Source organism: Leuciscus leuciscus, assembly GCF_965113295.1.
Source record: "Leuciscus leuciscus genome assembly, chromosome: 8".
NCBI classification, from domain to species: domain Eukaryota; kingdom Metazoa; phylum Chordata; class Actinopteri; order Cypriniformes; family Leuciscidae; genus Leuciscus; species Leuciscus leuciscus.
Genome location: NC_138732.1, coordinates 18,462,569 through 18,750,926, shown reverse-complemented (window position 1 = coordinate 18,750,926; position 288,358 = coordinate 18,462,569). Strand labels below are relative to the sequence as shown.

General features: G+C 38.2%; 11 protein-coding genes and 3 long non-coding RNA genes across 33 annotated transcripts; 8 read left to right on the top strand and 6 right to left on the bottom strand.

The window, feature by feature from the left end:
* Nucleotides 1-91,145: 91,145 nt before the first annotated feature.
* On the top strand, nucleotides 91,146-96,172 carry wnt8a (wingless-type MMTV integration site family, member 8a; the record flags this gene model as incomplete). 2 transcript variants are annotated; one of them, XM_082177789.1, is made up of 7 exons in its annotated part: nucleotides 91,146-91,166; nucleotides 93,082-93,206; nucleotides 93,306-93,339; nucleotides 93,461-93,599; nucleotides 93,776-93,901; nucleotides 94,013-94,155; nucleotides 94,273-96,172. In XM_082177789.1, 7 exons carry the CDS (start codon nucleotides 91,146-91,148, stop codon nucleotides 94,834-94,836), a joined length of 1,152 nt encoding a protein of 383 aa, XP_082033915.1. In that variant the 3' UTR covers nucleotides 94,837-96,172. The 2 variants fall into 2 exon arrangements, with proteins under 2 accessions (XP_082033915.1, XP_082033914.1); XM_082177788.1 differs by lacking the exon at nucleotides 91,146-91,166 and having other exon boundaries at nucleotides 92,881-93,206.
* On the top strand, nucleotides 95,826-100,749 carry wnt8-2 (protein Wnt-8a ORF2; the record flags this gene model as incomplete). The annotated part of the gene is made up of 5 exons (XM_082178709.1): nucleotides 95,826-95,855; nucleotides 96,028-96,166; nucleotides 96,268-96,393; nucleotides 96,641-96,783; nucleotides 97,376-100,749. 5 exons carry the CDS (start codon nucleotides 95,826-95,828, stop codon nucleotides 97,928-97,930), a joined length of 993 nt encoding a protein of 330 aa, XP_082034835.1. The 3' UTR covers nucleotides 97,931-100,749.
* Nucleotides 100,750-102,501: 1,752 nt separating this feature from the next.
* Nucleotides 102,502-109,456, top strand: lcp2b (lymphocyte cytosolic protein 2b). Its single transcript, XM_082177637.1, has 15 exons — nucleotides 102,502-102,736; nucleotides 103,280-103,342; nucleotides 103,869-103,915; nucleotides 104,356-104,421; nucleotides 104,522-104,550; nucleotides 104,649-104,683; nucleotides 104,792-104,990; nucleotides 105,091-105,164; nucleotides 105,253-105,316; nucleotides 105,391-105,471; nucleotides 105,560-105,608; nucleotides 105,696-105,765; nucleotides 106,032-106,106; nucleotides 106,321-106,476; nucleotides 108,906-109,456. Exons 1-15 carry the CDS (start codon nucleotides 102,659-102,661, stop codon nucleotides 109,029-109,031), a joined length of 1,212 nt encoding a protein of 403 aa, XP_082033763.1. The 5' UTR covers nucleotides 102,502-102,658; the 3' UTR covers nucleotides 109,032-109,456.
* On the bottom strand, nucleotides 109,272-112,208 carry syce3 (synaptonemal complex central element protein 3). Its single transcript, XM_082177638.1, has 4 exons — nucleotides 111,704-112,208; nucleotides 111,319-111,427; nucleotides 110,434-111,234; nucleotides 109,272-109,617 (listed from the first exon to the last, which is right to left on the bottom strand). Exons 2-3 carry the CDS (start codon nucleotides 111,425-111,427, stop codon nucleotides 111,053-111,055), a joined length of 291 nt encoding a protein of 96 aa, XP_082033764.1. The 5' UTR covers nucleotides 111,704-112,208; the 3' UTR covers nucleotides 109,272-109,617; nucleotides 110,434-111,052.
* Nucleotides 112,209-112,383: 175 nt separating this feature from the next.
* Nucleotides 112,384-114,660, top strand: foxi3b (forkhead box I3b). Its single transcript, XM_082177979.1, has 2 exons — nucleotides 112,384-113,251; nucleotides 113,515-114,660. The coding sequence occupies exons 1-2, from the start codon at nucleotides 112,657-112,659 to the stop codon at nucleotides 114,078-114,080; spliced, it is 1,161 nt and encodes a 386-aa protein (XP_082034105.1). The 5' UTR covers nucleotides 112,384-112,656; the 3' UTR covers nucleotides 114,081-114,660.
* Nucleotides 114,661-134,450: 19,790 nt separating this feature from the next.
* On the top strand, nucleotides 134,451-138,661 carry gabrp (gamma-aminobutyric acid type A receptor subunit pi). The gene is made up of 9 exons (XM_082176815.1): nucleotides 134,451-134,536; nucleotides 134,621-134,733; nucleotides 134,815-134,882; nucleotides 134,961-135,178; nucleotides 135,285-135,367; nucleotides 135,488-135,625; nucleotides 136,736-136,888; nucleotides 136,991-137,184; nucleotides 137,261-138,661. The coding sequence occupies exons 1-9, from the start codon at nucleotides 134,484-134,486 to the stop codon at nucleotides 137,576-137,578; spliced, it is 1,338 nt and encodes a 445-aa protein (XP_082032941.1). The 5' UTR covers nucleotides 134,451-134,483; the 3' UTR covers nucleotides 137,579-138,661.
* LOC309503948 lies at nucleotides 135,055-139,724 on the bottom strand. Its single transcript, XR_014207949.1, has 3 exons — nucleotides 139,630-139,724; nucleotides 136,711-136,880; nucleotides 135,055-135,328 (listed from the first exon to the last, which is right to left on the bottom strand). It is a non-coding gene; the product is annotated as an uncharacterized lncRNA (long non-coding RNA).
* A 69-nt stretch (nucleotides 139,725-139,793) lies between these two features.
* pttg1 (PTTG1 regulator of sister chromatid separation, securin) lies at nucleotides 139,794-141,227 on the top strand. 3 transcript variants are annotated; one of them, XM_082176812.1, is made up of 6 exons: nucleotides 139,794-139,910; nucleotides 140,223-140,327; nucleotides 140,411-140,562; nucleotides 140,652-140,724; nucleotides 140,815-140,967; nucleotides 141,061-141,227. In XM_082176812.1, the coding sequence occupies exons 2-6, from the start codon at nucleotides 140,237-140,239 to the stop codon at nucleotides 141,144-141,146; spliced, it is 555 nt and encodes a 184-aa protein (XP_082032938.1). In that variant the 5' UTR covers nucleotides 139,794-139,910; nucleotides 140,223-140,236; the 3' UTR covers nucleotides 141,147-141,227. The 3 variants fall into 3 exon arrangements, with proteins under 3 accessions (XP_082032938.1, XP_082032940.1, XP_082032939.1); XM_082176814.1 differs by having other exon boundaries at nucleotides 139,810-139,910; nucleotides 140,235-140,327; XM_082176813.1 differs by having other exon boundaries at nucleotides 139,840-139,914.
* A 662-nt stretch (nucleotides 141,228-141,889) lies between these two features.
* On the bottom strand, nucleotides 141,890-171,755 carry afap1l1a (actin filament associated protein 1-like 1a). 7 transcript variants are annotated; one of them, XM_082176799.1, is made up of 19 exons: nucleotides 171,600-171,755; nucleotides 153,441-153,566; nucleotides 152,851-152,934; nucleotides 152,672-152,760; nucleotides 151,963-152,089; nucleotides 150,723-150,821; nucleotides 150,433-150,641; nucleotides 150,156-150,335; nucleotides 149,890-149,973; nucleotides 148,818-148,893; nucleotides 147,668-147,817; nucleotides 147,265-147,476; nucleotides 146,050-146,195; nucleotides 145,896-145,953; nucleotides 144,132-144,243; nucleotides 143,633-143,800; nucleotides 142,989-143,173; nucleotides 142,787-142,909; nucleotides 141,890-142,547 (listed from the first exon to the last, which is right to left on the bottom strand). In XM_082176799.1, the coding sequence occupies exons 1-19, from the start codon at nucleotides 171,676-171,678 to the stop codon at nucleotides 142,521-142,523; spliced, it is 2,334 nt and encodes a 777-aa protein (XP_082032925.1). In that variant the 5' UTR covers nucleotides 171,679-171,755; the 3' UTR covers nucleotides 141,890-142,520. The 7 variants fall into 7 exon arrangements, with proteins under 7 accessions (XP_082032925.1, XP_082032926.1, XP_082032927.1 ...); XM_082176800.1 differs by having other exon boundaries at nucleotides 144,132-144,240; XM_082176801.1 differs by having other exon boundaries at nucleotides 151,978-152,089.
* On the bottom strand, nucleotides 153,936-156,985 carry LOC309503951. Its single transcript, XR_014207952.1, has 2 exons — nucleotides 156,881-156,985; nucleotides 153,936-156,785 (listed from the first exon to the last, which is right to left on the bottom strand). It is a non-coding gene; the product is annotated as an uncharacterized lncRNA (long non-coding RNA).
* On the top strand, nucleotides 156,981-157,735 carry LOC309503950. Its single transcript, XR_014207951.1, has 2 exons — nucleotides 156,981-157,080; nucleotides 157,113-157,735. It is a non-coding gene; the product is annotated as an uncharacterized lncRNA (long non-coding RNA).
* Nucleotides 171,756-171,858: 103 nt separating the features above from the next.
* Nucleotides 171,859-233,309, bottom strand: ablim3 (actin binding LIM protein family, member 3). 6 transcript variants are annotated; one of them, XM_082176806.1, is made up of 22 exons: nucleotides 232,741-233,309; nucleotides 224,331-224,468; nucleotides 206,192-206,375; nucleotides 200,287-200,402; nucleotides 198,346-198,472; nucleotides 197,566-197,659; nucleotides 193,995-194,082; nucleotides 191,703-191,761; nucleotides 191,525-191,596; nucleotides 189,228-189,383; nucleotides 188,455-188,484; nucleotides 186,807-186,936; nucleotides 185,571-185,669; nucleotides 185,182-185,232; nucleotides 181,369-181,506; nucleotides 180,483-180,553; nucleotides 179,395-179,548; nucleotides 175,614-175,643; nucleotides 174,733-174,788; nucleotides 174,489-174,549; nucleotides 173,734-174,401; nucleotides 171,859-173,406 (listed from the first exon to the last, which is right to left on the bottom strand). In XM_082176806.1, the coding sequence occupies exons 1-21, from the start codon at nucleotides 232,751-232,753 to the stop codon at nucleotides 174,376-174,378; spliced, it is 1,893 nt and encodes a 630-aa protein (XP_082032932.1). In that variant the 5' UTR covers nucleotides 232,754-233,309; the 3' UTR covers nucleotides 171,859-173,406; nucleotides 173,734-174,375. The 6 variants fall into 6 exon arrangements, with proteins under 6 accessions (XP_082032932.1, XP_082032933.1, XP_082032934.1 ...); XM_082176807.1 differs by having other exon boundaries at nucleotides 181,369-181,488; XM_082176808.1 differs by lacking the exon at nucleotides 185,182-185,232 and having other exon boundaries at nucleotides 232,741-233,308.
* Nucleotides 233,310-237,021: 3,712 nt separating this feature from the next.
* Nucleotides 237,022-255,049, top strand: sh3tc2 (SH3 domain and tetratricopeptide repeats 2). 6 transcript variants are annotated; one of them, XM_082178527.1, is made up of 19 exons: nucleotides 237,028-237,229; nucleotides 240,026-240,130; nucleotides 240,619-240,717; nucleotides 241,354-241,479; nucleotides 241,838-241,965; nucleotides 242,074-242,179; nucleotides 242,450-242,593; nucleotides 243,605-243,806; nucleotides 243,981-244,054; nucleotides 244,608-244,803; nucleotides 245,112-245,245; nucleotides 245,503-245,553; nucleotides 245,773-247,494; nucleotides 250,232-250,409; nucleotides 250,537-250,687; nucleotides 250,918-251,040; nucleotides 251,182-251,332; nucleotides 253,426-253,622; nucleotides 254,056-255,049. In XM_082178527.1, exons 2-19 carry the CDS (start codon nucleotides 240,106-240,108, stop codon nucleotides 254,554-254,556), a joined length of 4,308 nt encoding a protein of 1,435 aa, XP_082034653.1. In that variant the 5' UTR covers nucleotides 237,028-237,229; nucleotides 240,026-240,105; the 3' UTR covers nucleotides 254,557-255,049. The 6 variants fall into 6 exon arrangements, with proteins under 6 accessions (XP_082034652.1, XP_082034655.1, XP_082034653.1 ...); XM_082178526.1 differs by lacking the exon at nucleotides 240,026-240,130 and having other exon boundaries at nucleotides 237,022-237,229; XM_082178524.1 differs by lacking the exons at nucleotides 237,028-237,229; nucleotides 240,026-240,130 and adding an exon at nucleotides 237,882-240,025.
* A 16,851-nt stretch (nucleotides 255,050-271,900) lies between these two features.
* adrb2a (adrenoceptor beta 2, surface a) lies at nucleotides 271,901-276,637 on the bottom strand. The gene is made up of 2 exons (XM_082177908.1): nucleotides 276,135-276,637; nucleotides 271,901-275,967 (listed from the first exon to the last, which is right to left on the bottom strand). The coding sequence occupies exon 2, from the start codon at nucleotides 275,962-275,964 to the stop codon at nucleotides 274,738-274,740; it is 1,227 nt and encodes a 408-aa protein (XP_082034034.1). The 5' UTR covers nucleotides 275,965-275,967; nucleotides 276,135-276,637; the 3' UTR covers nucleotides 271,901-274,737.
* Nucleotides 276,638-288,358: the final 11,721 nt, after the last annotated feature.

The window sequence follows — 288,358 nt, the reverse complement described above, 5'->3', positions numbered from 1 at the left end:
AATGTAATTATGTTTGCATCTCAAACATAAATGTATTAAGTAGATTGTAAGTGTATTATTTTAGTATTCTCAATTAAGCTGCTTTCCTTTTTTTTCAGTGCATGCTAGTGCACTATGCAAACACATTACATGCCTAAGTGTGTCAATATTCTGCATTGTGTGTGTTGCCTGGTTCAGCATTCTTAGAGTCAGTGAGAGTGTGATTGTTTTTTTTTTATCTGAGCTCAGCTACATTTTATCCACATCCTTTAAGCCAGTGGGTAGTTGAAATATTGTGGATTGGAGTGTTTTATGTGCATTTCATGTGTTTTTGGCAGACTAACAGCGGACACCTCTTTATGAACTGAATGATATGTTTGATGAATAGGAGTACATTTTTTCTTAGCAAGTTGAGTCATAAGTTCACTTACGGATCAGGGCCATCAGTTACTTTTCCTTACAGGCTGCTGTAAATATCACAAAAGTTTTGTCCTGATGGAGGCCTTCATTCATTTACAGCACCTGGCTCTCTTTGAATAGTTAGGTGACATTTTTGACAGTTCTACAGTCACAGTGGAAATAAATAACTCTTAAGTATGGAATGAAACTAATGTACTTGTTGAAGAGATAGCCATTTATCACCTTACTCATGGGAAAGGAGATAAAAAATGCAATAATTTATCCAGCATGCTGAGTTATAAAGTGCAAACAACACCTCCACCCCTTGCTTTCCCTTCAATTTCCAAAATCAGTATCTTATCACCCACATTGTTTTGAGTGACATCAAAAGAGAAGCAGAGCTCTGAGACAGACTAATGACGAGGTTCGCCAATCAAACATGATTCAAAAGAATTTTTTAACCTTCTCAGTGCATCATAATTTTTATTTCAGAAACAGTTTTTAGATTGCAATTTGCAACTAGTGTTTAGTATTATTTACATACTAGTATTTGTTAACTTAAAAATTTATATTTTAAATTACCCTAAAATGACCCTAAAAAAAAGTTAATCATTTTATTATGTCTGGTGCTTTTGTCATTATTATTAGTTTTTTGTTATTTCTATTTATTCTATTATTTTATATCAGTTTTAGTTGTAGTTGTAGGCTACTTTGACTTTATTTTATTTCTAATTTTCATTTGAGTTCTTTTATTAAAGTTTTTCCATCTAATATTTATATTTTATTTTATATTTGATCTATTTTATTTTATTTTAGCTTTATTTGATTTAACGATAACAATTTTTAAGTTTTAGTTGATAACAGTATTTTATTTTTCCATTAGCCGTCAAATTGCGCAAATTGAAATTGTGAATTGAAAATACGCAAAACTCCCATATATCGCAAAAAAGTTTTTACGCCTGCATGAGGTGGTTTATCAGGCTATTCAAAAAAGGAATATTGCGCAAAACTGCAATGGAAACAGTTTTTTCGCATCTACAGGTCACCCGGTAACTGCTTACTTACCACTCCTAAGTAAAGTGGCTTTCCTTGCCATTAATGCTTAACACGCCTACGTCTCCTTCGATTCAAAATAATGGCTAGTGCGGTGGCTGCGATATACTTAAACCTACCAACATCTGTTTCCATGATTTTTTTAAATGACTTATTGCAAGAGGAAAACAATTACGTTTTACATAACATAGCTTAATGGAAACACCGTCAATTTGCAATAGTTTTTTTATCGACATTTAAAAATATAGCAAAAGATTTGTGCAAATCTGTAATGGAAACCAGGCTACTGATTGCACCTTTTGGATAAGTTCAGTCAAATAGGAAAGAGTGACAATGTGCAGGAAGCATAAAATTATGCCAAATGTTTCAAAATCTTTCCAAAGGAGCTGGTCCACTGCCACATATCAGCCAAATAGCATCCTAAAAGTTTCATTACAAGCAATCGTACACTCTAATTCCAACACATCAATTTGCATTGTTTTCTCTTTATAGTAGACTGTTTAAACATGAAAATTATTCTAAAATGATTCTTTCTCATCTTATTTTTTCGTCAACTGGGTTTATAAAGACTTTACAGACTTTACAGACCTTTAATGAACTTGGTGCTAAATAAATGCATAAAACTATCAGTCTTCTCAATTCATTCTTGGTGAACTGCCACCTAAACCTTTGAAAAGCGCAACTAAAATTGAAAACCAATTACTATGTGTTTGAATGAGATAGACCTGGATGTGCTTGTCTTGTCCTCACACATGGTGCTTTGCAGGAGAGAACAGCTTTCCGTCTGATTCCTGTTTGCTGTGTGATTATCAAAGCTGGATTCCCCTCATTGCTCCACCAGGGAACAGGCTAAAGCATTAGCCATCATCAGACAGACATGATCACCTTACTTCTAAGCTCTCAGAGCCTTCTCTCAGCCAGATGTCATTCCTGATCTGCCCTTTCAAGTACACCTTATGCGTTTCCCTATATCTGTAAAAAAGCCACAATACTGCTTCCCTAGGTTAACAAGCATAACTACACCAGATAGACCAGCCTAAACCAAAATGTTCATGCTATTATAGGCTGTGGGGTTTTCTCAGTAGGGAAAAGCAAGAGAAATTAGGAAGTGTTGCTCTAACAGTCTGACCTTCTGAAAAGCTCTTGATGTGCTATCACAGAAGTGGGTCATCTTGCTCATTTTTCATTTTTCAGCTTGTGTAATGTTTCTGTGACACTGAATAATGTTTCTGTTTATGGGAAAGAAGACTATGTGGGTTTATATTTTTTTTCCCTGGGGCCAAAATTGATTTCCTGAGGCACCATCCGCATGTGAGAAAAAAATTCTAGAAAAGCATTATGAATTCAGATAAACCTGAAGGGCATGCTATTTTTTGCTTCTTCTTCTTCATCTCTGTCTGGCTCAAAACCATTGTGATGTACAAAATCTAATATGTTGTACACGGTCAGAATCTTTTTTAAATTTTTTTTTTTAAGGATTGTATCTTTAGAAGTACAGTAGCTTGTCACTGGGGCAGTAGAGACACCTCTGTACCGTATGCACCACTAAAATGCGTATTAGCATACTTGAATAATGCACCCTTAACATAAACTATGAAACTTTAGGGGTAAATAAAGATGTCCCTTTAAAGTTTCTGAATGTACAGTAAAACATGTTATATGCTAATGTGTTATACAATATATGAATACATGAAGATGATGAAGAAATGAAACATGTTAAGAGAGAGAGAGAAAAAAAAACCTGGCTAATAAAACTAAGCAAATCACCTTAACTAGTCAGGCTTGCAGTGCTTGTACAGGTGCTGGTAATAAACCCAGGGGTGAGATCTGGTCAGGAGGAAGGGTTGATGACGCTGCCACAGCTTGTCAGCACTGACAAATTGACATCCCAGACAAAAAGCAAGTAGACATCCGAGAACAGTGATTCACCAAGACCCTGTCCATACACCTCAGACCCTCCGAGTTTGGCACCAATAGTCTCGTTCAATGAATCATGGGAAATTGATTTAGGCTGCTCTCTGCAATTGACATGAGATTCATCTTGATGTGGAACATGCAAGAAGATGCAAGACAGCATACACTGGGGTAAAGACAGTAAAAGGAAAACATCTCTATTCATCCACCCTGAAAAACACATCATATCACGGACATGCAGATCAGAGCTCCATATTTGCAGTCCAACTGGCAGAGAGCAGATAAATATGAATGCAAGCTTGGGAGTGGAATGTCTTCACTCTGTCCAGCTTATGTTACACTGTGCATGGCAATGAGCTCCCTGTCTGCAAATCAGCTCTTTCACTAGGTAGTTTGTTTTGCTAAATTGAATGCCGATGGTCTTCCTTAAGATGAATTACCCAGTGTTTGCAATACAAAAGTGAGAAAATTAAAGATATCTCATTTTATATCACCTATACATCTTAGCTTTCCTATCACACTCACAGATTTTATTTCATCATCTGTGGAACTTGATTCTCTCTCTTTATCTCTTTCCTGCACTGATAGGCACAATTGGTCTGCTCAGAAAACCAATTGAGCTTCCAATAGAGGTAGAAGTTAAGGCCTTATAGTCTGATGCGAATCCTCTTCAAAAAGGTAATTACTTTATAAGATAACACATTTTAGCCAAATAAAGCAGCATCATTCATAGAGACGGCAACCCCAGAATGCTTTGTGAAAAGCTGAGTGAAATGATGGTGGACAAGATGAGGGAATGCTGAGTACCTATTAAAAAAGTAGTTGAATCTAATTTAAAATAGATTATTATACACAATATTTGTATTTAAATGCTGTAACATTTAAATGAACAGATTTGTTTTGATTTATTATGACTGAATCTACTTTATATCAGATAAAAATAGTTATTTAAAAGGCAGCTGTTTTTGTAGGCAGCAAGGCAGCTTACTAGGTTTTGAAACAGATCCAATACATTCTTTCTCTGATTGACAGGGTGTGTGAGAATGTGAGTGAGTAAGTCAGTGTCAAGGGAAGCAATGAGGCCAGTGGAGTAGAGCAGGAACTCACCATGCAGAGCTCAGGGTATAAGAAGAACTACACAGCATTAGATCTGCTGAGATAGGAAAACAGTTTGCTCTTGATGAAAAAAATAATAGAATAAGCAATTTCATGTAATTTACCTCAGTCTTAGATCTTTTTGAAGCCAGATGTCACGTATGGTAGTCTTGCCTGTTCTTTACCACCAAAGTATCATCCAGAGCTACATCACAGCATGATATAAAAATGTAATGGTCCAAGACAAGACTACTCCATCTTCTTAAATCGGCTGGAAAAATAATAAGACTACCAGTGGAGAGAGGCTCTATCAGTGAGCACATTACAAGCCTGAGCCAGCTGGTTTAGAAACTCTCTACAAACCCTTGACAAGCTTCCCTCTCTTACACTCACACTCATTGCAGTGTAGCAGGATTTTTTATTAGCATTAATATTTTATTTACAAAAGGGGCAAATCTTTTAAAGGAATGGGACATTTTTCAAGGAAAAAACAACCCAATGTCTTTCCAAACTTGACTTTCATTCCTCTGTGAAGCACAAGAGGTCAATTTGGGAGATTATGTCCACTTGCTGAATGCGGGCTGGGGCTATCAAGAAATGAAAAAAAAAAATAAAAAGCACAGTTGAATGTATTATAAAATTTTTTACTTGTTATACAACCACTTTGTGTGAAGAACAGACCAGAACAGACAATTTTCCCTGAGTGCATAAAATAATCAAATCAATATGCACTGAGATTGTGATGAGAAGAAGAAAATTATGATTTTTATATTAATTATTTGATTCAATTCATAGAACCAGTCTAAATGATATGTTCACAAATCAGACTAACTCAGTTCTCGAATTGAACTCACCGAAGGAGAAGCTTATCAGTAAATATCGAGCAGAATGTTTTGTCTGTTTCTGACACAAAGCTGTCATATGATGAATTGGAATATAGTCTAAACTAATGATAGATTATTTTGAAAATGGAGCATTTTTCCAAACCACCCATCATCATCATCATCATCAACTTCAATTCAACCAACATGGCTGACATCCAGGCGTGAACTCAAACTAACCTGACAGCAATGACAGTCTAAACACCCAGACGCACTGCATTAGACTGAGGAACTTTACATCATGTCAGTATTCGTCACATCAAGTTTGTCAGGTGTGATGACATCACTTTTACCCTACAGTTGGGTTTATGTAAATTCAGATCCAAATAACAAATGTGAGTCACAATAGCTGCAGAAACTCTTTTTGTATTCTTTTTGTAAGATTAGTTTTGGACAGCAATCAAAACTATTGATATCGTGCATTTAAACCTCTGGAGAGGCACTTTGCCTGGCAAAGCTTGTTGTGTCTCTCTCTTTTATTGTTTATTTTTTCAATTTCAGGCTCCATTTTGCTGTGAGGAGCCAATGAAGTGTGAAGGAGAGTCAGAGACACTACTTGAGAAAGTAGAGAGAATGATAGTATTTGTTATGATAATCACATAAGCATGATGGATCATGTTCCCCTGGTTTTGGCTGGGAAAGTCGAGCAGGGGGCTGGTCCCGTCAGCTGCCTGGGGCGCTGCATCTGGGAACCACTGCTGTTTGTTCCAGGGGGTGTCTGCCGTGGGTCAGCAGCTCTGCGAAACCCCAAGCCAAACGCAAAGCCCTTAGCTCAGCGTATGTGTCAGCATAGAAATTCTCCTGGGACTCTTGTCCTACATACTGAATACCCTGCAAACTAAACCACCATTTTATTCCGCTTGAACTTGAAGCCTTTTTGCAAAGTCCTCCTGAGTGGAATTATGGATAATGGGCTGATCCCTTAGGTTTGTTTTAGCCAGAATATCAAACATTTTACAAGTACAAGATTTAGTTTAGGAATGGAGAAGGATGCACTTTATTTTAGTATATGCACTTATGTACTTACAGTATACTTACCTAAAGATACTGGTAATATAAGGTAACATGGGTTAAGGTTAGGTTCAGGGGTCGGTTCAGGGTTAGTACATAGTTATTACCCAGTTATTACCCAGTTATTGTAATTACTATAATAAGTACATATATGCACATGGGAAACAGGACTATAAAATAAAGTGCTACCACAGAGATTTACAGTATGTTCCAAAATGTCAGTCTCACTGGTTACTGAAAGTTAAGCAGGGCTGAGTCTCATCAGCAGACCTCCTACTTGGGTTTCTGCTGGAAAAGATTTTGCTATATAAAAAAAAAAATGTACTGTACTTTATCTTAAATTAAACTGAGCTTACTTAAGGCATTACAACCACAGGGTATGGCTGAAAACCGGGTATCTCTGGTTAAATATAATATGAATTTGAACTACTGTTCAAAAGTTTGATGGGGTCAGTTAGTAAGATATATATTTTTTTTAATTAATTTCATTTAGCAAGGATGCATTCGTTGATCAAAAGTGACAATAAAGACATTTACAATATATATATATATTTTTTGACATAAAATAAAAAGTTTTATTATTTATTTCAAATAAATTCTTTGGAGCTTTCTCATCAAAGAATCCTGAAAAAAGCAGGACATTTCTAAAAAATATTAAGCAGCACAACAAATTAGCATATTAGAATGATTTCTGAAGGATTCAAGAATTCAGCTTTGTCATCACAGGAATGACATTTTTAATGACATAAATTACATTTTCAAATATAATAAAATGGACAACACTTATTTGAAATTGTATTGAATGTGTAGGATTTTATGTTAGAGCCCAGAAACATATGTTTTTTTTACCCCTGTGTTTGTGCAATGAAAACCATTTATGTCGCTTCTACAGTATGTGTGTTTGTGCATGTTTTGTGCTGTGCTCAGTTTATTTCTAAAGTGAGGGATGAGTCATATGGTCCTCTACCCAGTCTGACTGTTTGATGATTTAGTAATGATGTCAATTTCTCATTTTCTAAACTCTCTTTTCCATTCCTGTCTCATAGTCTTACTCTTCTTCTCTCAACCTGTGAGTTATTTTCTCATATTAAAACTCATAATGTCAGTACAAAATGACCTCTGACCTCCACCGCTGCAATACCTCCGTCTTCTGTTTTGTTACCAATATGATGCGAGCAAATGTGTTATATTAAAAAAACTATTAAAGAAGTTTGCTAGCAAAGTTACAAACAATTGTTTGATTAAAAACTTGGGAAGTGTATAAGTCAAATAAAATCAACAGAGTTGAAACCCTCTCCGAATTAAGAAAATTGATGCTAGATTCTTGATTTATGTGGGACAGACTTTTATCGGAGATTTTGGTGCTTTACTCTACACAGATCATTTTGCAGACTATCCAGAGCTGTCCATTATTGAGCACCTCTGCTCTTCTCTGGGAAGTCTAGGGAACACACTGTTTCTCTCTACCTTTGATTATTTCTACGCATTCAGATAATGAGATTGAAAGACTGATTAGCTCTAAATAAAAATAAAGTATACAGAGTAAATAGAGTAATAATAGATCTATCTATCTATTTATCTAAATCAGTAAAGATTAGTAACTCAAAATGAATGTCCCCCCCCTCCTCCCCCTCCCCCTCCTCTTTAACCTCTTTAACAAAGCCAGTGACTGGTGGAAACACTGGGTCAGATGCCAACAAAACAACTAGCAATAAATGTGTGGTGAAATACAGACGCAGAAGCAGTAATGAAATATAAAGTCCTGTTTTCATTGTGTGTGCATGTTTGATAGGGGTCAGAGCTTTACGGTCTCTAATGATGGAGAGAGCTCTTTGTGTAACATCACTGATATAACAAAACAGTAAAAAAAAAGACATAGCCAAACATCCAAGCCCAAAACATATTTGCCCACATAAACACTACATACACTATTCAAATATAATTCTTTGTCCAAAAACACAGATTTGACTGATTCAATACTGAATCACACTAAACTGAATCAACTGAATAAAAAGATTTTAAAAATCTGAAAATGGTTTGAAAACCACAACAGTAGGCTATGCATTATTCTTACAAAAATATACAGAATAGCAAATGGCGCATTGAAATGATGTCTCTGCTTCACATATCTGCACAAAATTAATTAATCTACATTTCATATCTATTTTATTTTTTGCATAGCATACTCATTCTTTTTTTGTTATATCAGCTCAGTTATAATGAGCAAGGCAAGCAAATTAAACCACATCTAATCTTCATTCTACTTGGGTGAAATAAGAATACAAATTAACATTTCTCAGTAAATTTCGTAACCTCCATCTGATTTGTCATGTTTACTGTACTTGTTCTTAATAATAGGCTGTAAAGGATGAATGATAAGATGAAAAATAGTCTTTCTTGAGTAGCCTCCTTTGTGTAATTAGCAGAGCTAATAAATGTGCTCCAGCACTTCCAGGTTTGTCATTGTCATGATTCCTGTCTTGAGTTCCCCTTGTCTTGTGTGGACTTTTGTTATTTACTGTTCTGTGCCATATTTTGTAGTCCTTAGTTTTTCCTGTTGATTAGTTCCTGATTGTTCCCAGGTGTGTCTTGTTTGCCAATCTCCTCCTGTGTGTATACCCCAATGTTTCTCATGGTATTTGTTAGTTGTTGTCTGACATGGATATACAGTGGGTACGGAAAGTATTCAGACCCCCTTACATTTTTCACTCTTTGTTATATTGCAGCCATTTGCTAAAATCATTTAAGTTAATTTTTTTCCCCCCTCATTATTGTACACACAGCACCCATATTGACAGAAAAACACAGAATTGTTGACATCTTTGCACATTTATTAAAAAAGAAAAACTGAAATATCACATGGTCCTAAGTATTTAGTAGAAGCACCATTTTGATCTAATACAGCCATGAGTCTTTTTGGGAAAGATGCAACAAGATTTTCACACCTGGATTTGGGTATCCTCTGCCATTCCTCCAGTTCTGTCAGGTTGGATGGTAAACGTTGGTGGACAGCCATTTTCAGGTCTCTCCAGAGATGCTCAATTGGGTAAGTCAGGGCTCTGGCTGGGCCATTCAAGAACAGTCACGGAGTTGTTGTGAAGCCACTCCTTCGTTATTTTTGCTGTGTGCTTAGGGTCATTGTCTTGTTGGAAGGTGAACCTTCGGCCCAGTCTGAGGTCCAGAGCACTCTGGAGAAGGTTTTCGTCCAGCACATCCCTGTACTTGGCCGCATTCATCTTTCCCTCGATTGCAACCAGTTGCCCTGTCCCTGCAGCTGAAAAACACCCCCACAGCATGATGCTGCCACCACCATGCTTCACTGTTGAGACTGTATTGGACAGGTGATGAGCAGTGCCTGGTTTTCTCCACACATACCGCTTAGAATTAAGGCCAAAAAGTTCTATCTTGGTCTCATCAGACCAGAGAATCTTATTTATCACCATCTTGGAGTCCTTCAGGTGTTTTTTTAGCAAACTCCATGCAGGCTTTCATGTGTCGGGCCACTCTGCCATAAAGCCCCGACTGGTGGATGGCTGCAGTGATGGTTGACTTACTACAACTTTCTCCCATCTCCCGACTGCATCTCTGGAGCTCAACCACAGTGATCTTTGGGTTCTTCTTTACCTCTCTCACCAAGGCTCTTCTCCCCCGATAGCTCAGTTTGGAAAAAAAATTAACTTAAATGATTTTAGCAAATGGCTGCAATATAACAAAGAGTGAAAAATGTAAGGGGGTCTGAATACTTTCCGTACCCACTGTATGTTTGGTGGTTCTCATTCTGTTCTCGGTTCCCTGGTGTCTGTTATGTTTTTTTTTTTTTTATTAAATTATTTTGCATTTGGATCCAGCTCTCCCCTTGTTTCTTGACTTCACCCAGAGTTACAGTCCTACATTAGCTATAAGGAGCATGATGGTGTCTTCAAAAACAACAGCATAAACTCAAAACAGAACTGTAACCTATAACCTCTAATATAGTCAGCAATTTAGAGCCCTTACAAGCCTCTAAGTTTCCTCCTTAATTAATTATTTAATTATTTAAATTAAATCATTAGGAGCAAGAAACAATGGCCACTCCCCCAAACACACTGCCTGAGAGTCAGGTACAGCCAGGATCTCAGCTGACTCATCTTCAAATATTTGATTGACATAAGAGTGCCCAATACAATACATATTATTAGTAGCAAATTTAAAAACATGTAAAAAAATAAATCAAGCAAAACTTAATAAAATAAAATCAGCTGTAATACAAGCGTTGAGTATGGGCACAGTGCTACAAACAGATGCTTAATTATTAACGCAAGGCTTGGCAGATGTATTGATTTGGGATGAAAGTCTTCATTCCGGAGGGGTGGGAGAACAGGGAGAGACGGACAGTTTGCTCATTAAAACGCTCCACATTGCTTTAATTCCCTTAAATTACGGAGAGAGGTACCTGCACAGGTGTTGATCTCCAAAGAGACCTGGACTTCATTCAGACTTTAATTATTAGCAAAGGCCTATGATTGGAGCCTGATGGCTAAATTATGTACTCCACCATCCCCATTAAGCAAGCATACAGCAAAAATTGGTAACAGGCAGAAATACACATTAACATCCTTTTGATCATGCCAGGTTTCTACTTCCCCACAGAAACGCATTAGGATGAGCAAAAACATGAGCAAAAATACTGTGTTTTGAATAGCAAGTACCCCAAAAAATACTGAAATAAACAAGTTTGATATTTCCTTTTCCTGTACCAGCCCATATAAACAAGATATTTCAAATAAACTCACCCTGTTCTTGTCATAAATATTATATACAGTATGTGGCTGTGGAACTTTGATATGAACATAATATCTCAAGATACTCATTTACACCAAACATATTGTTAACAATATCTAAAACTATTGAAAACGCCTCGGTTACGACTATAACCTCGGTTCCCTGAAGAGGGAACGAGCGTTGCGTCGAAATGACGCTATGGGAACGCTTTGCGTGATGACGTCTTGAAGCACATGTAAAATCAGTCCAATGGTGTGGCGGAACGTCAGAGGCGGGTGACGTCACGTACCAGGAAGCTATAAAAGCCGGCCCGAAACAGAAAACGAAAGCTTCGTAAAGTCTGAAGTCGCGCTGACAGGCATGAAGGAGATATGGCAAGGCGACGCAACGCTCGTTCCCTCTTCAGGGAACCGAGGTTACAGTCGTAACCGAGGCGTTCCCTTTCAAGGGAACTCGCGTTGCGTCGAAATGACGCTATGTGAACGTCTATACCAACGCCTCCATAGCTACAAATGTCTGTCCTGTGTGTAATCATGTGAGCAGCACTAAGAAGACAAAACATGAGACCCTGGAGTAGAGTCTAAATCCAGAGAGTAGAACCTGACGAAGGTGTGCGGTGAGGACCAGCCTGCCGCATCACAGACGTCCTGTAACGATACTCCTGATATAAGGGCCTTAGAGGCCGCCATACTCCTAGTAGAGAGCGACCGGACAGCCAAAGGAGAAGGCTGTCCAGCCGCCTCATAAGCCAGTGAGATAGTCTCAACCACCCACTTGCTCATCCTTTGCTTAGACACTGGACCTCCCTTGTTAGGGGAGCAAAAGTCACTTTTACGCCACAGGGCAGGTCTGTGGACATACGCGTCTAACGCCCGAACAGGGCAAAGCAAATTATTCGCCTCCTGGTCCGATTTCGAAAGGGAGGAGGACCTCCAAGTGCCACGAGGGAAACGAGATACCAAAGGGTCTTTCCCCACAGACATTCCACCCAAAGGACTGTGGTAAGCACCTACGGCCGCCACATAAACCTTTAAAGTGGACGGGGTCAGACCTGCAGTGAACCGGTCCTGCAGGAACTCCAGAACTGTACCAATTGGGCAGTTGACTGGATCCAACCGACGGTCACTACACAAAGAGGTGAATACTCTTCAGTTCAGGGCATAAAGTTTCCTCGTGGAGGGAGCTTGGACTGTAGAATGGTCTCAACAACCTCAGTTGAGAGACCTGACTCTATGAGCTGGGCCCCCTCAGAGGCCAAGCCCACAGGTTCCACAGTTCTGGGCGGGGGTGAAATATTGAGCCCCCTGCTTGGGACAGAAGGTCCCTCCTGACGGGTATCTCCAGAGGATGCCCGTCGAGGAGGGACACAAGATCGGGAAACCATACTCTGCCCGGCCAGCGCGGGGCTATAAAAAGCAGGCAAACCCGGTCCCTGCGAACTCTTTCCAGAACTCCCGGGAGCAGAGCAACTGGGGGAAAGGCGTACAGACGTAGCCTCGGCCACGTCTGTACCATAGCATCCAGTCCCAGAGGAGCTGGATGCGTGAAGGAGAACCAAAGTGGACAGTGAGACGTCTCTCGAGACGCAAACAGATCCACTTATAATTTCCATATCAGCTCCACCACCTCGGGGGTGGAGCCACCATTCCCCGGGCCTCGGCCCCTGTCTCGACAGAGTGTCTGCTCCTATATTCTGGACCCCGGGGATGTAGGCTGCCTTGAGTGACAGCAACTTCCCCTGGGACCACAAGAGGATATGGCATGCCAGCGCAAACCCCCTTGATATAGGCGACTACCGACGTGTTGTCCGTATGTACTACACATGGTGTCCCCTGAGACCTGTGATAAAGCTCCTCAGAGCCCGGAAGACAGCTAACATCTCTAGGCTATAGAATGCCAGGAACGATGATGGTCTTCCCACAGACCTTGAGATGAGCGACCCTCAGGATCGCTCCCCAACCCGTGAGGGAAGCATCCGTCGTTAGCAGTTTGCGACGACAAGGAGCTCCCAGCACTGGGCCCTGGGACAGGAACCAAGGTTTCTTCCACATAACCAAGGCACGTAGGCATCACCGCGTGACCTTGATTGTGCGAAATGGGTTGCCCCTCGGGGAAAAACCCTCTGGTCCTGAGCCACCACTGCAGGGGCCTCATGTGCAGCAGTCCAAAAGGTATCCCGTTGGAAGCTGCTGCCATGAGACCCAACAGTCTCTGGAACTGTTTGACAGTGAGTAGCTGGCCTAGCTTTACACTTCTCACCGCTGCCAGGATGGAATCGAAGCGTGGCGATGACAGGCGCGCCTGCATCGACACTGAATCCCAAACCACGCCTAAAAAAGTGGTCCTCTAAAATGGAGAAAGCACACTCTTCTTGGCGTTCAGCCGTAACCCCAACTCTTTCATATGGGCGAGAACAACATCTCGATGTTGAACCGCCATCTAATGCGACTGAGCTAAAATCAACCAATCGTCGATGTAGTTCGTGATGCGAATACCCCGGAGGCGCAGAGGCGCCAGAGCTGCATCCACGCATTTGGTGAAAGTGCGGGGTGATAAAGCCAGGCCGAATGGAAGAACTCGATATTGGTATGCTTTGCCCCCGAAAGCAAACCTCAGGAACTTCCAATGACACGGACGGATGGAAATATGCGTCCTTGAGGTCTATCGTGACAAACCAGTCCTCGGACCTGATCTGTGGCACGATTTGTCTCAAGGTTAACATTTTGAACTTGAGCTGCATGGCTGACTCGTACAGAACTCGAAGATCTAAAATGGGACGCAATCCCCCGTCCTTTTTTGGAACTATGAAGTACCGGCTGTAAAACCCGGTTTCCCTGTTGGAGGGGGGTACATATTCTATGGCCCCTTTCTCTAACAGAGTGTTTACTTCCTGTTCCATAACCAGAACCTGCTCGGGGCCCACCACTGTGGGCAGGACCCCCATAAACCGCGGTGGGCGTTAATAGAATTGTATCTAATACCCTTTTTCCACGGTCTGCAGGACCCAACGAGAAACATTTGACAGTAGCTTCCACGCTGTCAACGATTCTACTAGAGGTACCAGTCTCTCGAGACTGGTTTCTGGATTTTGTTGCTGTTGAGTAGTCGGTTCGTCGCCCTGTAACAGCGCACCGGCAGGGAACGACCAAACAGACTGCTCCAGCACCCTCCTCAGAGGGGGCGGGCATCCCGAGGCCACTACGTTTCCGGGTGGACCTTGAGATATGTGCTCGCCGGAGACCGCTGCGCCCTGTAACACCGGAGGCGGCAGGGTTGGCAGAACGGTCCCCTGAGGGCACCGAAGAGAGACGGCACCGTATTTTTCTCCTGCTGTTGAGTAGTCGGTTCGTCGCCCTGTAACGGCGCACCGGCAGGGAACGACCAAACAGACTGCTCTAGCACCCTCCTCAGAGGGGGCGGGCATCCCGAGGCCACTACGTTTCCGGGTGGACCTTGAGATATGTGCTTGCCGGAGACCGCTGCGCCCTGTAACACCAGAGGTGGCAGGGTTGGCAGAACGGTCCCCTGAGGGCACCGAAGAGAGACGGGCACCGTGAAAAGAGGTGTTAACCGCTCTGCTTCGGGGGGACTACCCTCATTTGTCCTGAGCCCTCAGACATCAGGACTTTTTCCCAGCAGCCTTCTTGGCGGTAATAACGGTCCGCAGATCCGTTTTACCCCTCGAAGACTGCTGGGTTTGAGAGCGCCCTCCGTGTCCCCGAGATTTTTGTGGGGGAGCACGAGAGGACACACTCTGTTTTTGAGTGGCACGATGTTCAGCGCTCTTTTTAGAGGAGTGAGGCTGCTCCCGCTCAGCAGCCTCAATGAAAGAACGGCGGGGGAGAAGTTTTTGTAATGCAGCTGCCTGTTTAGCAGCTTCCTGAGATTTAGCTACCGCACTGTTTACTGCATCACCAAATAAACCAACAGTGGAAACCGGAGCATCTAAGAGAACGTGCTTTTCTTTCTCTTTTATATCGCTCAAATTGAGCCACAGATGCCTCTCAGTGGCCACCAGGGCTGCCATAGACCGCCCGATTGATTTAGCGGTCTCCTTGGTGGCCCTGAGAGACAGATCTGTGGCTCTGCGTAGTTCAGCCACTGTGTCAGGACCAATTCCCCCGCCCTCCTCTAAATCCCCCAATAATTCTGCCTGATAGGCTTGCATAATAGACATCGTATGCAGACACGCTGCAGCTTGACCAGCGGCTGCATACGATTTATGAACCAGAGATGATGTGAATTTTACTGGCTTAGAGGGAAGTGAAGGAGCTTTCAGGGAAGATGCCGTTGCTGGAGAGAGATAGCTCGCAAGCGTCTCCTCCACCTTCGGCATCTCCCCATAACCATATTCTTTATATTTCTGAATGGAAGAATAGTGGGATGTTTGTGGTGCATACACTCTGTATGAAACCGGTTTTCCCCACGATTTCGACACCTCGGTGTGGAGATCGGGGAAAAACGGAAGGCTTCTTCGCTGAGGCTGTGTACGAGATGGCAGGAAGCGTTCGTCGAGCTTACTTTTCGAACGAACGTCCTGCCTATCCTCTGGCCACTCAATAGATAATCTGTGAACTGCTCTCGTGACAACATCGAGCAATTCCTCAAAAGCGTGAGACTGAGGTGGCGAATCCTCAGACTCAGCTTCAATACTAACAACGTCCAACTCCTCAGAGCTGGACAATTGCAGTATTGGTGCCTCCATCGGGGGGGAAGAAACCGCAGCGCGTGCTTCCACACCCTGATGAGAGGCACTGGATCTATCAGAAGGATGTTGAGATAAGGCAGAGCCCGTCTCAACATCCACTGATAAATCCATTTGTGAACCCCAGGTCTGAGATCGACGCCGTGCCTCGGCAGCGGCGGGACCCAAGCCCTGGGGAACGTGATCGGGATTGAACCGAGCCAAGCGGGATCGGAGCGTACGCAATGGAAGCGCCTCGCAATGCACACAGTCACCACCCTCGAGTGCTGACTGGGCATGCTCCTCACCCAAACAAACAACACAAAGAGTGTGAGTATCACCTCCCGTTAAATAACGCGGGCAGGGATGGACACACACTCTAAACTGCTGCTTGCTCGCCATACTGAATATATATATATAATATAGACAGACAACACCAAATAACAAGGACAGATTCAACACAGAGCGCAACTGAAGACTCAGAAAGCTTTCGTTTTCTGTTTCGGGCCGGCTTTTATAGCTTCCTGGTACGTGACGTCACCCGCCTCTGACGTTCCGCCACACCATTGGACTGATTTTACATGTGCTTCAAGACGTCATCACGCAAAGCGTTCCCATAGCGACATTTCGACGCAACGCGAGTTCCCTTGAAAGGGAATCATTTTTCAGTAATTAAGGTAGAGCTTAAAAAAAACATTAGATTAAAATATGATATACTTAAAAAAAAAAATAACTGAAACAGTTTATAAGATGACTAAAACTGAAATAAAAATAAAGCTAAATAGAAATATAAAAAAATAATACAAATGACAAACACATATTAAATTACAAAAAAATTTAACAACAATTAAATGAAAACTTAAAATATAAAAACAAAAGCTAATTCAAAATATTAATTCTATAATACTGTATAATTTATACTCATATAATGCTGATGAACAAATTTGCATATATTCTTCTTAAATTAACTAAATAAATATGTGCCGATTCTGTCCAATATTGGCATTGCATTGCAGTTAAAGATCTGAATTGGTAACCAAAAGCTAGAATGTTTGAAATCCAACAAGTGGTCATCTTTATGATGTTACAGACTGGCCATAGACAAGAGAGTTGAGATAGCTCAACGCGCTGCAACTGAAGAAAACACACGCAAATAGAAAAACACCTCACTTTCACAACACGTGTGTGTCCCAAATACTCACGACACAACCAAATACAGAAACGAGCTGCAAAAGTTCACATCACAACCAAATACAGAAACGTGCTGCAAATAGCACAGAACACAATGGAAACGTTTCTAGGGGACCCCAATAAGTGACGAACCTGGCTAATTTGCAGGTGTTTTTTTCTGTTTGCATGTGTTTTCTTCAGTTGCAGCGCGCTGAGCTCTCTCGGCCTCCGTAATAATAAGAACAGGAAAGTCCCATCTATTCTCCATCATGTGCACACGTGCATACATCACTTCATCTGGGATACAGACAGCAGCTTTAAATAACAGAAGCTCTGTAATGAGATTTTTCTGATGGGGTTTGGAAGTCACACTGACCTTGCTGAATATTTTACCCTCATTTAAACAAAACTTACATTCAAGCACGTTAAACAGGAAAATTGGAACACTGCAAATGCATGAAAGCAACATTATAAACATTAAATTGATATTTGCCTTTCCTGTCTTTAGTCCAAAATCATTGACTGTCAACAGAACAAGGTTAGACCTGCTATAGGGACTACACCATTTTATCGCACTGGGTGTCACTAGGAGGTAGCAAGAAGAATGTAGGCCTATTTTACAATATTACTGTTTTACTGTGTTTCTGATTTTAAAAAAATAAATACAAAAAAATTGGTAAGCTTAAGAAGCTTTAAATTACATAAAAAAAAAAAAAATCATACTAGCCCAAAACTTTTGCAAAGTAGTGTACTTGTACATAATAAATTTCATAATTTACATAATTTGTACACTGCCATATACAGAATTACCATAGTATTTTGTGCATACTATTACAATACATTTGTATTATTTTAAATACCTTGGAGTACCATTTAAATACCATGTTACATGAATATTGTAATCAGTGCCATTGTATATATCAAGCATTGTGGTATTATCATCTGGTACCACCACTTTACCATAGTGCCACAACAGTACTTTTTTACAAGCCCTGTCCTTTTCTTTTTAAAGCAATGCATGTAACCTAAATGATAAAACATGGATAAATGGATTATTGCTTCACAGGAAATTACGGAAAGAAATAAAATCAGAAAATGCCTCAAATGTGCATGATCATGTGTGAGCCAAAGCTTAATCTTTCAGAGCATGCATGCTAACTGCTACAGTAGGTCTCAACAGGAGAGTTGTTCTTTCACAATCACTTGAACTTTGCTCAAATAAAGTACATTACTGTATTTATCTCTTGCTTATGATTTGTTTTGTTTGTGTGTGTGTGTGTGTGTGTGTGTGTGTGTGTGTGTGTGTGTGTGTGTGTGTGTGTGTGTGTGTGTGTGTGTGTGTGTGTGCATGTGTGCATGTGTGTTTGGCAGGGAGCCAACTAAGTGTAGTTTTACACTCTATCTTTATACATTATTCATGAAAGAGTAAAAAGATTACACAGACTTGAGGGATGTTTTAGAGGTGTTTCTCTCACAGGTACATCCAGCATGCTCTGCATGTAAATCATACAGGTAAATGTTTCATGAAAGGTCGAGTAGGGTTTCCCTGCCTCGCTCAGGCTAATGGAATACTGTGCATCCTGTTCTTCTCACATGAATGTAATTACATCAGGGGGGATTCTGCAGCTTAGCAAACCATCAGCATTGGAGATCTGAATGAAATAAGGTTGTTCTGCTTTTGTATCTCTGAATGAGACACAGAGGAACGTCAAAAACATTATTTTAAGATCACACCACGTTTCACTAAGGGAAAGGTACTAAAGCTGCACATAATAAAACTGTCAAAATGTACATGACCTTACTTGACCTTACTTACTGTACCTGTAATTTGCCACCATTATGAACTACATTAGATTGCTTAAGGCTGTGACACCCCAAGCTGACATCAAACTAGTGGTGACGAAAGCCGATTGTGTTGTCACCTCGCGTTAGCTATGTCTGGGCCAAAAAAAGAAGAAGAAGAAGCTATGTCTGGGCCAAAAACTGCAATTGAACACACCACAAAGACTACAGGCGACTACCAACTATACCATTCTGAATATCAATCATGGTGTTCACTTTCTTCACTCCAGGCAGCTTATGTTATGAAAGTATTTGCACATTGGAATGCTCAGGTAAGATGATTTATAACTATAACTGCATTCAGTCAGTGCCATCTTGACTTCTTTGCTCGCTTTCATCACTTTCGCTTTTATTCTTGTGCACTGACTCTCACACAGATTCAACATGCTGAATTGGGCAAACCTTCACCAATGTGAGGCAGACGTGTGCTGTCGGTTTGGTGTGTCACAACCCTTACCCCATTGTGAGACAAAATGATTTTACAGTAGTGTAACGTGTTGAATGAAACTATTTTTAACTTCAAGGTAAATAACTATACAGATATTGACTGAATAAACAAATAAACAAAAAAAATATTTAGTAAAAAATGTAAAAAATATAATAAAAAGTATGACAACTTGCCACAGTCTCACCTGTTTATAGTAAATAACAGCATTGTGATTGAAGCTGTGATTGTATCTTTCGAAAATCAATTGCTGGAATAATCTACGAGGGATGGTTTTAATTTCAATATGCCCCAAAGTAAGAGCCCCAAATGAATTGTCCTTTCACACTGGAGAAAGTGTTCTCCAGAGACAGCCTGGAGAACAGAGGAGAAATCAGAATAGAATGAAAACGTAGAACAGGTGTTGCCACTGTACATTACACAGCGGCTGTGGATTACACACATTGAACAGTGTACAGTATGTTAAATGAATTTTTTTCCCCATCTTTTCAGAGGTCGTACTTAGTTTAATTATTCACCCCTATTATTATTTACTTAGGCCTATTTCATTTGCAAATCACTTAATTTAAAATTATTTTCTTTATAAATATATCTGCATTTATGCTACAGTCATGCATTTCTACTAAAAAAAGTAAAAGATAAAATCCATCAAGGTCCCTGGCCGAAGCAGTTTGGACCAATGAAAAGTGAGGATCATTTGATTGATTTTCTCTCCATCTAAAGCCCTTCATCTTGATTTCAAGATAGCTAACTTCGGAGAGTCCAGCAGCAGGGTCATTTACACACCTCTATTTCTTTGCGTCATTGACATTATTTAACTCTGTGCTAATTAACTAATGATTACAATTCATTTTTACAAATCTGGGAGTCATGGGTTCACAGTAAATGGGATGACGTCTCCTAGTATGTCAAGGAGATGGTGGTGGACCTGCTCTAGCCTTATTTATAGGCTAGATAAATAAGGCTTATATACTGTAGGCTAGATGAGGTGAATCTGCAAGTGAAAATTTGTCTTGTTACAAAGGCAGGAGGTTTCTTTTGTTGGTGTAACATCATTCTGATAATTAAAATAATTTTTGCCCTAAGTTTTGAGTTGCACAACATTTGTGTTCCACAGAAAATATAAATATTTTTTGTTTGACTGGTTTCTTTAACTGCCACCTACCAGGTACACAACCAGCAAATAACATCCCATGTACAATAGTACTGAAAAACAGAGTTGTGTAGTATCTGAGCTCAGTGGATTTGAGATCTGTTCGCCCTGTATGTGAGCACAGAAGCCGGTCAGTGTGGAGCCTCATCCAGCAGCTGAGTGTAGCCTATCTTCCTCGTCTCTGTGGTAATAATGTTTCCCATCAGTGCTGTAATGGATCACCTCCAGACTTCATCAGATTGAGAGTGTGAGGGGAGGCTGGAGCTGGCCAGCACTCCAGGCTGGCTCGATCTCAGCATCGCTCTTCCTCAGGGAGTCACCTCGGAGGCTTAATGCACTATTGATTTGTTTAGCTAATATTTTTTTTTTTCTCTTTCCACAGTAGATGGTTCATATCCTGTCAGTCTTTGATGTCCCGCACAGGATAGTGTTTATGAAAGGACTAAAATTCACTCTTTTTTACTTTAGACACAGCGATGTAATAAACATCCTTTCGTGACATCACACTTAGGCATATATATTGATCCATGCATTTATACAACTTGTGAAGCTTAAAAAACCTGGCCTTAAAGTTACTGGGTTCTGGCATTAAACAGCTTTCCATGTTTTGAAAATGGTTCCGTAATTCTTTTTTTTTTCTTTTTTTTCTGGGAGGACCTCTTGGGAAATGGAAACTGCTTTGAAAAAGTAATCAAATCTCAGGGGCAGCAAAGCCATTGAGTTTTCCCCTAAGAGCTTGGCTTACTCTGTCTAAAAATTTTTGGGGGGGAAATAAAATAATACTTGGAGATACATCTGCAATCATGCACTACAGACCTCCTGGTTTCTTCTCCTGTCAAAAAGCTCCGTCATTCACCAGGGACGGAAAAGGTCAAACAAATGTTAATAGGAAATCGAATTTTGACTGAAACGCTAATAAATGGAAAACGTCCTGTAGACAAAACAGCCTGTCCTGCAGCACTTTTGACACGTCATTACTGCAACAAAGCCTAATTAGCATTGTTAATCAGCATTTTCATCTGTATTACAACAATTAATGGAACTGGAAGGCTATGCTACATCTTCACCGTGAAGAATTAATTATTAGCAATCAGATTACATTAGCCAAGCAAAAGTGGTTATAAACGCTCTGTGAAGGAGAGCCTGTAATGAGATGGCAAAGCAATCTGACTAACTCCCTTGCAGCAAATCTAAAATAAACTTCATCAGTTACGAATATGTGGAAATAGAGTGTGCTTTTTGCTTTGAAAGGCTACTGGTTTTTAAAAGAGCGTGCCAGAGTTTTAAAAACAGAAGCTGGCAAACACAGAAAATCTTAACACTAATGCACAGTTTAAAAAATGCACAGCCCAAATAAAATTAGATACACATATGGCCTTATTTTATAAAATACAGTAGCATACATTGGTACTTGAAGAGTCATCTTGTCTTTGCCTAAACTGGTGAAGGGAAGACTCATAGCCTACTGGAGCAAATACAGGTTAAGTGCTTTGCTCAAAGCATAGAAGAAGTGGTCCTTGAGGAATTTGAACTGGTAGGCCCAATGTTCCTGTTTAATAAGACACCCGCTCCTAACTGCCCACAAAGGGGCAACAGAAACATAACAAATGAAAATACATTTCAGTAACCTAAAAGCTAATGGTTTGACCTCCAACTCCCATGTGAAATGAGCAAAATGCCAGAAGTCTTGCTACAAAGGTTAGTCTCATGAGGGATGCACTTAACGTTTGACTATGACTACATGACATTATTTAGAAGCCTTTCCATTGCAAAGATTGCCTTGCATGTACATATAAAATACAGTAAAAACAAATCTCTCTTAATATGCAATTTGTGATGGCAAAGCTGAATTTTACCCATCATCATTACTCCAGTCTTTAATGTCACATAATCCTTCAAAAAATCCTTCTTATATTCTGATTTGGTGCTCAAGAAACATTTATTGTTATTATCAATGTTGAAAATAGGTGTGCTGCTTAATATTTTAGTGATCTTTTTTTTATTTGTTGACGAATGGAAAGTTAAAAGAACAGCATTTATTTAAAACAGTAAAACTTTTGTTTTGTTTTTGTTTTTATGGCTTTAGACTGGGAATATGCGTAAATAATGAGAGAGTTTTCGTTCTTGTCTGAAATGATTCTTTAAGCAATTATGCTAAAAACACAGCACTTTTTAAACATGTTGATGCTTTGTTTAAATAAATAAAACAAGCAACACAAGTGAAGCGAGTCAATACGCGGAAAGTCGTGTCAACTCCAATTGCTTTCAGCTTAGGTGCTAAATTTAAATAGCTTGCTGGCAGAATTAAGGGGGAAATAAGAAAGAGAGGAAGAGTTTGCTCCTCCATTAGAAAGAGCGACTGGTGGAGAACTGTGGTCTTATGTGAATTAGCTAGCGGAGAAGGAGAGACTGGCCCCCTAACCTTCATTAGCTACTGTCAGTTGGCTGTGTCAAATTGGACAAAGCTTGTCGCCAGATAGCGGCCGAGTGCCCGCAGGGAAAGCGACGAAGACAAATTGCCACTACAAAGAGATAAGGCCGTTATTAGAATCCTTCCTATCTCCAACAAATGAGGAGAGAGCACCCCATTAAAAAGCAGCCTGAAAGAGTACATGACATCCCCACTCTATATAATGCTGTCATGATGGCGCGTCTCTGCTTTTCTCTGGGTGGACCTCAGTTTGGCCGCAGACATGATAACTATTACTGTCCCACAATGAGCAGGACGTGTTATAGGAGTCAAACTACTGCGTGACGACATATTAAGCCTGTGGAGTTAAATATGTGATGTTCGGGTTTCAGCAAACTGGAAACGATATTTGTATTCAAGGACAGTGATAGATGTGAGAGAAGAGAGTGACCGGAGACATAAAGTTCCTGCATATGACATTGGGATTATTTAAATGGGAGTCAGAGTGACATTTCATGATCACAGATGGACCGTTTCCAGGAGAGGAAGCGTGATTGGACAGAGAATGAACATATGGCCAAACAACAATTTAAGGGAAAAGGGAAAAAGAGTCTCATGTGTGTGGACTCTCACCACAGCTGGTTTTTAATCACTACACTGATGTTTATGCTTCCGTGAACCGACTGTCTAGACTGTCATTACATATGTTGTGATCCAGACATCCAGACGAGGCAGTTTGTACCACAGTATTCCATCAGTCAATAAAGTCGGAAGACCTGCTTTGAATTGCATGTATTAGTCAGCTTGTTTGTTGGATCCATGCGTTTAGCTGGAGATTGGCCAGATGTTGTTGCAGACCCACAGGGCTGACGCAAGGCGCTGTTATTGGGAAACTGAGGCTGTTTGCCTGATGCGAGCTGTGTTTGAATAAAATTCTTGGAAATGTTTGAGGAAGTTTAGCTTTCTCACACAAATCAAATAAATGTTTAATTCAAAACTCCCTAGCTATCTTTTTTTCCAATTGCAATCCATTTCACCCCAATCCTTCCAACAAAAACAAAGTTCCTACGAATACAAAAACGACAGCTTTCTCTGATCATCCCCTTAGACAGACAGATGTTTTTAGTGCACCCCTGTGCTGTCCCACTGAGTCTACGCACACACATAGGCCAGTTTTATGGACTTGTCCATCTGCAGGGCTGCTGGGAAATGAAAGCATTTTTTAGGCTTCTCAGTGCTTTTCCTTCATTATAAGTGCACTGAAATGTTGGGGAGAAAGTCTCAAATTGATTTGTCTGCTCAGCTGCAAAGACCAACATCATCCTCTTTGAGATGCGTTATTATAATAGTCCATAATGCTGAGAGGTAATTACTGTTCAGCCAAACATATAGATCTGTTCTGTGATTCATAGTCTCATTTCCACTTACTATAGAATACTTAAGCTATTCCTACAGAACAAAATGATAAATCCACCATAGCATACTTTATAGCTGATTTTTCATGTAATTTTAGAGCTTTTAAATGTTGTGTGTCAACTGAGAGCATAGGACTGAAGGCCCTGATGTACTCTCGTTGTCTCAGAGCTCAATCCACCATCATGGACCATTGGTTTCAAACTCCAAACAAACTTCATTTTGACCAGATTTTGTTCTAAATTACATCACACCTGTTTGTTCTTTGATTTCACTTGAAATATATCAGGGTGTTTTAGGAATAATTTCCCATTGTTTCCTGTATCGAATGAAGTCAAAAATGCCCTTTGATTCATATATATTTCAAAAACATGTATTCATATTTGAATATACATGAACTACTGCATTTTTTTGAAAAGTTTCCTGAGAAATCCTTGTTCTGTAATGTTTAATTAATCTGCTTTATTTCCCAGAAACATCAGGCTAATGACATGCTGCACCATGATTACAACAAGATGGATCAAAACATCTTGGTTACCAGTTGTCATGCTTAATGTGGAGTTCTTCTGGATGGATTGACAGAGAAAACACAGAAGCATTTACAGCATTGCAGTTTAATCAACCAAAATAAAACACTTTGGAAACCTTGTGGTAGGTTCAAAACTGCAAAAATGTCTAAATATGGAGGATAAAAACATTATCACAATCTCCTCAGTCAAGACAAAAATGTAAACATGTATATTGTATCTGTGTTAACTGGAAAGCTGCACCCAGTTTTCCTCCTAGTGATTTCTCTTCAGTGCACTGAAAGTTACAGAACTCGCAACAGCACAACTTGGTATTTAACATGGTCTAAGGCAAAAAATCTTATTTGGGCACAGTTGCCCACCCTTACCCACTGGAGCCAAGCACATACTCGCTCACAGTGCTTAGAGCTACAGTAATGTGGAGGAGTGAGACAGATGAAGGAGAGAAATGGGTGGCGCTGTGAAAGGCGATTAGGGTTCCCAGCGGTCGCCATGGTGCAGAAGATGATTGATGTGATTAATAAAGCTGTCGTGATCATTGCTCTCAGTGCCAATCTGAAAGTTAGGCCGAGTGTTTCTGCTCAAACGCAGAGAATATCTCCCACTGGCACCCTGAGCTCTTACCTAAACCCTCCCACCCAATCGAGTCCCTCACAGAAATTTGGGGCCACTAAATATGCTAAAATGATAAAGCATTTCCATCTCTATAGGTACAGCCTCACATACATTCTGCACGCTTGTGCACTGCTGTTGAAAAGTTTGGAGTCTGTAAGATGTTTTATGCTCTTATGATCACCAAAGCTGGATTTATTCACATTAATCATCAATTACTAATATTAATGGTTAATTAATTATTAATAAATTAATCAAGGTTATAACAGTTATATTGTGAAAATTAAAATACAACTTCAATAACTGCATTCCATTTGAATATATTTAAAAATGATTCCTGTGATGGCAAAGCAGAATTTTCCGCAGCCATTTATCTTCAGTGTCACATGATCCTTCAGATATCATTCTAATATGCTGATTTGAAACATTTCTTATTAATTTCAATGTTGAAAATATTTGTGCTGCTTAATATTTTTTTGTGGAAACCATGATATATTCTTGAATGTTTGAAAGAACAACTTGAAATATAAATCTTTTGTAACAATGCAAAAAGTCTCTACTGTCACTTTTGATCAATTTAATGTGTTCAAGTTGAATAAAAGTAATAATTTACATAAAAATAAATAAATGGCTTTCACATGTAAAATGCCACTATGCAGTTTACTTAGCAAGAGTTTTGCAACCAAAAAGGCCTTACGGGGAAATAAACCATTGTACCCTTGAGTGATACAATTAATTTGAAGTCGCTCTAAGAGGATTGTCTTTGGGGAAATGCTAAATGGTGACTACTAGTATAAGCGAATCGGTTGCTCACTGTAATTTTCTAACATACACATCATGCCAGACAGAGTTTTTTTCTTCTGTTATTACCCGTAGACCCTTTGGCCACAGCGGGTTTCAGTCTCAAATCAAATGGAACATGTGACACGAGGGCCTAACATTGAAAAACAAATAGGAGGTCTCACTTCATTGAGCAACCTAATGGGTATATGAATTGAAAGTTGCATTCAATTTTGTTTGTGTTTTTCCTTGACATTTAAAGGGTAAAAAAAAAAAAATAACATCACACACACTTTCTTAGGGTCTCCAGGACGACCACACTAACATTTAGACTAAAGCCACACACCTTTTTTTTTTTTTTTGCTTAAAAATCTATTTTAATCTCAGAAGGCGAAAACATAAGGGTTTCACTTGTTTCTCTCTTATTATGCATTCAGGTACTCAGATAAGCTATTGGGCCCTATTTTAACGATCTAAGCGCATGGTCTAAACCGCACGGCGCAAGTTCACTTAGGGAGTGTTCGAATCCACTTTTGCTAGTTTAACGACGGTAAAAATGGTTGGCGCCCCAGGCGCATGATCTAAAAGGATTGTCCCTATTCTCATAATGAGTAATGGGTGTGTTTTGGGATTTATGTATGTTAAACCAAGCAGAGTCTCATCTCCCATTCCCTTTAAATGCCAGTTGCGCTCGTGCCATGGCAGATTCGCTATTTACATGACAGAATTTTATAGTGGAAAGACCGAACACATCTCCAGAGCGCAAACAGAACTGCTCATGCGCGAGGTAAAAGTGCGCCAGGTTTCAGTTGTTCAATGGCGCTGTCTATTTCTGTTGCCTCAAAATAGCAACGCGCCAACAATGCGCCAGAACACACCTCGTTTTCAGACGAGGACGCCCATGGGCGCACAAATGGGCGCAAATGCATCTGCTATTTAAACAACGTGGCGCAGGACGTGAAAATGATAACTGCGTCGGACTGAAACTAGCCAAAAACACTTGCGTCGCGCTTGGCGCTGCATTGCGCCGGGTGTAAGATAGGGCCCATTGTGTCAAATGGAGTAATCACAAAGTTACTGCCTTATTGTCTGTAGTCTGTTCAAACAGAGAATGCAGGAAGGCTTGATGGTGATATGCAATGTAATTAATCAAGACCTGACCTGTAGGTCAGCAGATACCTGCTGCAGGCGCCTGAATGGAGTGGCTAAATATGCAATTAGAATCTTTTGTAATTGCTTATGACCTCAACTGTCAGTTCTTATTTGGGCAGGTCTAGTTCAGGAGCACTTGAAAGAAAATTACCGAACAGGCAATAGTTCTAGTTCTAGTTCTAGTTCTACCAAACGGGTTCTAGTCTCTGATGTATAAAAGTTACTTGAATTATAACGTTAACAGCAGAAGTTCTTGAGATGATGGTGCATGTGCAAAATAGAAAGCTGATTACTCATTCCTCGCCAGCAGAGCGGTTCTGGTCCATTACAAGAAAGAACAATTTAAGTCTTGAAAGATGCTGTTTAGTTACAAATCCAGCCATTATGTTTAGAAAATGAGCACAGCTAAGCTGTTCAGAGATGAAAATGCTGCAGCTAACGGCATGCTGTCACACCCCAAGGAAGAACATTTACTCAGCCATTTCAATTCAAGTATATGCTGGAGAAAAGAACTGAATAACAACAAACACAAAGTAACAAAGAATGATTATTAATACATAAAGGTATTAGATTCAATCTGACATGTTGTAATGTTCGGTTTTTCTTTCAAGTAAAGAATCCATTCGATTACTTTGCCTCTGTGTCAGGTGCTGTGCCTTTAGAGATAGTTGTCAAAAAAGAAACTAAAGGCAAAGCTGATATGATTCTGGACAAGGTAATGAGTTTTGTTCAAGCTGGTTTTCAAAGCAGGCTGCTGGGCGAGCAAACCGAGGGAAAGCCCAGAGCAAACAGCTGTCCTCTCTCTATCTACACAACTGTCCTTGCCTGAAATAAGTGATCATTACCACAAAAATAATTTCCATTTGTCTCTCCTCTTTAAAACAAAAAAAAGCGAAGCATTTTCAATGGAAGTCAATGGGCCCAATCCGTAAATGTTAAAATTCTTGTTGTTTCAATAGAATAACTAGGAAATTGTTTTTCTAACCTTTTCAGTGTAAAGTTATATCCAATTTTACAACTTTGTCACCATGACAATATAATGCTGTAAAAACTAAAATGCCTGTAAAAACGATAATTTAACAGCTTAAATAACAGACAAGTTTAAACAGAATAATACATTTAAGTGTGTTTATAAAAATGATATGCTTCACATTTTGCTTTCAAACCTTCTAAAAATTGGTGATTTAAAGTGCTCCACAATAGCATACATTTTTTTTTTTTACCAAAAAAAGGTCAAAATCATTTATTGTGGTAATCAACATTGTCACAAATGTTGGCGATTGAACTTAGACCTGGAATATTCATATTCCGGTTTTGGAATGACAAAGGTAAACGATGACCGAGTTTTCATTTTTGGTTGAACTACCCCTAAAGCATCCCTTTAAGACCTTGTTATTGCATGTGCAATGGCAAATCCTACCCCCCTTCACTGTAACATGTTAATATTTTATACAACTGTTAGACATGACAAAATGCCCAAGGCTTTGGTTAGAGCACTGTTTCTCCATCTCTTTTCTTTTCCCCTCTATATTATGTTGGATACTTCTGGGACTTTAAACAACTACTGTCCTCATTATCCAAATATGGAATTGCACAGTGTATCACATAATGAATTTGATTAGAGTGTATTTATCTCAAAGCATTTCTGCACAGATACACACAGCGGGGCCGGAGATGTGACGGCACATCTGCCTCCAGTGCAGTTATTTCAGATCGTTTGTGTAATATCACCTTTTCCAAGGTTTGTCATCTCATCCCCCTGGGGCCAAATCTTGCCCTGGAGAGTAGGTTGGATAGGAATTAAAGCGGTACATATTTATGGGGCCAGACCACAGCATTACGGACCACTGAGTAGTGAGAAATGAAGTGTTTAAAATTATTTAAAAAGAATGAAAAGATGTTGCTAACCTGTATATTGTATAACGCTCTACAGAATGGAACGTACATTATGCATCTCAGACCAAGAGACGGGTAGGATGGAAAAGAACAAATACAAATTTTTTTTTTTTCATTGACAAAATCCTCGGTGTTGAAATGCAATCACTATCGGATCAGGCTGATCCCAAAGTCTCAGCTTTCATTTCTCTAACGCACAGTTGCTCAAACTCCCTCTCTGTGAACGAGGGGTTTAGGATAGTTAAGATGATGTGGGTCTCTCTGCTACTCACAGCGTGTGTTTAGAACAGTGACCCCCCCCCCCCCCCCCCCCCCTCCTCCCCCTCTCCCTCTCCCTCTACCCCTCTCCCCCTCCCTCTACCCCTCTCCCCCTCTCATAACGCCTGTCAGCTTAGTGTCTGTTGCAGGCTCCAGCTTTCCCTCTCTCACTCTCGCCTGTCTTCACCACCCAGCGCAAATCCCTCTCTCCCTACTGACTCTCCTCTCAAAGCTTCAAACTCAGAGTTCTGTGTGGTTTTAAATTTGTACTCACCAGATCATAAAAATGCAATTTATGCATGCACATTCACAGACACACAGGAGCTCACATTTGCACTTGCTTGCATACACACAGAATGCTTCTGTATCCCTTGAGATATAACAACAAAGTTACGTACGGACACTCTCTACCTTTAATGGAAATAAAATGGGGGGGGGGCTTATATTTCTTATATTCCTTATATTTCTTGGCCTTATACAAAGCCAACTATGGTATTATGGTATTAACACAATTCAACTGAACTCTCAACCATAGTTGGCTAATGATGCTTTTGGGAAACGTACCCCAAAAGTACAGCTGAGTGTGCCTGTGTGCATATAGTCAGAGGATCAGGGGCAAGCCCGTAATGGTTAAATCTTTGACCACAGTTTCTGAGTTGAGACGACAACAGCCGACTGTCTTCAGGGGGGGGAAAAACTATCACATTTCAAATGAATGTGTCATAAACCGGTCACTACCGAAACACTTGTTTTCTTTTCTTTTCTCTTAAAAAAGTTTACTTAAACACTTGTTTTCTTTTCTTTTCTCTTTTTTGTTTTTTTAAATGATCATAGAATGGGGCTGTCACACTTTGGCTGAGCTTGGTGTAGGCAGGACGGGAAGACAAAGATAAAAATGAACAAGTTTATTGACAGAAAGAAAACACCAAACTGGACTGAAGCATTAACGAGAACTGACAACTGAGAACTAGGCCTAGGCTAGTCCACACATACACGAGTCATTTTATAAACAGTTTTTCTTCCTTTGTTTAAAAAATTTAAAATAAAAATCGTGTCCACACAAGTGCGGTTTAAATAAAATCTTTGTCCACATGAAAATGCAAAAACACGCTATGAAGCGCTGTCAAGAGCATGCCAAACCAACAGGTGGCGATATATCCCTAAATCCATGTTGGCCAATCAGAAGTCTGAAAAAAAGGTTATTACCAGTAGGCTAACAACATGTTATCATAAGCAATGACCTGGGTAGTATTGCATTCTGATGCCTCTGTTCCACAATATAATGGGAGAACTGTGAATTTATCTGTATACCTGTTATAAACCCTGTTAGCACAGTTATTAGCAGAAATATTTTGGCTAAGTCCGCCATTGCTCAGACTCGCCTCAAGTAAACAAAGAAGATAGTGCACAATCTGACTTCAAACAAAGGAGATAGCAGCGCACACTCAGACATCACAAGCCAAAATCTCCGGTTTCACCGGATACTCGACAACTCTGCAACCGGAGTTTCTGAAAATCTTCACCCTGGCAGTTTTCAAAAAGGTTCAGTTTTAGTGACCTGACTGAATGGCCAAAACACACAGAAAAAGCTGCGGTTTTTTAAATACCAGTGTTCGTGTGGACAGGGCCTAAAACACAGGCAAATGTATACTAAGTGAAAACAAAGATGATTGGATTAACACAGGTGAAACAAACGAGGGAACTGATGAGTAACCATAGAAACAAACTAGAACATGAGTATTCTAGGATACAAACAAGTGGCAGGAATTTTCATTTTCACAATTAATAGCTGCATAATTAAAATATAAAAATAAGAAAATAATAAGGGAAAAGAAAATAGTTCTGAAATAGCTTAACAGCTAATAAAGGTTCTGAAAACTGTAGTCAAATTAAGTATTTTATGCTGAATCATAATGTGTTTTGGTATTGACCAATTTTGGGGCATTGTTTAAAATATTCTAAAATTGTGAAAATGCATAAAAGGATTTCAGTGTAGCCATAGTAAATGTATGCATTTCAAATACAAAGCAATACAAATATAGAATAAATTGGGAACGAAAAACCTAAACCTCATACAAACCTGAATTTGCACCACTTCTGTATATGGCCCATACATACATACATAATTCTATATTTGGGGCATTGTTTAAAATATTCTAAAATTGTGAAAATGCATTAAAAAAAATCAGTGTAGCCATAGTAAATGTATGTGCTCAACGTGCTGCAACTGAAGAAAACATATGCAAATAGGAAAACACCTGCAAATTAAGAAAACATCATCAGTTTTACAACAAGTGTGCTCCAAATACTCACAACGCGCTGCAAAAGTTCACAACCAAATACAGAAACGCGCTGCAAATAGCACAGAACACAACGGAAATGTTTCCAGGAGACCCCAATAAGTGACGAACCCGGCTGGGACGTGCTTATAGCTCAAAGTCTACTTTTTTTGTGCAAAACATACAGAGATGACATGTTTATGACATATAACATGTGTATAGCCTACAATATGTTCAATATCATCAGAATACAAATGAGAAAAGAAGAGTTAACAATGAGCTGAAAAAAAAAAAAAGAAGAAGAGAAAAAGACCATGAGGGTAAGATATTAATCTATACATCAGTTACACAAATTTTGTCATGTTATGTTTAAATAAGTTTCATAAGAAATGTTAGGTAATGCAGGGTCCAAAGATGAGATAGGAAGTTTGAAAGTTGAGACACTCACACACAGATATATAACATATATTTTAAAAACTTTTTTTTAAATAAAATGTATATTTATTTGCAACAGTTATGTTAACAGCAATAATAAGATATTTCTGGTATAGCTATTCAGCTGATGGACACTGTGATGCATTGTCATGGGAACATCCCAGGTGAAAATAATGAGGAAATGATGTTGTCTTTCTTTGCTCCCTTTACCAAGTGCGTTCCAAACTGCTACATAATAGCACACAAGTGCCCTGCTCACTCTAAAGTCCCCACTTCATGGGCTCTGCCCTTCAAAGGGAGTAGGGCATAGGGATGCTCACAACCAGTAAGCACGTCCCAGCCGGGTTCGTCACTTAGTGGGGTCCCCTGGAAAAATTTCTGTTGTGGTCTGTGCTATTTGCAGAGCGTTTCTGTATTTGGTTGTGTTGTGAACTTTTGCTGCGTGTTTCTGTATTTGGTTGTGTTGTTGTGAGTATTTGGAGCACACATGTGTTGTAAAACTGCTGAAGATGTTTTCTTAATTTGTGGGTGTTTTTCTATTTGCATGTGTTTTCTTCAGTTGCAGAGCATTGAGCTCTTTCGGCCACCGTAAGGTATAGATATTGATACATGCATCTAATGGTGCGTTCAAGTCCTCCTGAGAATTTCGTACTTGCGAAGTGGGAAGTCGTGTTTACGACAGCAGGTGGCAGTGAACTTTCTCTTAATTAATTGCACAGAAATACTGCAAGGCTTTTAAACTCAAGTTCTAAAGACCAAGTTCTGTTTTTCTTTTTTCTTGACAATGCCACTGCTAAATACCTTTCGGTATTGTGGTATTCCGCCATGTTTCTCACTGACACGCCCCCAACCCATAAAGATCAGGGCTTAAAGTTAAAGAAAATCCTGAGCTTCCCACTCGTATTTACGACATTGTGGTGGCGTTAATGTGTAAATTCGATCTTTACGAGATGACTTGAACGCACCATTACTACGCTTGCAGACACACTATGACGAACGGCTTACATATAGCGGCCTATAGAAACAGCCACTAATGAGGCATCTATACATCAATGACTGTAACAATCATCCAACTTCCACGGGCAACAGTAACCATGGCAACTGGCATTCTAGAGGCCTGCAGCACACAGGCCTGAAATGTATAAAATATCAAAACATTACATTGTAATTCGTCAAACTCAGCACAGCACAACCATGACAAATATTTGAACAAGGCAATGATGCAGGAGCATAGATGTCTAATCTCTAACTGAAGGAACACAAGCTTGGATGGTGAAGAAGTATTGTTTATATCCTCATACAATGGCGTACCTGTAACTCCTCTGGGAGCACATCACGTCAATAACTTAACAGAATAATGAAACGAGCCACGGGGCCAGATCTCACAGGAACAGGGAGAGAAAATCACTTACTGCCTTCAATGATTAGAAAATGTGCATGTGATAAGCCTAGATGCATCTCTGTCAATGCGTTGATTTATAAGAGTGGGAGGGAAAAGACAGCGGGGTGCTATAGAAATGAAACCTTGTGCAAATGAGCACAGATGCTGAAGGGAGGGAAAGGGATTTCGGCTTTCTTTCATTATTAACAGTAGGACTTTTCATAAGATTTCACATTCATTCTGTCCCCTTGACACAGGACATTTACACTGTAGAGAAGAATATGAATGGGGTATAAGCAGATATGAAAAACAATCTTATGGTTAGATCCTGTACTATGGGATGTGAACTGAAACGGAGAGATAATCTTTGCACAGTGGTGACAATGTACAAAAAAAACCTGTTCAAGTCCCATTAAAAAGATAAAGAGCATTAAGGGAGCTTATTTACGGAAATGATGCACCATGAAATATGCAGGAAGAGCACAATTCAAAACACTTTTGTGGTTTCTAATCGACCTTCTCAGTGTAGGAGAAAGAGAACCAAGCAAAATAAAATATTATTTGGTTTAGTTTATTATTATTTTTTGAATGCCAAGCCATTTTCAAGAGAAGTTTGTGGATCATAACTCCTGATTAAAATGACATTCTGTCATTTTAAGGTTGATGACTATATATGCACTGAATGTACTATAATCTATAATTCATTCAAATCTACTGTACATTAACTCTGTGTAAAAAAAAAAAAAGAAAAAAAAAGAAGCATCTTATAGGAGTATAGGAGATAATTTGATCCCTTTTTCTTAGTTTAATTCTCTATTTTTAAATGTAGTAGTAGACAGATTTATTCTGATCTACCTTTCAGGCAGGCCAAATCTAAACATTTTAATTATACACAATATTCTACTGTGATTCATTTCATTGGTTCTCATAACCAGGCCATTAAGACTACCAGAACTGAAGCCGTGGACGTCTGGTTTGTCCTTATGTGAGTTCAGATCCAGGAACCTGCCAACACTAGCAGACCTGAGCTCCTGCACACCTGCAGCTAATGGCAGGTTCATTCATGTGCCAGAACACATACAGAGCCAAAGACAGAGAAAGAGTGAGAGAGACGGGATTGGGAAGACATAAAAGAGTGAGGAAAGCACAGAAAATAGAAAAAGAGAAGACAACGTCAAGCAAAGGTTGAACCTCCTAAGAGAATGATGAACTGCCTGATCCTTAAATGAACTGTTCAACCAAAAAATTTACCTTCTGTGTCATTTACTCACCGTCATGTCGTATTTGTTCTGTGGAACACAAAAGGTGAATTTTGCCAATTTGAGGACTAGGGATGTTAAGCTTAAATTTTTTTTTTTAAAACGATGCAAAAAACCCATAAAAATATACCAAAAGTGGTCCATAAAACTAAGCCAAAGACCACCACTGATGAATATAACACCACTCAAATGTTCTTTGCTAGAAAATACTATTTCTTAAACCATGCCAATTAATCTTATTTCTCTATATCTACAAAATTAATTAATTTTGGGTCAAGCCTTAGAGAGCAAAGTGGGTTTCTTAAGCTGATAATTCGTCGTTTCACTGTCCTCTTCTCAATATAGGTCTAAAACAATTAGCCAAACTTCATCTTAAACCACATTCAGCTACATTTCAATAGAACTAAACTCAAACAATAGCCGATCCACCATTCAGCGAGGAAATTTTATATTTCAATACAGTTAAGCTGAAATTAAATATTTCTCATTTAAGAATCCATCACAAACCCTTGAGATTTCATCTAACCTTTTGTGAGACAACAATAAACTTATTCATTTCCACAATACTTTGGATATCCTTGCTGCATAAACTCATTAATTCGATTTTTATTTTATTTTTTTTATTTATAATCTCACTAATTAATTATCTGGTGATAGACAGAACTAAATCATGAGCATTTACACAAAATGTAGACATGTCCACAGACAGTTAGTGCTTCAGTGCTTTTTTAAGATAATGAGAAGATAAATATCAATATAAATCCTGTTACTGCCTCAAAATGGTTCTTTATCTTTAATCAAAAAGGAAAATTTTTACTTCCTTGAAGTCAATAGAACATAAAATATGAAGTAGTTCATGAAAACACAGTTGTGTCACACAAACCATAACACATTCCTGTAAAGTGTCTCTTATAAGCCCTGATAAACATTATACGTCTTGCCCCGATCTAGTTAAAACTGCGCTCATTCATGTAAACAAATCTCTAGCATTAATTACTTCATATTTGGGTTATTCAAAAAAAAAAAAAAAAAAGAACAAAAGATGATTGCCTCAGTAATTGGCTGTGCTAATGATTATTGTTTCTAGTGGGCATTCATAAGCATGTTTAATTGTAAGGTGAGCACATTCAGCATGCTGGGCCCTCAGGAGCCGTGGTTTCCAGTCACGATATCAATCAGCTAAATGAGATTGGCCCATTAAATAGCTTTAATTACCTAATCACTGAAGCAGGACAGAAGCATGGAATCAATTAAAAAGGATCATGTAAAATATTACTTGTTTTCAAAAGCAATATTTAAAAAAGTCTAGGCTACTCCTAAAAATGACTGACAGGAGTGCAGGTCATGGTGGGCACTGCTTGGAAGAGCCTGTATTTTAAAATTCACATATACAATATTTTACAGTCTCCAGTGTTTCCCATACATTGATTTATCTGTGGCGGCCCGCCACAAAATCAGTTTTGACCGCCACAAATAGATTTCAGTGCTTCCCATTCATTAACTAGACTGTAGAGGCCAGAAAATATATATAAACTTCTCAAAATAACATAAAAGGTCTTTAATGTCGTGTTTTGTGCCGACACTGTCAAACAAACTAAAATCAAAAGTGCAATAAGGCTTTGTGTCCTTATCAAAAGACGGTCTGTTTGCGCTGCACAAAGAGAAGTGCGCACATCAGCACATGCTCAGCTCCGCGTCTCAGTTCACAGTGAATGAATGCAGTGAACTCCATCTGTGCATGTGATGAGTTTAGCGTGCATTTGGGAACACAGCAATTCAATATTTTCACATTTGCATTTCACTAGATTTGTAATGAGACACTTTTATAAACTTGTTTTCCACCAAAATAAAAGCTCGACTGTGGTTTCCGTCAAAATAAAAGCTCACGGGTTTGTCTCTTGCATGAAATTAGGACAAAACTAATTATGAAAGTTTCATTTATTTTTCAGTGCATTTGTTTTACATTATGTCTATTACTGTCATGGGAATAATATTATATTATTATTAGCAGTAGTAGTAGTATTATGTAGTGTAATGTAGACTGAGACCCCGGACCCCCCTATGAGGGACATAGGTCCACCCACCACAGTTTCACAAAATCCTGTGGGAAACACTGGTCTCTCTTTACCACCAATACTAATCAACGATTAATCAGTGACATCATTTTGCACTTCAGCTTCTCATCAGTTTTTCTGTCCAATCAAGCCTACTCTTCCCAACATATAAAAATACGCTAAAGTGTCTGAAATTGGTTCACACTTATCCACACATTTACTATTTTCTTATGGAAAACAGCACATGTTGCATTGTATAGGATAGTGAACGATTCAGGCTATGTATATGCTTTCCATTGGGGTGAAAGCCTGGTTTCGCATCAGTGTCAAGTAAAACTCCATTTAGGTGATCATATGCACAACCCAGCGCAACCACAAAACATATTGGACCCATTTGTATACTGTACAGAATGCCATCTTTTCTCTGATGACATGTGACCAGTGGGACAATTATCCCCTTTAGCAATCTGCCACTCACATGAAATCACAACAATTAACGAACGACAACAATCCAGTCAATTCCTGATGAACAAAGTCCCACCCAACATTTTTAGAGAAGAAAAGACAATCGCTATTTACATTTCATGCTGACTTTAAAAAAGGGAAGAGCTCTTCTACATCTTCCAGCATCGAGAAAAACTGCACTAATCAAGTCATTTCTTAATGTGATTTAAAGCAATACGTTTTTTCAAGATGTTGAACATAAATGACCCCGTCTGACCCTCATATAATTAAGGAAAGGCACAACCTTGCCTGCGAAGGGGCTGCTAATTGCATTTTCGAGGTTACGTCCAGTGGTCTCTTTCAGTCATACTGTGCTCTCCTGCAGTGACCACTGCTACATAATGACCTCACTGTGTGATTAAAACTGTCCTCCACAATTAATGCTTATAATCTCCTTGACAACACTGGGTGAGCCAGGGTGAGGCAAGCATAACGAAAATGAACCGCTGCAATGGACAATGATGAGTCTCAAGCACCCCATGGTTTAGATTCAGGGGTTAATAAAGGCCAGTGAAGTAATAATAGCTTCTGAATGTTGACCTCCTCACATCAGGTTGAATATGCATCTGAGATGAGGTGTCTGACTGGATTGAGCATGTTTCCACAGCATTATAAAAGCTTTGAGACATGATTTCAGCAGAATAATGACATCAATAGCATTCCATTTTAGCAGGTTTTCACACTGCACAGATTAGAGCTAATCTGGACCTCCAGGCATGAGCAGAAACACACAGACTCACACTATTACACTCACTGCTGCAAGACAGATATGCATGCATCTCGCTTCCTATAGTTTATTATTACCAGCCGACCCTGGTGGGGAAATGTTATGCTTTTACATGGGGAATTATGGATAAAAATCCACTAGCTACCTCAGGCAAGGGAAAATACAAACTTCATTCCAGAGCTTCTATTAGCATGCAGAGAATGTATGCTGAAAAGCTCACCTGGCTATTCCTGGCGCTGGGCGGTAAAGTTTAAACCGAGAGTAGAAAAAAAAAAAAATCAGTGAACAATACAAGGCTCTGAATATTTCATGGACATGGTGTGGTTACCCTCATGAATTTTTCAGCTCACAGACGGATTGGAAAGGTGTGAAGGGAATGCTGTAGGTACTCAGTCACAGACCATCCGTAATGCCATCCATTTCACTTACTCTTGTAATGGTGCATCATGGGAATGTTGTTGTGAATGGCTCAATGAGCAAAATCACTTTCAAGTTTGAAGGTGACAGAAGAGTTGTTATTGATCAGTGTGTTTCCTTTATCAACTTCATCAACTTTAAAACCAAACTACACAAATTGACATTACTTAATGCAATAGCAGACATGAAATAACAATGAAATTTTTTTAAAGCATTTATAACATATAATGCATTTATAGAATAACCTATTAGCAATACAGCTTAATGTTTATTCCTTGATATAGTATCAATAAATTAACATTTTTAATAGTATAAATTAATAGTTCAAAAATTTTCATAATGTCTTCTTAATGATTAAATTTGGATAGTTTTTCTTCTAAAAAGACATTTCAAGTCGTTGTTATTTCAGCTGATAAACGACACGTCACAGCTGTCAGATGACGCTTCTGAGGAAGACTGCAGGTTGCTGTCGAAACATGTCAAGGTAAAGAAAAAAGTTTTTTTCTCCACCTGAACTTTTTTGTCTTTTTAGAAGAAAAACTATGCAAATTTAGTATAAATTAATACTTTAATGTATTATGAAGGGACATGAATTAATAATTAAAAACAGTAATTATTATAATTTTTTATTTTTTTTACTCTAGATTACAGTTTTTCTTGATTGCTTAAACACTAACCAGGCTTTTGAATTAAAATTTCAAAACCATAACGCCATAACCATTTATCAAAAACCCATTTCCCTAAACTATAAACACTATTCCCCTGTTTTGACACATAAGTCAGATTTATTGAACTGTCGCTGCAAAACTCTACATACAAATCCCTTCATTTCTCATTGTCATTTAGAAAGCACTAGCATTTAATAATGTTCACTCAAGTCAGCACAGCTTCAGCTCAGTTAGCACACAATTACCCAAGTGGAAACACTAGGAGTCAAAATTGATCACACACCAATCAGAACTTTCAATAGATAGATAAGAGGGCCAGAGTCAGTTCATTGGGTTTTGGAACAATGGATCCAGAAAGACATGAAGGAAGAGGTTGAGGACACTGGAGTGGAGGTGGAGGAGGAGGAGGAGGAGGAGGAGGAGGAGGAGGAGGAGGAGGAGGAGGAGGAGGAAGAGTAGATGGGAGTGAAGGAAGAGGAAAAGTAAGAGGTGGAGGAGGATGATGGGTAGTAGGGAGTGGAGGAAGAGGTGAAGGAAGAGGATGGGAAAGGTGAAGGGGAAGGGCAAGGCCAAGAAGACAAGCAGTGCCACTCTAGTTGCCCATGTCTTTGTCCATGGTATGACTATAAGGGAGGCTGGGGCTGTTACAACACATACTGTAGCTGTTGCCCTATACTACTGTAATAAAAAGAAATGCATCAAATTGCCTCGCATACAGATCGTTTTCTGAATGCTTCCATTTTGTAAAAAGGATGTGTTACAGTTACAGTAATCAGTACTTCTATTTTTCTAGGACACAGAGACAATGAAATGGAAGAAGCCTGCCAAATATTTCAGTTGATGCGTGCTAGCGGGGAACAGACATGCAAGTGGATTTTACCCCTGCTGCCTGGCTAGGGCCAATATAGCCTGTGATGCTGACAAGATTCTCTGGCCTGTCCCAGACCAAAGACGGGATGCTGGGGCAGAGTATTTTTTTTTGTTTGGTGTATTGTACCGTACAGTACATTAAGGAACAAAAAAATGTGGCAATGTATCCATTGGTTGTGTCTTTTGTGTTTATCATGTGAAAAGGTTTGTGAGGGAGGGAGCCACAAGCAACATAATTTAGCAGTTTTGGAAATGTTGTTTTGAATTTATGTGAGGGCTTCTGTGTGATGTCTGAGGGCAAAGTTCAGTTTTTCAGCAAGAGTGAATGATTTTGAGTGTAGAGCTTAATTTTGACCTGAAAATAGGATGATTAGGGAATTGGGTGAGACGTTATGGATTTGTGTTTACTATTTTGAGAATACAAGGCATAGTTTCAAGAAATGTGTTCAAGCAATCGAGAAAAACTGTAATACAATTTGTCAAAAACTGTTCATTATTAATTTATGATACCTAATGCACCAACTAATGTTAATTCATTATTTTATATTGTTTAGTTTTTTTTGTATGGTGATTTTCCTTTTATTGTGACAGGACAGCAGAGAGATGACAGGAAACGAGGTGGGAGAGAGATGGGGGATGGGATCGGGAAAGGTCCATGAGCCGGGACTCGAACTCGGGCCGCCCGAGCGCAAAGGCGCTACATTTTTGAAAAACATGCCTCTATACCTATTTTTCTTGTTTTAATTTTTTTTTTTGTGCAAAACTTCAAAAACATACATATTAATACATTTCATTGCAGTTTCTAGCTGAAACTAGATGTACCGCATCGCGGTACAAAATATGACCGCCGCTCAGGCCTGCACTGGCTTTCCACAAAAATAAAGTGGCCCCCGGGGACCAAACGAAATTTTTCCGTAAAAGTCTAGTAGACCAACATACCACAAAAATTTCTTCATCCTCGGTGCCACGGTTCAGGTAGTTATTTAGGAAAAACTGCATTTTTGGGGGTTTGGGGGGGCCCAGCGCGGGGGGGGAGTGGCCCCCGGGGACCAAACGAAATTTTTCCGTAGAAGTGTAGTGGGGCTACATGCCCACCAAATTTCATGTTCCCCGGTGCTTCGGTGTCCCTGGTATCGTTGACGAAAAATTTACGGGGGCCCCAGCGCGGGGGGGGGGGGGAGTGGCCCCCGGGGACCAAACGAAATTTTTCCGTAAAAGTCTAGTAGACCAACATACCATAAAAATGTCTTCATCCTCGGTGCCACGGTTCAGGTAGTTATTTAGGAAAAACTGAATTTTTTTGGTTTTGGGGGGGCCCAGCGCGGGGGGGGAGTGGCCCCCGGGGACCAAACGAAATTTTTCCGTAAAAGTCTAGTAGACCAACATACCATAAAAATGTCTTCATCCTCGGTGCCACGGTTCAGGTAGTTATTTAGGAAAAACTGCATTTTTTTGGGTTTGGGGGGGCCCAGCGCGGGGGGGGAGTGGCCCCCGGGGACCAAACGAAATTTTTCCTTAGAAGTCTAGTGGGGCTACATGCCCACCAAATTTCATGTTCCCCGGTGTTTCGGTGTCCCTGGTATCGTTGACGAAAAATTGAAGGGGGCCCCAGCGCGGGGGGGGAAGTGGCCCCCGGGGACCAGACGAAATTTTTCCGTAAAAGTCTAGTAGACCAACATACCACAAAAATTTCTTCATCCTTGGTGCCACGGTTCAGGTAGTTATTTAGGAAAAACTGCATTTTTGGGGGTTTGGGGGGGCCCAGCGCGGGGGGGGAGTGGCCCCCGGGGACCAAACGAAATTTTTCCTTAGAAGTCTAGTGGGGCTACATGCCCACCAAATTTCATGTTCCCCGGTGCTTCGGTGTCCCTGGTATCGTTGACGAAAAATTCAGTAAGGTGAAAAAAAAAAAAAAAAAAAAAAACTTTGACAATCCCTATATGATTAAGAATAATAAACTCATAATAAACACCAGTTGCAGTAAAACACCAACAACTTCTGTTCCCTTTCAAAAGTTACAATCGATGCTGTGCTGCTTAGCGCATTGGGAACGTATTTAATCGTGACCAGCTGTGAATATTGTGTGTAACACGTCAATAGAATTGAACCGGAGGTAATATAGCCTTGGTTGATGACGTCATCGGCGCGCACCTGCGACACGGGGCTATAAATAGATGAGCCACAGGTGCGTTGTCAGGTCTTTTGTCTTCAGAGGCCATTCTGTGTATGTGTGCATCAAACTCTCTCTCTCTCTCTTACCTTTATATCTATCTACAGATCTTTGTGAGGCGTTAGTTTTCAACTGGCAGTTGAATTCTCATTTTCTCTGAACGTCTCTAAAAGAGTTTATACAAGTAAAAAATTTGTCAACAAAAGAGTGAGTGTTGTGTCCCTCCATGTTCTCGTCCTATGTCAGACTTGGATACACACGATTACTGTTTTGTTTGTTTGGGGGAGGAGCATGTGGCTTTGGCTTTGGAGAAGGATGCGAGCATTGTGAACAATTTACTGTTAAGATGCTGCATTACCATCGTGGGGCTCCTGCATGGATCTGAATGAGGAGCAAGAGACGAGTCCTCCCCTATCGCTTGCTGTATCCCCAGATCCAGACGTCCCCTCTCGTGATCCCGAAGCGTGCTCCGGTGCTTCTTCGGTTCACGAGGGGGATGACGATATATCTCTTGGGTCTGGGGACTTCGAGCAGCCTATCTCTGAGCGTTTCTCTCGCGAAAGTAAATCTGTCGAGGAATTGCTCGAGGTGGTTACTCGCGCAGTGGCCAGGTTACAGCTTGACTGGCCACGTGAACAAGAGACCCCCAAACGTAGTAAGCTAGAGGATAGGTTTCTGTCTGGTGGCAGGGGGGAGGGACCACAACATCAGTCTCTCCCCTTCTTCGAGGACCTCCATGACGAGCTGCCTAAGTCATGGCGTAAAACCATATACTTCCTGTGTCTTTGTGCACTCGACGTCGACTTTTTCGTAAGGATTGGGGACAGGCTCGTCGCGCTCAGCAACCTCCCAAGACCTCAGTATTATTATTAATAGAAAGAGGAAATCCTGATGGTCTGGCGCCCAGTCTGGTGGGGGTAGCCCCCCGTGGGACGGGGCGCGTATAACAACTAATCGCCCCTTCCTGTTACCCCCACGAAACCTCTCTATCCCCGCCACCTCTGGTGCTTCGGGGGGCAGCGGTTTCCAGCGAAATGTTAGACGTTCCATTGCTTCCTGCTATCATTCAGGACACGGAACATTTAACGGATCGCCCTATAATCCATCGCGCTCTTTAAGATCACTAAATTCAAGGCTTTTGGTCATACCTAGGATATCCAGAACCACCAAAGGAGGGAGAGTATTTTCAGTTTTAGGACACCATTAGGTCACTTGATGGAGTTTTTGCCTTTGGCTTGCTCAGTTGGGGATATTTTGGGGATATTTAATTTAATTTTATCAATCAATAAATTCCTCTTGAAACAAACTTTGTTGTATTATTTTAATTTAATACTGTGAAGCTGCTTTGATACAATCTGTATTGTGAAAAGCGCTATACAAATAAACTTGACTTGACTTGACTTGACTGAACATCTAATATCCCCTCAAAAGGAAGTGTTCAAATTTATACCACTCTTAGAGAATCTGGCAGCGTGGAAACTTCTGCCAGGCATTTCTGCATGGGTATTAAGCACAGTACAAATAGGATACAGAATCCAATTTAATCGTCGTCCTCCGCGTTTCACCGGCGTGGTCTCCACTTCCGTGAGACCGGAGCTGATGCATGTACTGTCACAAGAGCTACAAACTCTTCTGAGTAAAGAGGCAATAGAACATGTTCCTCTTCCAAAGAGAGTGTCGGGCTATAACAGCAGACAATATGGCTGCCGTCGCATCATCCAGGTGGATGCTGCACATTGGTGGTCGTTGAGGAGATTCCCTCTTCCATGTAAAGCACTTTGAGTACCCAGAAAAGCGCTATATATATGTAACGAATTATTATTATTATTATTATTATTATTATTATAACTGTCAAGACGGTTGTGTCGCAAATTCAACATCACGATTGGTTCGTCACGATCGATCTGAAGGACGCATATTTTCACATAGAAATATTGCCAAAACACAGGAAGTTCCTGAGGTTCGCTTTCGGCGGCGAAGCGTACCAATTTCGGGTTCTTCCATTCGGTCTAGCCTTGTCACCCCGGACATACATAAAATGCATGGATGCAGCACTGGCTCCATTACGACTCCAGGGCATTCACATTTTGAATTACATAGACGATTGGTTAATACTAGCACAATCGCAAGAGATGGCACTTCAACACAGAGACATCGTGTTAGTTTCTCTAGGGTTGAGATTCAACACCAAGAAAAGCGTTCTTTCTCCTGCCCAGAGAACGACTTACTTTTGCACTGTTCGTCAGTACCAAAAAATGTTAGGCTTCATAGCTTCAGCATCCATGGTGATTCCTCTGGGGCTGTTGCACATGAGACCGTTTCAGTTGTGGCTAAAAGCCAGGGGATTTCATCCAAGGGTCAATCCTCAAAGGCAAATAAAAGTGACGTGCCGCGGGCTTCGTACACTATCTCTGTGGCTCAGACCCCGTTTCCTCACCTTGGGTCCCACTCTAGGGGCGCCTTGTCGTCGCAAACTTCTTTCTCTTTTGAAATTGTGTTTTTCCTCCACTTTACTTTTAACCACTGTTTGAATTGCAAATCATGGCGATAGCTTGATTGACAGAGTTTGAATGTTACATTCCCTTAATATCCTAAGACATATAAAAAACATCTTGGATCGTAACAGTTATGTTTAGTGTAGTGTTTAGTGTAGGTGATACGTTATTTTCAAACACAATAGACCAGTAACCTTATAGCGCCAATGTTGCCAGATTCACACTGATCTGTTTTGGAAAAAAGTGAACACGCTTTTAGTGGCACTTAATAGAGATTTCAGTTTAAACGTGTCATGAAATGTGCAATAAATATATTATCATTTTGCAGATTTTTTTCCCCAATGAGCCACCTGGGATGGTTATTGATATGTAAGATGCTTATGATGTGTAATCTACAAAGAGGGTCTGGTAAAGATTGTCTAATCAATAGCGGAGAGCTGCGAAAATGTCATTTCCCTTTTTAGCATCTGGCAACTTCCTGCAGAAACCCAATGCAAAATGCAGAACAATACATACAAGGAAACTAACTCAAAATAATGAATGAAACAACCTTTCCTGTAGGGCATGTATGTGTCTAAATGTGCAAGAGAGAATGTGAAGGAGAGAGAGAGAAAGGCATTGTAGCCTATATCTTGCATCTGCCTAGTGAGAGAAAATCAAAGGGCAACTGTGTGCTCCTCACATGCAGAAAAAAAAAAACTATCTACAGCCCAATAAAAATAGCTCCTATTTCATTATGAAACTGTATCACTCCTTCCATCACCTTTGTTTGTTCATGTCTTTCACATTGTCAAGGGATGACACAAAATAGGGAGCAAACTCAGAGCAACACATCTCATTGTGAAAAAAATACTGCTTCGTTGTTACTTTGTGAAGTTGAATATGTCATACTGCAAATCCTGCAACATACAGTGGCCCCAAAATGTTTTGGGGCACTTAAGATTTGAGACAAAATAAACATTTTCGCAGAACATACGTAGTCTTTCCAACTAGTTGTCCCAAATGATTTCTAGTGAAATTTTAACCAATATATCTTTTTTGAGAGCTAATTAACCTGTTCTTTTGTGGAATGCTTTGCTTTAAAAAGCTTTTTTTGTTTTGTTAAAATTAGGTTGATTTTTAGTAGCATAACACAAAAAAATATTTGTTAAAGTGTCCAAATACTTTTTGGGGCCGTTCTGGATTGATCCCGGGTCTATCGGGGCTCTTCATGATGTCGACAGGTGTTAATAAATTTCTTCCTGTGAGAAAGCCCCAGTTATCCCACCAGCAAAATGCCGGTTGAAATGGATAAGATCTTAGATAATACTTTCGGGGAGCCTGTTTGGCATCTATCTTTTAAACACTAGAGGGATTTTCACAGTTCAGTGCCTGAGTCCTTTTTATCACGTTTATTTCTTTATGGCTTTCAGACGCATGATTGAACTGAGTGATTATTAGGGGATTTTGCACTGTGGCAGTAAGTCTGTTAAATTGACCTCTCCGCCTCTCTCTCTCTCTGACAGGTTGAGTGTACGGCAGGTAATGAGGCTCATTTGTAATCAATGGGGAGACTTTAACTAAAAGGAAAATAGTACAAAATCTAAATTAAATCTTTAGGGTTTGCTTAAAGAGAGACACTTCCCATTTAACATCAATCCAGGAAAAGATAGAGAAGATAATTTGAACTCTATGAAGCAGAACTGTATTTTTAATTAAAAAAAGCAAAAGAGAGAGAAGGAGGAAGAAGAAAGGGGAGGAAAATGCCTATAGACACCTACACAATGCAGTGTAAGACATGAGACAATCAATCAAGTCCATATTGATGTTTTGCTAAATTCGTTCCCTGGCTGTCACAGTGTCAATTGAACTACTTTTTAAATGGTTGCTAACACTAGGTCAGAATCGACATGCAGCTTTGATGTGGTGTTTACAAGCCGTATTATTCTTGTAAAAAAAAAAACTATCCCTTTAAATTAAATTAAAATAAAATGAATAATTTCCGTCCTACAGCTCCTGATTGGACAATATGCATTCCAGCAGTGTAAAAACACTGTAGTAACAGCAAAGCACTTGCTCACTACATCATGCAGCACTTATAGCTGAATGCTGTTTTTGTTGCCTAGCAACTTTCTGTTATGTCAGAGATAAGCACTATTCTTCATCGGAAGGATGGAACGCAATGAATTTGTTTAGTAAAATAATGCTTTAATATTTTCTTCTCAATATTTATATTATGAATTATATTAACAAATTAATAAAAGAAGAAGGTTTTCAAGGTCATGCTTATACTAAAGGGCTACACATCGTGCCTAACAGATTCCTTTAGCTGTGATTATACTCCGATACTGCATGGATGCTCTTACCATATTGCTTAAACTTTAATGCTAAAACATTTGGACTCACCATTTAGACAAAAACACCTAGGGTCTTATGCATCTGAGAGATCTAGAAATTGCCCAGAATATAGGGTTAGTTCACCCAAAAATGGCATTTCTGTCATTAATTACTCACCCTCACCCTCATGTCGTTCCAAAACCGTAAGACCTTCGTTCATCTTCGGAACACAAATGAAGATCTTTTTGATGAAATCCAAGAGCTTTATAATATATATAATAGCTTTCTGTCCTAGACTGCAATACGATTGCCACTTTCAAGGCCCAGAAAGGTTGTAAAGACATTGTTGAAAGAGTCCATGTGACTACAGTGGTTCAACCTTACTTTTATGAAACGACGCAAATACTTTTTGTGCGCAAAAAAAAAACTTTAATCAACAATTTATTTTCTTCTGTGTCAGTCTCTGACGCTGCTCACGTGAGCACAGTGAAGCATGTGTGTGGTGCTGATGCAGGATCCGGCCAATAATGAGCTTACGTTCTGACGTAGACGTCTGCACTTTTTACACAACGTGAACAGCATCAAGAGACTGACACGGAAGAGAAGAAATTGTTGAGGAACGCTTCTGTGCGTGACCAGCTGTGAACATACGTATGTGTGCAACACGTCAATTGAATTGACTTTGAGCATTTGAGCCTCAGACAGTGACGTAATTGGAATGTGCGCACATCAGAGGCTATAATTAGATGTGCCACAGGTGCATCGCCAGGTATAATTTTGTCTGAAGAGCAGTCCTGGGACATCCATAGTGCGCCAATAAAGCGCAGCATCTCGTTCCCGCTTTTTCAGGGAACAGGGTTACAGTCAAGTAACCCAAGACGTTCCCTTTCAAAAGCTACACTCAATGCTGCGCTTGATTTAAGCGATATGGGAACGTGAATACCCACCGCCGCACTGTGGGTGTCTGGACCCCTTACGGTTGTGTAGTGTGTGCTCACAAGAACAAAGAAGGTCTCAGACATGAGCTTGTGATGTCGACTCAAGGACGTGAGAGCCCTGAGTGGCATGAACATCCAAACTATAAATCTTATGAATGTGTGCAGAGAGGACCAGCCTCATCACAAACATGCTACAGGGGGGCACCCCCCACCAAGGCTTGGGAAGAAGTGACCCTCCTAGTAGAATGAACCCTGATGCCTACTGGCGAAGCTTGACCGTGTGCCTCATAGGCAAGGGCAATAGCATCCCTCACCCAATGTGAAATTGTCCGTTTTGTGGCGGCCGCCTCTGTTATGGCCACCCTGACAAACAAATAGTTGCTCTGACTTACGCCACTGGCTAGTACGGTGGACGTAGGGCTGAAGAGCACGGACTGAGTCTCTCCTGATCCGGCGTTGTGAACGGCAGAGGGCAGAAGGCCTCATGAGTGACCGGATGTATGGTCGAGAAGGGGACCTTAGGCAGGTAGTCAGGATGAGGATGCAAAATTATTTTAAAAGAAGTGATAGCCATAAGAAAACCATCTTAAAAGTCAGAAGCTTATTAGATGCTGACCCTAGAGGTTCCAAGGGGGTCTCAACCAGACCCTCCAGGACTATAGCTAAGTCCCATGAAGGGACCTTGGTTTTAATGGGATGCCTCAGCCGCCTGGCTCCATGAACGAAGCGGGCGAGCAGAGGGTGTTTCTCAAGTGGCATCCCATCAATCAAGGTGTGGCAAGCCGATAAAGCGGTCACATAAACCCTGAGAGTGGCGGGGCATGTGCCTGCTGATAGTTTTTTCTGCAGGAAAACAGCGCAGAACTTCTGGGTTGTACGTCAGAACGTAGGCTCACTATTGGCCGAACCAGTAACCTTACAGCGCCAATGTTGCCAGATTCATGCTGATCTGTTTTGGAAAAAAGTGAACACGCTTTTAGTGGTGTGTTAGATGCTTATGATGTGTAATCTACAAAGAGGGTCTGGTAAAGATTGTCTAATCAATAGCGGAGAGGTGCGAAAATGTCATTTCCCTTTTTAGCATCTGGCAACTTCAAACCCAATGCGAAAGGCAGAACAATACATACAAGGAAACAAACTCAAAATAATGAATGAAACAACCTTTCCTGTAGGGCATATATGTGTCTAAATGTGCAAGAGAGAACGTGAAGGTGAGAGAGAAAGGCATTGTAGCCTATATCTTGCATCTGCCTAGTGAGAGAAAATCAAGGGGTAACTGTGTGCTCCTCACATGCAGAAAAAAAAAAAAAAAAGAAAAAAAAAATCTACAGCCCAATAAAAATAGCTCCTACTTCATTATGAAACTGTATCACTCCTTCCATCACCTTTGTTTGTTCATGTCTTTCACATTGTCAAGGGATGACACAAAATAGGGAGCAAACTCAGAGCAACACATCTCATTGTGAAAAAAATACTGCTTCGTTGTTACTTTGTGAAGTTGAAAATGTCATTGTGCAGGTAAATGCACTGTAAAAAATGTTGAGCAAATACTGCAACACACAGTGGCCCAAAAATGCTTTTGTACACTTAAGATTTGACACAAAATAACAATTTTCACTGATTTCTAGTGAAATTTTAACCAATATATTTTTTTTGAAAGCTAATTAACCTGTTCTTTTGTGGAATGCTTTGCTTTAAAAGTGTTTTTGTTTTGTTAAAATTAGGTTGTTTTTTAGTTACATAACACAAAAAAATATTTGTTCAAGTTCCCAAATACTTTTCTGCAGGAAGTCCAGAACTGAAGCAATCTGGCAGTTAACCAGATCTGCGTTACATGCAGTGCACCACCTTTCAAAGACACCCCATGTATTGGCATAACCTCCTCTAGTGGAGGGAGCCCTAGCACTGAGAATGGTCTCTATGATATCAGCTGAAAACCCAGTGTCCCTCAGTTGGTACCCTTCCGGGGCCATGCATGAAGGTTCCACAACTCGGGCTGGGGATATTGTCCGCTGCATTTGAGACTGAAGGTCCCTCCTGTTTGGTATCGCCCAGTGCAAGCCGTCGAGGAGAGATATTATTTCCGGGAACCAAACTTTGAACCAGAACCTTGGCCAGGACCCCTAAGGGTGTAAATCGTCCTAAGGGACAGGAACTTGTCCTGACCCTAAAGCAGAGCCTGCTGCGCTCGCCTGTTAGAAGGCGTGAACACAGTCCACCTGACGATATTTGTCTTGTATTGTGCACCTGCGCTAGGACATGATAGCCCCTTAACTGCTGGAGGAAGTATTTCAGGGCCAAAAATACAGCCATCCATTTGAGGCAATTGATGTGCCAATCAAGATGATGCCTCCCCAGATCCCTTGGGCTGGATGACCACTTAAGACCGCTACTCAGCCCGACAGGGAGGCGTCTGTCGTTAGCATTCTGCGATGGCAAGACACACCTAGAGTGGGACTCAAGGCAAGGAACCACGTAGAAAGGGAACGAAAAGCCGCAGTGCGTAACCCTTACCATAAACATGGATTTTAGAAAGAGCATGAAGCGTTTATCACGTGACTTATCATAAACATGGATTTTTAGAAAGGATACGAAGCACTCAGCGTGCGCCCTTGCCCTTATTTGCCTTTAGGGATTGTATAGATGAAATCCCCCGGTTTTGAGCCACAACTGAAGTGGTCTCATGTGCAAAAGACCCAGAGGGATCACTGTAGACGCAGCTGCCATGAGACCTATGTAATGTCCTGACCTAGCCAGTTGTATGTTGCTTAGTGTGTTTAAAATGATCTTGACACGAGGGGGAAACAGATGTCCCAAGCACGTTACCCTCTGGGCAGGAGAGAGAACGCTCTTCTTGGTGTTGCATCTCAGCCCCAGAGAGAGAAGATGAGCGGGGATCGATCTCGATGTCGGAGCGCAAGCTCTTGAGACTGGGCCAGTATCAGCCAAATGTCTATGTAACATGGCTAGGTCGAATGGACCCGATATTGGTAAGCTTCGCCCCCAAAAGCAAACCTCAGGAACTTCCTGTGTTGTGGCAATATTTCTATGTGAAAATATGCGTCTTTAAGATCGATCGGGAAGAACCAATCGCGATGCTGAATTTGCAACACGATCTTCTTTATAGTTAGAATATTGAACTTGAGCATTCTGACAGAACGGTTCAAGCCTCAAAGGTCTAAAAACGGACGCGGTCCCCCATTTCTTTCTTCTTTTGTGACAGCAGATGCACCTACTCCTGTTTCATGGTAGTGGGAACCACGCCGTTAAAATGAAGAGGGCAACGTATTCCTTTTTACTGTCTTTAGGACGCAAAGGGAGATACCCGGCAGTAGCTGTCACGCTGCCAAAGTCTCTTTAAAGGGGTACCAATTTTAATACTTCCTGTTGGGGGAATGTTAAATGTTCTGTGTCCTGGGCGATAACAGGAAACAACAGAACATTCAACATTTTGCTGGAAACCGCTGCCCCCCGAATCACCAGAGGTGGCGGGGATGTTACAGTGGTTTCATGAGAGTGTCAGGTAGGAGCTGATCGATGTATTGTACATGCCCCATCCCAAAGGGGCACACCCCCACAGACCTGGGACAAAAAAAACCCTCAGGATTTTTGGCTCAGGTCTATTATGAGGCTGCTGAGCGCAACGAGTCAATTCCCAGTCTTTACGAGGGGGAGCGCAACTCGCCACACTCTGCTTTTGAGCCCCCCTTTTGTTCTTTTTATATATATATATATATATATATATATATACTGTATGTTTACAAAGACCTGCTTTATAATGCTATAGTTTCTAGTGCATTTTGTCGCTCTGCTATAAAATGTTTGTAGTCTTCTCCACTAAAATACAGGGGTTTAACCGATTAGGAACCAGTGTTGTCCTTTCACTCTGTCAGACCATTGGAGCCTGGAGCAGGTTGAGCTTCTGGCATCTCTCTGATATACTGAACCTGGTCACTGGAAGGAGTAAGGCTCTTATCAGGCCGTCCCACCCTTGACAAGAGCAATGGACCTGTATGAAGGGCTTTGCTTAGGGCACTGGAGCAATTGCTGAGCACATACTTCCATCTATCCGTCAGGCCAAGAGCATGTGTGTTTGAAGTAGAGGCAGCATGTGGGTGGGCGTGCGTTCTTGACGTGGGCTTTATACATCTGTGAATGCATAAGAGTGTATGAGGGATTGTGCTTAATATTCATTATATGTGAACAGCGGGACAACTCTGAAATGTTAAAAAAAAAGTATCCTTTGCATTTTTTTTCTTAACATAAAGCAGGTGTACACTAATGTCTTCTCAAATCTGTATGACTTTCTTTATTCTGTACAGAAAAGAAGATATTTAGAAAAAAAAAATTGTGTCCATAGTTTGAAATTGACTTTCCATGTTAAAAAACAAACAAACAAACAATTGTATTTAAATGGAAGAAAGAAAGTCACACAGGTTTAACGACATGCTGTCACACAGGTTTAACGACATGCTGTCACGCGTTGCTGCTGCAAAAGTCTTTAATCCAATTATCCAAAACAAGAATACTCAGGAGAACTAAAGCACCAACGTAAAACTCAGCCGACACCGAACAATGAACAGAAAGAACTCAGGGCTTAAATACAAGGGTAATCAACTGAACAGAAACAGGTGCATGGAACTAATTAACAACCAAGTAAACTAACTAGGGAACACAGGTAGGCAAAACAGGGACAGAACATAGTAAATAAAAAAATATATATAAAAAAAACTTAACATACACGTTTCACATGCAAGTGAGCAAATTTCATTTTTTGGTGAACTATCCTTTAAACCAGGGTTTTCCAAACCTGGATTTGCAAGGCAACTGCAGGAGGACTGTGATCTAATGAAAAGCTAATCTTAAAATTAAAAATAAAAAAATTTGAAAATAAAAAATCAAAATAAAACACTTCAGAAAAATATGAAATATTTTGTTTACCTGCATGTCATGTGACCATAAACTAAAATCAGTAAACTGTGAACATGCGAACTTGATGGTAAAAATTTTAAACATTTACTTAAAAAAAAAAAAAAAAAAAATTTGTTTATGGCAACAGGAAACTAGATAATACCAGGAAAAACATTCATGATGAGCAATTGAACTCTCTGTCTCCATAGAATTAAGTTTAGATTGCATCAAAAAGAAATATTCTTTGCCACTTTGTCTGTTTCTTCAGGCTCAGCTTGCATATGAGCATAAACAGAACCCCTGGGAGCCTGAGAACAGTTCAATCTCAAATCCATTCCCCCTGATCACACTTTGAGGAGAGGGGGAAATTAACATCTCCTCTGTCATCTAATAACTGCGACGATAGCGACTGCTTTGCTCACAGCAGCAGCACATTTAAGTCCTTCAGGCTTCACCATAATCCCAATGGTTTCAAAGGCACGTAAATGCAGAATAATTGAGAAAGAATTCCAGGTCAGGATAAGGACAGACACAGGCTGATACGGCTGTGGAGGGGGGGGTGAACAAACCCCTACAGGGTACTCCAGGGAATGAAGCCGTGTGGATTTCCTAAAACATCACCCCTCCGCAGAAAACTTTCGCTCTCCATCTCATCCTCTCTTTCTCCTCTTCATGCATTTCATTATTTCCATAGCCTGTTTGAATAACCCCAGAGGTGGTTTCTGTAAAAAAAAAAAAAAAACCTTGAGATGAAAACAAACACTGTGATGGGAAGAAAATAAACCGAGGCTAAATAAGCCCTTCATTTCACACCAGTGGAGCTCTGTAGTCTGGATCTCATCATCCATTATGCTGGATCCCTTTTGGAAATCCACATTAGACTGGAGCTTTGATGTGGCTGCTGTACAGTCCTTGAGACTCATTCAACAATATGGAAAAACATAAATTGGAGAGGTTTATTACAGACAAGGCCACAACGGCTATCCTCATTTCCTCGGTCCTTTGTAGTGTTTCTGTAAGCTGACCCTCTTGTCTTGTTCCCTTCTTGTTTCATGAAAGCTGTTACTTCACTTCAAAAACTTTTCTTCATTGAACGCTAGCTTTGTTTCGACAGAAATAAAAGAATATGTGAAATAATGCTCAGTATTTTTTGGAATTTGGCTCACCAGAGGAAGGATGAATGGGATCAAAGTTCGGCTGGTTAGCATTTAAATACACCATCTGACTACTCAAAAGTATCTACGTGTTCTGACAACACACACACACACGCGCGCACACGCACACACGTACACACGCACATATGCACACACATAGGCAAACACGCACACACACGTTGGGGTTTTGTGCTTTATGAGGACTCTCCATAGACATAATGATTTTTATACAACCTTTACATTCTATCCCCTATACTTAAACCTTATAAACATTATTATGTTTTATTGAAAATGTAAAAATTCAGAAAGTTTTCTGTATACAGAAAAAAATCCATTTGCATTCGTTCTGAATGCAATGATACAATGTCCTACCTGCCTGTCAACATGCATTTCCATACCTCCACGCACGTCACATGCCACAACAGCAGTGCGTTGTAGACAGACAGTCACAGAGCACCACAAACAAACATCAGTTCCTCCTGAACCAAAACAACAAGCTTATGCTGTGTTCACCCCATGTCATAACCATAATTATGAGATGGTAAGCCGTGACGTTGCACCCGGAGCTGTTCAAGTATAGGATTTATGCATTTCTGTCAACACTATCAATGCTGAAATGAATCTGCAGCTGTCAAGTGGTACAACTAGAGCTCTGTAAGTTGTTTACGTTCATTATTATTGTTACGTTATGTGCTTTGAGACATGATTTAATTTAACTCTGTCTCTCGTCTTGTGTTCATGTGTTTTGTAGGAGGCGTTGGCTTTGGAGACGCTCTGAAGGGAGGGTGGGATCTTATGCTTTCAAAGCTATAGCTTGCTATTGCTAGCCTTTCCAAAATTGCCTACCCTACCTTTAATATTTGAAAAATGAAAATCTTTGTTTAATCAAATCAGCTGTGTTTCATCAGTCAAAATAGTCAAATAGGAAAAAATAAAATAAAATAAACTGGAAATGATATCATAGAGAGATGCCCTGCAAAGTTCAAACCTTTATTCCTTTCTGTTGCCTTTCACACAGACAACAGCTCACAATAGGTGTTAGTGAGACAATGAGAATGCAAATCAACCAATCACAATTTAATAAATCAAAACAAGACTCTGCCATCCTGTAATGCAAACTTGATCGATTTGGCTGGAGGTATGGTTTTTATGCAGCAATATAAAGTACTCGACCTCTCAGTTTCTCTCATTCCTGCTTTCTCTTTCTCTCACTCTCTCTCTTTCTCTGTGAAATCAAGATGAAAGCTTGTGTGCTCTTGAAAGTCTTCCCCTCTGCTCGCGGTGCTGCTCAGGCAAGGAAACAAAGGCTCTGCCACAAATAACTTCATCATAGCAAAAGGCTGAAACACTGAGTCAGGCGGCTCATAGGCGCTGGCTTCTGTTTCAGCAGCCCAAAAGGAGGGCAGAATAAGGATGCAGGATTTGATTGACAGAACTAGGACGCTTAAATTGGTTTTAATTTTGTCACCACAAATAGTCACCACATATGCAGCACATATAATAATGAAGATTTTGAATGCGAGGTTGAGTTTTTCTTATACAGCAGTTTTGTTTCACAAGCCAAATGCAATTGTTAAGTTGTTTTGCTGCTGAAAAGTGCCAAGCAGAGGTATTATTGTTAACTTAAACTACAACTAAAACTGATTAAAAAACATTCATTGAAATAATGCTGAAATATAAATAAACAAACAAAAATTTGAAATGTTGCCTTGGCTACAAATTAAATTAAGTTTAAGCACTAAAATTACTAACTGAAAATGAAGTAATGCTATTTAGAAATAAATATATTTTTTTAAATGGCAAAAAAAGCACATAACAAAAATAGGGTACAACGGGGCGGGGCTAAAGGCGCACCGGGGTAAAAGGTGCATATGACTTTAGTCTCTTATAAACCACTAGATGGCATAAAAATTCAGCTCAGCACTTTTCTTAACCACCGCTTTTGATGATGCATGTGGAAATTTGGCTGACGCGATCGCCAAACAGCAACGCAAAGTTGATTCGGCGGTAGTTTGATCTAATATTTAATGTTTGTAGATTTATATAGCAAAGGAAAATCAATCAAACTATTGACTATATTTTCAGACAAAGGTCTTGTTAATGTTTTTCAGTTTTGTTCAAGGTAATTAAAGCAACAGTTCTTTTAATAACGGAAGAAAAAGCGGCCCTGCTGTTGAGGCTAAAGGCACAATAATATGACTTTCTATAATTCAGCTTTGCTATCATTTTAGCACCTTCCCAAATGCTGAAAAATATGACTGAAACAAAGAATAACATCATTAGCATTGTCCTAATGGCCTCCTCTCACACTGAGGAACAAACATGAGACTTTCTGCAAATAAACAGCACAAATGAGAACACAGACCTCAAATGCTCTCTTCAAACAGAGCACATAAGGGGAAGTCAATTACACCACGTCTGTCTTTAAAACCCATAATGACCCTCATGGTGAAGGATTTGTCCTTAAATGCGGCAAAACTTTATGAGGTAATGGAGCATGATCCACAAGATGCTACAACATCCACATCATTATCATCATCATATTCTTCAGTAGCGACTACCAGCATGGACCATAAACAACTTTCAAAACTGTTAGCAAGAATTTCAACTTGTTCTGTAGAAACTAACCCTCTGAAACAAAACAAAAGGAGAATACTAACCGCTGCGTTAGCCTCCAGACCTCTAGAAAGCTTTGTGCAACACATCTCAATGACAGTAATAACCTCAAATTATTTCCAGCATGAAAGTTGGAATATCAATTCGCAGAAAATCATCACAAAACCAATTCACAATGCCTGAGAGTATTATTATTAGAATTATCATTATCACGCTATGAATGCAGATGCTTTTATCTGGATATGAGAAATGAAGATTCATTGGTGCATATGAATGCCATTTAGAGAACACTTACAAAGAAGCCGAAACTCCTGTTGAATAATAAATATATCTATTAAAGCCTCTTTGTTTTTACTAAATGGACCATATAGTGCCAGCATATTCCACTCAGGTTTTTGAGTAAGTGCAGCCATTTTGTTTTGCATAACTCATTGAAGGGGCTCCAGAACCATATAAGCCTCTACTTTCAGCGCCATTGCTGTCATCTGATGTTAACATACAGTATGCTTAGGTTTTCTTGCATTATAGCACATTTCAGATATACATTACTCTTCAAAAGTGTGGGATCAGCCAGATTTTTTATTCAAGGATGCTGAATAAAAGGGTGATTGCATAAATCAAAGGTGACATTTATAATGTTACAAAAGATATTGAGAAAATATTTCTATTTCAAATAAATGCTATTCTTCTGAACTTTTTATTCATCAAAGAACAGAGAAATTAAAAAAGAAATTAAAGCTAACATTCAGCAAGGACGCATTAAATTGAGCAAACGTGACAGTCAAGACATTTAAATGTTACAAAACATTTGCATTTTAAATAAATGCTGTGTTTCTGAACTTTCTATTCATCAAAGAAGGCTGGAAAAATGTTTCCAATTACGGTTTCCAAAAAGTATTAATCAGCAGAGTAATGGCTGCTGAAAATTCAGTCCCCCTACAGGTGTTTCTATGAAAGAGCAGACTGGGTGTGCACTGAGTCATGCTGATGCATGATGATAGGGTAAAACAAAAAAATGGATGGAAGTGGTGGGAAATTGGCCTCATCCATGACACAGCGAAGAGGCAAAACAATTACTCTGATCCTCTTCACTTTAAGTGCTGCTGCAAGATTTGACTGGCTAAACCCTCCAACTCTCTCCTGACTGCAACAGTTGACGCGTATCAGCGACTCAAGTGGTAAATCATACAACTTTCTTCCACGGTACGGGCCTTCACACATGGTTACGCCGCTCTGGTTTCACACACTCCGCTGAGCATGAACAAGAGGAGGATGTTGTATCGCTGGCTGTGAGAGGAAAGAGGCTTTTTGAGAAGAGAGAGGAGCCCAATCCTGTGAGGATATTGAGTGTTTTCTTGTTAGATACTGAGAGGTTGTTAGCAATGCCGTGATTATAGAGAGCTAATTCTCATCTGCCAGGTTTCACATGAACAGACTATTGATGAGGGGTGTGTGATTCACATATACTGGTGTTCACTTTCGTGGAGAAAACCAATTAAATTCACTAAATAGCAAAGTTACATAAGATACATGACAAGATAATCTGTCTTGTTTATCTTTTCTTACAGAATTTACAAATTAGGTAATTGAATAATTGATTTTAATTCAAGATATAATTCTAAAATCAAGTCTTAATATCTTTTGCAATTTGCTTTTCAAATTGTACATGTATAAAGGATTTCTAGATGTTTTCCTGTAAATATTTTCCTATTTATCCAGATTTATCAGCTTATTTCCTTCATTTTAAAAGCATGCTCTGTGAAACTTAAAAATAAATGATGTCTCCAAAAGAAGAAAGGTTTAGAAAAACATTCACCAATACAGAAGTCTACCCAAAGCAATCCAGACAGTCATCAAAACTGTTTCTGAGGTATACTGTGTATTCTTTGTCCTGGATAATTGAAGGTTTGAGCTTCAGGCAACTACAGCCACGATGCCCACAAAAGACTCATCTGCCATCTGAAGACTTTATAAATGACACTGCAATCAGAAACCCAGACTGAGCTCGTCGCAGACTCTAACAAGCCTTCCTCTTCTGTTTGCTCAGAAGTGGCCAGGTGTCTTTCAGGTGTTTTTTTCTTTCTCTCTGTCCTTTCAAAGGCAAGGGGCCATGGTTCTTTACACACACTCATGGGTCCTTTGTAAAGCCAGTGTTTTGTGTGTGCTTGAGTGAGTGAGTGAGTGAGTGAGTGTGTGTGTGTGTGTGTGTGTGTGTGTGTGTGTGTGTGTGTGTGTGTGTGTGTGTGTGTGTGTGTGTGTGTGTGTGTGTGTGTGTGTGTGTGTGTGTGTGTGTGTGTGTGTGTGTGTGTGTGTGTGTGTGTGTGTGTGTGTGTGTGTGTGTGTGTGTGTGTGTGTGTGTGTGTGTGTGTGTGTGTGTGTGTGTGTGATCTACTCTTGATCACGTAGCATGCAGTAACTGAGGCTTATCTTCAAGGGCCAGAGATTAAATTGAGGTGTATCATTTAATTCTGCTCAACAGTGTTTCCAGATTTACTACTTTATCACTGGGGTAGTAGTCAAACATTTCAGCACACTGTAACGATCACCTTTAGGTAAGTTACACACTTCATTATTATATTGCAACCCAGCTGCCTTTTACTAGTCAGAATTTATATATATATATATATATATATATATATATATATAGAGAGAGAGAGAGAGAGAGAGAGAGAGACAGAGAGAGAGAGAGAGAGAGAGAGAGAGAGAGAGAGAGAGAGAGTTATGCAAAATCAGGTAAAGTTTGATCTCAGATAAAGTGTATTTTACACAAAACAATTTTACAAAAAAAACGCCACAAATACTAATACGTAGTTGTGGTCAAAAGTTTACATACGCTTTGCAAAATCTGCAAATTGTTCATTATTTTAACATAATAAGAGGAAGAAGATGTAGCCTATATGTACACTTTTGATCACAACCATACATAATGTATTTATGTTCACAGCCTTATATCTGAGAAAATTAATACAATTATAGGCTAGAGTTAGTTCTGGTCCTCTAATTTAGCTATATTTCTAGAGCTATTTTTCATAAGTGGAGAAAAAAGGTCTGAATGAATAAATCAATATTCCCCAAAAATACCCATAAGAAACGTGTATTTCTAAAACCGCAGCTTTTGCTCTTCAGGTTAAGGGAGGATTTACTGAATAAAGTCGAGTGATGGTGGTCCGGCCCTTCAGCATGGAACAAATTGCACTACACTCACACTTTGTCTCTGTGTGGTTACAATGTCACAACATCACAATCTCTCAGTCGCCTGGCTCACTGACACCACCTAAGGGAACTGCTTCCTTCTGCATCTTGACATCCCTCAATCTCAGGGGTTAAGTCTCCTTCATCGCCATCTCTCCCTCTGTTGGTCTCTCTAACTCCTCTCTCGTTGTTTACAGCAGTCAAAGGATTGGGGCTTCACAGTTTCAAAGAACAGCGTGTGACTTAGAGGGAGTTGGGTCTGTGAGCGAGTCATTATCCTCCATTACGGCTCTGCTTTTATCTGACAGAACGCTCCGCGCTGCTGCATAATGAGCAGAGATTGAATCACAGAGAAAAGGCATACCTCTCCATCTCTCACCTACTATATTCTCTCCCTGAGAAAATGTGACAAAGTATTTTCAGGTGAAAACGTGAGATATTGAGAGAAACATTTTAACTGTAAATGAGCTCAGATAGATAGATAGATAGATAGATAGATAGATAGATAGATAGATAGATAGATAGATAGATAGATAGATAGATAGATAGATAGATAGATAGATAGATAGATAGATAGATAGATAGATAGATAGATAGATAGATAGATAGATAGATATCTCCATGTATAACAATAACTGTCTTAATAGGGCTAGTGTTTCTCAGCTGTGGGACACACTGTCACTGTGTTTTGGACTGAATAGTGTGTGTGTGTGTGTGTGTGTGTGTGTGTGTGTGTGTGTGTGTGTGTGTGTGTGTGTGTGTGTGTGTGTGTGTGTGTGTGTGTGTGTGTGTGTGTGTGTGTGTGTGTGTGTGTGTGTGTGTGTGTGTGTGTGTGCGTGCATGTTTGGCATCAGCCGGAGAGAGAGGAAGAACAGAGGGTGAGTGACAGAGAGAAGCAGTGCGCTTCACTGGAGGGGCTGTTCTTTCAGTCCAGTCAACCCATGGCCTCCTGAAAATAAACCTTTGGATGAAAAGCACATCACTGCAAACTAATTGGCCAGGAAAGATCAAAATGGCCTGAGGGACCAATTTCAGAGAGGCTAGAGAGCAGAGAGAGAGAGAAGCGAATGGAGAGAGCAGTATGGAAGAAAGAAAGAGAAAGCAAAGGGTAAAAAAATAGCAGTGAAATGCAAAGGAAAGTGGCACTAGAGTAAAAGAAAGCATAATCAACAAACATCAAATGCAAATATATGTTGGCTTTGGCGAGTAAGTAGAGTCACTGGGTATTTGTCTTGACCCTCACAGCTTTTTATCCAACATAAGTGATGGAACGGATTCCAAAAAAAAAAAAAAAAAAAAAAGCACTCCAAAGTGACAGTCTAATAATGATGGAAGTGTTTGTTTTTAGCTGTTGATCTTTCTCTCTCCTGAACGTCTGTCTGCTTGTGAGCTGCCTATGGGCACAATAAAGAAAACATGACAGAATGACTGTGCTTAACAGGTTGATTGTGTCTGACATGCAAGCGAGTATTGTTTTAAAGAGACAAGAGGGGGTGATTGAGAAATGATGAATGCTGTGTTGATACGTACTTGCGCAATCAATGTCACAGATGATGAATGAAAATCAAGTTCAGACAGAAATGTCCCGCAGAAATGTATACTCAACTATGAAATCCTACTTGCTATTAAATTATTTTTTTACAGACTAGGTTAAATATTAGCTTATTTAAGTTTTTGTTTGTTTGTTTGTTCACTTGTTTTTATCCTGACCTATTGTAATCTATCTATCTATCTATCTATCTATCTATCTATCTATCTATCTATCTATCTATCTATCTATCTATCTATCTATCTATCTATCTATCTATCTATCTATCTATCTATCTATCTATCTATCTATCTATCTATCTATCTATCTATCTATCTATCTTTCTTTCCATCTATCTATCTATCTATCTTTCTATCTGTCTTTCTTTTTATCTATCTTTCTACCAATCTTTCTATCTATCTATCTTTCTATCTATCTATCTATCTATCTATCTATCTATCTATCTATCTATCTATCTATCTATCTATCTATCTATCTATCTATCTATCTATCTATATCTATCTATCTATCTATCTATCTTTCATTCTATCTTTCTATCTATCTGTATTTTTATATATCTTTCTTTCTTTCTTTCTTTCTTTCTTTCGTTGTGGAAATTCAATACAACCTACTTAATCTGACATCTTGACAATTTAAACAAATTGCAGTTGTTAAAAATAATAACTACAGTATCTCGAGGTAATTCCCTGAATTACCTGAATACTTACAATACAATACTTCCCCAAAGTAAGGTGACGGCGTCCCGTCAAGAAGCTACTATCACTACCTCAATCACACACGAGCACACAGGTCCTTAGCATCTATACACTCTCACCGTCCTTCTCAGGTGTACGCTGGTCCGACACAGGATCATTAATACTAACTCAGAGTATTACAGCCTCACCCCGAGGGCGGCTCTATAGTCTTCCAACACTATCACTGTCTCTGCGGTGGTCTTTTGAGCATAGAATCTTTAGCACTTCTATTACTCAATCACACATAGATGTTTTGTTGTTGTCTTTTGAGCGTATAATCTGTTTCTCAGCTGCGCAGCATATGCCTGACATGACTCCCAAGTTGCTCTTTGTAGAAATTAAATTTTATTCACGGCCGGGAGATCACTGGTCACAACAACCAAGTGAGTCTCCTGAATAGAAAGATACATGTACATTTATATCATACAGTTGAGTAAAAATCAATGTCACTCAAGTCTTCTTCACTGTGATTTGTTCTGGTGATTGGTTTGTAATGATCTAAGGTAATCAAATGACTGTTAGTTCTATTGTGTTTGGCACTTTTTATATAGCCTTTGACCTGAGCATCCTTAGGCTGAACTCACATATCGCGTCTTTTGCGCGCTCAAGTTCATTATTTCAAATGTAGGCGCGCGGTATGCGCGCTCATAATGGAAGCGACGCGCTAATTTTTTCCATGCGCGTCCGCGCCGCATCGAGATAAAAACATCTCAACTTTTCAGAATGCCGCAAGCGCACCGTAGGTCACGTGACAAGAACCAACCAATCAACTTCCTCACCTTTTCTGTTACTTTGAAACCTCAGCAGAAAAATGGAGGAGCAGCTCATCATTGCGGTCCAGGGATTTCCTGAACTTTATGACTTGTCAAGGCGTCAAGCCCTCATTATTTTGACTCAAATAAGAGGAATAATGCATGGAGACGCATAGGCTTGGAGCTTGGAATAACTGGTAAGCATGAAATTCCCCATGGTTTTTGCGTTTTTGTAGTATCGGGTGTACCCAAACACTGCAGCGTTTTTTACTTTTCTTAGAAAATAAATCTTGTAACAGAGTTACAGCAAATCCATTTCTGAAATGTCCTTGCTGTAACGGAGAGCGCATCTGATGGTTGCTTAGCAACGATAGACGCCTCCGGAGCGCAACCGCGTCCTAGCGCTTTTGAAAAAGGAGAACGCGACGCGCCTAGAGTTTTCTACGCGTTTTTAGGCGCGATATGTGAGTCCAGCAATGTTGAAAATACCCATTACATTGAATATTTCTATCACACTATCTATCTATCACACTATCACTCCTCTATCACTCTATCTATCTATCTATCTATCTATCTATCTATCTATCTATCTATCTATCTATCTATCTATCTATCTATCTATCTATCTTTTCTATCTAAAGAGCCGGGCATGAACCCCAAACTTTTTAATGCTCATACAGCAATTTTGTAGGATTTCTAATTAGACACTGAATAGAGTAGCAATGCCATGTTATGTGTTTTATATTGTTGGGAAGTAGTTAGGTTTAGGGTCGGATGGGGTTAGGTGCACCAAAATATCTACAGTATGAATTAAATGCATCATGTGACGCATAAGGCAATTGAAAGCAATTGAGTTCAGTTCATAAATATATGCAGGCAGGGGTACCTTTAGCATCTTATTTGCGATGCACAAGTCGCTTGACCATGATTCATGGGTTGAAGAAAAGTGACAACAAATTTAGCTACAGTGTTTACCTACCTTATGCCTACATTAAGAAGATTGACGCAACGCCCTCATCAACTGGCATCTGAATGCATTAGTTTAATCATGGAGAAGCCATGGAAATGTTCACTTGCAGATGTCACCCTGAGAAACAATTACCATCTGAACAGTGAGAACTGAGAGAAGATGAACAGGCTTTTTGAATTTTGGGTTAACTCCTTCTTTTTTTTTTTTTGCACTGTAAATATTTTTTTGCAAATCACAGAGATGCAGAGAGGCATAAAGCAATGATTAGAGTCAATCAGTGGCCTTCATATCTCAAGCTGGCATGAACAAAAAGCACAATTGCACATTGTGTGTGGATGGGGAAAAAAGGCTGATGTGTTGTGATAGAAAGCCCAGCCGTCAGAGGCGTTTAGGCTTTGATGAGGAGGCATCTGTTCTCCTGATGGTGGTGGGGATGCGCTCTGCACTTGTGTGTGTGTGAGTGTGTGTGTATGTGTGTGTGTGTGTGTGTGTGTGTGTGTGTGTCAGCATGCCTCAGAGTTCAGCAGTGTAAGCCACACAAATGACCCACAATACGGCAACAGACCCACAGGGGAAATAAAACAACGAGACAATCGGATTTCAGCACTGAGGCACTTGAGCTATAAGGAAATGGAGGGGGAAAAGATCATTTAGGCAGCCTTGCGTTCCTTTTCTCATGTGTCCTGTATTGAACTGATTGTATTAAACTGCCCCTTGTATTAAAGAAAGTCTCTATGTGATAATTAAATGTAATGGCTGAATAACGATTCTGAGGATGGGGAATATGGGCCCATATGGAGCACTGAAAAAAACCTAATATGCTTTTACACATAGCACCGTCATGCCTCATGAAAAAGACAAAGCAAAGGATATGAACTCTTGCAAATCTCATGTCGCTCTGGAAATTTCTAATGTTCAACAAGGCTGCATTTATTTGATGAAAAAATACGGTAAATATGATGATTTAAAAAACTGCTTTCTATGTAATTTAATCCTGTGATGGAACCATTACTCCAGTCTTCAGTGTCACACGATCCTTCAGAAATCATTCCAATATGCTGATTTGCTGCTCTAGAAACATTTCTTATCATTATCAGTGTTGAAAACGTGTGCAGCTTAAAAATTTTTTGTGGAAATTGCATGCATTTTTTTAGGATCCTTTGCTTAATAGAACGTTTTTAGAAAGTTTTGGAATTGTAACAATGTAAACGTCTTACTGTCACTTTTGATCAATCTAACGCATCCTTGCTGAATAAAAGTATTTATTACTTCATGCACTGACTGCATCAAGAAAAAAAAAATCTGACCATTGTAGTCTGATTCTCAAATAAATAACTCTTAGGAGTCGGTTATTAGTGGAATTCTTTTTAGTAATTCAAAAACATAAAACATGAATACTGTGATTCACAAAGAACTGACTCCTAATATGAACCAAATTCTTCAAATGCATTAAAACAAAAGAGTGTAAATTCATGTACAAAGAGGTCATGAAGGTCACTATCGATATCATGGCTAGGATGTCGCTTATTGCTGTAGCTTACTGTACATAGGTAAAGGGCAACCAAAATAGAGCACCTTTCTTTCCTTTCTACTAAACACTTAAGAATGCTGTGTACATTTACACATTTTCATTCTTTTATTTTACATAAAAAAAATCTGTATCTAGAATCTTGAATACTTCCACAGCAACAGACTGATGGATTGGAGACAGCATTGATCTAAACATGAAACTTTGAGCAGAATGTTATGCAGCCTCGAATATGACGTGTCAGAAAAATCAGTCTACTTCCTAAATATTTCCCCATCAAACTGACATGACTGCAGTTCCAAGCTGTTCCAATTCCAAGCAATTTGAACTGAAATCATGTGGTGCATTGACTGGAAGCAGATAGCCTGGCAAGTACACACATTCTTTTTTTTTCAATCCTTTCTAGCATCTTATCTGGTTAGAACCAGTGGTCCATCACCTACTGCTTCCGTGAGATGCCCTCTGAAAAAAATTCAATAATCATAATGGTTCATCACTATCCTAAGATTCAAAAGCATGAGAAAAATTCTCATCCTGAATGTTTGTGTGTGTGTGACATGTTTAAGAGTTACAGTGAGTGCTGTCACGTTAGAAGGTTGGAAGACACTCTTGGCATATATCTTTTTGATGAGAATTACAAAAAAGACTATATCTGTATTAGCCCAACAACACTGAATATATTCAAGGATACTATATCTTTTATACATAAATATGATTATATTTATTAGGTAGATTTTCAAATTTATGTCATAAATATCTGGCACAAACACAATGGGTGTTTCTCAATCTGCATTCTTCAGCGATCTTGCGTCCTTGTGTTCTCGTTTTACGTCATCATTAACCGTCGAAGTTCAGACCCAATTCTCAAGAACGCAAGTACAGAGGACGCATGAAAGAACCCGGATGTGTTCTTGATACCGAGGATGCATCGAATGCAGACTTGAGCTAGTACTCGCCTGGTGTCCCAGAAGTCATTGCGGCCGGTTCCCAGTTCATTCTTCCAAGGAAGCTTGGCAAGACCGGTCTCCACGAGAACACAAGTCCGTTCTCTGCGTTCTTGGAATTGAGAAACAGCCAATGAGAGTTAAGTGAATTATCTCAATTACAATAACAAAAATCAACTGGTTAACCCTTAAATGCATGGATGTTTCATCAATCAAGATTACATATACGGGTCTTTAGTGACCCCACGGATGGACACGATTATATTTGGAGTAACAATTACAGAAGAATAAAATAAAGCATATTCTGTTACCTTTTGGAGCTTGGAAGGGTTCAGTTTGAGCAGATGTTTTATACCATCATCACTAACCTCGTAAGAGCTCATTTACCAGTACATTCAGCATCTGGCTCATATTGAGCCATTTTGAAATCTGGCTAATATTGAGACCTGGCTCGCGATTTCAAACATATTCTCAAAACTATCATTGTCAAAATCAATAATTGAATTGCTAACAGCTTCTTTGCCAGATCCATTTGATTGCATTCAGTACTTGCTCTGCGGTAAATCGCTGAAGCCATTTCATGTTTTGCTGATAAAGATTTACACAAAAAACAACCACATATAAAACATTGAAATAACCAGCAGCACAAATTAAATGAGCTCTAAGCCTATACATAAGAGAGAGAGGTCAGAGTAAAACAAAGTGATTCACCAGACTTTCCAAGGCTACATACAAGAGAAAGGACTGAGTTCAATGAACTGATTCACTAGAATGATATATGTACTGTATGTCAAATGGAGAGAAAAGACTGTTCAAGGCTATGTTAGAGTGCCGGAAGAGTATCCACCTAGTAAGAAGAACCATTTCACTAGAATGAATGTTTCCAGCGCCACAAATGACAGCGATTCACTAATGAATCAGATATTCCAACACATACATTGTGTGCGAATACAGTAATAAAACCAACTATGTAGTTTTTGGTCGCTATACACAATCAACTTGCTTGCAAGAACCTGCTTTTCAAAAACCTACACCGTTCTGAAAAATGTACTTCAGGTAGTAGCATCGTTACTTTTAGTAAGCTACTCCACAACACTGCCACTGATTTGTTCACAAATATGTGGGAGGCAGTGGAGGAGTCACAGCAAGGAATCGCTCTCTCAGTGAGGTGCAGGTGGAAACAAAGACTTTTTAGTGATTCATGCGAAGTCAGTTCTGAGAGTCTCAGCCTCACCTCCCCTCTAGTGGATACACGCTGTCAGTCTCCCATTGCTATGCAGGCTGGAAGCCCTCAAGAAGGCCTGAGGCAGGTGCTAAAGTGATATGTGTATTTGTGAGGGAGTATGTGTGTGCGTCAGAGACAGAAAGACTGGACTTGTCTGTTCTCATTTGGCTGTCTGTCAAAAAGCAAGATTTTTTGTACTTTTTTTTCTTCTTCAGCGGATGAATATTAAATCTAGTGTTTACTCGCTGGAAGTGATTTTCCCTACAGACTTCACACCTCCTTTGCCCCTCGTTACAGAGAAACGAAACATCCGGCCTATTCGAATTTTTGGCAAAGAGGAAATCGGTTATGAACAGGTCATTTGGAAACATCTGTGGCCACAATCATTACCTCCCCTCTTCCTCCTCAGCTCTGCTACACCAACAAACATTAGCACAGCGCTTTCACTCATCTCGCTCTTAGAATTACCATGGTAACAGAGCCCTCTGTGAAAACAGACAAACAACAGCAAGCTGGTTGAAGATCTGTCTTGACATTTCATAACAACCACAGACTGAGCCCAAGTGTGTGTGAGTCAGAGTTGGACCTGAATATGAAAGCATCTAACTCTTGTAATCTGTGACGAGACCTGTATGTGCTGGTATTCAAAGGTGTAAAAAGTTTTGAGAAATTATACTTAAGTATGGGTACTGTGGTTGTACTATGGGTACAAAATTGCAACTCATTTTAAAAGGCAAAGTATCTAGCCAAAAACATACTTAAGTCAAAGTAAAAAAAAAAAAAAAAAAGTTTTGACATTTGCATTTAAAAGTAAGCTTGATAAAAATGTATAACTGTTAGAACTACATCACACTGCCACAAAAAAATAAGTTACCTGAACATGTTCATTTAAATTTACTTTAGAAGCAAAATTGTGTAAGATAACATTTTAACAGGAAAGAATAACAGATTTATTTGGCTGTTTTAAATAAAGCATGCAAATGATCAGCTAAGGACAAAAAAGGAGGAAAACCTGTTTCCCCCCTTCCCCCCTTGACTAGGCAATAATAATAATAATCTCTGAGGGCTTTTGTTCATTCCATAAACCACATCTGCTATTTTCTTTGCACCCACTTCACGTTTAAAATAATGCTTGGTCTTGGAATCCGTGACTTAGTGTGCAAATGCTTCAGAATTGTCTTTAAATATGCAACAAAGGTGAATGGGAAACATATCTCCCATTGAGTGCATTTGATTGATTCTGAAAGCAGTGTGGCTATGAATGCTCTAAAATTGCCTCAGAATATAAAAATATAGTGGTTGTTACCTGAAAGCAGTAAGAATAAAAGCAGAGGCACCATTACTGCCTCTCTTTGTCTCTATTTCGGTCTCTACTCGTGTTATGCCAAGGCAAGGAATCTGTGTCTTGTGGCAATGAATCATTTTTTCACCCCAAAGTACAGGAAACCTTTGACTTTCTGGCCCCCTGATGCATGAAATCTCCTTGTCAGGCTCGGCTGGTCATGGTTATTGGTCTCAATAGGCCAGGGGACAAGATAAATGGAGAGACACCATTAAGACTTCACTTTCTGTTGGCATGCAGACCAATCTAGACGGCACAGATGCACTTACAGTACTCGTTTCTGCCCACTGCCAAGCAATTTGCCATTTCTTACCTTCACAGCTGTCTGAAAGAGCACTGGGCTTAAAGAAATCGAGGATTATTGAGTGGATACTTTAGAAAAAGCCAATTATACTAATCCTATGGATTAGTCATGTTTTACTTTTTCTTTTCTTTTTTTCTTGCAAAGAGACAGATTGTGCCAAGTTTAATTTCTCAGGAAAGTGGTCATAATGTAACATTATTGTTGTGCTGTGTGTCTTCACTGTTCAGCCATGATGATGCCAGGTGTTCAAAAATACCATTTATTCCTTTGTACTGCTTTTGCTTTGAACTCATCTGAAAAATGTTTTATTGAATAAAGCACAGAGAGTCTAGAAAAAAAATAATAAATCGGACACATTTTTGTTTCTCAAGTGAAAATACAAAAGCAACCAAGCAAAGATGCTCTTAGCACTGGGGAGGGAAAAAAAACTACCTAAAATCTCATCGTTAATCTAAGGATAAATTCACAACAACTCCTCAAGGGGAATGGCCTCTTCTTAATTAAACATAACATAAGTCTGGATTACAAATATATGCACGTGAACTTTTGTGAATCTCAGTTGGCCCTGAAAATGCATGATAAATGTCCTGCATTATGCCAATTCATCCAAGTTCAAAATCAAAATACTGACTCACCCCAGTGTTTGGATTACTACTCTCACATATTTCACTTTAAAAAAAGTAGTTTACCCAAAAATGACAATTCTTTCATTATTTACTCAACCTACTATTTTCAAAACTGTATTCTGGTATTTTTTGTGAAACACAAAAATGAGACAATGAAGAACCATTTAAAAAAATAAAATAATAATGACTCACGCACTACATTTCAAGTCTTCTAAAGCCAGACCATGAAAATCAAGTCATTATTTACTCTCAAATCAGTTTGCAGCTTTGACATAATAATGCTGGTTCTTGAGAATGTGATGTTATTGACGTCCAATCTACACCATAAGTATTATATTTGATTTAAGAGCTGCGTTCTGGGTTACATGATTTGATTTCAGAGTAAACAATGATTTAATTTTCAATCTGTTCCTCACATAAAACATCACATGGCTTCAGAAGACTTTTTTAAGACAATGTCTTAAAAAAATGAAAGGGGGCCGAAGCCTTTGAGCTGTTGTAGTCCAAGAGCTGGGTTTACAGAGTGGCACTCCTGCAGCACTGACAGCACTTACTGAGAGAAAAAAGAATGGTTACTTATCTGCAGAAACCTGTGCACAGGCAAAGCTAACAGGCTTACGAGATAGAGCCCGGCCTCAGCTGTGTAATTGCCTAATCCATTTCTCCTCAGGAAACTCTGGTCTAAAAAGTTCTGCTGAAGCACCAGGTAACATCATTGTGACCCATTTCTGCCTCCATCAATAGCTGGTTTAGGTCTGGTGGTGGGATTCTGAATGGCGCTCCACCCAGTGCATCTGTTAGGAAGCATGCTCCTCCTACAGCAGGAGGTCCAGACTGTGGAGAAGACATTTTGAGGTCATACAGTGACAGTGGGGTATGCTGACAAACGACCACCCTGGTGAACATCCTCTAGTTTAGAGGGGGGCATCACAAGCAAGATAGAAAGAATGCTTCTTTTGCTGTACAACATAGGTGGGTCTTATTAAGAGGTCTTAACCACAAACATAAGAAAGCATGGGTGTGATTCAATCAAGAAACTCATATACAGTATCTATTATAAACCCCTCAGGATATATGTATGGTGGCTCGTTTTTATCAAAAGAACTGGGCAATATGTAATCCCATTAAAACAAAGACCTGGCACAAAATTATCAGGGTAAAAATATCTCAAAGGAGGTCATTTGTCAATGTAGCACTTGTACCTCAGAGGTGACCCTTGTCTCATTCTCATTGCTAATCCAATCAATAGACCTCCTAGTGGTGATACAACTGCTCTGAATTTACAAAAACTTTTTGGAAGGTGAAACTTCACATGCATGGACTGTAAATGCCGGAGTGATGTTTAACCAGTGAATATTAACCTCCAAAGAATAATAAGTAATGCTACTGTAAGAAAAATCTGGGCCAAGAACATGATCTAAACTGTTCTGTCAGTAAGAGATGTATTATCCCAAGTCATTTATGTTGAAGTAAATTTAATTAGCTTAAGTAGGGTATTCTTTTGCCATTCCTTCGGAGAGTGACTCCTACAGAGGACCTATAAAATAGCACATGACAAGAAGTCCCAATCACAATTAGTTCCTGGCCTCTGCCATGGACTGCTTCAACAATAAATGTATTTAACAAGGGGGTATTTCACCAGCCAGCACTGCAAATGACGCAATAAAACTCTGCCTATATTAGCATATGACTGGACAACAGACAAAAAAACACCCTAATAATCAAAACTAACAAAAGCAAAGCAATATGGTTATGGTTATCAATAAAATTACGTTAATTCACCCAGTAAAATATAATTTATTCATGCCTTTTCAAACCAATTTGACTTTTTCTGCTGAAAAAATGCTATTACAATGCAGCAACAGCTGCACACACACACACACACACACACACACACACACACACACACGCACACGCACACGCACACAAACTTGTATGTTCCACAGAAGAAAGTAAGTGAAGTTTGGAATGACAAGAGGGTGAGAAATTACAGAATTTTTAGATTATGGGTAAGCTAAATCATTGAGGGCAAAGCTCTCTAATCCAAATACATAATTCATCTGTTACTCTAAAAATGCACACAGTGTTCCATGAACACAGTAATAGCAGAAACACAGTAACATTGCATGACACCAGACTTGAGTATCCAGAACAGAACCTTGACAGAGATCTGCCAAGCCACTGGCCTTTATTCAGTCTCAGTACATTCTCCTTCCTCATGTGCCAGCTCAATGTTATTAATGCTCAATTTCACCCAATTATAAGGCTCCTCAGAACTGGAAGACGGCCAGTGGGGAAAATATGGAGAGAGGAGGAGAGAGTAAGAGACACAGCTCTGTGTGCGGTCACTTAATGTGTGGAGGACGTCATCTGAGAACCTGTGGTTATTCCCCAACACTTGCTAACAGATGTGTGTGCAACTCACATCCGCAAAAATGCTTTACTGTTTATCTTCAAGCGATGTCTGATTTGTACAAACTTCAGGAGCAAGGCCAGTGTCTAAGGCCTGAGTGGCAGCCAACTCCCCTTATAATAATGAGAAAGCCTGCCTTTTTATAATGGACTCAAGACCCCCCATCCCAGTAAGTCATGCATCATAAACCTTGGCACTTCACATTGTGTATGATGCCAGAATTGCATTGATTTTCCATGTTAGGGCAGTGTTCAAATATAGACCTCTGTTACATTTTTTTACTGCCAAATGTTTATCTAAACTTTCCAAGTAAGAGGGTAAAAGGACAAGGAACATAATGATCCTATTTTGCATCCAAGTAGATTTAGATAAATGTCATATCATGGCAAAAAGCGAACTGAGAGCCTTTTTTTAAAAAACAGATGCATTTTATCATACATCCAGAATATTGAAACAATGCTCTGGAAAGGAGGGGACAAATCGATACACTCTCTTGGAGGAATGGCCTGTGAGCGGACGAGGAAAAATTCCAGAGCAGCGATACGGTGAGCTGAGTCTAAGCACCTGAGGCCTTGTAAACTGAATTCATTTGTCTTCACCGGTGCTGAAGCACAGACACACACACACACACACACACACACACTGGCTGGCCAGTTCGCTGCTCACCTCCTGAGCCTGAGCCCACAATCTGCCAGCTGTGTGGAACCCCAACCCCAATTTAAACATAACAAATACATTTTTACAGCAGTTATCTTTGCAAGCACAGACTGTTATTTAGTTTTATCAGTCTTTCTTTTTATGATATAATTAGCATCAAACAAACAATATTGTTCTGATTCACATGTGATTAAAGAATATTAAACGAAAAGATTGAAAAATTATTGCACAACCACCAAATAGGTGGTGATATGCACTATGTAAATAGCAACTATACAAAAGAACACTGTAAAAAAGTATATGATCAATATGACAACATATGTTTTTAATAATTTAACTCATCAGAATAAGTAATTTTTTTAAGTTATACAAGATTAAAAAAAAATGTTTGAATTCAGTTAAATATAATTTAAAGGAGCTGTATGTAAGAAATGTATTTCAATTGAAATGGCCCTGATATGTCACTAGACATTAAGAAATCATGTTCATTTCAAATACTTATATCACTGACAACAGTAGTCCGGCCAGGATATTGTCATTTAAAAAGTGAAGTTCCAGCCCTCAACTGATGTTGATGTTGTCATCTTGTGTTTTGGCCTGAAGCGCCACCCTCCACCTATCTACCAATCACGAAGTCAGTAGTGTTTCGGCATCAGGGTTTCCAGCTCTGCTCTAGTTACCACAGCTACGTAGTAGCCTACGTTCCTGCTGGATCCTGCAGCCTATCTGGCAACCTCGAGTCAGGGGGGAGGGGGAGGGGATACACCGCTCTACAGTAATTTGAAAGTGATTGCAGTACCAGTTTTGGCCACAATCTTACATACGGCTCCTTTAAGTTAAAATGACATAAACATCCGGGTTGGCTGTACTTAAAAAGTTACGGCAGCAACTTTTTTTACAGTAAAGAGGAAAGAAGTAGTATGGCACACTTTTCTTAGCATCCATTTCCATGGCGACTCGTCGATTTGTCGCTCTGTTGACAATGTCTTGTGTGTTAACCGTGAACATACTCTGGGTTTACTGAACTTACTCCAGGACGTGTTTTTGGAACCAGAATACTTCAAGTAAACAAGGTTGAACTTAATCAACCAAAAGTTCAGTGTATGTTTGATGGTAAGATAACCCAGCAAGCAATAGCCGTCATTTCGCTGTCTATAGGTTAACTAGACCCAATATAGTCCGACTAATACTATGAGTAACCCACTTATAGCCAAAATAATGTCATTTTGCCAAAATAACTTGCAAGATGTATGATATTCCAATCTCATGACCAATTCGTACGAATTCAAATGAGTGATTAAAAGGTGGCTAATTCGTACGACCTCACTCTTACGAATTAGTACGATTTGTCTAAAGCCACATGATGGGTAGGTTTAGGGGCAGGGTCCGGGGTAGGTCATTCGTACGAATTCATACGAATTTGGTAACTCATAAAATATGTACGATTTAGCAAAAATCTTACGAATTATTACGAGTGAGGTCGTATGAATTGGTACGAATTAGCCACCTCGTAAAATTCATACGAATTGCCGTGAGATCGGGTTAGATATTCCATCATGTACTGTATTGAAAGTGAACAGTGATTACAAGGCTTTGGTTTCATTTCTTTGACATGTTATCTAATTGATGACTAGTCTATTCTAGGGCTATGGTTAGACGTCTATAAAATTTTCACTGACGGCCCAAATTTTGCCTTTTTTTAGTCAGGGCTGTGTTTGGACGGCTATTAGACCTCTTTTAAATGCAAAATTGCTTGCTGGGAACCTTGCTTTCTGGAATACCCCAGGTAGCCTGTCAATTTATTATGTGACGGGTTGTTTCCACAAAAAAAAAGAAAAAAAAAAGAAAGTTGTTCAACTCCATTGTTTTCCATTCAAACTGAACGTTCATTTTCTTCTTGTCGGGATTTAAACGCTTTAGCTAACCCTCTGTTATAATAATAAAATATTACAAGTCCTGTATATAGCCTAATCATGAATACAAATTTAAACAGCATTTGTGTAGTTCTACAGAAAAAAATACAATACAATACTTTTGCAAAATATTCAAAACAATAACCCAACACCCAACCCAGCAGTGGTTCTTCAAAGCCACTGGTGTATGTTAATAAAATAAATGTATATGTCAGCAAAAACTGTGTAAACACATTCATCCGCAGCAATGCACCTTAGTGAGCATCATAATTAGAAAAATGCTCCTAAATAATTAAATAAAAATGTGAATACTGAATAAAAATACAATGTTCCTTTGGGATATTATTATTCTTTTTTTTTTTTTTGCAACATTATTATGTGAATTTTTAGAAACACCTGAGAACAGCATGACATTATACAATTTTCCTCTTTTCCCCCATTTATCTTTTAGTTAGAGGTCTCCTTGTTTTTGCAGACATGAGCAAAAATAGACTATTGACAATATAACAGAATATGCTAACAAATCCCACTTTTTCTCTTTATCTGTTTCTCTCTCCACCCCAAAATAAACGAGCAGTATACACTGATGTTCCAGATTGTAGTTTGTGTCTGAACCTGATAAGGTGCTTTGAGAGTGTGTTCTCCATTTAGGCTACAGGTGTATAGTCTTCTCTGTTCTTCTCTTCTCCCACCCCTCCTCTTTATCTCTGTCTCTGCTCACAGGCTGGTTGGGCCAGATAAACTCAAATCTGGGTGGAACATGAAGAATGTGTGTCCAGTTCTGCAGAAAGACCTTATATAAAAACGATGCACCATTTGCCGTCTGTTCTACTAGTTTCAAAAAGCAACTATTGTGATTTGTATTTATGATTAAATGTATATATTCAGTTCAGAACAAGTTCAATCGATCGCATTTATAATGCTGATTGCCAAAAATGATTTTCCAAAAGTCTCTAATTTTCTTTTTAAAAATTCTTAATAAAATGACCATATAAATGACAGCCCAAATAATAAACTGGTTTGAACAAAATAATCGATTGCTTTTATTCAATTTCAGCCTTCACATTTTTGGTTTAAATCCTCCAAAAATTGACACCATTTACTTTCATTGTAAGTGTCTCAAAGTCGCTCTTTTTGCGATTATTTTTGTGGTAATCAACATTGTGCCATAAATGCTGTTGAATGAGCTTAATTTGTATTGAACTTGGAATATTCCTTCTAGATTAAGGAATGGTGAAATGTATTAAGTAAAATAATGTACAATGCATGCTGTCTTTCATCTTTCATTGCGATTTTTTAACAGCTTGGGTTCTGCTGTGCCAGTCATGTATCCACAGTCCATGTTAGTGCACACAGCACCATTTGTACCAGATCTTTCTAACCTTGAGCTTGACAACATACCAATAAATGGAAAATACACCTACGTACTGGGCATAACAAGTGTCCAACTGCCACTTAATGTCAGTTTGCTAATCTTCACAAGGCAGAAAGCAACTAGGCTATGAATGCACAGAAAAATAGATGACGTTTCTGCTAAAGTATGTTTATATGCCTGTACTCCTGTTATATAACACATAGTACTGCATCCTTCATTTGAAAAGATGTCACAAGATAAAGTCTTTAGATCAACTCTGAGACTCCAGGGGCCTCATGTATCAATCTTGCGTACGCACAAAAACGTTGCGTACGCCAGCTTTCACGCTTACGGTCGTATGTACTAACAGTGAAATTAACGCGAGAATGTGCGTTCCTCCACGCCAATTTCATGTCTGGCGTACGTACATTTCTCATTGTTTTTGTCCGTTGGCGACTCTTACAGGCAATGAAGTGAAGTTGCAAACATTACACAACGAATTGTTCTACAAGTCTACCGCACCACCACCTGTGGGAAGCATTGCTATTAATTTGCAATTTATAAAATAATTGACATATATTGTCGAGCCTTATGGGAATATTCTATCAATTTTGCAATTAAGTAAGAACATATAAAAGCATGATGCAAATTGATACAACCCTTAGTCTATGGCAATGGCAGCTTTGGTGTAATGTCCACCTTTATATCAGACCATTTCTTTTTAAGGTCATTTAGGGTAGACTGTGTACAGTTGAGACATGTGTACAGTTGAGACACCTTAAATAACTTGCGTTCGCAGCAAGCACAAGTTGTGATTTTTGCTGTGCACGTGCGTATTAGTGTCCTCTTTGATCGTGGGAAATTTGAACAACGGACGCATCTCCGATCCGAAGATATCGGGGAACGTTTTTTTTTCTCTAAGATATGACGTTCACTTCACCATGCACTCTCCACAATGAATATAGCTTATTATCCTTATGTGACTGTAAAACGTAACTGGTATCACCACAAACGTTATTCTGTATTTCATGGTATTGTGTCATGCAAGGTAATTGCAAAATCTAGAGAAATGTGCGAGGTGGCCAGCGGGGGATAGTTGAGACACATATCTACTGTAGCCCCGATAGAGTTCTATTAGGAAACACATTGTTTAGTTGTTCAGTGTTATGATAACAGTTTAAACGCCGTAATTAGCCAGCATAGGATGCAAATGAAAATAAAATGTGATATTTGTGATATTTAAACTGTGTATTATTAATAAATATTGTTACATATCTTGTTCCTGCTTTATACATTTTAACCAGTGCTAATTTAAATAAAATGAATGAATATAAATGGATGAATAAACAAAAATGTTGCACAATTGTTATTTTCTTTATTTGTCTTTATTTTTTAATTTTTTTACAATGAATGGTTAGTTACCTTCACATCATTAAAAATGGGGTATCTCAACTGTACCACATGATATTATGGGTACAGTTGAGACAAAGTTGAGACAAAAAGCACCTTATTTTTATGAGCTAATTCTGGAAAATATAAACTAAATATAAACTAATATAAACTAATATAAACTAATATAAACTAATTGATAATATCTTAGTCTACAAGGTAATGAAATGTCATGTGGCGTGTCATGTGGAAATTCACTTCTTTTCAGTGTCTATTTTTTGTGTGAAAAATCAAAACGCAAGTGTCTCAACTGTACTCAGTCTACTCTACAGTGCGACTTTCAGAACCCACCACATTGACGGCATCAGCCAAACTCTCCCACTCATATTTTTTCCTTTTGTTATTAATTCCGGAGGACAAAATTCCAAATACATTTTTTTTTTCGTTTCTACCTCCAATTCACTCTCTGTAAAGTTTCGTTTCTTGCCCCCATTTTCTTACTGTTTTATTTTGCCAAAGTGGACTCATTACCATATTTAAATTAATTTAATTAAGGGAGGAGACTGGGTGGGGCGTTGTGCTCGTGCATGTGCGCTCAATTTTACGTTAACTGGGATGTACAAAGAGAATATGCGTGGGATCCTTCGTACGCAGAGATTCAAACATCTGGGTTTTTTTGTGCGTACGCACATTTACAGCTTTGTCCGTACGCAATGTTTTAGTATGAATTCAACGCAAGTCTTTGTACATGAGGCCCCAGGTCCTTTCATTCATTCATCTTCATGCACTTTTGTTGACTGCACTTGTAGTTTATGTACATATCATTGTGTCACCATTCATTATGGTGTGTTTTCAAGAGTCGACGACAGCTTGGTTTTGTGTGTGTGTAAGAGAGAGAGAGAGAGGTTGCATGCTGCATTCACTGATGTGGGAAACATTGCTCAGTTCCAAAGCTTCACTCCAGTGATCCCAGCGGTGGTATGTCATGTGAACCCAGCGTCAAAGAGCAGAAAATCGAGGGTAGGAGAGAACGGGAGAGGATTGTCCATTGATGTGTGGGGAATGTCTATAATCTCTTAAACGCTGCCAGGCTTTTATTGTTTCTTAACCTTATGAGTAAATATCAGTGGGCTTTTTCTATTTCTACCGTAACCTTGACTGCTGTCAGGTCAGCACATCATAATTCTCTTGGTGGACGCAGCCTCGCATCGGTACGAGGTTGAAACCTAGGGCAAAGGGCACCTGTAATTTATCTCAAAAACACTCCTGCACATAGTAAACCAGTCATTTACTTCATTGTTTCCATGTTGTGACAAAATAAAAGTTCACATTACAAAATTAAATTTTGACCTTTTCAAATTGTCAAAATTTAACATAACATGAGCACTGACCGCTAAAATGCAGATTTAACCCCGAAACAACAGTTGCATCGACATCAAGTCCAGTGCCTCACAGTGTGTTTGAAGCATCTTTATGATGCAATATATGTCTTCAGCAAAAAATAAATATAACAACTAATCATATAATCACAACTATTAGCAAAGCGTCCATGAGTAGCCTAATGCATTTTTCAAATTCAATGTCCTTAAAGGGATAGTTCACTTTGAAATTAATTTTTGGTATGTTTTAGCTTACCTCAAGGACATCCAAGATGTAGGTGTCTTTTTTTCCGCAGTAGTTTCAATTTTTATATTTTTAGGTCAAACCGTTCTTGTCTGTCAGTCATATAATGCAGGTCTATGGTCACGGTCTCAAAACACATGCACAGAGTCCAAATTAAAACAATTCCCCATCGTCCAAATTAAACAATTCCCCATCGTAAGTACACATTGATGGCCTAAGACACGAAACGAGCGGTTTGTGTGAGAAAACGAACAGTATTTATATCGTTTTTACCACTTATACGCAGCCATGTCGAAGTGCTCTGATCTGACGTGTGCGCAGACTGGTGCATAGACATATACACACTAGATGTCGCCTTGTCTACGGCAGTTCATTGAACGAATGTCTTTAAGGCGACATCTAGTGTATATATCTATGCACCAGTCTGCGTACACGTCAGATCAGAGCACTTCGACATGGCTGCGTATAAGTGGTAAAAACGATATAAATACTGTTCGTTTTCTCACACAAACCGCTCGTTTCATGTCTTAGGCCATCAATGTGTACTTACGATGGGGAATTGTTTAATTTGGACGACGGGGAATTGTTTTAATTTGGACTCTGTGCATGCTCTTTGAGACAGTGACCATAGACCTGCATTATATGACTGACAGACAAGAACGGTTTGACCTAAAAATATAAAAATTGAAACTACTGCGGAAAAAAAGACACCTACATCTTGGATGCCCTTGAGGTAAGCTAAAACATACCAAAAATTAATTTCAAAGTGAACTATCCCTTTAACGGAGCTCTTCAGCGCCGTTTGAATGAGCTCATTGTACAGAGCCGCCCACTGCTCATGAGAATTGATGACATGGTGTTACTACCGCAATTACATATGTTAGGTGTTTTTGTTAAGTGGCTGTATTACAATTCATCCAAAATAAGGGTTTGGATTCTACAAAAACAAATAACCTTGAAAGGTCAAAGTTAAAGTCATAAGAATATCACATTTGTGACCATGAAGGATGTAGTAGCAAAAAGTTTGACACCTGCATCTCTGGCCACATCGTGCTCAGTTTAGGATAAGCATACTCATACTGCCACCATGTGGTTATATGCCATATAATCAACCGTGATAGCCTACTTGCCATACAACTACAAGTGCACTTTGCGAGGAACACAACGGTGAGTTAGTGTAAGTTGACAAGACACTAAAGAGAAAGAAAGTCTGTTGGTTTGTTCTGGCCTTTTCATGAGGTAAATTGGATGTCTGACTGACCTTATCAATGGACTCTGGCCCCAAACCTCCTAACTGTTAGCATTTACTGCTCAAAGGTTAATGGGAGGTGCTGGAGCCAGACTGAAGGTTATGGATGGAGCTTTCAGCTTCCTGCCAGTTTAGACTTCAGACAACAAGCGTCCTGATGTCTCCAGCTCAGAGGAATTGCAAATTCACTTAAATGAGATTTAATGAGACTCGTGAGAGGACATTTATCTTCGGATTTGCAACAATACAGTGGTTGCATGGACAATAATAGCCTAGTGTACGCATGGCGTTTAGCATGTTAAGTAGATTTTAGAGCAGATGGCAATCTGTAAAAAACAAAAAAACAAAACTACAAAAACAATTCTTTTTTTTTCTTTTTTTTTTTGCATCCTTGATTTACTTTCACATTTTAAATTAAATTGCACCAGGTGAATTGTTGATGTTTACAAACAATCTACTTTTTTTAAATTCCAGTTTAATAGCTTGCCGTCAGTTTGGAAATAGAACTTTATATTAGGGAGGGAGAAAAACAAACTGAAATGGTTGAAATATTTCTCTAAATTTATTTTGAATGCATAAAAGGGCACGAGGTATAGTCCCAAAAACATTTATAGTTACAATGAATGTGCTATTTTAAGTCTTGTTTTAATATATTATAATTATTTTTTTTTATTTTTTATTAATATCCATCCATTCTCCTAACCGTTTGTCCTAGGCTATGGGGTTGAGAGGGTATTCTGGAGCCTTACCCAGCGTCTGGAGCTGACTGCAGGGAAACTCCCTGGATGGAAGGCCAGTAAATTAATATCTAACTTATTAATTAATTTAACACTTCTATCCATAATGCCATGCAAATTCTTTCTGCACTGCACTATTCTGTCATAGTCACACTGAACAAAATGAAATATCGCCATCTGCTGTCTAGTGTCACACCAACATCTGCCCTGGACCTTGATCAAAACATCTATAGACATATACATGTAACTACAATCTCTTTTTCAAAGTATGCATGCATGTATGACTGCATAGCATTATTCATTTAAAAAATATATTTTTTTAAACAAATGTGTACATGCAAATTCCTGTGCATATGAATGTATTTCTATATACAACTTTATATACAATTATAAGTTCAAACTCATCTGTTAGATCTCAGCAATTAGAGTATTTACCTATACAGAAGTTGAACTTTTCTCATTTGACAAATGGATGAAGGAAAAATATCTGGCTTAAAGGGATAATTCACCCAAAAAGGAAAATTATCCCATGATTTGCTCACCCTCAAGCATAGGTGTATGACTATCTTCTTTCAGACAAACACAATTGGAGTTAAAAAATATATAACAAAAATGTCCTGGCTTTTCATTTCATTTTCACAGGTGAACTATCCCTTTAACCCTTATGTGGTTGGGGTCTATATGACCCCAGATACTGTTAAAAGGGATACTTCACCTCCGGAAAGATGAATGTGTATTTAAAATAGGTCATTTATGTAGAAGAAATGTGAAATTATTTTTGAATTTGGAGCTTTCTAAACTGAGAAAAGCCAGAAAATGTATTTTTGGCTTATGTGGATGAAAGACAACAACTCCCAGAATGCACTTGCTTCGCTGCCCTAGGAAGCCACTCCCAAGCCATGCCTCCCTTACACACTGTAAGCTACACTTACAGAGCACAGTTGAAAACAAGGCTAGGCTACTAGTGAGACTCCTTGACGAGTTTGCCCGGGATTTCGAGATCGCCCAAAATGTCCAGGATTCGGCTTTTGCGTTCTACAGTCGCCATTCATTATGTTTACTGTGGCGAGCAGGACGAGGCTGAGGGGCACGGGAGAACGGCGCGAGGCCGGTGGCGTGATAACTGAGACGCACCGGTCTCGTATCTCTCACGGAGGAGCGGGAATTTTCTTAGCAATGTTAAAATGCACATCAACCGGTCACTTGTTTAGCGTTCATGTAAACACTACATTCAGATTCACCAATCGGAATGAATTCAGTTAGATTGAAACAAAAGGTGTGCATGTAATCAATGAATGGCGACTGCAGAAACCAAAAGCCGAATCCCGGACATTTTGGACGATCGCGACGGCCGGACATGTCAGGGAAAAAGAGGATGGTAACCCCTACTACTCTCATACTAGGAGAAAGCTGTAGGAACTTTCTCTCCACAGAACAAGAGCCTGATAGCTTAGCTTCCAAAGAAAGAAGGCTGATACTATGTGTACATTCTGTGAGTGAGATCCCACCTCCTATGGGCGGGCTGAAAACATGCGGGACAGCCCCTCCTACTGGCTGTAGTCTTTAGCCTCTGGCCAAAAAATCCTCCGATGACGCAAATTGACGATTTTTTCCAGACAAAAAATACATAAATCTCTCATCTCAGGGGGATATGAGGGAAGAAAGCACGGTAATTCGAAAATACTACAGGTTTTCTACTAATACAAAGCTTAATGCTAAATCCTGAAGTATCCCTTTAAGTAGTAAAAAAAAACAAAAAACATATGCGTTATTCATTTCGAAGCTCAATGAAATTTAACAATTATATGGACAAAGCTTGGAATATTTGCAACACACACACATATACTATACACTTATCTCTGTTACCACCACACAAACAGTGTATGTGTCTGTGGACAGTCGTGGCCGGGTTTGAGTCTCAATACCGGCAGGAAATGACTGAGGTGCCCTTTAAGGCCTATTTATACTTCTGCGTCGAACTGCCGCCGTAGCTACGTCGTAGGCTGTGTGTAGCGCGCGTACCCTTCGGCGTACCCTGACGTGCACCTCTCCAAAAATGTAACAACGCGTCAATTCTACGCGGACTCAAGGCCTATTTATACTTCTGCGTCGAACTGCCGCCATAGCTACGTCGTAGGCTGTGTGTAGCGCGCGTACCCTTCGGCGTACTCTGACGTGCACCTCTCCAAAACAAGCGCTGTGATTGGTCTGCCAGAACCCCTCCCTCGGGGTTTCACATGCTCCCTAGGTGCGCGTCAACGCGGACAACAACGCAGAAGTATAAATTAAAACCAACACGTTGCCTACGGCGTATAGGCTCCGGCGTAGGTCCGACGCAGAAGTATAATGAGGCCTTCAAGCGCTGTGATTGGTCTGCCAGAACCCCTCCCTCAGGGTTTCACATCCCTTAGGTGCGCGTCAACGCGGACAACGACGCAGAAGTATAAATTAAAACCAACACGTTGCCTACGGCGTATAGGCTCCGGCGTAGGTCCGACGCTGAAGTTTAATGAGGCCTTAAGGCCAATTTATACTTCTGCGTCGAGTGTACGTCGTAGGCTACGCACGTAGGCGACGCCGTCGTGAGCATTTATACTTCTGCGAATGTCTGTGTTGCTCTGCAGTTACACCGCCGAAACGCTAGTTGGCGCGGGTGGGTTTTTATGTTCCACTGTGTTTACATTCCTCGCGGCTGTTTTGAGTTTAGGTTTCTACCAGCAATGGCGACTGAAGGAGTCATACAGATGGCTGTAATTCCGCACTTCTTCAAGCAATCTCTCGGTCACTTGGTCTATTTCCATGGCTCTTCACTGATCTTCGGAATTTAAAAATGGCGGGCGGGCGGTGCAGAGTGCAGAAGATCATTCCGGAAATGCATAGGAGGAAACGCGATGCTATCCAGCCGACCAATCACAGATCTTGCGGTCCGCGTCGCCGCGACGCGTAGTTACATTTTTGAGGAGGTGCGCGTCAGGGTACGGCGAAGGGCACGACGTATGGTACACGTCAATGCGTATGCTACGCCGTACCTTCTACGCGCACCCGACGCAGAAGTATAAATTGGCCTTTAAGCCTGGTTTATACTCGACGCGTCCGCACGAGCGCAAAGGTGCGCGCGTCAAAAATGACGTCATCGCGGTGTGGGCGGTCGCGCGCGTTGGGTGCGCAAGGGCCCATTTCACCTGGCGGTGTGCACGGCAGATTTTGTAACAACGCGCACGGCGCCGCATCCGAAGATGAACGACTTCGAGCCGAATCTGGCCGAGCTCGAACTTCTCACCACACCGGTACCCAGTTTACACGTCTAAATTAGTTGCTTACATTTAAAAAATGAGCATTCAATAGCATAAAAAGTATTTTTAATGAACATAAAGGTCCATGATTAATACAAATGTTCACGAAAACTTAATGAAATGTTTAGTGAAATTAGAAAATATGTTAGAGATTGTTCATTTAGTTATATTGTATACACATTCTCATATCCATATATTTTGTTTTATTGTCACGAGTAATAATCTCAGGGTTTACTGGGTTTTACACGATTCTTTTTGTAGTGTGGTATTGGTGGTGGTGTACTAAAATAAACATTGTCACGTGTGTAGCTTTCTTCTTCTCACCGCTGATTCCTGATGGTTTAGAGGACAATTACTCGAGTCGCCCCCTATCGTTTCACAGAATAGTACAACGGCGAGCGCGTCAAGTATAAACGCCTCGTCCGTTTGCGGAGGTGCGCGCGCAGTCTGCGGAGACTCGCGCTGCGGAGCCAGGCGAAAGTATAACCAAGGCTTTAGGCAGGGCATCTAACCCCCAATCGCTTCCTGGGCGCCACAGCAAAAATGCTTGCCCACTGCTCTGGATGTGGGTGTTCACTACTACACCTAATGTGTGTGCACTATATTCTGAGTATGGGTTACCATACTTGAGCTCCACGTTCACACACACACACACACACACACGGACACACACACTCTCTTGCAGTTTCCCACTGGGATTAATGGTACTATGAGCAGAGGCTGTGTGTCTGACTGTCTTGTGGCCTGTAGGATGGGACTATCTATTTGCACATAGTTAGTTTGCCTAGTTTGAGAGTGAGCAGTAAAAAGCACTTTTGAATTTTGATTAGTGTTACTATTTTGTGTTTGATGTTACTATTTTGGAAAACATAAAATGTTTTTTATTGTGAATTATTTTTTTCTTTTATTTTTTTTGTCAAACAACAGAGATGCATAATCCTTGTTTTTTTTAAATGTGCACACCTACACTCTAAAAAAAGATGGTTCTTTAAGGGTTCTTTACATGTAGTTCTATTTAGTACTGTAATGGAATGGTTCTTTGTGTTAGAGTTTCGGGGTTCTTTATACCCAGTCACACAAAAATAAATAAATAAATAAATAAATAAAACCCTTAAAGCTATACCATGACTTTTTGCTAATTTTGGCCTTCATTAACATAATTGTTTTTACATAATCAAATGGACGAGACACAATGTAACACTAAACTCAGTTGTGTATTTCAGATTCTGTCATGTACCATAACCTCATCATCTGCAGTAAAAAAGTAAAAGAAGCCTACCTAATTGACACAACATGCTGTTTTTTGTTTTTTTTACCTTTTTTCAGATATAAGAACAGGCAGATAGATGGCTAAAAAAAAACAATATTAATCAATAATTTATCAAAAATAATAGTAATAATAGTAATATTAATGAAAATAAATATCATTGAAAAGATTATTTATAACACCATTAAGTATATAGCACTTTAAAAGCATGGTTCTTTATGGAACCTCATGAATAGGGTCCTATTTAGCACCAAAAGGGGTTCTGCTATTGTTACAAGCCGAAGAACCATCATTTGGAACTGTTTAGAACCATTTTTCTTAAGAGTATACATTATAGAAAATCGAGGGGTTAGTGTTTAATAATCTCAGGATAAACGGTCAAATATATTTACCAGGAAAAAAACATTTATTTCATAATTAATTTCTACTGACACACTTTAATCATTATGGTCCCTGTGACCCGCAACCAATTAGGAAGTGCAGCGGATCTCTACAGGACATAAGGGTTAAAGAAATTAAGCAAATCAATTGACAAATGGGAACAGACAAAGACAAGAGAATTGGTGTAAAGAAAATAAATGAGCAAATGTGAAAGTGTGAAAGAATTTTCAGCATCATTATTCCAGTCTTCAGTATCACACGATCCTTCAGAAATCCTCCTAAAATGCTGATTTGCTGCTCAAGAAACAATTATTATTATTTTGAATGCATATATATTTCCACAAAAATATTATGCAGTACAACTGTTGTGCTCAACATTATGTACTTTGTGCTTTTTGAAGTCTGCTGACTAGTCCAACTGAAATGTGAAATGATGTCACACTATGTGAGACCTTATGACTAAGTAATTGAAATCACCAAGTATGACTAAGTAATCAAACCAAGCTAATTTCTAAGTAAATGCAGTCATTTTAGCCTCAGAGGCATGCATATACTACTATACAATATACAATATACCCAATAATATTGCAACATTTAACTTGATCTCAATTTGCATGGTTAATTTCTAGGATTTCACATACAGCTATATTCAAAACGATAGATATAATTATAGAAGAGCTAAATGGTGCTTCCCCTTGGCTCAGCGGGGGGCACATGTTAAAATGAGACATGACTCAGCGTCTCAGGCAGTATGACATCCCAGCCCCCAACCAGACAGCTGGGACACTGCTGTGACCGAACCCTGCAATCCCAAAACCACATGCCCTTGTGCCCACTCTGTTTGTCATATTCCATCTTTATTAATTCATCATTCCAACACGTAAAGGCATTGAATGTCTGTTCTCTGCGGAGCATGAATATGAACTTGATGGGATGGAAGGGGTAGGCTGACTAAATCTCTCCAGCATCCTCCCTCCCTCCCTCCTTCTCTCTCTCTCTCTCTCGCTCTCTCCTCAAAATTCCACGCCCTATCGGATACACAGACACCAGCAGACGCAGCCTGGGTAATCTCAGCAGACACGCCGTCCTCCTCTCTTTCTACCAAGCCAGTGGATACAGACACTTTGTGCCCTACGGTAAGTCCTTTATCCATCATAACAATAGCCATCCTCCTCTCTCTGAATGTGCTTGTGGGTTTAAGGAGCGTGATGACTGTGACAGCTAGACATGGCAAATTCACATTGGCTATAGGTGCGGCAGCCAGAGAGTGAGGAGAGACAGGGGGATATAGGAAAATGAATGGCTATTTATCCTGTGAGGTAGACACTGCAGTCTAGCAGGTGGAAAGAAAAGGCTGCCTGCATGCTAAAATGGTGTAGTCATCCATAACGTGAATGAAGCAATGTAGAAAAGAACAAAGACTAAGACTTAATAAAGGAAATAGACATTCTGTGAAGTTAAAGAGGGAAATGTGCTGGTAGAGACGTATTAAGATGCATGGAGAGTTGGCTAGGTGGGCGGTTAGCATCTGAACATGATACACGCATGCTGGAACACACGTGTGCTACATGCTACCATCACATGTCTAGAGAGAATGGGGACATTTCTTCCCTCAGCATCAGGCTGACTTTGCCAAACAACATTGAAATGTAGTGATTTGATGGTTTAACACATTTGGACTAAAATAACATCAGTAATATTTCTCTGTATTTTAATCAAATATATTTGAAGACTGTCTGTGAAATGACTGAAATAAAGTGTGAATTTTCCTGTATGAAACGCAAAAGACAAAAACAAGGTCAATGCTCTTTAAGTCACATCTGTCATCTCTACTGACAGCAAGCATGTCTGACAAGCCAGACCTCACAGAAATCGCCAGGTTTGACAAAACCAAGCTGAAGAAGACTGAGACAAAAGAGAAGAACCCTTTGCCCACCAAAGAGAGTGAGTGTCTGTTACATTACAGCATACGGTGTGTCCACTCAGTTTGGGTGTGGTGTATGTCTCTCTTCTCCACATCTGCAGTGTTCTGTCTATCTTCTCTCTTTATAATTGTGTTAGAGCCATTTGTTTCTCTTCCATCCCTGAATCCCCAGATCCATCTCTATTTTTCTTGCACTCTCACACTGCTCAGCACACAACCTCTTTTTTTCAGCTTCTTATGTCAGCAGATAGGTGTCAGTTCAAAGTCCTTCATCAGCATTGCAGTGCAGACCTAAGCCTGCATGCAGAATTTCCCATGTGAATAAGCATCTTATTTGCAATAATGCCACGCTCCCTGACACGATCGTCCTTCACACACATCTCTGTCTCTCTTATGAAGCTTTACTGACACAATATCCTGCCGAAGCATTAATAAACATTATTTACATTTAATTTTTCTCTGTTTTCAGCTATCGAGCAGGAGAGGAAAGGAGACGCCACCCCATGACCCAAGAGACAACGGGAAGACAAGCACAAAAAAAACATGTTCTTCTGACATGGCAGATATTACAATTCATATTTCTGTTTAAATGGTGCTATTGCCCTATGTGATGCATGGTTACCATGGCAATTGGAGTCACTGGGGCCTATAAATGGGACTGTGATGAAGGGGGGTGACGAGACAGGGTTTAAAATAGATATTTTACCAAATTCTGTTTAGTGCATTTTTTTTTAAAGGGTTTCTTCATGAAATAAAAGACAAAATGAAATGTAAAACAAATAAAATGCCAAATATGACTCCTCTTCTTAAAATGATTTTTCTTTTGGTGATTATTCAATGCTAATGCTAATTTTGGGTTTGCATGTTTTAGGGACTTTAGACATAATGTTTTTATACTGTAAAAACTGTATATTCCATCCCCTAAACATAAACCTACCATCACAGAAAACTTTCAAAAAACATAATTTAATATGATTTATAAGTTGTTTTCCTCATGGGGACCAGAATGTCCCCACAAGGACAAGGATTTCTGGTATTGCCATGTCCCACAACGTAGGGTTTACAGTATAAATACAGTTAGAAAATAAAGTAAAAACAGAAATTTCTGTGAATCCTTCAGAAATAATTCCAATATGCTGATTTGCTGCTCAAGTAAAATGTATTATTATTATCAATGTTGCACACTATTGTGCTGCTTAATATTTAGGTGGAAACCTGGATAATTTTTTTTAGGATTCGCTGATGAATAGAACGTTTTTCATTTATTTGACAAATTGTTTTGAAACTGTCTATGGGCCTGCTGTCACTTTTGATCAATTGAATGCATCCTTGCTGAATAAAAGTAGGCTATCATTTATTTATATCTATATTTTTAAATCGTAGAGACAAGACGTTTGAACGGTAGTCAAATAGCTCTGGGGTGGGGCATGTTGTCACACTATATGAGGTAAGTGGTCACAATGAGAACAGGTTTGAGAAGAATACATCTCTTGACTTAAAATATAGCGCAATCACACACACAAAAAAAAAAAATTTCTAAAATCTGTCTGACCTGACATTCATGGAAAAACATCCTCGTCCAGAATTAAAACGTTTGGTTAAAAATCTACCTTATATAAATTGTGAATTGATACCTGTAGCTGAATTTCCAAGCCCTGCAGGAACTGACTGAATGTCTTCCATTCACTATCTCCTTTCTGCTTTGAAAACATTCAGAGCCACTGTGCATGGACCTACAATATCATTAATGCTCTCTCAGCATGGCTATTGTACAGGTCACGGTGTGTAGGCTAACATTAAAAACTCAAATGTCACCAGCAGCCATAAAAGAAGGCGGCAGAGGTTAGTGCTTGAAAGCCATGACTTGGTACTTGTAAGATATAACATAACATAAAGACGCTAATAAAAGGACAACCAAACGTGTATAATACACAATTGTAAAAATAACCATCATGTTTTGTGGTGCAGCCAGCAGGGGAGCTACAATTAATAATATCCTGATTATGTCACACCTAAAGCCACTTAGGTCGTTATTGCCCACGTCTTTATGCTTTAGAAACCGATGTAACACCATTAACATATGATATGATATGATATGATATGATATGATATGATATGATATGATATGATATGATATGATATGATATGATATATGATATGATATATGATATGATATGATGTCTTATTCCAACCAAGAATTATCAAATCCAAAATTTGTTAAAATATAGTGTTGAGAAAAGTTCTTCTTCACGTCAGGCCATACGGCTACACACAAACCTAGAACATCGCTGATTATCCGATACTAAATGTATTTTACTGGGCTATACTTGTTTTTACAATTAACACCTGCTGATGGGGCGCTAGAGGACGCGCCTAGATCTCGTTTGAACTCAAATCTCAACCCAGTGAGATGTTAGTGAGAAGCGCGACTGCGCTGGCGTCACTGTTCCTGCTACAACTGCGCTTCTTTAACACTTACCGTCTTTTATGACAACTTATCTCTTTCCAAATCTAACATAACGAAAACGAATAAAGTAAACTGATAAAAACGTAAAACTCCAATAAAAAGCTACAAGTTTGAGTAGAACAGTCTATGTTGCTTACGCAAACACCTAATAAACTCCCTTTTGTGCATACAAGAAAGGTTTATAAGAAGGTAGCGATGTGACACTGACACTCATTCACTCATCTACTAACAAGTAAACGTAAAAAAAAAATCGCCTCATTAAAAGACTGATTGAAAAAGAAGACGTTGGCATCAATATTTAGCATAAAAGTTATTGTTTTTAAATGTGTTGTTTTATGCAGGAAGCCATTTTGTTATCGTGTGACAAGAAAACCATGCAGAGAGTATATTTCCAAGATCATTATAGGCTATATATATATATATATACATACATTTTATGAAAAGGCACATTTTATTCAGGTCAAATGGGAAAACCTTTATTAGGCTATAGGCTACAAATTTTTTTGTAAAAAAAAAAAAAAAAAAAGGTAGGCTATAAAATAAATATATATATATATATATATATATATCATCTCAGGCATCCTTATTTCCTTCCTTAATCACAAAACAAGGCGAAACGCCTTAACACGGTCAGTGAAAGACAGGCTAATGAACTTCACCTGAGCTTCTGTGAGCGAGTCAAAATGGATCATCTGTGCAGCAAGGTGAGCCATGTTCCCTCGTATCAGTCTGATACGGGGACTAAATCCTGTGGTGATGCTCTTCTAGTCATTTTAATGATTACTTTCTGATTATTAGCTAATTCATTGCCCGTAGTTGTTAGCCGTGTGAATTAAAGCGTGGAAGTAAGCGATGTGTAATTGCACTCAGTTTGTTGCTCCATAAAACCATCCTGAGATGTCTGCGACATAGCGTTTATGGCACAATGGCTCCGTTTAGGTTAGGTCTGAGTGTATCAGATCATTGTTTAATACGGGTTTGTTTTGTAACAAGTAGGTGTGGGAATTTGGGTTTCAGGCACCGTGTAGACTTGATGATGCCGATGTCCAATTAGTGGGGATTATCCTCACTTGCGCGTCCCTCCATTGTCTTCCAGCCAGCAGCATTGGTTAAACCATTATCCGACCATCAAATAAACGCTGTTTTGAAAAGGGATTTTTTGAGTGGTTAACGATTTGATTCGAAGATGTCAATACATGGTTTCAACAATTAATCTTCAACGAGCAACAGTAGGCTGTGTAAAAAAAATCACATCTCCACATAGCGTATTAATTAATCGCAAAAGTCATCGAAAGTAAAATGATGAAATATAATGGTTCTCATGATTACCCTTTTGTTTACATTGTTCAGCTGTTGATCCCCAAGTGACAAATAATAACTTAGTGTGAATTAGCTTATCGGGTTAGAATTTGTCTTACACGACACATGATTGAATTGTGTAAACTCATCAGCACTAAATAATGAAAACTAGCTGCTCTATGATTACAATGATTAGTCGCCCATAAGAAAAAAAAGCATTTAGCTACTTTACGCATTATGACGATACTTTTTTTAAAAGTGAATTGACAACTTAATTTAAATGTATCCCTTTCGACACACAAATCTAATGACTAAATCAATTAATACATGCATTCATAATTATTATTAGTTTTATGTTGCAGACTAATGTTATGACATGTTGCACTCTAAACATGTATCGGACTGTTTCCAGACATTTTTCACACCAGAGCTGTTCCCAGGGGATCAGCTGGTCTTCTATTAACACTAGAGTGTCAGAGGCGTAGACGTGTTACATGTTATTTGCATGGCCCTTAGCGAACGGAGCCGAATGATTTTATGACTCTTCCTATACAATGTAGAGCAGCCCCTTACATTTCAGTGTCATTTCCCGGTGAAAAACTTTCCCAAAACGTAAAAAGTCAAGTCTCGAATAAAGAAATTCTATAAAGTCAAGAAGCTAAACTAATTCAACCAAAAAAATTTAAATGTTAAATATGTATGATTATATTGTGTATGGCCTATTATATATTTTATAGAATATATAGGATTATTTATCCTACTAATAAACTCTTAATTTAAGAAGGAATATAAAAGAGCTACTACAAACATGCATGCAGTGGTATATGTCCAACACGGAATCAACAACCAGTGTATTCATGAATACACACAACACCTTCAATAGACAAGTCTAATGAATGGATATTAGCTGAACAGTTTGCTGGCTTTGGACAGTTCAATTCAAAGAGTCTGATAAATACACAAATGATGGCACATTAAAGTTACAAAAATAACTGAGTTAAATAAACAAACAAACAAATAAACAAATAAATAAATTTATAAATTTATAAATTTATAAATGTATGTATGTAGGGTTGTCTAGGAACAATCTGAAACAACCCTCATCATGAACTACAGCTTAATAAAAGATAGGCTGAATAGCTTAGTGAAAAGTGTTAACGCTTTGAAGAGCAGTTCCAGTGACGAGCTCGACGTCTTTTCACAGCGAATTGTCAAAGGTTGGAGATCCCTGTCACTCAAAGTTGGCGACAGGTATAAATGCCTTGCTCGTTCAAGCACCGAGTCACTTGTTTTCTGTGTCTTCCTGGGTATCCATCTCAGTGTTTGTGCTTTGCATCTCCACAAGAAGGGAGCATCGACTTCGCTCACGCAGCAATGAACCCTTGCCAGATTTTTGCATCGTTGGTGATGTCTATGTGCTGTCACATACTGTCGACAACAGCATGGTACAGACATTTTACAGAACATTTCAGATATCTTAACATACTTAAGTTTTTGTAACTGTTATTTATAAACATGTTTTTTTTCTTCTTCTCTTTTTCTAGGTCGGTGAATAACTTCCTGATGACAGGACCAAAGGTGATTTAAGTTTTTACGTCTGACACTTGTACAGCGATATTTGATATATTTTATGTAGGCCTTAAAGTAAAATGTCTGAACGTACAGTGTTTAATTAATGCTCATCTTTTAAATCCAACAGGCTTACCTCACATACACCAGCAGTGTGCAGGCAGGGGCTCAGAGTGGTATTGAAGAGTGCAAACATCAGTTCGCATGGGACAGGTGGAAGTGTCCGGAAAGCGCACTGCAGTTATCTACACATAATGGCCTGCGGAGTGGTAAGCGTGCCAAAATTAGATTGGATACATTCTGGTTTATTTATTTTATTTTATTTTTTTCACTTAAAAATGTATTTTCCAAATTAACTTTAATTTCAAATGTATTGAATTTGACCTAACATGTTCTAATATATCTCTCTCTTTTTATATATTTTATATTTCTTTATTTTTAATAGCGAGCAGAGAGACCGCTTTTGTTCATGCCATAAGTGCTGCTGGAGTTATGTACACTTTGACAAAGAACTGCAGCATGGGGGACTTCGATAACTGTGGCTGTGACGACTCCAAAATAGGAAAAACTGGTAAGACATTTTCGTTTATTTTATTAACTATGGTTATGTAGGCTATAATTACATTTTTATAAAAGCTTTCAGACCAATAACATCAGCCTTTCCTATTCTCTTTTTTCAAAGGTGGTCGTGGTTGGGTTTGGGGAGGCTGCAGTGATAATGTTGACTTTGGAGAAAGAATCGCCAAACAATTTGTGGACGCGCTTGAAAATGGTCACGACTCTCGCGCTGCAGTCAACCTGCACAACAACGAGGCTGGTCGACTCGTGAGTAGCATTAGTTTTATTCTCTTATTAATCTTTCTCTAGTCGCAAGAAAAACGGTATTTATTGCAGCATGGGGGTGCATATGGCTAACGTGAAACTATATGTATTGTATTGCAGGCCATCAGAGCAACACTCAAAAGGACATGCAAGTGCCATGGTGTGTCTGGAAGCTGCAGTATTCAGACATGTTGGATGCAGCTGGCTGACTTCAGAGATATCGGCACTTATCTGAAAATCAAGCATGGTCAAGCACAGAAGCTAGAGATGGATAAAATTCGGATGAGGGCAGGTAACAGCGCGGATAATCGTGGCGCAATCGCGGACACGTTCAGCATCGTTGCGCGCACAGAACTCATTTATATGGAAGATTCTCCAGACTACTGCGTGAAAAACCTCAGCCTGGGACTACATGGAACAGAAGGCAGGGAATGCCTACAAAGCGGGAAGAATCTTTCACAGTGGGAGAAGAGAAGCTGCAGGCGGCTCTGCCACGAATGTGGTCTGAAAGTAGAAGAGAGGAGGATAGAGACTGTGAGCAGCTGTAACTGTAAATTCCACTGGTGTTGCACAGTCAAATGCGAAACATGCACTCAGACTGTGACCAAATATTTTTGCGCAAAAAGACACAGAAACCGTCGGCCGCACAACAATTCACGCAAAAGACAACGTAATAGGAGATGAAGCCAATCCTCTTTTCAAATATATTAAGTTGTATATTTCCAATGTAAATATATTTTATATGAGATAAGATATGCTGCTTTTTCACTTACTGTAGCCTATATTATTCTGCACATTGCTATAAGGAAAAATGACAGACACAAGAGCTTCCCAGTTCTCACTGTCAATTGATTGATCAGCTTACTAAGTTCTAATTTCACGTAGACCTATGTTCATTATTTGCACTTTTCGTTGTCGACATCAGGTTTAGTTAGGCTACTTACAAATATGATCGTTTTGAATATTTGCACGTCTCTTTTATTTCTCTCTCTCACTTGACAGTGTAATGTTTCACAAAGGGGCTTGAAGTGTTTTTTATGCAACTTATTTAAGGCAATTATTTTTTCAACTCTCACATTATTATTTTTAAACTATTAGATTCTGTTTATATATATATTAAATGGACTTATTTTGTCGTGGGAAACAAATTAAATATTTAAAACAAAATTACAGTCTCCGAGTGGTCGATTTCATTGCGCAGTTTGGTTCAAATGTTTATTGGTGAATAAATGGTGTAAAATCACACTTGAATTATGCATCAGCCCCAACGACGCGGCGCGGAGACAGAATAAGCTGTCCTGTATTGATATCCTTTGAAGTTCATTGGAGGCGTTTCCTTGACCTGGCTGGTGACTGTGGACCAATAGCTTGACAGGAACCGTTACAAAAGGTATTTTGCCCAGGCCCCCATTGAGAGGAGTAGCCTATAAAATACATGACAGTAGGCTACATCACTTTTTCAAATAAGCACATTGGCTGCTTTATCAGTGTGGATCTAAGATAATGGCTTACATTTTCCTCTGGGTGTTTTTTTTGTTAATTTGCGACAAAACTCTCCCTGGGCACACATGGTGAGGATGCATTAGATTAGTGAATTAGTATAATTTAATGTAACGTAAACATAACTGCATCTTCTTAACGTATTTTGATTTGCTTTTTCCTTCCATAGGGCAATGAACAATTTGCTGATGACTGGACCAAAGGTAAAGCCTAATTTATATTATTAGATTTGAAAAGCCATTTAAAACGCCTTAAAAATCGTTTTTTTTTTTTTTTTTTTTTACGAAATAAAATAATTACCACGATATTGTAAAAAAAAAAAACAAAAAAAAAAAAACACCAGTCTTCAATATCTTTCTCATATTTTCTTCCTAGGCTTATCTTACCTATGCAAGTAGTGTGCGGGTCGGTGCTCAGAGTGGGATACATGAATGCAAACATCAATTTGCTTGGGACAGGTGGAACTGCCCGGACAGTGCGCTACAACTTTCTACAATTAAAGGCTTTAGAAGTGGTAAGATATGTGCATATATGTGAATTGTTTATCAGGGTTTTTTTTTTTTTTTTTTTAAGTCTGAAAAATAAACGCCATATTTATACTCTCTACTTCTGTAGCAACGAGAGAAACGTCATTTGTCCATGCAATAAGCGCAGCCGGGGTTATGTATACTTTAACCAGAAACTGCAGTCTCGGAGATTTGGACGACTGCGGATGTGACCGTTCAAGGAACGGCAAACTCGGTAAGAACATTAAAGATAAATTCATAAACAAATTCATAAGATAATAAACTAAAGACAATCAGTCATATATATATTTAAAGTCAATAAAATATAGTTTAGTCAAACAAATTTAGTCAAATTAAATATAGGTCTTAATGTTTTTTTTTTTGTTGTTTTTTTTTTGATGAACAATGCAATAAAAGTGAAGTATTTGCATTAAAAAAAAAAAAGTCACGACGCATTTACCTAATGGGATGAACTATTTCAGGGGGTCGTGGCTGGCTTTGGGGAGGATGTAGTGACAACGTGGATTTTGGAGAGAGAATTTCTAAACAATACGTGGATGCGCTTGAGACTGGACAAGACTCTCGAGCTGCAGTTAATCTTCATAATAATGAAGCTGGACGTTTGGTAAGTTGAGAAATACTTTTCATATGTCAAAGTTTTTATAAATTAGGCCTGATGAAAACACCTGATGATACCTGAAAAAGGACGAAAATATTCTATAAAACCAATATTAAAAATAATGTCATACACTAGCCTATAGGGGCGCAAAAACACGAACCTCAAACAACTAACCTTCTGTGCAAGATGATCCTCAAATAATTGTGGCCGTAACATTAGGCTACACAATTCGTTGGGGGGTTTGTCTTATGCAAATCGATTTTAATTAGGCGCCCTAGTGGATAGCCGTTAACTGTTTTAAAGGCAGTTGCCATATAAAAATTACAAAAACAAAACTCAAATTTTTGTGATACATTTGTGTTCCATAAATCGAAAGGTGATGATCCCTAGCTATATTTAGCAATTGAGCAGCTGTTGCTAGTCTACCTCAGGAAAATGCTAATTCTTTGCAGGACTGCTTTGCCATCTAACTTGTTTGGTTATTGAAATGTTTTTTTATTTATTTTTTACAAACAGGCATATTTATATGTAGCCTATAAAGAATAGGCAACACACTTTTTAGATTTGTAAAATAACAATAGGCCAATTTGTATTCTAGGCTGTAAAGGCGACCATGAAGAGGATCTGTAGGTGCCATGGCATGTCAGAAAGTTGCTCAATGCAAACGTGTTGGATGCAGCTTTCTGATTTCCGTGAGATTGGCAATTACCTGAAAGTGAAGCACGATCAGGCCCAGAAGCTCGAAATGGACAAGAGACGAATGCGCGCGGGCAACACCGCGGACAACCGCGTGGCCATAGCAGACGCTTTCGGCTCCATCGCCCGGACAGAGCTCATATATCTGGAGGATTCGCCGGATTATTGCGCCAAGAATCTGAGCCTCGGGCTTTCTGGCACAGAGGGTCGTGAGTGCCTGCAGCATGGAGAAAGTCTCAGTCAGTGGGAAAGGCGAAGCTGCCGCAGACTGTGCCATGAGTGCGGTCTGCGGGTGGAGGAGAGGCGCACAGAGATAGTGAGCAGCTGCAACTGTAAGTTCCACTGGTGCTGCACAGTGAAGTGCGAGAACTGCTCTCAGGTCACTGTCAAACACGTTTGCGCCCGGAGACACGGAAGCCACGGTCACCAAAGACGCAGACCTCGAGGACCAAAATAAAACACCCCCTCAACTATTTTCTTAGGGGAACACCTCTACCCGCACTTCATCGCCCTTAATATATTTTTTATTTCTGTACATACTCAATTATATATTAATGTATTATAATAAAACAAAATAACTGAAATGTCTTGTGGTTTCGTTCTTTATATCCATGAACCTAAATAAGACCAAGTTGATATTTCTGTGGCTATCTAACAAACAGGGATGTCCAAATGTGAAAAAACTGTTTAAATGAATATAACCTGCACTGCAATTGACCTCATGGAACTGAAAATACGCAACATGATTTAGCGATGAGGTAAGAAATGTAAATAGTTTTGATGAATATAGGCTACACAACCGTGAATAACAATGCATACAATAAAGGTGCTTGAAATAACTGCTTATTTACAGTTTCTAGGAAAAAGACAAACAATAATGAAGTCACGGGTTTTATCAATTTAATATCAACTTACAATAGTCAAAAACAACTTCTCTTGACTTAAGGCTTCCCTCAGATAGATTTCATATTTTCAAAAACCCAGAGTCTCTCTTAGTGTCTTATTGGCTGTAGGGCTCATGAATATTAATCACGTTCTCTTCACCCAAAGTGATGTGCTTGTATCAAAACGCGGTCGGTGAAAGATGAGAATTACAACCACTTAGCCTGACAGACGCTTTAAAACAAGGACTTTTCCCCTCGCAGTGTCTGCAAAACAAACTTTTTAATTATAATTACAGACTTTACATTGTAAAAGTGATGATGGTGTGATCAGTTATGATGGTTGCGCAGTTATCATATTTGTTGCATTAGGTCAGACGAGAGCTTTATCCCAGACACGCGCTGTCAGAGAAAACCCTTGAAATGGTGAGATATCAATTAGTACCACAGTATATGGCGTTTATTTAATTAATACCCTTGAAGGGATTAACTTTGTCACACTTGGCACATCGCCTATATAGGCGCCTCCCTTGCCTAGACTTTGGCGCACTTTGATATGCGGACAGTCGGCTAGCGACAAAAGTGTAGACAAAGCCCGTAGGAAACATGCCACTGCTGGAAGGTGTTTGGCATGTTAATCCTCTTTGCCGCTGTGTTGGTGTACATTATCACACCTGCGGAAGTCACTGCGATGCATGTAAATAAATTAAAGGAAGGGGTCACGTTACGAGGTTGAGAACACATTTAAATTGTAAAACCAGCCTTACTTCGTGTGTCAACAAAGTGATTTGTGATTATGTTTTACCCCATTTGATGTTATGGCCTAATCATAACATTTGTTTTCATATAGTTTATCAGCAGATTTCTCACTTATTCCTCAATGCATAGTCGGTTTACTCAGTGGGACATGCCATAAATCTGCCAAACTGTCTGGCCTGATGAATGATGGGATATTGGCTCAAGTGGGGGTCTTGACTCAGAGGACAGGGGGTGGGAATCTCAGAATATAGTATGTCACAGTGACTTCATTTGCCTCCCTTGGCTACTTCAATGTTGAAAGATAAAAATTATTTGACTTTATTTAATATATAAAAAGTAGGCTATAATTAAATAGCTCACTTTGCTTCAAATACATGAATGAATAAAAACATAGTGAAAAAAAATACAGAGACATTTTACTTAAAATACTCTAATTAACAGAAACAACCCATTCACCCACCACAGACTGGCTATTTGCCTTTCAGGATGCTATGTTCTTTCCCAGGCCACCCTGCTGAGCTCTGATGAATAAGGAACAAAGTGCCCATCCCCTCAAATACAGTACCATGTTGTTGTCATCTCAGCCATGACCCTCATTCCCATCCCCTCCTTATCTCTTATTTTACTGACCTTTCATATGGATAGAATCAGGTTGTAATCTCAGTGTAGCCCTTTGGTTTACCCACTTCAAAACCCCAGCACTAACAGTGATCCCAGTCTGTTCCACGCCACAAAAGACCTATTTCCTTTTAGCTTAAGGATTCCACTTGCGCATGACAAAGGCCAGGAATGCACAGTTTCTTCATCAGAAGAACTGCCACACTCTCCACCAAGCTAAGTACTGACTCCCTGACTTATTTGTAATTCATTATAGGCATCTGGCACTAGTTTATTGGTTTTCTTTTCCATGACAGGTCAATATCACTGATTTCATTATTTGGTTAAATCCCAGTGCCTCCTACTGAGATCTTTTGGGTCTCGAGTTTCTTAAATATCCACCTCTTCCTTTATGTATAAAGTTATCTAAGTGTGGGAAAATAGTAAAGCGCATTACATTGTTAAAACAACCAAGTACCTAGACATTTTTTTAAATAATGATTAAATAAAGATCCTATTAAGAATTCATTTATCACTAACGACAAAACGGTTGACCATAAATTACCATTTAATGCCTAAAACATCCTGCAATGAAAGTTCCTTCTGTTTTTTAATTGTTAAAAAACTAGCCATGGCTTGTCTGTAAGGGCAGGTGAGGCAGAGCTTCACCCAAATATTCATCCAAAACATAGACCTCTATATAAACTAAATCAGTAATAAATTGTAATTGAGTTCAGCATTCTGCAACAAAGATTTTCTAGACTATATTAAGGCCACATCCACACGAAGCCAGAGCTTTCCAATCTTTTTTTCCCTCGTTCTAATTTTTTTTCCCCCGTAAACACAGGGTCATCTCAAGAAATATCTGCGTACACACGAAACCACTGAAATGACTCAAAACGATGTAGTATACATGCCAGACCAGTATGTGGCGCTGTAATTCTGCGACAGAGATACACTAAAAACGTAAAAGAAGACTTGAGGCATTCACATAAACCTTGCATACAAAACCTGTGTACAATAAAAATATGCTCAGTAGTTTTTTCTACTTCTCTTTTTTTTCTTCTTTTTTTTCTTTCTTTTTTTGACCAAGAACTTTATTGAACAATATAAATAACTAATGGCCTGGTACACAATATGAAATGTCTTAATAAGACAAGAGTAAAATAAAGAAATAAAATAAAAATACATTGCAAGTAAATAAGAAATAAAGAAATAAAAGAGGCGCAGTAGCTTCTGCAGCACGAACACAGGCATGTACAGTAGTCGGCAGTTGTTGTTAATGGTAAAGTAGGGTCGACATGTGGGGTGATGACATCATCGTTTCACAAAATATATGGATTGGGTGGCTTTGGCTGCGAAAACGCAAGGGTGTCATTCCCGGTTTAAAAAAATATCCGTCTGGACGAAACGCTGATACGATACAAACATTTGAATAAACGCGTCTCCGTGTGGACAAGGCCTAAGTCATAAATTATGACTTAGTTGGATATATAAAAAATATTATATAGTAGGATATATAAAAAATTTAGCGCATGGTTTCGGCAGGCATGTAGGCCTATTATGACAGCGGGGCAGAGGGTGGCTGAGCCCTCCCCAGCTCTACAGCACCCCACAATTTTAAATCTGTGTTAAGAAATGGAACAACAGCATGCTCTAATTTAGAGCCATTTGGGCAGATTTCAGACTGCCCCGCTTATTTTCACATTACCTCACGTAAACCTCGCTACAGAGCAAGACGATATCAATCCGCTTCAGCTATATTATCTGCATCAGGTCAGTAACTAGCTGACATGTCTGTTCAGTGGAGTAGCATATCGAGTAGCATATCAATTCAAGTATAAATCATTTAGTTTAAACGTGCTCATGTGAATAGACTATATAATTATGTTTGTTCTGAGAATAGACATGAGATTATTTTCCTCACCGTAAGTCCTCTACAACTTGTAATATTCTAAAACAACATTCTGAGGCATTAAATTCTACATTAAGGCAACTCTAAATAGCATTCTATGCATGTGTCATGTGCTGTCAATCAACATTAGAGCACCATCCTCTGGGTAAATTACGCAGGGACACTAGACCTCTGCCAAATGTGTGACTGCATGTCTTCAGCGATTCGAATATAAAGCTTACAAAATGTTTAACATAAACTAGAAGCAAGACCCAGAATCTGCGCTATAGCTAAATTTACGGTCAGGAGCCGCTGGTTAAAACACAAGCTAGCAGCCCTATGCAAAGAGCCCTTAGTAAGAAACTTCTTCATTCTTGGAGTCCTGCGGTTGACTGATGAGCGCCTTCACATCTCACCTTGGTGTTAGATTGCATGCTGTTCTGTTCCCAAAAGGGATGTTTCCTGTTTCTGTTTGGAAAATGCAATGCTTAACAGGTGAATAGGCACCGGGGATGTGCTGATTTACAATGATCAAAAGCATTGCTCTTTCTGTATCTTATGTTGTCTGCATATTTATTTGCGGTCATGGCCTAGTTATTTGCTGTACTAAGAACATGAGAGAACTGGATGTGACTGATCTATAATTAGTGGACTATTGCAATGCTTGTAACCTACACATGCAACCACATTGCCCATAATCAAACATGCACAATATTAATACAGTACGTTTTTGATGCATTTAAGTTAGAGGGAATCAAACGTGCAATTATGTACAAATATATACAGTCATGCTCTGTAAACCTGTAACCTTTGAATTTCACATCTTTGGTGATGAGGCACTTCCTCTATACAAAGTTACAGGAAACAGAGAGAGAGCTGAGAGGCAGCTATTCTGCGTCAACATTATTATCACACTCAGTCAGACCAACTAGCCACAAGCAAGACAAGCGCCTTGCAATCTTCATCAAAGCTGTATACTTTACTAGCTATCATCATAGATAACTGTAGAACAGTCAGTTTATACTAAACTGGAAAAACAACCATCCCAATCACAATGAGTTTTGAAAGTCTACCAGCCAAATCAGAGGTGATGTGCTGGAACTCTGGAAACTTGGCTGACTATCTCAAAAAAGTGAGTTCATCCTATTGTTCTTCTGACTAAAGAGCTAGATGCATTCAATTAAAGGGAAATATATTGAAAGCAGTTGTTAGCATTATAAAGTTTAGCATGTAACCCTTTTATTGTGTTTTTTTTTTTATAACAATGAGGCTTCTAGCAGACTCTGAATGCTCTTTGGAAGGGTAATCTTTGTAGATCTTTTTTTAGTCGCACTGTTGTTCTTAAGTTGCTGCTGCCTCAAGTGTGGCTGATAGATTGCCACGCAATGTGGTTTTCCAAACACGTCTATTTGATGATTCTGTCTTGTTTCTGATAACCTCAGCTAATTTATAGCCTTATCTTGCAATAAGTTTGTCAAATGCACCATTATGTCAAAAAGTATATTGTAAAAAATTCAAAACTACATATTGTCATAAAAAAAAAAAAAATGTAATAAAACCCCCCCCTACAGTTTATAGTCAGTAAAGTGTTTTTCAAAAGAATATGACTGAGTTTAAGTGTGAAGCATGACTACAGAGCAGTTTTTAAGTTATCACACTTTTTTTGTGTTTTCAGATGAAACTGTTGGGGTGTGACAGGGTGGTGAAGAAAAGCAATATGAATGGTGCAAGATTCTTGGTGAGTCTTTTTGGCTCTATATGACACATATACTACAACTCAGACCTTACAACTTAAATATGCTGCATATAATCATCATTAACAATATGCACTATTGTGCAAAGGTTAGGCATGTTAGATTCTTAAACAAAACTTTTTTTTTTTTAAAGGCAGTTATTAATCTTGAATTTTATTGTGCCAGTAGGAAATATACATTTGATGTTGATATATATCAATGTATTTTCAAAATGAATTTCCAAACATTCATTTTGCCTTTAATAATTCAGTGAGATTTTTCAGTGAGGAGTACGATTAATTATTGCAATTACTGCTCAATTATTGCAATTAATGGCATAAGTACAGTAATGTTGGGAAACATAAACAGATTTCCTACTGGCACACTTAAGAAAAAGCACTATCTTCTTAAAACATTTTTGGTGGAAAATCCAACATGCCTAAGACTTTTGCAAAGTACTGAATGCTCCGAAATGCTTAGACATGTCAAATCAATATAGACATAATAATTCCTGTTTCTATCTTGTTCTAGAACATGAATGATAAGGACATGAAGATGTTTCCCACAACACATATCCCGTAAGTTTAAGCTCAACAACAAGAACAAAATCTCAGAGATGGCAAAATGTATAAACGAAACATATAGGCTAGGGATAAAGGGCATGTGCCTACTGGCTCTGCTCTGTCGGATTTAGCAGGCAATTTTAACCAAAGTTTACGAAGTATAAGCAAACTTTATTTAATCAGTTCATGCATTCCATGGAAATCGTACACATGATTGTGACTTTGGTAGCACTATGCTCCACTGTTTGAGCTACAGAAATGCTAATATACATTATAACAACCGTCAAATACAAGACACTAAAAAGCCTGCAAAAAAATCCCCTAAAAGTACAAAGTGCATAATATATCTCTAATTTCAACTTGCCTCCAAATATTGATGAAAAAATAAAATATATAGTCTGTTAAGCTGGTAATGATCATTGCTATTTCTTTACTTTTGTTTTACAATTTGGAAGATTTATCACAAAGATCTGCAAAGATATTAACCAGAATAACAAACAAAAGAAGGGTCTGTTTCATAGGTAAGCAACATCAGTACTTCATAATTGCATGATTATTTTTGTAACAAAACTTTTTCTTCATGTTTGAGAGTTTGTCATTTTAAAATGTTGTATTGACTAGATCAGATCATCGAATGCCTCCAAACCAAGGTAACTAACTCTTGTGCAGCTACATAAACAACTATACTTAACCCATTACACACACAACCTAAAATGTTTCTATATTTTCTCTGGGGAAAAATATGTAGAACCTAGTCCAGGAGGTTGGGATTCTGATGAATTTGTAAGTCGCTATGTGATACTTTTCCCGCCATATAAGTGTTATAAGTGTTCCCGCCACCATTTTTGGACATTATTATTAAATGCAAAAAGTGCATTTATTTTTTTCCAGGACCAAGAAGAAAGTGACAATGACTATGAGGAGCCAGATAATAATATATGTGAAGACAACTACATATGCGCAGAATCATGTGATAATGAGAAAGCGGACGATTCTGATGATGACTATGAGCCACCGCCTAGTGAAATACCCTGTGAAGTACCAACTCACTTTCGTGTTTCAAAGCCTCTGGGTGATGGTGATTATTTAGGTAACACATAATGCAAAAAAACAAATCACTCAACCCATGAACAAAAGAATCCATGTATCAGAGGATTCACTCACCCATTCTATTCTGTGGCTCTGTGTAGACAGCGGCCCACGTGGTTCTGCAAGACCACCCCAGCCCAACAAGTCAACATCTCTTCCCAGAGCGCTTATTAATGTAAGTAAAAATCTTTAGACAATCTCAAACTCATCTAACTGTAAATGCTGTAATGTCCTGCACAAGTAAAGCCTTTCTTTACGTTCAGATATCTAAGCCTCCATCACGACCGGATCCCTCTCCACACAGGCCGTTCGTTCCCCCTAATCAATGTGAGTGAGTTCAATTTCAAATTCCTTTAATATTAAATCATGATGTCTGAATGTTCTGCAAATCATATCCACAGCCAAACCTGGTCCAGCTGTGCCAAGGGTAGACCGCAGTAAGAAACCTGGCTCATCTACAAAAAAAGAGACTGGCAAACCAGGTACCATTCAGTTTTCATTTGAAAACGTTTAAAACCTTCTGTATTGTATGGTACCTTAACTTAAACATTATAATTTAAATCCTTACAGCAAGAAACACCTTACCAATGCCTCCTAAATCAACATTTCCCACACAAAGGTAAGTATCTTTATCAACGACTTGCATTCGATAAGTCGGAGATCAGTAGCGCCTACATTTTTTTTATTTTTTTTATCTTCAACACAGATTTGACATCCAACAAAGGGAAGAGCTTCCTCCTCCACCACCTGTACAAGTAAATGTGATGATGGGGCAGGTTAGTGCAATCACTACCTATAATCATGATTCATGACAGCAGACGAATTTGAGACACACAAACAAAATGTAAACCTAAGACATGCAGTTAGGCTGGACAACCACAAGATGGCACTGTTGTGGTTTGTTTGACAATGAAGCTAAACAAAGGAAATAAAAGTCCAGTCTTGAGCATTGTTTCCATCACAGAAAAATTCCTACAGCAATAATGAGAGCAACCACATACTAGACCACACTGTAAAGGCTCATTCTTTGTTATGCACTCAGGACATGGATCCAGAGTGGTATGTGGGGCAAATGACACGAGCCGAGGCCGAAGTCTCACTCAGACACGTGAATAAAGTGAGTTCCACCACTCAAGTTTCCCTTCCTTAAAATAATTTGTATAAAATGTGGAATAAATAAGCTTTTGTGAGAGAATTAAGTGGAATTATTTACACTTAAAAAATACAGATCTTTGCCCTGTATATGAGAAAGAGGGGGAAAAAATGAGAAAACAAGTGTATAATGAAATAAAGACACTCACACTGAGTGATGGACATTGTCTTTTTTTTAGGATGGCACTTTCTTGGTGAGAGACAGCTCAAAGGGCTGCACAGAGCAGCCATACACACTCATGGTGCTGCACCAGCAAAAAGTGTACAACATCCAGATCCGCTTCCTTGGAAGCAGTGATGGCTATTCCCTAGGCACAGGCCTAAATGGCATTGAGGTAATATCTGTTGATTATGACAGAAATGTATGTAAAGCCTGACATAACAGTTATCCGATTTTTTTAATGTTTTTTTGTTTTGTTTTGTTTTTTTGGAGTATATTTGATACATCAGGCTTTTATGGTTCATATAGTATAATATTTAGGGGAATATGGAGCTTATAAATCAAAGAAAAACACCACAATTTTATTCAAAGGGCTAAAGTAAGCAAAACATGCAATTGCTGATATTTATATGGCCAAAGCTTCAGATGAAATTCTGATAGCTTTATAACAGTATAGCAGACTACTCGCATAAAATGCATATGCATACCATTTCTCTCCCAATAATGTCTTAGTAAGACAATATTTAAATGCTCTTTTTTTAATTTTATTATAAGGGCTCTGTTATTGTGGGGAGCAAAACATATTATGCTATACAACGATGAATGAGAAATGTGCAAATAAACATTCCTCAAAAGCCTGATGTATCATTTGATTGAAATATTATTACTATAAGTTATTCTTCAGTAAAGATTTCACAGCAAAAAGTCACCACAACCTGAAGAGGAATGTTTTTACTGTATGTTTACATGACCACGATGTAATAAAAACGTAAAAGTCTGTGAAAACGTCTAAAAAACACTGTATTATGCTGCCAGGCCAGTAGTTGGCAATGTCACTTTAAAGAAACAATAGACCTTATTCACAGCAGCTCCATATTTGATTTTTAACGGGAATCACTGGGTTGTACTCAGGGTTTGAAATTAACACCCGCCAACCTGTCAAATCACTAGCCAATTTGCCGTGTTACTTATTATGTTTACTCACTTTGCTGGAGAAGTTTGTGTAAGACAAATACTTCTAAGTCATCATCATGATATATTCAATACAGTATATTGCGCAGAATCTGCTCATATCTGGCTTTCTTGAACATGACTGTCACTACGCAACAAATTACGGCGCCCTTGTTCATTTACATTTAATAAACAATAGAAAGGATTAAAAAGCATTTGGTTAACAGAAAAGACATTATTATTTTCCAACATCCTACTTTTTATTTTATTTGTATGTTCTTTGTACTGTATTGATCGGTCCACCTAAAACACATTTTTGGTAAAAAGGATGAGAATGAAAGAGGAAGGGAGGAGATGGCTGGGTGACAGGGTTTTTTTTTTTAATAAGAAATTAATGTATGAAATCCAAATTTTATAATATAAATATATCCTGTACATTTATTTTTTATAAAAAAATAAATAAAATTGGTTAATAGAAGTTCTGAATGGCCGGTAACTTAAAAATGTAGTAGCAAAATTGGCCGGTGAGTGAAAAAGTTAATTTCAAACCCTGGTTGTACTGTTATTTAATGTATTTTTGGATTGTTCTGCCGACGAAACACTGCAAATGTCTTTCCGAGAAATTCCAGTAGACAAAAAAAACCCCAGACAATCTGGGCTGTGGAAAATTATAAGTAATATAATTATACAGCTTTTTACAGAGGATGACATTAAAAACACGGTCTGTCCCTTACAGCCTTGCTTCTATACCTGTCGTGGCACTGCTCTGAATAAGGTCTATAAACATCTAATAGACTGAAGACGTTATTCACATGCGCCTGACATCGCCATTCTTGTAATTTCTGTAAATTGTGGCGTAAATGAACTGCCAAAACACATAAAAAGTTTTTAGTTGAAAACGGTGTTTTGTAAACGCCTTCTTAGATTTATAGTAAGGGTACATTTACACGACAATGATGCACAAAAAAAATTACGTTTTTTCTTTTTACAGATTACAACGTTATCAAAACGATCCCCGTTCACATGGATCCGTGAAACGATTATGCATGCCAGGCCAGTAGTTGGCGAGTTGACTTTGTAAAGAAAGACTACGCACCTGCGCACATATGCATTCAAACGTGCATACCTATAGACTAAACGTGTAATACGCATGTGCATGCCCTCACTGTTTTCACAGATTCACATTTTTGTCGTTTACACTGAGACAATACTGGTATCATTTTTAAAAACTTGCACATTGAAACTGGTTTTCAAAAGTTTGCGATTTCAGGCCACCAAAACGCTGTTGTGGTGTAAATGAACGGCCAAAACGCATACAAAGTTTTCCATTTTTAGTTGAAAACAGTGTTGTGTAAATGGGCCCTTTAAGGCCTAAAAAGTAAGCTGAAAAAGTTATGATAGGTATAGACTATCAATCAGACGATAGAAGGCATGAAGATTGTGAAGTTTTTCAGATTGTATCATGTTGATAATTTAGAGGCCTTAGAAATTTGTGTATCAAATATACATTGCAGTAGGCTTCATAGGGTTAAATAAAAACCCACAGCAACTGTAAAGAGTGAAGTGTGTATTAGATTATCAGCTGTGGTGACTGTTATTGGTTCAGTGAGATTCAAAGTTCCCTCAATCAATCGACTTACATGTGTGTCACAGAATTTCTCCAGTGTCATGGACATGGTCGCGCACCACTCAAAGACCCCACTGGTTCTGATAGACGGAATGGAGCGTGGAGCTGGACCTCAGCGGCAGTGCTGTCTTATGCACCCAGCAGGTTACTGACCCACAGAACAATCTTAATAATAATACCCAGTTAGCATTATAATTCTGACTGGGTTCCAGTGTCAAAAAGACTTTAATGGAATTCAGACACTTTGTCTGAATAATGAGCATTTATAGGTGCTGGCATTCAACGGCAGGATATGCAAGCACTCATCTCTCCTTCAGAAAAAGTATACAAAGTATGAGACTAAATTAATAAATTATATTTAGTTTGATTCGATCAGACAGGACTGTCTACACTTTTTGAATTTTTAAACACTTTCAATGTTAAAATCAAGAGGCATTTTTACACTCAATGTTAGCTAGCAACTTTACTTATCAAATCACTGTACATTTGTCTGTTTTAATTTAAATATTTCTAATGCTTTATGTTTGATATTAATATTGCCTTATTAAATTGTGCTGTTTAAGTATATTATAGTAAACTCCACCTCACAAGTGTACTTCTTTGAGTTACATATTTAGTCTTCCATCATCTGTACACGGCTTAACCATGCTGGGGTTTCCACGTCAGTCTGGAGGCACGCCATTTTTTCAGGGTGTGTGAAGCACACGGTCAGGTTACACTGCAGCAGCTGGGTCTTCACTGAAAACAAAGGGTGTAGTGGTTGAACATACAGCAAGAAAAACACAAGGAGAGACCCTCTTATTCCATTATGACTGACTGAAAACATAACCAGCACAAACAGGTTATGTTTACTGTAATCAAAGTATATAAATAGAAGCATTCTGTTATGTATTATGCAAAGGTTACTGTTAACGTACATCCAAAAGAAAAATCTATTAATTCATTATTATTTTACAGTAATCAATCTAAAATATTGCTATTGCAGGGCTTGATAATCCACAAAAAGCCGGCAACACAAATACAAGTAACTCGAAATATACAAAGATGCTCATGCTTGACTGGATATGCTGGGCTCAGCAATAGATCCAGCCAATGTTTTCTTGTCATTCAAACTTCATGGCTCGATGACATAATAAAATTAATTATTATTGACAGCCCTGGAGGATTTGGGGGATGTTCTGGGTGCTGATATGTTTGTGTTAGCAGCACTGACGGCCGGCACAGATTAATGTCTTAGCTCTGGCTCATCGCTAACTGCCACCCCTGGCAAGGATGGCACATTTTTTTCAAAATTTGTTCAAGTAATACCTATTTGAAAGCCACCAGAAGAATTTCTGCCAGCACTCTAGAAAGAGGAACTATTAAACTGCCAGTACATTTCAAAATGGTCAAAACATGGGTGTGTGGAGTCGAGATGACTTTCCAAATTGTGCATTATTATTACATGTTATAAGGTTAAATATTAAAGAAAGTAAGGCTGGGACTATGAGGTACAACTGTCACTAACAGTCACTGAATTATGCTAACAAACATTTTTTTTTCAAACTTATTTACCTTCCAATCGGTCCATAAATTCTGACATTAAATCCAACTGCTTCAAGATATAATCTAGGCCAGCTGAGGCTCCGTGTTCACTGTTCTTGGTGGCATTAGCCTCAGGCTCCATCTGTTAGTCCATTACATACAGAAGAAAATAATATCATACAATCATTTATAAGGTCTCTATCTGTCTTAAAGGGATGACACACACAAAAATAAATCTTAAAATTGAACACGCATCCCTTCTTAGAAAAACAGCATTTTGCAACAAATTTTACAAACCTCGTGAAGCTCAGAAAGGGATTTGTAAAACTGTTTAGCAAATAGTTCCAAATGTCCAAACAAAATAAATCATTAAACTAATTTGGAAGAACAATGAAATCTGCATACAAAAGTAATATAATGAGCTGAACATTTAGAAGCATTTTTGCATTTTAATGACATTAGATGAATCATATTCACAATCAGCATGTTTGCTTTGTTGATATGTTTATTAATTTGTGTGAGGGAAAATAACCATGTAAAATCACAAATATACAAGGCAACATGAATAACTCTGGCTAATCTAGGCTAATTCATAAGTATTAACAATATAACAACATCAGAGGTCTCTGTTCTAAACAAAAACTTTAATCTATTCTTGGGGGATATTATGTTCTTGAGCATCAGGATGACATTTTTTATCTTGTCCATCGGTGGGACCACAGATGACATCTTTGCACTTGAGAAACTCATTCTCCAGACTCTTGAGGGATTCAGCCAGATCTGGACTGGTGCGGAGTACAACCATATCATAGGCCATACAAGACAAATTCACTGAGGACGAAGAAAATGATTATTGACAAAGTTCAGCATTATTATTAAAAGGAATGCACTATTAGTTTGTTAGTCTAACGTTACCTGAAATATTTTCCATTTGTTCAGTCATCTTCTCCAAATGTTGGTTCATTTGTAAACACTCACGACCGAAGTCCTCACAAAACTGCACACTCGAAATATCTTCAGTCATCTAAAAACCATCAAACTCCGTAACTCCAGCTGAATTGTTGTTAGGCTACTTAACCTCTCATATTAAATTAATTACATTTTAATTATGGATTAAATAAGAACAAGTTGAAAATGTAGGCCTACATAAAGCTAATCAGTTCGTTTTTCGTCACCAGTTTTCTCCCGTCACTCAAATATAGGCAAGGCTACCTCAGGCCAAAGAAAGAGTGCTTTCATTTAAATTACGCTAATAAATTAATATATATTTAGTGTGAGTAGAACAACATAAGCGGATTACCTTGGTAATGTAGCGAACCACAGACAATAATGTTTCTTGTTTGTTTTAGTGCGACAGCAGCTGACAGTTCCTTGAGCTCGAGCAATGCACGCGACACGCAGATTTAACGGCTCTCTCTCGCGCGTGCACGCTCACATACCTTGTGTGATAATCAACTCGAATATAAATGTCGCTTTATTTTGGAAGCCTTAGCTTAAAAACAACGATTCATTTACGTAATGACGTCCCGGCGTGGATAAACAAACAAGTAAATACATACAATTAGCACTTATTAGAAACAACAATATTTTGAACTTAGCCTATCTTAGCTAAAAAGGTTTTTTGTACGCTATAATAAAATGTTACCAACACTTTTAAAGGAGATGCAGTTTAAATTGGAGAATTGTACAATGACGGTAGAATGACCGTAAACAACCATTCTACTTTCAATTAAAAGCTGCAATTGAAACTTTTTCATGAATAAATTCATAATAAGAGTAAAAAATAAATAAAAGAGCTTGCTCCACATTATATATATATATATATATATATATATATATATATATATAATAAGTATAAGTATATAATATATATATTTCCCCTGGAGTTGTAGGTTTTTGGTTGTAACAGAAAATTCCAGTGTGTCAGGCTAAAGTCTGAATGCCTTCAGGTGAAGAGGAGTGGAAGGGTGGGTGGTCATGGAAGAGCCCAAACACGTGGAAGCTTTCAATAAGGTGGGGCTGAGGAGGTGCTATATATGCATAAAACAGGTGCAACAAGTGACAATGTTGATACTGCAGAAGAAAGCACAGTAGCTTTGAGAGAGGACACAAGCAGAACAGCGCTAGAGCTCCTGAAAATATTCAAAGACCATAAGGTAAAAAAAAAGAATAACAGGTCATCAGAGAGAGAGAGAGAAGGAAAAAAAGACTTATTTTTAATCCCAAGTGGAGCAACATCAGGATCACCGAGCAATGACATCCTATGAATCTCAAGGTCAGTCTCCGACGAGATGTGGGCCTCAGTTCCCTAGCTTGGGACAGGAACCTCCAGAATTGAGTATGTACAGCGACAGCTACTATCCCCCTCCATCACTGCCGAGTCCACAGCGAGCGAACCCTACCTCGTATGAACTCGGAGACTATGCTGCCTCATCGCCTAACCCCTACCTGTGGTTCAACAGCCCAGGAATGAACAGCGCTCCTTATCTGGGTGGAACGCCTGGCCCTGCAGGACCGTCTTTTGTTCCCCAGCACTACGGCATGCAAAGGCCCTATTTGGGACCTGGGGGCCCAGGTGTTCCTGCTGGTGATCTGAGCTGGTTCTCCATGCCCTCTCAAGAGGATCTTATGAAGCTGGTCAGGCCACCTTATTCATACTCTGCTCTTATTGCGATGGCCATTCATGGTGCACCGGAACGCCGCCTCACTCTAAGTCAGATTTATCAGTATGTTGCAGATAACTTCCCTTTTTACAACAAGAGCAAAGCGGGATGGCAGAACTCTATTCGTCACAACCTCTCTCTGAACGACTGTTTCAAAAAGGTTCCACGAGATGAAGATGATCCAGGTGAGTTTTTGCAGCTCTTTGATTATTATTTATTACATAAATACAGTAGTATATATATATATATATATATATATATATATACACACACAATATTATTAACTATGTAAACATTACAAATTATTGTTTATCATTTAAATATTATTGATAGAAATATTAAAAATATAAAAATAATGATTATTATTAATAATAATAATAATAATAATAATACAAAAATATATATTTTTAAACTGTATTTAATGTGAAATGTATCTCTCATTTTAAAGGTAAGGGCAATTACTGGACCTTAGATCCGAACTGTGAAAAAATGTTTGACAATGGCAACTTCAGACGCAAGAGGAAGAGAAAGTCTGACTGTATCCCAGAGAAGAGCAGTTCTGGAGAGAATCTGAGCTCTGAGTCAGGAGACAGTAATGGCAGGGGCAGCCCGAAAAATCAAGCCGTTGACATTTCCACTTCGCCTGAAAAGGGCCCTTCACCCACATCCACGGGTCCGTCGCCATGCTTGAGCAACTTCCTGACTGAGATGTCTGGGGTCTCGGCTGGCTCTCTCGACATGGAAGGAGATCCCCTGAGTCGTCCCTTTACGCTCAGTCTGCCAGTGGACGGAGCACAAAGAGCCTCGCAACCCGCAGGCTTTAGCACCTACTCGCCCAGCTCTACGGTGTCTGAGTGGGCATCACCTCTGCCCCCACCGCCATCCATTTCCCCATCACCTTCCCACTCCAATTTAGGTTACAATGGGCCAACTCTTAGTCAGTTTAATGGGCATTTCTACCCTGGTTTGAGCTCGACGGGTATTCTTTACCCCCGGGAGGGCACAGAGGTATAGGAGGGGAAGCGGGTGACACCGAGAACAGAAAAGCTGAATGATCAATTCATGCTATAGACTCTGGGGGCAAAAAAAATAAAAAAACACTGTTGTTTTCCTGAAACTATACACTGCTATGGCCTAACCAAACTCCTCTGAGTTCTGTGGGCACAAGATACGAATGAATTCCCACAGGAATGGCCTAGTCAGCATGAGATATGACAGGCTGACTCTAGCAAAGGCCCCTGTTATCAGCAGCTCCGACCTGAGGTCAGCTGCTGACATCAAGCCATTCTACGCACCTAATTCTTTCTTAACTCATATTACTGAAACCGAATTCAAGCGCCTGTAATGAAAGCGAACTGATGAATCACGTCTTTTGTGGCCAGAGAAACTCCAGTTAAAATACATATGGTGAAGCAGATTTTCTCTGCTGCATGCTGGTATTGTAACATGATACTGTCAGTCTTTGTATTTTAACTTGACAATGTGTTTTGTTTATTGTAAAGTTGGGTATGAGTGAATGTTCGAGTATATTTTATTTTTATTATTTTATTTTATTTTACTATGAGGTCGCTAAGGGTGTATATTGATTCTTTTTTAATAAAAAAAAAATATTTAAAATAAAATTGACTAGGATATTATTCAGTTGATAATAAATTTATCAATTTATAATTTTATTAAAAGGAAACTTTGACTCGGATTTAGTGTCCATGGAAAAAAAGATGACCTTGAAAAAACTAGAACTTGTTTCACCAGGTCACTCTTAACTGTCACTCCTCCCTCTAGAGACTTTCACTTTGTACTATGTTGGCTACTGCTGATCCCACAGTTTTTGGCAGTGCTTCAATTTTACTTAAAATTTGTGATGATGACATGGGAGATAATAAGTTGTAAGACAGCACTAATTGCTCGAGATGAGAGCTTGATCTTTTTGTTTAGTTAACAGAAAATTTTATAGTCAGACAGTGACTGATGGTTAACAGATTCCATCACGTCCTGCTATATGATTCCTGTTCCATTAATGTGGAGACGGACACAAATGGACAGCTCAATATTTTGATAGATATATATATATATATAGTGACTTCAAATGCCTTTAGACATTTATTTTGTCATAAAAAAAGGTAACCTCTCAACAAACAAAATACTGAAACTTGAAATGATAAAACAATTGATATACTGTTTAAACTTAAAATAAAAAAATATTTGGATACTTTTTGGTTGTCAACTTTAACATAAAGGTGATTAATACCTGAGGTTACTGAGCTTAGGTCTGTATTATAACGTGATTTGAAGAATGAAAAACTCAGTGAACTTGTGTTTAAATAAAATGAGCGACAGCTTAAGTGATTATCAGGGGAGCGCTCTTCCTTCTGTATGTATCCCTTTTACTATTTGAATAAAAGTTTTTTTTTTCAAGTTGCTAAAAAACCCAACATTCAAGTACACACTGCCAAGTTTTGGTAGTGACAACTGCATTCTACACGGAAATGAATCCACTAAAACTCCTGAAAGTGTGATGATTGACACTGACATAGTGATAACCACTATAGTAATACAAAAAAAATATTTTTATTTAATTGAGAAATGTTGAAAGGCTACATGTTTTGATGTATTATATTAGAATTAATAATTACTTAATTAATAAATAATGAAATAAAAAAGTTACATAAAGTAAGTATTTGTAAGTAATCTACCCAGCACTGGATGTACGTCACAAAAGAAAAGACTTCCATTTCATGCCGACTTTAAAGGTAGTGTATTCCAATAGTTTTTGCCATGGTATCGATCATGGTACTAAGAATTATGAACATGTATTTTGGTATTTCACAACTCTATTACAACCTAAATAACCTTTCTCTATTATTACATTAAATATGTAAATAAATATGTGTGTGCCACAGATATATGAATAAAAATACAACAAAAAACAAACAAGCAAATGAAATTAAGCAAAGAAAATACAGTATTTAGGCCTAATTTTACAACCTATAGGGTTTAATATAATTGATGTATCTTATTGTTTATTATGTGTCCAAAAACTGTATTTATATGAATGCTTAAAATGCATGCTTAAGCTGAAAAATACGAAGACATGACACTAGAATAAAGAAGATAGAAACCATAAAAATTTAAACCTTTGGTTCAGACAAAATTAATTCAGAAAACAGTTTCTAAGGCTTGATTCTGTTTGTACCGTCTATGGCCCGGAGCAATTTCTAGAGTGTGTTTTTGTACTGTCAAGAAAAAAAAATCATTAAATATCTACATGATGGAGGACTTTGTTTAGCAACTTTCACCACGTTGCTAAGGTCACCAACAGACTTGTCGTATCAGTAAATCAGCTATCTTGACAGAAATGAATTCATTTTCTGACAGTCTTTACCTGACTTGAGGGTACCTTTAAGCAGGTACAAATTTACCACGAAATACCTCAACTCAGATAATTTAACAACTGTTTTGCATAACAGCTCACAACACACCCAAGGAGATCACGGAATTACTTTTTTAGGAATTAATCAAATCTGGATTTCAACATTTTCCTTCTTCGAATGCGTGTGAGCAGAGGCTTAAACACAGAGAATGAGCCCTCAAGCAAATTCATGCCTAAAGGGATTACCTCTTCAGATGGAGAAATTGATATAGTATGAAATCTGAGGATTTATTACTAAGGCCATTCTTTAGTTAATGTAACATGCAAAACACATACCATTATTTAGCACATCAAACAAATATTTGCACAATTGGATTTATCTGTGAGATGAACAACATCCTGTTGGCCTGTGAACTTTAAATGTTTCTAGGAAAAAAGTGAAAGACAAACATTGTACGCACGAATGGGAACCGCAGATGAAAGTTATAATGACAGAAAAGTATTCTGCTGATGGTATCGTTGTATATGACTTACATCTTTGCTGATTTTACCACTGTTTTTTGCATCAGTGCAAGTATTTCTCGTCATGTCGTATATATTTCCATGCCAGTTGAGTACCAGACTAAAACCAGCTGTGGCAGGTGAAAGTAGGGAAGAAGAACTTGTTCTACTTTGTACCGTCTGCTTCAAATGTGCCAAAAGAAACAGAAGGAACACTCAGTCGAACAAAACCTGACAATAAAGCAAATTTAAGGAAAGTTGGCTTTTGGTTGAAAACTCTACACCCTCTCACTGAACTGTAATGATGCAAATTACCAACTGCTTATTTTGACAGTGGAAATGCACTGTGCTTTCTTTTTGGCTTGCCTATAAGGGCATTCTGAGAATTTTTTTCCACAGACACTAATTTACAAGCACTGACCTCTCCATGGGAATTGAAATACACCTTAAAATGTAAATGAAATGAATCTGTAGAATTATATTCTCTCTATTAAACTGTTTAGGCCTTTACATGAAAATCTCTTCTGAGGATGCAGCGGTCTACATTTACATTTATGAATTTAGCAGACGCAAAGCGATTCACAAATCAAAAATGTCTGTCCCATCATAAGAACCTGTGATATATCTGTTATACTTTATATTTATATAAATTATAATATTTAAAGCTCTCATCCTCCCTGATTTTACAGTCAGCTGTTTTAGTTAATCTGTTTTCAATAGCTTTTAATCAGTGACAATTTCATTATGTGTTGCTTGTGATGCTTGTTTATATTGTGTGACCTTGTAAAGCACATTGGTCAACGCTTTGTTTTAATTGTGCTATATAAATAAAGTTGCTATTGCTAAATAAAAGTGGAAAATGGTTTCAAATGAAAAAAGAACAGAGACATATGTCACGCGATGAACAAGCCAACAGGGGAGATTGCAGTGAATATTAACATGCCTAAGACTTTTGCACAGTACTATGTGTGTGTGTGTGTGTGTGTGTGTGTGTGTCTGTGTGTGTCTGTGTGTAGCTATACATAAAAAGATGATTCCAAAATTAACAAAACAAAAAACGAATTGTTAAAGTCAGTTTACAAAGACGTCAAACTGTTTCACAGGTACATTTTGTGAGCTTCTGTGAGGGGCGATGTGTTAAAGGTGTTAAATCACTTATTATCACAAATGTACAATTGTTTTAGACTTATTTTATTATTGGATATTTAGACTCTCAATATCCATTCACTAACCACACTATTTCCTGTAGCCTTTGGGCAGAGTTATTTCTCAACAGTATAATGTGATTAAAATCTATAAATCTTCTGTTACACCTGCTGCCTGTTATGTGGCACACACCTGTCTCTCAAACGGAATCTACCAAAACAATGTGTTCAAGACACTGCTGCTGGATTTTATGACATATTACCAGCCAATAACAGTCAGTACTGAAGCCATTACTGACTTCCAGGAAAACAAACAAAAAACAAAACAAAAAAAAAGGCTTGGTCCTGACATTTCTATTTTTTATATATTATGCAAATAATAATAATAAAACAATAAACCCTTAGATTAATATTTATAAAAAAGAAACACAACAGTTCTATCAATTATCAATGCCATGTGTTTTGGACAAGTATTATGAATACAATGGGACATTAATGGTTATCAAGGGGGTCTGCAACTAGGGGCTCCACAGAGTTACTGCAAGGGGGCCACCATTTATTGTTTGATCTCAAACTAATTTTTGTAAAAAAAAAAAAAACACTGTAAATATGTGTGACGAAAATACAACATTAAGTATATAACTTCAACCATAGCTAAAGATAAGAAGCTTGTCCCTCCCACATGTAAATGTATTGAAAAATGTAAATGTTTTATACAAGTATGATACTGTCAATAATGATGGATTTAATGGCTTTTAATAAATCATAACAGTAGCCTACCATTCAAAACTTTGGGGTCAGTAATAATTTTTTTAAGAAATTTATACTTTTATTCAGCAAAGAAGCATTAAATTGATCAAAAGTGACAGTAAAGACATTTATAATGTTACAAAATATTTCAATTTCAAATAAATACTTAATTTGAACTTTCTATTCATTAAAAAATCATGGGAGGAAAATGTTATCAGTTTCTACAAAAATATTATGAGCATCAAATCAGCATAGTGAATGATTTCTGAAGGATCGTGACTCTGAAGACTGGAGTAATGATGCTGAAAATTCTGCTTTGCCATCACAGGAATAAAGTTATTTTAAATTGTAATAATATTTCACAATACTGCAGTTTTTACTGTATTTTTTATTAAATAAATGGGAGACTTCTTTCAAAAAACTTTAAAAAAAAATCTTACCACCCTCAAACTTTTGGACAATACATTAATATCTTAAATGTAACTCTAGCGTTTTATAAAATATGAAACGGGGATCCCTGCTCTGTCTCTCTTTACATCAACGGCTTGAAAGGGTTGAAGACCCCTGTGGTAATCATTCAATGCTAAACTAAAGTACCACAGTTTTACCATCTGTTACCATCACTTTACCATGGTACAGCCATTGTACTGTTTTGTAAGGGTTATCTCTCTTAGCCCAAGGATTTAACCCAATCATTATTTTTAAATATGCTTATTCATTCTTAAAGCCATAATAGAAAAGCTGAAGAATCCTTAGAACAACCAAAAATAGTCTGTTTTGGGGGGAAAATTCATAGCATTTCAGTTCAGTGTTAGAGTGGGAGAGGGTTATGTCAAGGGTGACATTAAGTCGGGTGCATTCCAGGTGGTTCTGTGTAGTGTTGATAGGGTAAACTCTAAACAGACATGAACAAATCCATCAGGACTATGACGTGTTTTGGGGGAAGGGGCCGGTGAACTGAAATTGAACTGTTAAAAGGTGATGAAATAACTGATAAGCTTCGAGCTTTAAGGCTGTTGGTTTTTCGGTGTCAATTCATTATATTTAAAATGAGGGACACGGTGCATTGGATGATAATAACCCCCCTAAAGGGCAATGCACCCTCCTTCCAACTACTACAACGTCAAAACCAAAACAGCAAGCACGTGCTGCACTGTTATTAGCTAAACATTTTGACTGATTAGTGATGTTTAGTAAACTCAGCATGAAGATGTCAGGCAAAGAGATGAAGCTCTGATTCACTGAATCAGGCAGGAGAAAGACCATCCAGTTCCAGGTCATTGTTGTGTGTAAATACTGGAACACACTTCAGACGCATGCTAAGGAGACACAGGATAAAAAGCCTGTCCTTGAATTATTGGCGCACATACACATAGCTAACCTTCTACAAAGTCATGTTAACGTTTTTCTGACCCGATTAAGTTTGAATGACAATGACTTACTCATTCCTTTATTTGCTCTCTCTCTCTCTCTCTCTCTCTCTCTCTCTCTCTCTCTCACACACATCTTAGGTAAAACACATTTACAATTGTACAGCATCTAAAGGATGGAACATACAAAAGGTTTTTTTTTTTAAAGAAGAAATATTGTATTCATTTTTTTTTAACAGACTGTACTAAATTTGGAAACATTTAATATAACGAAGAGAAAACACTTATATAATGTAATTAAAAGAATATTATACTATAATTGATATCATTTCAAAATTAATTTTGAACTGTTCATGTTTGATTCAGTTCAACTACTTTGATAAAAATGTAATCTTTGTTCCATGAATTTAGACAATAATTTTAAGAAAGACAAGCAATCCATATCATCTGAACACTGACTAAATCAGGAAATAAGAAAAAAAAAATGTATAGCACACATGCCAGGAAAAGGTTCAGTTTCTCTTTCTTATTGGTCCTTAAGGGGGAAAAAATATCCAATTAATGACAGAAGAAACCATGATCCATTTAGTGAATCCAACAAGACGTTCATCAAGAGGAAAACAGAACAGAAGACACCAATTATTCCATATCAACAGTCCAAAGTCAAATTCCATCCCCACAGGAAAGCATTCATAGGCCTATATCTGGGAAGCACAGCGCTCTAAATGAACTGACATGTACCAGGGCTTATATAGAATATTTAGTGAAAATAGTGTTGAGAGACAACAAACACTTTAGTGTAATGAACTGTTCTGTGTTATTTCCCCCTAAAATATTTGACATGTCAACATGACAAAAACAAAACTCCATGAGTGTTAAGAGGCATTTGGCCCCGACTCTGCTGGCTGCTGGTTTCAAACATCATGTCTGTTTATTAGTTTCAACAGCTAACAATTGAGATGTTTCATAAGCAAATATAATGTCCCACAGATCCCTCACCACATCCTTGAGAGTCAGGCTTATGGTTGATGTTGGATCTTCAAACCCTGATATTCATCTAATCTTTCGTTCTGATCATTGCATGGTTAGTAGCTTAATCTGGTTTGAATGACGCGCAGCAAAGCCATTGTGACATCCTTGGTGTATGTCATTTGCTCCCCCTAGTGGTTAAAAGAGTGCAGTGCCTGTGTAATTCAGTAATTGCTCAGAAGAGGGCGGGTCCATCAAAATAATGTTTAGCATCATGGTAAAACAGACTTGCCTTATCTAGGATTATAAGTGTTTCCTGACATCATCTTGTCACTGTAAATATTCAAATAAATGGTGCATCAACAAGATGGGTCAGCTAAATTCTCATTCGCTTTGTCATGTTGTTAGATGCCTGAGAGGAAACTACCTGTTTACTTCAACAAAAAGGGAACTGATACCAAGCACTCTGTTCAGACTAATCGGATATATAGTAGGCCTACCTGGGGAAAGCAATCTGTTAGCATTCCTGTTAGCATAGCAAATGTGTGACTCTTGGAAGGAAGTACGCAATCTGCTTTTTGCCGACTTTACTCATGGTTGCTCATTCCAAGAGGATACTATTACATTTCTGTCAATGGAAATAAATGCTTTTTGCTCCCAAAATGGTGTAGTCATGATATTTACCAACTTGGTCTAACTGAACCATGCTAAACCTTGGCTGAATTTGAAATCACCCCTATATACCTATACACTTACAGTGTATGGGTAGCCTAGCGTGTACACTACTGAGGTGCATTATAGGATTGAATAAGTGCACGCAATAACGTCTGCTTTGGTTTCAGACACCACTATAAATGCCTGTTCCTTCAAATAGTGCACTATGTAAGGGTATTGGGGCAATTTCGGAGCACTTGGTTCCGACAAGCACATGAAAAACTCAAAACGCTTAAGAAAGCACAGAATGAACAGATTATTTTGTTGTTTTATCAACATTCTCTGGGGAAAAAAAGTACATGATTATGATTCCCTCGACCATAAAATGTATTTGTTGCTCTGGGATTTAACTCACTTTGCATGAAATTCAATTAAATGAACCTATCAAGCCATCAGGAGAAAGTCTAACTTACTGACCAAGAGAGATAAACTTAATAAGCCGGCCACATTTTAGAAACAGATCTGTTATCAATACTGATTTACTATTTAGCAAAGTATTTTGTGCAAATTCAAATGGGAAAATACAAAGCATTTCTTGCATTTCCTACATAAAATGTTTTTAAAAAAGCACAAAAAAAAAGTAGAACATATTGATGGAAATATAATTTTACACCTATTATAAGACACCTTCTTACATGTTATGTCTTCACCCATACATGTGACCTTTAAATGATCTAACAATGTCATGAGTCCAGAAGCATGTATGCACTGATGCATGCTCATCAGGCTGGTTTCCTCACTCTAGTGCACTTACTTAGCCTAAGGTAAGATGTGGCCACCACATACAGCATTCATCAGCATACACCAACATGCCTCCACAGTGATGGGGCTGGAGAGGACTTTCCTATGGAAATAAATGGAAAGACACTGGAGATGTCAAATAGATTAATGCTGTTGGGCTGTCTCTGAGCCCTCTTCCTTCATTTACACTCACTGATTTACATTAGGCATGCAATGTGCCTGGAACATTTTTATTTTCATGCACGTCACTTAATTGTGTATTATTTATATGACTACTTTATTTAATCACAAATCCTTAATTTATTGTACAGTAGCTAAGCAAACAGATAAATTAATAAAAATCAATAAATTGTTAATAAGCAAAAAAATGCATCAGTAGGTTGAGAATGATTAATGAGAACAAAAGAGATATTCAAAATGTAATTGTCATTGGCTTTTTACAAGAAAAGGTTGCAAATTCCGAGAGTTTAATCCATTTTACCATCCAAAACCATAGCTAAACCAACAACTAGGGGTCCTAACAAGACCATGCTACAATCATTATAGGGCTATGGAGTTTTGCAGAAGCATTAGTCATGGTTAATGCAACATATGCCATTAGAACTAGAAAGGATTTAAAAGGAGTGAAATACAGCAAGGGAGAGACCCAGGGAACTGCAGTATTTCACTAGGGAGAAAATAGTAGATTAAACTGTCAACAAAATGGACCAGTATATGTTCTTTTAACCTTGACTTGTGGTTGCCAGGCTACTGTCTCATACTCCAGTGGCCTGGCTTGTAGCGTACTGTTTAAGGGATAGGAAACAGCTAGTATGTGGAGAATACAGATGTGTACAGGGCATAAACATGTAAATGAAGCTGGTGTGCTTGATAGCGAGGGGAAAAGCAAGGGGGAGAAAGGGCGTATTTGTATGCAGGTGGTTGCACTGTAAATAAATAAATAATAATAATTATGTGTACATTATTCGGTGGATAAGTAAGTTATTGATAAGTAATTTATTAAACCATTGAGAGGAAAATCAAAGGAAGCCCATTATGTATAGAAATATAGGCTATTAAAAATAAATAAATAAATAAATAAATAAATTATATACAGTATATAATTTCATATTTTAATATTCATATTGCTAATAGCAGAAAGCAAATCCAGTTCATTTGCATGTTCTAAAATTAAAGCTTTGCATTATGTCGGCCAATTACATTGTTCACGAGAGAGAAAAATAAATGAGACGTATACAGGCATCGCTAATGAATGTGTCAAGTGTGCCCAAGTTCTGCTGCACCATACTATGCAGCTGTTTTAATATCACACACTACCACCAGCACACTGGTGCCGAAATCCAACAGCCCTTCTCTATTTACTGACGTTTTATTCATTTCATTCTCTCTGTAGACAAATTCCTTTTCTTTGGCCATTGCAAAGGAACTCTGATTGACACTTTCAACACGTCCTTTAGCTATCTGTTTTCTCTATGTCTGAAGTGTTTTAAAGGTTTAAAGGTTCTTATGGGGTGTGATTGCATATTATGCCTGAATTGATTTGGTTTTTACTATATCATTTTAGGCACATGCCAGCAGAAATAAAGAGTAAAGAGAAGGAAAGGATAATGGAGAAAAACCTCTGGGGTTTCAGTGCACATAATAAATAAGGGGAGGGATTGTTTGTTTACACTGATGCAAAATCCCACTTACCTCTCCTCATTGAATGTGGATATGGGGACGTCTCCTCATCAGCTTCTCTGAGGATCCTGATTGGCCAGTTCAGCTCTTGTGTCACCATGTGGTTGAGTGACATCGATTTCAGTTTATTGTTTATTTATTCAGGATGTGTGTCAACTGCAATGAAAGGAAAGAAAAGAGTCAGGTCCACAACTGAAATGGACATCTAAATACTAACAGCTCACCCTCCCACAGCCATGTCTGTTCTTACACAATTCCAGTGGATGTAAGCGGATTATCCTAACCTCTAGTCTAGAATATCATATTTTGTTCGTTTTTTTCCTTCGAAATACTGCAGATCAAAAAAAAATATATAATAGAATTTTAATTTATTTAATGAGGTCAGAAAATGATGTCATGCGGCTGATGATCTGACAGGTTTTAATATAAGAAATATCCTAAAAATCCCTTAAGGACGAGTCTGGCTTATACCAAATCGTGCTAATGCCATGTACTCATCTACATCATCCCTATGGTTGGCATGCAGACAAGGAACACTCTCTTTCCTTGCTGAAAACCGAACACTAGAGTATGTCCTGCCCGTGAGAGAGTAAATGAGAGTGACAGTGTGAGACAGAGTAATAAAAAATAGAGAGAGAGAGAGAGAGAGAGAGAGTGAGAGTGAGAGTGAGAGAGAAAGAGGAGACAGGCACATCATCTGCACATCCTCACAACCAGCACACCTTTACCGTTCACAATCGGACTCAAGACTGAACTAAGAAAGCAAAAAAGGTGAGTACAGCAAAATGTGCGTGCTTGAGTGAGTGAGAATTGAATGTCTTTTAAATAAAAAAGTATTAAGAAAGCTACATGGTTAATATAAAGGTTCTTTTGCAGGATTCTTAAGAATCATTTCCCACTGTATAGCCTACTTGATCTGGCTACTTATCAAAAAGGTTTTTTGAAGATTAGGGTCTTAGGTTCTTAAGATCGGAATATTGGTTTCATGGTTCTTTAAAAAGCATGATTACATGCTGTAGTTGATTTTCCAAAGAACTATTATAAAAAGTTATTTGTGGAACTTGTCAATTATGTTGTCATTTACTCATCCTCATGTCATTCCAACCCTGTATGACTTCCTTTCTTCTGTGGAACATAGAAGAAAAAAATATTTAGAGACAAATCTCAGTATTTTTTGTACATACAGTGGAAGTTAATGGGCTCCAATGTTGTTTGGTTCACAATGTTCTTCAAAATATCGGAAGTAATGCATACAGATTTGGAACGACATGAGGGTGAGTAAATAATGACAGAATTTTCATGGGTGAAATAACCCTTTAAAAAGATTCTTCTGTGACATCAGACCTTAAAAAACTTATTTTGGGTCTTATTGGAGTCTTTATTTTAACAGTGTAGGGCAGGATATGAAAATAGATTAAAAGAAAATTTAAAAAAGTCAGGCGGCCTGAGTTTATATATTATAGTAACCGTCATGTAAATGGCAGGCTGGTGGATTTATCTGAATGAATGTAAGTCATGTGATGACAAATGAGGTCATGAAGCATGTAGGAAGTCTTTTCAATCTTCACTCTCATGTATGAGCTGTACTGTCATGCGGCTCAGTAATTATAAAACTGTCTGAGTGATCTACGAAAGTGCATGAAGAGGAGACCATTACTAGACGGGGTAGCATGTGACGACCTTCACAAAAATGGAAAGAGGACAGATTAAGGTAACGTGAATTAAAGAGAGCTTGAACGGAGTGGTGGAGGAGGAGAGAAGGAAGTAGGCATGTTGATAATCTGTCAACTGGATTGTGATGGGAACCAAGATGAGAGGAAATAGCTATTCATGTGCTGAGGTGATTGGTGGTGGTCATCTGATTTTCAACCATAAACCTCTCAGGCTCTAGGATCGATCCAGGCATAAGTCACTGGCTCAGACAACAGGCTGGTCTTAAGTTCTTCTGCTGGCACTCAATAGTCCACCACTCCTAGCTTGATGTCTGCAGGTCTAATGGGGAGGATGACACAGGGCGTTCCTTCATCTAGGACACACCTGGTGCCTCTCGCTCACAGCTGAGCGCTATCCTTGCAAATGAGCAAAGCCTGGGAGCTTTTTATACAGGTTTATACTGGCAGTGTCGGTTCCTGAGCTGTGGAGGCGTCATTTGAGAAAGTTTCCTTTTTCAGAAAACATCTGATTAGCACCAGAAGATAAACATTAATCCAAGAAGGAAACAAGGCTTCCTTGGAGGTAGAGAGCAGAGGTTATATAATTGGGCTTTCTGATGCGTAACCCGTGTGTCTCTGTGCTGTCAAACATTCATTTAGCCGTCGGTTTGAATCCAACGCCTCTGTTGACAATGTTGTGTGGGCTTAGAGCCTGAGGATGCCAAGAGGAGTCCGCTTTAATCATGGCGAGCCGGTCAATCCGCAGGGGGATTATTAAAGCAGGTCCACTGTCCCTCTCCGGCAGCTTTCCATCTGATAAAACTATAAAATGGAAGAATGCCTAACAAAAAGGGATGTGACTTTAATGGACACAAATACTGTAAGAAAAAAAAAAGACTGCTGTGCTGTCATCAAATTGATCTGTTGCTTGAAAAGGTATGTTATTTACAAAGGTTCAAATTTGCTCATAGTGCTAAATAATGAAGCCATACCCAGGCACAAATGGAATCGATTTAATTTTGAATTTATGCTTTTGAATTTGTTCCACTCTTTTTGTGGCAAAAATTGATTTCTATGGAATTGAATGACTTGAAAATAGAGAAAATAGCATATTGCTGCATATGGCTGCATCTGAATATGCAAATTCAATACCATGGCTGCATCTGAATATGCCTACTTACCTAGGCTATATAGGGACGTCCCGCGTGACGTCACGCCATTTGGAGCAGCCATCTTGACGGAATAGAAAAATGCTAAACCGCTGGTGATAATACAGCTCGTCGCGAAATATTCATCTATTGACCAACCTTTGCGGTGATGATTGAAAAATCCTTCCCCGCTGGCGTCCAAATCAAAGTGTTGCTGACCCATCCGGACTCGTGATACCGATAGCCTGCTAAGCTTTTAACTGTTATTTGCTTTTAATGAAGCTCCGGTATAGCGTGATGGGAAGTGAATAAGGTAGCTGTAAATGTCACCGAACTCAATGTCAGGAAGTTTTTCTACACATTTAATGCCTGTAAAAAGAACTCGTGGTGCTTCATATGGATCTATGATTCCTGATTATTTTATCTTCCTCTTGTATATTTCTTTTTATGATGACATGACGTGAAGAGTTAGCTGACGGCCGCTGCGCTAATAATAGATAGTGGCCAGTGACCGCGACGCTGAAGTGTGTGAGAACAAATGAATAACATCAGTGCGAACCACGAACATTTATTTATTTGGATTAAATATTTAAATATTACATTTTAATCATTCTGTGTCATTTTTCAATGTCAGTCTTTTCACTATTTACATGTTTATGCCCAAAATGCTATAATATTCAAAGTAGTTGACTGTCGTTCTCCTCTACCGTGTACATTATTGATTAAAAAGCCTAACCTTAGCCTATTTAAAATCGTTACAGGCACCTCGCGAGCATTCATTCATTCAACTATTTTAAAAGACTGGAATGAACACCAGCACACACAAGCAATCTTTTTTATAGTCAATTTAATTAAAAAAATTTAACAACAGGTATGAAATGTCAGAAAGAGAAAAAAAACGTAATGGGAAGACGAGCATAGGACTGCTGCAGCTTAGTGGATAAATATATTTAGCCGATTTATTATTAAGATTGCACAGTTGGAAAGAAAATATATTTATAGTAACATTTCAGCAGGCTCAAGATAATTAATAGTATACAGTGACCATTATTCATTATTTTAATCAATTCGCAGCCATAAAACGTGATAATCCGCATTCTCATGTATGTGCGCTTGTGCAATAGTATTCCGTCAAAATGGCTGACACGCGGCTAGGGGTCACGTGACTGGGAGATCCCTAGTAGGTTTAAAAAGAGTAGTGTGTCCGAATTCATTACATTAAAAAAATAGTAGGCAAAAACTACATGGATGACATATTATCTCCGGCGAGATTCTGCAGTGTTTATCCAATGGACTCTTTACTATCCCATGAGTTCATGAGAGATGATTTGTGAATGGCAGTGAGGCGACGCATGACAATGACAACATAACAAATGTAATACGTCTAGATTACATTCTACTCAGTTAGGCTACACTCTATCCGATTGTTAAGTCTGACGTCACGCGTGACGTTTTGGGTCCAAGCGCTCCTCCCGTCCAGAAATAACAACGGTGGAACCTGTAAATTTATTTACGATCACGTCCTTCTTAGTGAGGCACCCTTGGCGGTCAAAAAGGGTTTAAATTCCTTTAACACCAACAGAGTGGTTAGTGTAGCTCATCACTCAGGTGGCATAATTAAGGGTAGAGTCCAGGCATCAATGAAAAAGAAGATTTACGAGGTTGAAGTGAATTAGCTCGGGACACGGGACACAGCACTGCGGCATTGTAAAAACACTCAATAATAACCAAAACACCAGCGAAAGCGGTAGGTAGGTAGAGAGGACCTGGACTTTGGACCCGGAAAGAGTATTGGTTACGTCACGACTTAACAACCGAATAGCCCCTTTAACACAGCGCTTTGAACCCGGGAAATTGCCGGCAAATTGCCAGAGCGCCTTCTGTGTGAACGCAAACTCGACCGGAACGCGCGCTGTGTGAACAAAAGCCGTAATAATGCCGTGTCGTAGTGATGACGCTGAAGCGCGGGATCGTTCGCCAGCAGTGAAACGATACGTAAAGCGCAATTTTATGATCGAATCAGAGAGAAAAAAATGCACAAGCGTGGTGTTTCTCGAGAGAGATCGCAGCTCATAAGCAAACTGCTGCTGAGTTTACAAGTCATATCGATGTCACGTGTCTTTACGGCATTTTTACGGGTTGTGTGTGAACGCACTCTCTGATTTCGGAAAATCACTGGCAGTGTCAATGAACCAAAATCAAACGAACCCGGGTCAAATCCCGGGTCACTTTATCCATGTATTTCCCGGAATCTCTGTGTGAAAGGGGCTTATAAAGCATAGTTTTTTTCTATTAACACTGAGTGTAAATACTTTTTGTGCCAAATATAAATAGCAACAAATAGCATTATACTAAATGCAAACAGTGATAGATGCTATTCACAAAGAGTTTAAATAAAAGTAATATGCTATTTGCTCTAAAGGTAAAATATCTGAAAGTATATGGGCGGAGTTGGTGAGAATAGCCTTTGTCAACATGGTTGGCCATCTGCACTTAGTGTAAATAGACAGTACCTTAATTTATTTCTCAATCAAAAGATCCCATATATGGCAAAAATTATGTTAAGCCAAAGGATGGTTTGGCAATAAAAAAAAAATGCGTAAAAAATCTCTGCGATGAAACAATAAACACTCTCTCCAGAGGAATCTTAAAAGAATGTATGGATAAGCAAGATGAAAATACAGAGAGAAAACAGCATGACAAGAGATAGATAGATAGATAGATAGATAGATAGATAGATAGATAGATAGATAGATAGATAGATAGATAGATAGATAGATAGATATGAGAAATAAGGAAATAAAATGACATAGATCATTTCACAGGAACTTCAAAAGTAACAGGTGTGGCAACAGGAAACAAAAGAGATGAAAGACACAGATGTGAAATGTGATGTGAATTTGCAACAAGGACCAAGGAGAAATCAGCATTGTGATTGAAACTGTAAAGGAGGCAGTTGAGTGAGAGATAGAGAGAGCGATTGGAAGAATGCAGCATGTCACAAGACACATGACATTATTAAAGACATTGATTTATAGGGAGCCAAGCAATGAGACTCATCTAAAAAACTACAGGTGCTATCACAGGCATCTGACACAGCTGTGCACATGTATATGAGAGAGAGAGAGAGAGAGAGAGAGAGCGATACTAGGGGGAGGTTGGGGAAATGGTGGAGGCAGAGAGAGAGAATATTCTCAGAGCCATTCAAGTGATGAGTGTGAGGGAAGCCATGCTTGGACGGAGACACACCGAGTGCTGAGAGACCAAGAAACAATAAGATATTTAAAAGAAGACATAGACCCAAGATAAAAGAAAACTTTCATTTAAGGATTGAAAACATCTTTATCAACCTGAATCTATTTTACAGGTACACCAACAGAGAAAGAGACCAAGAAGAAGAGTGAAGGGTAAAGTCACAATAATTTGCATCTCAGATCTCCACAGGTAACTGCTGTCATTGTGATTTTCATGCAGCATGACAGAGAGTAGATGGGGACAGCTGATGGATGGAGGGATGAGGTGGAAGAGGAGAGGAATAATTGAAGATGGGAAAAAGAAAGAATATGTAGTGGGAGTGATGAGATGAGTGGCATGCCAAAGAAGATGGAATACTGTTTACATTCTGAAGAATATATTTGACAGTTTTTGCATCTGGCAGGTCATATGTGATTTTAAATTAATGCAATAGTGAGTGCTAGTGGAAAAGCTGGAAAAAATATACATGAGAAATTGTTAAAACATAGTAATCTTGAGATTTGTACTCTGTCACACCTCTGGGCGCAAAAGGTCTATTTTATGTGACTCATTTAGTAATAGACGTGCACTGACATTTTGAAAGATTGCTCTAATCTAAAAGAATCCATTGAAAAAAAAAGAGAGAGAGAGAGAGAGAGAGAGAGAGAGAGAGAGAGAGAGAGAGAGAGAGAGAGAGAGAGAGAGAGAGAGAGAGAGATAGAGATAGAGAGATAAATGGTTGGTGGGGGCTGATCTGTGGTAAAATGGTCCAGAGCCTTTTATTATGGACTGCTTCTTGTTCAGGTCCCATGACAATAACTGCAGTGGTTTTGCTGGTGTGTTTTGAGGCAAGCCAATCAGCTTCATCAGCTTAAAGTAAAGAGAAATAGTGACTGGGAGGTTGTGCATTAAATAAATAGTACAGGTTGTTGGTGGAGCAATTGTGTGCGGGCAGAGGACTGCTGCCATCTTGTGCAAAGGTTCCGGGACATTTAAGTTTACATGATTGATGGGTACTTATGAGGGTAAACAGGACCAGTGTCCTGGGACCTCAAGCTGAGAGACACCAGAAAACAATGTAATGCAAATTGAAAATTGAAAATTAATATTGGTGGACAAACAGTGCTTGGATGTGTTCAATTAACTATTAATATTATACCATTAATAGTTAATAGACTATTGTATTAATGAATAATGCAGAAATATATTGCAGACAGGGTTCCCACAATCAATGAATATCTGGAATTTTTTAAACATGCCAGGAAAATTCATAAAAATGTCTACATTGAATGTGTTTTTCCTCAAAGAAATGTTTGAATCATCAGCAAACTGCTGTTGAGTTATTTTCAAGGGGTCATGAACTGCATTATTTTATTATTTTATAGTGTTTTCTGGGGTGCACTTATAATGTCAGTATGATTTTTACATCAAAAATTGTCATAAATTAGAAATTAAAGGCATTTTTCCTTCCCTGATTTTAGCCATCTGATTTGAACGCTGTTTTAAGGGGCGTGTCTGCTGCGAGACTTCAGCGTAAACGCCCACTGCTGTGATTGGCTAACATCATTGCAAATGAAATAGCTAATAAGTATTACATGTGGAATTATCTCGAAAACTATTAGCACGGTTTTACTATTACAGTTCTCGAGGTTTACTAATGATTATAGTTTTATATTTAGATCGTGGCATGAAAGGTTGCAGTGGATGAGCATCACAGACATGTTGAACGCATGAATGCAGCGATCTCGTCAATGTAACTCAATTTCTGCACACTAACGAATACTTTCATCATAACTAACTGTGCAAATAAGAGATTCGTTGATTCTAACGGGAGTTTTGGCGAGAGAACACTCTGGTTGATTGACAGTTCCAGCGATTGTAAAGGGAGCGTTCTTTGATCGCTTTCTATATATAATTTAATCACAGTTTAAATAACAGAATATTTTCATCCTAATAAGAGAAACAATGTGAAGTTGACCATTTAGTCACTGGTTTGATTTACTGACAATAAACGATTTTGAGACGAAAACATCTGACTGTAGGCCTACAAAATCATACAGAAATCACTGGTGATTTTGATTAGAAATGTAGGGGAGACCGGGGATGGTTGTAACACGGGTCAGTTGTAACAATTCCAATCTGTCCAATCAGGAACTAGTTACAAATCACCTGATTCACTTCGCACATCCTCAGTTTAGTTCTTATTCCACATGTGATAAAGTAGAGCCCTGTGGCAGACACAGCACATGTTAGAGTGGAAAAAACAATTTTGAGATAAGAAAGTTACTTTTTTTACTTTTTTTGTTTTTGTTATGGGAATTTCTGCTTTGTAGTTAAACTCCTCAAACTTTTATTATGGTTATTGTGTGTCTGTGTAGATATTTTCCATGCAAGTTGTTAGTGCTAATGTTTTGCCTGTTAGCTGTAAGGTGAGCTAGTTCATGGCTACATGACTCTGGGTTAGTTGTAACAACAAGACTCTGGGTTAGTTGTAACAACAATGAAACAAAATTTTATTATGGCCAATACTATAGACTTACAGTAACAACCATGCTTACACAAATAGAATGTTCAAGTGTTCAAGTTCATTTTATTATGGTCAATTACTATGACAGAGAAACAACAGAGTCACACACGCACGCACGCACACTCACACACACACACACACACACACACACACACACACAGACACACACACACACACACACACACACAGACACAATGTTCAAGTGTTAAATTTTATTATGACCATTACTAACACTGGCAGTAACAAACATGCTTACAAACAAGCAATGTTTGTGTTCAAGTTCAATTTATAATGGTCAATTACTATGATTTAGAGTGACAAACACACTGAGACTAAGAGTGATACACACATCAGTTATATTGAAAAGTCAGTGTTGAATAAAAACCTTTCAAAATATTTTTTTTGTCAAAATCCTTATTTCATTATGTTACATATCACCCCGGTGGATATCATAATGTTACATCTCACCCCAGGGTATGTTACAACTAACCCTGACTATGGGGTGAATTGTAACATTTCACTCCTCGTGTTTGAAACTAAACCATGCATTTTCTGTTTGTGTTGCAAAGATAATAGCTATGTCATTTAATAGCAGACACTTGTAACTAGTTTGGATCACATTTTGAACACACTGACTTCAAAGTACTTCAAGCTATAGACAGAAAGGTCAAAATTGTTACAACCATCCCCGGTCTCCCCTACACATAGCATGTACACATACCAAATTATCTGTAACAAAGCAATAGTAACACATTATAACTTTTTTACTCACATACAGAAGTGTGATTCGCCGTTCTTGTCGGATCCAACAGGCCAGAAGGCACAGCATAGTTTTTTAATTTCAGGCTCTCTGCAAATCCAATGTAGCTACTGTGTTTTTCCTCAACCTGGCACTGCACAACATTTTGCACTCTTCAAAGGCATGTAATCGCTTAGCGTCACGTGACGTCTGTTATTTACCTACTACTACTTGTCATGCTCTAATCAGTGGGCGGGGCTACTGAACTTTAGGGTTTGTGATGTCACCAACCCGAAAAAAGGCTTATTGTAGTTCATAGCAGCCGTTTGTTGTAGTCCTTTAAAATTGGTTTCTGTAAAATAAAATAACTCCCTTTGCATTGAACTTTGAGCGTTGTACTGTAACTTTGCAGATGTTGTTCATGCTCAAACAGCAAAATTACACACTAACTAAAGTTTAAAAAGTGAAATCATAATCAAGGACCTCTTTAATAAATAAATAAAAAATGACTGAAAAGGTCCTGAATAAATGATGACTCATTTGTCAAAAACAATACGAACCCTTGCAGACATGCATCAATCTGAGTTTTATTATCCACTTGGTAAACTGGATGAAAAGCTAAAGCTGATAATATAATTTTAATATAAAATCTCATGTAGCAAATGTGTAGCAAAGAAGCAAAAGTGGAATAAAGACGCAATTAAACGATCTTATTCTCTAATTTGTATAATCCCTGGAGAAAACAGTGTGTGGGGTGAAAAGAGAGGGCCTTCAGAGTGACTGGTCATAATCCGTTCTTGATAGAGATGATTTTAACAAAACTTTTTTCTTAAATCCTCTTCACAGCCACTGCTCATCCGTATCACATTATCACAGAATGCTGCTCTATCTTATGTTCTGGGCGAGTCTATTTCTGTTGATTACAAACGGGTGAGTAAAGAGATAAATATCTGACACATCGAGACTGAGAATCATGGGCCATCCACATTACTAAAATTTTTCCCTGTCTCCCAGTGAAAGAGGATTCTATGGGAATCAGTATGGCGAGTGGAATGATTCACAACTGCAGCCCACCATACAGAAGCTGATGAAAGGCTACAATCGATACCTTAGGCCAAACTTTAACCGTGAGGGCCAGCTGCAGTTGACTGAATATAGATTGAGAATTAAAACATGGATAATACAAACACATTTCTTTGTTCCCACAGAGGGGCCTGTTGAAATTGGAATGAGTTTGGATATCGCCAGCATTGATGCCATCTCTGAGATTAACATGGTACTATTAATGTTTATAACCTAACCTGTAAACTTTCTTGAAGACTAATGGGATTCTGTTCTGTTCACATACTGATAGGACTACACAGCCACTATTTTCCTAAGACAACGATGGCAAGATTCCCGACTGATATTCCCTGGAAATGAAAGTCTGAGTCTGGATGGAAGGCTGGTTTCTTTGCTGTGGATCCCCGATACGTTCATCCCTGATTCTAAGCGTTCCTTCCTCCATGATGTCACTGTGGAGAACCGCCTGATCCGCATCTTCAGCAATGGCACTGTGCTCTATGCTCTCCGGTAACTTCTTACCCAAGGCTGAACAGCTGCACCAGGCAGCTGTATGTGCGTCTGGGGAACCTTCCTACTGAAATGGTTCAATCAATATTCCCCCTTTTCTCCACAGCATAACAGCAACCATCGCCTGCAACATGGACCTCACCAAGTATCCTATGGATAGACAAGAGTGTACTTTGCAATTAGAAAGCTGTAAGTGTTTTCACTCTAAACAATTAGATGTAAATTACTTCTACTTATGTTATTGTATTGATTATTCAAGGGCAGGCTGTGCAAACCCTTAAACCTGAATGTGTGTGCATGCATGTTCAGGGGGCTATAATTTACAGGATGTGGTGTTTTACTGGACCCGAGGGAATGACTCAGTGAAGGGGTTAGATACACTGCGTCTGGCCCAGTACAGTGTAGAGAGCCACTACACGACCGTATCTGAAGCTGTGTATGAAACAGGTATAAACATCGAATTTCATTATGAATATCTTGGCCACTTTTACATTTTATTTTTCTGAAAAGTGCCAGTCAGCCAGTCTTTTAACAGACGTCTTTTTCCTAAGCAGCTTACAGCGCAATCATGGTTTACAGTGTCCCAAAAAAAGAATTTGGACACTTAAAGCCTGACTTAAAGATGCATAAATGACATTGCATTAGATAACAAATGATCATCCAAATGGCTTAAATGTTCTCCAAAGAAAACAGCACAAGCACATATTTCAAGCAAAATATTGCACAAAAAGAGGTTTTAGGTTTCAAATGATACAGAAAAAGGGTATCATATTTTGTCTGCAGATGCCACTTGGTTTGATATTTTGATATTCAATGGACTAAAATGTATAATACTTTTTTAATTAGTAAATTCCTAATTAATCAAACTTGCTAGTGCTGCTATAAACTGTCTACACTGTAAAAAAATAATCTAGAAAATGCCAGAAATGCACCATACAAATACAGTGACAATGTTTTCAGCTATCACGATATGGCATATTGGTGCTTTTATATTTTACACCTTAAAACTATTTCCAATATAATGATACAATATTAATAATTACCAGTCTACAAGAACTACCTGCTTTTTACATTAAAGCAATATTTCACTCAAAAATTTTAATTCTGTCATCATTTACTTACCCTCAAGTTATTGAATTTTGGGACCCATTGATATTTTTTTTCCATACTATGGAAGTCAATGGGGCCTTGGGCCTGTTCGGTTACAGACATTCTTCAAATTATTGAAGTGTTCAGCAGAAGAAAGAAATTCATGCATGTTTGGAATGACTTGAGGGTGAGTAAATTATGACAGAATTTTTATTTTTTAGTGAACTATCCCTACTGTACTGTATGAATGTACTGATAATCAACATTATAAACAGAAAGTAACAAAACATTCACTAAATAACAGAAAATGTAACACAAAACACCTTAATGTACATTTACGGATAACAAAAATAAGCTGAAACAAAACTATTTTACAATTAACCAACATGCTACTTGTATTTTTCTGTAAAAATTCCCCACAAAAATTACAGTGTATGAATCACCTGCAGTATTCTGGATCTGTTGCAGGTTTTTACCCGAAGCTAGTGCTCCACTTCGCTTTGCGCAGAAATGTGCTGTTCTTTATTCTGGAGACGTATGTGCCCTCAACCTTGCTGGTGGTTCTGTCATGGGTGTCTTTCTGGATCAGTCAGTCCTCCGTACCAGCTCGCACCTGCATCGGCCAGTGATTCCAAGAGTTTATTACTCTAGCAAACATGTTCTATAAAACATTTCTAGATCAAATAAACTAACTATTCTCGATCAAATCCATTTATTTGACAGGGGTGACCACTGTTCTTACCATGACCACACTAATGATGGGTGCCAGGACCTCACTTCCTAATGCCAACTGCTTCATTAAGGCTATCGACGTCTATCTCGGCATCTGTTTCACCTTCATCTTTGGTGCTCTGCTGGAATATGCCTGCGCTCATTTCTGCACCATGCAGCACCAGACCATTGTAGATGTGCAAAGGGTGAGAAATCTGTGGATAGTGCTTAAATATGACTTTTTTTTACTACTAATTAATAACCTTTTTAAACTTTTCATAGGAACTGCTCAAAGAATTCGAGGAGTCAAATGGTACGACTCACTTGGTCAATTCAATGTCACCAAAAAAGATGCAGACGGAAGACTCCACTCAGCAGGAGACGCAAGAGCAATCTGTGGCATGTGAAGGGGATGAGGCAGTGGACAAGAAACAAGAGAAGGGGTGCGGTTTATCCTCTGTAAAGCAAATGTCTCACCGAGCAGCATCCATGATGAGTGTCGAGAATCCTCACAACATCGACAGACACTCAAGGACACTGTTCCCTATGGCATTTCTCCTCGTCAATATCTTCTACTGGCTCTATTACCTTTTATTCTAACGGACTGAAAACTCTACCTCCTATCTCCATAAACAAAGTATTACTCAAATGACTGAAAAAGTGAAGACTGATGACTACCCATCAATTCCAGGTTGAATAGTGCTCTTTAACACTGAGCTGCACTTTTACACGGTTCACTGATTCGCAACAGTGAAAATTAAGATTACATGAACACACATAAATCACAATAGGGACACATCTGCAATAGGACGCTGTTGTACTATCCAGTCTTATTTCTTAAAGGGGTCCTATTATGATTTTTTTCCCACTTTTACAACTTTAGTTAGTGTGTAATGTTGCTGTTTGAGCATAAAAAAAGATCTGTAAGGTTACAAAGCTCAAAGTCCACTCCAAAGGGAGATATTTTATTTAACAGAATCCCCTTTACAAGAACTACAACGAATGGCTTGTTTGGACTACAACACGATTTTTCCGGATCTTATGAAGTCAAAATGTTCTCATGTTACTCATTTAAATAATCCCCGCCCACGGAATATGCAAAAAAGGGGACGAGGCCTGGCTGAGTTGCATTAGAGAAGACAGTGTTGTCACTACAGAATGTCAAAGAGACATTGTTTTTCCTGTTTCCTTCCTAAGGCTGACAAGCTCACTTGAAACACTGTTCCTGAACATTATAACCCCAACGATTATATGTGCGCTGCATGGCTTGTTTTTTTGTAAGACGGTTCACCACTCCTTAGTTAAATTTTGTGATCAGTTACTATTTGTTTTATCTTAGTTTTCCGACAAATATCACGATTAAATGGTGGATAACATCGTATCTATAATGTATAAGAAAATACAAATCATATAATAGAAAAATGATATACCACTCTGAAACGTCCTGTGAAACCCGTGCTTGCAAAGTATGTGCATGAAATCCGTTCTGCATGTTCGTTAACATTGTCAGGGTCTGAATCGGGCTAGAATTGGTTTGAAATTGACGCCATCCTCAATATTTACACTAGCGAAAAACTCGCAGTTATGGAGCGGGACATTTCCCGAACACACACTAGTGCTGTCAATCAGAACACACTTGGTCAGCTAACCAATCACAGCACATTTCTTATTTCGGAAGGAAGGGCTTCATCGAAATCGGGCGTGTTCGATGTGAGCGTGTGCCAGACTGGAAATGAGAGGTGCTGTAATAATGTAAAATAGCCTATGTGAAAAATAATGTGTTTTTTGAACATTCAAGCATGAAAGCATATTCTAGTACACGGCAAGCCCAAAAACAAAATCAAGACTTCGTAAAAGGGCATAATAGGACCCCTTTAATAAGCAATTGCCTATACATTGCTGATTTATAAGGTTTCAATGCTTTATCTGTTTTTTCTTCTTCTTGCTTTGCTAGGTAAATGTAATGCGCTGTAGGGATGTTGTAAACTTCAAACGCAATGAATGAGCATATTAAATGCCAATAAGTAAAACCAATAGGCCTAATGGTCAATGTATGCATGTATGTACAGCGGGGTCCATAAGTTTGATTCCATATTGTAAAACTGAAATTAAAATCTGGAAATAAAGTTTTAAAATAAAAACAAAGTTTTAAAATAAAGTTTTAAAATAAAATTAAAAAAAACTTTTTTAAGGTGAAATATATCAAAATTATGTAAGATTCTGCAATATTTCTAGGGCACTAGACAGTTACAATTCAAACAAACAATGTAACTTATATGTTTCATATACTAGTATATAACCAAAGCTATAGATTGTGAAGCTTAGTGTTTTTTTTTAGTTAGCTTGGATAGTAGCATAGCATAGGCTACAGCTTTCCAAAATTATTAGAGATAACGTTTTTTTCACCATCTACGATATTTTTCGATAAAAAACTTAGATAACAAATATGATACAAGCATAATTCTGTGTAAGAATTAATTATGACATGGCATGCTTGTAATTAAAAATGTATATATTATGCCTTATTGCTTAATAACAATTAACAATGTCACAAGACATACCTAAAAATGCAATTTATTTCACTTAAACTATATAAATAATCAGGATAAAAATAAAAGATTAATTACATGAATTAAAGTTTGATTGATTACATTCAGAATCCTAAGCTGGACTCATCACTTGTGATCTCTTCTTCACCACACCGCCACCGTTTCAATGTTCATCTTAAGACTCCATTGCTTTACTCAGTCAAGCCATTAGGTGGAACTGTCGCGCTTCAGCAATAAACTAAGAACATCGTCTGGTCAAAGAGGAAAATCTATCAGCCAATGAGGAAGCTGGTTGCCTTTTAAAACTCAGCCGGGAAACTCGGAACCAAAACAAACGACATTTTTGCTCGTGTACGAAGGATAAGAATAAATACAGATAAAAGGTAGGTAAGTTACTCAACACCGTCTCGGTAGAGGTTGTATTTTATTTCGACTGATATGATTTAGATTTTAGAAAGACTAAAGGTTAGTTCAACTGGCGAAATGCATTGATAAAACCTGCGTGTCACTTTTAATAATACAACATAAAACGAAATTGCCCAAGATTAAGTTAACTGTTTTGTTACTAATCACAAACGGCATTATTTTAACCGAACAAGTTGGTTTTGATTGTCTTGCTGTTTGTTAAGTGAGTGTAGTTTGTATCTTGAAGCTGCAGTGTTTCTTTAACCTGTCTCTGTCAACGCTGTGCTAAGCTAACGTTACAGACATGGACACCATGATTTACCTGGATCAGGAGAACGGCAGACTGACCACTCCATCCATCAAATCTCGCCCGAACAGACTGCACTCAGCTCCAGGTCAGTACCAATGCTCAGACACCAAAATGCATTTTGTACCAGATCCATAAATGGTGTCAAATTTACTCGTATATAATTTTCAGATCCGTGCTTGAGAACACCTCTGACAGGAAAGAAGCTTCTGGGAGCTCCTCTGCAATCCAACCGAAAAGCTTTGGGAGTCCTAAATAAGCTTGTTGCTACCCCAGCAGCCTCTCATAAAGCAGAGGAGAAAACCAAACCCGCAGAAGCCAAGGTTGGTTCTTGAGATTATGAAGGCTTCTTTCCTACATAGACAACTATATTGAAATAACTTGTAGGTTGATTAAATGCATGTTTCATCAGTGTAAGGTGCTTGCTCAGCCTCCTGGTGAGGAGTTGCCAGAGATTGAGAAGTGCTTCCCGTACAATCCAAGCGGTAAGCCTGTCTGCTGCTTTATGGCTTTGGAACTGAAAACTCTTGGTGTCAGGCAGCTGTTGATGATTCTGTCCTGTGTTAAATGTGTAGAGTTTGAGACCTACAGTGTTCCAGATGAAGTCTTCCTCAGTGGTTTCTCTCTGGCTGGTTTGACTAAACAGACGTGGCTGACTGCTTCCCCTGCTGTGGAAGAGCTTATTATGGATCCGTGTTTGCCACTCTCACCTTTAAAGATGCCCAGTGGTAATGAGTATATTTTGAAGCAGTTTAAACTTTAAATGCAAAACGTTTTTATGCCCATTTAAGATTGTTAATTCTTTATTTTCTCAAATGCAGCAGTGCAATATGCTGATGAAATGGAGGCCTTCCTACAGACTATAAATGAGCTGACTGTTGACCTGCCCCCGGAGTGGGAATTCTAAACTTTCTTTCTTTTTTTGAATTGTAAACGTTGTACATTCAGAATTGTTTGTTTTTAACTGTTATTAAACTTTATAAAATTGTTTAAAGGGATCGGTTAACCTGACTCTAAAGGTTTTGTTTTTTGAAACTGTCTGAGGGCTTTTTCTCTTGATCACCAATGTTCCGATCTCACTAAAGGGGTTATTTCATTCATTAAACATATATTAATTGACAATCCACCTGTGATATTTTTGTGAATTATTTATATAAGGAAATGTCAGGTTCTGCAATGGCTTTTACTGGCTTCCTGGATTTCTCCATTTTCAAGTTGAACAGGTGCTCTATCAGGATATGGATATACAGTGTATATTATACACTATAGTGTTAACACTTTACAATGAGGTCTCAGTTAACATGAATGAATAATGAGAAATTTGTTAGTTAACTGTGTTAGTTCAGTGCATTTATATTAACAGATCATTTAAATGTATTTGTAAATGTGGAAGTTAACAGTAACTAAAATTAATGTTGCAGAAGTATTGTTAATGTTAACAATGAATCCTTATTGTAAAGTGTTAACACATATGCATGCATTTTTTTTATTTTATATATTTATTTTGAGTGGCTGTTCAATGTTCAGTTCTTAGAAACTAGGACAGTTCTCTCTTCTTTTGGCTGGCTTGTGTAAAGTATTGCAGTAAAACTCTTATAGTTTTTGTTCCCAACTGATCATTCTTTTGCAAGTCAATAACTGACATAGGAGTAAAGATACATTTGGTCTTTATTAAAAGAATATTCCCATCTCCATGTATAAAGACATTTAAAGTGCAAATGTTACTCACATTAAAAGGTGGTAAAGAAATGGGGGAGGGATACAAACAGGAGTATCAGTTAGATACTATGAAGCTAGAAAAGAATGTTAAAAAGTATAAATACAATTTTCAAATATACACTGTTATTAGCACCACTTGGTTAAGAGCTGGAATTACCCCAGAAGTATGAGCAATGGAGTAAAAAAAAAAAAACCTGTACAAATCAGTTACCATGCCTCTTAAATTAAAGAGTTTAAAATTCAAGACATTTTAAAGTGGATTGTCTCACATGCCTTCCCATCCTCAACTCTTTCTTGCACTTTCAACTGACAAACTTATTTCATCATACCCTCTCAATCCTTCAACACTGATGCCATTTTGTGCTTGTCACATGGAACTTCACAAGATACATGAAGAGGACATAATTTGGCTGCAAAGTATTATAATATAGCTGGCGCTTTGTCATTCTAACTCCACTGTAAAGTTATAAAAGTGGCAGTCACCATAGAGTTGCATATACAGCAGTCTGTGTTGGTGCAAGTCCTCATATTAATAGTGAAGTCTTCCTGATCAGCAGTTTCTTTAAGTCCCCTTCTTAGATTCCCATTCCTGGTTAAAAACAAAGCATTAATGATTAAGTTACTCACACATACGGGCCTATTCTGCAACATATACAATCTTAATAGCAGGACCCTAAAGTGATCAATGAAACTCATTAGAGACTGACTAATTAGAAATGGACTAAATGTTTTAATGTGATCCCTATTGATGCAGCAAGCTCTTCTGTTTGCATTATCTGCCTTTTGATGCATTGCACTAGATAATGTTGTGACCACTGATGTGTGTACCTTGGCTTTCTGCATAACATTCCCCTTTGTGGATGCATAGATGGAGGGAGGTCGCTTACGCATTTCAGAGGCGCAGTTGACTGGGAGAAACGACTCAATATACTGAGTCTCCGTCCTTTGAGTCTTTGAGGAAAGAAGGAAGCATATTTAACATCAGACAATCCTTTTGATTAAACTATTCTTTCTAATATTTGCCCAGTACCTTGTTTGTAGGTTTAGACTCTGTAGGCGTACTAGGCGCCTCCATTTCTCCACCAGCCAGAGATTTCTTCAGGCTCTCCTTCACCTGCGTGAGCCTGAGCTCTAGATCCACACGCTCACCCTCTTTCACCCGGCAGCTGTCTTCCAGCTGGACGACACGCTCCTCTAAAGCCAACCTCTGCTTATCTGCACAACAATAGATCATTACATTTACATACATGTTTCTGGCGGAAATATACATAAGTACACTAGTTGAGTAAGAGGAAACAATCACTACAACTGTAGTGGTAGGGCTGCACAAAATTATCGTGAATTATTGAATTATTATTTTTTAGAATTAACTCTGCAAATGTGATTTAAAAAGTTTTTTTAATATTATTTATTATTATTATTACTAATAATATTAAACAAAATAAGAAATATTAGTATTGTAATAATAATGCTTTTTCACAGTCTTTCATCTTTATTTTATTTAAAAATCTACAATTCTAATTTTTATGGCCGTCTCAATTTATTTGCGATTTGATGGTCGCACAAAGCCATATTGCAAATTTAGCAATATTTATGTAAAACCAAACCAACTATTGTGGAATAGTACGTCTATGTATTATCGCAGAAAATAGACAGGAAAGATTTCTTTCTCACCCGTTACACCTTTCATTTTCTCCTTTGCCTCTCGTTTCTTATTCCGCAGTGAGACTAGTGCACTTCTGATACTGTCTATTTCTGTCTCCAGGTCTTCTTTTTCTTTCAAGAAGCGGCGTGCGTCCTCCTGTGCCCGCGTTTTCCCATACCTCCCGTATTGATTTGCGTCTGAAATGTCAAGTAAAGTTCAAAGATCAGACCCTAGAAGTCTGTGGGAAGGTGGCAAAGCTCTTAGCACTTATTTAGTGAGAGAATGAGCGTGAAAATGCAGAGAGCCGTAGATCAAACCAAAATATCTTAAGCTCAGGTTACATTATTCTGACTGCTTTTGATGTGACAGCGTGAGAACTTTTCAAAATGGCCAAAATAAGGTTAAGCAGTCAGCAGGCTGCTAATAAAAACTTAAAACCATCTATTCTTTATGTTAAAGTGAACGCTGGCTCTAACAGCTGTTTGTTATGAGCACAACCAGCACAGTGCAGAGTGTGACGGGACTCACTGGAGCCGTGGCGCTTTAGGGTGATTTGTGGACTGGGCTTTCCTGTGTCACTGCTGGAGAAAGAAGAACGACGCTTCGTTTGCGCTCCTCCCCTCAACCTCTCATGTCCCTGCTGAAGAAAAAAAAGTTGTACTGCATGCTGCTTCATATGGGTCAATCCACAAAATGAATGCCATTTCCGTTCCTCATATACCCATTGTGTAACAAATGATTGACAATGAATAGCTGATGCTAACTGCGTTTTAATAAACATGCCAATAAAATCCACAAACTGTGGAAATAAAGTGGAATAAATGGTAGAATTTTGTGTTTATGCGCATCCATCCATCATAAAAATAAACCATACGACTCCAGTGGGTTAATAAATACATTCTGATGCGAAGCAATGGGTTTTTGGTCGTACGCGTGTTCACGAGAGAGTCGAGGATGACCTCTGACTCGATGTATGAGGACGTAAGAATTATGACATAGGATGTTTGACGTAGAATGTATAACATTGGTCTTATAATGTAGGATGTATGATGTAGGACTTATGACGTAGGACGTATGACGTAGGACGACGTATGACGTAAGACTTATGACATAGGATGTATGACGTAGAATCTATATCATTGGTCTTATAACGCAGGACTTATGACATATGACTTATGAAGTATAGGAGTTATGACGTAGGACTTTTGACATAGGAGTTATGACGTAGGATGTATCCGTAGGATGTATAACGTAGGCGTAGCATAAGCTTAGATGAGAATTGATGAACCCGGAAGCGAAGAGGATAGAGCAAAACAAAATGGCGGTTACGAATTAGAAGTCTTCTAATTACAAAAAAAGTAGGAGGATTTTGATATAAGAAAAGAGGAGCTACGTCCTACGTCGGATCAGAGGTAACCCTTCTGCCGGAACTCGGCTCTCTCGTGATCAGCCATTGCCAGAAGCCAGTATAGTTTGTAAAGTTTTAAATATGGATATTTTTCTTACAAAAACCCATGCTTCACTTTTTTTTTTCACTTTGCATTTATTAAACCTCCAGAGTTGTATAGATAACTTTTATGATGGATGTGCTTTTTAGAGCTTCAAAAACTAGGGCACTATCCAATGCCATTACAAAGCTGGGAAGAGCCAGGATATTATCTAATATAACTCCAATTGTGTTCTGCTGAAAGAAGAAAGTCATAAACACCTAGGATGGCTTGAGGTTGAGTAAATTATGGGATAATTTCTTTCTTTTCCCCCCCATAATTTTACTGTTTGGCTTGAGATGCAGTATGACAATATTGCACAATGCAATATGACATTTTAAACAGAATGATACAAAAACAACTGAAGGAGATTTTTTTGGTTTTGTTGCTTTTTAAAAAATGCAATTTAAAAAAAAACTCCTGAAATAAGGATATTTTAGAAAAAAAAACTTTTTTATCCCTGATCGCACAAGTTGAGGCACGCACAGATGGAGATAACTGATGTTTTTGTGCGGGTGTCTGAAGGTTCAGCACAGGTTTAACAAGCCACTCGGAGGCCAGAGGCCATGACGACTGAACCTGCTCTAACCCCTGATTACTGCAGAGTCAGCACACACTTCTCATCTTTCATTAAAGACCAGTCAGGGCACATGGATATAAAGAAGACTTGTCTTCAAACAAAGAAAAAAACAAAAACAGATAATGACTCGACTCATGAGTGTTGTTTACACTTAATGTTTGTGTATGATGCATGCACACGAGTGTTGGGAACTTCTTCAATAATTTCTTATGTGCGACCACAAACCTCTATGGCTTCAAAAGGGACCTCATCATATGTTCGTGAATCTGTGGAGGTTGCCCATCTAAAGAAACAGGAGAAGAAATTAGAACAGGTAGTCAAAACAACAAGATGACCCAATCTATAACTTCACCCCTCACCACATTAACCCTCAACTCACAGGAAAGAGTGACGGGCAGCCGTGCGGATGTTGGCGATAGTTTCCACATCTACATAGTCATAATGTAGGGACTCGGGGTCGGCAGAGGAACCGGTTTCTGCCAACAGGACTCCCAGCCAGCGGCCCATGTCCTCCGAACAACTCGCCTAACACAACAAACACACGCAAGAACAAACATGAGATGCAATCACAAACAGAGCCAGACACAAAAAATATCACACAGACACACACACAAAGATTATAAAATAGACTGTATGGACAGCATTTAATTATCAGACATGATAAAAGGAGTATTAAAGAATGAAAAAACGATAACATTTAAAGATAGTAATGTTGTTATTGTTAACTAAAACTATTATTAGACCATTAAAAATTTTTGTTCATTGAAATTAAGCTACATATACATATACATTTGTATGTATATATATACATATACATATACTCATACACGTATATATATTTATATGTATGTATGTATGTATGTATGTATATATATATATATTTTTTTTTTTAAATGAATATTAAAGTTGAATAACTAAAACTAAAAATTCAATGAAAATAAAGTCTAATAGAAATTTTTTAAAATTATTATAAAAATGACAAAAGACATTACAAAAAATAACAAAATATAAATAAATACTGTAATAGTATTTAAATAATACTACTAACCAATATTAAATTAAGATATTAAATTAAATATTAAGATTTTTTAAATTAATTTGTATCAGTTGATTATATATATTTAATTTGTGCATGGTAATTTCCCCTATTTAGATTACATTTGCTGTCATGTGGCATTCACTTAAAGTTCATCTTTAAAAATATCTAATATCACTGTTCAGTGTAATCTTTTTCAAATCTCAGAATAAATCAAAATTTGTCAGTGTATGTTATAATAGTATGATGCCTATATTTGCCTAAGTTATTTGTTTTGATTTTTAGTGTTTTATTTTTATTTATTTAGACAAAAAGGTATAGAATAGTATTGTATTTTAATATCAGCAATAAAAAAAAAATGGTTGGCCAGACATAATTTTAATATTGGTGCGTTCTTATAGAATAGATTGAGAGATGTCAATGAATGATGGTGCGAGAAGAGGAGGAACCACAGATCAAACCCACACAAACACCAAGACTAAATTTGCATGTAGCTAACCACTAGAATACAGCTCTATGGAGGATTGCTGTGAAAGCTTCACACAAATCACTCACTACCTCTAAAGCTGCCAGCTCTGCACCTCCTTTCAGTATCCTCAGGGCGAAGGGGTGTTTGGGCCCGAGGCCTGGGACAACCTCACAGCCCTTCAGAGCCACAGCGGTGTGGGGGACTCGCTGTTCTGCTTTCTCGTGGTAAAGGTAAAGAGATCCGGCCCGCACACGACACCAGTGTTCCCTCCAGCACTGATTCAACAGCACTCCCACATAACCTAACACACACACAGAAAGAATTACAGCAATTATTACAGTACGCCCACTTCTGTTTCATGGAGTAGATTTATTCCACTTCACTGTCTGAGATCAAACGCTAAGAAAGAAAAGTTGAAAATAACAGGTGGAGAGAGTCATGGGAATTGTAATATGAGAGGAGATAGGGGAGAGAGAAAGATGTGTCTCGTACCACACCGGGGATCCTGGTCGAGAGACATGCGGACGTCTCCTGGCAGTGGAGGCTTTCTTTTGGAGAAACTGATAATTCTTGTGATCTTTCTTCCTGCAGCTCGGCTTACGGTGCCCGTTAGCTCTGACAGTGCACCTCGCTTGGGTTTACCTGTAAACACACATAAACACACACACAAAGGTTTGATGGTAGAATGAAATTACATGTAAAGATATGTGTGGTCTACAGACACACAATCTGCAGGAATTAGGCCAAAGCTATTAAAGACTTTCACTGGTCCAAACAATAATAATCACATACAATCCACATCCTGCATAAAGACTTCCTGCTCGTTAACAGAGTACCTATGACAAAGCTCTCAGACAGTGAAAGGAAAAAAGGATGAATAAAGTGTGAGAGAGAGAGAGAGAGAGAGAGAGAGAGAGAGAGAGAGATTGTGAGTGTTTCTTGACAATGAAAACCTTGTAGGCACTTTTGTTTTGAATGTTTTGAGTGGTTGCCAGGGTGTTGTTATGCAGTTTATAAGGTGTTCTAACTGTATGGTTTTCAACATGTTGCTAGGTGGTTGCTAGGGTGTTTTGGGTTGTTGCCAGAGTGTTTCTATTTGGTTTGCAAGGCATTCTGATTGGCTTAATACGTTGCTATGCGGTTATTGTGGTGTTTTGGGTGATTGCCAGGGTGTTACTATCCAGTTTTTACGGCATTCTGAGTTTTAGGGTGTTTTGGGTGGTTGCCAGGGTGTTGCTATATGATAGCCAAGGCATACTGAGTGGTTTTTGACATGTTGCTCTAGGGTTCAAGTTCCTAGCGTGTTTTGGGCAGTTACCAGGGTGTTGATAGCTCAACCCTAAGTCTACAAGACATGCTGGTCTATAAAAATTATTCTGGTCCCTCTTTCCTTGTACAGTGTGAGTGTAAAAAACACTGCAAGATTAATTACTTTTATTGTTTTACTTTAGTGGTTTGTTTAAAAAAAAAATAGTATTAATAATAATAATAATGATTGCCTTAACAAACACCACTAATAAAGATAAAGATAGAAGAACTGTGAGTTGGATTAGAAAAAAAAAAAAACTAAAAACAGGAAGAAAACCTTTGGATTCTAAGGTGTAATCAGAGAAGAACAGCGGGGCAAAACTGAAGATCTCACCATTTTCCCGGCCGTCACGAGCATCTCCACTTGGCACACTGTCAGAATCTGAGGTTTGCTTCTCTGCAGAACACCACTACAGGGACAACAGCACAGCCAGATCAAACTAAATGCGCCAAATTTGTAAATATACACACCCATAACTATTAGTTGACTAATGCTGTACAATAGGATATGGAGATTATTGAAAATAATCCTAATTAAACCCTGAATTGGTCTAGATTCAGGGTGTTGTTGTGGCCAGACAGCTACAGCACCAGAGTTCAGACAGGAAACACACTCCCAGTACAGTCTAACTCTCACAACCGACTGCTAAATTCAGATAAAATGTGTTTCCTGACATACAATCACACATCATAACATTCCCATTTATTCTGCCTCTCACAACAGGTCCCTTAAACTCAGCACATTATTTACAGCTGCTCTGACAGAATTGACCACCCTCAGCTTGACGCCTTTTAATTAAAGCAGATGGAGAGCGAGCCAGAACATTTAAATGCTGTCAGTCTGTTTACACACACAGACAGTACAGCACTCACAGCAGCACTGGGGATGTAATTACACACAATGATAGAGGACAGAGACAAATCCATTTAGAGTTATATGCACTACCATTCAAAAGTTGGAGGTCGGTACGGATCTTTTTAATGTTGGCTGCATTTTTTTATAAAGCTGCATTGATTTGATCAAGCATTTCAAATAAATGTTTTCTATGGAAATCTATTTAAAATGTAATTTGTTCCTGTGATGGCAAAGCTGAATTTACAGTAGCCATTGCTCCAGTCTTCAGTGTCACATGATACTTAGAAAAAGTACTTAAAACCATTAATGAAATGTAACATGTACCATGGCAATACTATGTTTTTAAAATACGTTTTGTAAGGAAATGTCGAGAGGTATTCATCTTACGTAGGTGGGATTATTTTGAGAAAGTCACAGAAACACCACTTTATACAGAATGAGCGTATCCCCAAAAGTTCCACCAATTCATCATTGGCACACTTTATATGTCAGTAATGAAGAAGAGGTGCACAGGAGTCATGAATAAGACAAATGTGTGCTGGGATCTCACCTTATCCAGTTCAATCTTCCTAGGAATCATGGGAGATGATGGGCTGTCCAACCCATTCCCCTGGCCTGTAACGTCACGCACCACCTGCAACCACACAAAGATACACACACATAAGCGTGTAAACATAGTCCATCACACAGGGGGTCCCTTTTACAAAAGCTATTTTCCTCTTGTGCAATATTGTTTCTGGCAGCTGATACATTCATTGTGTGTATGCATAATGGATGGATACTCAATCATGCAAGAAAGTGAGGGACTGTGTTTACTTGGAGCCATTTCTCGGCCTGCTCCTTGCTCTGCACGGCCAACACCAGCGCCTCTCCACCGGGAAGGGAGAATCGGAGCTCGTGTTTCTTCCTCCGGCCGTCTTTGGGCACGTAGATGACAGTGCACAGGCTGAGTGGTATATCCGTGTAGGGCGACTGGTCTTTAGAGCTTTTATAACACTATAAAACAAGATTCAGGGGTTTGCATGTATCACTCATGATAGCATCAGGAAAAATCAAGGCTCATTTTGATCTCTCAGGGCTTTTCCCAGCTCACCTGGAGTCTGTTTTCACGAATGACAGTGAGCTGTTTGGCCCACTGGCCGAAGCGTTTTTTCCTTAGAAGGAAGGCACAGATATGGCAGTCTCTCACCGGGGCCATGGAGTTCTCCTCTGAGGGCCACTGGTGAGTCAAACGCTGGCCTTTCTCTTCCTCTTCCTCGTCATATGACTCATAAGAACTGCTTAAGGCATCCGAGTCATTATCTGCGGGAGGAGTAATGTCATACTAATGCTAATAATAAGAAATTACATCACTATTTATAGCATCAGGGTTCCCCTGCTTACAGGAGTTCTTGCGTCGTCCGTTCACTTGTGTTGTTGGGTAATTGTTCTCAGCATCTTCGTAATATCCATCTTCAATGGAATTAGGAGGGCTGGAGCTGCCTGTAGATATAAAAGAAATGTGCAGTGCTATACAGTATATATATATATATATTTTTTTTTTTTACCTGTAGTGCAATAAAAAAATAGCAGCTGCGCTTTTAAAAGTATTTTAAGATAAAGTAGAATCCAAAATCTTGCATGGCAACACAATAATTAGCAATCCTCTGCAAAGTGAAATGTAGATGTGCGAGTCAACTCCCATCTCTTATCATCTTCTCGCTGAATTGCTTGAATACACTGCAGTCTGTTTTAGCATCATTATTAAAATTGCCATTGCTTTATTAGAAGTGGGAAAAAAAATTACATAGTTTTATTAGAAGTGTAAAAACTTTTAGAAAGAGTGTTTTCTTTTTAAAAATATCCAAAACTTGGATATTTCTATTCATTTAAATAGAAATTTAAATAGAAAAAGGGAACTTAACCTACAGAAGTGGGCAATCCCTCTCTTTGCTGACTGTATCTGTATCTAGCACCAGCACACATTTGCCAACAAAAATGTATTAAATTTGTGAATTGCTGAGTTTAGACTAGAGTTTACCAAACTGAAACTTTGGAATGAAACAAAACATGAAACTTCTTTACACAAGCTTGTGTTTCTGGTCTCCTACATTTAATTGGAAGTCAATTGAACACATTTGACCCTATTTACTTTCCTAATGCACAATCTTGGTTCATTGTACAACAATTGAATCAACAATTCATTGTACAATTCAAATTGCAACTTTATCTCTGAATTTTTTTATCAAAATGTAATAATTTGCTCTGAAATTACTCCTTTTCCACTGATGTCACTTAGACTTTGCAGGCTCTTGGATAATGTTAATCAATAGCTATTTAAACACTGTTTTTGTAACTTCAAATTCAGCATAGCTCCATTCTGGAATGTAGCACCCACTTTTTACAATCCAATCATTTCATAATGGATCAAATAAGTACTTTTTCTTGTTGAATATACGGTTTCATTCAGTCTGTTGAGAACAACAGTACAATTAACTTTGACTTCAAATGGTTCACATATATAGTGACAAGTGACACTCAAGACTCTGGAAATAACAAAAAGTTGTAACTCAATCACTCTCCAAGTTATTTTATCAATAGGAATTTATATAGACCATGGCATGTTTCCAAACAACGGACATACAGCAACGAGACTCACTGCGGCTGGTAATATATTCTGGCATTTTTCCAGGGCTGAGTGGCACGGCCTCTTCATAGTAATCCTCTGGAGGTGGTGTGTTGGGCAGGGGGGGAGGCGAGCCCGTTGAGCTCTGGTCAAAAAAATGTGGCACACACAATGAGTTACTCCATCTGTCTGCCCCATCACATTAATTCACACTTAACATCTGCTTTTCAGTGAGTCCTCACAATATCGCAAAGTTATGTGGCTCCATTCCACCACTCTACAATTTACTCCAATAACAAATGATATGTGACCGCTGCATCCAATCAAAAGCCAAACCCACATGCCACATGGATGACGGTTGAGAAAAAGTCAGATACTGGCCATGCAGGACTATTGTGCTATGATAGCACACAAACACACTAACACACACACTGAAAAATCTGACTGCTGGAAGTGTGCTCTCTTAATAATAGGCTCTATGGGGAGTTCGGTGAAGGGCTGATGGTGACGTGACTTAAAGATAACGGCCTGGCCCTGAAAGTGCAATGCAGCTGGAAAGAGAAGAGCAGGTTTCACTGCAGAACGATTAATCTTCCTGCCGTATCTCATCGCGGCAGAGCACAGCCCTCATTACACAATGACATCAGGGTTAATGATGTACTATATATTAGCGTTAGGTCTAAGGAGCAGAGCATTGTGGGTAATCCCCTGAGGGAAGATTTCTTACTGGCTTGGAGACAGTGTGGTCGGTGTGGTTTGTCTCTGGCTCTTTCTTTTGATCCTCCATTTCAACTTTCAGGTCCCCAAGGTCACAATCTGTAGAAATGTCCAAACACATTTATAAGCATAATACAATGGAGTCAACAATGTTGAGAAATGTAAATCTCATAAATACTCCCCACTTACCGAATGTATCAAAAAGAGATTCGACAAAGCTGGTTCCGTTTCTGTACACTGAGGTGTTCATGTACATATAGTCTTTTCCAGTGACTGCAAAGAACGAGTATGAGAAAAGAGAAAACATATGTATGTAGGACAACTGCCAAAAGCTTTTTTAGTCTCAAATCAAACAAGGTTTATGTTTATCCCTCTGGTCTTGTCACTTTCTGGTCCAAAGGATTTCTTCTTTGACTAAACTGTCTCAAGCATATTTTTACTGGTTCTCTTTCAAACTGATGTTTTCTGAGTTATTCTGCAATGTCTATGCAGTGCCCTGCTGGACAAAAAACAGGTCATAGCTTAATGTGATCAATCTGATGAGACCACAGGGACTAAAAGGCCTATCCACGGTGGTCTACCAGATCTAACTAAGCTAATCAAAATGGTCTACAATAGGAATGACTTTTCCTGCATAAATCCTAAACTCAGCAAAAAGGTGGCTTTCTAACAACAGGATTGTACATCAGTGGCCTTCAAGGTCAACCGGCTGGTGGTCCAACCACTAAACCCAGCTTGGACCAGATAATAGCCATTAGAAAAACTGATTTTATAAATACCTGAGGGCTGAAGTTGTCTGAGAAGGTTTTTTACAGCCGTTTTCTTCTCTTCTGTTGCACAGCTCAGGGTCTCATGGTCCAACAGCTTCAACAGCACATTCAACTCTGTCACCAAAAGCTCCATTGCTAAAGGTCAAAGCTCAGGGTTAGAGGTCGATAAAGACTAGACAATACAATTTTCAGTGTTTGTCATAATAACATATTAATTAACACCTTCACCATCAACACCTCAGCATGAGCAAGCAAATGAAAACAAGTGTCAGTTGCAGTAGCTTTTGGACAATGACGGGACACTCATTTTGTTCAATTTTTTTAATACATTAAAAATACAATCCACAAATATAGTGACTTGACTACACATCTTTCAAAATAATCATGTTTTTATTTCCTAATTAAAGTCCATTTAGATTTTTTTTGGGTGGGGGGAAAAAGTAGAAATGTCTAGAGTGTCTCAAACCCTAGATACAATAAAAAAAAAAATAATAAAAAAAAAAGATGGTATAAACCTTTTAAAACCATATGTAAACCTAATAACTTTGCAACCCTATTCTCAGATTTTCAAAAAAAACTAAAAAAAAATAACTATAACACATATGGACACTTTGTCACTGGCCCTTTTCAAAAGAGGGAATAGTAGGCTTGAGATCAATTCTGGTTATCATCAATCACCCGTCTCTGACTCTCAAAAGCTGGGATGACTGAATCAAATAGGATCTAGATGCACGGCTCTTTGTAACATTATATTCCACAGAGTATCTTCAGTATGGACACACTTGTCAGCGGACAATATGAGTTATGGGCAGGAGGGATGATGACTGGTCAGCAGGATTATAAATTGGAACAGGTTTGGAGATCAAAACTTCACGCTGGGACTCTCAAGCTCTCATCCAGGTCTCTGTGGGATGGAAACCTCCCTGCTGGTGAAACCAAAAACCCCAGTGTAGAATTAAAGACGTACCCTCTGATCTGTGGCGAGCTTCCCATCCTACCTAGCAATCTCACAGAGAGCATCAGAGGAGGGTCCAAACCCAATAAATGCATTCATAGCCTGACATCTAAACTTCCCTAAGACAAGTTAAGACAGTGGGTTAACCTCTGGTCTCTTACGTCTAGATTATGCAGAGGAAAGGGTTCAGTGACATTGCCGTTAGTCTGTGTGTGGAGCTTTAATCTGAAGGAGGCGGGCTGACATCCCAAGGATATTTCACCAGATATTGCAGCCCACAAACTGAAGTTCAAACAGTGTTACACACCAGCTAAACCACATTTTCTCTCCCAAAACCATTACAAATGAACCGCTACTAATGCTGAGTCTATGAGTATGAGCTAATGCACAGTCAGCAAATTAGTAAAAACATGCATTCAAAAACCTGGACTGCAAGTATGTTTTGAAGAATGAAAAAGCAAAGCATGAAACAATATAAAACAGATTGTCAGCGACCCAAGGCAGTGTGTGCCCGGGCAGGAGGTTTGCTGATGTGGAAGGATTCTGAGTTTTTTGTTCAAGGAAAGTAATCAAGCCATGTGAACACCTCCTGCCCCAGTGAGCTCATGAGCAACATGAGCTCATGAGCAACACTGGGACCACATTGGTCACGAGCAGAAGGCTGGAGAGAGAGGGAGTATGAACAGGGCTGATCATCCATGTCCATCACACAGCTGGACAATTTGGCTTGGACAGAGGGTCAGCTGAGCCAAAGTATCCACCTCAGGGCCTGTGGGCTTAGTACTGATATTAACAGGTGTGGTGGGTCAAGACTCTACTTCATCTGTCAGATACTCCATGAGTAATAAATACTAAAATATGGAATTCTTTCAAAAGCAGAGAGAGAAAATGCTGAAGTGACAAGAAAGATAACGAAAGACATGATTCCTGCTGCAGACCAGCTAACTTGAATTGCTGATAATATTTTATACGCTCTCGTTCAAATGTCTTTGGTACGGTATGGTATACTCTGGTCTTCAGTGTCACGTGATCCTTCAGAAATCATTCTAATATGCTGATTTGGTGCTCAGGAAACATTTCTTATTATTATCAATGTTGAAAATGGTTGTGCTGCTTAAAGTGTTTGTAGAAACCAATTTTCTTCAGGATTTTTTGATGAAGAGAAATTTCATAAAAAGCATTTATTTAAAATAGAAATGTGAATGTAAAAGTCTTGTTTACTGTCACTTTTGTTCAATTTGCTGAATGAAGGCATTCATTTCTTATTCCCTATTAAGACCATTGGTTTTCCAGTTTTATATCTGTTTTCTGCACATTCGGCTACACTCTAGTTCGGAATTGAAGTTGGTCCAAACTGTATAAGATATCATGACATAAACAAGCTTAGGAGTTCTCAAGTATAGAAAAATGTGCGATGGTATAGTTAGAGAAGATACCGGAGTATTTCAGCCTCATGGCTGTAATCTCTCTCTTTTTTCTCCGTGCTTCATAAACGGCCACCACCCTCTTTCACATCCCCCTGAGAAACGTTAATGAATGATGTGCTTCTAGTCAGATTGTGCTGTGGTCCAGAAAATGTCAAAACGCTTCAGGATCACATCTCTCCATGGGGAAGGTGAGGAGTTTAAAAGCCACAAAGAAACACAAATACTCTAATTCACAAAAAACACATTCTTACACCCACAAGCACAGAAATTACTCATCTGAAATTTGGGTCAGCGTACTGCTGCTTTGACAAGAGTGTTTTTTCTTCTTATTTGATTCACCACAGTTGCAGAACCTTTGTTATTGACTAATGTACTGCAAAACATCTCACTTCCTTTCATCGTGTCCCCAGCTGCCTTACAGGCACTCCCACCGGTGTGTAAGTCTGAGTGTTTCGCTATTCAGACTTGTTGACACAAGGCCCCTGCGATCACAAAAAGCCTGAGTTAAACTTTACGTGTTGGCCTCACCATGACCTTCTCCAGGAGACACAGTTGGGTAAGAACTAAAGTGGCACAATGCTTGCAAGTGTCCCAGATAAGCTACACTTGTGCCCACTTGGCAAATTATTTGAAGAATGAGTGTTAAAATCAGCCGTGTGAAGTAACATAAGCAGCTCAGTTTGAAGAGCAGGGCAAGAAGAAGCAATAAGATAGTATGGGCTAGATTCACTAACAGCTTGCGCCAGCACAAACCCTCTTTTGGCATTATTAAACTACTGTCGGGATTTACTAAAGACAAGCGGTGAAAAAATAGCCCTTGAAAGGTGTGGACAGGGTTATTATAAGAGCTAACCTTTTAGTCGCAAAATGTATGGGAGGAGAGTATTTGAATGAATCACGCAAGGTGATTAACTAAGGTTTGTGCTTGTCAATTTTCTGGTATTTGGGCTATTATTTGACGCCCCAAAAAAGCTGCTCTTGGTAGATTACGTTGGTCATTATAGAAATGATCCGGCTGGGTCTGTGTTCTTTAAATTTGCAACTTGTCAGTAGATCAAACGCAGAACTTTCCACTCCCATCTGCGATTTCTTGGAATTACGCTTTCACGCTAATTTGCCCTGTTTAGTATGGCCTTAAATGTGTTTTTGTAGAGTAACAGGAAAGGTAACCAGGCTGATGATCTATTTTTTTAATAGTAACAACAAATGAAGCGACACAAATAGGAATAGGTTTCATTAAACCAAATAAACACTTGTTAACAGGTATGTATGGTTCAGGCAGGTGGATGCTAGTGCAAGCTGATCTACCTGATGGAACAATATATAAAAATGTTCACCAGCTAGTGAAGCCTGACTAGCATGATCTTTGGGTAGTATTTTACAATAGAGTTCAATTTGTTAAAATCAATGTTCATTTCAACATTTATCATTCATTTTAACATTCATCACTTATTGTGTTTGGTGTATTTCCTATAAAGAACACAAGAGTCAGGTGAAGCTACAAATAAGATTTGGAAATCTTAATGAGGGCAGTTAGGACCATCTTAAACCAACATGAGCGCAGCGGAGCATACATGATTCCTACAGAGATACACTCTTACATGAGATCAAACATATTTGCGCTTCTCTTTATCTTGAGCTGCACCTGTGGAGGGTCATTTCCAAAGCCAAGCAAAACACAGGGCTACGTGCCCAATCCCCTCCAGAGAGCAGCACATGTGGTCCTCTCTGATAATACCACATCAAAACAGCATAGTGAGAACACAGAAATCCACACCGGCGCACAAGTCCTCCAGGTTCTCCTGATGGCATGGGTGTATGATGCTTTCTTTTGGATCAACCCCTTGCGAGATGTTTTCATCTCTGTCTGTGAGATCTCGCAGGCAAATCAGAGTTGATAATCTATTATTCTTTCTCGCTCACTTGAAAGTACTTTACTGACAGTCGTATTGTTTCAACATATTCTAAAAGCCATGTTGAGGAATGTGAAGTTGGCGTTGAAAGCTGTGTTTTTAGAGGACAACGGGGCGGTTTCCCAGAACTGCACCAGTGCTTTAGCACTCAGCACCTCACACATTGCTGCAAAGCGAGGAAACATTCCTCACCTCATTAAAAGTGCAGCCAAAGCACTTTAAGATGCCTACCAGAGATAGAAATGTATACTCTATTGTGAAAACCACAGCACTCCTCGACAAAGCTCTAAACACCTTGGTGAAATCTTATTTTACAAGCGTATTTTGCTTAGACAACAAATACAACACATGTTAAAACTTGTACGGATAATTTTATGAGTGTGATGCTACTAGATTTAGTCGTAAAGCAGTATACAAACTCAACAACTAAAATGCCTAATAAAGTTACAACTACTGATGGATTTATTATGCTAAATTCAAGTTGGAATAACTACATTTAACTCAAACTAATCAATTCGTTTCACTTTAGCTTGTGCGGAAATCGTGAAAGCTATTCAATAATACAATTATCTAGTTCCCAAGGAAATAAAAGATAAACATATTACAAACACCTACCAGAAACAGCTGCTGAGGAGGAGACAGCCAGGCCCACCATCTCCTTTCCAGAGACAGCTAGATGTACAGAGTCATACAGTTGTTACTGAACAAGTCACAGCAATCCAGAGTGGTGGAATCAGCTGATAAACTGACTAATTCAAGGTGCATTTCCTTCTCATTTATCACGTTCTTTTGTGTGTCCAGATTAAAAGTGACTGAGGGATAGCAGGGGAATTTATCCTCCCTTTCTGGTCTGTTGGTGTGTGTGTGTGTGTGTGTGTGTGTGTGTGTGTGTGTGTGTGTGTGTGTGTGTGTGTGTCTGGGGGTGGGGTGCTTACTGATGACTGTGTGTGTGAAGGGGAGGCACCAAGTCCTGATCTAATCCGGTGGGGTTCGATAGCACCTGGGACAGGCCTTGAGTAAATACACACATCCATCCCCCACAGGGAAGAGTATGGAGATCAACAGTTTGTATTGCCATACGAGCATCTATGGCTATTTTCATGGCAAGATTGATGTATTTTAAAAGAAACAAATAGTGGGAACATATATTAGTATTAAAAATTAACAACTGACAAACAACTTATTAACAGACATTATAAAGGATTTTTCAATTCAATATAAAAAAATATTTCAGGATTATTCTTGAATACAATTTAGACTTGTATAAATAGGCTATAAGTTTAAATTTAGCAGAGTTCATGTCAAATATGAGCAGTTTTTCCTCAGGATAAAAATCTGAAAAGCATTTGCCTTTTAATCTCATATAGCTCTCTAAACAAAATGAACGTTTTTTTTTTCTTTTTCTTTTTTTCAGAGCACTAAATGGCAATAATAATGCTAAAAGGTTCCCAAACACTTCCCAGTCTGCCACTGGTTGAAAATACATTGGCTTTGTCCTGGCAATCTATTTTCCATTTAAAAAATTCACATTATTGGTTGAGCCAAGTAGCTTTATTGGGTCGGTTATGAAGATGAGAGTTTTGGGGAGAACCTAACTTCCTTATAGTTGTCTCATATAGGAATAACTTATTGTTTTTAGTAAAATTATATATTATTATCACTTTTCAAATTGACAATTAAACATACATTTAAAAATGTTGTTAAATGTAACAAAAGGTAATGAATTTATATACCATTTTAAATTCCTTTTCTATTCCTATTTACCTATTCATTAAACCTTTTTACAATGAAAAAAAAGTTTTTAAAGATGAGATGACATATTAATTTGAAATGCATTGATTATTTTATTTTTAAGCCCATTAAACTGGGATAGACAAAAGTATTATAACATCTAAAACCTGCATTTAGATCCTTAAGAGACGCTCACTGATTTGTATCTGTTGATCTGCTCTGTCTACCTGCAGTCTTTTCTAAGTGAACAGGGTGTATCTACTCCCTACGCTATGTTACAGTGCCCCTAGAGACTGTGTAGTTACACACAAAGGAGGCATTCTGCCGGTGTGCTCAAGTGAAGAGATGGGAGTCTAGTTCTCTTCATTGTGTTCACCCATCCAGAGAGGAGTCGGGTGCTGACATGCACAGACACACTTCAGCACGTTCACAGTGACGTTACTCAAAGCCACAGGCAAACCTAAGACCACTCGGCAGGATCTGACATGCTGAATAGCTCAAAACCCACTCACGCACACGTGTGCGCCCTTTTCAAAAAACACACACACAGATAAGCAGGTCGTATCAGCAGTCCTATCTCCTCGCCGATGAAAGCGGACACTTTTCTGTCCATTTCCCTAGTTGACGGTTCCTGAGGGCATGTTACGTCTTGCGAGACAGATGAGATGCTGAAGGTTTGTGTAGTTAAACTTTGCAGGCCTGTTGCTAGACAGCCTCGAGACAAGAGAAGCCATTCATCATCTGTGCTTTAAGTTATCAGATGATACATTCAAACCACAAGTATTATATTTAAGTGTGTTCATTATAATAGCTCTATTGATTCAGCCGTCTATGCTAATGATCCTTCTCAGCATTTAAATGTTTGCAAAGGCAAGTATGAATACTACTATGACCTTGTTTACACGTGGTATTAAGTAATCAGTGCTAAAAAAAAGAAGGTATAAATGTGCCTCATAAATGTGCCTCACATAAAGATTGAGACATAAACGCAATACATTTTATTTATAAATAAATAAAACTGTCTATTGTTCACTGCTCTGAAACTTCAATTTGGAGAAGTGCTTTTATACACATGCATGAGACTTCAAATAATTTCTTCAATATTACTGATATCAAAAAGCAGCAACACAGATCAAGAAATTCAGTTAATACAGATACAGCACTAAAATAACTCAGAAATTAGCTTGAAATATCACACTTTTTGGTTGGATTTTTTTTTACACTACCGTTCAAAAGTTTGGGGTCCGTTTAAAAAAAAATTATTATTACTTCTACTGAGCAAAATATGGATTAAGTATTTAAATTTAAATAAAATGTATATGATTGCAACCAGCAAATCAGCATATTACAATGATTTCTGAAGGATCATGTGACACTGAAGACTGGAGAAATTATGCTGAAAATGCAGCTTTACCATCACAGGAATAAATTGGATTTTAAAATATATTAAGATAGAAAACAGTTATTTTAATGTGTATTGATATTTCACAATATTACCACATTACTGCATTTATCAAATAATAGCCTTGGTGAGGCAAAAATACTTCTTTCAAAAACATTAAAAAATACCCTCAGAACGGCCTCATACATGTAATTTATTTTTTACAATTATTAAACAACTTTTAAATGTTGATGCAGAACTTGTCACTCGCTTTTTGTGAGTGAAACCCCTTAGCAACTACATAGCAACACCCTGGCAACGAGAGGTGTAAAGTCCAGGTTCAGAAAGTAAAAGTCTTCCTCAGTATTTTGTTCCAATCACCTGGATTTGCTAATTAGCACAGTTCTTCAGCCAGGAGATAGAACTAATTTGTGAAATCAGCTGGCTGAGTTTATGGGTGGAATAAACATATGGCAGGACTTTTACTTTCTGACCCCTGGACTTTACACCTCTGCTGGCAACCACCCAAGACACCTTATCATCAGTGTGGCAACTTTTTTCACAGGTAGGCATAGGCAACCTTCCCATTTGATGCAAAGTCTTTAGCAGAGTCTTATGTGGGTTCATTATGTAGCCTATATCACAAAGACATCTAGTTTCTCAAAAAAGTCAACATGTCTTTTTTCACTTTCAAAGAGCTGAATGAATGCCAGAGTAGATCATATCATTGCTAACACCCAGTGACAAGGTCTGACTGAACTCTGCAGACGGTTGTCTGGCTGAGAAACAAGAGACAATAATACAGTGACGAAGCACTCCGACCTTTGACCTTTTCAAAGACACACATGGAGCCCTTGCTGTCACACTGAAAACAGAAATCTGGTTGTAAATACATCCGCCAATGCATACAGTATATATATATAAAAAAAATGCAACAGCTACAATTCTTCCTTAATAAATTGGAGGGTATTACGAGAAGGCCTCTCATTCCCTCTCGAATATAGCTTGTAAGATGACACAAAGGCAAAACGCTCCCAAAGTCAATAGCAGGGGAGGCCCTTCCAACACAAACCACCCAGCTGTTATCAAATATGGATACCCTGTGGTGTAACAGATGTTTGCGCTGTTTCCGGATGTTTTATTTCCCCCACCGATCTGATGTGCCACCTTGCGTGATCAAAAATGGACTCAGTGGAGATATGTACTGTGATGTCTCAAATCTAAATCATCAAATCTATCAATTCTTGTTCATGATATAAGAATTCAAAACAGTAGACAGATTGTCACTGGAATGTGAAGTAGGCCCTACATCTTGAAAATCACTGTGACTCATAAAGGTGAAGGAATGAACAATCTTATCTCGATCTAACTGAATTGATGCTAACATCAGGGTGCCTGGATGGAGTGACAACTCAGCGATCCTCTCCTAACCACATTCAGCAATGAAAATCTCCCTCAGAATTCCAGGCATTCTCGGATCATCAGTGTCCAAAACTCCACAGGGGAAGGGAGCAAGTTCGTGCACACATATACTGATGATGTCACTCTAGAATTCCCACAATGAGAGATAACAAACACAAAACCTCATTTGTTTGGACACCTTGGAATATTGATGTTTGCATGAGACGCCTCTGGTCTGATGGGACGCCGTGGTTGGAAGTACATATTTGGGTGCATGCCACAAATGACAGAGCCTGTTAACAACAGTTACAGTGCTTGTCAAACGTTACAGTCGCACACACAAACACACACATACATCTGTTCACACATACTAAACTGTTTCTCTCAAATTCAGACAAAAGAAAACAAATCATAAAAAACAAATCATAAGATTCAGAAGCGTGTGGCTGGGGCTTACTGATAAAAGGATTGTTGTTGTTTTTTCCAATAAGACCACAGTATTTTGCTCATCACTACTTACATTCATTGTCCAACTTCCTATCCAGGTTGGTTTGTTATTTTCCCCCTAACATTTCTTAGAATCTGTCATTCTGTCTTAAATTCCACAACCTGTCTTTCCAAACCTGTACGACTTTTTTTATTCTGTGGAACACAAAAGAAGATATTTACAGAATGTGCAAGTCACTCTTTTCTATGTAATTACAATAAATGGGGACTGAAGCTTCAAAGCTCCAAAAAGGACACGAAAGTAACTTGCGCACTATATTCCAACTTTTCTGAAGCTTAGCTTAGTGTGACAAACAGACTGAAATTAAAGGCAAAATTTGTGGGCTGCAAACCGCCGTGACAGGGTCATTGAAGCCGTGATGAAACAAAAGCAGCAGCAGATCTTTTCTTCCATATTGTGACAAGCATTATGAAAAAAAGAAGAAAAAAAAGTAGGACGTGGACTTGGTTCTAATCATTGGTTGTTGACTGGATGGAGACAGGTCTGAATAAAAGCTTGCAGTCAATTGGAGGGGTGGGATTTAAGTTTACTAAATGATTGGAGAAGTCTGGCATACTTCACCATATAGAAGTTTGTTGTTTCACCGGAAGATCGAGTTACGACATTTTTATAAAAAAAAATGATTAGGTCAAAACAGATTTTTTTTAAATTAAGGGATATACATGAATCGTTCACCATAACACAAGAAAAAACAGGGTGAAATTTCATTTTATGCCAATGAGTTCAACTTAAGAACCTGATCGGTTTAATTCATGAACAAATCACTCAGACTGGTTTTGTAAACCAGATCAAATGATTAATTGAAAAGATCTGACTTCAAAAATGATTTGTGAATGTATCAGTCATCATTATTTCTTTCATGAACAGTCCATTGTCCCCAAAATAGGAAGTCCCGCCCTAAACCCAGTCCATCGGTTAAGCAAGAACTTTACTGCTCAAACAAACAGATTCACATAGTTTACACTCTGGGAAATAACCGATGACTTCCTTCTAGTTGTCTCTTTACATTACGCTTAACAGGAGGAAGCAAGTTAACAATTTAATTTGTGGAATTCATTAATTAAATTTCTGTCATCATTTACTCACCCTCATGTCATTCCAAACCTGTATGACTTTAGTTCTTCTGCAGAACACAAACAAAGAAAATATTTTAAAGAAGGTTGGTGACGTATAAAAAAAAAAAAAAAAAAACTTCTTTCATGTTCCAAAGAAAAAAAAGAAAGAAAGTCAAACAGGTTGGAATGATGACAGAATTTTCATTTTTGGGTGAACTATCCCTTTAACTGTCCATTATCTGAAACTATACCCACAATAAATAAATAAATAACAAATCCTATCCACTTATCACTGCACCTTAAACCACAGACACACACACACACACACACAGAAGTAGCAGGTGAACATGTGGAACAGCTTAGCCTATAATTCGCTCTGAGATCTGACTCATATACTGTATTACAGCCCTGTGCACATTTGTGTGGAAAAAGGGAAATTACATGTCACTCCTGCTGCTTTATGATAGATGAGAACATGCTTTAGGTTATCATAAAATGAAGCAGTGCGCACACACAGTCATGAAGCTGACATCCAATTGAAGGCAAATCGGCATCCTCTTACTCACAATCTCTTGTTTCCAAAGCTTTCAGCATTCCCTTAATGTAGTTTTCTAGCTAGAAAACTCAAAAATTAACTCTTCTGTTTTGTTTATAGACCAGCTGTCAAAATGCAATTATTGTATATCATATACAGAGACATTAACGCCAGACCCCCCTGGCCGGTTCACACTAAAGCACGTATATGGATAAATAGCTTCAAGAAAAAACAATCTTGCACAATTCAGAGCCTTCAAAACACTCATTGAGGACACCAAGTAAAATAAATACAGAGAGGCAAAACACGAGAGCCCATCTTTAATGTTGCAGTGCTTTGCAGGGGGGGCCGCTGTGGTTAATGACCCCTGCTCCAGTGATGGGGTTTGGCTGCTGCTTGAAGGAAGCAGGGGGGGAGTTGGCCATTAGGCCGGGGCCTCCCTCAGGTCACAGTGCTTCTTCTATCTACACACAGCGGCAGAGTTATGGAGCCTGAAACTCCCACTCACCTGTTTAAGCATTAACCAGCTTTGAAAGCAAGATTTTGGCTCTGTGGGGAGCAGGAAGCTTTTATGTTAACACTCTCCTTCGCTACTCTTTGTAAACCCCTTTTCCTGGGGTTCCTCAGTGCCAGGCCTCGGTTTATGTATGTTTTGTACTGTGTGAGCATGAGAGGTACACATAACACCCTATTTCATGGAAAATAGGATGTGTAGGGCCTACCTACAACCCTTGTTTTATTGTAGCAAAAGTGTTTGATATTAGGGATGTGACAGTGAGGAAATTTCCCCCACCGGTTAATCGACGTGTGACAACACCGGTTCCCTCTTTTCCACCTCTCTTTTAAATCGCTTTGGAATGCTAGTGCGGCCGTGCGCATTTTACTTGATTTACTCGAATTAGCAGTAATTTGCAGGCTGCAATTTCTTGAATGGTGGGTTCATCCCTTTGCAGGTTCACTATTAGCATTGGGTTTAAATCCGAAATTTTGCCTAATAGGCGCTTTCACATTTCGCTTTAAAACCAAATCTTCCACCATCGTCTTGTCAGTCAGCTCGCCTCACTCTCGTCACGTGATAAATAAAATCGGACTCCTGCTGCTGATCTGTCCTGCGACTCTCGTTTGGCTCACGCTGAATTTTATTTTATAGTCTATTATTTTATAGTTTAAATCTATTATAGATTTAGCAACGATACAAGTTTAACAAGTTTAGCGAGAATTATGTAAAATGAATTACCATAGATTACCCTATAATTTATGATAATAAAATATTATATTTAACAAGACAGTACATGTAATTCTGCGGTAAAACGTTATATAAAAGTATGAGGATGTTAAAAAAAAATCTATAAATGAGGTGGAAAAAAGTCATTCAAATTAGGTAATTAAAATGATATTTTACTTGAAAAGTAATGTATATTACAATTTTACCTTAGTATAACGACAGTATATACTAGGGTAGAAAAGGAGATGTAAAGCTGAATTATGACCTGTTGATGCAAAAATCTTTGACTAACATGACTACTGGACTTCAGGGGGGGGAAAGTTAAACAAAACTGTCAAAATTAGCTCCTTTAAAATGGTGCTCTCTGACTCTGCACTGCAGGAGTGAATGCAGTAGAGACTGATATCAAATCACTCACCACTATCTTCTATCTGGTTTGAGAGTAAGCGGGGCCCGAAACAGGAGCAGATGAGGTGTCTGTAGGATCATGATGGAAAAGGGGAGCCAAGATAATAATCCTGAGGTCTCAGCATCTGTTTCCACATGAAGATCTATAGGCACTCTTACACTTTCGCCAACAAAGTAGCAGCAACTCCTGAGGTTTGAAATCTGGTCACAATTGTGATCAGAGTGTCTAATCTCTTTTTATTATGGTCTGTGCCTCTGTTTAATATCAGCTAGAGAAAAGGAGCAGAGGGAAATCCCCCAACGGCCCATCTGAGGTCATCTGAGCCATGGAGACCTGGCACAAACAGTGAGTGGAAGCAGCAAGTAAATGAGTTAGACAGGTGGTGGAACTCTCACCAGTACAGTAAAGCACACTGTCCCTAGAGCAACGGGGTGAGCTGAAGGAGTCAGGAGTGGTTTAGGATGTGGAAATGAGAGCCGCTGACTTTAATACAGCCGGGTCGTGAAGGTCAGCACTCGGACACCAAACCCTCACCATATGGCACGAAGAGGGTGAGTCAGCCCATCTCCAGTACAAAGAATGCCTTCAGTCCTGCCAGCCTAATTCATATTGCTTATCGCCCAAAAGCCCCCATGATTTCACTCTGCAGCTATGCCTTATTTCAGCCCTCATTTTTTTATTTTCCACAGTAAAAAGATGTAGTGTTTCGCTGACACTGTTAAGACTGTGCAGGCCTCGGCGCTATTGTGGCCACTGAAAGACTGGCTGCTTTGTCTAGGAATCTTCATGGAGGAGATATTAATTGGAGTGTGTGTGTGTGTGTGTGTGTGTGTGTGTGTGTGTGTGTGTGTGTGTGTGTGTGTGTGTGTGTGTGTGTGTGGGGGGGGGGGGCTTCCAAGAGTTAGGGCAAAACTCTGACCTCTCACCTCTCCCTATCTGTCAACAGGGAGACACAGAGCTGAGAAGCTTGGGTGGGGCACTGATACCATTGCTCTGCTACAAAACCTAGTGAGCTGCAGTGGCAGCATTTTAATATTATATAGTCCTCTATATATATATATATATATATATATTTTTTATATATATATATATATTAAAAGCACATTCCTGTTGTAACTCCTATTCAAAAGGTATATGATGGTAATCTAAAATTTAAGGATAAGAAATAAGCACAACTAATAAAATCAAATCTGTCATTTACAGTACTGTTCAAAAGTTTGGGGTCCGTAAGATAATTTTTTTTTTAAAGAAATTATTATTTTATGCAACAAGGGCATATTACATTGATCAAGTAAAGGCATTAACATTGTTAAAAAAATCTATTTCAAATAAGTTTTTTTTTATCAGTTTCCACACAAATATTAATCAGCACAAACAACTCTATTAAATTCCATTAAGTGGCAATGCTCCATGCGCTTTACATAAGGGGTGCTTATTGTGTAGGTTGTTGCCTATGTAGACCGTTCATAAGTCCCTTCATATATGAAAAGGCAATCGCAATGTAGGGATTTGACAGGAAGGCAGCTCACTTTGTTTTAGAACAGCAAATCCATAAAAAAGCGATACATTTACTGTAACACAGTCAGCAAGATTTAGCTTCAGATCCACAAGCTACAAATCAGGTTTTGTAGGTTGCTGCTATGTTCCTCTGCTTGATTAACAGTCATTTTCTCTGAACCATGTAGATAAATCAAGCTTGTCACGCCAACACCATCTGCACCTGTATGAAGATGTGCATGGTTAACAAATACAGTCTGGGCAGATAACTTAAAGTGCATGTCCAACTTTCACAGTATATTGAGTACACGTACACTGCCAGATGAGACCATTGCATGTGGTGTGCAGAAAGTTTCCTATAGCGCTGTCAAAAGGTGTCACTGTGGCAACCTCAGAACTTTACAAGTTTGCAATGGAAATCAGTGAGAGCAACCTGCACTATGATTACCTGGGGACTTATTAAAGACCTTAAATACGGACGCAGAACTTGTTAAACGCTTCCTTTATGATGCATGAGAGTCTGGTGGGTGTGCATTGTCTAGTCCATTTCAGTCCATTCCAGGGTTGAGATGTCATTGGCAAGAAGGCAGATGATGCTCATAGAGATTGAATGGGTGGTCCGAGACGTAAAACGGTCAAAGCAAACAAAGATGTTTCTAAGCCAAGTCAACGCTGTAATCACAAAAGCATGCATGCTGTGCATTTCCCCTAGTCAGGGCTCAGGTTGAAGTCGACGGCTGACAGGCGATCACATTATTGCACTAAATCCTGCTTACCCGTATCCATGTATTTATACAAAAATGGAATTCCCGTAAGCTGGAGGGAACAGGTTGCTTTGTACCAACTTGCAACCGTGACATACAACAATCAAGGCCAGACCAGGCTTGCAGATTCTGCACGAACAAGAAAACACTGTTGCTATTCATTTTGCTGATCTCAAGAACTCGGTAGTGCAAATTCATGTTTCATTATAAGATTTACAAGACAAATGATCTTTGTTCTTGACACTCCTAAGCTCTTCCACATGCTCACAGTCTGAAGGAAACAATAATCATGATTCAATGCAGCGTCTTATATGAAGAGACAATCCCACATACTCAACGAGTCAATGGGGAGAGGTAGAGTCCCCTTCACGCCTACCTGATTCTCTGGCTTAGAACATCTTATTCTCTGTTTACGCACAGTCTACTCTCAGAACCATCCAAAGTCTAATGATTCACATTAGAGAAAATGACTTAACCAGTTAAAAATGGTTAAGTCACATCAATAAAATGTGAAAAAGTCACAGAAACATCTTTTCAAACGCAAAACTTGACAATGAAAGTGGCCTAAAAGAAATAGTTCACTCTGAAGTCATTCCAGAACTGTATAACTTTCTTTATTCTGCTATATTTTGTAGAATGTTTTGACTGTTTTTGTTCATTGAAAGTCAGGGACGAAAACAATATTGGACCCCCATTGTATAGACAAAAAAACAATCTTCTTTTATGTTCCACAGAAGAAAGCAAGTCAATACAGATTTGAATCGACATGAAAGTGAATAAATGAGGACAGAATTATAATTTTACTGGGTGAACAATCCATTTAAAAACAAATTAATATGTCCAAATAAACCTTATAACTGACTGAAACAGCAACAACATGAAAATCTTCACATTCCCGCACACTGAGGAGACATTCAGCAACAACATGGGTTAAAAATAGTGACAGAAACATTCTTGCTCTGAAGGGGATGTCTGCTGGATGCACTTTTTTCCTTTCCTCCATCCCTTGGGTTTGTGTAAACACTCACATTCTGATAGATCAGAAATATGTCAGGGAATAAGGAAGAACTTTGCTGTATCTTGTAAACAGTAACAGTAACCGATGGCACGGCCTTCGCCTTCTGCAAACAGATGAGGCAAGTGGTTCAGAAATACACCTGTGGATACCTAACCTAACAGGGTGGAAAAAAGCAATACTGCTGGTTTAGGAGATGGACTCAATGTCTCAAGAGAAAGTGGAAGAGAAGAGAGTTGCCATACGTTGTGTAAATGCAAACTGAGGTGCTCTGCTCTGTAATTACTAGCATGTGTTTACCTGGTAGTTGTCCCTGTTTTCAAGTGCGTAAAGTTGTGCGTTTTATGATCCTATACACAATCCCAGATGGCTAAGGAATTGTGTCATGAGTTAAGAGAGTTTTTCCCTTCATGGGGAGGTGAATGTGCATATTGAGAATGTAAATCAAAGACAGTGGGATGCTCAGATAAATGCGTTTGCTCTTAGCGTCACATTCAGTAGTGTTAATTCTTCTACTTCTCAAAAAATAACTAATGATATATTTCGCAATTGTGTTTTACATTTTTTGGATTCATTAACTTTGGGTTTAGACGAGGCTGTGATTTGAACATGAGACCAACTAATCTTTCCTTTTATCTTTGATATGTTGTGTAAACTCAATCTTAGGTGGATGATTGGGGTTTAACTTTACTGGGAGCAGCATTGGGGGGTGGAACTGTACAAAAAACATGTACAGCAATCTGTGTCTCCGGACCACTGCCTGACCAGACACAGCCGGTTTGTTCTGAGAGAGCCAGCAGGATTCATCTCATTGTGTCAGTGAAGGGGAAATATATATACACACACAAGAGCCAACACCACAAGCAAAAAGCACTGCTCTTATTCTTGCACCATGCCAAATCAGCAACTTTTAAAACAGTAGGACTTTCAGGAGATCAAGAGAAGTACTACCGACTCACCATAGGGGTCCTGTTAGAACACAGCTCCTTATAAAGAGACTTCACTTATTATAAACAAAGAAGCACAAGAGTAAAGATCTGAGAGCCCTGGTCCAAGAGAAATTGAAAACTAAACCTTGCTACAAGCCTCTGAATCACTATGCCACCCACTGAAGGCTTATGTTCCAGGTGTATAGTTTCTCCTGAACTTTTGAAGTTGAGGGTTTGTATGATATAGATCAACATTAAGTTGAAAACAGTAGATTCTTAAGGAACATAAATGAGGAGAAACATTACACGAGAGATACAGCAGCTGCTCAAAGCCAGAGTTTGTAGGCCAGGGGTTTTCAATCTTAGATGCCAGGGACCCCCAAATATTATCTTGATGCGATTTTTTCACTACTCACTACAGCCTATTACTGTGCTGTACTGTAGATGTATTATCCTATTTATTTAATTTATTTTAAGTGATTTATTTATTTTAACCAATGTTCTATTTTATTCAATTTATTTACATTTTTACACTGTTTTTCTTTAAACTTTTTCACGGACCCCCACCACTCCCTTGCAGCCCCCTGCACCCAGTTTGAAAACCCCTGATGTAGTAGGCGAACAGCAGATCTCTCTAAGTAAAAGATAAGGCACTGAAGGGGAGCTGATGGGAATAGTAAAAGGAACTTAATGAATCGTTTATTTTGTACAATTCGTTTTCAAAAACAGATTCACCCATTCCTTTATACCAAGAAGTATATATCATTACGTGTCATTACATATTCCATATCACAACATGTAGTAATATTTGCTGCTTATTAAAAACATAGCCTATATTCAACCCAACTCTAAAAATATCATACCATCAAGTAGGATGCTAGTCATTTTTTCTTTCGGCTATTAAAATAGCCTCACTTATTTTTCGCACTATAAGTAAAATTCTCGGTTCACTAAAAATACTTTTATTTGTATATCCCCGACTATAATGAATTGTACATATCCGAATGAAGGGTTAATCAGTAAGTGAGTGAACTACTGACTCGACAACTGCTCTGAGCGATTCAGTTCGATTAATACAAATCCCTTCGCCTTTAGTGAACGGGTTCAATTGATTCATAAAAAAGATCCGACTCAAAAGAACGATTCGTTCACGAGTCAAACATCGCTAACATGGAAACAGGGACGCGGTTTATGCAGTGCACCTTCAATAACACATGTTAAACAATGTTAAATGTTATATTTGCACTCTCAAAACATTGATAAATGGTAGGCCTATGTGTGCAACAACAGGGGAAGTCGCGTCCATGCATGAGATGACAAAGTAACCTAGAAGTAAACCTAAAACAAAGTTTAAACTATCTAGCGTCAATGTGTTGGGTTTAGGTAAACAAACTATTTATTTTTTAACAATCATTTTACTCACGTTTGCTGTTTATTTCCATATCAGAAGAATCAAACAGAACCCCTTGACGTGTTGGAAACGCACATTTCTGTCCGTGCATCCATCGATGTTATGAAGGCTACTTAGTGCACTAACTGCATTGAAAGATTCTCAATGAAGTTACAGAGACCGACTTCCCTCCATTATCCTGCTGGGTCCTAGTGCTGCCTCAGACCGGGTTTGATGACAGACTGCCCACTTAACTACTGATTCCAGTGCCACCCATCACAAAATACAGCAGTTTTACACAAGAAAACAAACTTTTATTGCATTATAAGATGTACATAGTCTGTTGAAACGGACAGATAAATAAAGTTAGCAAGGTAGCAGTAATGATTAAAAAAGAGAATCAAAAATATGGTAATACTCTAGCTCTCTTCCTTTGAAATTAATAGAACACTTCATAACAATCTATTGGGCAAACAGGCTGTAAACACTACACACAAAGGCAGAAAACATGATGGTTTCACCTGCTTGTCAGTGAGGTACAAAACTACTGTGAGTATCCCTTGGCATTAAAGACCCCATGGTTACTGTTAGGTCCTAATCAAGGTTACAGTTTGTTATTTATCACTTGCTTCAATGGTGTGGTAATGTGTATTTCCATCAAACAATACATGAGTGTGAACATGTTATCCCTGTCATTGGCCTTACAATCCATGTTTACTCCCCCTGCATTCATTTTATTACCAAATCAGGTGACGTATTTCCCCTGATATGATTCAAAAATATAATAAACCCACTTAAGGTATCACAGCATTTCCTGATCCATCCTAACAGGAGTAATGAAAGTAAACTGCCCTAACCTAAACAACAGATCTCTCTTTTTTTTAAGAACAAAACATCTGAAAAAAAGAAGAGAAAAACATTGCACCAAAATTCTTTCCTACTATGTTTTGTCTTTATCATCTGTATCAAACACAAGCCATATTTATATCTACCATCACAATATACAATGTATGTTTCATCATAATTTGTCAAATAATCCTAAAGTCTTCTTGTGAGAGAGGTGTACATTCAGTATTCGTTACCCCTTGGAAATGACCTGAACAAAGTACAGCACCGTAGTGCTCAATTTCATCTGCTAACTTCACAAATAACAGTCAGACTTTGGTATTCATTGTCAAGCAACTCATCGCTTATTTCAGCCCACCTAAGCTTATGTAGTATAACAGTGAAATAAAAGAACTGAAAAATATTATTTTATAACCTTTCAAATTAAATATTACTTAATGATGTACTTAATGGATGATGTCAGACGAATCATCCACTTTCATTATAGTTGTATTGATCATATTTACATTCTGTTCACTCACTTTGCTGGTGCATAAATTAATAGAGAACATAAGGCAAAATTCTAATTCCTAATAATTCCTGATTCCTTATTTTTGTCATTCAGAAACAAAATACCACTTTCCACTCGAGTAAAAACCAAAATGTTAACACCATTCTGTTTATTTTTTTCTTTCTTTGTCAGGTATTCTAGTCTGTCTGATCATTTATATGCCTCTGTCACAATTGACAGTTGCACAATTTGTAGGTACAGTCCAGGCATGGCTGTATGTCTGAGACACAGGATGTGTTTGTTTAGTTAGACTGGAACAGGTATTCAGGTCTCTCTGTGTGTGTGTGAGTGTGTGTGTGTGTGTGTGTGTGTGTGTGTGGGACAAGAACGCTAGAACAGCCGGGCTTGTTTCTTCATCTCATTCCTCTTCCACAGTGCCAGGCGGTCAAACTCTACCATCGTCATCCCAAACACTTGATAGAACTCCTCAGGGGAAAGATGCCGCTAAAATGAAAAGGAAACTTATCACTCGCTGTATCTAGTCATCCATGTATTACATTTTTGTAAGCAATCATTAAATATTATTAAACTTTTACACACACACACTTCTTTGATTCTTTAATGAACAATTTATTTAAAATAGAAACCTTTTGTAGCATTATAAATGCCTTTATTGTGACTTCTGATTAATTGAATGCATCCTAAATTTCTTACTGAACCCAAACTTTTCAACATTAGTCTATTCATAAAATATGTATATTTATAATTTAATATAATATTAATATATTCTAATGATTATATTGTTATTACAATTTTTTTTATATAGTTTACCTCCAATCTGGCCCGGTCCACATCCTTTGGCACCCTGTTACGCCCCCTAGTGGTCACAATAAGTGCTTCGTATGGGTAGACCTGTAGCGAAAGTTAGCGATGCATTTTTATAATAAACTTTAAAATACAGCATAAAAATTTAAACTCATATGCATTTACATACAAATAAACATCCTAATTTTCTAAGATAATCTATAGATTTGAAAATGGAAAGCTAACTAAGCATTGTTCTCAGAGCTGACTGCATTGGTGGACCTCCTTTTCCTCTCGCTTACAGTGAAAGGAAATCACAGAGCCTCTGGCACAGTAGCTGAAACTGAGACAGGAAGCGGCACCAAGCAGAACAATATAGTTCCTGACCAACCAAGAGCAACGGGGTCAGACAAACCCCTGCCCTGCCCTCTCCATGGCCCCTGCAGTCTCCAAGTCACTCAGAGCCAGCTGGGGAATTATACACTGGCCTTATGACCTGGAAGCACTAACTTCTCCATCCTCCAGTTTCCACATACTTTGACCAGCAGGACGTTGCTTTGACCCACGAGGGGTTCATTAGACCGGCTTTCCTCTGGAGTTGACAGTGGGCTAATGTTTCAGAGTTGCCTTTTAGTGTCTCTCCGGGCCCTCTTTAATCCTCTAGTAATGTTAAACCATTATTCTTACCTTGTATTCTGTTGGGAAAGGAAAAAAAAAAAACTTTTAAAGTCAGAACTAATTTCTGTAAAAGAATCATCATTAAAAAAAGCTCCTTTACTTACCTCTGATTCCCCAGTCGACTTCACTGCCACTGTCATACTGATAGTAGTCTGCACTTTGTGGCTGGAAAACAAACAAACAAATAGTGGTTAAGGATTTAGTTGACATCTCCAACTCAACTGCTTTTTGCTGCTCAGTCCATTCAGTTACTGAACATTATTATAAATATAATGTAAAAAATAAACAAGCAACGAACAAAATATTCAAGTAAAGGCATTTGTTATAGTTACAAAAATGGTAACTTACCCTTTGCAATCCATTCCTGCCATATCCTGGCAAAGAGGCTGACTTGGCTATGTAGTCTTCAAATAATAATAATAATAATAAATAAAAATAAATAAATAAACGTGAATGTGTAAAACAACCTCAGCATATGAGATTAAAGGGACAGTTCACCCAAAAATGAAAATTCTGTGATCATTTACTCTCCCTCAAGTTGTTCCAAACCTGTATGACTTTCTTTCTTCTGCTATACACAAAAGAAGATATTTTAAAGAAGGTTGGTAATTAAACAGTTGCTGGTCCCCATTGACTTCCATAGTATTTTTTTTTCCTACTATGGAAGTCAATGGGGTCCATCAGACATTTGGTTACCGACTTTCTTCAAAATATCTTCTTTTGTGTTCAACAGAAGAAAGAAAGTCATACAGGTTTGGAACAACTTGAGGGAGAGTAAATGATCACAGAATTTTCATTTTTGGATGAACTATCCCTTTAAGCCTGTTCAATTTTGACTGCCTTGTCCAATAGTGCACAGTAGAGGGCGCTAGTAACCAGGCTAAAATCTGTGTTGCAAATATTTATTGGTTATTTTATGCAGACACTTTTATACAAAGCAAATTAACTACAGAGACAATCATCCTGGGGTTAAAAGCCTTGCCAGAAAATTATGAGAATTATAAATCTTGCCAATAAGATTTGAGCACCCAACGTTTTGACTCTAGGGCATTTAGGTTCCATAATATTGTGTAGCCTATATAATAAAACCAAACACCACAACTTTTAATTTTCTCATCCAATACTAATCCCTGACTTTGTTAAATCCAAAAGCAGGACATGCTTTAATTTTTAATACAATTATTATTTCTTTGAATAGTGGATACTGAAAGACCTTAAGAGTTACTCACCATTCTCCACTGCAAAGTTTGTTCGAGGAGCTGAAGAAAAGAGGGGAAAAAAACATTATAATCTCTTTAGTATTTTGATAATCAATTCTCTGTTAATATTAAGTGCAAATCACTAATTTGGGTCGAATAAACTCATACAGCAATACAATACAATCGCAGTACACTGTAAGAAACATCTCCCCTTAAACTATCTGACATGTACATTATAGTGTTGAATGAGCTAAATATGCAGTTATTGGTATATTTTGTGTTGTGTTTAGACTGAAACTGAGCTCCTTATGTTATGTCTGCCATAAGGTCAGACTTCTGTCTCTGAGTCCCTTTAGATTTGGGAACACTGAAAGAACCATTGGAAAAGTATCAAAACTGTCAACAAATAAGAGCGGAGAGCAAGCTGCCCACCAGCCACACAGAAACACGGCACATCAAAGAGTTCAATGAGCCTGAAGTGAAAGGGAAAAAGCCATGGCAGTGAAAAGAAAAGGTAAAAAGAGAGAAAAGGAGACAGCAGGGGAAACAAGGAAATTATGATGAAAAATGTGGACCCTTCTCTCGCTAAGAAACCGGACATAAATCAAAAAAATCAAAAAGCAAGAGGCTGAAATATACAGCAACTGAAGGAAAAATACAGTGTCTTCATATTACTGATGAAGGTATGTACATTACTAAAGTTTGGGTTTGTTAAGCTTTTCTTTTTTATCCGGAGTGACTAACATCGCATTCAAGCTATACATATTATCAGTTCATGCATGGTACGCAAAAAATTATAATAAACATCCACAGTCTTTCAACTTTCTGTCCGTGTTTTATTTATCTCTGCAAAGTCTTACACACAATCTGTCTTGTGAGGGAGAGTTTTATCATCAGATTCAGCAGCATTTGTTCACTATCTGTTTGTCTTAACCTTCCATGACGTCACTATCTGAAATCCAGTCTATTATCTCAGATGTATAAATTGGATCTACAATGTCACTCCCAAACTTTCCCTTGATTTATTTCATGTTCTGTACAGTAAATGCCACCCATTTCTATTCATGAATAAAAGACATGGAACACCAGCACGGGCTGCACCAGGCATTGTGAAGAGTAGCGATGGATATGGGGGAGGGCAAAGCAGGAATAGCAGAGCCAGATCCATGTATGGAAAGAGGAGGAAAACAGGGAACTAAAGAGAGGGAGGGGATGAAGGGAAAATTCCAGATGCTTTGTGCACTTCCCCATGAGATACACAGAAATAGAATTAAGGAGAGCTGCTTGCTCACATGCACATCAGGAGGGATGGAGAAAGAGGAATAGGAAAGACAGAAAAGAGAAGGAGTGAAAGGTTGGTTGCAATGCAAAGAAAAATTATTAAGCGAAGATGGATAGAGTTACCAACCCCATTTATCAAATAAACATGGAGAATATTTCACTGTGATGCAATGAAAATGTATATATTATTTACTTACAGTACATACAAGTAAATATTGTGTAAAATTGTGTTTGTAAATAATGTCAATTACATTTTAGCTAGTGATGCACAGACATGAATATTTTGTCTAAATAAATTAACAATAAAATGCAAAAAAAGTTAAATGCCACAAGTGAATTTAGGAAATTAATAGGAATTAATATTCATTTTGACATTTGCAACAGATTACATTTAACAATGCTATTAAATTATTGTTGTTCATTAAGATTAACTTTAAGCAGTATTAGATAAATGGCAAAGATTATACAAATGTAAAAATAAGCAAAATCAGCATGTCAAATCAAATCAAATGAAAATGTATTAATAAATAATAAATAATATTGACTATTACCAATACATCTCTAATATTGGGCAATAACCAATGATAACAATATATAGTGCATCCCTAGTTTCAGCAACGTTGTGTATATCTCATTTGCAATTACTATATATATTAGGGCTGTCAATAGATTAACATTTTTAAAGCACTCTTATCCTGAAATTAAGCATACACCATTTATCTTCTTCAACACATTATCTTATTTTCACAAGTTTCTTTGCCTTTAATCTTTAAGCTAATAAGGTTAAGCGTATTTGGCTTGCTGTCCACAGTGGAGGGGCTTGAGGAAGCAGCTTCAACTGGAGCTTAGATACACCCCCCAGAGGGACTGCTAATGCTTGGATGATGAGTATGGTAGCAAGATGCCTAAATTATGTTGGTGGAGTTGGGGAGGTGGAGGGATGCCAAAACAGCTGATGCCAGAGCAAAGTGAGGGATCTGCGTATATGCTCCGGCAGTTAATTGAAAGAATAGATGGGTTCACTCCTCCCGAAATTACGTCGTGAGCTTCACTAATTTTATCAAGTAAATCATCAGATTGTAGGGTGATTCTCTCAAAACTGCATTTTCTGCAAGCTTTTTTCAAGGTAAATTTAGGTGTCTTTAAAAAAAAGGACACCTGGAGACTACAAAAGGGCACCCAAAAATAACTAAATGATATAAAGAGTCCATATAATTCATAAATTTATGCACACCAAAGCACCCATACAAAAATAAAAAATAAAAATTACAGAGAAAAAACATTTCAGAATTCACAGCAAAGAGCTTGTTTACATTTTAGACAAGTCAAGTTGCTATACCGAACAGACCAAAACCCTTGAACTGACTGCATATACCTACTACAGTACACAGATCCATTCAGATTTACAAAACACAGCAACATACACGTGACAAATCAAAACATCATCCTAAATATGAATGTACTGAAATGTGCCTGTGCCTAAATACAATGAATGTGCGATCAGTGCATCAAGAGCGCACGTATGTTTTGTTTGCACATCAATATAACGGACTAAAGCTGTACTAGCCAGAAACTACTAGCTAAACGCTGGTTTGCTTTATCCAGCCTAGAAACGTAGTTTACGTATCATCTGGTTATACAGCGGTGTAATGTTTTGAAGTGTTATTCAGTCTGGTTTTCATACAGCGTGATGCGTAAGGGCTCACACTCTTCAGAAACAATCACAGCATATGACAGAGCTGGTGTTTTTAAATCAAAACACACTGGAATGAATAATTCACTGAAAAGTCTCTTTTCTCTCTGCAATCTCTGATATAATCAGCGACTTCTAGATCATCTAACTGTGTGACGTAAATTATGTTAATGACGCAATTTCACGCTTCAGTCATTTATTTGCGCTAAATTATATTAACGCGTTATGGATTTTAAATGAATCGCATAACATTGACAGCCCTAAAACAGCGTGTCAGGTATAGAAAGGTCACAGTGAGACTAAGAAAGAACAAGAACAGGTGCATGACACTGCATCGGCTGTAGTGTTGTAATAGTTTTTTTTTTTTTTTTTTGCTGTGTCTGCAACTATTCCTGAAAACCCTCAGAATTCCCCCTCCCAGCATCACAGTCCTGTATCAGCATACGCAGGCTGTCACTGGCGACTCAAGCCTGCCTTCACTGTAAAGCGTTCCAGAGCTCCACTGCTTTAATTAGATGGCTCAGTGCCACGACTTCATTGACCACTATGCTAAATAATGACAGCCAGATACTGAAGGCAAGCAGAGCAACTCCCATACTGCATACAGTCAAAAGCACACCACACCTGTTGCTGTCATGCATTTTCCCCAGAGCAAAATGTGGGAAGGGAAAAGGTTATCTTAAACATACACAAACGGTAGGTTTGGTTTTGAAGGATCAAATATAATGACCAATATGCCACACTCAAGCTCTGTTTCTGATGACATTACTGCAACCCCCTCTGAACACACATCTCTATAATCTGTGGTTTGTACATCAGCTCTAGTGAAGCACTTACAGCCGTTAACTGTGTTGTTGTGGCCCATGCTGTGCAACATCTCCCTGCTCCCACTGCGGGAGTTCCGTGCGCTGCCCCAGGGGTCGTTGTCATAGGAACCGGAGCGGGCTTTCATCTCCTCCTTCAGGATCATCCTTCCGATACCACCCTGAATCTGAGACACACACACAGAGAGAGATAGAAAGAGGAAGACAGAAACAAAAGAAATAATGAGTGAGCATCCTGTGATAGTAAGAGATCAGATGCTGATTGGCTGCATTTCAAAAATAGTTAAAGGTGTAGTAAGCGATTTCCGAGAAACACTGTTGATATTTGAACTCGACACCCAAACAAGCACACCCCTCCCTTCATTTCTCCACCCCAAAATAACAAACACGCTATGCAACACAGGCAACCGCTATCAGCTGGTATGGATGAATCAGCTGTGATTCAGCAAACAACAGCAGTTCTGTGGAAAAAACACACAACGTTTCTCATGTATCAAACAGAAACAAAGCAACCAGTTTTCAGGCCTTCCCACTCTCCGTCTTTCCAGTGCTGGGAAGCTTATCCAAAATGAATGCGGGTCCTAGTTCTTGCCTGATCGTGAATTTATATTCCTCTGACCTTTTCCTCTGTGGTAATATCTCAGCCGTCTCTGTTTCTACAGTCTTTCTACAAATGTCCCGCTTGCTCACTCTCTCTACTCCCCCATCATGAGCGTAATCGCCCCCTATTGCTGATTGGCTACAAAAGTGTTTTGGTGCTCCATGAATCAGCCCGATCCACTTCATTTTTCTCCTATTTACACAGCTAAGACAGTGTACATAAACAATCTTTTTTTGAGCACACACACAGAACAGACATGTAGCAAACATTCACAATATTGTTTTAGGTGTTCATTTAAATGTTCAACAGCGATTCTCAGAAATCGCTAACTGCACCTTTAAATGAATCTCTGAGCAGACAGATGGGCTGTAACTTGGCTGACTGCTGATAATCAAAACTAGGTGAGGTTTATCTAAATAAGAGCGGAAGCTTTAATTACTAGTTAAAGTGCAGAGAATAATACTGTGAAAATAAAGAGACAGAATGCTTTGGTGGCTTACTCTTTGAAGGCCGTGACTCCAGCCATCCTCTTCTCCACCTGATGAGTACCTTCTACGAGGAGCACGTAAAGCTGAGGAGGATAAAGATTGAGAAAGCAAGAGTGAGAAAGAGAAACTTAAGATGAAGCATACAACTGAATAGTTTAAGCATCTAAAGGGAGTCACACAGCATATTATAGACTGATAACAAAAATATGCTATAAAATATATATACAATCATATATGCAATATATATATAATTATAATATATATATGCAATTCATAAAACTTTAACCTTGCATCCTTCTAATCTGCAAAAAAAAATTTGCCTCAAATTTAGTATAGGATTCCAACACACAAAAAAGAAGAATAAAGAGAATAATTAAGCCACATGTGATCCTTTGGTCAAAAACATTGAAAATTCATATATTCATGATTGGGATATAACACAGCTAATAATAACACAGCCCTTAAGTGTTTTATATTGTCCCAAAGTGTATTGATAGTGTAATGTAATTTGTGCAAAAATAAATGTAAAAGAACTCGCAAAAGCAAAAGACACAACAAAAGCAAAAAGTGCATATTTTCCTGGTTCATATTAATAACTTTAAGCATATTATAATATCTCACACATTCTATGACTGCTTCTGTATTATTTTGTAGTTAATGAACAGTATACAGTACATTTTTTAATGTAAGTACATACTGTAGTAGTTAAGGATACCTATTATAGTGTACCCGAAAGATATTTAACATTCATTCTCTACAATGTGTTTATGGCTATCAGGGACTATAGGATCTTTACGGACAGCCCTGTATGTGGAAACATTTAGCCTGATTGTGGCTGCCGATAGGAAAGCGCTGTGATGCCAGTGAACTGAACTTTATGAATATATTTGTCACTTACATTTAGGAGAGCTGGTGTAATGGTAGTAATCAGACTCTGAGTGCTGGTAGTGTTCAGGCGAGTAGGCTGATGTGAACTTGGAGGATTGGAGAATGTCTTCACTGGTCTTGCTCTTAGTTGCTGGATTGCATTGATTGTCTGTGGGGAGAGTATGTCAGGATCACAACATTGGAAAAGCCTGTGATATAACAGCACATAGCAGTACAATCAGGTCCCCTTTAAACCTAACATTAGTATGCGTTTTCAGTGATCACACAATCCCCCCAAAAAAAAAAAAAAATTGGGTCCTGCAATCTGATCACTTCATTTAATGACATGATTTATTAATTACTGAACTGCATTTGGAATCATATGAAATGCAAATTTTTATGTGGAAATTTTTAACTTTTTTTAGTTAAACCTATTTTCTTCACTTCTAATCCATCCTTTACTTGTAAAATGATTCTAATAGGCAAGCACAGTAGACCAGATACCTTATTTTCCATCCAAAAATAGCTAAATAAATACTATATTGCGTGTCATTGTTTGTCAAAAAAATGTAATATTGCATTTTGAATTATCCCTCAATGTTTTAAAAATTCAGGAACATTTTCCATTTTGTGCAGGATATTATATTATAGTATATTTGATCTCTTTCTAATCACAGTACAGATTTAATGGAGTAGAATGCAATTCACCTAAAAATATCTAGGTATATGAAACATGTTAATGCTAGGTGTTAAGGGGGGCTCAGAAAGAAAGAAAGAAAGAAAGAAAGAAAGAAAGAAAGAAAGAAAGAAAGAAAGAAAGAAAGAAAGAAAGAAAGAAAGAAAGAAAGAAAGAAAGAAAGAAAGAAAGAAAGAAAGAAAGAAAGAAAGAAAGAAAGAAAACTACAACGTTCACATATAACAGCTCTGAAGGAAACACAATCCACAACATTCAATGTAAAGCGCATCTGCATTCAGATAAATGAGATGTTGAATAAGCACACAAAAAACACTCTAAAACTACTCATGTGAGAGTGTTGTATTATCAAAAACTACAGATATCGATAATTATATTGCCTTATACATCTAAAGCAAAACCAGTCAGAAACTGCACTGAACTCCAATCCATATAAAACACACACAAGAAGATTCAACACAAATACAGAAGCACAGTCCTCGCACAATATTAACAATCCCGAATGGAGAAGACGGAATGCAACTAGAGATCGAACAAACACATACATGTAACCAAAAACGCAGACAGACAGATGTGCACAGGGAGAGAATACTTACAGAGTGGATGGTGAACGAGGAAAGTAGAGGTGGAGGGAATCGTATTTAAGGTGGTAAAGGAAAGAAAAAGAAAAAAACAAGGGGAAAAAAAGAATAAGGGAGGAAATATTTGCATCCCAAAGAGTCTTCAGTGAGATTTTAAGTTTGATACCCATATGGCAGAGACGCAAATGATCTGCATGACAACAGTACACCTCTCTTCTGCACAAGCACAGCTAGACAGCTACAACAATAAAACACTTACAGATGCAGATCCACCAAATGGGTAGCAAATTAGTCCTTGTAAAGTGTTTGTTACAGGCTTGTGATACAAGGATAAACACAAATACACACTTAACACACATGTAAACTGAGCCAACAAGCTGTCAGAGATGGTTCTGACCTTTCTTAGAGAAAACTTGATAGACTGTGCAAGTATCTGAGCTGGCCAGTAAATACATCTACAGGATTAGTGCAGCTCTGTGCAAAGCTCTGAAACAAATTCATCTCCCTTACGCACTCTAGATCTCTGTGGTTGTATATTGTGATAATTGGCAGGCCTACACAGAATCTGTGCCAGAAGCTCTGAAGTACTCAAACGGCATCATTCACAAAGTTCTATACATCCCCTGGCCCTCGTGTGTTTGTCTTTTAAACCTTTTAGCTAATTTGATGCTGTCAGGAACAATGCCTAGTGCGCACCGCTCGATTTAACATAATTTCCTATGCTTACATTTATTCCACAAATTTCACAGATTTTACCCCTCCAAAAAAGGTCAGAACTGCATAGAAAATTTCTGCAGGATTGGAACAACCATCATTCACACAATTTTGCACATCCATACCACGTTTAAAGTCATTTTACAGTTTCCTCTTAAAATTCTGAATAGAAAATGTAGAAAAAGTCAACAGATTCCATCTGGGCCTTAATACAAGATTGTTTCAAGCTAGCCATGTGGAATTTTTTCTTTTATATTTTTCTACATAAAACCTGTTTAATTTATTAGTAATATTATATTTATTATTGTTAACCTTCGTAATTTTGCTATTTGACTTGATATGAATATTTCTTTGGATTATATAAACATCACCTCAACCTAAACTGTTGAGCCCAGATAAAATCCTTAATGTTGGTCACTGTATTATCCATGATAATTGGTTTAGGTATAAAATTATTATTTTTTAAATAAGATTAATCATAAATAAGAATTTGGAAAATTGCACAAGCCTGTAATGCACATACATACAGAATATAGCCTACACATACAAATACACACACAGAGACATGCAGTAAAGGGAAAGATGTACTATTACTATTGTTTAGTTAAAGGGGTTTGAGTTCATGGCATTTTGAGGAGATACTAACCAATATGCTTGACAAAATGGTGTGAGATTGTAAATTTATGAATTGACAAACAGAGATATGCACATAAACAACCAACTTTTAAAGGATTTGGCACCAGATGTAGTCTATCAGGTCTAGTCAATTAGACTGCCAAGTCCCTACAACATTCAATGTGCTGTCAACTGTAAGAGAAACAATATGGCTGCCACCTGAACTCTGTAGAGTTAGAATTAGTAGAGTAGGTAATGTTTAGATGTTTATACTTGCTCATTTCATGCTTAAACGGGTTTGCTTTCCTAACAGTGGTTTCTCAACAGGGTTGAGCTCAACTTAGCATTCAGTGGGGCTTCTCTGTGGCATCTAATGCGGCCACTTCCCAGTTGATCTAAAGCAGAGGGGGGACATGGCAAGCTTTAATCATGCCTCAGCAAGCCTCATCCTTTTTTCATCACCCCCCCATGTGGAAGGAAGGATGCGCTCGTGTCAGTTCTACATTCTTCTGGCATGCAAGCAACAGAAAGCGGGATGCACTCTAATACTTGAGCAAAGGAGACAACTTCTTATCTCGTTCCACCTGACATACAGTTGCAGGGGGAAAAAAGTATGTGAATCCTTTTGAGTTACATGGATATCTGTATGTTGCTCATAAAATTTGATCTGATCCACAAATAAGTCACAACAGTAGAGAAACACAGTCCGCTTAAACAAACAGACAACATTTCTCATGACCGTTGTGCAGGTCTGATCTGCAATTATAGAAAACATTTGAAGGATATTATTGCTGCAGCTTTTTAAATATAAGTGCTCACATACTTTTTCCATCTTGCTCTGATTCAATGAAGACTGTATAATAGTTTGTGGATTATTTGTTTAAGCAGACTGCATTCATCTATTGTTATGATTTAGATAAAGATCAGAACAATTTCAATGACCAATTTATTCACAAACCTAGTTTAATCCAAATTGTTCACATACCTTTTCTTGCAACTGTATTAGGCAACTTCTAAAACATGTGCCATGGCATATACTTAGTTTGTGCCCGCCACATCCTATATGAGTGCTTTTTCTTCCACATTTGCAAACTACTTTTGGATTTTGGATTAAAGAGTTTGCTGGAGGAGAGCTATGGAGGACACTAACACTAATCAGACACATCTTTCCCATGAGCCCACACTGCCTCAGGACTAAGCATGAGGGAAAACAGGCCGGGGCAGGCCGAGCACACTATACCATGTCTCTTATAGATGGGAGGCTTCCTGTAGATGTTGGGATCCCCTGTGGCTGAGAAGAAAGGAAGAGATTAGAAATAAAATGGAGGAGAAGTAAGTGACAGGCAGAAGACAGCAAAGTAAACGAGGCAGGAAATGTTTTTTTTACTTCCTCTTCACGCTTCCTGGGACCTTTAGGGTAAGGTGAAGGAGAGTGGAATGATTGAGGAGATCACAAAAAAGGTACAAAAATGGAGTAGCCATACTATAGATGTATAGTATAGACAGATTCAAAAAGTTACAGAGACTTTGATCCATTAATGAGATTTTAATTTATATTAAAATATACTGCTGGATGAATATGAAAGTGATGATAGCAGCCAATGAGGTGAATGTTGAGGCCTGGCCTACCTGGCACATGGAAATGCTTGGGAGCTTGGATTGTGGTGGGAGTGCTGGACCGGGCGTCTAGCTGACTGTAATAGGGTGAACTTCTGCCACTCTCAGTGCCTGCAGCAAGCCCCAAGCCAATGACAGTAACAGAACCAGAGCATGAGTGCACACTTCCTGTGCGCCCTAACCACACACACACTCAATCATCAGATCAATGATCCAAGATTAGCCAGGCAGGGACAGTATGCATTTCAAAACAGAGAAAAAGACATACTGTGCCAGACAGACGGGTGCATAGGATGTAGGTGGAATGGTGGGACACGCCCCCTAATAACGGTCAAAAATGTCCCCCGCAAAAAGCCAATATAGCTTTGTTTTTTGTTAAAGTCAACATGAAATAAAAATCTCTTATTGTGCTTGCTGTATGATGCATTACGTCTTCATAATTAAAAAAAAACATCAAATGAAATACCTTTTGGGGTGACATCACCAAGCTATCTTGTTGCCCCCTCCATTATTTCAACAACTTGAAGAGGCAATCATTTTCAGTTGGATAAAATCCTGTCTTCCCCACATTTCCAATGTTGTTAATATTAACCTTTTTTTTATTTATTTTTATTTTGCATTGGCAACTAGCAGAAATAAATTAAAGAACTAAAATGACTAAAACTGAATTAAAAAGTAAAAAAAAAAAAACAGAAAATAGAAATAGAAATAGAAAAGAAAAAAAACAGTTTGACAAAATTACAAAATTACAAAATGACTTAAACTTAAAATGAAAAGTGAAAAAATAAACCCAATTCAAAACATTAATGAATACTATAACAATATATAAATAATATTAAAATAACACTGGTCCTTCCTCCATTTGTCACTAAATGTCACATTTCACTTCTCAATATTATTTCATGTTGACTTTAAAATCAATACCCACTAAATCACTATCAGTCACTCAGCTATGTCCATGCTATGTATCTGCAAACCACACTTTTAAGTATATAGAAGGCAAAGCAAGATATATATAGTATATTTTCCAATATACTGCATACTCAGTATAGTTCTCAAGCCATTCCTGCTGAAAACACCAGCTTAGACCAGTATGCTGGTTCAAGCTGTGCTGGTCCACTATCCATGTTGTTTATCAGCAAGAAATGTTGGTCAACTTGCATAGTCTTTCTGATGAAGCTGGAAGCTTGTTGACAGGAATGAAAGTGTATTTTCTGTACTGCTATGAGCTTGGCAGAAGGAACTCACCGTATCTGTAGTAGTGCTGTGGAGAGCGGGGCATGATGGGAGACATGCCCTGCCTGCTGTAGGTGGGAGAGTCTATGTACCCTGGACTGGAGGATCTTCTCAGCCTCATGTCCATACCGTCATACATGTCCTATTCACATAAACTGTCATTATTCATAACTCTGATTGTGAGAACCACTCATTTTAATTTGCTCAATGACCAAAATTCCAATCAACTTTCATACTTTCAGTAGGACTGTCAATTTAACACACTTAACACAATTGTGTGCTAAATCTACACCAGACAGATTAATAATTTGGTTGCAAAACATATTGCTGTTGACTGAGGGTCAGTGATCGGCTTATGTTCAACGATATGGAAATAAACAATACAGTGGCAAGAATAAGTATGTGAACCCTTCAAAAATACCTTGATTTCTACATTGATAATTCTTAAAATGGGGTCTGATCTTAATCTAAGTCACAATTATAGACAAACACAATCTGACTAAACTAATAACACACGGAAAGTTGTACCTTTACAGGTGCCCTGCCCTTTAAATAAAGACACACAAAGCTTGGTTACTAACAAATCTGTTTTTCTCAAGAAAGATTGGTTAGTGTACCATGCCTTGATCCCAAAAGCTTTATTTTAAAATGCATTACAGAGATGCACAAAGCTAGAAAAGGCTACGAAAGCATTGATAAAGACCAGGGTGTTCGTAAATCCATGGTGAGATACCCAGTTTACAAATGTAGGATATTCTGGACTGTTGCTACTCTCCCTAGGAGCAGGCATCCTGAAAAGATAAAATGTTTATGAAGGGTTTTCTGCTAAAGGAGATTCTAAATTACTAAAGTTACTAAAGAAGTTACTAAATTAAAGGGTTCACTTACTTTCTCCACCCTGCACTGTGAATGATCACTAAAGGTATTCAATAAAAATATTCAGATTTTGGGTTATTCTGTGTTTGTCTATAATTCAATTCAATTAAATATCACAATTGATGAGTAATCAATGCAGAAATCCAGATATTTTCAAAGGGTTCACAAACTTATTCCTGCCACTGTATAATGATTTTCAGACACTTTTTGAAATGTCTATTTAATGATTTAAAACATCAAAATTATTTTCATCTGACGGCTTTTCTCAGCATATACTGATATACAGGTGAAACTCGAAAAATTTGAATAACGTGCAAAAGTTAATTTATTTCAGTAATTCAATTTAAAAGGTGAAACTAATATATTATATAGACTCATTACATGCAAAGTGAGATATTTAAAGCCTTTATTTGTTATAATTTTGATGATTATAGCTTACAGCTTATGAAAACACCAAATTCAAAATCTCAGAAATTTAGAAAGTTTTCATAAGCTGTAAGCCATAATCATCAAAATTATAACAAATAAAGGCTTGAAATATCTCACTTTGCATGTAATGAGTCTATATAATATATTAGTTTCACCTTTTAAGTTGAATTACTGAAATAAATTAACTTTTGCACGATATTCAAATTTTTCGAGTTCCACCTGTATGCAATTAATTTCATAAATTGTTTTAATTGATTTACAGCCCTAATTTATAATATATATATATATATATATATATATATACATACATACATACATACATTTTTAACAGTAAATTTGAGTAAAAAACTTCTACCTGAGAATAAGGGGAGAGTGTGCCCAAAGACTGTGAAGACAAAAAAGAAGGGGGAGAGTCAGAATAACAGTAAATCAGAGATAAACCTTCGGTCTCTTCCTCCATGACATCTGATGCGTGAGGGAAGTGAGAAGAGTAAGAGGGCGGAGGTGAAGGAGTCACTGTGGTCCGAATAACCTACTTTGTATTTCCTGTAGAACTCAACATTTTCTACTCAGCAAGCAAGAATTGAATGGATAGTTCACCCAGAAATGAAGATCCTGTCATCATTTGCTCATGTCTTACCAAACTTTCTATTGACTAGAAACAAATTTATTAGGTAGCCCGTGGTCACCATCCACTTCAATGTAGAGGAAAGAACAGCACTGACAATTGACATTATGTTAAACATCTCCTTTTGCGTCCCCTAAACATCATACAGGTTTGGAACAACATGAGGGTTATTAAATGATAGAACTGTCATTTTTGGATGAACTATCCCTTTGAAGCAACCACATAAATCGCTAGAATTTTTCAGAGAGCTTTCCAAAAAGCAAACTAAAGCAAGAAGGCTCAACCAAAAGCACTCATATTAACTATTAATAGTGGGAGAATGCACAAACATAGTTATAGCAAACAAAAGCATACAGCCAGCCAACGGATACGACATAGCTGAAAAACTCAAAGCAAAGCTATGCTAAGCTCGACTAGGACCAGGCCAGTAGACCCGACGACAGGGGGAGACATGCTAAAAGTAGACTCAGAGTGGCTCTAGTGGTCCTGTAGGGCAGTACCTCCCCATAGCTGAGACGCTCTAGCCTGTCATCGGAGCAGTATCTGTGACTGGGCTCATAGGACCAGAAGTCTGGCCTCTGCACTTCATAAATGGCTTTAACCTTAGGCAGCGCTGCCAAGTCTTTGTAATCAAGGATCTCGTTCTCCATTTTTGCCTAAGGAGAGGGACAAAGGACAGATACAGATACACACACTCACACGTCAAACGCAATGAGCAGGCCTGCAAAAAACAGCAATCATGACAGGCGACGACAACATCAACAACTCAATTAAGTGTGGGAATGAGCCTGCGGCACAGTTTGCACATTTACAAAACCACTTTAAAATAAGTGCTGTTAGGATACAATTGAGCTCATGACTGAAACTGTAATATAGCACATACTGTAAATGCTACAAAAATGTTATGATGCTTATTATATTGTCTCTAAGGTGTTTTTTGAGCAAGTAGAAATGTCGACATGAAATGAAAATGTACCCTATCTATTGTCTTGCATGTTATAGATATGACTGTGAGTGTGAACAATTCATCCATGTATAGATTTATTTTTGTTTTTATTGACTTGTTGTTATTTCGAAACGTCACAACTGGACCTTCTGGTAAAAAATACATACAGTACTTTACTTATTTACCCTCATGTTTTTTTTTTTTTTATTCTACATTCAATGAAAATCAATGGGGTCCAAAGGTGTTTGGACAAAACAGTTGAAATTTGAAACATTTTATTCTGTATTCAGTAGAATAAAGAAAGTCATTCAGGTTTGGAACAACATGAGGTTGAGTAAATAATGACACATTTTCATATTTGGGTGAATTATCAATTTGGAATGAAGCTTACTTAATTTACCTCCAATCGCAGATAGTGTTTTAAGGTTTTCTATCTCATACATTCAGTCTCACGCTTGACCTTAAGCAGAACATGGACCTGCAGGGCTTGACAGCACATATGCTTACACTGCATTACGCATACATCAATCACACACAGAACAAAGGTTACACACTTCAGGCCAGCCTTCACTTCCACGTGTGATGTTAATGACCACACCACTGCAGAACGCACGCAAACACATTATGAACAAGCCAATAAACTCAAGCACTAGAGTCATCCATCTTAGGGTGGCCAATAATACTTACATTTGTGCATTTGACAGATGCTTTAGTTTTATCCAAAGCAACCTTTAGTGCATTCAAGTTATTCATTTTATAAGTACATGCATTCTCTGGAAATTAAACTTATAACTTTTGCGTTCCAAGTGCCATGATCTACTGGTTGAGCAACCACAGGAATCTTCATGGCACTTTACACTACCGTTCAATCATTTGGGTTTGGTAAGACTTTTTAAATGTTATTTTTTCAAAGACGTCTCTAATGCTCATGTAGGCTACATTTATTTGATAAAAAATAGAAAAATAGTAATATTTTGAAATATTATTTACAATTTAAAATCAATCTTTTCTATGTGAATATATTTTAAAATGTAATTTATTTCTGTGATGATGCCAAAGCTGAATTTTTAGCATCATTACTCCAGTCTTCAGTGTCACATGATCCTTCAGAAATCATTATAATATGCTGATTTGATGCTCAAGAATCATTTCTCATTATTATCAATGTTAAAAAACAGATGTACTGCTTAATATTTTTGTGGAAACCATGATAATTTTTCCCCCAGAATTGAAAAGAAAGTTCAAAAGGACAGCTGAAATAGAATCATTTGTAACATTACAAATGTATTTACTGTCACTTTTTAGTAATTTAATGTTTGCTGAATAAAACTATTAATTTCTTTAAAAAATTATACCTGTATATCTTACTGACTCCAAACTTTTGAATGGTAGTGTATGTCAAACATCAGTGTAACATTAAGAGAATGCAGTAGTTCACCCAAAAACGGATGTTCTGTCATAACTTATATAATCAATTTCGATCCGTTTCTCATTCAAAGCTATTGTACGGCTTCAGAAGATTTGGAATATAGGTCACGGTTTTAATGACTGTGTTTTTGCATTCTATTTGAAGCTTGAAAGAAACCTCATTAAATGACCAACTACATTTTGCAAAATTTCCACAGAAGAAAATGCACTCATACTGATTTGGATCGACATGAGGGTGAGTGAATGATGACAGAATTACATTTTTGGGTGAACTGAACTGTACCTTTAACTTGTACATTAACATGTACACATTATGCCAAAATAATCACTAACTTATCACAATTTTAAAACCAAATATTCCTTTTTTGTATTATTTATCTACCACTGACATTTAGATGAGCTGGACAGTGATTGGATACTTACACAGATGACTCTGCTGGGTGAACTAATGCTGGAGCCTGGAGGAGAGATGGAGGTTTCTGATGTGCGCCTGAGCTGTAAAATAAAAAAAAAAGGAAGAAATCAGCAGAGCTTTAGAGTAAGATCTGAAGGTATTTTAAAATTCAGTCTGTTATTGTTAAAAAGAAGGGGGAAAACTCACTCTCAGTTTCCTCTCTGTTCGAGATGACTGTTTACACACAGGATGCCACACTTCTGAACCTGAGACACAGAGCAAAACAAATAAGAAGAGAATGCTAGCTAGAGTACAGAAAAATTCTAATCCAGCCATATGCTCATTCAAGACACCTTAAGATGACTATTTAAGAAATAAAAAGAAGATTTTAGAAGATTTAACCATGTGGATTTCAGTTGCATGTACACTACAGTTCAAAAGTTTGGGGTCAGTAAGATTTTTTAAAATAAATTAATACATTTATTCAGGAAGGATGCAGTAAATTAATCAAAAGTGACAGTAAAGACTTTACATTGAAGCAAAAGATCTCTACTTCAAATAAATTCTGCTCATTTAAACTTTTTATTGATCAAATAACCCTGAAAAAAGGTACCACTGTTTCCACAAAAAAAGCAACTCTTTTCAACATTGATAATAATAAAATGATGAAATTCAGCTTTGTATTTTTGACCAAATAAATGCAGCCAACATTAAAATATATTTTGATATTATATATTGCTATTTTATATATATATATCTATATCTCTCTCTCTCTCTATATATATATTATTTAGATTTTTTTTTTTTTTTTTGAGTAGGCACTGACACCATGTCCTCCCTGAAGAAAATGTCTGTAATGTATATGCACAATGAGATTTTTAATCTGAGTTTTCTATAGTTTGGACTGCCTAAGGCCTGCCAGCCAATCACATCACTCCTGACCTCACAGGTGAGTCTGAGATTTGGAAGCAGATGGATAACTCAAGCTAAGGCAAATACATTTAATGTAATCACAGGAGAAGGCCAGAGTGCATTCATTCAAATGTGGCATTTCAATTTCAGATTGATGGGTTTTTTAATCCGATGCTCTGTCTCTGTCTAGCTCATTCACTACATGTCTCTCTCTTTTTGCATGATATAGTAATGCGCTGATGCCTGGATCTGCTGACTTTTAAATACATTTACCTCGAGGTGTGTTCGCTAGCCTATAACACTCTTACACACTTCAGCGCTTAATGTGAAACAGAATAGACAAACTGTGTAGAAAGACCTGCGGCGCATTCTAATGTCCACCAGCCACTGGCACTAGAAGTCATATGAGCGAAATCTACAGGGAAATCTACTGAATGGGGCATTAAGATAGATCAAGATGAGCCTCTGTGACTCTTTAGGAATAACATCAGTTTCTTTATTAGGGTCTTCCCAATACAGCCTTATCTCCCACATGAATCTTGCATACAGTTCATGATGTTCTGGAAATGCAGCTAAATATGACACATTGGCATGTAATATTCTAAAAGAGCTCTTTCATTAGAAAAGTTCTCATCTGTTCTGTCACAAGAATGAACTAGGACTAACCCACAGGAAAGACAGATCTCAAATGAGATATTATTAATATCTCAATTGGTTTTCCTAAACAAAAACACAATTAAATGAAGTACAATTTGAGAATTTTGTTCAAGTATCTTACTTTAAAAAAAAAAAAAAAAAAAAAAAACCTTTAACCTCATATACGTTTCCTGTAGTGTTTTAGATGAAGTCTCTAACAATGTCAGTCACAACAATTGCCAAGGTCTGCAGTAAAAAGTAAAAAAAAAATTAGCCTAAACTCACATTAATGTCATAGCTGTATTCTCTTACTTTACTTCATGTCAATGAATGCCAGCTTTTCACTTTCTGTGTTGAGTTGTCTGGAAGATCTTTCTCACCAATTCAAATCCCACAAGCACAAAAGACATTTGAGAATCCTTATGTCATTGCATACATTTTACGGAAGGCACGTGCCCAATTTCCCCAAAAATGTCATACTAATTTCAGACAGAGTCACTCTCCTAAGAAGTGCCATTATTTGGACACTTTCTACATTGTAGTTCTACACATAATCACATTCCATGTTGATGTTATCTCATTTCATAAGGTTTATCTTTTAAATGTTGATTTCGTCTTTATTTATAAGGTTTATCATTTCATAAGGTTTATCTTTTAAATGTTGATTTCGTCTTTATTTAATATTAAAGATGTTTATTTAAAGTTCAAGTAAATTTTGTTTCAACATTTTGGCAACTGCATTTTCATATGAACTGCAAAGTTCATAGAAAATGTTATACAATATTTAGTTTGACCACCTGTGGTTGACAATCAGCATTTTCTGAAAGTTAAGCAACTTTCACTGACCATTTGTTAAATTTAAAAAAGTCCTTATTTGGAAGAGTTTCAAGCCCCGTTTTGCGCCCTATTCATGGAAAGTGCCAGCTGTTGGCCTTTGTAACCTCTCCTCACCTGTGAGATACATCTCCTCTCCTTCTGTAAACATCATCTGACACCGGGCACAGCGAGCACAAGTGGGGTGGTAGTGCTTCCCACCAGCCTGGACAGAGAAAGAAAGGGACACAATGTCAGAGGATAGGGGATTTTAAAACAACACGTACAAGCACATACAAGCTCCACCTATGGAACCCATTATCGTGAGCACAATAAACACTGTAAACACATGCTTGTCTTAACAGTGATTTTTAAATGCATTTACTATTACTATACCATATTAAGAAACAGAGCACTCCTCCTTTATTGCTGTTTTAATACTGTTCAAGACTCATTTAAGCTCCACAGACGTTTAATGACTCTCTTGCTCATCATACACACTTTTAAAGCTTACAGAGATCCTTCAGTGCCAAAAGTCAGTAATTGAGAGAACTGTTCCTCTGGGACATTTAAAACAAGGAGTGTTTGTTGATGGAACTGCAGATAATGAACACATTTTTATTTATTTTTTACATTTACAATGTTTCTTTAGAGTTAGTTGAGAAAAGGGGACAAAATGAGATCAAGATGATGCCCCCAAAGTCAAGTCAAGTCAAGTCACCTTTATTTATATAGCTTTTTACAATACAGATTGTTTCAAAGTAGCTATACAGTGATAACAGGAAAATAATGTAACAAAGTTTTTTTCGACTGTACATCAAATCTAAAAGAAATATTTATGTATTATTATTAAAAATATTGTAAGAGCAAGTTCCAGTACCTGAATCTGATTGGTCGAGCAACGTTCTAACAGTGCTGATATAACAGTTCAAAGAATGTATGTAAAGTTTGCATTTACATTGTTATGGCAGTAGGTGGCGACAAGTGAAAGTCTTTATGAGTGATTAATTTAATCAGATTTGTTCAAAACAATGATTCAGTCAGGAACAACACATGTAACTGTCTTCATGAACGAGTCACCGATTTGTTCAAAACTGATTAATTGGAAATGATTCAGAAATGAAACATGTGAGTGTCTTTATGAATGAGTCACTGAATCAGCTTCACAGTTAGTTCAGCTAAAGCAATCAGATAAAACAATTTGTTCATTCGGGTTCACACTGATTCATTCAGGAACAAAACGTTCATTTAATAATTTAATCAATTGCAATTCATGCAAACCTAATTAATTTAGTAATTAAATATGTGACTGTCTTTTTGAATGAGTAACTGAATAAGTCAATCAAAAGATTAATTCAAAACGCTGATTCCTTCAGGAACAAAACATGTGACTCTCTTCATGCGCAAGTCATTTAATTAATTCTCTCAATCGATTTGTTAATTTATTCAGATTCATTCAGAAATGACTGTCTTTATGAATGAGTCAAATTAGTCAACTCAAATGATTTGTTCAAAAACACTGATTCTTTCAGGAACTACTGTGTGTTGCTCAGAGACACAGTAATTATTCTGTGGCTTCATTTGGAACTATTTACATTAGAAGAACCAAAACAGAAATATTGCACATAATGCATCTAAAATGCAGGTAGTCTTTAGGCTAGTATGATAGTTGCTAGTAGCTAGTATGACAGTTGCTATTTATAGACAAATATTGCAAATATGCTGTCTCATTGGGAAGTCCAGAGAAAAAAGGGGTGTATTGGAGAGGAGGCACAGAGCAGGTGGCAAGAGAAGGCCAGCTTATGAGTTAGAGACATAGTGTATGCTGCCATTGCTCCAGGAATCAGCAAGCTGTCAGTTTCTAAGTGCTCAGAGGCATGTGGTATCACTAGGTGTCTCCCAGGGGGAATGAGTGCAAATCAAACAGGCAGATAGAGATAAATCAGCCAGTGTCCCACTAGCTATAAATAACCTGACTTGAGCTCTCGCTGGAACACGGAGCACTTCACACCAGCCACTCTGACTGGGATCAGAGAAAACAGAGCGACAGGAATGAGTTAGTTTGTGTGAGTACACAAACTCACACAAATTCTTTTCAAATGTGTGTGTATTAGCATTAAGCTTCATCAGCTTTGGAACTCTCGGCTGGCAAATTATCTCCTTTCTTATTTGTATGTAAACTACCTCATCATGTTTCTCTTCCCCTGTGACAGTCACATTACTCATAGTCTCTCTCTCACGCTCTCTGTCTCCCTCTCCAACTCCATGACTCTACGACCCTGTTCAGAAGTGTCACGGAAAATAGCAAATAAACAAAAGAAAGGGTGCCAGGGGTACCTGCAAAAAGGATCATTCTTGCTTATGAAGCATCAAAGGCCAGAAAATTAGGCCATTCCTCTGAAGGACGAGCCACTGGGGAGGTAAACTGGCACTTCATTAGCTCCATCATTCATTCTCATAGTAACTACCCATTGAAACAGTAGTGGTAAAATCTATCTATCTGTAAATTTGTCTATCTGTCCGTCTGTCTATCTATCTAGTAAGCAGTGCTTGTCCATTAAAAAAAAAAAAACTTGCTCAGAATTAGCAGAATTTGGTTTCAACCATGTTGCTAAAGAGTCTATGAGGTTGCTAAGGTGTTGTGAGTGGTTGCTAGGGTGTTGGACAACGCCATGTTATCATCTGCCGGGAGAAACTGTAGGTTTGATCATAGCATCAAGTCCATAGCTCAAACGATAAACTACTATATGGTAGAAGGCGCATAACTTTTAAGAGGAAGCTATAAATATCAGAAACAATAAGAGTGATGTTTGCCTCGCTTTTTTATTCTCTCAAAGCCTTCTTCTCTACTCGTCTCTCCAAGGTGTATTCTTTGCCATCTGTTAACCATAAACGTTGAAAGTGTTTCGAGAAAAAACACTATGTATGTCTAAGGGAAGAGTGCTTCAAATAGTGTTTTTATTCCCTGTCTGTCTGGGCTTCTTTATCCATCTCCTCATATTTAGCCCTTGATCTTTTTATAATGGAGGCTTCTTGCCTGGCCCACTTGATGGATCAATTCATGTTCAGTTCAGGTATAACAAACGCAATCGCTTTCTATTCAGCAGAGTTCTGAGTCAAAAACAATCAAAAACGAGTCGCTCATCACAAAGAACTACTATATGTGTGTATAATGAGTCAATTGCTCAGGTCCAGTGTTTTTTACAGGGTTTCCACAAAGGTATTACAGGTGTGTGTGGACATGAATGAAACTTTCATGACATTTCTAATACATTTTTTTTTTAGGTTTTAGAGAGAGGTATTTTATGCTAATCAAGGCTGCATTGATTGAAAAGTACAGTAGAAACAGTAATATTGTTAAATATTATTACAATTTAAAATAACCATTTTCTATTTTAATATATTGCAATATATCATTTATTCCTGTGATGGTAAAGCTGAATTTTCAGCAGCCTTTTCTCAGGATACTTTGAGGAATAGAAAGTTCAAAAGAACAGAATTTATTTGAAATATAAATCTTTTGTAGCATTATAAATGTCTATATACTGTCACTTTTGATCAATTCAATGTGTCAATGTTGAATAAAATTATTAACCCCAGACTTTTGAATGGCAGTGTAATGTTACACAGTGTCGCAGAGTCTAGGTTGGGGGGGTCTGTTGGACACTGGTCTAATGGCTGGATGTAAGTAGGCAGGATGTAGACTCACCTCCAGGACACGTCCACTGATGTATCTGTTGCATGTTTCACACTTTATCCCAAACTGGGCATGGTAGTCTGACTCACAGTAAGGAATGCCGTCTCTGCATGCAAAATAAGACTCACATGAATGAACACATTTTTATACTGTTACCAAAAATAAAACACAGGTGAGTAGGTTTTACAAAACCAGAAAACTACCTCAAAATCGGAGTGACACAAAAGTCCCTAACAGGAGCAGCAGCTTATCAGTAAATCAAGTATGTATCTACATCCACATTACTTTTCAAAAGTTTGGGGTTGGTACGATTTTTGAAATAAGTATTTTATGCTCACCAAGGCTGCATTTATTTGATAAAAAAATACAGCAAAAACAGTAATATTGAGAAATACTGTTACAATTGAAAATAACTGTTTTATATTTCAATATATTTTAAAATGTAATTTATTTCTGTGATGGCAAAGCTGAATTTCCTGCAGCCGTTACTCCAGTCTACAGTCTCACGTGACTTTTGAACTGTAGTGTTTATACAGTGAGAGAAAGTGTTCACACAAATTGCCTAAGCTAAGAATTCTACATGTATCCAGATTTAAAAATGATACACAGGCCTATTATTTTGTAGGCCTATTATTGGAACTGAATGTGTAAATATTAGTGATTAAATATTTATGAAATGAGCAGAGTTAATGTGGTTTTAAACATGAGAAACAGGCTGCTTTGTGCAACACAATATATGTGATGTGTGGTTGAAAGAAAGCCAACAGGTCAACAGAAGCAGTGGTCACTCACTTGCTGATGTACTCCCCGGTCAGGACCAGGCCACAGGTCTGACACCTGAAGCAGCTGACGTGCCACTGTTTCTCTAACGCCAGCAGAGACTGACCCTGTTTTATCTCCTCCTTACAACCTGCACAGTCTAAAAAGAGTCATGACTCATGAGGAGGGGAAGAGAGGTTATATAATGGACTTTAGGCTCATACGTCTCTCCTGTGTCCTGTCGGACTTGACAGGTTTATAAAAAGCACATGAGATACATATCAATAATTGTCATGAAGGTTAGGTTTAGTTTTTTGTTTTTTTTAAATCATATATACACACATACTTTATTGAGCTGTGTAGGGCAGCATGATATATGACTGTAACAGGGTTTTGAGCACTAAAGGTCAGTGCATCATTTGTTTTTATTTGGAAGATGTTCAGCTATGTTTAGAGTGTTTGCATCCTAATCCACAGCTCAGATTTCTTCATTTTACCTGCCTGATCAATCAGATCAATATTTAGACAGAGACAGGTATTACAGAACGCTTTCACACTTCTATTCCAACCATTTCTATCCTCCTTTTCCCTGTAGAAGCTGTCATTCAAGAGTTGAAGTGGAACAGATAACAGATCATTCTTGTCATGCATTGCAGGACCTTTTATGAAGCAACTTGAAAAACAAATGTTGTCATTTAAAGAAGTATTTTTTATAAAAGGGTTTGCCAGACTTTCAGAAGTTTAATCAGGCAGAGCTTGACCAGATTATTAGCACAATGACAATAACCTGTGTCATTAGCAGGTTGCATAAACTGCTTAGACTAGTCTTAAAAGAAAGTCATCGTAATTTTTTTTCTTCAAGACTGGTCAGAACTTTTTGTATTTAAGTCGGTTAAATAAAAATCTAGATTGGTCTAATTTGAATCTGAAAAGTAAGACTGATTACCTTTTGGCTAATTGCCAGCTGGTCAAAGTAGTTCTTAAGACGCAGTCTTTACATAGTGGTTATGATTATGCAACCGGCTCCTAAAGTTAATTTTGATAATTATTTTTGTTGTAACCATCTGACATCTGAAAATGTAGTATTATATTGATTTCTATAATTTTATCAATTGTTTTTAACATTTTTATTTAAGAAAGAAAAAATGATGGAACACCAGGAATACATATTAAATCAGTTCCTGATGTTTTCGTTACATCAGGTTACATGGCAAAAATGTACCATTCATTAAAACCAAAGTAGTTAAAATGATTATGTTATTACTACACTATTATGTTGACTTAATTGTGATAAAAGAAAAGTAATATGATTCCCATCTTTAAAAAAAACATTAAGATTTTATCCAGTTCATAAAATGGGAAAGACTGCATAGCAGAAATGTCCCAGGCATGTTCAGACTCTCTACATTTGTTCAACCAAAGAGCAAACATAGACACAAAGCTCAGACGCTCTTCACCTCTGGCCTTTATAAAACATCACAGCGTTCTGCCTCTGTTTACTCAGACACTACACACTCTCTAATCTGTTGAACAGGGGTCTGTCCTCTCCCCTCAAACACTCAAGAAATTGAAAATAACGAATGAATACACACACACACACACACACACACACACACACACACACACACACACACACACACACACACACACGTTGTGTTTTCATGTTTAATGGGGACTTTCCATAGACAATGTTTGTTTTTTTATACTGTAAAAACTGTATATTCTATCCGCTTACGTTAACCCTACTTTTTAACCTACCCATCACAGAAAACTTTCTGCATTTTTACATTTTCAGAAAAACATCACTCATGGGAACCAATAAATAAATTTCCCCACAAGGATAAGGATTTGGGGTATTGCCATCTTTGTGGGGACATTGTGTATCTCTTAATGTGGGGATTTCCAGGCCACATACACACACACACACACATGTGGACCACATATTTCATATTTAAATTGAGGAGAGAGACTTACGACTGGGCCCATGGATTTTGATTGGCTCATTGGAATTAACCAGCTTGAGGGAACATTGCTGACAGACACATTCTTTACCCCTGAACGTCACTCTGTCCCCGATTGGAAAAGGTTTCCTAGAGAGGGGAAAGACAGACAGATAACATGTTATTAAACATAGCACACACACATAGGTAAACCATAGCCTAAAACTGATCCAAATTAAAAATAAAATGATCAAATAAACCCAGAACGCATAGTAGAGAAAAGTATTGGCAGGTTCACACAACACACACTACACCAAATTGCTAATATTTCAACAGCAATTGCAAGATTTAGGTTTCCGTGCACATTTAATTTTTCAAAAGTGACAGTAAAGACAAAGACGTTTACAATGTTACAAAAATCTATTAAAAAAAAATGCTGTTGTTGTGAACTTTCAATTTATCGAAGAAATCCACTTAAGAAAAATGTATCCCGGTTCCACAAAAAATATTAAGAAACATAACTGTTTTCAAAATGTATAATAATAAGAAATGTTCCTTGAGCACCAAATAAGCATATTAGAATGATTTATAAGGATCATGTGACCTTGAAGACTGGAGTTATGATGCTGAAAATTCAGTTTTGCCATCACAGGAATAAATTACATTTTAATTATGTGAAAAAGAAAACAGATAGGCTATTATTTTAAATTGTAATAGCATAAGTACTGTGTTACTGTATTTCTGGTTAAATAAATGCAGCCTTGGATAGCAAAAGAGACTCTTTAAAAAAAAAATAATCTTACTGACCCCAAATTTTAAACTGTAGCATAAATGTCTTGTAATGAAAATCCTGTATGGTAATTGACAGGTATGGTAATAGAAGCCAAATAAATAAGGATGTACAAATATTTAAGAGCAGAACAGTTGCTTCAGGTAACATTAAACCCCAAATAGAGTTGAAGAAGGCCTTATTACCCACAAAGCATCAAGCACAGACCAGAGCAGGCCTGTAATGACGACCAAGCTCTCACTAAGCATGCTGTCTTCCCTTCAGACACTCTCAAGAAACAAGCATCATTGAAATAAAGGGTCAAAGTGACTCGTATCACATACTGTAATGACTTAAAAATTATGAGTAATGGGGTATATAAGGACAAGGTGGGATCTCTACTCATTTTAGTTTTGCTGGTGAGCAACATTGCTTTGCTGATCCACCAGAGAGTCCAGTATAATCCAACCTGGACCATCTGGAAATTCGTTGGAGTTTAAGATGGTCTTTGGGCTACTCCTCACCATTCTTCCTAATCTTTTACCAAAGGCCTCTGCAAACCAAGAACAAGGCCATGTTCCACTGTATACATAAGATCCTGGAGAATAGATTATGCTTTATGTTGATAAACGCATGTGTCTCTTTAGAGCACATGACCACATGTCTCATGACAGCTCACATAATCCATTGTGTCCACAGCACTACTTTATCTGCTCAGTAATCAGCATGACTGGAAGCTTCTACACTACGAGACAAATCCTATTACAGTAGACTATTCCTCTACTAATGCAGCAATTATGAAACAATCCATTTACATTAAACCATGACCTTAGAGGAACACCGGCTCTGCCACTTTATAAGATTACAGAACAGCTCCTCTAAAAACAGATCTTGTATTATTTCTGTCACACTGCCACTGTCTACGGTATATTAATCAGTTTTAAATTTACTAAGAACACATAGAGTTTTTATTTATTATTAATTATTAAATTAAGATTAATGCAAATGTCAAGATGATAATATTAAGCACTTTTTGGTTTCAGCTGGGAATTTAGCATTTGTGTACCTTAATATTGCATGGTGCAGTGTCACATTTGTACATAAACACACAAACCAACACACTGTTCACTGGGCTATGTGAAGTATGGCATGACAAACTCCTCCAGTATTGAGACCACACACAAAGATGTCTTTGAAATCGAGAGTGAAAGATGACAGGGAAGTGGGCAGACAACAGAAGCACTTACAAAGCCTGTGTCAGACACATGGGTGGAATAATTCCTTTAGTTTCTCCAGTGTTTCAGTATAGCTGGAGCTAAGGCCATCACAATATCGGATTTTTCACATTACGGTTATCGTGGCCAAAATAATCCATGGTAACGATATATCACGATATCTATAGAAACCTTGAAAAAACAAACAATGTTTTCAGTCAAATTAATCTTTACTTTGTTTATTTTATTTTATGTTTTGCTTTCTTTTTTTAGCCAATGAATCACACCATTGCAAACTCTGGCTTTTTCTGGCTTCTTTGACACTGCCTAAGAAATAACCAGGAGAGTGTAAAAAAATGTCAAGTTCAACAGTATTATAACTAAACTTTAACAACACAACTAATAGCTTAACCTGTTAAGCTGCATCCCCATTTGGAACCCAAATCGGGGAAAATACATAAAATACATAGTTCATAAACCCTTTAGATTGTAAACATTGTAGACTAATTCAAAAGAAAACATTTAAACATCTAAATTCTGAGATTTATGGAACATTTTTAAGACCATGCTATGTGAATTAATTTAGTGGAGACTAAAATGCTAACTGTTTTTATTTTAGCACAGCGTCAAAGTACAATTTATGAGCATGTATAACAGCACGTTTTACTCAAAAATCGCGTTATAGCGTCAGTAAAATGATTAACTGATGTGGCTCCTTATCACAGAATGAGGCAGAAATTATTATTATTTTATAGCATTCTATACAGTGATAAAGGGTATGTTGATTAGTATTGCATTTTAAATATAAATTTAACCAAGATGGCTTGAAAAACACAGATAATCCATACTGTTACAACAGTGTGTTAGGGTTAGGGTCTGGATTTCCTGGAACATCAAAAGTTTAATAATTCTATGGGTCTCACTTGTAGACTTTTTTGCGCGAGGGTGCCCTCCGGTGTCAAGTATGAATGAAACAAATTACATATGAGTTTAACGCTCCATAATGCTCACATCGCCCTATTTTGGATAATAATACAACAAAAAAATTCCTCTCTAAAGATATTTGAAGTAAACATCCATACGTTTTTATCCGGATGAGCACACTAAAAGCCTCAAGGGATGTAAATATAACAAAACACAGAAAGGATGATGGACGCGGAGGTGGGTGAACAGGTTGGTGGTACTGCCCACTTTTGTGTTCTGCTGTTAATCGGCAAGTCCTGCAGACTGGGGTGTCTAACGAGTCATTTTCTCTAAATACAAAAAACTCCCATAATGGCGAGCTTACTTTATTTGGAGTGTAGGCATTTGGAGAGTTTTATCAGACGACATGATTTATGACAGATGGCAGCATTAAGGTACAATACCGCCACCTATTGTACTTTGGGATGTCAACCAGGTACTGCCGCTGGATTATTTACTTGTCATATTAGCTAGCATATGTGTAATATTTATTTAAAATATAACGGTTATCACGATATATTGTCACACCCTTTAACAAGGTATCGATATTTCATGTTTTGAATATCTCGGTTATCGTCAATACCCGTAATAGCGCGTCACCCCTAGCTAGAGCCAATAAGAGCAGGGTCTCTGGATTTACACTTACTTTTTAATTTCCTTAATTCTCTCTGTCTCTGTGTTTTAGGCCTCCTCTTTCACACAACCTACTTCATTCTATATTTGTATGTGAAAACTGTGTGGGCTTCCTCATGAGGCTTTGTGCGTGTCTTTCCGTGCAGTCTTTACGCGACCTTGGCATTACCGCCACATCACACTCCCTCCAGACACACAGCATTGTCAGCTTTTCCTGCTCTTTAAAAATTTACAGTTTTCGTGCTTTGCTGCTTTTATTCTGTCCACGGACACAATATTTAGACTCTTTCAGGACAGAACAATTAGCCTGTGCACTCCTGTTTAAGAAATTTCTTAAATTCTTACAAAATTCTTGAAATTTGCACACACAAAATTCATTAAGAAACCAAATTGACCTCTTTTTCGACAATATGAATTGTCATTTTGCCATTTTTTTAATACAATTTTGCAAAGTAAATGTATGGTGTACTGAACATTATTTTTTTGCAGTTAAATAAATGTAAAACAATCAAGCATCCCTCCATCTTTGTAAACTGCAACAGTTTCTCAAAATATAAATGAAAGGCCCATAATGCCACACAGAAATATGAGTTGTATTGGCATCTAACTATTCAATATATTGCTGAGGGCTGTAACATGACTTATGAATTATCACTGACAGCACTACTGGGACGGTAGCCCACTAAATCTAGAGCTTGGTCTCCACACAGATGGTCTAAATATTAAATGTAACATAATCTAGCTCTCCCGTTGACTGTTTACTTCTTGGTCAGGCCGATAAATGTTTAGGTTACTCCTGCCAAGAGCATCCCATTGGGCCATTTAGTAGCCCAATTGGCAACGCAGTCCAACAAAGCAATCCCAGTCCTCCGTGAAAATGCCTTTTCCTACCCACATAAATTCATCAAGCGGTGTGCTCTCTTTTGGTGTGCTAATGAACTAAAGGAGGAGAGGCAAGTTACTTAGTGGAACTAATTTCCTGAATATCAGAACAAACCAAACACACTGTAATTACAAATGGGACATAACAGAGACACATTAGCAGCTAAACTTACAGCTCTCCAGCAAATTCACTACAGCCCAGCAAAGTGTTCAAAAAAGCTCAAGAAAGAATAAAAAAAGGAGAGGAAAAAGCATATAAGAGAGAGAGGAGAGAGCAGTCACCCAATGTGAATACTAAAGCAGTACAGTAAATACAGAAAATATCATGTTGTCTCAAACCCATTTTTACTACAAAAAACCAATGGGATTCAAATAACAGTGTGTCAGTGTTGGGCAGACAGATAATGGGTCCCCGCAGGGATGTCTTACAGTACCTCTTATTTTCTTGCTTGTCAGTCTGAGAACAGGCCATACATGAAGGACAAAAGATGGTGCTTTTCCGCCGCTGCCTTTAACTTCATCTGCTCCTTTCATTCTGTGAGGCAAATATTCACCGCAGCAGCTTCTCCATTTACACTTTTTCTCCCTTCTCTGCTTTCTTTCTGGGCACTATTGCATATTTTGAGCCCCAAACCTCAACTTTCTTCCGCATGGACTCATGTTACAATATTCTGCTCAGTTCTGCATTGATCGCTCCTTCTCCACTTGTGGTATTATACTCTCTAGAGCAATTTAGTCAAGAGAAGTGAAGATGCCTACACACAGGGTCCAAAATAAACACTTGCCAAGTGGCAAATTCAAGTAAAAAATGTATTTGACGAGTAGGCTACATTGAAGTAAGTTGAAACATAATGCATCCATTAAATTGCAAGAACTGTAGTCTGACCCTGCTTTTTTAATATCTGACATGAGTCAATCAAATTAAAGACATACAAATCATCTGCTAAAGAAAAATGATCATCAGAAATGCGGACAAAAAATATGATGAGCAAAATCACAATGCAAATTTTCTCACTATTTGGAAGGTTAATTAAAAGTTTTACTTTTACTGGACTGAAAGCGAGAGAATGTGGCATAAGAAGTCAAGAGTTCACCTTTGCCTTCCCACTTTTTACATGTGGTCCATCAAATCCTTTAAATTCAGTTAAACCGAAGACATTACTTAAGTCTAAACTCTTTTTCTTGTCACAGACTTTGAATTTCTTTCAAAGAAAATTATACAAATACCAGCTGTCTTGGAACGTTGCTTGGCTGATGAAATTAGAAGACCGGAACTAAATGTGATATAATTGCTTAGTTTATAGATGAGTGGGGGTGCATATAGCTGTCAGTGGATGAATTAATGAGTTTCAGTCATCAGCACATTAGTAAATGAGCATCATTTACCAGCATCCCACCAGAGCTCCCTCAAGTTTAATCTGTTCGATGGATTCATTTCCATAATGACATGTTAGTAGTCTATGTAGTAGAGGGCTCACCTGCACACACTGCAGACGAAACACTGTGGATGATATGTGCGGCCCAGTGCAGAGACCACCTCCCCTGATATAAAGTCCCCACAGCTGTCACACTTTGTGCCGTAAAGGCGCTGGTAGTCAGCTGTGCAGATGTACTCGCCACTCTTCTGGAAGAATCCGGAATGTGCCAAATCACAGCCACACACTGGCAGAAAGAGAGAGAGACAGGAATAGAAATCAACATGAGATCATTGCCATGGTATTATAGTAGAGAAATGACAGGGAGAAAAAGAGGGAATGGGATTAAGGATCTTGCAAGCCAGGATTGAACTTGTGCTGCCAATTTAAGCACCACGGCTCAACACTTGATATACCATATTTATAGGCCTTGATTTAACACAGACACAAAACAAAAATGTTTGTTTTTAAGACTAGACTGATTTTTGAACCTAGTTTCAAGTAGATGTAAATAATAAACCGAATCAATTAGTCTTTATTAAGACCTCATTTTATGGTGCACCAAGCCATAGTCAGATGTTCTTACTTCCACTAAAGCTCAAGACACTAAGCTGAACATGACCATCAGGTCTTGTGACAATTTGACAAGTCACAAACTTGTGGAGTTCATGCAGGCCGAGTACCTCTGTCATTAAAGCAAATGAGGGACAAACCAAATTGATGTTTATGTACATTTTAGCTGACGTTTTCAATCATATTGTTGATTGATTGCTGATTATAGTCAATTAGATGGACATTTTATTTTATTTAAGAAGTATTTTCACTATTGGTCCCTTTTTGGGACCCCGCTGTCACCGTCACTACACCGTCTCTACTCTACACTGTAGCACAAAGTACACACAGAGAGAGAAAGATGGAGAGAGAAAGCACTGATTGCATGATCTGAACTAAAGATGGCTTGGTTGCTTTGACTTGCTCACTTACAGGAAGTGCTGCATTACAGTTTTTTTCAATTGCTTACACACTAAAATTAAAACTTTCCCACAATTAGCAAAACCTTATAATCAAGGAGCAAAACACCAGCTTGAATTTGCACAACTGTAAGCACATTGTCAGCTTCACACTTTTTGCAAAACATTACACACAGTGATTTGCAAAACACTAAACACACTTTGTATGCATTTGACAAAGAAATGTATCATGATGTCATTTCCTTGCAATTTCAAAGCAAAGGCTTTCAAATGAACACACCCATGAACCAATTGGTTAAACACAGCCAATGGTGTGCACACACACTGGTGCTTAATTGTAGACACACCAATCAGGTTTAAGCACTATAAAAAGGCAACAGGTAAGTTCACCTGTCTTCAACAAAAATTAACGGAATCAGAGGAAGAGGGAGAGTGCGGATGAGAGGGGGGATCCGGAGAGAACCAGGTGGAGGAAGAGGCCAAGGTAGAGGAAGAGGGAGAGGAAGAAATGGAGGAGGGGTAGGACATGCACAAAAAAGAAGATAACCAAATAAGTGTAACGAAATTCGTGCTACAATTGTGGACCATGTAATAAACCATGGACTAACACTGAGGGAGGCTGGACTGAGAGTACAGCCTAACCTAAGCAGTTACACGGTGGCATCAATAGTTCGGAAATTTCGTCAAGAGCACAGGTGAGAAACTTATCTTCTGTCAGCAGAAAATCCATAGCTAACTGCATGTAGTATATCAACAGTTTTGGTATCTATTCCTGTATCATTTTACAGTAAGCTAAATGTATTTTGTTTGGCCAACATAGGATTGAACGTCGAGAACACCAAGGAGGGAGGGACCCCATATTCACACATGAGCAAGAGAGAGAGAGAGATCATAAACCTCGTTTTGGCCAATAATGCAATCAGATATGGGCTTGAGAAATTCAAGCCCATATTGTCAATGATCCCCCAATTTTGTCCAACAGGTCTCTCTGTCAACAATAGCCCGTATCCTTAAAAAAACATCAAGTTCTGATGAAACAACTGTATAAAGTGCCATTTGAAAGAAATTCAGACAGGGTGAAAGTCCTGCGGCATGAATATGTGGTGGTACATTTTGTTCACTGACTGTAGTATTGTGTACTGCACACATAACCTTTTTACTGTACCAGTAATTTTACTGCATAGCAGACCTACAGTATATTGATCTACAAAATGTGATCTTTTGCTGTATTTCAGAGAGTTTTGCAAATGGATGCGGAGGAAGTCCCGCATGAGTTTATATAAATTGATGAGGCTAGATTTAACCTGACAAGAGTGAGAAGAAGGGGAAGAAACATCATTGGCCACAGGGCTATTGTCAATGTACAAGGGCAACGTGGGGGTAACATTACCCTTTGTGCTGCCATTACACAGAATGGGGTCCTCCACCGCCATGCCAACTTGGGTCCTTACAACACTGACCTCATTCTTACATTTTTAGACCGATTACACAATATTATCACAGCAGCAAACCAAAGGGACCAGATGCAATACATTGTTGTCTGGGACAATGTAGCTTTCCATCGTTCTGCTCTGGCCCAAAACTGGTTTCATCAACACCCACAATTTACAGTTCAATACCTTCCACCATACTCCCCCTTCCTAAAAACCTCATCGAGGAGTTCTTCTCTGCATGGCGGTGGAAGGTTTATGATCTCCGGCCCTATGTCCAGATGCCCCTCATTCAAGCTATGGAGGAAGCATGTGATCAAATTGAAGCAGCATCCATACAAGGGTGGATTCGTCACTCCAAAAGATTCTTCCCACGTTGCCTTGCAAATGTAAATATAGCATGTGATGTTGACGAGGCCCTGGGGGGTCGGTACTGAACTGGATATGTAATTTATGTTACAGTATTACTGTAAGCTTACAGTACAATGATACATTCAGTAATACTGTGTGAAAACTGGAAAATGTTTTGTTATGAATGTTTTGTTGAAATGTCAGTATTGACTGACTATTGACTGATATTTTCAGTGATCTGGTGTTGGTGAATTTATTTTTACACTTTCTCTGTGTAAATGCTAAAAGTGTTTTAGGTTGAGCACAGGAGTATTTAACTGATTCAAACAGAACTAGCCCATATGATGGTTGTGTTTATGTTATGATAACAAAATAAGGTTTTTATAAGACATTGTATAGTTTTGACAAAAGTGTTCCATTTTGCAAATGATCTGAGGTGTTGTGCTACTTTGGTGTAGTGTTGTGCTAATTGTGTGAAGGGGTTTGAAAAACCGGGCCCTGTTTTCAAAATTGTGCTTAAGCAATTGAAAAAAACTGTAAGAGGAGCAGTGTGAAAATTATGTGTACTGTATTGCCTTACGTGCGGTAGCATGGACTGAAAAACAGGGGTATCATGACGGTCCCTCTTTATATTAAGTGGCTTTAAGTACTATGTACTTACATCGAAAAATAAGTACAATGTACTTATTGTGTAGATGTTATATTGTAAAACACTTTTGCTGCAATTGAGATGTGACACTGGTAAGATTAGGGTCAGGTGTGGTGGTATGGGTAAGTTTAAGGGTGGGTTAAGGTGTAAGGGAAGGGTCAACAGTGTAATTACAAATGTAATTGCATACATTAATTACAGCTGTAATTACATGCAGGTATTTTTTTTAAATATAAGTACAATGTAAAAACATGTACACAATAAGTCTATTGTATCAAATGATTAATTTCAATGTAAGTACATCGTACTTAAAGCCACTTAATATAAAGTGGGACCTTCATGACAGTAAAAACACAATTTACGCAGTAAAAAAGAAAAGTGTTGTAGCTATAACACTATCATTATTACAGCACATACAAATAATTCAACCTACAAACCCAAACTGAAGATATAAAACCTGTACAATGTAGGAATGTTATGCCTCTCAGTGTCATCCCGTTGGGATTTTACCAATAATTAGGTGATAATGGGAAATGGATTACAGTTTGAGGTACATTTTCCTGAGGAACCATATATTAGCAGCTTGAATCCATACTAACATTTAACAAAAACAGTTAACAAAAAAAAACAGTTAAATAAAAAACTTGTGTGTGTGTGAGCACACACACACACATGCACACACACACATGCACACAGTCTCCCAGCCCTCAGCATCCATCATCCTTGCAATGACAGCTGTGATTGGCTCATGGAATTGGCAATGATTGCCTTTTGCAAAATGTGTCACCGTACTGTAAATCATTCATTCAAAGTCAAATATCCTCATAAGTCATTTGTATGTCTTAGTCCTGTATTCTAAGGCACAAGGATTGAATGACCTTCTGCTGAGAAACTCAAGCAGGTCATTTAGAGAAATAACGGTAAATTGTGAGATGAAATCTGATGCTCGCTGATTATGATAAGGCCTCTATGATTCTCATTGGTTGGCTTCTGATTGAAAGAACCCATGCAGGAGTGAAAAGACTTTCTCAAAGCGCTCATCTGTCCTGATGCTATCACTATGTCATTGAACTGCTGCTGTAACACTGAATAGCTGCAAGAGTTGGGCAATTTTATACATACAAAATATATATTTGCAATGATTAAGCTGGGAATGTAAAATTATACAACATTGTGAATTTCATGCACTTTTGATTTGGCCATCAATTTTTCAAACGGCCAAGTCATCACACTATATATCTTTAATATATATTTTAAACTCTTACAATAATATAAAAATTGTAATAATATATATAGATTGTCATGTATTGTGATTAGTTGTATATTTTAGGTCATAAAAATAATATTTTACTGGTGAGATGTATAAAGACGACATGAACCCTAAAAAAGAAACTGAATAGAGGCAGAATAAAAGAATAAAAAGGGCCAAAAGACAGAATAGTTATATTGCTAGTGGGCACTAGGACTGCTGCCGAAATCTTCACTGTGGTCCAGCAGCTTCAACAGAACTGGGACTTCGACAGAAATCTGGAGTCTTTGGCAGTGTAACCACATGTGCAGGGAAATTATAGCCCTGCTGTGAATGTCTGTGTGTATGCGTGTGTAAGATAGACACTGTGCCAGGCAGCCGCATTTCAGACAACCACAAAACAATGGCATGTTGCTTCAAATGGCCCAACTGGATTGAAACCCTGCAATAAAAGAGAAAACTCTGGAGCACATGACATTTGAAGCCTAATGGAAAATGAAAAAAGGAGAAGGCCTTTTCAACTCAAATAACTTCCAGAGTCAGACAGAATTAAAATTTCCACAAACTCCATAAAGCAGTGGCAAAAACGTACAGATAAGAAACATTAGGGATACACAGTGGGTTGTTTTGTAACAGCTATTCATAACTGAAAGAAGTAATCTACATTTAAATCATTTGAAAAAGTAGTTAGCTTCACCACAAGCTCTTCGCAAAACGTAGCTAACGACTGAAGCTAATTAAAAGGGCAATATGTTCAACTACCTAATTATATCATTTATAAATTAATCGTGTTTTTGGCACAAAAACAATGAGGGTTTCTCATTTTGGGTGACAGCATTAGACTTGAACAGATATATTTTCAAAATAAAAATATATTAACAGAAAAATATAAGTTAGAAGTGCACGGAAGGTACTTTTCTCTAATGGTCTCCTTTTCAAGCACAATATGTGCTACTTGTGACATGAATGTCAGAGAATAGTTGCCGGTTACTGCAACGAGGACTTGTTATTCCATCTATGATGCTGTTGGCTCACGGAGTTCCCAAACCGACAGCTCTTCACCGAGACATAGCAAACAGACATGCAGGCTGGGCCACGAGGTACTGAGAGAGGGTTCAGACTAAGAGGGTGAGACAGCATGAACTGAGACCCAGAGGGCCCGTGCTTTGTTCTGGAGCTGTGCCTGTATCCCTGACCACAAGACAATAATCCTGAGCTCAACAAGAGGGATGAGGATGATGAAGCTCTTCGATGTTCAGCGTGAACAATATAACCAGAGGCCTTTTAGAAAGAGATGAACCGGTCACTGCTGGTCCCTGCAGAGACGCTGAAAGGCCAGATAGAGTAATGTCGACGTTCTTGTGAATATTCGGTGAGAGCACATTCACAGAGACTTCATTATGTTTCTGTACCAGTAGATTGATTAACTGGTGGTATGCAAGACCAAAGTATTTAAGCCAGTTATATAAAATACAGAAATGAAAAATGCAGATGTGTCCCAAAGAGAGGATTCTTCCCTCTCAGAAAAAAAGTTCCAAAGCTGTCACTGGGGCAGTAACCTAAGGTACAAAAGCGAAAAGGTAGATAATTTTACCCTTTTTACCCCTAAATTGTACATAATAGTACCTTAAAGGTACATAGTACTAGTACTTTAAAAGTACATATTAGAACCTTAAGTGCACATATCCGTACTTTAAGTGTACAAATTAGTACCTTTTAGCTTTTGTATCTTAGGGTACTGCCCCAGTGACAGCGTTGTACCTTTTTTTCTGAGAGTGTTCCATACCACACTTCCATATCTCCACGGGAGTGTGTTATGAGAATGATAAAAAAAAATTAAAAACACACGCACCAAAAATATAATTAAGCTAATGCATTTATGATTGACTGAAATGGATTGATCAGATTAATCTAAATGTTTTTTAAATGGACTGGTCAAATAATCAGTATGGAACATTTCAGGTCTGATAAAAGGCGCACAGAATAGCAGTTCATTGGCTGAGAGATTGGTGGGAGGGACGTCCTCTTTCACAGTTGCCATAGGAAACCTAAACCTTCCACGGTTGCCCTAGAGACAGCAGGGTCCCATACAAAATGCCTGAGGTGTGAGACTGCTTATTTGTGTGGCTGTCCAAGTCACTTTAAGATAACAGACCATCTTCATGCCATGTGGAGGGCATGACTTAATTCTAACAGTAAAGTCTACCGCAACATGGTGTAGTGTGCGTTCAGGATCCTGTTCTGAGGTAGGGTGTGTCTGCTCGGGCTGGTGAAAATTCACTAGGGGTTTTGATGGCTTGCCTTGAAGTAACTTCGTTTAAATTACGGGCAGATGGATAGTCAATGTATCCCTCCTAAATACCATCTTAACCCAAAACTGAACGTTCAAAAGTTTTTGTAAAAAATGTATAATAAATAAATAAATAAATAAATATAAATATATATATATATATATATATATATATATATATATATATATATATATATATATATTTTTTTTTTTTTTTTTTTTTTTTTTATAAGATCTAAAGGGTCTGCACAAAATTTGAGAGTGACAAAATTCTTGCAATACAGACCAATTTGAATTTAATTGAAAATATTTATCTTCAGGTGTATACATCTAACAGGACATACACATACACACATACATATTATGAGCGGCCAAACAGAAAATAATTATATAGGTTCGTTATGAATATATAAATGTAAATCCGAAATGTATAGATACAAATCCGAATATTATAAGCCTGAATATAACAATGTAAATCCAAATATATAGTTATAAATCTGAATATATAGACTGCTTTCAAGTCTCATCCATGGGCAGAGCGTGTGTAATGCTGGGCAAGGCTTAAGGCCCATTCTCACCAAGGACAATAACTATAACAATAAAGATACTAAAAATCATTCTCAATATTAAAGAATAACAGAGTTCACTCCACAGCTATAACGATAATGGCACAGAGAAACAATATCGTTGGAATCATTTTCAGAACAATTTTATCCAACCGATGAAAGATAAAATCATTGACAGCCAATTTTTGTCCAGAACCGAGTTCTCCACTCTCGCAAATCCTCTAGTAATAAGTTAACTTATAACAAACAAAGTGTAGACATTATGTAGGCTAAAGAGATTCACTCAGCTTCATTGATTATAGCGGAACTTGATCGCGATAAACTGAAATGAGTGACAGCTTTTTAGTGGTTGCGCGCTTTTCAAATTGGCATGCCATGACATCACGCATACAGTATATGCTTGCTTTTCTGTTTAAATTATAGTGGTTTGTGAACGTAGCCACTTTAATAACAAATAATTTATTGGAAGTGTTTATGCTGGGATGTTTAGGCTGTTTCTAGGTGGCACGTAACGGAAAACTATTTCATGTGTTTTTAAAGAGGAAGCGCATCTCCTTAGCCTTACCCTGGAGTTGGTTCACCCTCCACCTATGGTCTCATCCTTTCTCTCTCTCTTTCTCTGTGTTGAGGCATTTGCTGCTCAGTACTGTGGTCATTAAAACCGAACTGATTAAGGACCAGCGGGGGGATGGCTGATTATGTATTTATCAGCAGCCAACAGATGCAATTAAAATTCCCTTCTTCAGGACTATCCAGTATCCCCAAACCCAATACACTTCCATTGCCCCTTCTCATCTACTCAACCCTCCATCTTTTTTACCAAGTATTTTCATTCTATTGCATTAAGTGGTACAATTACATTTTGTCATCTTCATTTGTCCAGCTTGCCCTCGACGCATTATCAGGTAAGCCAGAGAGAGAAAGACGTCTCTTTTACTGAAGGAAGAAAATTATGATGTTTGCCCTTTCCAAAAACATTTATGCTGAATCTGATACATATACACTGGGGTTCAAAAGTCTGAGACTACTAGGAAAATGTAATTTAAACCTTAACTTTATAATAGTTTCATTTGTCAACTACAAATAAGTTAACATCAGAAAAGATTAATAAATGCAGCAGAAGTATTGTTTATTGTCATTTCATGTTAATCCGCATTTACTAATTCCATTAAAGATCAAAAGTTGTACAATCTTAATTTGTCATCTTCATGTGTCCGGCTTCATTTTGCAAACTTAAAAACAAAAGAATATTTGAATTTTTTTAACGATTCTGATTCAGCTTATCGATTCCGATTCTTATTGATTCCCAGTTTCGATTCCAATAAGGTAAAAACACTTAGTCAAACATTTATATCAAACATATTTATTCTGTTTTGGCAAAACGTTTTGTTGCAGCTGATTTCCATGAACAAAAATCAGCAGCCTAAAGAACATTTTCCTATAGTTTTAACAAAAATACCACAGCAAAAACTAATATACATTTCAAACATTATTTAAGACAAGTAAACAGCAATAAAAAAAAAAATAAATAAATAAAAAAAGATCAATATCCCAAATAAATAAAACTGAAAAGTTCAGGTACATAAATTGTAACCAAATGTAAAATAACACTGCATAGTTTTCTTTTTATAAATAAAATATATATTAGCCCTTATTAAAGTTACAAAGGTTATTCAGTCAAGATCAGTGAGTGATTTTCTTTTTCTTTTGTTCTTTGATTAATGTTCATGTTTATTAGACTGCTGTGATTTTAAGACCTCATGCAGTATGCAAGATACTGTTACACATGCGTTTTCTTTTTAAACTGTTTACATTCACTTAGGCTATATTCCATATTATATATACTATATCTTAATTTCACCGACTGTGTTTACGGCTATTTTATGACATTATTTAGTGTATATCTGTGCATTCAAGCACAAGAAGACGCGTACGAGAACTCAATTCAGTTTCATGAACTATATGAGAGGCAGATCTCTGTGTGCGCGCTTTTGATGTGTGCACAAAGAAAACAGCACAAGTTGCAAGTAGAGAATTGAGTCCTCTTTTGCATCTTCTCTCACTTAAATTACATTAAAATGTGCACACAGGAATCAATAAGCGGAATCCAAATTGTAATTTTATTACAAGTAGGCTCTCCGATTCCTGATCTTAAGTATACAATCCCAAAAGTTTTGGATTCCCAACCCTAGAAATGATACTCTATGATTCACAGCTCAGCATGTGTCTCTGCCTATGACAATGGTCCCCTTGTCTTCCTGCCTATACCTGTCTGTGCCTCTTTCTACCTACTGTGTCGCTTCTCTCCAACCTTGCTGGTGCTAATGGGAAACTCATCAACTGTAATTAATGTGCTGTTTTGAATGAATGAAAGATGGAGTGAGAGTGTAGTGAGAGAAGAGGAAGTGATTAGTCCCCTCAGGGCCCTACACAGCCCTCCACTGAGCAACCAGATGGTCTTTTGTGGAGTGAGTAACCGCACGAAATCAAAGGAATGACAACAAAGAAATTATGGATATGTTGATAATAGTTAAATAAATCCAAGGGGCTGAAGTTTCCTCAAAAGTGAGACTCATTGGCACTCCCACTTAAGTACTTATCTTCTGTAGTCTATCTAGGGCACAATTTAATATTCCCAAGCATGAATAAAAATAAATAATGACAACACCGCATCAACAAAGTCCTACAATTTTTTATCCTGCTCATCATATCACTACTGTACATGTCATCCAACTAAATCTGAGTCATAAAAACTGTCACTGCTATCCCATTTTCAAAAAAAATACAAAATAAAAACAATAAAAACTATACTTTTTATTTCTTGCTTATCATCTTACAACTGTACATCAACATTATATGAGTCATCTATATCAAACCGGCCATTCCTTTCTTTTTTTTCAAATCAAATATTTGATATAAAAAAGAAAAAGAAAAAATCATTTGTATTATTTATATTTGATATTAGTGTCTAAATATTAGTAAAGAAGCATTGCTACTTTAATTTGGAAAAAGTACAACCTGCTGATTTATAAGAAATTTAACATAATACCTTCATGTAAAAATGAACTGTAAAAAAGCTTTTGAGGCACATGTGTTACCAAGTGATAAAATTCCTCCACTCGCACTCCATCGCATCTCTGCGATCAGTGTACATTATCTCTACTCTCACATTGGGATTTCTTGCATCCTGTTAAACCTCTAAACTTGATTTAAACAGACAGAAATGTTTTCAGCATGTCTTTGTTTCCATCTCCCTCCAAGGCTGTGTCTCTCCTTTAGCTGCTTTCATTAACCTACTAACCTCTCTGAAAAATGCCTAATGATGCAGGAACCCTCCAGGTATAAGACAGAGAGAGACAATATTCATTCCTCCAATTCAAGCTTAACCTCTCTGATTTGAGATATTTTAATCTACACTGCTTTAGATGGAACTTTTATCTAACATGAGCCTATTTGGAAATTACAAAGTAAAACCCCTGTATTATTCACAGGTTGTAGAATGAATGCATATAAATTTATTCCAAATCAATATAGATGGTCCAATTTCCACTCTGGGGTTTCTCTATGTTGACATGCAGTAGGCTAATTCCTGACACCTTATCTTGATCTTCAGGAACAACATAGGGAATTCGGTATCTAATACTGCCACTGTCCTTTCATCTGTAGGAGAATGTCTCCCCAGCAACTATCGCATGGGCTTAATGATTGGACGGGCATACGTTGCCATAGTTACGTGAAGCTCCCATCCTGCTCAGTCTTCCTCCTCCAGTGGCTGACAACTCAGGAAGAGAGGGGCTCCACACAACACATATAGTAACTGACCCTTTTATCAACCCCATCACAGCTGCTTTACAGTACACAACTAGTGCAATTTGATGTTTAGAGCACCTGCCATGTATTTGTCCATTTGTTTGTTTGTGTGACTCTTGGGAGAGTTTTTTCAGACTGGCTTATCATTATAGGAATGCATAGGAAACATAACAGAATCTGCATTTGCCTTGAGAAAACCAAAAAACATCTTACGCAGCCAATTAACTCTCAGCTTTTAAAAAAAGGCATCTGTTTTGACAGACATCTTAATGACCTGCCACTCCTGTTCAGAAGAAGCAGTGCTGCGCAGCATTATTTGATTAGTAAAGTAAACTGACTGTTTGTGAGTTACAGCTCTGAGAAGAATTTGTTGACTATGACAAAACTGCAGACGTCGATGTATATTCAGCAGTAAAATATAATTTATTTAACTGAAAATTACAACTAACTTGCAGATGGGGGCCATTTCCTGAAGAATTTATTAGGCATGCCCAATGACTATTTTCATGTTATGGCCATTATCCCATAAATTATCCATATTAAAATTCTATATTTAAACACGTTAAACCAATCATATTAAATGCTAAAAGTAAAATTTGTCATCCCAACATTATAATGTACAATATGAAAAAATTATATTTATTTCAAGCTAAAGATTACATTTAAAAATTGAGTTATCAAATCTGTGCCTTCTAGAGTTTCATGACAGAACTAAATACCCAATAAATATTCAGATACACAATACAGATACAAAATATAATAATAAAATACTGGTAATATAATACACTTTAATCCAAGTCATTAGGTTTCAAAATCTGTTGTCTAGAGGTCGAATGCAATTGTCATCAGTAATTTTCTGTAAAAACATTGGCCATTTCAGATAGAATTTCTCCCTCTTGGAATTCTGGGTACTACTTTTACCAATTTGAGATAATGTGGTGCCTCAGAACAATGCCCTTATCACACACAAGAGCAATAGAGAGAAAAAGTAGCTCAAGTGGAACTGTAACTGTAAGGGGTAGATCACCCAAAAACTCAAATGTCTGTCATTATTTTATGTATTTTGAAGAATGAGACATTTCTTACAATCTCTACAATCTCACGAAATGAGGGTGAGTAAATGACAGAACATCATTTTTGGATGAACTTTCAATTTAAGTCTGCCAGTTTATGGATGGTGCTCATACCTATGAGTCACCCACTACAGAGGCTCATGTGTAGGTGAGCTGGTCTGGATATTTATTGCTCCGTGACATTGCACTCAGACATCCTGTCAAGCATTCAGCTCAAATAACCCACGCTTCTAGTTAAAAAGCAGCAGATTTACTTAAAGAGAGACCAGAAAATTTGATCATATGCTTGTGGTTCTGAGAGAAGATAAACATTCTCTCTTAAAGTATTTATTCCTGTGTTTGTCATGCTGTTTTCTCAATTAATTAGTCGCTTTTAAACGGATTAAAATAGCAAGTGGGCACTAATTATTCATTTAAATCCATGGAAATACATACATTTAAATTCCTTAAATGTATTTAAATCCTTTAGTCTACAGCCCATGAATTTATGAAGGTTTATGAAAAATAATATAGTACTGTACAAATAATTTTAATAAAGCAATACATCCCATTTAAAAAAAGAGAAACTATCATAATATCTACAGTTACTCTAACAAGTATTTTAACACACATACAGTAAAACGATGCGCATATGAATGTCATTGCTTCTTTTTGTGAAATTACCTGCTTAAAAAGTGTACTTATGCTGCCCTTCTTCTTAAATACCACTTTTTTTTCTTTTTTTTTCTGCAATGCAATGACATTCAAACTTTTACAACTGCTGTCCAAATACATTTTGGGGCCACTGACTGAATGTCTCTGATATAAATAGTTGCACAGCTGTGTACATTATCTGTTTGCATTCATGTAGGAGAGAGAGAAGAGCCAACTAGATAGCTAGAAATGAGTCAGGAGGTCAGAACAAGTGTGTGACTTCCATCCCCCGCACAGCGCTGTAAGTCTCCAATCTGACTTTAATTTGAATAGGGGAAATAAATGTTCAAACAAATAGAGATTTAATGAGTTTTTAGTGCCTGCACATCTAGAAAGAACCCCACAATAGTAATGCAGAAACAAACAAAATTTGCCCTTGCATGAACATGTGTCTGCATGCATGAATGTGCATGTATATGTTTGTGTGTGCTTGAAAGGATGCGTGTACACAATGAGGAAGGATTAAATAAAGCAAAAGAACAAACCTTTAGAGCTCTGTTACAAAAGCTGCCACACTGCAAAGACTATAGATATACAAAGACGGTGCACTCTTATTACTTATGTATAGGAGAAACTGCAACGAGCAATAAGGTGGAATACGGCCCAACTTAAAAAAAAGAGCAAATCGCTGATTGGTAAAGTTATTGCGTCACTGCAGCTGCCGTTAGAAGCACTGTCCTAAACCTGAGACACACGCTTAGGGCTGCAGTTTGGATTCCCCCATTTAAATAGACAGGACTTGGTCTTGGATGCCCGAAATAGCTGCCGGGAGGCGTTGCAAATATGACCGCCAAGTAAACAGACTTTCCTTGAAAGGGACTTTGCTCGCTGTCTAATGTCTACACAGTAAGATACCTTTTGAAGTCATCATGAAAATGAAGTTGGGATAATCTTTTCTTCCCTATTGTGACGTATATCCAAGAGAAACAGCTTCTCGAAAAAGATAAAATGTAGGGCGCAAATGATTTTGTCCATCGGTAAATTGATTGGACCCTTGGATTATTGTTATTTGCTATTCCTGTGATCTCACGTAAGTGACAAATTGTCCCGCCCTCACACCAGTAAACACATCATCAGAGAAGGCGTGATTTTTTCCCCCCAAACCAGTTCAGTGGAAACTCTACCCTGCAGCCGATTCTTATAATTTTATTGGTCACGTCAATCACAGTACTGATTGACTACTCCAAACAGCAAACACTGATCCCTAAACCTACTCGTCACTGTAACCTTAACCAATGAAAGCTGCAGGGCGGGATAGGCGCTTTCCTCGCGCACGAGCAGATCCGTTTGTAAATAGCACAAATTCTGCCATGTAAATAGCAATTCGCCATGGCGAGAGCGCAACTGAATTCTGGGGTGCCCTTATAATGTTAGTATGTTTTTTTAGATCAAAAGTTGTTATAATTTAGAAATAAAAGGCATATTTCCTAGCCTGATTTTAGCCTCTGATTTGAACGCTCTGTTTGAAGGGGCGTGTCTGCTGTGAGACTTAAGTGTAAACGCCCACTGCTGTGATTGGCTGACATGCTTGCATATTAAATATCTAGCATTATATGTGGAACTCTCTCAAAAACTTTTACTATTACAGCTATTATACGTTTTTACTATTACAGCTATCGGGATTTACGAATCATGAGAAGTTTTTTAAGTATTTAGATCTATTCCCATCACATAAAAGATTGCAGTGATGAGCATTGAGCAGATGACAGCCTGTTGATCGCGTGAATGAAGATCTTATCATTGCAATGCAGTTTCTGCACTCTCACTAATGATTTCACCAATGCAAACATGAGGTAAGTACAGTAAGAGCTTCGTTGTGCAGTGTAACAGCGTCATTGATTTCATAACGAGTTTTGGCAAGTGTCCAGATAAACTCACGCTGTGTGATTGACAGCTTGGGCGTGATGACAACACCGCATCAACAAAGTCATAAAAAATTTTATCCTGCTGGTTAATTTTTTAACCGGTAGCTTGGTTACTGATGCATACAGTATTGAACGACTTTGAGAGAAAGATTATTTGTCTGAACTTGGACAATTATACATCAGAAATTCACATAACCCACTGGTTCTTCAGAGGCTCGGATGAAGGAACAAAAAAAATAATTTTGTGTTCATTTGTACATCCAAACACTGAGCAACTGCCATGCTTCGCTCGTTTGCAAGCCATGATGTCTCTCGAGGAAAAACCAATATCGCGCTCGCGCAGCTCATTTTCTCACGGGCGGCCAAATTCTTTTTGCGGGCAAAGAAGAGAAAGGGGAGGTAACCTTTCCCCTTATGACGACATAAGGGGAAGATTTCAAGATTCGCCCGTCTGAGCTTTCATTTTCTCAAAAATACCCAGGGCTTGGTTTACACCCATCAAAACGTCTAGCCACTGGGGGACCATAGGCAGGCTAGGGAAACTCCTATTAAGGTTAAAAAACCTCATAAAGTGAAATTTTCATGCAATGGGACCTTTTAAAGGGAATGGGAAATTACACTCTGATTGTTTTTTTGCTTGTTACACCCAAATCACACCCATTACTCTTTAAGAGAATAGAGACAACCCTTTTAGACCATGCGCCTGGGACGCAACCATTTTTCCCGTCGTTAAACTAGCAAAAGTGGATTCAGACACGCCCTAAGTGCACTTGCGCCCTGCACTTTAGACCATGCGCTTAGATCGTTAAAATAGGGCCCTTTATGTCTATGGACATGTGCTTCATACACAGGAAGTGAGTACCAGTAATATGGCTGGCTGCCTCACCTTTACACAAACTAATCATTGGTGTGTCCTTGAAAACAGCTGGTTGAGTAATACAGTACCTGTGTGTACACTACAGCATCCACCTCTTCTCATGGCCAAAGCCTGTGTAAACTCCCACTGAAAACGTTTCCACTGCCTCAGCTTCAGCTGTATCTACATGACCTTGGCCCACATGTTTCTTCCTGTGTGCTTGAGTGCTTGCTGTTTCAATTAGCTATAATTCCAAATGTATCTCCTTTTCTTAATCTCATCCTGTTTGCAAAGGCATGTCGTCAAGTAAAGCCAACCAATGTAATCTACTTGATTGTAACCCAAACCAAATAATTCCATTACAAACTATTGATTTTAGACCGATTACCAAGTCAGTCATGGATTCCAACAGCATGCCTTTTGAAATTAAACTTAAACTCTGATGGATAAAACCAACATAGGCTCATTGGAAAAAAACGTGCCTCGAACTACATTTTTGCAAAACCCCCAAAAATCATCTGTACATGCAATCTACTGCAGTTTCCAGCTGAAATGAACACTAAAGTGACAGCAAAACACCAACAACTTTTATTCCTTCCTATTCACACAAATTATGATTACAGGGGCAAATTATCAATTAATAAAGACTTATTTTTGGGCTGTTCCTTGCTCAAAATAATTTTATGATCGCAAAACACTTTTACCATTTTAAAACAATTTTACCACATATACAATGCATTTAGCGTAGGTGGTACAGTACTTTACTTTCAAATGCTACAGAGCATTAACCTTTTATTGCAACTCACCAGAGATTTAATTTCTGAACTGCAGCGATATGTCCAACCAACATAATAAAATGTTGCATGTTCATCTGTTTCGGATAAAACTGAACTTGTTTTAGCACCACTTACTGTACATTTCACTTTTCAAAGTGTCACAAAATAAGCTACTTTTCAGAAATGTTGCCACAGTGACGTTTTCTTTTTTTCTTTAAATAAAACACAGACTCTGGAAACAAATAAAACATTATGGACATACTAATCATCCATGTTTGGTTTTTGGCCATAACAAATGAAAATGAAAGCGGATTGTCACCTGTTTACGAACACCGGCAACTGCGACTCCAATGTGACCCCGCTGACCTGTGACAGTGCATGCTGAGTGAGCTGAGATTCCTGTGAAATACCCCACAAATGTTGCCCCTTTATCCAATTAACTGGGCCTCAAAGCCCCACGGCTCATCAGCACACTCCGTTCTCCCAACCAAACAAAACACAGCATGCACAGAAGCCGAACCAGTCACTGGACTGTAAACAAGCAATCCTTTAACAATGACAAGGCATTGTTCCATGCTGGAGATATGAGCTGTTGAAACAGCAGTTGGACTTCCTACACTCATAGTGCACGGATAATACTCACGCACACAATAATATATAACACAAATCATAAGATAAGGTGTGGTGTTGAATTAGAGGTGACATACATTATTGCTCAAGGCAATTTTCATGGAAGATAAGCAGCCCTTGGAGAGCGGGCAAATTTAAGTTGGAGAAAGCAAAAAGGAAAATGACTGTTATTGTTGAGTAACTTCATGTGCTCCAAGGCAACTCGTGATGTCATAATGGAGGGAGGGAAGGAGGCTACCATTCTCTTTCAACTCGGTCTCTCCCACCCCGTCTCTCCATATATGAGCCCCCCTCTTCCCTTCCAACTATGCCCTAGGGTTTTCTATGAGAGGCTGCTATTGGCTGGTGGTTTGATAGTGTAGCTGAGAATAACCACCAACCACGGGCAGGGTGGCCCTCCACACGGTTACCACAGCAACCCCGTAAATGCAATGCAGGGACCATGTGGCAACACCAGTTTGAGTGTGAGCAAGGAAAAGTAGCACATATACAACCTTATAAAAGCTCAATAAACCGAAATAAGTCCATCACTCAAGGGTCTTACTTCCATATTTTTAATCTAACAATCTAAAGGTCTAAAGGTGAGGGTTCCTGGTCACATCATTCACATTCATTTTATATTTTAATTTCTTGACGTCACTGATAATTGAGGGCAACACCATGGGGCATCACTGAGCTAAGATCTTGACGACTTGAGGCCAGAGGATCTCATTATTCAACAGGACCCTACTTCAGACAGCCCCAGGAGCACAGCCAGCATCATTAAATCAGAAATCCACTGCTTCTAACCACTGATGCCAAACTGCTATTAGATCAGAAGCAGAGAGCGCTGCTTTAGTTCTTAATGAAGTGCTATTACTGAACAGAATCTATTGGAAACTGTATATCTGAAACAAATCCAAGTCAATATGCAAGCATTTCCTATAATTAAAAGATGGCTCTGAGAGGTAACCAGCATTTCCAATGCATTATGGCCAAAGGCTCGACTCTTACCTTGGCAGGTGAAGCATTTGATGTGGAAGTGGACATGTTGCACTCGTACCACCTCTCCTTTGCACACCTCCCGGCAGCGAAAGCAGTGGATTGGTCCAGAGCTCCGTTCACTGTTGCACGAGCTTGGCTGATAGGGTACTAGTGGAGAAAAGACAAAAAGGCAATAAGTAACAGACATTAGAAGACCACATCGTTATTAGCTGATATTAGACTTTATAATGTTGTGATGCCTAAATTGACTATTGGTTTTAATTTACAATAAAAATGTACAATGATTTATTTAGTCTCTAAATAAATCATCATTAATGCTAAAACAAAGTAGTTTAGTATTTTAACATTTGCCATAACACAAAAATAATTATAGCCTTATCAGGATTGGCCAGAATTTTTATATTGGTGCATTGATGTATTTTCTATTGTTAAACCAAAAGTACCCTCAAATGCTGTATTTGTGAGTTTTTGTGATTGTTTTTATAATAGGTCTGAGGGTTACATAAATAATTTCCTTTGCTCTCTCTCTCTCTTTCTCTGTATTGATGGCTGGATGTTTTGTGCTGATTGTTCTCCTATTAAAGATGCATAACAGGCATTCAAACACTCAGCCAGTGAATAAATCAATTATTGTGCAATCACTGTAGCAACTGTTGTTCACGCTTTAGTCTAAAAGGATTTAACTGGGGGAAAATGTCGAAAACAGCAAGGGCACATGCCCTACTACCCTGATCGCCATTGTTTCGGCTACAATGCTGGCAAAAGGGCAGAACTGCCAGGCCTGCGATCAGATTTATCTGAGAAAGAGAGCCATAGTGACAGCCAGGAACAAGCATTAAAAAACTATCTGACCTGGTAAAGCAGACTGGAAACTAGGTTTTAATGAGGGTTTTATGTGCATGTTGGATAAGACAAATGTAAACAGCAAGCATAAAGTGTCAAGTCAGGAGGTGATACTGATCAGATAAACTCGTGCAGGAAATTATCTTATTTTTCAATAATAAATCATGCTTATCAATGTGCCCTCACCCGAAACTGAATTATTAGGGATGCACCAATATTAAAATTCTGGCCGACACATATAAGTCAATAAATATTTTCACGTTATAGCAGATAAATGATAAATGACTGGCACTGCAATTTGATACTATTTGCCAAAATATATTAAAACAAGACAACTACAATCAAGTGAAATTAAAAGTGAAAATAGGCACTTAGGAACTTAAGAAATTAGACATTATAGTGAATAGAATACATAAAAACGATTCAATCTGATATCTGCTACATTTAACAGTGCTATTAAATAAAATAAAAATATATGAATAACTAGAAATGATTATTATAAGTATTATCAAAATATCTATGCATTTTCAATGCAATTTTTTTTTGTACTAGAAGAAATTTTATTTCAATACTATTTATTTTGTCAAAATAAATAAACAAACACTTCAATAATTCAACAAAAATCAATCATTTAAGATTAAGCATCACAACAACATAATGAACAGAATACAAAAAAATAATATTCATTTTGAGATTAGCTAAAGCTTATATTTAACAGTGTTATTAAATTACTAAAATTATTCAATAATATTGTAAAAACTATAATCCAAATATCTGTATGATAAGTTCACTGGTCAAGCATCTGAGGGCTTTAAAGAGCATTTTCACTGCAACAAACACTGTATTGTACTAGAAGATCACTTCGCATATTTTCAGTCTATTGGAATAGAGAGTTTCATTGACTTTTCTTCATCCACAGCTGAAGAACAATGATCCATTAATGCTGTTATGCCTCCTCCAGTGGCTCAATCTCACACTGATAATATTGTAAGCACTTATTCCTTTGGCAGAGCAACACGCTGCCTGGCCGACTTCCAGAGCTGTTTTCTGAATTCTGTGTGTGGCCCTCAGCTCTGCGAGCCAACGGTCTTTTGTCAGTGAAGAGTGCAGTATAGTCATGATGCTGTTAAAAGCAGATAACAGCCACAAAAGAGAAAATAAGAGATGTTTTGCAATATCACAAAACCAGAAGCATTTATGGTAATGTGTGAGAGCTATTTTCCCCAAAGCATTGCTAGACTGTGAGCTCCCCATAAGCTTTCACATACAATGACAATCAAATAAACAGAGGTGACAGCTCAACAGAGAATAAACTTCATGCCGTTAAAAGACAATATGTCTTTCAGGAATCATTCATCTGTCATTTATGGGTGTCGCTGTGCTGGAAGCCCACTTGCAAGAGGGGCCTATGTATGGGTGTAAACAGGCTGTGTAATCCCTGCTATACCACATGCACAGAGATCAGGGGAGGACATGCACAAAGGATTAAAGTTTTTTAATGGCTCATACATTACCGGTAGATACCTTTCATTCATGCTTTAGTAGAAAGTATTCCTGTAATGGAGGCTAAAATATATATTCAAATTAATTCAGGTTTTAAGAAGGAAACTGTCTATTATTGATACTGACTTGACAGTCTTCTCAATTCAAATAAAAACAACAAATCCCCAAACCCCAAACTAGGTCACTCTGAGTTGTCTTACAGTTTCAATGGTTTAAACATGTTGCCACAAATTCCTCTCGGTCTGCACAAAAAAAAAAACTCAGTTATACTCTCTCTCTCAATAAATAAATAATTAAAATGCTGAATGTACAAAAAGGTAGATTCAAAGAAGCCTAGTTCTTCAGAGAAACTTTAGAGCACTGATATTGAGCAATATATAGCAAAAGGGCCGGTTACGTCCGGTGCAAGGTGTAAGGTGATAACCACAGGACCTAAGGGGCCACTGCTATTTCTGCCCTCAGCAGAGGAGTCTCCTGCGGATTATAGTCACACAGGATTGTGGGAGAGTGGAGGTGACAAGGCTGCTCTCAATTCTTCCATAGCCAGGCAGAAGAGAGGTGTAAACAAGACCTTGTGGCCAGACAGAGTCCACTTATCCTTCACAGTAATGAGCACCGAGTGAAGACCTTTAAATCCAGTGATAGAATTAATGGCTAAGTAACACTCCTGTTTCCTTAGTAGAGCCAGAACTCTTACTTGCGACAAGAATAATTCTGACCAGTACTAATTGTGTTTTTGGTGGTTGTTAACAGCATAGTTGACTTAAAATAACAAATGTATAAATGTACAACAAATAATATATTCATTCCACATATCTAAAACAATATAGAATCTGATATTTTTATAATTTATTGTGAGACATTTGGCTGGAAAATTTGATGGGATGAAAATATATATATGGATTAACAAATACGGTATCTATCATGCAAATGTTTGGGGTCGGACTCTGTAAATCGCGAGGCTCCATTTAATTGATCACTAATTTTGAGAAATATTATTGAAATTTAAAATACATATTTTCTATTTAAAAGTATTTTACATTTAATTTAATTATTTTATGGCAAAGATGAATTTTTGGCATAATTACTCCAGTCTTCGGTGTCACTTGATCATTCAGAAATTATTCTAATATGCTGACTTGCTGCTCAAGAAACATTTCTTATTATTGTCAATGTTTAAACCAGTTGTGCAGCTTAAAAATTTGTGGAAACTGTGATCCTGAATATATATATATATATATATATATATATATATATATATATATATATATATATATATATATATATATATATATATATATATATATATATATATATTCAAGTGAATACAAGTTTATTTATTTTTTATCTTACTGATCCCTAACTTTTGAATGGTATGTAATGTATATCTTAAAAAGTATCACAATTTGTTAAGCCATTATTTCATTTGAATGCCCTTTCATTACTTTAAATCTTTGTTCTCATTACAAATCCTTATATTGTTTGTTAGTGTTAATTTCGCTGTTATAGGTTTAAAAAGAACATCATAATCTTTCCACATACCCCCTGGAGCCTGCTTAAGAAAAGTGTGAGTTGGAAATCAAGTATTTGGGGTACGTTTACATAACGACGTATACTAAAAACAGAAACGTTTTTTCCTTTGCGATTTTCACGTACAGACGACAATGTTGTCAAAACAGTCCCCATTCACAACGATCCGTGAAAATGACTTAAAACACTGTATTATGCTGCCAGGCCAGAAGTTGCCATTGAAACAAGCGTGCCACTATCTTTAGAATTTCGTTTTTGAACATTAATTAATCCATACTATCTTTCATGTTGTGGAAATACAAACCGGAAGACAGAACACAACGATCGCAGAGCTAAAAAGGGGTGGGGCTACAGATTTGTAGTTTACACGGAGACGATTTTGAAACCCATTTTCAAAAGTTAGCATTTTCAAGCCCCCAAAATGCAGTTGTCGTGTAAATGCTCGGCCAAAACGCATAAAAAGTTTTCCGTTTTTAGTTTAAAACAGTGTCGTATAAACTGCCCCTTAGAGAATTCAAAAACCTGTTTGCAGTACAGTAGTACATGGGCCTCTGGAGAACCTGACTAAATTTGATATATGACTACTGCTACATTCAAGCCAATGCTGCTGTAGCGACAGGAGCTGAACTGACCCTGTCAGAAAAATGATCACTCAAACCAACCAAACACAAGGTCAGACAGAATGAGGTCTGAGGGCCTCAAGGACTTGCACCGGCCTTCGATCTGCTCTCAGGGTTACTTACTAATGATTTGGGATTTCAACTAAGTTTAGAGAAATGTGTTGGGTCAGGGTCATTGGATGAACATCCCTAGTGTGAGTAGTGTCACTCTATGAGTTATCTACCTTCATGACTTAGATGACAGTAGATGATTCCTTGGATTTTTAATGGACAGTAGCAACAGCCTTTAGTCAGTTGCAATTTAGCATTGGCCATTGAGTAGAGACAGAGGACACTGTACAGGAAACCAAATATTCTGGGTTATAAGCTTGGCCCACTAACAGAGCTTGCCAAAATCACTCTGATAGGAACTGGGCTGACTGGACTAATATAAACTGTAGACTGAAGAGAAGATAAATAACACAGAAGAGCACAAAATCTATTTAAGAAAATGCCATCCTTAGCGGTTTATAAAATAGCAATGATGAAGAGGTTGTGCAGAAATAGTTAAAACTATTCCCATGTATGCAAATATCTGTTTGTCAAAGCTAAGATTCTAATTAAGTAGCAGTTTATTTTCCACTGTTATAATAGCAAGGAGCTACAATCCAGTCAGCACATCCAGACACTACAGGTGGTATTCTTTCCTTGTAAAAAAATATACTTTCTATAGCATGTGCCTTGCAGATGTTGTACTGGACTGACAATGAAAAGCCACTCTGTCTGTGGCCATCTACTGGCTTTCATATCTATATGGTCCTATAGAAAGAGGTCCATCAAACATATGGACCTGTATATGTAAGCCAGGGGAAATGCATGGAGAATTAAATCTTTAGAAAGGATCTGTAGGAAATTCAACCCTGACAAGTGTTAATATGATGGTGTTTCTCTTTTGTTCCCAGTGCTACTAAATCATAACGTTGGGCTACAGGAATGAAAAATGGGTGCTGACACTGAGCCGGACTGCACTCCAGATGGAATGAGAGTGTGTTTACGGTGCCATAGTGGGTCTACGTCTGCTGACACACTAGCTCAGATCAAATCAACTCCCAGGTAGAGCTAATGCATTATGCAGATATATGCTACAGAGTAGCATCCAGGCAGATGCATAGTGCATAAAGTTTTATCAGGGGAGCCACCATTATAACTGGGCAATTTTTAAGTTCGTAACCTGCACTTTTTGGGAAATAATCATTCGATTTTAAGTTTCAGCCACCATGTGGGAAAAAAAAAGTGTGTGTGTGTTTAGGGGGGGTTACAACGATGTCATAAAATAACCATTTTGGGTTCCCAAAAATAGTGAGTGAACAGTTCTCAAAAGAACCATTTTTAAAATAAAGACTTTTTCCAGTATTAATAACCTTTTGCGTAAAAAGGTTCTTCATGGAACACTACATTCCAATTAAAAACCTAAAATTATTCAAAAAAAATTATTACTGAGGACTACTAAGCAAACGTCAATCCGGCATTTAATTTATAAAGCAATTTTTGTGATTAATAGAGGGCTTTGTCATAATGACAGTAAATCAATCCAATGTTTTCTTTCATGAGCAGATAACACATAATAAACTTATTCTATATGCTAATATCATGACAGTTAATTAAATTGCTTTTGTTTGTTCCTAATATTGATTCATGTTCATTTTATTGTCAACAGAAAAAAGTGCATTCATTTTTTTCAGATGGCTGTAAAGGCTAAAAAAGGGTGCTGTGGTTACAGATAACTGTTGGTGTTTACGAGGTCTGAACACTGAAGGGCGAGCCGGGTTCCACCTCATTGCTCTCCACAGGGCAGGCATGACAGGACAGTGGTGACAGAGGCACTTCTGTAAATGTGTGTGCTAGCGTGTGATTGATGTGAGGGATGCTGAGTCGCGAATGCTGACACAGGAGGAGCAGGGTAGGACAACTTCAGGTACCTTAGGCTGGACTCACAATCACATTCATTGGCAGATTGTTACATCACTTAAATAATATTCATTAACCAGGCTTTTATACCTACACTCTCCTTTTCTAATCCTTCCGCCCTTCCCAATAAACAATCACTATCTATCACTTACTAATCTTTAAGGCACAGAAATCTTTGATATTCACTCTGCTGAAGGCAGGAGAATCAAACTGGAGAACAAAGAGGAAGAAAGACGGAAAGCAGAGGGAATGGAGAACAGATTGAGGGAGCATTCCGCTACTCACTAGTCTGTCTGTTCTCTCAGTGGTGCAGAAAATAGAGGGCAGTTAATAATGGCAGTTGACCATAAGAAACGTAGGGAGCAGCAAATGAAGATAGACCAAGTGACCTCTGTGTAATTGCTCGGCATTTTCACTGGCTTAAGGCTATCATGCCCAATGTAGTGTTCAACACGCCATTGTGCACGGTTACTGCTCCATTAAAATGCCATGTGTCTGCATGAGTGGCTATATCAGGTAAGTTTGAGACTTGGTGTCTAAAATAAATAAATAAATAAAAAGAGCATGTCTATTTGCAAAGTAAATTTTTTTAGATTATGTCATGAGCTTTACGTGAATGTTCTACAAAACACTTCAGGTCTCTTGTGGACCAGGCATGCCTGTTCATTTGTTGGTAGCTCTCCAGTTAGCCCTTTTTTGCCATGAGACACAGCCCGGCCACTGCACTCATTCCCTTGCCATCTGTCTGCATTTTAAAACACTCGCTCTCCATACGGTAACACGCTGGTAGCAGCCCCATCCCCAGCTGACGGGCAAAATGCTTTGAAAGAATGAATAAGGCAAGCTCAATTGGCTGATGTGACATTGTTTTATCAGAGTGAGCTGGTGCTGCGAGCTGTGTGTCCTGAACTAAGGGGTGGATTAGATCAGAGAGTGGGACACATGTGGGCAAAGCTTGTCCGTCCGTTCATCAGCTGAGAATGCAATTTAACGGCTTGCTGCAAGAATGCAAACCATTTCTAATCACAGTACGGCAAGGCATTTGCCAAGTACGCACAAACAAACAGGAAAACAGCTCTGTTTTTAAAGTTCTGCTGAACTTTTCTCATAAAAGGATCATTATGAGATGCAGCGGTCATGCCCTTGCAGCATCAGCTGACTGAAGCACAAGCCTCAAGCTGGTCACCAACATGATCTTGCACTGGCCACCTCTCTGTTTTTTATTCTATGTTGGTGTGTGTCTTTTCATCTAACAGATTTATACAGCATGTAATCAGACATTTTGAATCATAAGCTTTTATGAATGGATGAGAGCTAAATGAATGCAGCCAAGCATATCTGACTGGCACCAAACTGGACCCACTGGTCAGAGTATGTCTAAGTTTTCATAACATCCTTTCACAAGACATTTGATCTCCAAATTGGCATATTGTGTCAGGATAATTTTCTACAGCTTTTTCAGTTCAGTTCAGCTTGTGCAAAACGGTCAGACATCTAGTTGAAATATCAACTTCTGGACAATTTATTTGATGACCAAAGTCAGTTTTGAAGGAATAACAGTCATACTCATCAATCCTGAGCACAAGACTCATTTGTAACTCTGAATAATAATACAAATTATTGTTATCCTTATTATGGTTGTTATTGATAAAATAGCATTATATTTATAAGAAAAATAAATAAATAATTATTACCAATAGTCTATCATTATCTTTTTATATTATTATTACAATTATTATCATTATTTCATACCTGATTCAGTGAGAATGTCTTTGGGACATGCCAGGAGCAAGAGGTCAAACGCTTGAATAAGACACTGAATAAGACTAACTGCTCTAATTTTACAAGGTCAAGATAAAGTTTATTTATTTTACCTTAAAATTAGATTTCTATCTACTTCGGTTATTTTGCATTAGTAGCCTATATCATTAATATCTGCAATTAGACCAAGGTAACAATGGCAAGAATTTACTCACCACTCGTGCTCATGATGCTGAGACAATAATCCAAGAGTAAAATTTAATATCCAGACAACAGCAGTCGCCTATTGTTCAACCGATAAAATCCAGTTATTGAGCCTCAGCTTGTAGTCAGAGTCGAACCGCTAGAGTGGGATAAAAACTCGAGGAATAATTAATACAAATTGTAAAGCTCCCAATGTGATTCCCGGATCACAGGGGGGCAGTGATCAATTGGTTAATAATGGGAACGGTGGGCTTAAAGTACTGCACCCCGTGAGTGCAGGGCGGACGACCGACCTGAAATAAAGCGGAATGTTGCCTAGTCACATTCCATGATCTTCTGCCGTTTCTCGAGTATAGCTTGAGATAGTGCTGAGCAGTGTTGCGTACAGTGGACGAGGCGCTGTCACTGTACTCTCGCGCTCGCATCTATGGAAGCGCGCGCCGGGGGTGACGTCAGGCATGCGAGCGCAGAGCAGCGTGTTTCCTCACACCCATCTACACGCAGCTCTGTAAAACAGATTTGTTGATTGTAATGGCAGCGCTCTGTTTTTGTTGCTTGCAGCGAATTTGAGGTGTAAGGTCATGCAGGGGGAAAGTTGAAGTGCAGGGTGGGTTTTCACAGATTACGGCATTTACTGTATATGGATGTATAGCGCCCTCTTATGCAGAGTTAGAAAAAACACAATGTAAATAGGCTACAGTAGACAAATTTGATTCATTTAGGTACCTGCCCGTCAACAAAAGCTTCTTATTATGACAATAATTAGCCCGTTTGGAGCCGAATTATGTTCCAGATTAAGACATAGGCCTATGACCACGCTATAAATGTCACAAATGATAATCAATTTCAATTTGACGTGATGCTCATTAAGACAAACTGACAAAGGCCCAGAGATTGAAACATTGTTAACTGCATAATGTTAGCCTATTCTTTTATGTTTTTTTTCTTTTTTTTTAGAGCCAATACAAAAATGGACTAGGCTACCCTGAGAAATATTTACTGGAGACTTACAAAATGTGTTATACTGTAAATAAACAAATAAAATAAAGATGGCATGCCAATTTACTGATTCCTGGATTTTTCTTCACATTGACATTTGTTATTGAATTCATTTCAAATCAAGATCAGTGAAGAAAACCTCTTTCCTGGCAATCTGCCATTTATTTTACTCTTGGTGTACACTAGTAGTCACTCTTTCATCACTTTATGTCTCGCTTATTGCACAACCTCACTAATCAACCCAGTATTCATTCCTTTCTGAAAGAAAAATATATTCACTCTGAATATACTGTAGCCAACAAAGAGATAAAAAGAAGCATGGCTAACTTTACACCAGTGCTATTTAGAAAAGTTATAAATCCCATTCACACGCTATCTGTTTGTTCAACACAATACATAGACCCATAGAACTACACCTTGGCAAATCTTCTTTTCCCCCCATTATTATTCTGTATTCAAAGAAGCCCTGACCCATGTGGAAGCAGACATTTGGATCAAACAGGAAGTCTCTTATTTGCAGATTGTTCTCTTTTTCTGTGTGTCCTAACCTAATGTGTGTTACGAGTATTTTACTGACATGTGTGTATACAAAAACAAGTGCCAAGAGGAAACTGCACAATGGAGGGATGTGACAGGCGCCTCGCACACTCTACATTTCTTCCTCTCTCAGTCTGTCTATCTAATTCCAGACGCTCTCTCTGCCTCTCTCCTCTCTTTGCCTGACCATGCATTGCTCTCGGTCTGACAGTCAGATATTTTGACAGGGCCATAAGGTTAGTGTCTGAGACAGACAGTGTAAGCAGTCAGCATTGTTCTGCCTGTCATCGCATCAGCACTTCTTCACTCCCCTCCCATCTGTATAAAAGGAGTACTTCCTAGATATGTTGTTACATATCACATTTCATTTTATAAGCCTTCTGATCACCTGTTAGAAAGTCTATGTAGGTCAAATCACTATAGATATCAGTTATTTGTTAGGCATGTGTCATTTATCACATGAAATGATTAAATGAGCATAGTTAAATGTACTGACTCACCCCACATAATCAGGGATCATTTAAAAGGTATATCTCATTCACAGATGTTTGTCATATTTTATAACCTGCATAACTTTGGTTTTACAGCCTGCATATCTTTACTGGAGTATGCACACAATGCAATCTGTACCAGGATTATGTATATTTTCAGCGGATGTCGTGGGCTGTACTGTTAGTCAGGGTACTGGATTTACCATTGTACTGAAATATGACAGAGTCCACAACAACAGGAAGTTGCTCTTCCTTAGGGCACTGGTACAAAGGGGCACCGGAACGCAGTGCCTCCCTGAACTGCCCCCACTGAGAGCTGTCCTGGGGTATATTTACTAGCCAGAGCTTTATTAGCCTTTTATTAGTTTTTGCATTGAAGGGTATTTAAGGATGACCTCTCCAAAAATTCAAGTTGTATCCTTATGTCGTTCCAAACCCGTATTACTTTCTTTCACCTGTGATACAAACATTTTAATATTCAAAAAAATCAATTTTTTTTTTTTTTTTTTTGCAGGGACAATGCACATTGTCATGTGACAGAATCAGGCGAGGTAGTAGAAATTAAATTCAAAACAACTTAAATGTGAATCAATTTGAACCAGTGTAAACAGTGAGTTTAACTCAGAAACCAGTTTGTCTAATTCGTAAAGTGAATCATTTAGTATGATTTGTGGATCAACAGGATAATTGAGAAGAAAGTCTATGGGTCTCGAATTCAAATCACTGACACAATTTTCATTTTTGTGTGAACTATTCCTTTGGTATACACAGATGTACTGTATACTAAACACAAACTGCCAATATTTAAGTCATTATTTAATGATAATGCAAACCAAAAGTGAGCTGTTAGCCCGAACTGCAACCAAATCTCTGAGTCAGTTAGCTGAACTCTGATCAGTCTAATTGGTGTCTAATTCATTTTGTCCAAATTGCGGCTCAGCCTGTTTGTTGAAAAGAAAAATCACTGACTGATTGAAACAGAAAGTGTACACTGATTACTGAAGTATACTCTGTATTGTGATGTAGGCTATTCACAATCTGCAAATATTTAAGTTGTTATTTTAGTTTTTTTTTGTTGTTGATAATACTAGCTAGCCCAATGTGATTTGTCAACCCAAACTGTAACCAAATCACTGAGTCATTGAGTTAAACATGAGAACCCGGTCAGTCCGATTCAGGAGCAAATCATATTCCGCTTTGTGGATTAAATGGTTTGTTGAAAAGAATAAGAGAACAATCACAACGTGATGCATATGCTAACTATGAAATGCAGAAAAATCCCAAAAAGCTTTGGAACACACACGCTGTGGAAACCATCAGCTGCTTGTCTTGCGTGCCATGTTAATGCCGTGACTATGGTTTTGGCACATTGCTCCACCAGTGTGGGGGTTTTGATTCTCTATCGTTGATGTGGTATTTAATCCATTTACCAAGACCATCTGAGACTTGTGGCAGGAATTAGCCACACCGTAGTGCACAGACTGCCTTCTTTCACAGACCAGTCAGCCAGTCACATGTCTTCACAAAATATTTTCTCAGGGTGACTTTTGTAATGGCTCAACAACAGTCTGTATAGAACCTGGAGTCAGTTTATATTTAACCAGGAGAGAAAAGCAAGAAATGACTAGCTGAGCCAAGGCCCAGTCTGTTATCTGACCTACAGACGAGATAGGAGAGCCAAAGGAGAAGCATAGGGAATTCTTGGCAAAATAAATAATAATGATTTAAAGGGGGAAAAAGGTTAAGAAATTTACTTGCTATCTTTACTCAAGGCATGGTGGGAATGCACACATATTGTACTGTATATGTGTCTGGACGTTTTGTCTGGAAATGTTGTAGAAAGCACCTATGGAATGTGAGCAAGAGGGCGTATTTGATTGTAATGAAGTTGATAGGGACTCTAGAGGCATTTTGTTTTGCTCTGTAAAAAACAAGTCGGACCAGAAGGATTACTTTTTTCAAACATTTGCTATTCCTTTCCTTTTTGTTGATTTTTTTAAAAAGACAACTGGTTGGATTCATGAATCTGATTAGATATAAATAGAAAGATATTCTATTATTTGCTGAGTCATTAATTTAAGAGTGTTTGTTTGAAGGTTATCTAACACCTTATGACCTGACTTAAGACCTTCTGACCTGACCTAGAGTCCAACAGAGCAGGGGAGTGAGAGGGCTGGGCTAAAAGAGAGAGAGAAAATGAGAAACTGAGAGAAAGAAAAAAAGCATATCATCTAGGGGAGGAGTTTACATACTTCCTTCAGCAAAAGCTCTTAACTTGTGCCACAAGGACATACACACACACGCACACACACACATACCCACACACACAAACACCCCATGCCCTACATGAGTTTTGCGGACTATGATGGTTAGTTTTAGTAAGTTTAAAAGGAACTTTTCGCCAACTCACACACAGCACATACTGACAGATCTATGAGGAACGAACACACAGCCGGGAGTCAGCAGGACAGAGGTACGCTCTCTCTCAGAATCTAATCTGTGTATGAGTGACTGTGTTCTCAGTTGAAATTGCTGTTAATATATTGCAAGGTTTGAACTGAAGTACGACAAGTGGTTGAATTATAGTATATTTACTTTTTAACTAGTTGTTGAGACTCTTGGTTGTCTCTACATACTTTTTACATAGTTTGTAGCTAGTCTCTCTGTAAGTCTGTCTCTTTAAATGTAGAGCATTTATTTCTCGAACAATATACAATTTTTTCACCAGCTAGGTTTTAAGAACTTGTTTTTCGCCCAGTTTAATAGTACCAGCATGTGCTGCTTGGGCTTTGGCGACATTCTAAACTTAGAGTCTAAACCCTTTACTCAGGTTACAAATCTACCCCGTTCCTTTCACTGACATTCACACACTGAACCAGTAACCCAGAGAGACACCACTAAATACACAGTCCCAGGCACATGGGACCATTCAACTTCAATGTTGAATTCAATTTTTTTTTTTATTGATATACACACCGATTTTAAAATGGTTTTCAAATATTTCAGTGGCCAAAAAAGTTACATTTTCACAAATTCACGCAAACATTTTTTTTTTTATATATATATATATATAAAAAAAATCTGCTGGTACATTAACAAAACATAGGAAGTACTTTCATTATTTAGTATTATTTACATATCACAAGGCTATCAAAAACTATAATTTAAGATTTTAACAGTTTTAACAAAATTTCCATAAAAAGAAATGTCTTTAGAGAGTAACCCCCTTAAAGCCAATGTATGATTCACACACTGAGTGTTTCCACAGCAAAACACTTGATTATGGTGTTAAAAAAAGCCTTACATTTTCTGTTAAGGCCACAGAGATGCTCTATGAGAGTTAAAGCTGCAGTCCATAGTTTTTCCTCTTTATCGCCATCTCTGTTCGAAATCTGCAATTGCAGTTATTCACGGAATTATCAACTTTACGTGGGTTGTGCCTCGGCACGGCACATCACGGATGAATCCAATGTTTTGAGGAGAATGTGCGGCTGTCAGTCACCGCACCGGTGTGGACACTGTCATTTGGAATCACAGATTCTACTTTTTGGAATATGGCCAACATAAGAATTTTCACCGGAAAATGTAATCTGAACAAGTAACATCCACTTTTGTTCTGACCAACTAAGCACTGCAGTAAATCGTGCTGATTAAATCTAACGATCACTTATCATATCACGTCAAACAGTTCAAATTATACTTTGTTCTCAAATTGTTAAAGTTAACAACATGAATCGTAATGCCCTTCCGATATTTATCCTTGTTTTCACATGAGCCAGGTTGCAGTCTCTTTTTTTCTGTAGCCACTCCGAAGTCTGAAGTCTTTCGCATTTTACAACGGGTGAATCTCCAGTTGTCACTGGTGATTGTCGTTTGAACCTTTCTGGATCCGCCATCAAATTGATAAGTTTAATTATATCAAGTGCTGTGAGAAAAGGCTATAAATCTCCACCTCCAACAGCCTCACATGCAATATAGCCTACTAGCCGAGACTCCTTCTTTATGTGTACAGATGTGACGTAATGACGCAAAGACATGCTCGAATTTCCCACGGAAATCCACCAGTACCACTGGAATTAAAAACATTATTACAAGCTTACCGTTTTGAATCGAGCTAAGACAAGCAGATCGTTTTGAACACTGGCTGGTTAGGTACTTGCTCAAAATTTTATTTTGGATCATTTTTAACCCAATAAAGTTACGGACTACAGCTTTAAGGAGGAATGCTGAGAAATTCCTCCTGACTGTTTACAGCTGACTCAGACTCACAAGATTCAATTAGAATCTGACTGGGTTCTCTCTTTATAAAACAATAATAACATGAGCAAGATTATTCGGTATAGATAAGTACACTCTTTGTTAAGCCCATGAACAGAGACAGTAGTGGTTTGGGAGACACATTCAATCCAGTTGAGACAATCACATCAAAAAAGACTGAGAAAGAGTTATCAGTATGGTTCGAGTATGCTAGACATCTTTTGACAACGCTCTAAACTTCTTTAAAAACCTCATTCTTAACAACATTCTTACACCAAATTGTTGGAGTGCTCAATCATCAAATTCTCCAGCGATCAGTGGTTCTTCAACTGGAAGACTAGGGTAAAACAGCACAGCTACAAAAACAAAAACAGCACTGTTACATATTTATTTGGTTTTCTTTCCTTTAAAAAGGAACAATGTCTTAAAATCTACACCCACACTAGATATTTGCAATTAAAAAAATGGCAGAAAGTAATGATGCCAGGTTTAAAGAGGGCTGAGCTTTTCTAAGAGCCAGACATGTTAGAATGTCAGAACTGTCAGCCCTAATCTAGGACAAAAGAGAAAAGTGAAATTTAGTACCAGTAAATAAAGAAATTGCTGTGAGCAATGCCGATTAATTCACTGGGCCTTTGGTATGCCAGCGCTGTGAGAATGCTGCCGCTCTCACTTTCCAGAAGAACCCCTGGCACAGACAGGCACTGACCAGCCCACACAAACATGCCAGCAGTGCTTCAGAGTGCTTCCCTCATCTGCGGAGTGGACGCAGAGAGGAAAGGGGAGAGAACGAAACAGATGGAAGTTAGAAATGAGCAGTAGAGAGAGTGAGGTTTATGCACAAGAGGAAAATGGACAGGAAGAGAGAGAGGGAGAGGAGTGACTCCATCGATAAGTGGATCTACTGTCGAGCGGGCACTATTGAACCCGTGTTTGAAGCTGGCTGTGTACATCATGGCATGCTGCAGCTGCTGTCCAATTCCATGCCTCAGAAACTGCTTTTCGTTTTCAGGTTGGTCCCACCCTGGCTTTAGATTTTTGCAATGAGAAGAGTAACGTTCACAGGGAGACATCACAGTGTTTCTGTCAGTCATGGGTAATAGATTTACCCATGAAGGTAATGCAGAATGTGTACTTCCCTTAGTTGGCAGTTTGTGTGCCTTGTTGTTTGTGCGCAATGCTGTGATTGCCTATTGTTACTAATTATGTACTATTGTTGCTGTGTGCGTTACTGGTATATTGTTTTGCTGCTTGTGTGATTTTAGATTATTTACTAGCAGCTGTAAACTAATAACTAGCAAATACTCTCCTTTTGTGATGATTGTATCAATTTGACAGGATTTTTTATATTTATCTTGCCAAGTTTTAGGCTGATTCTAAATGAGGGCTAATGATGTTTTGCCATGTTTGTCTCTGACTGTTTGCATGTGCAAATTCCCCGTCTTAGATTTTGGTCTGTGTTTTGCACGTTTTCAATATTTGAAGGCTGTTATTTTGTCGTCAATCGATCGTGTCAGTTTGATTAGGCATTTACCCTAAAAGCTTCAGCTTGTCATTTAGCTAATTTAATAACACTCCCCTAAACATCACCCTCCCTTTCAATAGCGATATCGCCCGCTGAGCTCGATGCCTTATGGAATGACCCTCCGTACACTTTAGCAGCTGTCAGTGAGCTCTTTCCACCCAATGACGCCATGACTGCTGGTAAGAGGATTTCTTGAGTCAAGCCTAAGTGTGTCAGCAATGTTTGAATTTAATTATAAAAGAACCAATGGGACAGAGAGTTACATGATTCTATTATAAATGTCGTGTTTTTGTTTAATAAATGATAGTAAGCAACTATTTGGAATATTCTCTCTTTTCAATGCACAAATCTGGGAAGGTCATACCCATCCGGAGATGAGGAAGAGGCTATTATTTAAGCCACCTGGCTGATATTTATAGAGTCATTATGATAGGACTTGCACTTCCTGTTTATGTCCACAACTTTATGAGCTTGTAAATAGAAACACAGCTCTGATTTTTTTTATATACATACTAATTAGCACCAACTGTATCATGGAATGAGGATCTACTGGATATGGTGATAACCATTCATATTCAAATATGGGAAGTGCATAACTTCAGACAGAGGGAACCTTCTTGTCCTTAATTATTTATTAATAAACAATAAACTTATCACTCTTCAGTCATTCAGTGTTACTTTTCTGTAAGTTTACTGATTAACCATAAACAGTCATAATTCTGATGTGCTATTAAAGTTCACAGAACTACACACCAACTGCAATTGAATTCTGTAAAGCTGCGTTGAGCCCAGTTTCCTTTGTTTTGGAATTTCAGATGAGGAAGTGGAGGCTGAGGCCGAGGTGGAGGCAGAAGGCAGAAGCAGAGAGATTTACTGGAAGAGGAAGGAAACATTCAGCGGAAGCAGCACAGTATCTTCAGCAGGAGAACGCTTCTCTCCAGGTACCTGCAAGCATGGATCTCTGTGTCCTGTAGATCTGCATTGAAATAATGGCCTCCATCTCCATAATGGCCTTTAATGGCTACACTTCTTAAGCATACTCACACAACTAATGCCAGACTTCCTTAATGTGTACACTCAGCCTATGCCCTAATGGTACGCCTTTAGTGATGTGGTCACTCATAGTGCTGTTCCTGCAAAAAATCCTATTGGTTTGTTAAGCATACTACCGCTGTGATGTTGCAGTAATAAATCACACCCAACATCACTATAGCATTCCTGTTGCTGCTAATGCAACTGATCGTAAATATTGGTTTCTTTGTGGTGGACATTAACTCAATTCCCTTTTGCTTCTTGGAGATGTTGTATTGTTGTTTAGTGGGAGACGGCGATCTAGTGTGTCACCTGACAGTGAGCTTCAGGAGGCCCTACGTACAAGACTCCGAGTAGTAGAAAGCAACAGTCAGGATGTCGTCCAGCTCTTCAAGGTCAGACACGGAACATGAACTGGCACCTCTGATGAACTTATTACTATTGATCACGCAAGTTATTTCAATCTTCATTGCATTAAGTGATTGTTGATACTTTACACACAGGATCTGTCTGCACGACTAGTGTCCGTTCATGCAGAGAAAGACAGCTTTATCATCACCTTTAAGACTGTCGAGGAGATCTGGAAGTTCTCCACTTACTTGGCACTCGGTTAGTATCAGTGAAACTAACATGCTAGTACTTCTACAGCAGGGTTGCCTAATCCTGTTCCTGGAGATCTACCTACCTGCAGAGTACACACACACTTCAGAGTCCAAGTGCTCCTGAAGATTTGTATTAGCTGCTTCAGTTGTGTTTGATCTGGGTTGGAGCTGAACTTTGCAGGAAGGTACAGCAGATCTACAGGAACAACCCTGTTCTGCAGTATATTATAATTGTTTTAACTATTATGGCTTAACAAGTAAAACTATTATATTTTAGGATATGTAGCAAGATGTCTTGAAAACTTTCTATGTGACCAGTCATTCTGGCTGGACCCTGCATTGCTGAGCGATGTTGAGATCTGTGTAACAGTGGATGAAGACCACTTAGCTACTCTTTACTTAGGACTTCTGCTACAGGAAGGTAAGGAGCCTCCACTTGCTGACTTGCAGTCAACAACATCACCTTTAACCATACAGTAAACAAACCTTAAATTGAGAAACTGATCAAATAATATGGATTTACACATCTCTAGTCTGTTCTAAAGTCCACTATTGACACATTGCTGCTTAACCGATTCAGAGGTCACATAAGTTGAAAACAAGATTGGGTAAAAATGTGAAGAGATTACAGTGTCCTCTTGTTTGCAAAGATGGGAGTGTATGTTTTTCATTTTGTAGACTCAACATTTCCTCGAGTTTTGTTTACATACAAAATATCTTGCTTCTAAGAATCATTACCACAGTTACAATGTTAGCCACCTCATTCATACCAAAGATAATTTTATCATAATTTTAATATTTGATTATGTCCTCTACTTAAGACAACAGACAACTTAACAACTTAATATACATACAGAGATAACCGGAGTAACAGAGCGAGTTGAGTGACGCTTTCAAGAATGCGCTGTTCCATTTGCAGAATTACCAGACCTCAGGAGTCATTCTCCTGAGTCGGACTTGGCAAGTCCGAACTTTGTGTACTTGGTATTGAGAAACGCCTAATGTCGGTGCTTGTCTTCTTGTGACAAACATGACGAGAAGCAAGAACAAGATCTGCTGTATACCATTGTTGTTTACTATGTCGCTTTCTTCTTCGCGCAAAAAAGATGTTGATCGCTTCTTTCTGGCATAGGCTACACCACGCCTATCAAGTAAGGGTACTGTTGGCGGTGAAAACGCAAGCCGGATCATGGTTTACCGTCCCGAATCGTACTGTACTCTACTGTACCGTACCGTACCACTCAGTGGAAACGAGCCATAAGGCAGACATAACCATATATATATTTTTAAAAACATCAATTTATGGGGCAAACTTAACTTGTTAACCTGTTTATGAATCCACTTTGAAAATTTGAAAAGTATGTTAGGAACCTACTGAAGAATATAAATCAGGAATAGTTAATGACTAAGGAACATCTCATTATTGTTTCAGGTACATTCTTTTCCAAGACTTTATACAACAGTGACAGCAAAGAGGAGGAAGAGGAGCTGACCTTGACCTACAGGAGGAATGACCTGGTCATGGTGAAAGACATAGGACAAGAGGCCATGTGGGAGGGTACGCTGCTGTCCACGGGTCAACATGGTCTAGTCCCTGTTCATGATATGCAGCCTCTGCCTTATCCATTTTACCAGTGAGTGACACTGAATTTTGAAGCACATTTAGCCAAATGTGAGGTTTTGTGGGAAGAATGAATTGTAACAACAGATGTGTCTGGTTGAACAGCTACTTTTGTTCTACACTTGTTCTCATGCAAGAAACATACTATTTAAGATTATCCCTTACAAATACAGACTGTTCTTCCTAGGTGGTTCCTTAAGAAATATCCTGGAAATGCAGGAGGGATTCCAGTTACAGAGGGCCTCTTTGATCATCCTGTAGGTGAGTATCTGGAAACTATTCCTCAAGATTGCCCTCATAAGGAATATTCAGGGTTCAGTACAGGTAAAGCTCAGTCAACAGAATGTGTGACATAATGTAGATTATCACAAAATTATTTTATCACAAAATATAATTTTAACTTGACCCTCCTTTTTTGGGTTACAGTGAGGCACTCACAATGGAAGTGAATAGGCCAATCCACAAATGTTAAAATACTCACTCTTTCAAAAGTATATTCTCAAGACGTAAACAATATACATGATGATTTTACTGTAAAAAATGTTAAAGGGTAAAGTTATAATCCAGTGTACAAATTTGTTGCCATGATATTAAAACACCAAAATGACTGTAAAAATGTTGTAAAAAGTTTTACAGCTCAAATAATACACTATTTTAACAGTATAATTAGTTTTTGTGTCTGTGTGTGTGGTAATCAACAGTATGCCATAAATGCTGTCAGCCGACTTTAGCTTGTATTGAACCCATTATATTTGTTTAATTATTAAGTTGAGGGTTTCTACAAATCTGTCTTTTCTTTTGGCTTCCCTTTTAGTGGTGGGTACCTGTGTGGCAGTAGTGGACCATTACCCAATAGATAAAGATGAGCTGCAATTACGCCAGGGAGACATAATCAAGATTGAAGGATTTATTCTCAACACTCTGAACATGTTCATAGGAAGACACCTCACCAGTGGAGAGATAGGATTTGTTCACAAGGCCCATGTAAAACCTGAGAGTATTGAGCCTCTGTAAGTAAACAGTTCAACTGTATTTATTTATATTCATAAATTCGGCATGTGCTCGAACGAATGACCTTCTCTTTATTTTGTAAAACCATTCATCTAATGTGCTTCTCAACAATAGTGACATACCAATTGAAAGCAACCAGCTGGCAAAAGCTATTTTATTCTGTTGACCTTTGTTGAATGTGCCTCTGTCTAGCTGGGGGGGATGAGGGTGTTGGAAGGGGGGCTAGTGGAGTTATGTGATGATGTGATGAAGCGATCCGAATGAGAGTCATGTGGCTGATAATGTTGTCTTTGTTGGCTTTGCACAGCGATGGACAATTGGTCTTTCTGAGTAAGGAGGAAAGGGCAGCCCTATCTAAACTTAACCCTTGCCTTGAGTCCTGTCAGTCTGATGTACTGGCAAATCTATTCTCCACTGACATTAGCACTGTGTACAGATTGGGTAAGAGATGCATTGTCTCTCTGTGAGACCTCTAATATTGTTTAAAGGAATAGAGTACTTCATCCAAAAATGAAATTATGCCAGTTTATTCACCCTCATGTCGAATCACAGAATAAAGATGTTCATATAGATTTGCAATGACATGAGGGTGAGTAAATGACAGAATCTTCATGTTTGGGTGAACTGTCCCTTTAAGTGGGGACAAATCTGTGCTTTCTTTCATCCTGTGTTGATAAAATTACTTTTTCACACTGCAGACAGACTTGATGACTCTGATTTCACTTACATAAGAAACCATCCAATGTCAGGTAAGCCCCTTTCCAAAGTTATGTATGAGGAAATGTTGCTACATAATGTAGATGTTTTTTTCACTGCTCTCATACATTATTACAATATCCAGTTGTATAGAATTTTGTTCTACAGTCATACCTTCCAAATTTTCCTTTCCTTCCTACTCTCCTTCTCTTTCATTGCATAATTTTCTATGTACAATCAAAAATTCTGACATTTACACTTTGTGTAATCAGCAGAGCAGAAAACTACAGTGGATCAAAGAAAAAGCACCATATCTGAAAAGAGTGACGTAACTCCCTACCACTCGTCCCCACGGCAATCATTCCATGCCTCTCGGAATCATCTGGACCGGGACTCTGAGATCCTCTCATTCAGCCTGGAGGACACCTTCAGAGAGATGGACGAATATGAGGAAGATCCTCCAAACTTCATGGATGAAGGTATCTGGGAGGCTGATGAAGCAGAGAGGTGTGACCCAATCCTGACCCTCCTCAACCTGGAATATTTCCAGGACACTTTACAGACTCTTTACGACCTCTCTTACTCTTTCCTGGACACTTTCTTCAATTGCCTTCCAGAAGACGAGGTGCTTCAACATCTGGAAAACTTACGGGAAGGAGCTAAAAAAGGCAGGATGCTCTGGGCCCACCGGCGAGTTTGTTTCCTCCTTGGTCGGCTATGTGCCAAGAAACTGAAGTTCTCGCAAGCGCGAGTGTACTTTGAAGAAGCTCTAAAGGTCCCTGTAAATGGTTTCGATGACAAGCCACTTCTAATTGCCCTGTACACTAATCTCACTGCTGTTTACCTCAAACAGAAGATGATGGATAAGCTACCATTCACGCTGGATAAGGCAAGTGCTCTGATTCTGTGTCTTCCCTGCCACAACTTCTGCTCTGTGGATGAGTTTGAGCTGCTCAAACCAATCATGCGCAAAGCCATAATTGAAAAAGACAAGTACCTAGAGGCTCGGACATGCTACCTCTCCCTCTGTCTCTTCATCCGTCTAAGGAAAATAGAGGATGCTTTACCTTTTGTAGAGAGGCTTCAGTTCCTTACCATGACTTTGTCTGCTGAAGTTGAGAGGCCAACTGCCCCAATTGATCTCAACTGGATGCTGTGCAGGCTTTATCATAAAAAGTATTTGCCCTACCTCACACTAGCTTCTTTAAGTTTAGACTCAGGACAAGAGCATTCCTTGGATGATGCATTCCAGAAAATTGAACTCTTTATCAAAAACTCAGCCAGGCTTAATCCTCACTGGAAGGAAAGTAATTCTGTGCTTCCTACACAGGTGGTGGTTTACCTTCAGCAGGCCTTATCCATAGCTAGTCAAGGGAAAGACCCAAGGACTCAAAGGGACCTGTGCTTGAGCCTTGCAAGTGTTTACCAGCAGCATGGAGCTCTAGAGAAGGCTGTGCCCTTTGCCCAACAGGCAGCACAAACTGGAAGTCAAATTAATGAGGAGGAGGGCTTCGAGGCATCCATATTGCTGGCCTGGCTCTTGGTCCTAACGGAGGAACCCATACAAGCTCAGAACACTCTGCACCCGCTGCTTAAGTCTTTGAATGAAACCGACAGTCCGACACAGCGTGGTGTAGTCTACAATCTTCTAGCCCTATGCCTCCGCAAACAGGGCAGAGTTCAGGAGGCAGCAAGAAACTTTTATTGCGCTCTGCAGATCTCCAGAGAGAATGGAAACAAGCGTAATGAAGCACTAGCTCTGGCTAACTTGGGTTGCTTGTCTCTATCTGTTGGGGCTTCGGGCCTAGCAGAGTGTTTCCTGCTCAATTCCCTGCACCTATTCCAGTTTCTCTCAGAGAGCCCCACAGATCAGGAGCATGTCCAGGCTCTCCTCTGGCTGGGCAGGAGCTACAAGGATAGAGGAGGGAGTCAGGAGGTCAGAATTTGCTTCGAGATGGGCCTCCTTATTGCTATTAGTGCTAAAAATCTGCACAGTAAGTGTTCAAGATTTGATGTTTTAGGTTGCATCTATACCTGATAGTTACAGTGGCCCCAAAAAGTATTTGCACACTTAAACTTAAAGGGCCCTATTTTAACGATCTGAAACGCAAGTGTCAAGCGCAAAGCGCAAGTAACTTTGTGGGCGGGTCTCGGCGCTGTTGCTATTTTCCCGGCGGGATAAATGACTCTTGCGCCAGGCGCAAATCTAAAATGGGTTGATCTGAAGTAGCTTCATTATTCATAGGTGTGGTTTGGGCGTAACCAGCGGCGGTTTCTTCATTAGGGCGATCGGGCGACGCACCACCAAAGTGTGAAAGGGACTTTTTCAATCACTATCTCATTCAACCACAGAGTTCCGCTAGCAGTCACTCACTGTTGTTCTGCCTCTGGATCAGCTCTGGATATAGTCCAATCAGCGCCGAGTCACGTTCTGTGGAGTACCGCCTCTTTTTGGGCGATTTCACTCTGGCTGAGAATCGCCCAGAGTCTTCCCATAGACTTACATTCAAAGATTTTTTTTTTCGAACTGCAGGCACTGCAATGCATTCTCTATGGGTTCCGGGAGGGCTCGCACTAACGTGCTTTCGTCATCATACGTACCCTTAACTTGTGCAGCGATTGGTGGAAACAAATATAGCCTACCTCTAATAGTATTGCAAGCTGAAGTGACATCCAATAATTTCCTCAGTGCATAACTTACATTTCACGGACATATTCTCCATCTGTAAATGTTAGAAAGTCCAGTTTTCTGTCATGAGTGAACGAGCTTTCTGCAAGCTATACTTCCGTGAACGAGCGCCGCCGCGTGCATGCGCGCCGAACAGACGGAGCGCAATAGAATAGGAGCGCAATTATTCTGACTAAAATATACATTAGCACTAAATTATAAATATATTTAGCTAAAACATTTGTTGTTGAATATTTGTTGTTGTTGGTGAACATAAATGTGCTAGAGAATTTCAAACCTATATGTGTATTTTTATGATATTAGCTTTGTTTTTTTGTTTTTTGTTTTTAATTTAACTACTTCTTTAAAAAGCATTATTTTGTTTTTAGATTGTAATGTTGCAATGTTAGAATGTAATGTGACCCCTTTTTTTGGATAGACTGCAGATAGACAGCAAGGTTACACTATGTTTGTTTTTATAACCTTCAATATGAACATTGTTTGTAGGACTATATCGATCAGGATATTAAATATAAAAAATAAAAAAATTAAATACAGTTTTTTTTTTTATTCAAATAGAAAAATAATAATTAAATACTCAGATTATACCATACATCGCCATTTAGCCCAAAAATTCTGATTTATTTGGTAATTGGCTATTTCCCAACCCTACCGGCTGAAGTTTTAGCTAAACTTTAGGCTAGTGATAGCTACATTATTATCACTGTTAAATTGTTATTTAACAATAAGCCTACATTCAGTCCTGAATTAAAAATTCAGTTTGTTGTGCCCCCCCAAATTTTTTAACACCAGCCGCCACTGGGCGTAACGTGAAATAAACCAATCAGAGCGTCATCTCACATTCCCTTTAAGAGCAGACGCGCTTTTTCCATAGCGGATTGCTATTGTAATGGCGGATTTGCCAGACGCACGCCAGGAGCGGTTCACAGCCAAGAAGAGCAACGCTCTCGTCACGGCCGTAAAAGAGAGAAGTTACATTGAAATGGAGAAACCCACCCAAATTAACTTCGGTTAAACAGGGGTATGATAATTTGGGTAAATGTGTAAGCTAGATGTATGCTTTTATAATAAATTGTCTATCTATCTATCTATCTATCTATCTATCTATCTATCTATCTATCTATCTATCTATCTATCTATCTATCTATCTATCATAATAATAATGTGTGATTTGCAAAAATGAAAACTGCTGCTTCTGTGTAGATGAGAGAATCAAAGTGTATGCGCGTTGTGCACACGCTACATTGATTATGGCCAAGCATGCGCCCTTAAAATAGCATCTGAATAACATGCGCAACGCGCCACTGACTTTAAAAAATGTTTTCCTGGTTAGTGGCGCAATTGTTTTCTAAACCTGCAAAGTAGCATGAAGGAACGTTTGCGCCGGAACACGCCTCCTCTTTGCGCTGAACCGCCCCTGGAGGCGCAAGTGTATTTCCTAACTTACCGACGTGTTTCTGTGGAGGGAAAAGTCCGCTTTGCGCGGGTGCAAAATAGGAATGATACATGCGTCGGTGTACAAAGTCACTTGCGCTGGGTGCAAGATAGGGCCCAAAATGTGTAAATGTATTTGCATTATATGACAACATTTCAAAATGAATAGCATTGATTTTAAAGAAATAGCCTATAGCACCATCAAAATTTCCAATCAAAACATTTTACAAAATGACGATTGCTATGTTGCAAAATATGAAAAATATATTGTTCAAAGTCTAGAACTTGAGGGGAACTTGCAACCACAAAAACGACCACAAGTCCAATTGGTAAAAAAAAGTATAATAATAAAAAATCTCAAAAGTGAAATTAGTAAAAAACAAAACCCGGCATCATTTCTTTGCAGATGCCAATTAGTTTAAAATGTTATAAGTAATGCAATGATATTTAGATATTTTGTGAAGTGTCTAAATACTTCTTGGAGTCACCTAAATATTTTAAAACTTCTGTATGTCACAAACCTTATTTCTAAATGAACAGAGAATTAATGTTATGCCGGAATTTCATTTATAGTGTAAGAATAATAACACAATTCCTTCCAAATTCAGGTCAAATGGTTGTGGCAAAAGTTCTAAGTCGCCATTACGCTGAATTGCTGCTGTATGGACAGTGTATTGTTTACTATGAGCACTGTGTAGGGCTGTGCAGAACACTAAAGAATAAACAGCTAGAAGGAGAGTTCCTGGAACTCCTCAGCAACCTCTATCTCTCACTCAACACTGAGAAGTAAGCGTTACTGTAATCTGCACATACTACATAATATAGTACCATTGTCAATACTTTGAAACTTGATCCATTTGAAACAAATTAATTGGTGAATTCAAAAGTAATAATTTTATAAAAATCACTGCAGGTCATCGAGGAAGTCACTTGATTACACAAAGCAAAGCTTAAGGATCTCCATAGACCTGGGGAAAAGACTGGAAGAGTCAGAGACATGGCTGCAAGTGGGCCGTATCTATTATTTGATTCATGAAGATGAACTGACTGACATGTACCTACAGGTAAGTCAAAGGATCGAAGTAGGGTATTTCAAAAGTTATAGTTAAAGTTATTTTTGCATATCCATTTGGAAAAATATTACACCAACAAGACTATTCTTTAACTTTTTTAGTCTGGTCATTTAAAAAAAAAAATATATATATATATATATATATATATTGCCATATCATATACATGTATATTTTGATCAGCTGTTGTGACAACTTCTTTCTCCATAAACAAATGTTTACAGGCAGCAGTAAAGACAGCCCTGAGGATGAATGACCCATGCTTTGCTATGAGCATTTATGAGGAAGCAGGAGATGTGTTTTTCAAAGGACACAGAAACCAACTGGCTGCCCTTCCTTTTTACAGGGTAGGTCTTACTATGAGTTCCCAATAGATATTACCAAAACAATCCAAAAATGGTTAGGAGATGTATACCATGTGACTAAGCATGGATTCCTACATCTTCTAAATCTATCTGTTGTTTTTTTGTTTTTTTGTTTTTTTAAAGGATGGGAGTTTGCCATTTGCACGCAGCATTAAAGATGTGCACTCAGAGTTCAGGCTTTTGAGCAAACTTACAGAGCTCCTGATGAAGCAGAAGCACTATGAGGAAGCACTGCAGTATGCCACACTTGCAGTGCAGGTCAGCGCCTCAACTGGTAAGACCTTTACCAGTTCAGATGCGTCACCAGGAACGCATCTGTTCCTAAAAAGTTATAACCATAGAAATTAAAACCAATTATGCACTATTCAGTAAATTCTGACTATGGGCCACATAAAATTAGTAGAACTAAAGTAAAACTTTAGTGAAAGTCAGTTTGACTGTGTCTTGTAAGTCTTAACCTAGGTTGCCCCCTGCTGGAGACGCATGTCCTTTACAGCATACAACATTTCAAGAATACATCATAATATATTTAAAGGGTTAATTCACCTAAAAATGTAATTTCTATCATTAATCACTCAACCTCGTGTCGTTCCATACCCGCAAGACCTTTATTCATCTACGGAAGACAAATGAAAATATTTTTGATGAAATCTGAGAAAGAAAGAAAGAAAGAAAGAAAGAAAGAAAGAAAGAAAGAAAGAAAGAAAGAATATACATCAACTCAAATCAAGTTTAACCTGCTCTCACATGACTTTCCTTTTTGGATGATATCACCCAGAAAGCACTGTCTATTTAGGCACTGTTTAAGGCTTCTGTAATGTAATGCTGGTAAACATGAATTTTAGAGTAACAATAACAAATAATGAAGGATTTGATAAAGAAGCATGATAACTGAGATACACTTAGATGATCTCTTAAGTGAACTTGATCTTCAGCCTTCACATACATTTCTTTGAAATTAATGCACATTGGTGCACCCTTCAACTGTCATATTCTTATTGGTTGATCGTCTTGATTGTTCACAGGTGTTTCTTGTTAGTCATTAGTCTTGGTGTATAAATAGCCCTCATGTTTCCAATGTATCTTGTCTAGTTTTGTTTGCATACCTGCTGTTGGTTAGTCTCATGTACAGTAACCAAGTCAAATTCACGTGTCAGTGTCACTGGGGATCAACGACTGTTGATAAATCACTTAAAATAACTTTTATTTTCAACAGAAGCAAGAAACTTATTTGGGTTTAAAACAACTTGAGAGAGTAAATGATGACAATTTTCACTTTTGGGGGAACTATCCCTTTAATGTTATTAAAATCAAATAAAAACAGAGAAAATCACTCACTGCTCTGAGAACTTTAATAGTAGCTTTGATAAGTATCAGTGTATAATTGTCGGTGCCGGTGTGTCCATGCTGGTGGCAGTGATAGCGTCCGTGCCGGTGTGTCCGTGCCTGTGCCGTTGTGATAAAGGATAAAGCATAACGTTTTTTTCCCCAGTTGTATATTATATTGTATGTTGTGTATATGTAATGTGTATCTTTGTTCTTATCTTACAAAGACATTAGTTTGGCTGTAATGCTCAGTCACTTGCAAAATAGTAAAACCAACATAAAAAAAGAGCCGCGATAAAATCGTGAATCGTGATTTTCCTGAAAAAAATCGTGATATGATATTTTTGCCATATCGCCCACGGCCACCCCTACCTTGCATCCTGTTTCACTCTGTAATGCATCACATTGCAGAAATAAAACGGCTTGCAAATGGCTTTTGGTACGTTTCAAAGTAGCCTACATAATGCATTGTTTTCTTTTATGCTGTACTGTCAGAGGAGCTTCCAATTCAATTGTTTTAACTGATCGTGTGCATAAATATCAATTTTAAATATCAATACCATAAATATACGTACATTTTATGCCCAACAACACATTTTTGATCAAAATGCATAATTTTAGTCAGAATTATTGCACTCTGTCTGGTTGACACACAGGCGCTTGCTCAGTGACTGCTAAGACAAACTGCTAAATGAAATGGAAATATGCTTATGACTTTTAATTCAGAACATTTAGAGACTAACTAAATTCTCAAGCACATCAAACAAAAGTATAAGCTCACTGTCAGCATCTGAGGCGGCATCCGGTCTACATTAAACTCTACTCTTTATGATCCTCTTTGAAATTTCAAGTGCTCTAATGATTTGGACAGCTTGTACTTTTCCCTCTGCAGTTTGCTCAGCCATTTATTTATTTATTTGAATCTATTTTACATACATAATTATGTGTGTGATGGTAGTTAGCTAAAACTGGGGTTACATTATTTTCTGACAGAAAGGAAAAAGTAGTAACCTGACATTGTTCTATGTGTATTTCTTACAGATGTTACTTTGAATGAGAGAGTGTCCTTCCATCGTCTTGCATCAGTGTACTTCTCTCTAGGGAAGTATGAGATGGCTGAGAACTATTACCTGAAGTCTCTTTCACTCTGCCCCACTGCATTTGAACATGATACTGAAGTTCGGTACTATGTTAAAGTATACTGCAGACTGGCTGATCTGACCCTATACAGATTAAAGGTGAGACTCTCGTAATGTTTAACATTTTACATGCATTCCAGATTGAACATTTTGAATGTAAGAGAAGCAATGTACTTGTTTTCATACATAGAAATTATATATATATATGTATAAAAAAAACAGGTTATTATGATTTAACCAGTGTAGACAGGCATGTTTGTTTGCTTATGAACGTTGTATGCTGAAATAACATTCACCAATAACATGGTTGTGTTGAATGCAAACTACTAACTGCATTCACATCTGAGAATAATTTTCATGCATCATTTAAAACAAGTTTTTATTTTTTTATTATTATTATTTTGTGAAAACGTTTTTTGCACATATAAACTATTAGTGAATAAAGCCCAAAGTATCTATAAAAATAACTTAAGTATTCAGGGTATATGCATTTTATGAAGAATGTAAATATTTATTGCTGGTTATGTTTTAGGATGCATTTGATGCCATGGGCTACTACCATTTAGCGCTGGCAGCAGCGCTGGAGGACAAAGAAAGCCTAAGCACACTGTACATAATCTACATGAAGCTCGCAGAGATCCATGCCAACTACATGCCTGATGCCGAACTGTGTAAGAACTACATGGACAGAGCGCAAAGTCTGAGGAGGGAACTGGCAGGAGACACAGAAGAAACACACCAAGACCTGGCTGAGACAGCATCTGACACTCACACCAATGCTGGTCAGTCAGACTCCAGCAGTGGCACTAGTACTCTCACAGAGTCCAGCATGACCGACACCAGCCACACAATCGATGCCCTGAAAGAATCTGAGCTCATGTTCTCTAACTTAAGTCACAAAGAAGACACAGGCTGCACTAACATATCTGAGGAAACAGACTCAGGGCCTGCTATCAATCCAGAGACTCCCTGTCCTGATAAAAAACACATTCATGAAAGGAGAATGAAGGAGGGCTTGACTATTATATTGTAATTGATTTGTGCATAATGCTATAACTCTGAAAAATGCACTACTTTTAATTGTGCGATAAGACACCTTTTCTCTCTCTTTTTTTTTTTTAAACAAATGTTAAATGTTGAAAATCATATAATATATTTTCTATTAGTGTTTTAAGTATGTTAACATATTTGCATAATTGTAAATATGTATTTGTATATCTGTAAATATGTTTGTTTTTTACCCTCCCTGAGGACTTTTAAAACTATTAGGCTACTTAATTAAAACTCAAGAAATTCTTTCAACGTCCATGGACACAGAACATGGTTCCATAGCATGTGCATGATCAATAATACAAAGCACTCATTGAATAAATCTTAACCAGAACTGGCTTTATGTTCGATTATCAGGCCTACAGTATGTATGTAGGCTATTGTAAATTGTGAAGTCATTCATGGGTAAATCATGGGTAAATTGGCACTTCATTTTTAAACGTCAAACCTAACCATTAAACATCATCTTGATTTTTTTTTAACCACAAACGACCATTCCGGATACAGTTCATTCATTTGCCACAGCAACTACATAAATAATGTGCTTAAAAGGCCTATAAAAGAGTTTACTGTGGTTACTTATCTTTTGCCGTAATCCTCAAAGTTTGCGTTATCCTCTATTTTTTACATTCTACTATGGTTATCCTCAAAGATTAAAGCATCTACTCAAACATTGTGTGTTATATTATCCTCCACTAGAGGGAGATATTGGCTGTGGTGAATGGTGATTCAATCACTTTACGTCTAAGTATATTCCTCTGAGAAAGCTGCATTTAACTGAGCCGTTAATTTAAGTAGCATCCTTCATAAATATATTTTGATTTGACGCTCTTACTTTCTTCCGGATAGATGAATAGCTATATATAGCCTATATTTCCATTTTAAAAATTAGCATAGCAATTTCTGTGAAAATAACATGGTCACTACAGTTATTGTATTATGCTACTATAAAACCATTATACATCAATGGTATACTATCTTTCACAAAGTGACGATTTATGTATTTATTTTGTTAATGACAACGATGATCATTCACCTTCCTCCTGGACGCGGAAGTTCCACGTACCGGAAGCCTGCTGCGATGTAAGTGTGTGTTTTAATTCATTATATTTCAAAACTTTGTTTTCTTAAGTGGCAGCGGGCTATAAGGCTATAGTGTGTGTTATTGATATAGTGGTGTGTGTGTGGGGTGCCTGGCAAACTCTACATGGCGACAAAATGTCATTTTTTGGTCCCCATGAGGAAAACAGCTTATACATCATAAAGTGATGTTTTTTTTAAATTTTTTTATGTCAAAATGCAGAAGGTTTTCTGTGATGGGTAGGTTTAGGAGTAGGGTTAGAGTAAGTGGATAGAATATGTTTACAGTATAAAAACCATTGTGGAGAGTCCCCACAAAAATAGAGAGAGAGAGAGAGAGAGAGAGAGAGAGAGAGAGAGAGAGAGAGAGAGAGAGAGAGAGAGAGAGAGAGAGAGAGAGAGAGAGAGAGAGAGAGAGAGAGAGAGAGAGAGAGAGAGAGAGAGAGAGAGAGAGAGAGAGAGAGAGAGAGAGAGAGAGAGAGAGAGAGAGAGAGAGAGAGAGAGAGAGAGAGAGAGAGAGAGAGAGAGAGAGAGAGAGAGAGAGAGAGAGAGAGAGAGAGAGAGAGAGAGACCTGCTTTTAAATACGTTGTTTCCAGTATAACCACAGAATTTGGAGCAGCCACTTAATGCATTACATAAAAATGCATTACATAGGCTATTCAATTGCAAAATAACTAAGATGTGTTATCATTTAAAATGTGACTTAAAAGACCTGAAACATACTTGATAATTTAAGCTTGGGTCCCAAATTGCACTGAAACCTGTCATTTAGAAGCTATGTATTCAAGGGTCTTTCATGAAGTTAAAGGAAACATCCAGTTTGCCTCTTCTCATTTAATTAAAGGCATCCTTTTAGTTTCATCCCACAATGAGCACATGGCTTACTCACACTGGTAAATATTGTGTGCTATGTGTATGTTTTGCAATAATTTTAGCTAACAAATAATGTATTCCAGTCACAGAGAGAGGACTAAAAGCTTTCTGAAGGGACTTGGTTAAACAGTGCTTTTCATCTGGTTTTAAATTAATATGAGCATTATGTTCCCAATGAATTTCTGTGCTTTCTACTGTAATGCAGTGTAAGGTCCAACTCCCTAAGCAATTGTTTTAGTGGCTGGGAGTGGGAGTCATTCTGATCTGGCACATATAACATGCAGAGTGAGTTGGATCCAGTAAAAGGCTGAATTGCAAACAAGCTAGAGCTGCGTGCAGAGTGCCAGCATCAACCACTTCACAGATGCTGCAGCTGTTTTTTTGTGTGTGTTTTTTTTATTATTATTTTTTATATATGTCTCTTATGTTCACAGAGGCTGCATTTATTTGATTAAAAATAAGATAAGACATATTGTGAAATATTGTAAATACTTACATTTTTTATTTATTCTTATAATGGCTAATCTGAATTTTCAGCATCATTACTCCAGTCTTCAGTGTCACATGATCCTTCAGAAAATTATTTTAATATGCTGATTTGGTGCTTAATTATTATTGGTACTCAGTTATTTATAAAAGTTTTTGCTGCTTATATTTTTGTGGAAATCATGTAAAAAAAAATAATCTGAATTCTTTGACGAATAGAAAATTCAAAAGAACAGCGTTTATTTGAAATATAAATATTTTATAATATTATAAATGTATTTACTGTCCCTTTTGATCAGTTTAATGTGTCCTTGCTGAATGAAAGTATTTTTTTCTTTATGTTTTTTTATAATCCTTTTGAGTGGTAGTGTATCACTGTTTCCCGGCATGAAAAACTGTTTTCAACATTGATGATCATCAGAAATATGTCTTGAGCACCAAATCAGCATATTCGAATGATTTCTGAAGGATCATTTGACACTGAAGACTGGAGTAATGATGCTGAAAATTCAGCGTGGCTTTTACAGGAAAAAAATACATTTTAAAATATATTAAAATAGAAAACAGTTATTTTACATATTTCATAATATTAACATTTTTACTGTATTTTTTATTAAATAAATTCAGCCTTGGTAAGCATAAGCGACTTCTTTTAACAATAATAAAAATGATTCCAAACTTTTGACTGGTAGTGTTCAGGGCTGTCGTTAAATCACACCTCCACCCCGTCCTTACTTATCTTAGCTATTACATTCAGAAAGGCAGACTTCAAGGCAACAAGTATCTTGGCAAAGTGATGTGGACTGGTGAACTACGTTAAAGACTTCAAATAGATCTCTGGAGACAGGTTCTCCTCTGATGAGCCGCATTTGGTTTGCAATAAATCTCTCACTCTATATTAGTGCAGCATGCCTCTTATCACTGTATGCCAGGGCTGTCTCACCCCATAAACCACAGGCAGAGGTACACTAAGCATTATTTAGCTGAGGATCAGTTCATTTCCATTGATGTCAAGAAAAAAGAGAACATGCACAGTGTGATTTTATTTGAACGTTGTTGGGAAAAAAAGGCTCCATTACAATTATGGCTTTTCCCACAAATATTTTAAATGTTGGATTTGTCACAGTTTGATTCTAATGACCTTTAGCGAAAAATTTAGAGGAAAAACATTGTAGTAACACACTGAATGGCTGTTGATTCCTGTGGGAAATCAGCATTGTTTCTTTGCTTGTAATGGCTGCCAGGAGGATGCTAATTACAACTTAATGGTGGCCCCTTGCTTTAAACTTCATTGAGCACTCATTACAATTAGCAGTAGTCATTATAGACCTCTGCCTTATCATCTGCAGATATGGTTTGCAATGCAGCAGATTGTGTGTGTGGAAAGTGGTGTGTTTGACTTTATGTCCCTTATAAGGTGTTTCACACTTGCTGGTTATGTTCAGGAAGGGCTGACACCTCAGATTTGTCAGCTGTTCTCTGACCTCCTCGCTTGCGTCACTGGGATTTCCTATTGATTGTTCGTTGCTGAATTAAAGGCAGGGTAGGCAATTTGTTTTATAAACACTTTTTTTCTTATACTGGTTGAAACTCTCTTCACATGCTGATAGCAATCAATAAGTGGTCTACATATTAAAACATGTAAAAATTTCTTCTGTGGAAGTCACAGGACCAAAACATTGTTCGTCCAGTCATTGCATTCGGCAGCAGCCACCTTTTACAGTTCTTCCTGAACTAAAACAACGAGCTTATTCTGCGTTTACGCCACATCTTAACCATAATTATGAGATGGCAACCCGTGACGTTCTACCTGGAGCTGTTCACATCCTCAGATTTCCTCGGATTTATGTCGACACTATCAACGCCGAAATGAATCTGCAGCTGTCAAGTGGTACAACTTGCTCTGTAAGTTGTTTACGTTCATTATTATGGTAAAGTTATGTGCTTTGAGACATTTAACTCTGTCTCTCATCTCGTGATGTTTTGCAGGCGCTGTTGTGTGCGTTCATGCGTTTTGAAGGAGGCGTGGCTTTCATGCTTTTAAAGCTAGCTTGCTATTCACCTTATTCACCTACGTCACCATCTTAAACCAAAACGAGGCTGTGGTGGACGGAAGTAACGTTGGCCCTCTGTAGGCTACTGTCATAACGTTACCTACAATGCCACCACATTGTTGTGTTTCCAAATGTACATCTTCCAAAAGAAAGAAATCCTATACAGGTCAAACCTTCCATCGTTTCCCCAAAGATCCTGTACTTTGCTGTGAATGGATTCACAAAATAAGAAGAGATCCCGGTTGCCATTTCAAGGTAAGATATTAACATTAGCTTACGATGCGAACTGCGCTAACGTTAGCAATATTTACGTTAACTTGCATAGAGATAGCTAGCTAATACTTCTGGCTAAATAGACATGGCCTGATTAGCCACGAACCGGTCCTTTTTAAGTTATAATGGGCGAGGGGCTGATTCGGGGGTAACGTTAAGCAAGTTGTAGCTCTTTAGACTAGCCTGGTCAGCTAACGTCCTGCAGTGGCTAGCCGTGTCTTACAGCAGAGTATAAACAAGACGTGACCTGTGCCTGTGTATGATAACCATTGCTAATCTAGACCAAGTTAAGCACACAACTATAAACAGTAACATCCATTTAATATCTAAAAGCTGTCATTGTCCGTGCATTACATTCCACGTCGTGCACATATCCCTCCATCCAGTTGCTGTAACCTTTCAGCAAAACAGCCCAGGGAATCTTGCAGTCGTTATTTTCTGACATAGTCCACTGTTAATTCCGGAAGAGATGAAAGGTTTGCCGGATTAGAGTGTACCCCCTAGCCTCGTTTTGGTTTTCAAGATGGAGGCGCGGGGAATAAGGGGAATTGCTAGCCTGTCCGAAATTGCTTACCCTACCTTTAATGCCATGCAAACTCAAATGAGACATTAGTTCTGTCTGTGCAAATATACTAGTTTGATGAAGCATTAACATGTTTTTGGACCACAAAATAAGACTATGCTACTGCTTCATCCATGCTAATTCTTTCTAAACAATAAAGGTTATAGAGCCTGATGCCATTAGAGCAAATTTATGTTCCACAAATAAAAAATTTTTTTTTCTTTTTTTCTTTTTGGAAACCTATATATAGCCGCGTTTCCACCGCAGGAACTTTCCCCAGGAACTAGGAACTTTGGGCTGGTACTCGATGTGTTTACACCGCAGGAACCAGGGTCTAAATTAAGTTCCGGGTAAATATTTACATTTACATTTACATTATATTTCCCCCTCCGATAGTCCCTGCTCACGAGGTAGTACTTTTTCAAAGTTCAGGAACTTTCAGGGGTGGGACTTGTGCGCTGCACAAGCTGATTGGTTGTGTTCACGCCGTATTTTGGTTGGATGAATCCCCGCAGCATTTATTTATCTTTAACCTCCCTTTTTAAAAAAATCTATTGCGGTTCGTTTCGGGGCTTCATGCAGTAAGAGTTGTCTGTCTGCAAATATGGAATTTAATTAAAAAAAAAAAACTGGTGGACTGGCGACGAGTTTCAGGCGAGTTTTCAGAGTTTTCAGTTTCAGGGTATTTGTGGAAGAGGAAACATTCTGCGCGTTCGTCCCAGCCATCTCACGGTCAATGTCCGCAATAGCTGATAACATACAAATTTGATATCTAACGTTAGCATTACGAGCTTACTGAACACGCTTTATCAGTGCTCGTCTCTTTTCTGCCACAGCTTTTATTATTAAGTCATTATGTTTACACATTGTCATCTATTGCAAGGCACTCCAAACCATGTTACAAATTTACTATAACAGGATTGAAATAGCGCTTTGAGGTTAGTAACAAACAACTATTTACAAGACTGTCACTATTTATGATTGATAGACGGGGAATTTTTTTGCGCGTTCGTCCCAGGCATCTCACAATAACTGATAACATACGTTGTCTAATTTTATATACGCATACGAGCTTTCTGAACACGCTTTAGTATCAGTGCTCGTCTATTTTGTTTTGTTAATTACCTCGTTAGTAAACCAATACATAACTGCAGCACAGTTTGAATCTCCACCATACTTATTATAAATGTGGCGCTCAAAACTGATTACTGTCCGTCGCAGACTGGGAGGAGCAGTTGCGCGCAGTTTACCTTCCCGGTACTTTAGACCGCGGTGTAAACGCAGAAAGCAACCGGTCTGGGGCAAAAAAAAGTTCCTGGGAAAAAAGTTCCTGGGACAAATTGTTCCGGGTAATTTCGGTGGAAACGCGGCTTATGTTTTATGAGTCAGTGATACTTATCTTATTATCTTATCTTTCTTGTCTTATTTTTATTTTTTTAAATGCAGCTCATACAATGGCATAAGAATGTATTGTTTTTCTGTAATACAAAACGTGTATATATTGTAATACATTGTATAGCACTTTGGTATAGCCTACTTCTGTGATTTTTAAGGTGCTTTATAAATCAATTTTGATCTGATTTAGAATTTTTAAAAAATGAAGTATTTTAGCAAAATTGTTTATTGTAATTTTTTAAGAAAGAAGATGACAGAAGTTTTTCAAAACCATTTGAAACCATGAATACAAAGAGTACAACGTTGTTCTAAGAACTCAACACATTTAAACTAGTTTTTAAAAAGTATTTCAACCTTTCGTGTCATTGACCCTTAAATAACCCATGAAACCAATAAACTGGTATGAAGTACATATTTTTATTTATTTATTTATTTTCAGAACACTGTTGTTTCAACCAAATATGGACAAATCCAATGGTTGAGTTTGTCCATATTGGACCCAAATATATGGGTAAAAACAACCCAGCAGTTTTTTAGAGTGAACCCTTTATCCAAATATAATTCTTTGTAATCGGTTCACAAAGGTGCTGCAGTTGAGTCATGAGGAACCTTTGTTTTTAAGAGTTTTGCTGCAAGCTGCACTAAAAGTGAAATAGAGACTGAAATTTCAACATGTTATCATTGGAAGACCATTCAACAACCCATCTGGTACTGTTCTATTCTTGTGCCTGTCTCATTTGCCCAGGCAAATAAAACACCAAGATTAGCTAAATTGCATCATTAACACCTGTTTTCTGTAGCATGACATCATTTTACATTCCACATGCCTACATGATGCTGTAAATTATGAAAAACAGATGTATAAGAGACGTATGCAGAGGTCTGGCACTTTAATTTAAAACGGCTTTCTGCTCTGAATAAATGACTCTTGAGTGTCTGTTTTATATTCAGTGGCAGAACATCAATGACTGAACTGCATCCAGTAGTATAAAAAAAGAAGAGTCTCATGGTTAACTTTAGTTCTTAGTTTGTAGAAGATCCAAGCTCTGTTTCTAAAAGGGGTTGTTCACCACTCACCCTCATGTCATTTCAAAAGTTTTTTTCTTCTTCTCCGGGACACAAAAGAAGATATTTTGAATTGTTTTTCCCCATGCAGTGAAAGTCAGTGCTGTTCAAAACAACATTGGACCCCAATCTTAGTCTTATATGTTTGGAATAACATGAGGGTGAGTAAATGATGACTGCATTTTCATTTTTGGGGTTGACACTCCCTTTATTTGTCTTATGTCCTATAATTAGTCAAATAGTCACATTGTAACATTTATTCCCTGCGACATTTATTTATCTTTGAAGTGTATGCAGTAAAGTTTTGTGTGCATATTAGCACACAACCATAATAATGAATGATTTGTTTAATCTAAGTCCAGTAAGATTGCCCTTGGTGTTTAATTTATTCCAGTATCTCACTATATAAACGACTTTTATAAGAATAAGTCAGCACATTTTCTTCAGGGTGAAAAAATGTAAGTGCCTCCAGTCAGTGCAATGGACATCAAAGCACAGACTGTAAGACCAGGAAACTCATATCGATAAATCCCCACGTGGTGTAACAGAAGTCGAGAGCAACACCTCCTGCCAGCCTCCTCCACTTGGTGTCTCTTTGAGTAATTCCACAGACACTTATGTCTCCATTTCTGTTACCATGTATGGCCTCTGTGTACTCCTTTATGACAATAAATCCCGGGCATTTATTCATTCTGCTTACACATTGCAGGCATTTCAGAGCTCTAGGGCTTGTATCTGAGAAGTAAACACAAAAAAGGATAAGGGAGTGAAAGAGAATGACATATACTGTCGGGATTCTGTGTCTAATGGGTCTGATTTCAGGATGGGCAGACAGCCAGGATAACAGACGGTCTTATGATGACAGCAGCAAGTACTTTGCACTAATAAACAATACCAGTCCTGTTTCACAAAGGCAAAATATTAATTCAGGAACTTAAAGTGCCCCTATTATGCTATTTTAAAGGCTCCTAATTTTGTTTTCGAGGTCTCCTACAATAGGTTTAATTTTCTCATAATATAGATTGCACATCACCTCACCCCTCCTTTCCTCAAGCCTACTCTGCTCTGATTGGTCAGATTGACCAGTCTGTTGTGATTGGTCTACTACTTACAGCGCGTGTCAGAAATAGGGCTGCCCTTAATAGTCAACGAGAAGAGGCTTAGTTGACCAAATTTGAATTGGTCAGTTAGTCGCAGAAAAAAAAAAAAACTCCACAGGAAGTGGTGAAGTCAAGCAGTCTGTGACGGACAGATCATTAACACTGCTGGTCCATGTGGAAATTACAGTATGTCGGACAGGAAATCCAAATGTTCGCCTATCATTCAGCGACCTAAAATATGGCTTATCACTTGAAACATGTAATTAGTAGCCTAACCTTAGCCACTTTACTTGGCCGCTCACTCTATTGTTATCCTAGATAAATGTGTGCTATTATTTGGTGCATATCCAAGTGTTCATGCGGAGATCACTTTTCCTGATAACAGTGAAAAGAACACACAACTGGCCGTACAGATAAGAGTACATCATTTGAAAATGGTCTAATTTTATTTGTGTACACTCACAATAACAACAAAACTTGTGCATTTGTAAAATAAAGAAGAAAAAAAACAGGATGCGCTTTCTGCAATCTCGGTCACTGCGTGAACTACTTTCTGGAGCGCCTCACAAAAATGAATCGAAACTCGAACAAGCTTGCCTCACAGACATTCTATGTCAATAGAATGCTCCAAATGTCTGCTTTTGAATGAACCAATTAAAAATCGAAAACAAATATTCTCTGAATATGAAATTCGAAAATTGTATTCATTTACTGGTAAACTAGTGTTTTCTGAGTCAGTGTTGGCTGCAAAATGGTGTTACCAATGCTCCAGTAGCAGTATTAACATGCTGCTGTGCTTAGTGGCACATCTGGTTTTCATTGGCATGTGCCAGTGGATGGTGGCTTGTGCTACTAAATCTTGTGACGTGCAGATGGATTGCTTCATATGCCACTGGCATGGCTACTGTTACACTTACTTATACTGACACCTACCGGCGTGCATGCAGCATCATGCTAGAATAAAGGTTTAAAGTAATGGATACAACTGTTACTGTGGTATTTGTAGTGACCCATGATAGATTTATTCCGTGTTTCCTAGAATGCGCAGTTTGCATGATCAACAACATACAGCTGCACTGGTATTACATAACATTCAGTGGCACCTGTCACAAACTGACTAAAATATTACTGATTTGTAAATACATCAATAATTTTTTTTTTTTTTTCACTATATTAAACTATTTATTTTGGATTTTGTGTTACAATTACGTCAATATAGCTGCTAATCTCGACTGACAGTGACTGGAGGTGCCACAACATACTTTTAGGAGACAATAGTTTATTTGTCGTGCACTTTGATCTTTTGTCGAAACTTTGCAGCCCTTACCCTTACATTCACAAACAGCTATATTACACCGTGCATGGAAGGTCATTTTCAAAAAAACATAGTAAGGGGCACTTCAAGGTAGTCTCCTAGACAGTCTGGGACTTTATCTAAAGTGGAAACAAAAGGCTTTAGATATTCAACATTTATGTTTCAAATGGGACTTTAACCTATGGCATACAGCCATGCTGTAAAAAGGCAACTTATACCTAATTATTATTTCGATTTCTTCAGGCATGACATTGAATTAATGTGTTAAACGTCTGAGCGTAATAATCAGATTAAAAATTAGAGAAAATTAATGAAAGGGAGGGAAAAGTGCATTCTTTAGTAATTTAAATATACAATGTGTTCACATGTCATTAATATGCATGAAGAGCAAACCAGAGTAGACTTGGAACCTTGTGATGATTTGGATCTAAATATATTTGCTCTTTTCATCTTTCAGTAAAAGCAGGGTCTTAGCATTCGATTTCTGTGAAATGTGGAGTGCAGTTTGTGAAGCAGGTCTTTGTGCAGTACGTCAATAGGTACAGGAAATTAGTCAGTCTTTGAAGTACTTTAAAAACCTTGAACAAAAAAGGGACAAAATTAATGTAAGTCATTCATTATTAACCCCCCAGATGGAAGCCTTATTGATTATCAATTTTGACAAACAAATCCTCCATTGTAGATTTTGTATGCAGAATCCAGTTCAAACCGGATCACTCTTCCATCTGCCTCTTATTTTAATTAATCAAACCCCATTATGTGCTCAAAATAATGCAAGATCATTTGTGACACAAAAAGCTTAAAGGGGTGATAGATTTTATAGGGTATTTCACACTTTTCCTTAAGGTCTCCAAATAGGGTAGCAAACTCCTAATATGGGTTTGGTTCATACAGGGATAAAAAAAGTACCCCATGTGTAAAATGAAATACTCTGCTGTATCTTTAATGCTGTGGGCCTAATTTTCTGCCAGAGGTACTGGACATCTTGTTCAGATACATGGCATCATGGATTCGATCAAATACCAACTGATAAAAAAATCAAACCTGGCAGCATCTGCTAGAAATCTTATAACGGGCCGTGTTTGGATCTTCCAACAGGACAGTGACTACGTTTACATGCAGCCAATAACCCGTTCAAAACCGGGATATTAGCAATAACCCGGCCGCGCACGGCCATGTAAACACCGGCAAAAACCCGGATATGCTTATATCCCGGTTTTTAAAAACCCGGATATTATCCCTGGGGTACCCCTTTTCTAACCCGAATATTTGGTCATGTAAACGCGTATCGGCATATCCCCATCAAAAGGAACATTGATTTGTGTTCTGCGCATGTTCTATTCGCAAGGAATCTTGGTCTTTTGAGTATAGACGGCGCATACAAAAACCCACGTGCAGGATACCGGAAGTAAACAAGAAGTAGAGGTAAACATGGCGAGACGCAGCACAGCACCACACTTTTGGAGCGAGGAGGAAATCGCAAACAAAGGCGATCGCTATCTGCCCCGAGCTATTCATTATCCGCGTGCTGCTGCTGTTGTTGTTGCCTTTGGATACAGGAAGAAGAATCGGAAATGACCCACATTGCGTCTTAACGTTGTCCGTACGTCCAGACGCTAACCGTGCGTCGCCGTTTACATCGGGATATTGCCAATTGATTACAAATTCCATGTATACAGGAGTAACTCTCTCTACTCACGCATGTAAACGGGTTATTCCGAATGTTTCAGAAACCCAAATAGTGACCTTAACCCGACCATAACCCGATATTTGTCAGCATGTAAACGTAGTCACTGATCCAAAAACAAACATCAAAATCAAAACAAAAATGGGTCACTGATCACAAAACCAAGCACCTGCAATGGCCATCCCAGTCCCAGACCTGAACCCTATAGAAAATGAGTGGGCTGAACTGAAGAGAAGAAGTCCCAACATGGATCTGGGAATCTGCAGGATCTGGAGAGATTCTGTATGGAGGAATGGTCTCTGATCTCTTGTCAGGTGTTCTCCAAACTCATCAGGCATTATAGGAGAAGCCTCAGAGCTGTTATCTTGGAAAAAGGAGGTTGCAAAACATATTTAATAAAAGGGTGCAAATAATTGTTCCCAATGTGTTTTGGAGAAAAACATTTATTTCATAATGTGATTTATTACAGCTATCTTTGATCATATTTACCAAGGGGGTAAATAATTCTGACCACCACTGTATGTCTTAAGGGGTTAAACAGGCAGGACAAACCACATCTTATATTTCAGAAGAGATCTGTGCATTGGTGTGAATGCAGCTTGTCGGATCTACCGCTGTCTATGATGTCATCAGTAATAATAAAACAACAGTAAAGACAAGAAAGAGAAAAATCACTCGCAGCTCTTGAAAGAAAAACGACCAGATATAATCTTAAATACTGAAAGCACTCTTTGTTTATTTCTTGTATTATTATTTTTTTTTTTTGTTCCTCTTTATTATTTACTAACTTATAAACTATATTAGTTTATACAGGCTATTTCAAACTCTTAGCATGCAATTGTTTTAATTCTTTAAAAAAAAAGTAATTATTTTTAAAGTTAAAAAGTTCAATTTTGGGAAAACACATTTATGTGACCAAGTGTAAATGGAATCGTTTTGATAAATCAGATAACTATCTGATCAGCAAAAACGCATGAAGTGACCAGGTGTAAACAGGCCCTACAACTTGAGCTTTTAAACCCAACTCTCTATATAAACTCTCTATTTGAATGTTATTTCTTCATAACCATGGATATTAGCACACCGCGTCAATTAAAAATGCATAGATGCATGGCAGGACTGCGAGTCACAGCTGGTCGACTGTAGTGTTAAAATCACATGGCCGACACTGTGTTCTGGAGGGAGAAAATGAGACGCTGGATTACTCTAATGGCAAAATCATTAAGCACAAGAGGGACCCTCGGCTCTTACTTTGTTAAAATGGCTCCTGTGAGTGACTCCATAATCTCTCCTCTGAGTGCTTTTGTGGTGTCTCATTTCAGCTCCCCTGTGGTCGTTTGTGTGCGCGGCTTGTTTTTATGTTTCACCACTGCATATGCACCAGCGTTAGTCTTCATGTGTGTCTGTGTGCGTCATGCTGCTGATAGCTAGTGTTTATGTTGTACTCTACTGATGTCTCCCACTCCTCATGTTCGGACCATTATGGCACTATTACGGTGCGAAAGTTCTTTGTTCTGCACGTCCATGATGACAGCTGTAGCATGTTGCTGTCGGATTTAGAGATTTCTATAATATACTACAAGCTAATAGCAAAAAAATGGCAGATTTATCAAACGTGGGAAAGGAGCACTGCATGCGGCTGTAGGCTGTTTGTTTGACTAGTATTTTTCAGATATTTTTCTTGGACTCAGAGGCTGAATTAAACCATGCTCTGTTGCTGTGCTGTTTTAACCCCCAGGGCAGGAGAATGACTTTATTGGGGTGGCCCGTGAAAGTCTCTCAGAGACCAGTGCTTTTAGACTGTGTGGTGCCATGGTGAGTGTCCTACTCCTTTGCTGGAGAAAACCTGCTCTTCACAGTCAGTTTTGCCTCTCTTCTGTGTATCTTTTCAGCAGGATTGCGCACTTTTCCACTCACAACATGATTCTATTATCTTGGAAGCTTGTAAAGAGCTGAGATACTGCAGAGAAGGAGATTTGGCCCGTAACGTGAGCATGTGGAATCCAGAGAAAGACATTATGTTCCAAATCGTATATTGACAGCGAAACCGTATGTGTGCCTGGCAGACGATTTGAGACTTTTTAAGGGCCGCCAATTGATGAAACAGTTTTATTTGTGGTGGAAAGCCGAGCATGATTTAATAACGGAGACGTGCTGCCTATAGCTCAGTTGAGGCTCAAGTGTAATTGAGGTAAATGATCAGATCAGTTTGAAGAGCACTCTTGAATAACAACCAGAGAGACTCTTGTTCAGTAGTTCTAAAACACACTTTTAAGTCTTGTGTCCTTATAAAACCTTCTCACGGTGGGATAGACCTTGATTTAGTAGTGAGAGGGTCAAAGAAGAAGTTGTTCAGACTGGCTGTGTGTTTGTTTGAGGCTGCTTATGTTAGGTGAGGTTGTGTTGTGATGTGGCTGTCTGTTGTTTTCTCCTGACACATGCTAGTTAATGTCACATGCACAATGTTTTTCCAAGAGTTGAATCTCTGGAAATCACATCCATAGAGCCTCTCTAACTTCTAATGTTACTGATAATGTTTTCACATGGTTCTTCATTTCTCATGCAGGCTGTAGATCATTCTAAAATAGCACTGGTATTGATTTGTGGTCATCATATCTGTTGTTCTGTCGCTGTTTCAGTTAATTTGTGTCGTCCCAATGTGCTTTTAAATGTCTTTTTTTATCCTGTAGTTTTGGAGATGTATAAAAATATAAATTATAAATAAAAATAATAAAATAAATGTATAAACTTATAAAATAATAATTATTCATATTATTTTTAATTAATTTTCTCTACTTAATATCGCAGTTGTTTCTCCTATAAGGCAACATAATTAAATAGTCATCAGTCTTCTTGCTTAAACTTTTGCTCAAGGTTCCTGCTGCTCAGATTTTTTTCTCCTGAGGAAAAAAAGCCTATATAGCAGCAAATCGTCTTAACAAACAAACAAAAACCATGTAAAATATAGTTTGCAGCAAATGCCTCATTTCTACCTTTTTTATATATCTGAATTAGTTTGAAAAAACAACTGATATAATAAAATATCTCTAATAATTCGTATGACCTTTGAAAGAACACACTCAATAACAATAACATTTTCCTCTGAGATGGTATATCTGTTTGTTTGCACTATTCTAAATCTAGTGATTTTTTTTATTTATTTTTTATTGATTGATTGATTGATTGATGCCCATTTTACAATATATTTATCACTGCAACATGGTTAATGTGCTCGGTTACGTATTATAACAATATTTTTAGTGTAGTACAGTATTGGGTTTGCAAGATATTAAGTTGCCTGAATTTCACTTTCATCCTTTCATATTCATCATACAAATACACTCACCTAAAGGATTATTAGGAACACCTGTTCAATTTCTCATTAATGCAATTATCTAATCAACCAATCACATGGCAGTTGCTTCAATACATTTAGGGGCGTGGTCCTGGTCAAGACAATCTCCTGAACTCCAAACTGAATGTCAGAATGGGAAAGAAAGGTGATTTAAGCAATTTTGAGCGTGGCATGGTTGTTGGTGCCAGACGGGCCGGTCTGAGTATTTCACAATCTGCTCAGTTACTGGGATTTTCACGTACAACCATTTCTAGGGTTTACAAAGAATGGTGTGAAAAGGTAAAAACATCCAGTATGCGGCAGTCCTGTGGGCGAAAATGCCTTGTTGATGCTAGAGGTCAGAGGAGAATGGGCCGACTGATTCAAGCTGATAGAAGAGCAACTTTGACTGAAATAACCACTCGTTACAACCGAGGTATGCAGCAAAGCATTTGTGAAGCCACAACACGCACAACCTTGAGGCGGATGGGCTACAACAGCAGAAGACCCCACCGGGTACCACTCATCTCCACTACAAATAGGAAAAAGAGGCTACAATTTGCACGAGCTCACCAAAATTGGACAGTTGAAGACTGGAAAAATGTTGCCTGGTCTGATGAGTCTCGATTTCTGTTGAGACATTCAGATGGTAGAGTCAGAATTTGGCGTAAACAGAATGAGAACATGGATCCATCATGCCTTGTTACCACTGTGCAGGCTGGTGGTGGTGGTGTAATGGTGTGGGGGATGTTTTCTTGGCACACTTTAGGCCCCTTAGTGCCAATGGGGCATCGTTTAAATGCCACGGCCTACCTGAGCATTGTTTCTGACCATGTCCATCCCTTTATGACCACCATGTACCCATCCTCTGATGGCTACTTCCAGCAGGATAATGCTCCATGTCACAAAGCTCAAATCATTTCAAATTGGTTTCTTGAACATGACAATGAGTTCACTGTACTAAAATGGCCCCCACAGTCACCAGATCTCAACCCAATAGAGCATCTTTGGGATGTGGTGGAACGGGAGCTTCGTGCCCTGGATGTGCATCCCACAAATCTCCATCAACTGCAAGATGCTATCCTATCAATATGGGCCAACATTTCTAAAGAATGCTTTCAGCACCTTGTTGAATCAATGCCACGTAGAATTAAGGCAGTTCTGAAGGTGAAAGGGGGTCAAACACAGTATTAGTATGGTGTTCCTAATAATCCCTTAGGTGAGTGTACATAGATCCATTTCTTGATGTACTTTTTCACCTTCACTAATGGAGTTAATGGTGAAAACCTTCCTGTATTTTCCTCTCTGGTGGCTCTATTTATGTCTAATTTCCCTTTCGTTGAATCTATTATGCTTTTCTCTATGTCACAGCAGGCATATGAACCAATCAATCAAGAGAACATTTACAACTATAACTTCATGAATCATTGGCCTTTTAATGCATCACTCTTCCTATATGGTTCTGTGTGGCCAAACACCTAAACATTTCTTTGCCATGTAATTTACTGTATCCAAGCTGCACTTTTGTTCACAGAGATATGAGGTGAATGAGAATGAATTCTAATGGAATCTGATATAGTAATAAACTCAGAATGGAAACATATTACAATATCACAGTCTATTCCAATCACATGCTGCAGGGGCTCGTTCCCATACTGAAATAGACATGGCTGAGTTGCAGCTACGCATGCAAAGGGTGAAGTTATTCTTAAGGGGATGTTTTCCACATAGCATAGATGAACACAAATCATACTCATGGTGATTCAGTGATTGATTTACTCTTGAATGGTGAGGGAAAATTCCTTCTGATGGCCTAAGATAAAAGGCAGCTGATAAGTGTTGAATCTAATACTATAACAAAGTCATACTGTATAAGCACTCATGGACTGGCTGAATAAAGCTAAGCTTTCTGTATCATGTAGCTATGCTTAGAAACACTTTAGAAGCATTTTGGATCCTTTGCAAACCCTAAAGCTGTTTTTCATGCTGTAATGGCTGTGATTGCTTTGTTTATACAGAAACATATTAGGAATTAATTTTAATGCTATGCACCTTTTCCTCCAAACATTGAAAAAAAAAAAAACATCAATCACATCCAGGCATTCATTAAATACATAATTTATTACAGAATACAAATGGCATGACATATGTATTTCATAAATACCACTAAGACAAATATGGTTGAACGTATTTCAATGTAGTTCAACGAAACAGTGATAAATCTTGTGCGAAAGTAGCTCAAAGGAATCTAGGTAAACATTGAACTGGAACATCATTATATACAGTACACATGCCATGAATTAAGCTTTCCTAAGAGGGTTGTGGAGTGGATAGTTTTGTTTGAACTTTTGCCTACCGCAGTGTTCATTTGCATTATGATTATGAAATCTGCTCTTATCATTAAGGCAATATTCAGGGCATTTTTAATCACATCTTCATGCATCAGTAAGAGGCTGTCCACACTGTGTCTGTATTTGCAAATGTGACAGTTAATCTCCTTGCAGGCAAAATGTCTGTTTCAACTGTGGAGCAGAACATTTTAAAACCAAGTGTGCCTAATAAAAAAAAGCCAGTCCTGCTAAAATGTCTTGTTCCCTTTTAAGCTGTACAGACTCAGAAGATGGACTACAATATGCACCAAGTAATTTTTTGGTTTATATTTCACTGGCCAGTGTGACACTGGAAATTTATACTGGGATCTATTTGCATAACTGCAGCATTTTGCAAACCAAACTTTTTTGTTTCAAATGTCATTGTATAAATTCCCTATTCGCAGTGTCATTCGTTATAATGTTATTTAAGCCTCTAATAATAGGGGGTTTACAATAAGTAATGTTTGGCTGGTCATGTGATCTCAACATGGTGGCCACCTTGACCACCTATTTGTATGACCACCTGTATGTACATAAAATGGCTTTTTCTTGGCGATGATATGACTGGACCTTACAAATTTGAACAGATTTGTTCAACTTTCAATGGTAAAATTACTTGGTGTACATTGAATGCTGAAGGTGACATCAATATGATGTATGTAGCGTGACATTAACTCCAGAGCATTGCTTAATCACTATGAAGATGAAGGTGCAATTCATGAGGGGTTGCATGCCAATTAACTGTGAACCATATAAGACATTTATGAATGTAAACACTTTACTCAACAGTTTAACGGTGTCCACAGAGAACAACAGGAAATGGCATTGCCACAATTAGAGATTGCACAGATATTTCATTTAGCACAAAATAGTACAGATCAGAGTTTCTCACGGTGAGCGACATGCAGAGAAAAACCTTCCCAGAAGGGTGCAGTGTTAACAAATTTGTTCAAGCTGTCGCATTCAGTTTCACATCCTGAAAAAGGACATGCATGCTCTCTGTCTCTGGTAGTTCACTGTTTACAGAAAAACTGCATTATTATAATCTCTATGGTCTTTTAAATATTTACATTGAAATTTTTTTGATTTATGTTTCAAATGTCAAATCTGGATCAGATTTACAAAGCACCCTTTTAAGAAGTTTATAGTTTTAAACTGCACTTTGATGTTATGCTTCCATGGAACAGAAATGGTGTTTTATAACTACATTTTATCCATTGAAAGCAAACATAGAAATGTCTAAAATCCTCAAAGCAAACACAAAAATTGATAAGGACCACAAAAAGCCACAACTGATTCGAAGAGTTTTTTTAAAGATCAAAGTTCACAGTTTTGGAAAACATAGGCAGGCTGCACAGTAACAGAGAGCCACTTGCCCTAAATTAATAGTTCACGAACACTGACAAGTATCGAAACTGTTTACCACTTATGCAGTTCATGATATGTATGGAACATTATATTAAACGCCTTGGTCAGAAATGTGGGTGAGGAACAGGGAAATTGCTGTGTCCTTTGCACTGCGTGCATTAGATGAGCCTGACAGGAAACTCGATACCTCTTAATTTATTTATCTTTCTAGATAATGTTTTTGGTAATGAGGGAGTCACATAATGTCTTTGATAAACACTGAATCTCAGGGATTTACACAAAGGCCTGTTGGACTTTGCCTATTTGTACTGGAAAATGTTAAGAACATTCCCATGGTGAATTAAGGATTTGGCAGCATTTAGGACTGAGCCTGCTAAGAGACCTTAAATGACAAATCGCAGATAATAATCGAGCCACTAGAGAAGTTCTGTTATCAAACACACGCGTTTTAAGTATGAAATATAGGTTTTTGTTTATGCTGTGAAAATGTGGTTTGGTGCGTCAGCATAAATTGGTTTATATTGGTTTATATGGTTACTTCCATCTAAGGATGCTCAGCTTATCAATCGCATGACTGAAATTGTCATTTTGCTTAAACAAACGGGGATGGCCGTGTGGTTTAATTTCCTTTTGCATTGTGGTAAGAGGTGTTGTCTCAGTGCTCGGTTGGGTGAATTTTAACTCAGACATTTTATAGAATCCAATTTGAACCAAGTAACAAGTAAAAATTGCTTCAAAAAGGCAACCCCTGTTTTAATCTGTTAATCTATTGAAAGCAGATCATACTTTAAAACTGCAGCTCAGTTCCTCAATGTATGCAAGATGACAGAAACATGACTCAAGAAGGAAGTCCCTCTAGTGAACAACCAGTTCAGTGTCTTTTATCTTGACTGTCATAGAAGTACATTCTTTCTGAACATTTCTTTCCATTTAAAACTGAATCGGGAAGCATTTTTAACTTTAATTTTGTTTTTGTTTTTTGTGTGTGCTAACCTTTTTGAGCGAGGTCACGGTGAAATGAACAGATAAAGTGAATCTAGAGAAGAAAACAATGAGGTAGATGAAGAAAACAATCTTTTAAATATGTCCCTTTTTCCATCACACACCCACCATTGGCCACTTACCAGATGAGGCGTAACCTGTCCTTATGTGACATATTGAGAAGTCACATTGGAATGAGTCAGGACTTGCAAGGTGATTTATAACGCACTCATTAGGTTTTTACTGCAGTTCCCATTAGAGTCTTTTTTATCTGCTGACATGCATCCCTCTTTCTCCGAGTTGCCCTCAGCTGGGTCACTGTCCTCTGAGCTGCCTTTGCTTCGCCCTCTGTGTTCACTCTTCCAGCTATGCCCACTATATACATATCCATTGGTTGGCCTAACGTTAGGGTAGCGTGACCTGTTGAGGCATAGGATTTCCTTGAAAGCGTACCTGAACTCTGGACTCCTACAGTAGATCAGTGGGTTGAAGGCTGAGTTTGCGTAGCCTATCCAGTTTAATATTATGAACGTCAAATTGTCCACATGAATTATTGCCGCTACCACGTTTAGTACAAAAAACGGCAGCCAGCACAGTGTGAATATACCCATTATGATGCCCAAAGTCTTCAACGCTTTATGTTCCTTCAGGCAGAACTTGGGCTTCTTGGCGGTCCTCGCCTCGCAATGGCTGCTCACAACATTTTGCTTTTTGGCATTGTTGTTCTGAGCGTGAAATCGGCCTTCACTTTTGTCGATCTTCTTCAGTTGCTTTCTTGCCTCCTGGAAGACGCGGCTGTAGACGAAAACCATGATGACCAGGGGGATGTAGAAGGAGATTATGGACGAGATGATAGCATAAGCAGGGCTGGTGTGAAATTCACAGCATGTCGCATTACTCATGCAAAAAAATGCTTCACACGTGTCAGAAATCCACCACTTCATATAGATTGGTAGAAAGGAAATGAGCCCGGCAATGACCCACACCAGCAGCACAATGATGCGAGCTCTTCTCTTGGTCAGTAAGGACTGGTAGCGGAAGGGGGATGTTATGGCGAGGTAGCGATCCAGAGCAATGACACAGAGCGTTTCGATACTGGCCGTGACGCACAGAACATCAGTAGCCGTCCAGAAATCACACCAGAAGCTGCCGAAGTGCCAAGTGCTCAGGATGATGTTAAGGGCGCCGAAAGGCACCACCACCAATCCCATGACCAGATCAGCACAAGCAAGTGATGTAACGAAGCAATTAGTGACGTTCTGAAGTCGTTGGAACCGGGCGATGGCTGTTATCACCAACACGTTGCCAAAGACGATGGCCAGGACAAGAATGGACATGAGTGTGCCCAGCAGCACCATCTGTACTTCACTTTTGGTGGAGGAATTTGTGATTTTTGTGATGTTCTCACAGGTGCTTTCATTTGCAGTGGGCTGTGTGCTTCCCATGACCTGACAGAGATTGAGAAGGAAAAGCAGGAATATTCTAAATTAGTTAATAAAAAATAATAACACAGAGGTTTGTGCATTTGAGTGGTAAACCATGTTAAACGCAAACAGTAAGTAAACAAGTTTAAAAACAGTGCAATTCCATGCAGACAATGCCATTGTTTACAAACCTCCAAAAAAGACTTCCACTTCTTCCATACAATGTTTAAGCACTCTTTTGAGGTCTGTAGGGTTGTTATGAACGTGTAGATCCTCCCTTCATTGTGGCTTTCTCTTGCATGCTTATCTCTCTCACACTCTTGCTCTTGCTCTGTCACCACAGCACTTTTCTCAACCTCTCTCACACGCAGTCACTCTGCTGAACGGTGTTACGTTGAATGTGGCTCCCAGGCTACTTGTCAGAGCCCTTATAACATTCTGTGATGACATCATAGCTGACTTCCAGCCAATGAGCTGAGAGCTGAGGTGAAGGTTGCGCTGCTGCAATAGAGGATTAAGTAACAACATTCTGACAGCTACAGTGAGACTATTTGAATTGTATTTCAAACTGTTCATGCACACTTGTTTAAAAAAAAATTCTACCCTGATACATTGTTTCATAGGTTTTATGACTGTTCTGTTCTGTAACTCATGAGATGAACATTAATGTACTGTAAGTGCTTTGACATTGATAAAATGACTTTTTAAAAAATGACAATTTTTTTTGGATTGTTAAAGTAGGCACACGAAATTCATTGTTAGTATTAATGTTTAATCATCAAGCATATGTAAATTTCATTTATCAGCCATTCTTATCAATTAAAGAAATTTGACACAAAGAAAACAATAATCCTAGTGTACAGTGCATGGTTTATTAGAAAGCTAGACTATGAAACAAGCTAGAGCAGAGGAGAATTGCAAATCATTATGTCTATAGAGCCCTCATAATTAAAACACAAATACCCGACGTGTGTGTGTGTGTGTGTGTGAGAGAGACATGGTAAACCCTACATTATGGGGATAAAATGTCCCCACAAAGATGGCAAAAATCCAAAGTTCTTGTCCTCGCAGGGACATTTTTTGGTCCCCATGAGGAAATCAGCTTCTAAATAATAAAAGTGATGTTTTTTGAAAATGTGAAAATGCAAAAAGTTTTCTGTGATGGGTTGGTTTAGGGGTAGGGTTAGTGTAAGGGGATAGAATATACAGTTGGCACAGTATAAAAATCATCATGTCTATGGAAAGTCCCCATAAAACATGAAAACAGCGCGTGTGTGTGTGCACATGTGTGTGTGTGTGTGTGTGTGTGTGTGTGTGTGTGTGTGTGTGTGTGTGTGTCTGTAAATACCTTGGTTTAAGGTTATGGAGTCTAGTGCTTGTGCTTAAAATTTGTGCTTAATTTCGAAGGTCTGCTCTGGTTTAAAGCTTGAGCAGTGTACATCCATGATCCAGAAATGAAAATCTGTGTACATCTTCACTTTGTGGATTTTCTGAAACACAATGCCCTTATCATTGTTTGAGCTGCTGGCTTTGCTTCCTGTGGGTCAGACCTGCTGAGCCGGTCTGGACAGTGTTTACATGCTAGAAAGAGTAACAAGATCTTGGTGCCAATTACTGGTGTCCATGTATCATCTGAATGTCCAGAATCATCTGAGTCATATCTTTATATTTCCTGTAATCCAGAAATGCCAATTGCTTAGTGTGTGTGAGAGTTTACTCAGCAGAGTTTAGTCCAGCCCTAATTAAACACACCTCAACCAGCTAATGTCTTGATAACTAGAAACTTCTAGGGCTGTGTTCGAATTCACCCTATACCCTCATTCACTATTCCCTACATTACTCCACGAATATAGTCCACTTGAAGGAGTGAATGAAAACGAGTGTCCGTGCGTGCGTGCGAGTGAGTGAATTCGGACACTGAGTGCAACGAATGGGCTACAGCTTTTGCATTCTTGCTGTTTAATAATTATTTAAAAACTAGGCAGCTCCAGTAGAAGTGAAAAGATTTATCTTGAATTCTGTCATGTAAATTAGCATGTATAAACCTTATTAAACTAATTAATAATTAATCAAAAAGAAAATTATACCCGTGTAATATTACACTGTTCCCACGGTTTGGAAAATGGATGATTCATATGCGGGCGCCATTTTCTGCCGATACGCAGGAATTAATTTGGCACGACCCTCACAGTGCTTTTTGGGTATTCTCTTATATATTATCATATTTATATCATATTTATATATTTATATCTTTTTTGTTTGTTTAATTTTAAGTTAAATTTTTTAAATCTAATATAAATGTAGAAATCATTTCAGATTTATTTAAATTAACAAAAACATTTTCATTTTAGTTAACTATCACTGTTGAGTATGCTGAGTTTTGCTTTGTCTGTCTCTGTGTTATTTGATACTTCTGTTTTTGAATGCTTGGTATATCGTTCCTCAAAAAAGACCATTATAAAGTGTAGCTTGTTTGGTACCAGCTCATAAAGGTCCAACATTTTCAATGCAAAAATTTAGCAACTTAATGTTAATTACGTGTTTAAAAGATCTTAAAAGTGTTTAAAGTGTTAGCACTCATGTCGTTGAGGTTTCAGTCTAGGCTGATAATCCAAAAAATGAGGGTAGGAGTGATCTATGAACTGGAGAGTAACTAAGAAGAATTCATTGTCAGTCCAGCAAAGCTCTTAAGCACAAATTATTACAGGTTTGAAATGTACTGAAAAGTGCTTTTTGTAACAAAAAGTGTTTGGTACTGGTAGATAAGATATCTAAGCTTACATCTGGATGTCCCGAGTTTAAACAGAAACAACCAGGAATTACATTCCCTCTCTTTTAAGAGGGACAGACCAAGAATTTCATGTTTTTGCATATCAAACAAATTTTATGCAAATTTGATGGACATACACTGTTCTACACTACTGTTCAAATGTTTGTGGACAGTAAGACTTTTAAAAATGTTTTTTGAGAGAATTCTCTCAAAAAATCAAGGCTGCATTTAAAAAAAAAATAAAAACAGTAAAATTTTAAAATATTATTACAAATAACTGTATATTTTAATATACTTTAAAATGTAATTTATTCCTGCGATGGCAAAGCTGAATTGTCAGCTTATAATCAATTACATTCAGTTACATGATCCTTCAAAAATAATTCTAATATGCTGATTCGGAGCTCAAGAAATATTTCTTATCAGTGTTGAAAACAGTTGCTTCAGGATTCTTTGATAAACCGAAATGTATATAATTTATTTAAATTATAAATAATTTTCTACATTATAAATGTTTTTACTGTAGGGGTGGGCGATATAGCACATTTTTATTTTATTTTGGAAAATCACGATTCACGATTTTATGACGATTATTTTTCATGTTGGTTTTACTATTTTGACAAGACTGACTGAGCATTACAGCCAAACTAATGTCTTTATAAGATAAGAACAAAGATATGCATTACATAAACAAACAAATAATATACAAATGAAGTAAACTGCCGGCACTGACGCCGGCACGGACACCGACATGGACACACTGGCACCGGCATTGACACACCGGCACGGCATGGACACATCGGCACGGACCCCGGTACCAGCACGGACACAGCAACTGCACAGACACCAGCACGGAAATTGGCACGGACACGGACACCGGCACAGAAACTGGACCGGCAAGGAAACCCGGCACAGACACCGGCACTGGCACGGAAACCCAGCACGGACACGGACACAGACACACCGGCACGGACGCCAGTACCAGCACGGACACGGCAACTGCACAGACACCAGCACGGAATCTCGGCACTGACACGGACACCAGCACAGAAACTGGACCGGCACCGAAACCCAGCAATGGCACTGACACTGGCAAGGACACACACACATTGGCATGAAAACTGGCACGGAAACCCGGCACTGACATGGACACCGGTACGGAAACTGGACTGGCGAGGAAACCCGGCACATGCACTGGCACGGAAACCCAGCACGGACACCGACACGAACACGGCACGTGCACGGACACCGGCCCGGACAAATCAGCACGGACACACCGGCACGGACACCAAGACTATATATAAGTTATCATGCTTCAACACAAACAGTTTGAGCAGAGTGTGTTGCTCTTGACAAATAAGGAGCTGAAAAATCCATTATCCATATTAACTCATACAAAAGCTAATTTTGGTCATGGAATATTCTGTGAGTCCATGATTCATAATACAATCATTCTACGCAAGCCTGTATGTTGTGGTTTTCGGGAATCAGTGACAAAATCATTGTTACAGTTGGCTTCGCTCACAACCGAGTGGGACTAGAGAGGCCTTATATGTTGTTGAGGTTAATCTTATCTAATCTCAGTGCTGAATACTGATCTGCATGTGGAGAGTTTCATTGAACTCAACTGTTTATTTTTCTAATATCTCTGTGATCTTCTAGACGTAAATAAATTCCAACACCCCCGTGATCAGGAAATCCAGATGCTGGCTGGCAAAGTTATAAAGGGCACTGGTGAAAAATGGATAGTGGTCTTCCAGAATGTGCTCTATGGAGACACTGCCGCCAGTGAATACTGCAGTGGGAGCGGTGTTTTCATGTAGTTTCTTCTTGGCTTGGTATGTATTGGCTCAACATCATAGCTCACTGTAAGCATGCACTCTCCGAGAGCTGAAATCCTCAAGGAGAGGAGGGCCGTGTGGATATGTCCTAAAGGAGTTTTTTGTATAAGACTGATAATGAGTCGGACTGTTCGCCTCAGAATATTTTCACTTAGAGTATGAAAATATTCTTTTTTTTTCCTGTATTATAATTTCTGAAAGCTAATGTTCATGAACATGAACTTTTGCCCACCCTTTTGAAACACTGCCATTGCTTAGATTTGAAGGATGAATTGTTGTATGCCACTTAAGTGCCCAAACTGCAGTTTCCATTGAACTGAATGGAATAACAATAACTTGCCAGACTGCTTTGACACTTTAAATAATAATTTATCAGTCTTGCCAGATGCTGCAAGAGAACAAAGCAACCTGGCCTGAACAGTTCAAAAACACAGTGTGTGTATTTTATATATATTGAGCAGAGTATATATGTGTGTGTGTGTGTATGTGTGTGTCATTCTGATGAAACTTGGTCTCTGATTCATTGTTTCCTCATCCAGGCTTATCAGCACTATGATGGCTTGCATGCAGTGAGTTTCTTTTGGACAGAAGTTGTAAAAAACCATGAGCACATTTATGCAGCATTAATCACTGCTTCTGTGAAGTGCATACTGATTTTAAAAGCACTGTATATTTTTTCCCTCATATCCTTGAAACTGTCTGCTGATTTTATCATACTATGGACATTAATGGTTATGAGATGGTCTGTTCTTATGTCTGGTCCATATAAGGCCTTTAAACCTTTATATGATGGTGTTAGTGATATTGAAGATACATTCAAGGACATGTCTATATGGCCAAAAACAGTGCAGGGAAGCTCAGCCCCTGGCCGTTAATAACAAGCTTTCCAGCCTTATTTAAAGTGTGAACTACCTCAAGGGATAAAAACATCTGGAGGGCTACTGGTTTGATATACTGGAAGAATATTTGCCTTATTTTTTAAGCAATCACATGCTGCTGCTATTTGCGCTTTACACTATTCTCTGTTCGCACGTTTAAGGAATAATTATGAAGCCTATTGATATCCACTCTAAATAAATGGTCACCGTGATTTTGCCAAGTAAGACATGTTCCTGGATTAACATAACCATATCCCTACCCCCAAATATTATCCCTACCCATAACTTATCCCTAAAATCATAGGGAAATAATTGGTGAATAACACTGATGTAGAAGCACCTAACCCTGGTTGTAAGCCTGAAATGACTTTCACCGTATAGGTCGTTAATGATTTCATAACCATCAGTAATTTTTAATACTCTTATATTGTTACCTTTTTATTTCATTTTTCATTTTTTATTTCACTTTTCCACTTTTAACAGTAAATATATGCAGTTAATGATTATTTAAATTAATTCATCAGCATCATGTAATTAATTTAATTTTAAATATTTTTTATGTATTTTATTTTTTATGTATTTTTATTTAATTTGATAATTGATTGACAATGACAGTTATAGCATATTTCCATGAAATGTAATAATAATAATAATAATACATTATACAGAATAATAATAATACATTAATACAAAATATAGGTCATATTTTGTACTTCCAAAAAAAGTCCATACAATAATATCGCCGTACAATAACATGTAATATGCTATTAAATCTATCATATTTTTTCATGATACATGGTGAACAGGTTTTTACTGTAGCATTTTTACGTTCTTTTAAAATGAGTTATTTATTTGTTTGTTTATTTATTCATTCATTTTATATTTTGCTACTGGACCATAGTGATGGTAAGAGGTCAGACAAGAAGGAATATTTCTGAGGTCATATGTGTGTGTGTGGAATGTAATGAGACAATGATGTCACATACTGTACATCATGAAATATAGACACATTTTACACCATGAAATAGACAAATTACAGACTGAAAAGGAAGGTTGAATGCATGAAAGTGGGAGCGGGGCTGTGAGCCAAAATGAGGGCAGTGATGGACCTAAGCAGGAAAGGAAAATAAATGTGAGGTGTCACAGAGTTGTCCTACTTACTGAAACTCTTGTTGAGAGATACATGTATGTAAATGTGCTAGAGTAGGAGACAGATGGTTGAGTCATTTCCTCCCCCACTCTCTCAGGATACCTGGGAAATATCCGCTTTTGGACAAGACACTCATTCATTCTCAGTATACTTTCACATTAACGTGATAAAAATCAGGCTAGTTTTCCTAAATTAAATTGTGAATAAAGTGTTGCTATTATTTTAATTGTACAAAAGTTTTTTTGTTAATATTTAATTACATTATTTGTGTTTTCTGTTCAGTTAAAGGCAACATTTTTCTGTGTGTCTCTTCTTTGCCAATGTTGTAAACAGTTTGTCCTCAAATTCTTTCAACAACGCCTGAGGCAGTGAACACCTTGTAATGACTGGGTGTTTCTACGTAAAGGACTTAACTAAAGTTAACAAACACCACCTGTATTTATTTAGCCTTGTTTTGGTAGCCCTTTCAATCAGATTGCAATAGTCCTCTTAGCTCAGAAATGTCTTTTTTTATAATTTTTTTACCATGTTTCCAAAGAAGTATAGTCGAAAAGCACACGCCACTGATAAGAATCAAAACTATATCTCTCAGTATGATAATGATGTGCATGTATACCTAGTTTATAATAAGCACTGCAAGATTCCATACAAAATAAGAATGCTCACTTTTGATTTCATGGTGACTAAAACAGTAGTCGACACTCAAATTGCACAGACATCAGACAAATTTCAGAGCCACAGTGTTCAATGCGTTATTTGTTCTGGAAAGCATTCAAACATCCTTGGCATTTACTCTCCATAGAGCTTCGATGAAGGCATCGTATCCCTTGGAGATGAAAATAATCATGGGAAAAGAAATTAGATCAAATTGCACTAATATAATTCATATCCCAATGAGGGGAGGGGCTAGTGTGTGAGCAGCAGCAGTCACACACTAAGTATGAATCTGTAGTGCATATTGTGAGAATGACAGGAGCGGGCATGATTAACTGACGTAGATAAGAATAAATGGGACTATCAATAAATAAACAGCACTTCATTTCTCTGGAGTCGACCTGGGGTTACCAGTCCTATTTTAGCATCTTCACCAATATTTGTCTCACTCTGAAATGAAAGAGCAATGAATAAATTTCCAACATTTAAAGATGAGAATGGACTTCATAAAAGGCTGCATGTGAGGACATACATTATGAATGTGCCTTTACCTCAGCCTTTCACCTACTTTATTTGATTTTCATTTTTCATCCCAAACTGTTGCATATAGATTTTTGAAATGAACGACAGCCTGTGGGGACAGATTAAATGCTTCCCTTTTTATTTTGCCAATCAATTGAAAAATATTTAAGCGATATCTAATAATCACATCTAATGTTTTGGTCATTGCACAGACTGAGGCGATCCATTAAGCGTATAAGATTATGAGAAATAAATGTATAGCAATACAAATAAGGTCTCATTTGTTAACATTACACTCTAATAAATGCTGGATTGAACCCACGTTTGGGTCAAATATTGACAAACCCAACCAGTGGGTTTAAAATGTAATTTAAAAATGAAACGATTGGGTTTGTCCATATTTGTCCCAACCTAGAGTGTAGTTATTGTATTAAATAACTAACAGTTAGCAATATATTAAAACATTTTTAGTTAATAAAAATAGTGTTCATGTTAGTTCACAGAGCATAAACTAATGTTAACAAACAATACAACTTTTGATTAATTTTTTTTTATTAGTTGTTGATTTCAAATGTTGAAATTAATAGTAGTCTAACTAAGATTAATAAATGCTGTAGAAGTATTGCTCATTCTTAGTTAATATTAACTAATACAGTTAATGTTAACTGATGAAACCTTATTGTAAAGTGAAATAAATAAGGGTATTCATTTCGGTGTAAAAATATGTTAAAACACTCTTTTCGTGTCAAACAAGGTCAGTCTCTTATTATGTGCATGTTTTCCTTTCCCTGTGTTGTGGGAAATAGGAGATCTCCCGTTTTCTCCTGAATTTCCCTGTCTATCAGACACTTCCTCGATGTAGCCACACCCAGTCACACTTACCCCCTGGCCCATCGACATTCTGGTTTTGCGGCTCGCCAACAGTAAAAGATTGTTTTTGTTGCTATGTTACGGGCGCCTTTCCAACATTTATAAATAGCAGTGAGGCCTCTCTTGCAGTTCCTCTCTGTAGGAAGAGCAGAAGCAGGGGTTGCTGTAGGTTGAGGTGAGCTCTCAGCGGGTGAGTGCACATAGGGGTAATTGTGCATGCAGAACTGCAGAGTTCCCACCAGATACTCCTCTTACACTGCACCACGGTGATGATGCAGTTTATTTTTATTTTTTATTTTTTTATATCATTTATTTATAAAACGGATAGTTACAGTCCTTGATTATGATTGATTGAGCAGCATTCGAAGCAGTTGTAAAATGCTTAGTTCATCTATATTTATTTGTTTCACAGCAGAGCAGCGATTTATTACTTTTCTGTTTTTTGTTGTTGTTTTTTTGGAGTGTTTTATTTGACTTGTTTGGGATAATGTGTTGCTTCTGTACAGCAGTCCCTATATAATTCTCATAAACACTTTACTGTTTGAGAAACTCTCCAAAAATGGAGATCGCACTTTCTCAGTTGCTGCCCCAAAGTTGTGGATGGTTTACCAATGTCTATCAGATTCTCTTCCTCTGTAAACATGTTTAAAGCCTGTATTTGTTTGATAAGGCCTTTGCTTCTCCTTAAGCGTCAAATATCACCGACGGCCTCATAGGACCATTAGGTTTGGATTAGATGCATTTATATTATAATTTTTTTCTCTCTCTCTTGTTTTCTCCTACTTTTATTTCTTATTTCATTCTTTTTTTTAAATTGTATTGTATTTTATCTTATCTCTATCTGAAAGTTTAAGGTGCTATATGTATATAAAACCGTCTCTCTGTAGTTGAATTATTTTTTTTTTTTTTTACTCTCTGTTCAAGACTGGTTAGCTTCTGTTCATCTTTGTGTCCCTATTCATCAGCTTTGGCCACGCTAGAATGGCTTTGCACTCCAGGCAGTGCAGATATATTCAGACAGTGGTTTTGTTTCTGTGTATCAGTCCAGAGCTTAGCGGTCTTTTCCATCTGAGAGCCTCACACACGGCAGGGTCCCACCACCACTGAAATTATGTCTCCTGCACCCAATCCCTCCATCTCAGAGTGCTCCATTGTTCTGAGAAAATGAACAACCAGAGATTTATACTCTCACTTTGACTGAAACAGATTACAAAGTCCAGTCCTTTTTTATTTAATTTTCCCTGTCTTTTTATTAAGTGAACTTAGGTATTTGACTAGTCGCTCAGGCCCAGGAAGAGTTTAAACAATGTGAAACATTATATCTTCCAAAGCCAAGCCTTTTAGAAATATGACAGTAAATCTCTCCGCTTTAGCACCTTGGAATGTAGAACTGTGGTCATGCGCTAAGGAGCTTCAGAGGACAGTGCAGTAATAGTGTTAAATGAAAGTCTTACAACATTCAGTTCATTTGTGTCAGGTTGTGTTCGGGTCCTTTTGACCCGGAGAACATGTTCTTTTTCCCGAAAATACTAGTTAATGTTATCGCATTGGACTGAAACTTAGTGACTTTATTCACAAAAGTGTGGTGTGATTTATAAGCTATTTTTTATAGGCCGGTCATTTTTGACCGGGAACACCACAAGTGTTATAGGGTTTTGAACATGACCTGAGGGATAAGATCTGTTGTTATGTGATTCCAGCACAACCACCTGCATTAGCAGACCTACAGCGAACTGAACATATGCAGAGACCAGCGCTGCACTGCCTATCATGACATTCCTGTAATTCTTCGCATTTGTTTAAAGACGATAAAGGAACATGAATGGGAACATTTTGCACAAGAACTATGAAAAATTCTTTACCCTAATGATAATTGCTATAGGGCTATTGATTTTATCTTGCTGCAAATAATGTTTTTCCTGGAAATCACACACGTAATCCTTTTCCCTTCAACATTTCAACAGAAGAAGCACCAACATGAACAATGCTTTGACCAATTATCCAGATTTGCATTTCCTTAAGAGAATACATGTGATTTCAAGTGTGTGTTAATGCAATGTTTTATCAGAGCTGCTTTGTCATTGATGTGACACTGAGCATTTGTATTGTTCACCTGCACATCCGATTTTACCCAATAACTTTGCAGTGTAAAGAACGATAACTATAATGATAACTAAATAAGCTTTCACAAGAGGAGACAATATTGTTCTGTTCATTTAAGCGCGCACTCCAGTTATGTTGTCTGTCACTTTAAATGCTAAAGCTCTTTAAAGCAGAATGGATTCTGATGGCTGTCAATGTTTTTATTGTTCATCAACTGAAGAAAAAAAAGTTATTTTTATAACATTATCGTCCTCTGTGCTGTTATAGTTGTGGTGTGAACTCTGCTATTCTTTTATATTGAGAACTATTTTTAGAACTATCATTATGTTATTGGTGTTAATGGGCCTTAAAGGTGTCTAAATATTTAAATACAGTGGTGGTCAAAATTAATGGCACCCCTGGTAAATATGATCAAAAATGGCTGTAAAAAAATAAATCTGCATTGTTTATCCTTTTGATCTTTCATTAAAAAAAATCTAACCTTTCATTGAAGTAAAATAATTGAAAGTGGGGAGGAAATCACATTATGAAATAAATGTTTTTCTCCAAAACACGTCGGCCACAATTATTGGCACCCCTAGAATTTTTTATGAGTAAAATATCTCTGAAGTATATTCCCATTAATGTTTACCTTTATTTAGCACACCAGGGTGACTAGGAACATGAAATTGTCCAGCTATGACTTCTTGTTTCACAGGAGTTTAAATATGAGGAAACACAAAGGCCAAATTTCTTTAATCATCCATCACAATGAGTAAAACCAAAGAATATAGTTCTGATGTGCAGCAAAAGATTGTTGAGCATCACAAAATAGAGAGTGGCTGTAAGAAAATAGCTAAAGAATTGAAAATCCCCATTTTGACCATCAGGGCAATAATTAAGAAGTTCTAATCAACTAAAGATGTTACGAATCTGCCAGGAAGAGGACGTGTGTCTATATTGTCTTAATGTACGGTGAGGAGGAAAGTTTGAGTGGCCAAAGACCCTCCAAGGATCACAGATGGAGAATTGCAGAGATTACTTGAGTCTTGGGGGTCAGAAAGCCTAAAAAAAATGATCAAACAACCCTTACACAACCACATGTTGTTTGGGAGGGTTTCAAGAAAAATCTTCCTCGCTCCTCCAAAAATAAACTCCAGCATATTCAGTTGTCAGACATGACTGGAATTTCAAAAGGGACCTGATTCTATGGTCAGATGAAACAAAACAAAAAAGGGCTTTTTGGCAGCAAACCCACTATGGGCCCTATCTTGCACCCAGCGCAATTGACTTTGTACACCGACGCATGTATCATTCCTATTTTGCACCCACGCATTTGCGCCCTTAAAATAGCATATGATTAACATGCGCAACGCGCCACTGACTTTAAACAATTTTTTCCTGGTTAGTGGCGCAATTGTTTTCTAAACCATCAAAATAGCATGAAGGAACGTTTGCGCCGGAACACGCCTCCTTTTTTGCGCTGAACCGCCCAGGGAGCACAAGTTCATTCCCTAGTTTAGCGACGTGCTTCTGTGGAGGGAAAAGCGCGCTTTGCACGCCAGCGCATGCTTGGCCATAATCAATGTAGCGTGTGCACAACGCGCATACACTTTGATTCTCTTAACTACACAGAAGCAGCAGTTTT

What these genes read in the sequence shown, in the direction of transcription:
- lcp2b (XM_082177637.1), top strand. Translation starts at nt 102,659, where the DNA reads ATGAGTTTTGAAAGTCTACCAGCCAAATCAGAGGTGATGTGCTGGAAC. An exon ending in TCGAATGCCTCCAAACCAAG is followed by an intron (nt 104,551 to 104,648) that starts GTAACTAACTCT and finishes AAAAATATGTAG; the next exon opens with AACCTAGTCCAGGAGGTTGG. An exon ending in GTTCGTTCCCCCTAATCAAT is followed by an intron (nt 105,317 to 105,390) that starts GTGAGTGAGTTC and finishes TCATATCCACAG; the next exon opens with CCAAACCTGGTCCAGCTGTG.
- syce3 (XM_082177638.1), bottom strand. Translation starts at nt 111,427, where the DNA reads ATGACTGAAGATATTTCGAGTGTGCAGTTTTGTGAGGACTTCGGTCGT. An exon ending in ACAAATGGAAAATATTTCAG is followed by an intron (nt 111,235 to 111,318) that starts GTAACGTTAGAC and finishes CTTCGTCCTCAG; the next exon opens with TGAATTTGTCTTGTATGGCC.
- foxi3b (XM_082177979.1), top strand. Translation starts at nt 112,657, where the DNA reads ATGACATCCTATGAATCTCAAGGTCAGTCTCCGACGAGATGTGGGCCT. An exon ending in ACGAGATGAAGATGATCCAG is followed by an intron (nt 113,252 to 113,514) that starts GTGAGTTTTTGC and finishes CTCATTTTAAAG; the next exon opens with GTAAGGGCAATTACTGGACC.
- gabrp (XM_082176815.1), top strand. Translation starts at nt 134,484, where the DNA reads ATGCTGCTCTATCTTATGTTCTGGGCGAGTCTATTTCTGTTGATTACA. An exon ending in TTTCTGTTGATTACAAACGG is followed by an intron (nt 134,537 to 134,620) that starts GTGAGTAAAGAG and finishes CCTGTCTCCCAG; the next exon opens with TGAAAGAGGATTCTATGGGA. An exon ending in CCATCTCTGAGATTAACATG is followed by an intron (nt 134,883 to 134,960) that starts GTACTATTAATG and finishes ACATACTGATAG; the next exon opens with GACTACACAGCCACTATTTT.
- pttg1 (XM_082176812.1), top strand. Translation starts at nt 140,237, where the DNA reads ATGGACACCATGATTTACCTGGATCAGGAGAACGGCAGACTGACCACT. An exon ending in CAGACTGCACTCAGCTCCAG is followed by an intron (nt 140,328 to 140,410) that starts GTCAGTACCAAT and finishes TATAATTTTCAG; the next exon opens with ATCCGTGCTTGAGAACACCT. An exon ending in ACCTTTAAAGATGCCCAGTG is followed by an intron (nt 140,968 to 141,060) that starts GTAATGAGTATA and finishes TCTCAAATGCAG; the next exon opens with CAGTGCAATATGCTGATGAA.
- afap1l1a (XM_082176799.1), bottom strand. Translation starts at nt 171,678, where the DNA reads ATGCACGGACAGAAATGTGCGTTTCCAACACGTCAAGGGGTTCTGTTT. An exon ending in TTCGTGAAAACAGACTCCAG is followed by an intron (nt 150,336 to 150,432) that starts GTGAGCTGGGAA and finishes CTTGTTTTATAG; the next exon opens with TGTTATAAAAGCTCTAAAGA. An exon ending in GGAAGATTGAACTGGATAAG is followed by an intron (nt 148,894 to 149,889) that starts GTGAGATCCCAG and finishes TTGTCCCTGTAG; the next exon opens with TGGTGTTCTGCAGAGAAGCA.
- ablim3 (XM_082176806.1), bottom strand. An exon ending in TTACACCAGCTCTCCTAAAT is followed by an intron (nt 180,554 to 181,368) that starts GTAAGTGACAAA and finishes TATCCTCCTCAG; the next exon opens with CTTTACGTGCTCCTCGTAGA. An exon ending in AAACTTTGCAGTGGAGAATG is followed by an intron (nt 174,789 to 175,613) that starts GTGAGTAACTCT and finishes TATTATTTGAAG; the next exon opens with ACTACATAGCCAAGTCAGCC.
- sh3tc2 (XM_082178524.1), top strand. Translation starts at nt 239,968, where the DNA reads ATGGCATGCTGCAGCTGCTGTCCAATTCCATGCCTCAGAAACTGCTTT. An exon ending in AGGAGAACGCTTCTCTCCAG is followed by an intron (nt 241,480 to 241,837) that starts GTACCTGCAAGC and finishes TGCTTCTTGGAG; the next exon opens with ATGTTGTATTGTTGTTTAGT. An exon ending in GCAGGTCAGCGCCTCAACTG is followed by an intron (nt 251,333 to 253,425) that starts GTAAGACCTTTA and finishes TATTTCTTACAG; the next exon opens with ATGTTACTTTGAATGAGAGA.
- adrb2a (XM_082177908.1), bottom strand. Translation starts at nt 275,964, where the DNA reads ATGGGAAGCACACAGCCCACTGCAAATGAAAGCACCTGTGAGAACATC.